Source organism: Streptopelia decaocto (genome assembly GCF_964273445.1).
Source record: "Streptopelia decaocto genome assembly, chromosome: Z".
Taxonomy (NCBI): Eukaryota; Metazoa; Chordata; class Aves; order Columbiformes; family Columbidae; genus Streptopelia; species Streptopelia decaocto.
In genome coordinates, this window is record NC_138657.1 from 400661 (window position 1) to 678367 (window position 277707).

At 56.5% G+C, this 277707-nt stretch overlaps 11 protein-coding genes across 31 annotated transcripts in view; 6 read left to right on the forward strand and 5 right to left on the reverse strand.

Moving 5' to 3' along the window:
- ZCCHC7 (zinc finger CCHC-type containing 7) overlaps positions 1–55084 on the forward strand; it is a 142096-nt gene extending 87012 nt beyond the window's left edge. For 2 of the 3 annotated variants that reach the window (XM_082074746.1, XM_082074747.1), the window contains 7 exons: positions 10536–10579; positions 11686–11808; positions 12249–12419; positions 26340–26375; positions 46307–46402; positions 53340–53457; positions 53892–55084. In XM_082074746.1, the coding sequence (XP_081930872.1) occupies positions 10536–10579; positions 11686–11808; positions 12249–12419; positions 26340–26375; positions 46307–46402; positions 53340–53457; positions 53892–54307 (1004 nt within the window). In that variant the 3' untranslated portion in view covers positions 54308–55084. The remainder of the gene's footprint in view (positions 1–10535; positions 10580–11685; positions 11809–12248; positions 12420–26339; positions 26376–46306; positions 46403–53339; positions 53458–53891) is intronic. The other variant, XM_082074748.1, reaches the window with a different exon arrangement.
- Positions 55085–83729: 28645 nt separating this feature from the next.
- Positions 83730–90078, forward strand: GRHPR (glyoxylate and hydroxypyruvate reductase). Its single transcript, XM_082074989.1, has 9 exons — positions 83730–83880; positions 84138–84268; positions 84639–84711; positions 85096–85212; positions 85747–85835; positions 86455–86559; positions 87640–87775; positions 88352–88482; positions 89786–90078. Exons 1-9 carry the CDS (start codon positions 83816–83818, stop codon positions 89905–89907), a joined length of 969 nt encoding a protein of 322 aa, XP_081931115.1. The 5' UTR covers positions 83730–83815; the 3' UTR covers positions 89908–90078.
- Positions 90079–98720: 8642 nt separating this feature from the next.
- Positions 98721–159318, reverse strand: ZBTB5 (zinc finger and BTB domain containing 5). 14 transcript variants are annotated; one of them, XM_082074742.1, is made up of 6 exons: positions 114113–114663; positions 112841–112970; positions 112106–112200; positions 107165–108856; positions 102894–103019; positions 98721–102775 (listed from the first exon to the last, which is right to left on the reverse strand). In XM_082074742.1, the coding sequence occupies exons 5-6, from the start codon at positions 103004–103006 to the stop codon at positions 100747–100749; spliced, it is 2142 nt and encodes a 713-aa protein (XP_081930868.1). In that variant the 5' UTR covers positions 103007–103019; positions 107165–108856; positions 112106–112200; positions 112841–112970; positions 114113–114663; the 3' UTR covers positions 98721–100746. The 14 variants fall into 14 exon arrangements, 10 of the variants coding, with proteins under 10 accessions (XP_081930868.1, XP_081930867.1, XP_081930866.1 ...); XM_082074741.1 differs by having other exon boundaries at positions 112106–112247; XM_082074740.1 differs by having other exon boundaries at positions 112106–112645.
- Positions 116701–133687, forward strand: POLR1E (RNA polymerase I subunit E). Its single transcript, XM_082074751.1, has 12 exons — positions 116701–116842; positions 116920–117023; positions 119680–119756; positions 121884–121969; positions 122683–122738; positions 123121–123265; positions 124858–124965; positions 125416–125512; positions 126232–126365; positions 127530–127611; positions 129792–129923; positions 133301–133687. Exons 1-12 carry the CDS (start codon positions 116782–116784, stop codon positions 133458–133460), a joined length of 1242 nt encoding a protein of 413 aa, XP_081930877.1. The 5' UTR covers positions 116701–116781; the 3' UTR covers positions 133461–133687.
- A 434-nt stretch (positions 159319–159752) lies between the features above and the next one.
- Positions 159753–165908, forward strand: SLC25A51 (solute carrier family 25 member 51). Of its 2 annotated transcripts, XM_082075902.1 has the most exons (4): positions 159753–159874; positions 160141–160243; positions 161130–161376; positions 163274–165908. In XM_082075902.1, the coding sequence occupies exons 2-4, from the start codon at positions 160239–160241 to the stop codon at positions 164186–164188; spliced, it is 1167 nt and encodes a 388-aa protein (XP_081932028.1). In that variant the 5' UTR covers positions 159753–159874; positions 160141–160238; the 3' UTR covers positions 164189–165908. The 2 variants fall into 2 exon arrangements, with proteins under 2 accessions (XP_081932028.1, XP_081932029.1); XM_082075903.1 differs by lacking the exon at positions 161130–161376 and having other exon boundaries at positions 159759–159874.
- Positions 165909–170951: 5043 nt separating this feature from the next.
- DCAF10 (DDB1 and CUL4 associated factor 10) lies at positions 170952–189110 on the reverse strand. 2 transcript variants are annotated; one of them, XM_082074750.1, is made up of 7 exons: positions 188760–189110; positions 184065–184178; positions 179750–179947; positions 179127–179329; positions 177963–178073; positions 176806–176951; positions 170952–174110 (listed from the first exon to the last, which is right to left on the reverse strand). In XM_082074750.1, the coding sequence occupies exons 1-7, from the start codon at positions 189050–189052 to the stop codon at positions 173766–173768; spliced, it is 1410 nt and encodes a 469-aa protein (XP_081930876.1). In that variant the 5' UTR covers positions 189053–189110; the 3' UTR covers positions 170952–173765. The 2 variants fall into 2 exon arrangements, with proteins under 2 accessions (XP_081930876.1, XP_081930875.1); XM_082074749.1 differs by having other exon boundaries at positions 170952–174134; positions 188760–189109.
- A 923-nt stretch (positions 189111–190033) lies between these two features.
- Positions 190034–199668, reverse strand: LOC309451045 (uncharacterized protein). 2 transcript variants are annotated; one of them, XM_082074455.1, is made up of 6 exons: positions 199550–199668; positions 199396–199492; positions 197127–197285; positions 193906–194005; positions 191425–191555; positions 190034–190374 (listed from the first exon to the last, which is right to left on the reverse strand). In XM_082074455.1, exons 2-6 carry the CDS (start codon positions 199444–199446, stop codon positions 190087–190089), a joined length of 729 nt encoding a protein of 242 aa, XP_081930581.1. In that variant the 5' UTR covers positions 199447–199492; positions 199550–199668; the 3' UTR covers positions 190034–190086. The 2 variants fall into 2 exon arrangements, with proteins under 2 accessions (XP_081930581.1, XP_081930580.1); XM_082074454.1 differs by lacking the exon at positions 199550–199668 and having other exon boundaries at positions 199396–199543.
- A 15-nt stretch (positions 199669–199683) lies between these two features.
- On the forward strand, positions 199684–205766 carry TRMT10B (tRNA methyltransferase 10B). Of its 3 annotated transcripts, XM_082074453.1 has the most exons (8): positions 199692–199873; positions 199949–200057; positions 200130–200254; positions 201028–201180; positions 201881–201959; positions 202733–202800; positions 203100–203223; positions 204788–205766. In XM_082074453.1, exons 1-8 carry the CDS (start codon positions 199751–199753, stop codon positions 205015–205017), a joined length of 1011 nt encoding a protein of 336 aa, XP_081930579.1. In that variant the 5' UTR covers positions 199692–199750; the 3' UTR covers positions 205018–205766. The 3 variants fall into 3 exon arrangements, with proteins under 3 accessions (XP_081930578.1, XP_081930577.1, XP_081930579.1); XM_082074452.1 differs by having other exon boundaries at positions 199684–199873; positions 199949–200254; positions 201052–201180; XM_082074451.1 differs by having other exon boundaries at positions 199688–199873; positions 199949–200254.
- Positions 205767–207575: 1809 nt separating this feature from the next.
- FRMPD1 (FERM and PDZ domain containing 1) lies at positions 207576–232329 on the reverse strand (the record flags this gene model as incomplete). The annotated part of the gene is made up of 15 exons (XM_082075141.1): positions 207576–209782; positions 212219–213052; positions 213823–213970; positions 214823–215005; positions 215818–215913; positions 216238–216364; positions 218395–218531; positions 218829–218948; positions 221059–221184; positions 223120–223215; positions 227114–227221; positions 229711–229756; positions 229908–230010; positions 231675–231832; positions 232229–232329. The coding sequence occupies 15 exons, from the start codon at positions 232327–232329 to the stop codon at positions 207576–207578; spliced, it is 4590 nt and encodes a 1529-aa protein (XP_081931267.1).
- Positions 232330–263322: 30993 nt separating this feature from the next.
- TOMM5 (translocase of outer mitochondrial membrane 5) lies at positions 263323–265220 on the forward strand. The gene is made up of 2 exons (XM_082074457.1): positions 263323–263522; positions 264753–265220. The coding sequence occupies exons 1-2, from the start codon at positions 263402–263404 to the stop codon at positions 264785–264787; spliced, it is 156 nt and encodes a 51-aa protein (XP_081930583.1). The 5' UTR covers positions 263323–263401; the 3' UTR covers positions 264788–265220.
- Positions 265221–272012: 6792 nt separating this feature from the next.
- EMC4 (ER membrane protein complex subunit 4) lies at positions 272013–273371 on the reverse strand. The gene is made up of 5 exons (XM_082074456.1): positions 273261–273371; positions 273068–273167; positions 272784–272937; positions 272181–272341; positions 272013–272093 (listed from the first exon to the last, which is right to left on the reverse strand). Exons 1-5 carry the CDS (start codon positions 273332–273334, stop codon positions 272058–272060), a joined length of 525 nt encoding a protein of 174 aa, XP_081930582.1. The 5' UTR covers positions 273335–273371; the 3' UTR covers positions 272013–272057.
- Positions 273372–277707: the final 4336 nt, after the last annotated feature.

Sequence of the window (277707 nt, forward strand, 5' to 3'; positions counted from 1 at the left end):
AATTTAGCAGGTCTAGGAGGTTGTCATTCATTGCAACAGCGTAATTAAGATGCATCGCTCTTGGTGGAAGTCAGAAGGTTTTCCTGTTGCTGTGATGTCTGTTTAAGGAGGGGAAAAACAACAGAAAAAACAACCACAAACAAAAAGCCACTCCAAAAAAAGAAAAAAAGAGAAACCACAGGACAAACACTCAAAAGTGCAAATAAACACCTTTGGGATTGTCCGAGGCACTTTGGACCAGCCGTGTTGGTGTCAGTTTCGGTTACACCACATCTCCAGCTTTTCTTGTGAAAAGGCAGCGTGTGTGCTGAATTGACGTGATGTTCCATATGAAGTGGGGTCTGGGGAGGGGGCGACGCGAGGACGTGCGGGTTCACCGCGGCAGCTGTTCGGGGAGAGCGCCCACGCTGGCCGAGCCCCGATCACCCGCCAGCAGAGGCGTCTGAGCGCGTCCCCCGTCTACGCGTGTTTGTTTATTTATAACTTATGTGCGTGTAGTAGCGTGCTAATATATTACGTACATTAGAAACCATAAAAAATTAAAAGTAAAAAACAATGGGAAAAACATTAAGTAAACCCTATTTAACAAACACGTTTTATCTGATTAACGGTACAAAAGTGCGTGTTCTCCCGGTGCCGGAGCGGGATGTGTGCGCCGCCGTCCAGAGGAGCGGGGCAGTCGGGGCAGAACCCTGTCGCCGTCTGTGAGAACCGTCATTTGCCGATGGTGAACACAGACCACGTTTCCCTTTCCCCACTTTCTGCTTTCGTTGGGGAGAGCACAGAGTGACGCCCTTCCCCCCGTGCCCCTCGCTGTGAGGACAGCCCTGCTCCGGACAGTCAGAATCAGCAGTTCTTTAGCAAGGCCGCGTCAGTGTTCATCACCTTGCAGCTGTCCCTCTTAGTATGGACGTGGTGGGTTTCTGGAAAGCTCTGTGTTGCTGTTGCGAGCGCGATCGTGAGAAGCCGTCTGTCCTGGCTGTCTGTGTTCCCAACAGAAAGGCGCCTTTGTCCTGAGGAACCAGATTGGGCAGGAGGCGAGGACCGAAATGGGGAGGCCCAGCGTGTTCGTGGCTCTTCGCCCTGTGCCCGCGGCGCCTGGGGACACGGCCTCAGAGAACGGGTCTCCACGCCCCCGCCGTTCGGTGCTTTGCTTTTCGAGGTCTGCAGGGCTCCTCGTCCCTTGTCAGGACAAGCACAGTGTCCGTGGCGCCGGGCGCGCACTCGGACCCCGGGGGCGGCGAGAGGATCCTCCGGGCTCTCCGCTGTGCTGGTGCTTGCGGACCGAGGGACCCGCCTGCGCGGTGTCGCGGAGCTCGGGGAGCCCGTCGCTGGAGCGGAGCGTTGACCGTGAGTTTTCTCCGGGAAGCAGTGTGCTGTGGCACGTCCTCGGCCGCACCGGCGCCCGTGGCCGCCGGCCGCCCCGCGCCGTGTTACCGATCGTTCACACGTCTTCGCTCTCCCACCAGAGCGAGGGGTGAAGGTTCAGCGTGCAGAGTGCCCAGGGTGCAGTTCTGATCCTCACCACTGACAAACGAGCAGCTTTGCTGGGACAGACCGCTGATCTCTGGGAAATCCACGGGGTGATGCTAATTTCTGTTCCTGAATTACAGAAATATTCCTTTCAGCATTAATGTTTTCAGGAGCCTTGTGCATGTGTTACCTAGTCCGTCTTCGCCATAATCCTCAGGAATATCACAAAAATGCACTCGGGATAGACCCAACAGGACTTTGCCCGTTCAGGGCTCCGTGTTGGCTCTGGCTCCAGCTGCGGCTCTGCTCTCGCACCACTGCCCCCTCCAGAGCCTGCTTTCAGTCGGCCTTCGTGGGGCTCGGTGAGCAGGTGAATGCCTGTTTCATGTTCTGCTGTAGTTTTAGACCACTGTTGGTCACATCCGAGCGCTGTGCTGCCTTGGAAACCCGTGGACCTTGTTGGCAGCATTGTGCCCTGGTACCAGGGCATCCACGTTTCCAGCTGTGTCTCTAGAAGTGCTCGGGCTTCTCCTCCTTCACATCTGTGAACCCATCACGTGATGTGCAGCATTTCGAAACCTTGGGAAGCTGCATCCATGGCCAAAGTCTGGTTGTGATAGCAGTTTATAAATTGCTGCTCTTACAAACAGCAGAAGTGCCAAACCAGGGTAAAGCCCCCATGTCTGGTTGTTGTTGTAGTTTGTTCTCTAGACATGAAGTTCTTTGGGAGCAGGTGGAAGCACCGAGAGCTGCTCTGGGTGCCCCCCGGGGCTGCCCCGTCCAGACACCCCATGCGGTTCTGCCCATCCAAATACCCCGTGCGGTTCTACCCCATCCAGACACCCCGTGCGGTTCTGCCCATCCAAATACCCCATGTGGTTCTACCCCATCCAAACACCCCGTGCGGTTCTACCCCATCCAGACACCCCGTGTGGTTCTGCCCATCCCATCCAGACACCCCGTGCGGTTCTGCCCATCCCGGAGCTGCTCTTGTTGTTCCCCACTTGCCGTGTGGGAGCTGGTCTGGCCTCAGGTGGGAAGGAATCATCAGAACTGCAGTGGTTTAGCTGGGCTTTCTTTGGTTTAGCTGGTCTTTGGTTTAGCTCGTCTGTGCACCCCGGGCCAGGTTATCAGCACAAAGGGAAGCTGAACTGAAGCTCTGGCCCATACACAAAGACTGATTATCAGCCTGTGTTTAAATCTGATTTTTTCTTTATTTTCCTAGGTTAAGGATTTTTGGAATTTCAGGGCAAAAGTAGAGGCAAGCGAAGCCCCAGTTAAGCTTCATGTGCTCTGGATATTCACCAACATCACTGTTCCTAATTCCACATTTCGTGCTGGTGACAGCCGTGCTGTTTCCAGGACACAGCCGGTGGTTGTTGGCGCCAGGTCTGTGGTTCAGCTGCGGGCTGATGACCCATTTCCCTGGAGCCGACTGTGGGTCCGTCCCTGCAGGGGCAGCGCCGGCTGTTGTTGGCGCATCTCGGACCTGGTGGCTGTGCCGATCGGGCACCACGAGCCTCAGCAGAACGAGCTCCGTGGGCTTGGTTCACTCCTTTATATCTGCTCTGGTCTGTGTTGGTGGAAGAAGGTGCAATGTGTTGCCAGAATATACTGCCAAGATGCAGCTGTGGATTTGCTGTTAAATGATACTTGAGGGTGAAACAACAGTCCTCATCGGCTGTTAACTGGGAAGGATTCTAGCCGGCTGTATGCCGGAACCCGTACCGGGCTCGGCACGAGGCGTGTGCGCTGGTGTGGCTGCTGGTGACAGATGGGGATCCGGCCACGGCGCAGCTGCCAGAGCCGTGGAGGCCGCGGCGCAGGGCTGTGCCGGCCAGCCCTGCACAGCGCCCACGGCGGCGCCCGGGTGTGCCGGGTGTGCCGCTGTGCCGGGCTCAGTGCCACAGAGCCGCGCTGGTGAGGTGCCCAGGGCGCCGGTTCCACCCGCGCCAAACCCGCGGAGCTGGTGCCGGAGTCGCCGCGGCTCTGCCGGGCCCACTAGGACCAAATCAGCACCGGGGATGGTGTCAGACGGAGGATGCCGGAAAATGAACGTTATTACTCCTGTTTTGAAATTATAATTGTATCTCAGAGCATTTGTTGTTTTGTTTTGTTTCTAATGAATAGCTTAGAGCAGGCTAAGGCCATTTTTGGCAGCAATCTATCCTGAAACTGCCCTTTGTTTTTTGACTTCACCTTTGATTTTACCTCTGTATGTAATTCTGAGCCAGCGTTTATTATTTGTCTCTTCACCAAGGATTGCTGGAATCTAAAAGGTATTTAAGACAACTTAATCAAATAGCTAAAAAGGCTTTCTCTTCAAAGTAACCTATTATTCCTTTTTCAGTCATATAGGAAATAGTCAAAAAGTGAATTCTTGAAGCACTCGATGAGAACAATAGATTTGTGTTCCGTCTTTCCTTCTCTAAATTAGAAATCACAGTATAGACAATGGAATTTCTGAATCATATATTATACCTTATTCTCTGGTGGGAATAAAATGTCCGTGCTTGCCTCCTTTTCGCCGTTTGGCTCTGGCTGCTGTGAACACTGGGAAGAATAACCCCGCAGCTTTTCTTTCTTTTTTTTTAATCTATTCATTTTATACTTTTCAGACAGATTTTTCCCCGGGGTGAAACAAAGGTTAACTGAAATTTCCTCTGTTGTGTACCTGAACGAATCAGCAGTTTGAGAAGGAAATCCCATTGATGGGCAGAGAGAGTGACAGGCTCTATTTAAAGAATTCCCCCGACTGTGTGGTAGACCAACCATGCCATGAATTTAACTGTTCCTGTGGTCCCCATACTTGTACCCACCAAAAAGAGAGAAAAACTTACTTTGTTCTGCAAATGTTGTGCTAAGCTTTGAAAATCATGAGCCGCCGAGTGTTGTGAATTAGCACAAGGAGCAGCGGCCGGGCTGGAGGAAGCGGCGTTTGTAGCAGGAGGCGGAAAACAGACAGAAAATTATGCGTGCTTACATAATGGAAACGGCACACTGCGTGTGTGCCTCAGCGTGTCTGTGCGTTTTAGCGATTTGGTAGTGTACGTATTCCCCAATAATACCATTTATGCAGTTGTCTTGTGCTTTTGTCACCGCACACTTGTGCTGCTGCGTGGGGTGTGGAACTCGTAACGCGGCGTGGGAGCGCTCGGCGCGGCGGGGGGCGGGGGACCGCGAGCGGGCGGGGTGCGGGGACCGCGAGCGGGCGGGGCGCGGGGACCGCGAGCGGGCGGGGTGCGGGAGGCGCGGGGGCGCGGGGACCGCGAGCGGGCGGGGTGCGGGAGGCGCGGGGGCGCGGGGACCGCGAGCGGGCGGGGGCGCGGGGACCGCGAGCGGGCGGGGTGCGGGGACCGCGAGCGGGCGGGGTGCGGGAGGCGCGGGGGCGCGAGGGACCGCGAGCGGGCGGGGTGCGGGAGGCGCGGCGCACGAGGGGCCGAGCGCGGCGCTGGGCGCCCGATCGGGGCAGAACCGGGCGCGACGGGCTCACCAGCCCCTGCCCGGTTCTGTATCTCTCACCGTCTGCTCTCAGCACAGAGCGCGCAGCCCTGCCTGGTCAAGCACCGCAGTCCGTGTGTGTTGAGCTCCCGAGCGCTGGCTCTGCTCCCCTGAAGTTACTTTAATAGGTCTTGGGCGTTCTTTCACCTAATCAAGACTGTTCAGAGGTGCGGGTTTTATCTTTGTAAAGTCTCGTGTGCTTTTGGCCAATGCTGCCTTTGCTTCTATCAACTTCTTACATTTTAATTAATTTCAACGTGGGTTTTGTAGTTTGTTCACTGTCGTCTTTTCAGCTTTGTGATGCTTTTCAAAACCATCATGCTGGACCAGACAAAGGTTACTGAAGTATTGCAGGTATTTTCTCATTGACAAAAATGTGCAGATTACTGTGCAGATATACGTATATTTGTGTAAGATACCAAGGGGAGAGGCAGGAGAGTCTGTCCTTGCCATGAGAAAATTTCTCGGGTCGAACTTCTGTCAATGATTACATCGACTGATTCCTCTGTGGGGGTTTATGAATCTCTTTTAAAGTTGTGTTAAGGAGATGCTGACATGTAATCCATTATAACAGCACGTGTCTTGTTTTAAGTGAATCGCTTTTTTCTCATCAAAGCTGAGAAATCCCTAGAAGTGCCTCAGAAAAGCACCGCAGCTCATTCGGATCCTTCGCGCGGGGTTAACTGGAGTAACCGGGTCTCACCCACCGGCCGCTGCGGTCCCGCCCCGGTACCCGCGGCCCGTGCCCCCGGCGCCGCCAGACACAAGCCCAGCGCAGCGGCTCCAGCGCCGGCGCAGGACGCGGTCGGGGCCGTGGGAGGAACGGTGCAGAGCGCAGCACCGGCGTCGGGAGCCACGGGAGCCACGAGGAGCAATGGGGCCATGGGAGCCGGGGGCAGCGATGGGACCGATGGGGACCACGGGGAGCGATGGGGCGGTGGGACCCTGTGTCCCAGGGCTGTGCTCGCTGCAGGCGGCTCCAGCAGCAGCTCCGGCAGCACCGGCAGCACCAGCTCCTGCTCCGTCACCGTCGGTCTGCGCTGGCTGCACAGCAGACGATCGCTTCAAAAACTTCTGGTGACAGAGGGGTGTGGGGGGTGTATCCACCACCCTCCCATATATATAGATATATAGATACCTAGATATATAGATATAGGGCTACTTGGAGTACATCCTCCTAGAAGAGAAAGATGTGTAGTGCATCCTAGTCCACAGAAACCTGAATTTCTGTGCCCTGCAAAACCTGGTGTAGGGACGCGATCTGTCATTCTGTGTGGCACACTGCTGGGTTGTTGTCACCTCCCCCTCGCAGGGCAGGCTGAGCTGGCACACAGAACCGCGATGCGTTTTCTCCCGGCTCCAAAGACTGCACTAGCAGTGTGAATTTGGAGGGTCGTGCGGGGCAGACGCGGGCTCTGCTGCAGACGGGAGCTGTGAGCCGTTTGTTCACTCTCAGCGCTTTGTTCGGTGGTGACGGGCTGTCCCTCGGGTCTGGCGGGCGCCCTGGCTTTGGCGAGAGCGGCTGGAGCGCCCGCTGAGCCGCGCTCGGCTCCGGCTGCACCGCGAGCTGCGTCGCGGGTTTGTGCTGCTGGAGGGAAACGTGAAGCTCAGTGATCTCTCAAAACTGTTATTGAAGAAAGCAAAGCTGCTGCTGACCATCCATCCTGTGGTGCAGGGACACAGGACAGCCGGGGCGTAACGCTTTGTAAAGGAAGGACCGTGAGCGGAGCTCCCATTGTCACCTACATGGTATATATCTTGCATCCTCTGCTCTCCCTTCTCTTCTTCCCTGTTCTGCACTTTGACAGAACCGTTTTGTCAAAGTATAAATACAAGAAGTTTATATGACTAATCAGTTGTATTTTTTTTACTCAAAGTATGGAAATTCATATAACCTTAAATAGGCGATTGCTTTTAACAAATGCAGGTGAGAAGGAATAAAAGCACAAAGTTGTTGAAGGGAATTTTATTAAAAATAAAAAGGACCCTGTAAGCGATGCGAGTTTTGCGTGTGCAGCTTCTCCGCAGGAAGGAGGGAGGTGGACAGAGGCCGCCGAGCGCCCAGCCCGCGGGAGCCGCTGCCCGCGCCGCCGCGCCCTCGTGCCCCTCTGCTGATCGCGGAACCTGTCGGTCTTAGCACAGGTGTTTTCTGTCTGTGTTCTGACCAAAACCTCCCTCGGGGCCCTGGGGCTGCAAGCGGAACCCGCGACCTGCCCAGACCCGGCCCCGGCTGGGAGAACAGGGCCTGGTGCCGGCGAGCGCGGGGCCGAGCGGCGGGACACGGGACGTGGGACACGGGACACGGGGACACAGGGACACGGGACAAATGACACAGAGACACGGGACACGGGACTTGGGACGCAGGACAAATGACACGGGACTGGGGCCGCGGGCCCGGGGCACGCGTTGGCTCAGGCCGGGCATCCCCGGGAGGCGTCTGCGCGCCGGCCGCGTTTTGTGGTTTGTTTCGTGACACGGTGCCGATGCCACAATCAACAAGGATTGTTGCAGATTTTTCTGTGTGTCCCCAAAGCGACATTTCGAGCTGGTTGAGAAGCAAAACGCTTCTACGTATTTCAGTCTGAAGTATTTATTGTGAGTAAAAACAAAGTCTTATCCAATCTGTTGTGAATTAAACTTAACTTTAAGGTCACTAAATGGATTTAGTAAAGAAAGATTTTGTTGTAATATTTTATTCTGCATTAAAGCTCTTGTATCTATTTTCTGATTTAAGTAGCTTTCGTTTCTAGCGTTAGGAATATTTGAATCATTATGTCATGGTTTTCCCCTGTGAACCGGGGGATTTTGACAGTGAAGAAGAGAAACTCATTTGGTTTGTCCTCAGGAAGGGTGTGCCTGGTGATTAACAGGGGTTAATCCACTGGTAATTTTGATCGGTAACCCGTCGACCATTCTGGGTGTGCATTTCTGTGAAACAGTACCCACTGCACGGCTGGGGTTTGGGTTACAGGTATCTGTTTCTGTATGAGTGAGTTTCCTCAGCAGGCTTCAGGCAGTAACTAATGCCCTCAAATACGTCAGTGCTTGGCTTCGCTTTTAATTACTAGAACCAAGAGGCCTGACTTTCCCTTGGGCTCATGCACAAGGCCCCTCCTGTGACCAGGCCGGGCGGGACGCCGTCCCCTCCGTCCTCCCTGCGGGGACCGGGGTCCGGAGCAGCGGCTCAGGGACACAGACACGGTCCCACGGCACCGGCTGGTGGTCCCACAGTATTGGGTGATGGTCCCACAGCAGCTGGTGATGGTCCCGTGGCTGTGGGTGATGGTCCCACAGCATTGGGTGATGGTCCCGTGGCTGTGGGTGATGGTCCCACAGCATTGGGTGATGGTCCCGTGGCTGTGGGTGATGGTCCCACAGCAGTTGGTGATGGTCCCGTGGCTGTGGGTGTTGGTCCCACGGCTGTGGGTGATGGTCCCACAGCATTGGGTGATGGTCCCACAGCAGTTGGTGATGGTCCCGTGGCTGTGGGTGAGGGTCCCACAGCATTGGGTGATGGTCCCACAGCAGTTGGTGATGGTCCCGTGGCTGTGGGTGTTGGTCCCATGGCTGTGGGTGATGGTCCCACAGCATTGGGTGATGGTCCCACAGCAGTTGGTGATGGTCCCACGGCTGTGGGTGATGGTTGGTGTCCTGAGTGACGCTGGGTGGAGGAGCCGGGGATCCTGTGCTGGGACTCGTGCTGCGTCAGTTCTGCGTGTACCGTGACTTCATTCCCACACATTGTCCAGATTGCTCGACGAGCAGCGGTTGGCTCAATTGGCGCCTCTGTGCGGGGCGGTGGCGGTGCCGGCATTAGTGGGTGTCGAGAATAAAACTATTTCAGGTGTTCGGGTTAGAGCAGACGGTGTTAGACCTGACTGCTGGGTGGAAACCAGCAGCAAGCGGGTGTCGCGCTCTAAAGCACCCGCTGGGCGTTCGTGAGACGTACCCAGGGACTTTTTCAGTAACTAAGGGTTAAGCTGATAGTATAGATCATACAATTTTGATTTCTAGTCATTTGCTTTTTGTTGTAATTGAATAGTACAATCAAAATCGGTTGGATAATTTTTTGTGGTTTGTTTGGGGTATTTGTAGTTTGTAAATGTTGATGTTCTTGTGATTTGTGTTCACAACACATGTAGATGGTTCAGGTTTGGATTGTGGGAACAGGATGGCGTGCTTTCCATTGAAAAGGGTTAATTTACACACAAGTTGTAATGGTTGCTGTAAAGTACAGGCAAGGTGAACACCTGCTGACCCGAACGCTCCGTGACGGTGCAGGGCAGGGCTGAGCGCGGTGAACGCGGAGCTCTCCAGCAGCGCTCGCTGCAGCCTTGTTCTTTCAGCTTAGGGCCTTTTACTTCCTTTTTGGTGTTCTCACTTCTGCCAGTCCTAGGGCTGTGTGAGAAGGCTATGGTGTGACAGCCGATAATTTACTGTGTCGTCCTGATTTACTGCACATTACCAGACCCTGGTTTGCAATAGAGTTACTCAGCTTACAGTCTGAGTTGCTGTGGTTCTGCATAAAGGCATTGTGGCTTCAGCAGTCGGAGGCAGAGCTGAGGACGCCGGTTCCGCACACCCGCAGGGAGCGGAACGGTGTTGTGGGCGCCGCGCCGGCCGCTGTTCGCGTGCTCTGCTGGACCGGGCCGGGCGCGGGCCGGCGGCGCTGGCTCGTGTCTGTGCCGGAGCCCGGAACGGCAGACCTGCCCGAACGGCAAACTGCCCGGAACGGCAGACCTGCAGACCTGCCCGAACGGCAAACCTGCCCGAACGGCAAACCGGCCCGGAACGGCAGACCTGCCCGAACGGCAGACCTGCCCGAACGGCAAACCGGCCCGGAACGGCAGACCTGCCCGAACGGCAAACCGGCCCGGAACGGCAGACCTGCCCGAACGGCAGACCTGCCCGAACGGCAAACCGGCCCGGAACGGCAGACCTGCCCGAACGGCAAACCGGCCCGGAACGGCAAACCTGCCCGGAACGGCAGACCTGCCCGGAACGGCAGACCTGCCCGGAACGGCAGACCTGCCCGAACGGCAAACCAGCCCGGAACGGCAGACCTGCCCGAACGGCAAACCAGCCCGGAACGGCAGACCTGCCCGGAACGGCAAACCAGCCCGAACGGCAAACCGGCCCGAACGGCAAACCGGCCCGGAACGGCAGACCTGCCCGAACGGCAAACTGCCCGGAACGGCAAACTGCCCGGAACGGCAAACCGGCCCGGAACGGCAAACTGCCCTGAGCTCACACCTGGGAACGGCAAACCGGCCCTGGTCCCTGCTCGGCATGGCAAACCTGCCCTGAGCTCACACCGGGTCAGCGCTGGAGCTGGACAAACAATTCCACCCAAAGGCACGTGTGCTGCTTTTAGGGTGAATCAGGTTGGGTGCCGGGCAGCTCCACAGCTTTCCTGTACTGAAGACAGAACTAGTTTGTCCAGTTTTGTACATTCAAAGTCTATTATCTGTTTCAATAAGTGCAATCAACACAATGTTGAATATATTATTGAAAAATATTAATATATATTGAATATAATTAATTTTATTTCTGTTTTTCAGGAGACGTGGATGTGGACTGGTCCATCTCTAATAAAGACTTAGAGGTAACACAGACAACCAAGTTGTTCACAGTTCTTTGTGTTTATGTTTATCAACGAGCAGAGCGAAGAAAAGGGGATGAAAAGTCAGTCTGCAGGTTTTTGTGCGGCAGGGGGAGGGTCCCAGTGTGCGGTGTCCCTGACCAGCGTGTCACCAGGACCCTCCTGGGGCACCGCGGCATCACCAGGACCCTCCTGTGGCACCGGGGCGTCACCGGGGCCCTCCTGGGACGCGGGGGTGTCACCAGGACCCTCCTGTGGCACCGGGGCGTCACCAGGGCCCTCCTGGGACGCGGGGGTGTCACCAGGACCCTCCTGTGGCACCAGCGTGTCACCGGGACCCTCCCGCTGGTGCCACCGCCTCCCAGAGCACAAGGTTCAGCTCTGGCCCAACTCCTTCCATTTCACTTCCCGGCGTTCAGTAAAAATTATAAAATCCAGACATTAACAGACTTTTCCTGAAGAGAAATGGTATTTTTGTTGCTCTTCTGCTCACGTGCCCCAGGTTATTTTCATTTTTGAAATGGTGGTGTTTCCTGAGCAATAGAGTTTGAAGGTGTAGGTTTTTCAGTTGTCTGCCGGCACAAAGTGTGTGTGAGGTCACTGGGGACAGTGGTTTCCAGCTTCTCTTTTTTCCTTCTTTTTCCTTTTTAAATCTTTCTTTACAATTGCAAATTGCAGGTTGGGTCTGGACTTATATAGCATTGTACTTTGTCCAAGAAGTTTCCTTTAATGTGTGCAAGGGAACATGTAACTTGCATTTACAATTAATGGTATTTATATTCGTATTCTGGGAAAAATTCCAGTTTGTTATGAAATAGCGTAGAGAGTGAAAATGTCTTGTCTAATCAATGGAAAGTAAATCTTCATAACTACGAATTCAAATAGCAAAAAAGATAAAGTCCTGAAGTGGGAGTTTGCACGAGGCAGCGCTTTTCCTGCAGGCAGCGCAGGGCTCCCTGTGACAGAACTGCCCAGCTCAAGCCTGGTCTGTAAGCGGCACGTGCACAGAGCTGGGTGTCTGTCACCGCTGCCAGCGATGGCCTTTGGCGCGTGGAGCTGCAGGAGACGCGGAGCGCGGGCCCAGCGCTGACTGTTTTCTCCCGCCGCAGGCGCAGATCTCGAACCGCGGGGGCGCGCGGCGCGGCGCGCGGTACTACAGCGCCGACAAGGCCGTCACCTGCCGCAACTGCGGCCGCGCCGGACACCTGTCCAAGAGCTGCCCCGCGCCCAAGGTAACGCCGCCGCTCGCCGCCGCGCCGGTTGTCGCCGCGCTGCGCTGCGCTCGCCGCCGGCAGCGTCGCCCGGGGGTGCCGGTTGTCGCCGCGCTGCGCTGCGCTCGCCGCCGGCAGCGTCGCCCGGGGGTGCCGGTTGTCGCCGCGCTGCGCTGCGCTCGCCGCCGGCAGCGTCGCCCGGGGGTGCCGGTTGTCGCCGCGCTGCGCTGCGCTCGCCGCGGCAGCGTCGCCCGGGGATGCGGGTGGGAGGGTGACTTGCGCAAGATCTGTCTGTTTCGTGGAGGTCTCTGCTTTTGTTGTGCTTGTAATCCCTGCAGTTCTGGAAAGCAGTAGACATTCATTCGGGGTGGTTTCTTCTTCACTTCCTGTGTTGATTTTTAACTTGTCCGTGCTCTTTGGAGGCGCTCTCTCCTGACGCAGCTGTGTTTCTGTCTCCGCAGAAGGTCCCGCCGTGCTGCCTGTGTGGGGGACGAGGTCACCTGCAGGGCGGCTGCCCCGCGCGCTTCTGCCTGAACTGCTGCCTGCCCGGGCACTGCTCGCGGCAGTGCCTGGAGCGCGCCTGCTGGAGCAAGCTCTGCAGCCGCTGCCGCAGGAGGGGACACTACGCCGACGTGAGTACGGCCGCGCCGCGGCTCCGCCACCGCCGCCGCGTGTCTGTCAGAGAACGAACCTACAGCTACCACACTGCTTTCCTATTTTCTTTGATTTTACATAGTTTGTATTTGCATAAGCATGTGAAATATTGTAGTTGGTCCTTATCTAACAGTGTCACAGTTGTTGTGAAGAGTGGCTCAAAGAAAACACCCCGAGTGCTGTAAACGCTCGCTCTTTAGCTGGGTTTTGTCCAGGTTAGTGAAGGTGGTGAAAACGTCCTCGCTTCTGTTGAGTGGAAGGTGCAGGACGGTTGGAACCGGGAGACGTGGTGTGGTGCAGGCACGCCAGCGAGAAGAAAGAGCAGCTCTGATGCTCCGAGAACTCCAGATACGTGTTTTTTCACTGTGATCACATATTCTTCAATGAAAATATTATTAGAGGTTTAAACTGATGTCTGGATGGGTTTGAGAGGCATTTATACGTGTGCTGTATTTGACACTACGAGTGTACTTTATGAACAAAGTGGAAATGGCACACTTTATTTCTTATGCAACTACAGATAAATAGAAGTCGTGTCTGGGGTCAGTATATAAGGAAGCGGGTGTCCAACCACGTTCACGTGCCACAGCTTGGTTTGTCCCTGCTCTTCAGTAGCGTCCTCTGTTATTTATGAAAACGCAAAGAGAAAAAGAACATTGAAATCGGTTGTCTCTCTGTGTCTGTATCCCCAAGTACAGGCCTGTAACGCACACGCTCTAAGGGGATATGTGGAGTGGAACAGTTGCAAAACTGTGCGCTCTACTATTAAGAAAAAAACATTGATACAAACATTTAACGTCTGGAACCTGCTGGTGTTCGGTCCCATCCCAGGAGGACACGCTGGTGCTTCCATCGCCGCTGCTGTCCCTGGACACCCCGTTTTCCGCCGCCCGTGCTGCCGGCAGCCGCGGTGCCCGCGCGGTGTCCGGCGCCTCTGCCGCGAGCGCACGCGGATCCGCGCCCCGCGCCGAGGACACGGCGCTTCAGAGGCGCGAGCGAGCGCGCATCTGTGTTCACAGCAGAAACGGTTCTGACAGCTGATTGTGCAAAGCTGCTCCCATCGTCTTCTAAAGGAGCCGATATCTGGTTTATTTCCCACCAGACGCTTGGCTGCCTGTTCCAGTGCCGTGGGAGCAACGTTCCCATTTGTTTTGTGGGGAGATGGAGGCCCCACAACACACATGCATTCTGCTATCAGAATTTACGGAGGATTCGGAATTGTCTTGGAGAAATGAGTAACTTTGTCACAAAACCGGTGTGACAAAAACCAAAAATGCTAAAAATGTTTGTGTTGTGTAAGGACACCGCGGTGTGTCCCAGGGCGTCCCACGCGGCGTGTTCTGCGCTGGGGCGAGCTGGGACTTCGTTTGGCTGAGACTTTCTATGTCAAAACTGTTGAACAGTACAATTATGGAAACACACTTTTCAGAGCACGATCTCCGTTCTTAAAAGTATCGCTTCAGTCCTTCTGAATGCATTTTGAAACAAGCACAAACTGTTTTGCTCCTGGTCTGCCCCCAGTTGTTGTTACTGCCAAGGGGGTTCACGGGGGAAGGAAGGACAAGAGAGGTTCACACGGGGGCCGCAGTGACAGGACCGGGGTGACGGCTTCAGACTGCAAGAGTGAAGGTTTAGATTAGACATGAGGAAGGAATTGTTGTCCTGAGGGTGGTGAGAGCCTGTGCCAGGTACCCAGAGAGGTGGTGGATGAACCGTCCCTGAGACATCCCAGGCCAGGCTGGACGGGCTCTGAGCACCCTGAGCTGGTGAAGGTGTCCCTGTCATGGCAGGGGGGCTGGGGAGGGCCCTGCAGCACAAACCATCTGTGGTTCTGTGGTTCCACACGGTGTGTTTGGTCAGTTCTGCACCAACCGCAGGAACCGCGGGCGAGGAACGTGGTGTCCTGAGCCACCGCGCGCGGTGATGGGAAGGTAAAGGTCTTGAACAGCAGCATTTGAAGTTATTACAAGCATCATCCAGCCTAAGTAGAGCCTTCAATCAGTATTTCAAAATACATCTGTATGTATAAACAGCAGGTTTTTTATTACAATTTAGAGAATTCACAAACCAGCAACTTTTATTTTTAAGCGTGGTGTAACCCAAATCTGGGCACCACTGGATTTTGAATTTTTGCTTCCTGGAGGAATAATTTCAGGTCAGTTTTGGTGCAGGATGAACTATTCTGGCAAAAAGCATTCTTTGTTATTCGTAAGAAAGTGTTAAATGCTATAGGAGTTGGAAGTTTGGTAGAAGAGTAAAGGAGTTTGGCCAAAGAAGCAAAATTTAGAAGGTTAGTAACTGTATTTACCATGAACGATCTGTGCAGTTACAGGCGGGCACAAGTATATTGCAGTGATGTTATCACTTCAGGAGAAGAGTGACACTTGGGAAGGTCTTGTTTACGTGCTCGTGCACGTGCACAGCGCCCTGCCCAGCCCGTGTGTGTGTGTGTGTGTGTGTGTGTGTGTGTGTGTGTGCACAGCGCCCTGCCCAGCCCGTCCGTGTGTGTGTGTGTGTGTGCACAGCCCCTGCCCAGCCCGTCCGTGTGTGTGTGTGTGTGTGTGTGTGTGTGTGTGTGCACAGCCCCTGCCCAGCCCGTACGTGTGTGTGTGTGTGTGTGTGTGTGTGTGTGTGTGTGTGCACAGCGCCCTGCCCAGCCCGTGTGTGTGTGTGTGTGTGTGTGTGTGTGTGTGTGTGCGCACAGCGCCCTGCCCAGCCCGTGTGTGTGTGTGTGTGTGTGTGTGTGTGTGTGTGTGTGTGTGCACAGCGCCCTGCCCAGCCCGTCCATCCGTGTGTGTGTGTGTGTGCACAGCCCCTGCCCAGCCCGTCCGTGTGTGTGTGTGTGTGTGTGTGTGCACAGCGCCCTGCCCAGCCCGTCCGTGTGTGTGTGTGTGTGTGTGTGTGTGCACAGCCCCTGCCCAGCCCGTCCGTGTGTGTGTGTGTGTGTGTGTGTGTGTGTGTGTGTGTGTGCACAGCCCCTGCCCAGCCCGTCCGTGTGTGTGTGTGTGTGTGTGTGTGTGTGTGTGTGTGTGTGTGTGCACAGCGCCCTGCCCAGCCCGTCCGTCCGTGTGTGTGTGTGTGTGTGTGTGTGCACAGCCCCTGCCCAGCCCGTCCGTGTGTGTGTGTGTGTGTGTGTGTGTGCACAGCGCCCTGCCCAGCCCGTGTGTGTGTGTGTGTGTGTGTGTGTGTGTGTGTGTGTGTGTGCACAGCGCCCTGCCCAGCCCGTCCATCCGTGTGTGTGTGTGTGTGCACAGCCCCTGCCCAGCCCGTCCGTGTGTGTGTGTGTGTGTGTGTGTGCACAGCGCCCTGCCCAGCCCGTCCGTGTGTGTGTGTGTGTGTGTGTGTGTGTGTGTGCACAGCGCCCTGCCCAGCCCGTCCATCCGTGTGTGTGTGTGTGTGTGTGTGTGTGCACAGCCCCTGCCCAGCCCGTCCGTGTGTGTGTGTGTGTGTGTGTGTGTGTGCACAGCCCCTGCCCAGCCCGTCCGTGTGTGTGTGTGTGTGTGTGTGTGCACAGCCCCTGCCCAGCCCGTCCGTGTGTGTGTGTGTGTGTGTGTGTGTGTGTGTGTGCACAGCGCCCTGCCCAGCCCGTCCGTGTGTGTGTGTGTGTGTGTGTGTGCACAGCCCCTGCCCAGCCCGTCCGTGTGTGTGTGTGTGTGTGTGTGTGCACAGCGCCCTGCCCAGCCCGTCCGTGTGTGTGTGTGTGTGTGTGTGTGTGCACAGCGCCCTGCCCAGCCCGTCCGTGTGTGTGTGTGTGTGTGTGTGTGTGCACAGCCCCTGCCCAGCCCGTCCGTCCGTGTGTGTGTGTGTGTGTGTGCACAGCGCCCTGCCCAGCCCGTCCGTGTGTGTGTGTGTGTGTGTGTGTGTGTGCACAGCGCCCTGCCCAGCCCGTCCGTGTGTGTGTGTGTGTGTGTGTGTGCACAGCCCCTGCCCAGCCCGTCCGTGTGTGTGTGTGTGTGTGTGTGTGTGTGTGTGTGTGTGTGTGCACAGCGCCCTGCCCAGCCCGTGTGTGTGTGTGTGTGTGTGTGTGTGTGTGCACAGCGCCCTGCCCAGCCCGTCCGTGTGTGTGTGTGTGTGTGTGTGTGTGTGCACAGCCCCTGCCCAGCCCGTCCGTGTGTGTGTGTGTGTGTGTGTGTGTGCACAGCCCCTGCCCAGCCCGTCCGTGTGTGTGTGTGTGTGTGTGTGTGTGCACAGCCCCTGCCCAGCCCGTCCGTGTGTGTGTGTGTGTGTGTGTGTGTGCACAGCCCCTGCCCAGCCCGTCCGTGTGTGTGTGTGTGTGTGTGTGTGCACAGCCCCTGCCCAGCCCGTCCGTGTGTGTGTGTGTGTGTGTGTGTGTGTGTGTGTGTGTGCACAGCGCCCTGCCCAGCCCGTCCGTGTGTGTGTGTGTGTGTGTGTGTGTGCACAGCGCCCTGCCCAGCCCGTCCGTGTGTGTGTGTGTGTGTGTGTGTGTGCACAGCGCCCTGCCCAGCCCGTCCGTGTGTGTGTGTGTGTGTGTGTGTGTGCACAGCCCCTGCCCAGCCCGTCCGTGTGTGTGTGTGTGTGTGTGTGTGTGTGTGTGTGTGCACAGCCCCTGCCCAGCCCGTCCGTGTGTGTGTGTGTGTGTGTGTGTGTGCACAGCCCCTGCCCAGCCCGTCCGTGTGTGTGTGTGTGTGTGTGTGTGTGCACAGCCCCTGCCCAGCCCGTCCGTGTGTGTGTGTGTGTGTGTGTGTGTGCACAGCGCCCTGCCCAGCCCGTCCGTGTGTGTGTGTGTGTGTGTGTGCACAGCGCCCTGCCCAGCCCGTCTGTGTGTGTGTGTGTGTGTGTGTGTGTGCACAGCCCCTGCCCAGCCCGTCCGTGTGTGTGTGTGTGTGTGTGTGCACAGCGCCCTGCCCAGCCCGTCCGTCCGTGTGTGTGTGTGTGTGTGCACAGCCCCTGCCCAGCCCGTCCGTGTGTGTGTGTGTGTGTGTGTGTGCACAGCCCCTGCCCAGCCCATCCGTGTGTGTGTGTGTGTGTGTGTGTGTGTGTGTGTGTGTGCACAGCCCCTGCCCAGCCCGTCCGTGTGTGTGTGTGTGTGTGTGTGTGTGTGTGTGTGTGCACAGCCCCTGCCCAGCCCGTCCGTGTGCACCCGCAGGAACACGGGCGCCGAGCCGCGCGTTAGAGCCTGGCCTGGACGGCGGTGCCGGCTCTGCACTGACCGTCACCCGCTCTGCGGCGGTTCGGGTGCGACTGGAACGTGAGGATCTGTCCCCGTGTTCCGCAGGGTCAGGTGGAATATTCGCCGTATTCCGTCAGTGATTCCCCTGGAGCTTTTGGTGGCACCGGTTGTGCCGTGAGGACTGAGGAGAGAGACAGAAGTAGATTGATACAGTCTGCTAAAATAAAACACAGATTAAAATTAAAGTGTGATTAAACATACCTTTATCTATTTTAGCCTTGTATGATGTTACTGTTGTCGTACATGTCCTGTACATAGCAATTAACATTTATGATATTTTTTCGCAAATTAAACACAGAAAGATAGGGTAAAAGACAAGCTGTGATAGCATCAGCGTACATTCCTTCTTAATTTTCTATCTGAAGGCAGCAGCTTAAATGTCTGTCTTCCAAATATACCTGTTCAGTTACCCTAAACGCTGGGTTTTTGACATTTGGCAGTGTTTGAATCTGTTCCTAGATGTCTCCTCCAGCTTTATTTGTTCTGTTTGGTCCAGGAAGGACAGAGATCCTGTGCCGTCTCCTCCCTCTCGCTGCACACAGATGTTGATCAGAGTTACTCTTGTCCCGGTGTCGCTCGTGCTCCGAGAACTCAGCCCCATTGCAGATCCCGGGACACGGGGTGTGGGTGGAGGACGGAGCGGTTCCGGGTGCCGGAGCGGGACCGCGTGTCCGTGTGTCCGTCCCGTCCCGCGGGACGTGTCCTGGTGCCGCCCCGAGCGGGAGGAGCTGGGGACGGAAAGTGGGAGTTGGTTACATAGGAAACGGTATTTGGAGCAAGCAGAGGATGCCCAGCACAGCCGCGAGTTTGCTGTTTCCTGTGGTATTTGAATGTCAGAAATGTAAAATGGGTGTTCCTCGTCTAGCTGTACTTTTGCTGAGAGCTGTTAAAAACAGGTGCACAGTGCCATTACTTTAGAAAACGTGAACGGCGCATTTCTGCACCCCCTTTCTGGTAAGCAGTTAGACAGAACTATAACCGTTATTTGCATCTCTTTCCACCTTTTCTGTTTTACACACTTTATTAAGTCAGTTCTCTTAAAGTAAAATTCTCCTCTGTAAAGAATGAGGACTCCTCTGTCCCCAAATTCAAGCCCTGCCCAGGCTGTGCAGGTGACCGGGAGCATCAGAGCGTGTGTTTGCTCTGCTCTTCGGGCCGCCTGGGGTCACAGAGGCTCGTGTTCGGAGCTGCCGCGGTCCAGCGGCTCGAGGCGCGCGGCGCTTCGCCGGTGGATCTCAGCGGAAATGATCCCTCACGCCAGAGCAAGAGCGCGTCAGGGCAGCGGCGATCGAGCCGTGCAGGGAACGCTGGGCCAGGTTCGGGCACTGCTGGCAACCTGCAGATACTTGTTTGCATGTGGCATTCACAGGGGACAAACCGGGGACGCTCCTGCACCGAACTCTTGCTGTGTGGTGGGAAACTGAAGAGACTGTTAGGATTACTGTAACCTGTGAGTTCTAACCCGTTATCAGAACCGGGTAATAATGACCCAAAAGCTGGAGAGCAGCCGGGAGGTAAAACCGGCAGGTAGCGGCAGCAGCGTGACCTTCTGCTCCGTGTTGGGCTGCAGCCGAGGGCGGGTGCGGTGACAGTCCCAAAGGGTGGCGGGAGGGCGGGCGCCAGACCTGCCGGCGTCCCCGAGCGAGCCAGCGGCGCTGGGCTGGGTGTAGAAGTGTGATACACGCGGGGGACTCGAGATTGCTTTTGTAACGGAAATCCCACTTCTCGGGAGCCTCTGGACCTCTTCAAAGGAGAAGGTCGACAAGCATGTGTGTGAACACGATCCAGCTGACATAGTCTACAATTTCCAAAAGGCATTTGACAAGAGTTCCTGACCAAAAGCTTTTAAGGAAACTAAACAGGCATGGAATAAGAGGATAAAGGTAGGATATGCTAGTGTGACATGGAAAAGGGTGAACAATAGGGCGACAAGATTTGCTGAGGAGACTGAATTATTCAGAGTGTCAGTGCTGTGAGGCAGCAGTGGAGAGCGGCCCAGGGACCGCGGGGCGCCGGGAGCGCGGTGACGCCGCAGGTGAGCGGGGTGGCCCCAAGTGTGGCGCCGGGAGCGCGGTGACGCCGCAGGTGAGCGGGGTGGCCCCAAGTGTGGCGCCGGGAGCGCGGTGACGCCGCAGGTGAGCGGGGGGGCCCCAAGTGTGGCGCCGGGAGCGCGGTGACGCCGCAGGTGAGCGGGGTGGCCCCAAGTGTGGCGCCGGGAGCGCGGTGACGCCGCAGGTGAGCGGGGTGGCCCCAAGTGTGGAAACGCCTGCGGCAAGCTTACCATTACCATTGCGGACTGAAATCTTAGAGTTGTGAGATATAATCCTTTAAAAAAAATCAGTTCATAGTTCAAAAGCTGTGAAAAATCTGGTGAAACATGAGGAATAATCAGGAAAGCACTGGACACCTGAGTGCAGGTTGGGTCCCTCTCTGCCCTCAGCACAGTGGAAACTCTTCAGCCTGGAAGAGGTGACCACAGGCTGCAAAGAGCCTCAAAACGGGATCCAGGGATCCCACGGGGTCCGTGACGGTGTCTGGGGACCAACGGTGCTTGTTCCTCCCAGCACGAGAACCAGCGGCGCCTGACGAGGGCAGCAGGCGGGGGCAGGGGGCAGAGGGGCCGTGTCCCTGCGCCGGGGGCTGCGGGACTCTGCTCCGGCTCGGGGACGCGGGGCAGCCCGTGGGACGGGAGCCCGCGGAGTGTCCGTGGGCGCGCAGACCTGGCGCGGCTGCACAGCCCCTGGGCCGTGAGGGGCGCGTGGCTCGCGGCCGCGGTCACAGGCCACGCGGGCCCACGCAGCGTGGGCAGCGCGAACTGACCGCAGCAACGGATCCAAATGCCTGTGCCTCTGCTAGTCACGTTCTGTAAGGAAATACGAGTCCTCCACAGGGCGTTTTGTCAAACACCTGAGAGTGTTTCACAGGCCGAGTTACAGGCGCTGTTGTGTATGTGCTGTTGGGGTGTTTGTGGTGTCTGTAGGAGCTGGACGCAAACCACCCCTGGGCCTGGGGCTACGTGAGTCCATTGTTCTCCAAAGTTCTCCACAAGACTCTGGAAATGCAGCCGTTATAGAGCAGTCTGTACAGTGTGGGAGAAAATACTAGATATTCCCTAAAATTTTTGCATTGTTACAAAATACTTTGAAAGCTGAAGAAAAGTTGTAGTTTGTCATTCCTGGAAGGTTCACTCTCTTCTGCTGTGACACAAAGGATGCAGAACAAGCTCCTGTGCACAGGCTGTTTCAGACTCCCTATGGTCACACATTTGTCCAGAAGTGAACATGAGGCAGCTCAAGGTACTTCGCATAGTTTGGTTTGAAAAGGTCTGAAGTTATTTAGAACAGTTCCAGGAAGATGTGTTTATTATCTGTTAGGCCAGTGACCTCCCCTGGACCAGGCTGGCGAGTGCCCGGAGGGGTCTCGGCCGGAGCCGCGCTGGGAGAAGCCCCGTGTGCCCGCAGGGAGAGCAGCGGCAGAGCCGTTCTGGAGGCTTGAGTTTGGCTGTTTGACCATCTGCTGCTCCACCTGGGAAAGACGCGTCAGCCTCATGCAACGTTGTGTGCACGTGTAGATGTGTATTATATATGTGTGTGTACATATATATATACTTGTGTATACATGAGCTGAAACCCCTTGCCACGAGCGCCGTGTGTTTGCGGGCGGTGGCAGTTGGGCGGATGTCCTGGGCCCCGTGCTCTGCAGCCTCCGTGCCAGCTGCGGGCGGGGAGAGCGTCGCGCCGGGCAGCCCCGCGGCTCCTTCGGTGCGCGGCAGACGCGGCGTGTGGCGCTCGGGGAGCTGCCCGAGCCCAGCGGGAGCGCGCAGCGGCAGAGCCGCGTCCGCAGGGCTGCCCGGCCACGGCGCCGTGTCCCCGTGCCGGTAAAGCCACGGTGCCACGTCCCCGTGCCCCGCACAGCCTGCCCGTGGCCGGGGCCAGCCCGGACCTTAGCCGGGTCTCCCCCTTGTGTCCTGGCACCTCCGGCCTGTGTCCCGCAGCCGGTCCTGCCGAGGGTCCCTGTGCCGTGCCGCAGCCGTGCCGCGCTGCCCGCGGGACGAGCTGGGGGTCTGCCCCGCTCCCCTCCTCCCCGGCGCCGTCCCCGTGTCTCACGCCCGCGGTGAGTCCACGCCCGTGTGCCGGTGGCCGTGAGCCCGCGTTACCGGGAGCTGGTCGGTGCCGGCGCTAGCGGCGGCGCGGGAGAGGTCTCGACATCTGCTTGTGCAGGAGCGGTTGTGAAGGGAAGCATTGTGTGCTTTCCGCGGCAGTTCCCATGCGGAGGTGATGAAAAATGTGTGTTTTGGCAAATCTTTTGTTTTATTGTGGTGGCCTGCGGCAGGGCAGCTCGAGCAGCCGCCGCTTTGACAAAACACCAGAGGATTCTGTTAAAAAGTTGTGTTTAGTAATTGTTGTCGTTGTGTCAGACCATAACTGACTTGGAGCTGAAGGATTTTTGCGAGATGAGTAGCTGTGCCAGCAGGGACCCAAGTCTCCTGGGCCAGCCGCGCTCTCATTAAGATTTGCCGCTAGCCGTGGCGGTGTTCGGCAAGTATGTGACGTGCATGCTGTTATTGTATGCTTGGCTTGTCAGCCTGCAGCTTTCTGACACTCACTTATGTCACTCTTTATTCAGAGAGGAAGAAGCTTTTGATAATTTGACAAGACAAGCTCTTAAACGATCTAGGTCATGGCCTTCACTGTCTGTGATTGTGAACATATTTCCTGAAAGCCCTGTCACTCATCACAGCTACATTTTCTCCCGGGGAGCCGCGGGCCCGTCCCGCTCTCCTGTCAGCGCGTGCGTTTTGGTTATTCATACGCCACATACAGTATCGGGCTTTCCTTCCCTCGGCGGGGCCGATCCCGCCCGCCCAGCCCCGGCCCCGGCCCCGGCCCCGGCTCCGGCGGAAAGAGGAAAGGCCGCTTAGCGCTGGTTTTGTGTTTGCTCATTGTTGTGGAAATATGAGAACTGGTGGCAAGGGCCTCGTCTATTGAGCGCTCGAGCCCTGGTCTGCTGTCAGGGGCTGTTTGAGATTAAGTGTTTCATTTCCTTTGATGTTCACGTTGGAGAATGGGGAAGTGGGAATTAAACAACAGATGCATTAAGCCGTTGTTCTGGTAAAACAATAATTAGCACCTGATAAAATTCAGTACGGGTCAAAATGCGCAGTACCCGGCCTTGATTCGTCTGGCGTGGCAACCCTGGCCGGGTCAGGCCTGGGTATGAATAATCACCCTCCCAAATTAACGGGACGTGGCCGTGCAAGAGCGGCGCGGGTTTGGTAAATACCGGCGGTGGTGGGCGCCGCGGCTGTGCCAGTGCTGTGCCGGCGCTGGGGAGGGCAGAGCGCTGCGCCGGAAATAAGCGCAGTTTTATTTAATGTGGGGCATCACACCACTGCCAGCCTCATGTGCCACAGGGCTTTCCTTCAAACGAGGGCCGTTCCTGGTTAAGTGCTGTTAAATAAATAAGAAATCACAGGTTCGGCAGCTGTTGTTGTATTTGGTTATGCTCTCTTCCATAGCAAACCTCTTTGCTTCATTTGAGAAGCCAGTATTCAGCAGTAATTGTTAATTATATGTTTTGTCGTTCTGTGATAGAAGATACAGACAATAACTCTGGGCTGATGCAGGGTAATAGGACGCCTGGTTAACGGCATCCTTCTGAAACGCTGTTGTTTAGCCAGGCATCCGTTTTCGACTATTGTGTTCAACTTCTGAAGTTTGTAAGTGATCATTGTGATGATGAAAAGTATTACACCGAATCACCATCTGAATGAACAAATATGCTTGGCCAGTTTCCCCACCTCCGTCCTGCGCCCGGGGTTCTCACAGCGGGGCCGTGCTGGCGGGGGCGGACGGGGCTGCCCCCTCCCTGGCTGCGCGGCCGCGCTTTCCTGCTCCCGGGGCCGGGTTCCGCTCTGGTGGCTTTGTGTCCAGAGGAAAAAAGTGAAAAAGAAAGGAAAAAAAAGGAAAAGAACCCCGAATTATTATTTTAAAATATAGTAATTTTTTTATTATTTTCATTAAATAGCTGCTCGGTGAGTAAAGGTCATATCACAGAGTGGCATTTTGCCAGTATATGACAACTCATTGATTGCGATTTTTCAACCATGTTAGTCTGGGGACACTGTGGTAATCGAAAACTACCCAGAACTAATGCACAAATAACTGCCGGCTACCGCGGTGCTGAGCCCGGGCGCCCGGTCAGCGGCGAGGGAGGGACGGCTGTGCGGGCGCTCTGAACACGGGGTGCTCTGTGTGCGGGTGTTCTGAACACGGGGTGCTCTGTGTGCGGGTGCTCTGAACACGGGGCGCTCTGTGTGCGGGTGCTCTGTGTGCGGGTGCTCTGTGTGCGGGTGCTCTGAACACGGGGCGCTCTGTGTGCGGGTGCTCTGAACACGGGGCGCTCTGAACACGGGGTGCTCTGAACACGGGGTGCTCTGAACACGGGGTGCTCTGTGTGCGGGGTGCTCTGTACATGGGGTCTTCTGTACATGTGGTGTCCTGTGCACGGGGTGTTCTGTACACGGGGTGCTCTGTACATGGGGTGTTCTGTACACGGGGTGTTCTGTGCACGGGGTGTTCTGTACACGGGGTGTTCTGTGCACGGGGTGCTCTGTACACGGGGTGCTCTGTACACGGGGTGCTCTGTGCACGGGGTGTTCTGCCCGAGGGGCACTCTGTGCACAGGACATTCTGTGCACAGGACATTCTGTGCGCGGGGCGTCCTGCCCGCAGGGCACTTTGTGTGGGGGGTGTTCTGCATGCGGGGTGCTCTGTGTGCAGGGTGTTCCGTGCATGGGGTGCTCTGTGCACGGGGTGTTCTCACGCGGGGTGTTCTGTGCACGGGGTGTTCTTACGCGGGGTGTTCTGTGCAGGGTGTTCTTATGCGGGGCGCTCTGTGTGCGGGGTGTTCTGTGCACGGGGTGTTCTCACGCGGGGTGCTCTGTGCATGGGGTGTTCTGTGCAGGGTGTTCTCACGCGGGGTGCTCTGTGTGCGGGGTGTTCTGTGCCCGGGGTGTTCTGTGCACGGGGTGTTCTGTGCAGGGTGTTCTGCACACGGGGTGTTCTTACACTGGGTGTTCTGTGCAGGGTGTTCTCACGCGGGGCGCTCTGTGTGCGGGGTGTTCTGTGCATGGGGTGTTCTTACGCAGGGTGTTCTGTGCAGGGTGTTCTCACGCGGGGCGCTCTGTGTGCGGGGCGCTCTGTGTGTTCTGCGTGTGGGGCGTTCGTGTAAGTTAGTGAGGAAAATCCCTTTGTTTGCACCCGAATGCAGCTCGAGGGTGTTCGAACTGTCAGATGCTGTACCTGCTCCCGCTAGAGATGTGAGGGACCTCACATGCTTCTTTATAGAAATATTAATATAAAACTCAAATATTTACATGTGGTGTTTGAGTAAGAGGAGAAATGTCGAGCTATTACACAGAACAGATTGTAGATTTTTCTCCAGAAAATTGTGTTACTGATGGAATGAATAATAAATAATATAATTTCCATCACATCCGTGAAAAACATACCGTATGTGCTATAGGGTGACTGTCAAAAACTTGGGTAGTTTTTTGAGAGATTCAGTCGCTAATATTGGTTGTTGGGTGGGTATTTTTAATTAATGTGCTTTGTCAGAATAAAAGAAGGCAAGAATTTAGGCGTGAGAAAAAAATTTATTCGAAATCTAAAGAAATGTTAATAGTACTCATTCGCAAGTAGTCATGAGGCTTCAGCGTTTGAAACCGGAGCTACAGCACATTATGTAGAAACCATGGAATGACTAAAACTTCTTAAAATACTGAAAATAGAGACTGGCACACCAGTCGCCAGTTGTTGCCGTGACCGGGGAGCTGTGTCGGCGGGAGGGCGGCTGCCCTGAGGAGGCGAGGCCTGCGTGCGGCGCCGGCACCGCGCTCCGGGCGGAGAGCGCCGCGGCTCCGCGGCCGCGGTCACGGCAGAACACGGCGGGGCTGCGAGTGTGGAAACACTGAGGACCCTTGAGAAAGTAACCCCTGCCTGACCCGTCATTAGCGCTCTGATTGTGTCTGGAGGAGCGCCGCGTTTCCCGCTCCCGCCGGTTGTGTCCCCATTGTGCCGCGCGGTGGTTGCGCCGGCGCCGCGCGCTGTTCCACCACGGGTGCGCTCGCAGGTTCGTGTGCGGGTCTGGCCGGTTACAGACACCCGGCCATTGTGGACACAGAAACACCAGCGCACTCTGTTCTGCCTCTTGTTTACAACTCGTCTGACATTAGCTACCAAGGATTATTACATGTAACAATTATATTGTGATTAGTATAGAGATACGTACAAAAATACTAAAATATTTCTGTTCCTCTGTGGAAGGGAAGTGTGTTGTGATTTAATTTCAAAAACTTTATGTAAATGTAAGATGCCGTAAAATGCAGCATTTACATTAATTTTGTGTGTTTAGCAGTATCAATAGTTGCTGCAGTTAGGAGCTGCTCGCCCGAACTTCCAGCCTTCCGAGCAGGGCAGGGGGGAACTGTTACTGGCTTCCTGACAATGGCAGGGAGTGTGTTAAACCAGTGTAAAATTCAATTAAACTGTCTGGCCAGGTTTTTGAAGCTGAAATGCAGACCCTTTCAGTTAAGCTTCTTATTTTCCTGTGACCGACACCGGTGGATACTGTGTTATGCCAAAACCAACAGGCTGTAAAGCACCTTGTTTCATGCTCCTCGCTGATCAATATTTTTATTTTCCAGGCTTGCCCAGAAATATGGAGGCAGTATCACCTAACTGTAAGTAGAAACACCTTTTATTTTCTTCTACACCCAGCCTATTTACTCTTCTGTGAACTGCTGACCATAAAATATAGACAAGCATCTTCTGCGAGGAGATAATAAACGTCTGAGGAGTTTTTGAGCTGAAGAATGCAATGAACACTGTCAGTGTTTTTAAACATCTTTAGAACTTGTGATTTCATTTTAATGCAGCTCTTTGCCCTCAGTCTCCACATTTACACACTTAAAGAGGGTGAAGTTTTAAGTCGAGCTGCATTGCAGAAGCAATAATCCCATCAGATATCCCACATGCTGGTAATTAATCACTCCGTGCGGCAAAGCTTTCTCTTTAAATAGTGAAAGAAACCTCAGCCAGAGCAGAGACGGTAATTAGAGAAATGCAGTTTACAAACTTGTGCAGATAATTCCAGTTGGTGAGGACATGGGTGTAACTTTCTGGCCCGCGTTAGTTGATCTTTAATCGCTGAAACAACAGAACTGAACTTTGTGAACAGCACCAGTGTGTCACTTCAGCTTTTTACTCGTATGTAAAACAGAGATAAAAATAAAACAAGATGTGTATGAATTTGAATAATACTGAAACTTGGCTCAATATTTAACTGGTTAAGACAATATTAACTGGATTGGTATCACAAATCTTGGATATATGCATTTATAAAATTATTATACCTAAAAACACCTTTAAGGATTAGCCCGTTTGCTGCTTCTCTGAGTCTTTGCTGCCGTTGCCATCCAGATGAACCTCGTACGTGTTTATCAGTTATAGACAATTAATCTCCGCTGTCCTCCCAAACAAAGCAGGGAAGTTCTTCCTGGGGTGTTTGCTGCGGGGTTTTACTTGGAGCAGCTGGGGGAACGGGGTTTGTAATCTGCTGCCTCCACCTCACCGTGGTGGTGAAACGCTGTTCTCTGGGTTTGCTTCTAAATTCAATTATTATGAGAAATCTTTGCTTAAAACCTATTCCTTGTGTTTTCTGCGTAATGATTTTAAAACAAAGATCTGGTTTGGAATTTCTTCATTTCTGAGTGTTTACTTTTATTTTAAACTGAATTGGTACAGACTTTTAAAAATCATTATGAGCAGAAGGTGCATCCACACGTTCAGGTGTATTTTTGTTTGTTTGTTTTAATTGCTTGAAAGAGAATGGTAAACACTGTTTCATTATAACCCCTGAGGGTACATGTAGAACTGATTTCTGAAACGTTTGTGATGTTTGGGATCTGATATCCAATGGCTGTATCAGATGCAATAATCTGCTGGGTTGTGGTTTTTACTGAGGTGCAAGATTTAATTTTATTTTAGTCTTACTTGACATTGAAAATTCCTCAAAAAATGAGTTGCAGTCAGCACTTAGAAAATGTTTATTTAGTGTGCAGCGTGGGGAGCGGAGCCCGAGAGCCGTCGCGGGGGAGCCCGGGGCGTCCGCGCTGCACATCATCCGAATTCTGCAGAAACTGTTCTGAATTCACGCTTTACGTGGTGTACATCTCACCGCGTTTGTCAAAACGAGCTCTCGTTGTGAAATGTAGCTACAAACACGAGTGTATGGTTAAAAGTACCCTTTGGAAATTCCTCGTGCGTTTTAGGGACATTTTGCAATGTGGTCAAACCTGACGTGCAGACAGACAGTCAGGCCGTCGGTACTGACGGACAGTTCCACAGCTTGCAGTGAACTGCGAATTATCTGCGAATGATTCACATCTCTGGCGTGTGTGCACGTGTCCGTTTTCCACGGGAAGGCTCAGACTCACATTAGTTGTCAGATTAAGCCTTGAATTTAAAAATTTGTGAGGCGAAAGGCATGCTCGGTATTTACAATAAGTTACACCTCAGGAAGCTGCGTTCTCTGGGTCTTTAAATGTGTGAGGCCCAGCTTTTATTACTCTATTAAATATTCTCTTTTGCACCCAAAGCAGAACAGAATAGTGTTCCCGCCAGAATCAAACGTCAATGTTAGAATGATGCGCACTATCTACATTTGTGTAATTGTAGCTAGCGAGGTGAGGTCCCCTGCTCCGCGGTGGGCGCAGCGGGTGTGGGTGTGGAGCCCGGCCTGCGCGCGTCCCGGCCTGCGCGCGTCCCGGCCTGCGCGCGTCCCGGCCTGCGCGCGTCCCGGCCTGCGCGCGTCCCGGCCTGCGCGCGTCCCGGCCTGCGCGCGTCCCGGCCTGCGCGCGTCCCGGCCTGCGCGCGTCCCGGTGCGGAGCAGCGTTCCGCAGGCTGGGCCGGCGCCGGGCCCCGCGCCCGCGGGGGCAGCGGCCGGGGCGGCGGGGCCGCGCCCGCGGGGCCGCGCCCGCGGGGTGGCACGGAAGGGCGGCTGTGTGGTGTTTCTTGCCGTTGCAAAGTTTGTCCGAATGTTTTGCGTTAGGTGTTCTTGGTTGATTGCTGTGAACGCTCGTGGAACCTTCCACCTTTCTCTTTGTGAGCTCCCGGCGGTCTGCTCGCCGGCTCTTCCTCAGAGGCGCACTGCCATCTATTGACTCCTCGCAGCCCTGCACGGAGCGCGGCGGAGGGAACAATGACTACATCATAAACCCGGTTGTGGATGGCCGTGGGTTTTGTTTACATTGGCTGTGGTGACAAATTTTGGCACGTTACAAATAATTTGTTGTGTGGGCAGAAATGTCTTATTTCCACCCAAAGAGGCTGCCAGCGCAGGAAATCTTGTGAGCAGTCGGAACAGCAACAGGGATTATAAGCAGAATATTTTAATTTGCCTTTTGATAGGAAAAAAGATTATCATATTGTATTCAATGAAGCTTAAATTTAAAGGCTCTGTGATAATCAAAGCTTTATAACTGGATGAAGTTAGTTTCTTTAAACTTGCTCTTTCAACTCTGTTAACTAAAATTATTCTGAAGAAAACCAATCAAAGTCGGCAGAACAATCCTATTCCCACTGTGGCTTAAAATAATATTTAATAACCTCTTTAAGATGGTGATTTAAAACTTTTACAAATCACTTTCACTGCGCCTGCTCTCTCTGTATCCGAAAAGGGAAATTACATTTGTTGAAATGTATTTTAAGTTTTTCTTGATATAGGTATCTATTTCCAATAAATAGGTTGGGTTTGATGCCTGCTTATGTTTATCAAAGGGTTTAATATCAATTCAGATACTAACAGAGGGCTCTGTTGGCAGACCCGGATAAACAGTTTTGATCACTGCTTACTGCAGCGTAAATAACAATACTTGTGATTTTCTCACAGACAGGGCATTTGGGGTCTTGTGAAGCTCTTTGTTCTGGATTATTAGGAAGCTGAGGTTACAGTTTTGTCTTCCTGAACGGCAGAAGCTCCGCAGACCCGAGGAGCGCGGGAGGGCTCCGGAGGGCCGGCGCTCGCCCCGCGCTCCGAGGCGCTGCCGGTCTCGTCCTCAGAGCGCTCGGCTCTTCCCGCTCCCTCTCTCTTGCTGTTTCGGATCTCAGCTATAAAGGTGGAGAATTTATTAAATATTTTGTACTCAAGTAGAGCCCGGTTTATAGCCCTCTAATTACAAAAAATATAGAGAAGTCACTGGAAAAACTTGTGAGATTAAGGGACTTTACCGTTCTCATTTGTTCGGTTCAGTTTTGCGGTTTCCCAACAAACCAGAATGTTGGTGACGGGCGCCCCGGCGGCCGAGCCGCTGGAGCCGGGTCTGGGCAGGCCGGGCTGGGAGCAGCCGCGTCCCCGCGGGCAGCGCCGTGTCCGTGTCCCCGCACCGTGTCCGTGTCCCCGCACCGTGTCCGTGTCCCCGCGGGCAGCGCCGTGTCCGTGTCCCCACGCCGTGTCCGTGTCCCCGCGCCGTGTCCGTGTCCCCGCACCGTGTCCGTGTCCCCGCGGGCAGCGCCGTGTCCGTGTCCCCGCACCGTGTCCGTGTCCCCGCACCGTGTCTGTGTCCCCGCACCGTGTCCGTGTCCCCGCGGGCAGCGCCGTGTCCGTGTCCCCGCACCGTGTCCGTGTCCCCGCACCGTGTCCGTGTCCCCGCGGGCAGCGCCGTGTCCGTGTCTCCACACCGTGTCCGTGTCCCCGCACCGTGTCTGTGTCCCCACGGGCAGCGCTGTGTCCGTGTCCCCGCACCGTGTCTGTGTCCCCGCACCGTGTCCGTGTCCCCACGGGCAGCGCCGTGTCCGTGTCCCCGCACCGTGTCCGTGTCCCCGCACCGTGTCCGTGTCCCCACGGGCAGCGCTGTGTCCGTGTCCCCGCACCGTGTCTGTGTCCCCGCACCGTGTCCGTGTCCCCACGGGCAGCGCCGTGTCCGTGTCCCCGCACCGTGTCTGTGTCCCCGCACCGTGTCCGTGTCCCCACGGGCAGTGCTATGTCCCCATGGACAGCGCCATGTCCGTGTCCCCACACCGTGTCTGTGTCCCCGCGGGCAGCGCCGTGTCCGTGTCCCCACACCGTGTCTGTGTCCCTGCACCGTGTCTGTGTCCCCACGGGCAGTGCTATGTCCCCACGGACAGCACCCTGTCCATGTCCCCACACCGTGTCCGTGTCCGTGTCCCTGCGGGCAGCACCGTGTCCGTGTCCGTGTCCCTGCACCAGGGCCGTGTCTGTGTCCCCGCACTGGGGCCGTGGCCGTGTCCCTGCACCGGGCCCGTGTCCCTGCGGGCAGCGCCGTGTCCCTCGCCGGGCCGGTGCGGTTCTGCTGCACCTGTGGTCCTGCTGAGGGACCCGGGGACACGGCGCAGGTCTGTGTTGCCGTGAGCAGCCGCGTTTCCACCCAGCGGATGACATCACTGCAGGATAGAGAGGGAATTTATTTCCAGTGCGTAGTGACCCGGGTTTTGCTCCAGGCGTGAGGCTGCGCGTTGTCCCCGTGCGTCCCAGCGGGTAACGCAGACCCCGTGCTGTGCACCCGACGGGTAACGCAGACCCTGTGCTGTGCACCCGGTGGGTAACACAGACCCCGTGCTGTGCACCCGACGGGTAACGCAGACCCCGCGTGGTGCACCCGACGGGTAACACAGACCCTGTGCTGTGCACCCGGTGGGTAACACAGACCCTGTGCTGTGCACCCGGTGGGTAACACAGACCCTGTGCTGTGCACCCGGTGGGTAACACAGACCCTGTGCTGTGCACCCGGTGGGTAACGCAGACCCCGCGTGGTGCACCCGGTGGGTAACACAGACCCTGTGCGGTGCACCCGGTGGGTAACACAGACCCTGTGCGGTGCACCCGGTGGGTAACACAGACCCTGTGCTGTGCACCCGGTGGGTAACACAGACCCCGTGCTGTGCACCCGACGGGTAACACAGACCCTGTGCTGTGCACCCGACGGGTAACACAGACCCTGTGCGGTGCACCCGGTGGGTAACACAGACCCCGTGCGGTGCACCCGGTGGGTAACACAGACCCTGTGCTGTGCACCCGGTGGGTAACACAGACCCCGCGGGGTGCACCCGGGCACCCTGAGGATGCGCACGCGGCCATCTCGGTATTTGGCACAAGAAGGGGGACATGCTGGCTGCACAGACGTGTGTGCAGCGCTCATTGTTCAGAGGGACTTGTGGTGTGCAGAACGAGCGTGGCCAGGCCAGTGCAGCAACAAGTTGTGGATGCAATAATCAAATAAGAATTAACGTTGCAAGTGTTAGTATCTTCTTCATTAAATATGTACAGAGCAGTGATATTCCACCTCTAAAACGGGCAGAGCGCAGTTTTGTTTTTCTGTTCAGCTCTAGGTCTAGATGTGTGTGTTAAAGCACAGATCCTGCTCGGAGGAGGAGTTGTCTCGGTGGGGATGGCTCATTCTGAACAGCCCCTTCCCGCGGCGCTGGGCCGGACGGCTCCTTCACCGCCACCAACAGAGCTTTGGAACCGTCAGAATTTGTAACTAGCAGAAGCTATCATTTAACATGCTTTTTGACAGTTTGTTAATCTTACTTTTAATCCACTTACATAAAAGAAGGTGAACCAGGAATTGGCTGTTTTGGCCTCTGTGCGTAAAAGACATGGAAGGACAATGCATCTTTTGTGTTTAAATTTTGCGCTCGGATTTCCTTGTATGCATTATTAAAATTCCTCATGGCCTGACACTTTCATCCTGGAATGAAAACGTAAGCGGCGTTGCTTAAAGTCAGCTTGTGGCCTTTAAAAGAAATGTGGCTTTCAGAAGGAGGAAATTTAAAGTCTGACTCTTGCAAAAAATATTTAAGCTGGACAGAGCGAGCAGTTGTTTTGCAGAGGAGCCCGGCGGGCGCGCGCGGTGCTGCCGCGTTCTCTGGCGCTGACCCGGCGCCGCGGCCGTGGCCGTGGCTGTGGCGGTGCCCTGGCGGTGCTGTGGCCATGGCCGTGGTTGTGGCGGTGCCCTGGCAGTGCCAGGGCCGTGGTGGTGCCGTGGCCGTGGCTGTGGCCAAGGCCACCCGGGCCTGCCCGACCGGCCGGCACGGCGCGGGACCTGCCTTCCTGTTCAGTACCCGGCCTCGCACAGTTCCTCTCTGTGCGTTTTAAGGTGTTTATTGACTCTGGTGAAAACACCACTTTGTGTGAGCGGTCGGCGGTGTTTTGGTGTTTCGGAAGCGCAGCGCGGGCCGGGGGGCAGCGCTTGGCAGCCGCTCGGAGCGACTGTCACAGGGAAGCGGCACAAAGTGCCGGGTGCGGATTTGGGGTGAGGGTGACTCTGCCCCCCGGGCTGTGGGGAACACGGGCGCCCACGTGTGCCGGTGTCCCCACGCTGGCCCCGAGGACAGGAGCGGGTTTGGTGCCCGGGTTTGGTGCCCGGGTTTGGTACCTGGGTTTGTGAGGGTCCCACGCTCTGGCAGCTGCACCAGGCTCGTTGGGCTGGGCAGCGGATGGCAGGTGTTCTGGTGTAGCCATCATGCGTGGTGCACAGCCAGGCCTGCCGCGTGCCGCGTGCCATGTGCCGTGTGCCACGTGCCCCGTGCCCCGTGCCGCGTGCTGTGCCGTGTGCCGCGTGCCGCGTGCCGCGTGCCGCGTGCCGCGTGCCGCGTGCTGTGCCATGTGCCGCATGCCGCGTGCCCCGTGCCGCGTGCCCTGTGCTGCGTGCTGTGCCATGTGCCGCGTGCCCCGTGCCGTGTGCCACGTGCTGTGCCATGTGCCGTGTGCCGCGTGCCCTGTGCCGCGTGCCCTGTGCTGCGTGCTGTGCCATGTGCCGTGTGCCGTGTGCCATGTGCCGTGTGCCGTGTGCCGTGTGCCCCGTGCCGTGTGCCGCGTGCCCCGTGCCGTGTGCCCCGTGCCGTGTGCCGCGTGCCCCGTGCCGTGTGCTGCGTGCTGTGCCGTGTGCCCCGTGCCGTGTGCTGCGTGCTGTGCCGTGTGCCCCGTGCCGTGTGCCGTGTGCCCCGCGCCGTGTGCCGCGTGCCGCGTGCGGGTCGGCGCCGGGCCGCCCTGGCGCGTGTCCCCGCCCCGCAGGGCGCTCTGGGGACAACGCGCGTTCGAGCTGCTTCGGGTGCTGTCCACACGTCTCCTGCTTTTATTGGACGTTCTCTTTATTTCCGCTGTGGATCGTGATTTGCCCCGCATCGTCGTTGTCTTTCAAGTTTCAGATATTTTGAGGCTATCAGAAACCTAACCCCCAAATTTGTTTATATTGCAAATAAATCGTATTTCACAAAAGACTGTATAGTTGTTTTAGCAGAAAACAGAGTCTGAGGCCCTGAAAGAAGCGTAAGTTGATAAGTACAAAGCACACGCTGTACCGTTCAGTAAGAGCCTGCTAGACAGAGTTCTTTCCCGGTTTTACTGAAACTGTATTTTAAATATTGCAGGAAAGAAGAGTGGCTTCACTGACTTCACATAAACATGTGCCGTTTAGAATTTGCCTTGTGCTGAGAACGTTGGGTTCCATTTAACACCCCGTCCAGCTGTGGGGACGGGTGTTGGGGAGCTGTGCGTCAGTTGGGTTGGACGGGCTTTGTCTGCGTGTCCGTGCGTCCCGTCCCGGCTGTGCCGGTGCCGCAGCTGCGGGACGGGGCCATCGCAGCCCCACGGGCTGTGACTGTCACCCCGGGGCCGCTGTGTCCCCATGGGCTGTGGTGTCACCCTGGGGCCGCCGTGTCCCTGTGGGCTGTGACTGTCACCCCACGCTGCTGTGTCCCTGCAGGCTGTGACCGTCACCGCGGGGCCGCTGTGTCCCTGCAGGCTGTGTTGTCACCCTGGGTCTGCTGTGTCCCCGTGGGGTGCGGTGTCCCCGCGGGCTGTGACCGTCACCCCGCGCGGGGCGCAGGGCCCGTGGCTGTTCGGGGCCCTGTCGTGGGGGGGCAGCCTGTCTGCTTCCTGCAGCGTCTGCCCCCCGGAAAGCAAAACAAAACGTGCCTGTGACTGGAGGGTTAGAGACCGACTGCATCTCGAGCAGAAACCGCGTTTTGGCAGCTCTGGAGGCAGCCGGGCGCCGGGGAGCTGCCTGGCTGAACCGAGTGATCTCTGCTTCCCTGGTGTGGGCTCCCAGATGACCCGGAGCCACCTGTCTGAGCGGGGCGTCCCTCGGAGGGTCCGGCTGCAGCGGCGCTGCTGGCTTTTCTGCACACTCAGCACCTTTTGGGCTGCCTTCACTGCGGAAAGGAGAGGAGTGGGGCGGAAATCAGAGTGGGGTGCAATGGGTGTGTTTAACACTGTGAATGCTCGAGCGCGCGGTGAGCGGACCCCGCTGGCCGGGAGCCGCGCGGTGCCGGCGGTGCCGCGGGACGGGCTGCGCGGAGCAGAGCGCACACCGCGGGCACCAGCACCGCCGGCAGTCCGGGGAGGCACCAGCAGTGCTGGGTAGCGGTTAATTGCACAGAAAACAGGACAGCCCTGGTGAGGTTCACGGCTGAAACGTCTCCCACCACACACAGAACTGCGGCGCTTTCCAGGGGAAGGATTAACAGGATCTTTAACGCTTACAGATCTTGTAAAAATTTTCACCTCTCTGTCCTGCAGTTTGAAAAGGTGAATTTATATGACCATTTAAATAATTTTTATTATTTCAAATTCTAACCATCTAAATAAGGAAAATAGAGTTTTCAAGCTAGGATGAGTTTTCCAATGAATTTTATAAACAGGCTTTTATTTGAGAGGGAGACCAAACAAAGTCTATGCCCGTTTTCTACAGTAAATTCTGTGTATGAATATTCATACTAGAGTCCCAATATTCTTAAAAAGTTATTCCTCTGAACTTGATAAGCTGTTTTTTTCTCAGTTTTTTTAGAACTTAGAGTCAGTTTAAAAATTGCATAGGAAAACAAAAATTGTGATCTATCAGACATGTTAAAACATACAAAATTATACTTAGATGTAGGTAACGTAAAATGTCTTTTAGTGCATTACTGTATGAAAGCGTGAAAAGGGTAAGATGTGGTTGTGCGCGCGTGTCCGGACGGGCGCGGCGCTGTGCCGGTCGGGCGCTGCGGTCACCGGCCGGGCTGGCGGCACAGCCCGCACCGCGGCTCGTCCTGCGCCGGGAGCGCCGGCAGGCCAGGCCCCGCCGCGGCCACCGCCTCGAGTTACGCTTGATCAGGTCAGTGATCTTTGCATTAGGATCCCCTAAAAGTATTCACTGATTTAATTCCGAGAGGGTCTATCATGTCAATAATATTAATACATCTTGTTAGGTCCTGTCATGTGAATAGAAAAGTTACTATGCCCATGACAGAATTACCCTGATTTTTATTTCAAATTTAGAAAACTCAGGCATAAAGGGAACGAAAGAGAAACTCAGACGCGTTTGCCGTCAGCCGGTACCGTTTTGCCGCGATACTGGAGAAGTCTCTGAGCAGTGGGTGATGTACATGACATATGGTACCGCGTGTGGCAGAGGACAAAGTCGCCCCTCTCAACGTTTGGCTTCAGGGGAGTGAAGTCAGGCCTTGAGTTTTCCCTTATTTTTGAGTGTTAAATTTGGGTTAAATTAACATTTGACAAGTGTACTTGATGGCCACGAGCAGGGGTGAAAAGGGCAGAAGCAGCTGCGCTCACCAGGGGCACCTCGCACCAAAACAGCCCCGGCACCGGTGCCCGGCTGGGCTGCCCTGGCACCCCCACGCACGGCCTGGCGAGCCCCCTCCTGCCGGTGCCGCCCCGGTGCCGCCCCGGTGCCCCACGGTGCCAGCAACTCTGCGGCGGTGCTGCCGGTGCGCCATGGCAGCGGTGCTGCCTGGCGAAGCTGCCCGGTGGTGCTGCTGGTGATGCTGCCCAGCGTGGCCTGGCAGTGGTGCTGCCTGGGGATGCTGCCTGGCACGGCACGGCACGGCAGCACCGCTGCGCAGGGGCGTTGGCCGGTGGTGCTGCCCAGTGTGTCACGGCAGCGATGCTGCTGGTGATGCTGCTGGCGATGCTGCCGGCGTGGCACAGCCGCAGACCTGCCCGGCGATGCTGCCCGGCGATCTGCGCACAGTGGCGTAGCCACAATGCTGTCTGGTGATGCCGCGCTCTGTGGCACAGCTGCGGTGCTCCCTGGTGATGCCGCGCACCGTGGCACAGCCCGGCAATGCCCGCGCACCATGGCACAGCCGTGGTGCTATCTGGTGATTCTGTGCACCTTGTGCAGAGGTGCCGGTTTTACAGTAGAACGGGTGACAAATGTGCGAGAAACGGGCTGTCTGGGTTCACAGTGTCGAGTCCAAACACTGCTGGTCTCTTTCCCTCCCTGGATCTGCAGTCCCTCTGCCTGTACTAACCGCTCGTCTTGCCGCAAACAGAACCTTTATGTTGTCTGTTGACTGTGCCGTTGGTTCTGTTCCGTTTGTACCGTCCCGGCGCTCGGCCGGCGCTGCGGGGGCGCCGGTGCGTGGCACACTGAGCGGCGGCTGGTTCCTGCACCCGAAACATCTCCCGCTTCAAAACGACTCGCGCCAGGTTTGCACGCGATACCCGCGTTCTGTCCGACTCCTTTTGGTGGCAGATGAGACCTGGTCAAATAAATTCTGCCTTTCTGATGACAGCGTGAGGAGGCAAAGAGGGAAAACAATAGGGAGAAACACTGGAATACTCAGAAGTTGGTCTGGAGAAGGCAGTTTTGATCAATGGTGTATTTATGTGATGTGAGAGACATCCGAAGCCTCTTGATCCGTTTTTAGACACTGTAGACTACATGGGAAGTCCCAAATCGTATTGAAGTAAAAACTGTATGGAATTGAAACTCATTTAAAGAAACGTATGCAAGAAGGACACAGAAAAGCTTTTGTTTGTTAGTTGCTGTATATATGGTCTCAGACATTTCCTCAAGGACATACTCTGGGTGAATGTCACTTGTTATAAACCTAGGTAAAAATAATTATGGTATTACTAAATATATATTATGCTCTTAAATGGAAAATACATGAAAAAATAATGAGGAAACCGATAGACATTAACATGCGCGGTTAAGGTGTTGGTGATGTCAGGAAAGGATGCTGTGGATTGAGGGGCAGCTGCTGGGAGGCGTGAGGAGAAAAGCTTGAGTTTCTGTTTGTCCAGAGCGCACCGCAGCCGGGGCTCGCGGCGGCAGACGGACACACGGACACACGGACACACGGCCCTGCCGGCGTCCCGCAGCCCAGCCAGCGCTCACAGCGCCAGACAGACACACGGACACACGGACACACGGCCCCGCCGGCGTCCCGCAGCCCAGCGGCATTTGCGGCAGCAGACGGACACACAGACACACAGACACACGGCCCCGCCAGCCTCCCGCAGCCCAGCCGGGGCTCGTGGCAGCAGACGGACACATGGACACACAGACAACACAGACACACAGACACACGGCCCCGCCAGCCTCCCGCAGCCCAGCCGGGGCTCGTGGCAGCAGACGGACACATGGACACATACTCCGCCAGCATCCCACAACCCAGCTGGCGCTTGCAGCGGCAGACGAACACACAGACATTCGGACACACAGACACACGGCCCCGCCAGCATCTCGCAGCCCAGCCGGCGCCTGCGGTGCCAGACGGACACACGGACACACAGACAACACGGACACACAGACACACGGCCCCGCCAGCGTCTCGCAGCCCAGCCGACGCCTGCGGTGCCAGACGGACACACGGACACACAGACAACACGGGCACACAGACACACGGCCCCGCCAGCGTCTCGCAGCCCAGCCGACGCCTGCGGTGCCAGACGGACACACGGACACACGGCCCACGGGCCTCCCGCAGCCCAGCAGCACCAGGTTCTCATGGGTTCGATTTCAGCTGCGATCAGGAACCGCCTCAAGGAAACATCTGTGAGGAAGCCCCCCCAGTAAAGTTGCTGCAAGTGTGGCCGTTCCTTGTTCTTGTCGGGGGCTGAAACGTGGTTGGGATGGTTAGAGAGAGAAAGGAAGCTGCAAATCATCTGGAATGACAGTAAAACTCAAAACCCGGGGGTTTGCGGGTGTCCCCGGTGTATTGGCTGATGAACACGCCGCGGTCTGGTCCTGCCGGCGCGGCCGCGGTGCATGTGCTCCGGTTCCGCGTCCCGGCGCGTGTGCCGCGCGGGTCCCGCCCGCTCCGCTCGCCATCCCTGTGCTAAGAGGTTTCTTTGTAAGCCGGGCCATTTGTCCATCATTGTCTGGGGTCCAGGCAGAGGTAAAATACCCTGTCACCGATCGGGGTGCGGTGAATGGCAGCTTCTCTCCGGACAATTGGCGGTGGTGCCGAGAAATATTCCTGAGAGGATTATTTAACCTTTCAATTTAGGGGGCACAAAGCCTGGCTGATTAATGAACTTTCTGATGGGCGCTGATAAGCGGATCTATTTCTTTATTTCCTCTAAAAGTGATTCCTTCTCCTGTCCCATATTACTATAATCTTAAACATAAAATGTGGCAAATAGATTAAAAAACAGCACTAAAGAGTTTATCTGGCTGGCAAACTGAAGGAGCTAAATTAAAATTGGTAATGAAAGCGGTGGCTGAGCCCTGTATATGGTTTTTAAATGCGCTGTGTATTTTGAAGAGACTTATTCTCCGCTTGCCGGGTAATGACGGCTTGTGGTGCGCGGTCCGGGCTGGCTCCTGTTATCCCCCCAAAAAAATGAGTTGTGTTATCTGGATGACTGCAGACACATTCGCATCCCCTTCCTCACTGCATGGGCAGACAAGGTCGATAGCATTACAAGGTATTTGTGGCAGTGCTTGTTTCAGTTTTCAGAGCTGCCAGTTTTCAGCCAGATTTGAATTACAAAAGAAGAAGCTGGCATGAAAATTGAAAGGGTTTATCGGCTAGTCTGAAGCCTCATAGCACATTGCTTATTTATGCAGTCCATTTGCACCAGGAAATGTAAAAAGGAAATACATTTTAAAAATAAGGTCATAAAGACCCAGATATGTTTAAGATGGCAAATAAAATATAGATACCTATAATATCTTTCCAGGAAACGATTTCACTTAATGTTGCACATTACTTCGGAGGAGCATTTATGTCACTGTCATAAATTTGTGCATTTGTGTCACTATATAGATAGTCTCTGGGGATTAAGAAGGAAGTGTTTGCTAACTTACTTCAGAATTAAAATAGAAGAAAGATAGGTTTGTAGTTTGAGAGCTACATCAGAAATAGTTGAAGTTTAATGCACCGTCCTATTTAAATAACATTTTGCATTCCTTGTAAAATTAGCCATGGACGACTGGGTAGATGCCACCACCTCTGGAGGAAATTGGGACGCCTCTTAAACCATGAAGATCTGAGGCGTTCGGGGCCGTGTTGTTGTTATCCTCACTATCTTGCATATATTCATTTCCTTACAAAGTCGAGATTTTTTTGCACAGTTTTCAGAAAAGACTTTTTGAATTAATATTTTAGGGGTTTTTTTTCTCTGCTTGTAAGAGTATCAAAAGATTGCTTTCATTTCTTTTAAATCTATGACATTGTACTTTTTGTCTCTTCCTGTAGCGTTTTCACACAGTCGACTGTAGGTGCTATTTGCATCTATTTAAAATGCGTTATATAAATGTCTTATTTCTGTGGAAAACGACCGCTGCGCAGCGCTTGCGCTGCAGACCGAGCAGGGCGAATTCCGGCTTCTGGAACGGCAATAAGAATAATTATCTACTGATTTATAATTTAATATGTACCTTGTACTTAAAAAAAAAAAAAAAAAAGTTTAGTTAGATCACGGTTTTCTTGGTTATTTCGCTGTGTTTTACTGATAGCCAAAAGGGTGGAATTTATGTTAAAAGCACACTTAGTAACCTGAATTACAAGGTGTAATTTGGGGCAGGATGCTCAGGTCCAACCTGCACAACTCTGGGGGAAGAGCGAGATTTTTAGATAACTGAAAACATAAATAAAATCTGGTAAAGAAATTATTCTGTTCATAATTGTTTGGAGTTTGGGGGGTTTAAAAGTAAAAAACTGAATATGTGTGTTTCTCATTTATTAGCATGCATCAGGCTCAGTGTGTTTGTCATGAATTTTCATAAGGATTTTTACTACGTAGCATGTGTGGCTTAATGATGCAATCACCCGATAGACTGGGACGGCTCAAAGGAGACGTTCCGGTCTGTTGTGTACATAATTCTGGATTCAGAAATCTGCCTAATTAAGGAATTACCCAATGGAATGCAAGTCTACTGGGTGCATGACATGGTTAAAGAAAATAACAACAACAAAAACCCTTAGTATAATTACGATATTACATGATATCTTATATTGGCAATTTTGAATATAAGGGAATGATGCTAACCTGCCATTGTTTCGGCTGGCGTGCAAGTAGAGTATGTTAATTTGTAAAGAGGAGATCGATGTATATTTCTCAGTGACAGCGCTGTTGTGACCGTGTCCCCGTCCAGCGGCAGCCGCGGCGCGCGATGGTTCACCTGGTGACCACCAAAACGGGAGAGACGTCCCGCTGTGCTCGGGATGCGGCCGTGTGCCGCACCAGGACCCCGGCTGCGCCAGGACCCCGGCTGCGCCAGGACCCCCGCTCAGGCTGTGGCTGTGTGCCGCACCAGGACCCCGGCTCGGGCCGTGGCCGTGTGCCGCACCAGGACCCCGGCTCGGGCCGTGGCCGTGTGCCGCACCAGGACCCCGGCTCGGGCCGTGGCCGTGTGCCACACCAGGACCCCGGCTCGGGCCGTGGCCGTGTGCCGCACCAGGACCCCGGCTCGGGCCGTGGCCGTGTGCCACACCAGGACCCCGGCTCGGGCCGCGGCCGCGTCCTCCGCCGCGCTTCCTCTTCAACCCGTTGGTTAATTACGTATCTTCAGAGCACAACAAGAAACAGCAGCACAAACGAAGGGCCGGGTGAGGGGAGCGTGGTTGGGTGCCAGGTCAGGACGCTGTGTGCCAGGCTGGCGAGGACGTGTTGGTGGGTTGGGGAGAGCAGCCCCAGCCCTGCGCCACGCTGCTCAGCATTGACAGGGGTGTCCTCTTGTGTGCTGAAATGGGTTTGCCCAAGTTGGTGTTCGATGTGACCAAAAACACGCAGCGGGGCCCCGGCGAGGCAGCGATGGACACCGGTGGACACTGATGGACACCGACAGACACCGATGGACACTGATGGACACCGATGGACACTGGTGAACACCGGTGGTCGGTGGGGGACACAACCTTTGTTTTGCCTGATTTTGGCTCGTCAGCTCAGGGAACGCTCTGGATTGTGCTGGGCAGCCGGCGCGGCCGCGGTGCTCCTGGGGCGGAAGGCGCCACTCTGAGCCGGTGCTGTGCCGGTGGGGCCGGCGTGCGGGGAGCTGCCAGCGGCTGCGCGGGGCAGCTGGTCACGCGCTCCCTGTCACCACACGTGCCGCTCCGTGCCACCAAACGTGCTGTTCTGTGTCACCAAATGTGCTGCTCTGTGTCACCAAACATTCTACTCTTGTGTCACCAAACATTCCACTCTTGTGTCACCAAACGTGCCGCTCCGTGTCACCAGACGTGCTGTTCTGTGTCACCAAACGTGCTGTTCTGTGTCACCAAACATTCCACTCTGTGTCACCAAACTTTCCACTCTGTGTCACCAAACGTGCTGTTCTGTGTCACCAAACATTCCACTCTGTGTCACCAAACATTCCACTCCGTGTCACCAAACATGCCGCTCCACGTCACCTGCGCACGGAGGTCACCGTCACTTGTCGGCGCGGGGGTCGCGCGGGGGTCTCGCCTCTGCTCCTCTGTGCACGTCACGTAATATGGGGAAGCAGAGAAACCTACAAAAATGGAGGCCAGGAGATTTTCCTTAATTAGTGAGATTTAGCCAGATTGCAGCTCCTAAGTAGTAATGAGCTCCGTAAGAGCGAGGCCGCGCTGGATCAAAGTCGGCGCAGATAAGGGGAGCTCAAGGTCACGGGGGGAGCTGCCCAGCAGCGCCATTTGCATAAAAAATTACTGTCAGAAATGGGCCAGAGAGGCAGCCCTGGCGTTCTGATCTCTTGGCCTTTGTCATGGAGATTCCTGTTGAGAAGGGAGGAAGGCCAGTGTCCCAGATAATGATTAACTGTTTTAATGGCATTCATTCATTCATTCCGCACTAACTACTCATGCAGAAAAAAGGGTTATGTAAAATGACATTAGAAGAAAAATCATTTGTAATCGTTGCATCAGGCTGCACTTTGAGGAGACATTAGAAGTAAATCCATGGCGTGGTAGGCTTATGCTTTATCTTCTGATATTTACTGAGTTTACTGGTGCATGAAAAGCTTTCAGCAAGAATAGCAGATGGGATGGACCTTTCATAGGTAATGCTATCTACCAGGTTATTACTTCTATATATTGATAGTGAAGTAATCTCCAAGATATCACCCTACAAATATAGATTATTTAAATGTTTGTAACCAAAAAAAAACTATAACATAAAGAAGCTACATTCATGAATAGTTTATTTTGTACCCATATGGCTGAAGTCTTTAGATGCTCTTTTAAGCCTTAAATAATAAGAAAACAGAAGGTTTGTAGCATGTGGGTTTCCTTTTTGTTTGGCTTTGGAAAGGAGTGAAGTTATGCGGAGTTGTAATCTGACCTGCAAGTATTCGGTTTAATTTCTTTCCGTAAACGTGACCTTTTCTGTGCACGAACAAAGGGAGGGGAGGGAGCCGGCGGCGCTGGCCGAGGGGCTCCGGCACCGCGGAGCGTCCCGGTGCGGCCGCGGCGCGGTGCTGCTCTCCCGTGGCCGGACGCTGTGCGAGCGGCAGCGGTAGCGGTGTTGGTGCAGTGGCGGTAGCGGTGACAGTGGCACCGTTAGCGCAGTGATGATAGTGGTGTTAGCACGGTGGCAGTAGCGGTGGCGGTAGCGTTGTTAGCACGGTGGCAGTAGCGGTGTTAGCATGGTGACGGTAGTTGTGATAGCGCAGTGGTGGTAGCAGTGGCAGTAGTGGTGTTAGTGCGGTGGCAGTAGCGGTGTTAGCACGGTGATGGTAGCGGTGCTGGCGGTGTAGGCACAGTGGCGGTAGCGGTGCTGGCGGTGTAGGCACAGTGGCGGTAGCGGCGTTGGCGGTGTAGGCACAGTGGCGGTAGCGGCGTTGGCGGTGTAGGCACAGTGGCGGTAGCGGTGTTGGCGGTGTTAGCACGGTGGCGGTAGCGGTGTTAGCGGTGTAGGCACAGTGGCGGTAGCGGTGTTAGCGGTGTAGGCACAGTGGCGGTAGCGGCGTTGGCGGTGTAGGCACAGTGGCGGTAGCGGTGTTGGCGGTGTTAGCGCGGTGGCGGTAGCAGTGTTAGCGGTGTAGGCACAGTGGCGGTAGCGGTGTTAGCGGTGTAGGCACAGTGGCGGTAGCGGTGTTGGCGGTGTTAGCGCGGTGGCGGTAGCGGCGTTGGCGGTGTAGGCACAGTGGCGGTAGCGGTGTTGGCGGTGTTAGCGCGGTGGCGGTAGCGGTGTTAGCGGTGTAGGCACAGTGGCGGTAGCGGTGTTGGCGGTGTTAGCGCGGTGGCGGTAGCGGTGTTAGCGGTGTAGGCACAGTGGCGGTAGCGGTGTTGGCGGTGTTCGCGCAGCCCCTGGCAGTGCAGCCGCGGGGTCACCGCAGCGCGGCAGGCTCGGTGACGGGGCGGTCGGGCTCTCGCCGTCTCCCGCTGCACTTGGCTCTGGCGCCACCGCAGGCCGCGGTGAGCGCGCTCCGTTTCCCGTGAGCGCCCACGCAGCCGCCTCCATCTCGCAGCCCGATTCGGCACACACGAGGCCGCGCTCGTTTCCTCTGTAAAAGCAGCAGCGCTCTCAACTCTGTGCAGGTTTTAGCGGAGTTTCAGTGAAGAACACTAACGATGCCCAAAATCGTAATTATTTACACTGGAGGATGACCAGCAGATGAAGGAGTCAGACTCTCCGTCGTACAACATCTCAGACTGTAAGGATTGTTTCTCTGGAATAGGAGATGTGGTGTGTAACTGTCTTACGGTTACACTGCGCCTTGCAGAGACCGGACAGTGCAGTCCTGTCCTTCCAGACGGGCGGTGTGGTTCATTTGGGGGCCCGGCTGAGGGAAGCCGAGCAGTGGCGCGGTGGTCCTGGTGCGGTCCTGGCAGCGGCGTTGCCGGGGCTCTGGCCACAGAGCTCCCGGCAGGCACACGGGTCTGGCTGCAGGACCGCTGGGTTCTGTGTCCCAGTGCGGGAGAACAGGTGAATATCGGTAAAATCGGCGTGGTGGGGGCGCAGAGGAAGGTGTCGCTGCCAGGATCCATTTCTGCTTCTTAGGAGCCGTGTCCAAAGTGGAGCTGATTTCTGGGGCCATTCCGCATGCTGAAAACTGTCTAGAATACAGGCAATTGATCCAATAAATTAAACCCACAAATTCTTGTCAAGGGGATTATACAAATATTCACATTTTGTTTGGTTTTTCTTTGCCTGTTCTATGTATTTATGATAAACGTAATCTGGTTTAGTGAGTCACACTGCGGCTATAACAGAGAACACTGTGGCTGTAACGGAGAACACCGCGGATATAACAGGAGAGCACCGCGGCTGTAACGGAGAACACCGCGGCTGTAACAGATAACACTGGGCCTATAGCAGGAGAACACCGCGGCTATAACAGGAGAACACCACGGCTATAGCAGAGAACACCGCTGCTGTAACAGGAGAACACCATGGCCATAACAGGAGAACACCATGGCTATAACAGAGAACACCGCTGCTATAACAGGAGAACACCATGGCCATAACAGGAGAACACCATGGCTATAACAGAGAACACCGCTGCTATAATAGGAGAACACCATGGCTGTAACAGAGAACACCACGGCTATAGCGGTTACAACATGACGATGCGGGTTTGAAGGATGAGCTGTTCCTGTAATGAGCTGTGCAAAGCAGCTGTAATTTCTGTGGCACCCAGGCCACTGCCCTGTGCTCTGAGCGGCAGGGAGCGCGTGCGGTGCTCGGCGATACGGTCACTCTTTGCCGCGGTGCTCTTTCGCCAGAGCTCGTGCAGCCGCTGTTGGTTCCGGTGCCTCCCCGCGGCCGCTGCTCGCGGCGAGTGTGCCTGTGTGTGAAAGGGGAAGGAGCACATGTTCGCCTGTTCACTTGGCAGTGCCAGGCGAGGGACAGGAGCCGGTGCGCCCGCGGAGTGACCCCCCGCGCCTGCCCCGCGCGGCCCCGCAGCAGCTGCGCCCGGTTCGCGCTCCTGCGGGAGACCGACCTGTGCGGGGGGCCGGGGTTCCCCGCTGCTGGCGGGAAGGGTGGGAAGGCGGGGGGAGGCCCCGTGTCCCGGGTCTTTGCCGGGTGGCTCTGAGCAGCACAGACGTGCCTGTGCAGCTGGGGTGCAGCGTCTGGGGGCCCCGTCCCCCCGGGGACGGCGGAGCACCTGCGAGGGGCCGGGGAAAGGAGCAGCGAGGGACACGTCGGCAGGCTGGTTTATTGTATTCGGAGCTGAAATAGCACGGCCAGGTGGAGCAGATACTGGGGATGCCTCTTCCCACCTCATTTGTGATGCTCAGGTTGAACCTTGCTCTGCAAAATTACAGTAATACGAAACACTTGCTTCTTTTTCAAACGTAATATTCCAACAGCATGCAGGAACGTATTTATTTAAGCATAATAAAATTATATTTTTGTAATTTTAATTTATTTTTAATTCAGGGTTCGGAACACTGCCAGACCTAACTCTTGCCTGTTTCCACGTTTCAGACAAAGCCAGGGCCGATCAAGGCGGCCGGCGCCCACGCCGAGCGCTCCGCCGCCGCGTACTGCTACAACTGCTCCCAGGAAGGGCACTTTGGATACGTAAGTCTCGGCGTCTCTGCTCGGTGTTAATACGTCCCTGGGGCACAGGTTCATCCCTGCCACGGTGTGTGGTTTGGGAAAGGGCTGGCAGAGTCCAGCTAACGCTGCACAAAGGGCCGCGCTAATGAAGCGCTCGTGGCTGCGCAGCACTGCTGCGGTCAGCCAGGCCGGCGCGCACAGGGACCTCACTCGTGTAGTGTAAGGATACAGCGGAAAAGTTGCTGTCTCTCCTTGGCAGGTTTATTGATTTGTTTTATAAATCCTAAATCAAAGTGAGACTGCCTGGGAAGGACTGTCCATTGGAAAACAGATGGTTGCCAAACAGAGCTTTTCTTTGCTTTATTTTTCCCCGTGTCTCAAGGGGTGACACGTTAGTGCCGTACTGCCATGTTCAGCGTTGTGTGGGGCTGCTCAGTCTGCCCAACAGTTTGAATGCCCATTTTAGGAATTTTCCATTTCTGCCTGCTTTCGGTCATCCTTATTTGTAGCCTCTCGGTTTAATTCCACATCTGAAGTAGGTTTGACATCATGTTCTGTGGGGTGCACAGACTGGTGTAGGACACCGTGAGCCTGGAATGGCTTCAGTACAATTGGAGGCATGCCGAATGTTCTAGGACACCTCACTGTTGTTTGTCACCTTCTCAGCCCTTTGCTGTGACAGGAGCAGCTGCCCACCTGCAAATACCAACACCAGACAAGTGTTAGTTCTAGTCTTACGGAATAAGACTGGGAAGCACAAGTGTTCTAGAAAATGAGTGTTACTCATGCATTGGGTGGGTTAAGTTTATAGTTTCCTACAGCTTAGAGACAGCAGATTCCCAGCGGATTCCTTCGTTCCCTCCTGCGTGCTCTGTGTGTCGACTCCGGCAGCTCCTGGAGGTGCATCGTTAAACGCTTGCTGCTGTTCCCAGCCACCGGGTTAGTCCGTGTGGGGCAGGGGGGGCAGGTTTGCTGAGATCTTCTCATGGTAGAGCTGGAAGATGAATGGAAGATTTGTTACGCCTGGCTGTCTTTGCAGACGAGTGAGGGTTCGAGGCCACAGCGCCGGTGCAGGACACGGTCCCGGCACGGCGGGCTGGGGGCCGGCAATGGGCAGCCGCTGCAGTCCCAGGTCGGTGCGACCCAGCACGGGGTGCGGGAGCCGAACCCGCGTCCCCGCTGCCCCTCTGCTCCGCACTGCGGCGCGCGTGGCGCCCGCGTCACTCAGCGCGGCCACCGCGTTCTGCCTGGGCCTGGAGCTGGTAAAACCGCTAAAGCAGCAGCGAAACTGGTCCTGATAACAAAACCGAATGAAGCCCCTGCCAGTAACATGGACACTAAAACCTTTTCCCGCTGTACTCAGTGCTCGTCAGGCTGCACCTGGAACGCTGTGTTCAGTTTTGGTTCCCGCTGTAGAAAAGGCTGTGGCCAGGCTGGACAGGGTCCAGAGAAGGACCACAAAGATGATCCAAGGATGGGGCAGCCGCCCTGTGGGGAGAGGCTGAGAGACCTGGGCTTGATCATCCTTGAGAGCAGAACGAAGGCTGAGCGGAGACCTCAGCACCGTGTTCCAGTATTTAAGGGTGGCTACAGAGCAGCTGGAGCCCCCCTTGTACGAGGAGTCCCATGGAAGGGATGGGGGCAATGGGTACAAGTGACTCCTGGGGAGGTGCCGGCTGGACACAAGGGGGAAATTTCTGTGATGAGAACAACAGACGTTGCAATAATGTCCCCAGGGCAGCGGAGGGTTCCCCAGCACTGGACACATTTAAGATGCTGGGCAGGTGCTGGGCCAGCTTGTCCAGACCGGGCTTGTGCCAAGAAAGGTTGGACCAGCTGATCCTTGAGGATTCCACCCTGGATTCTGTGATTCTATGATAAAATGAGCATGTACAACAAAAACTGAAGTCACAGAATTGAAGAAGTAAGACTGATTGCTGGCAATAAATAAGGAACATTTTACTAAACTGTCCAAATATGTTGTTTGAGGGAGGCAGGCATACATGCACACAAATACAAACTGATAAATATATGGGAGGAGCTGATGGTAGTTACTTGGATAGAAAATGGTAGGAACTGTATAAAGTCATCAAGGGATGACAACACTTCGTGGCTGTCGCGGTTAAAGAAGACAAGATAGTATTTTTACTGTGGTACAATAAGCAGAATAGCCTGAGCAACGACTGAATGGAAATGGAGAGGGGCAGAAATGCCGGATGTTTCTGTGTGCACACAGGAAAGCGCCCAGGACACACATCGGATTGTGTAACGATAACTGAGTATTTGCCCTCAAATCACTGAGCTCTCTGTCCAGCAATGACCAGGCAAACGGGGCTGGGACCCGCGTGTCACCGCGAGTCACCGCGTGTCACCGTCCCTGCACCGGCGGGCGCTCGAGGCTCTGACAGAGTGGAAACACCTGCCCGTAGCTTAAGGGAAAAAATGGGGGGTTTGTTGACTTATTTTTTTAATGTAAATATTTGTAAACAGGAAAAATTACTTATGCTGACAAGCATCTCTTAATTTTTGTCTCATTTCTGTACCTCAGGCAGTTAAAGCGCAGGAATAATAGACTGACCAAGAAGAAAAAGCTGGGTTTAGTTTTATATAGATGCACTATAATCGGTGTTTCCCACTGCAGACCGTTTCCTTTCGTGTCACCGGTGGATCCGGTTTAGGAACACCTGAAACTCCTTTTCTTTGCTACAGTTCTGGGGAGACATTTCCCAAAACCAGAGGTGAGAGCTGAGTCCCAGAGCTCAGTGCGCGGTGCCGGTACGGCTGTCACCACACCTCGCACAGCCGGAGCCGGTACGGCTGTCACCGCACCTCGCACAGCCGGAGCCGGTACGGCTGTCACCGCACCTCGCACAGCCAGTGCCGGTACGGCTGTCACTGCACCTCACACAGCCGGTGCCGGTACGGCTGTCACCGCACCTCGCACAGCCGGTGCCGGTACGGCTGTCACCGCACCTCGCACAGCCGGAGCCGGTACGGCTGTCACCGCACCTCGCACAGCCGGAGCCGGTACGGCTGTCACCGCACCTCGCACAGCCGGTGCCGGTACGGCTGTCACCGCACCTCGCACAGCCGGAGCCGGTACGGCTGTCACCGCACCTCGCACAGCCGGAGCCGGTACGGCTGTCACCGCACATCGCACAGCCGGTGCCGGTACGGCTGTCACCGCACTTTGTGCAGCTGGTGCTGGTACGGATGTCACTGCACATCGCACAGCCGGTGCCAGTACGGCTGTCACTGCACATCGCACAGCCGGTGCTGGTACAGCTGTCACCGCACATCACACAGCCGATGCCGGTATGGCTGTGACCGCACCTCGCACAGCCGGTGCCGGTACGGCTGTCACCGCACATCGCACAGCCGGTGCCGGTACGGCTGTCACCGCACCTCGCACAGCCCTTCTTGTTGCTTTCAGGAAAGGAAATAGTTAAGACATAAATTGTCAGAGGTTCCAACACCAGGCAGTTGTGTTTCCTTAATTTACTGTGCTGTTTAGTAAGGCAGTAATGTTTTTATGTAAACTAAGGATTTAATAAGGACAAGAAATCCGATCTAATAGTCTTTACATCATAGTTCGTTGCGTAGCAGTCCACACATCCGAATGTTGTGTCTGATGGTCCATGACAAAGATGTGCTCATTTTAAGGGGCATAATGTCAAGGAAGGGTAAGGGGGAGGGCGGGTTGCTGCGGGACAGCCCGGTGCATTGGGATCAATCACAGACATCGTTGCATTGTTGAGGCCGCGGCAAGTTCTGGCGCCAGGGACAGTGGCCGGCGCGGTGTCCACAGGTGTGTGTTGTACCCACATCGCAGCGTGCCGGTCACACCGGGAATCGCTGTCAGGCTGTGCTCTCCGTGCCCAGTGCAGAACCGCCAGCTGGAGGCGTCTCAGCCGCGTCTGGCGGCGCAGGCGTGGGCAGCCCCGGCCGGGAGGTACGGCAGCAGCGCATCGCCGGGTCATCGGCGCGGGGAGGTGCGGGGGGACGGAGCAGCTCGGGGTGGCCTCTGGTTTCATTCACTGGGGCTTCCGTCAGCCTATTAACAAAATTAAAATGATGAGCGGACCACATGCCTGCAGAGCCCTAGATCTGATGCGGGATCTCATCACTGCATCTCACAGGTATCACAGGAATGATCATGTCTTTGCATCCCCCTGAGCAAAGCCAATCCATGTTGTTTGCAGTAACCTCTTTGGCAATGTTCATAGAATCATAGAATCATTTTGGTTGGAAGAGACGCTCAGGATCATTGAGTCAAACCATAACCTAACCTAACTCTAGCACTAACCTGTGTCCCTAAGAACCTCATCTGAACGCCTTTTAAACCCCTCCAGGGCTGGTGACTCCAGCACTGCCCTGGGCAGCCTGTTCAATGCCCCACAGCCCTTTGGGGAAGAAATTGTCCCCAGATCCAACCTCAACCTCCCCTGGCGCAACTTGAGGCCGTTTCCTCTGCTCCTGGCGCTTGTTCCTGGGGAGCAGAGCCCGACCCCCCTGGCTCCAAGCTCCTTTCAGGCAGTTCAGAGATTAGAAGGTCTCCCCTCAGCTCCTGTTCTCCAGCTGAACCCCCAGGTCCCTCAGCCGCTCCATCACACTTGTGCTCCAGCCCCTCACCAGCTCCATTCCCTCCTCTGCACTCTCTTTAGTGCCTCAATGTCCTTCTGATGATGAGGGGCCCAGAACTGACCCCAGGATTGGCGGTTTGGCCTCCCCAGGTCCCAGCACAGGGACGGTCACTGCCCTGGGCCTGCTGGCCACACCAGTGCTGGGACCAGCCAGGATCCTGTGGCCTCTTGGCCACCTGGGCACACGCTGGCTCATGTTCAGCCGCTGTCATCAACACCCCAGGGCCTTTTCTGCCGGGCACTTTGCAGCCGCTCTGCTTTCCCGCATTCCAGGCAGGCAGCTCTGTACCCTGCCTGGAGGCCACGCTTGGCTTTCACTGATGTGAAACACAGGTGTTTCAGGTGTCCTTTCTCTCTCATGCTTTTCCCTCGTGTCAAATCCAAGGGAGGTGACGGAGGACCCAGGCAGGGTGACAGAGCAGGTGTCTTTGTGGCGCAATAGCTGGCTGTTCGAGGTGTTCATTGTCAAATCCTGTCTTCCAGCACACGCGTATCCCAGGTGAGCAGCTGCTGAGCCCCCTTGGGTGTCAGGTGGTCCTGTGTGCCCCGTCCTGGGTCTCGTTCAGCCTGGTGTCACCGGCGGGTACAACCCCCGACTCGCGCGGGCGCTGCCGCGAGCTGCCGCGCTGCTCAGGCGCCTGGAGACGAGACAGTGACGCACAACCCAGCGATGCCCTTTTGGAGAGAATAACCGGTTTCAGCCAAAGACTGAATGCAAGCTGAGAAATTTGAAATGTATCTGAAATGCACCTTCGATGTACTCTGCCTCTGAAGAAGAGCTGGCAGGAGGACACAGGGAAGGGGTGGCAGGGGGGGCGCTGCGTTCTAGAAACAGCCATCGCGGGGGGGAAAGCTGCTTTGCTGCGTGCAGACAACAGCACGAGCGGAAGCAACTGACCACTTCTCGAGAATGGCAAGGCCCAGAGTTCACTAGAACTGGGCAGTGCCCACCTGCAGAAAGGTGATATTGCCCAGCACAACGGGGAACAAGCAGCGTAGGAGGAGAAGAAACCATCAGCTCGTATCACATGGTACCCAAGACAGAAGCGTAGGAAGCGTCGCAGTGAGCCCGGCTCACAAGACATTGCTAAAATTTTGTGTACAGTGGTGAAAAAATTCCCGACCCTGAGTCAAGTGTTTGTGAAACAGGCTGACACGGCAGCGATGCCGAGCCGCCTCTCCCTCCCCTCAGCGCTCCGGCTGTCTCCTCCCTGCAGCTGCGCCGCGTGTCCTGCAGCAGCTGTTTGGTTGTTACCCGTGAGAGAGCTGCGGTCACACAGAGCATGGGTGCGTGGACGATGCTGCCCCGGCCGGCCCCTCAGCCCACCCTCCTCCGGGTCCACCACGTTCTGCAGGTCCTCCCACCCGTGATCCAGGCCCACAGAGCTCCCAGCACAGGGCTTTGTCTTGCAAGGTGATGGGGCATGTGGTTGTGGCGGCCAGGAGGGACAACAGGAGCAGCAGGGACAGCAGGAGCAGGAGGGACAGCAGGAGCAGGAGGGACAACAGGAGCAGGAGGGACAACAGGAGCAGGAGGGACAGCAGGAGCAGGAGGGACAACAGGAGCAGCAGGGACAGCAGGAGCAGGAGGGACAGCAGGAGCAGGAGGGACAGCAGGGACAGCAGGAGCAGGAGGGACAGCAGGAGCAGGAGGGACAGCAGGAGCAGCAGGGACAGCAGGGACAGCAGGAGCAGGAGGGACAGCAGGAGCGGGAGGGACAGCAGGAGCAGGAGGGACAGCAGGAGCGGGAGGGACAGTGAAGAGCAGCAGAGACAGTGAGGAACAGCAGGAACAGTGAGGAGCAGCAGGAGGAGCAGGCACAGCAGGAGCAGCAGGGACAGTGAGGAGCAGCAGCAGCATTAGTGACAGCAGGGACAGCAGGAGCAGGAGGGACAGCAGGAGCAGCAGAGACAGTGAGGAGCAGGAGGGGACAGTGAGGAGCAGCAGCAGCGTTAGTGACAGCAGGGACAGCAGGAGCAGCAGCAGGTGGGGCCGTGTCCCGGCGCCCGGTGCGGCTGTCCCGCCGTGTGCTCTCCCGCTCTGCTCTCTGCGTCCACCAGAGCCACAGGCAGCAGTGCCTGCGGGAACACACAGGATTCCTTACGTGTGCTGCGAGACTGCAGCCTGGCTCCTGTAATGCGTGTTTTCTGCGTGTGCTGGAAGGTTTATTGGATGGTAATAAAGTTATGGGTGTTCTAGGACTTGCTGGCCACATCCTCTGCAGGTACAGACCAGCACCTGCAAATACAACCTGTTTGCATTCCGGGAAAATCGCAACTCAACCCTATCTAATGACTTCAAATGTGTTTTGCAGGAGTGCTCAGAAAGGCGGATGCATGGGAGCATGTTCCCCGCTTCTCCATTTATCTGCTACTATGATGATGAATACGATATCAAGAGAAGAGCGAACAGATTAAAAAGGAAGGTTGCAGGTACAGTATATTTAGGGAGATCCCTCCTGCCTTTCAGTTCTTTGAGTAATTTCTACTGTGCTTGCTGCTTTTAGAAATGCTGTGGGATTATTTTCATGTGTTGGGAAAAGCTATAGGGATTTGAACAGGTAGTCTAATGGTAGTAAAAGATTTGTGACTTTATTCATCCGTGTCTATCATGGAAATTTATTGTGTCAAAGCCACTAGGTGGGCGTTGTCAGATGTTTTAATTCTCAAAACCCCACTGATACTAAAAATGCTGTAAAGTAGCAGGAAGAGGATTAAACTAATTTGTTAAGGTTCTAGTCTGTTGACAAGAAAAGGGCTGTCAGAGGTGATGGATTCTTTTCTGACCTGACACGTACGTAAGGAAGCGATGGCGCGGGCAGCGGGTGTTGTTCTGTGCCGGGCGCTGACCGGGGCTGTGTTCGCAGAGCTGCAGGAGGCCGGGCTGCTGCCGGAGCAGCCGGAGGCGCCGCGGCCGCGCGAGGAGCAGGGCGGGCACGGCCACAGGAGGAGGAGCAGGCCTTGGAAAGGGCGCGGGGAGTGGAGCAGACGCGAGGAGCGCCAGCAGAAGCTGAAGATGTCCCGGGCAGAGAAGCACCAGGAGAAGCGCGGGCGCAGCGCCGAGCCGGGGCAGCGCGTCCCGCGGGCCGGCCGGGCCGGCAGAGCCCGACACGCGGCGCTGGCGCGGGCGCTGCTGGGCAGCACGGCTGCGCAGGAGCCTCTGGAAGGTGCCAAGAGGAAGAAGAAATGGAAAAAGCAGAAAAGTGCTGATGGTGATGTCCATGATAATTTATTCCTCATAAAACAGAGGAGGAAGAAGTCCAAGCAGAAATCCTGGTGTTGAGGAATGGATCAGTAGCACCGGCGTTCACTGGCTCCAGCTCCACCTCCTGTTGTTCTTGTCCTTCTCTTAGCACACCGAATTCGAGTCCGTCCCTGAGCCCGGGCCCGCGTGCACAGACACCCGTCACACACCGGCGTCCCCCTCGCTCCCAACCGCGGTGTCCGTCTGTCCGAACAGCGTGCTGGGCAGGCAGGACCCTGCTCCTGCTGCAGCGGCTGCGCTGTTCTGTCCCAGAATAGGCTGTAAGTGCGGTTTGTTTGCTTGCTGGGGGGTGGGAGGGAGAACGGGCCGGCGGGGTTGGTGGGTGTGTGTCCTGGCTGGTGGGTGTTGCTGTGCCACGGAGCCCGGGAGCCGACGCCGGAGACTGCGGGTCGGGAGGAGCGGGGATAGGGGCCGGGGACGGGACGTGAAGCGCGTTCCCCGGCCTGTTCATTCCTCCCAGAGCGCGGCGGGGGCTCCTTCACCGCGGCGCTGCCGAGTCCTCGCGCCGCGCCCTGGGGCCTGGCAGTCTCCCACCTCGTGCTCCCGTCATGGGTTTACATCTCACCTTACCTGTGTCCTTGTTCCTCTGATGTGCAAGTAGTTTCGGGAGAAGAGATGGCAGAGTATGAGATTCCAGACTTACTGTGCTAAAATTTAATAATTTTTTAAAATACAGCTATTTTTGTACACTGGAGTTGAACAAGGATGTTGTTAAAAGTTTTGTAAGAATAAGTGCTTCATCAAAGGAAAAACCCAAATAAAACTTCACATGAGGGATATATAAAATGTAGGTTTGTTTTACATTTTCTTGCATTACCAACTGCAATTAAAAATGGTGTCTGCTTCGCTTTCCTCAGCTGAAACTACATCACCTCTGGCAAAAGGTTTTCTGGTTTGAAAAGGATATAATCTATATTCTGCTGATTAATGACCTACTGTATTTTATACCACTCCTTTTGCTAAGTAAGTAAGCTGGTAGTAACTAGTAGCACAGTGTCATAAGGTACGTGTCCTCTCTTAATTCATGATAACAAACAGGCCTTGGGCTACAAGTGTGTTTTAAAACTAGAAAGTTGTTTGTAACCTGCGCTAATGCAGGGGTGTCTGAGGAGGGAAACGGGCACGCTGGAAACGTTCAGGGCTGCCATTCCGCCAGCGTTCTCCTTAAATTCACCCGCGTGTTGTTTGGCAAGGTCTGCAGCCGGGTCACTGGTGCTCGGTGACCGCGTCACCTCGGGGTGGTGGGAGCACAGCTACACCTACTTAATGCTTGGGAACCCGGTGCCCAACAAGTGTGTCCTTGTTGGCAACCGAAATTTAGTTTTGCTTCACTTCATTGATGACTTGATTTAAAACTTCCTGATGATATTGAAAAAGTAAGTAACTTTTAGCCAGAATTTAAAAAAAAAAAGAATTCTACTTCTGGAAAGACTTGAGCTGACTTTGGAACGTGTTCGTCCTGTGTGCTGTGGTTTACGTCCCTTTGGTGTGTCAATACCTGGTTCTGCTTGACCAAAAGTCTCCGGCACTGAACCGGCGTGCAGACTGGTCGGCAGGAAGGACGCTGTTCGGATTGAGATCAGCTTTTCCGGTGGAGTTCGGTTTGGTCGTCCGGCAGAGTTGTCACGAGGTGAGTAAATCTCTTCTCCAGGAGCTGCAGCCTCTTGAGGAGCCGCCGGGAGCTCAGGAGACTCTGTCCGTGTCCCGTGACGCTGCGTGGACACAGCTGGGGTCCCCAGGGGTCCAGGTTCCCCGTCTGCTCAGGTGCCCGCAGGAGCCGCTCCCGGGGTCCCCTCCGCACGGGCAGCGAGGCCTGGGGGTCGCGGCCCGCTGAGGGCCGGGTTGCACCCTATGGGACAGCTGAGAGCACACACCTACAAAAACGGGATGGACAGCATCCCTAACTTGTGATTAGGTACGTTTTAGGGCATCTTGTCTCCCAGAACTGTTTTATCCACTGTTTTTCAAGCCAATATTCAGTAAGTTTGGGGATTTTTTTGAAGTGAACGTGCCTCAGTGGAATTGTGGCCCCACCATTGTCTTCACTGGACAGCCCTGTGGTAAGGACCGGCCACGCTCTGGGGACATTTCAGGTGCTCATGCCTCTGGTTCACTGAAGAACGTCAAGAGCAGGTGGTTTTCTGCTTCACTACCCCAAACTGAAGCAGCTGTGGTTCCAACAACATCCAAGGCCAAGGAGAAAACTGCAATAGTGTCTGATGAGGGATTGCTCAGAGCGGTCCATCCGTTGTGAGGTGTTTTATGGGTGCCCTGCGTGCTATAGAAGAAATAAGACAGTCGCTCTCAGAGGTGAAGGCCAGAAGAGCTTTATTCTGTTGGCCACCAGGGTAACATGCTCCAGAGGGTTTCGCCACAGAGACCTTCCCTGAGTCTCTAACTGCTCTCGTCCCACCACGCTCATCCCTGTTGTCAAAGGAATCTACAGGGAAATAAGTGCAATGTACTTGTCCAGGCGTATGCGATGGCTTCATGTGACGATGTTAAACAGCCCAGCCAAGGTGAGAGCGACGTCAGGAGTTGGAACACGACAGGCGCTGAAATCACCGCGGGACAACCCATCAACGTGGCTGTTTCCGCGCTGGTGAGGCCGCCGTGGGAGTGGGGGCACCGTGGCCTCTGCGCGGGGTGCGGGTGCTGTCACGCTGCCGCGTCCAATGTGAACTGGTGCTCAGATGTGCAGCAAGTCAGGATTTTTACTGAGTCCTCTAAAGACAAGGTTCTGGGTGCTGTGCAGGAGTTAAGCCAGACGGGACTCCTGAGCCATTTCTGTGACGTTCAGTGACTTCAGCTGACAATATTCACCTTGACAACACGGTGAGTGTGAGTCACCAACGTGCCCTGTGGCCAAGAGGCCAACGGGAGCTGGGGTGTGTGAGGAAGAGTGTGGGCAGCAGGTCAGGGAGGTTGTTCCTCCCCTCTGCTCTGCCTGGGGAGGCCCCATCTGCAGAACTGGGGCCAGTGCTGGGCTCCCCAGGTCAAGAGGGACAAGGAACCACTGCAGAGAGTCCAGGGAGGGACACGGAGATGCTGAGGGGTCTGGAGCATCTTTGTGTGAGGAGACACTGAGAGAGCTGGGGCTGCGGAGTGGAGAAGAGGAGCTGAGAGGGATGTGATCAATGATCAGTGTGTCAGGGTGGTGTCAGGATGGAGCAGACTCTGTTCAGTGGTGCCCAAGGCCAGGGTGAGGGGCAGCGGGCACAGACTGAAACACAGGAGGCTCCATGTGAACATGAGCAGAACCTTGTTTGCTGGAGGTGCCAGAGCCTGGCCCAGGCTGCCCAGAGCGGGTGTGGAGTCTCCTTCTGTGAGCCATTGCAGCCCCTGGGATCCTGTGTGATCTGCTGTGACCCTGCGGGAGCAGGGGGGGCTGGGGATCTGCAGAGGTGGCACCTGTAGATGTGGTGGCATCTGTAAGTGTGGTGGCATCTGTAGGTGTGGTGGCATCTATAGATGTGGTGGCATCTGTAAGTGTGGTGGCATCTGTAAGTGTGGTGGCATCTATAGATGTGGTGGCATCTGTAGGTGTGGTGGCATCTGTAAGTGTGGTGGCATCTGCATGTCACTGCAGCAGCTGTTGTAAGCGCCAGACGATACGTTTGTGGTGGAAACATCTCTGGCTGTAGCTCTGGGTACTGCGGCTGCCCAGTGCTGCAGATACCTGACCTGGCTTTGCTCTGACAGGTGTCTGCTGCTCGCGGTTGCAAGACAGTGAGGAAAGGCACAGAGAAAGTGGGGTATTTGGGACCACAGGAAGATAAAAAGATAAAACAGCAACATCTGGAAGCCGGTGGAGCCAGGGGAAGGAGCCTTCTCCAGCAGCCTGGCCCATGAGGGCCAGGACCTGGTGACGGGAGCAGCTCCCAGCTGAGCGGGGCAGCAGGTCTGGCAAAGGAACCGAGACACGGCAGCCACAGTACAACCTGCAGCACCGACCACAGGGCACTCGGGTCATGGCAGCGTCGGACATTGGCTCAAATACCGACTGTGTCGGGCTTTGCGCAGCTGAACACTGAATCCGCTCCGGAGGGGCACCAGGGAATTTGGAGAAAAACCCGGGGGTCCAGATAGTGCGGCTGGCAAGGAAACACTGGCATGAATGAGGCTGCTTTCCTCTAGGAAAAGGTGAATAAGGTGCGATGGAAAATGGCTGTTCTGTCAGGACAACAACGGCTTGAAGGACAGAAAGGTGTAGCTGAGACACTAAGAGAAAAGGCGGAGTGCTAAAGATGACGGGACGGCCGGGGCTGCCTGAGGAGGGTGCGCGGCCGGCGGTGTCAGGGAGGAGCTGGGCCGGTCTGCTGGGGCCGGGGCGGACGGCCGAGCTGCGGCCGGCGGGCGCTGCCCTCGCGGGGCTGCGGCTGGGCCGGGGGTGCCCAGCACAGGAGAGCGGGGGAGCCGGGACCCCATCGCGCCGTCAGGGCAGGCTGGGCCCACACGGCTCCCAGCCAGCCCACTGCGCTCCAGCTTCAAAACCATCCCTCGGCCAGGTGCTGAGCCTTCTCACTCGTGTAGCAGCAACGTGGAGCAACACAAAACGGATTTGTCTCTTTCCAGACAGCTGAGCTGTAGCAGGACCCTCATTTGCAGACGTTTCCAGCCCCCGAGACATCCCGTGGCGCACACTAGGCAGCGAAACTCTCCGCGGATCACTGAGCTCCACACGGACCAGCCAGGAGATCATCTGCTGACCTGCTGGAGCAGCACAGCCCCGCCAGATCATCTGCTGACCTGCTGGAGCAGCACGGCCCAGCCGGATCATCTGCTGACCTGCTGGAGCAGCACAACCCTGCCAGATCATCTGCTGACCTGCTGGAGCAGCACGGCCCAGCCAGATCATCTGCTGACCTGCTGGAGCAGCACAGCCCCACCAGATCATCTGCTGACCTGCTGGAGCAGCACGGCCCAGCCAGATCATCTGCTGACCTGCTGGAGCAGCACGGCCCAGCCGGATCATCTGCTGACCTGCTGGAGCAGCACAGCCCCACCAGATCATCTGCTGACCTGCTGGAGCAGCATGGCCAAGCACCTGGTCTGTGTGCCCATGCACGGGGCTCCACCATGGGTCTGTCTTGGGCCACTTGAAACAAAGCTGATTGTGTCCTGCACCACCAGAACGACACTGGAAACCAGCACCTCCCAGCATGACCAGTAAGGCTTCTGACTAGCAGGTGATTAATTTTTCAGAACTTAGTCCAAAAATAATGCATTTGAAGATGTTTTTGCATCAGATGAGAAGGACAGGATAAGAAAAATGGCAAAAAGAAGTGACGCATTTTCCACCAGCAAAAATATAACCACGTTAGGTAGTGGATAAAGGAAAGCACTGCACTAGAGCCCTGCTGTGGACCAGGTGACTTACCCTATTGAACCAAATCATGCTGCAGCCTGTCATTCCTCCCACCCTTTTCCCCCTCCTCCACAGAGCTGTCAGCCTTTCTCCAGAGGTGGCCGGGGCTGGGAAACCTGCTCCCCCCGGGAGAGGACGGTGTCTGCAGGTCGCAGCTGACGTGCCCGGTGCAGCAGCGTGAGGAACCTACGCTGCGTGAATCGACAAAGGGCGCAGCTCAGCCCAGACTCCAGGGAGGAGACAAGATGGGTGGAACAAAAGGTCGGAGTCTTGTTTGATAATGGGGGCAGGTGTCCCAGGAGTGAAGAGGGGAGAAGAGAGTATTTGGTGCATCATTTGTTGCAGCATCTACACGGCAAGGTTGAGGAAGGAAGGAGCTCTGGGATTTGAGGTGTACATCTCTGCACACCGGTGTGCTCTGAAGTGCCTTTGTGACACAGGGGAGCAGAGGGTGGCTCCTCGTGGAAGCTTTCTGTTCCCTGAAGTCTGCATAAAAATACCAGTGTATGTGTCTCGAGGTCCGAGCTGTAGTAGAATCTGCTGGGAAAGTCATTTAAACAAGCGTGTCTGAGCTACGCGGCTGCACTGTCCCGCGTCACTGGGAGCGGTGGCCAGCGCGTCAGACACCACGAGCTGATGTCCCCATGCAGCCGGCGGTGGTGGGGACACCACGCCAACAGTGACACTTGGGACACTGCACAACCAGTGACACTGGGAGCACCATGCAGCCAGCAATGCCAGGGACACCACACAACCAGTGACACTGGGGACACCGCACAACGTGATCCCGCCAGGGCATGTCAGGAGTGGAAGTCACACTATTTTGGACCATTTTCTTGCTATGGGGCAAGAAGTGAATCTGCTGTGGTGGGTTTGTCCCACGGGGCCGTGGGTCGCTGCTCCCCCCGCAGGGGCAGCAGAGCGGGGGTCGGGATCCCCAGACGAGCTGTTGAGCTGATTCCAGCAATCAGAGGGTGCAACTGCAGCCGCGGTACCCGCAGGAGCAGGCAGAGCTGTCTCCATCTCCTGTCACTGTGCTTCCCTTGCAGCTCCGGACCAGACGTGGCCATGGCAAGGCAGGTCCTGCCCGTGGTGACCTTGCAGACCCACAAGCCTCAGGACAGTCTTACCAACAGATCCTGTTCCACCCACATCTCACTCAACAGCTCTTCCAAGAGTGACAAGTTTTTCCCTGTGAGCAAACCAGTGCAAAAAACAGTCCAGGGTTCGTTTTTCCTCAATTGGTGAACGAGGAGACCTGAACGCACCAGGATTCCGTGGGCCAAGGCAGCGCTCACACCGCCTGTTCCACAAGCAGCGTTCCGTCAGACTGTTCCGCCAGCAGCCAGGGCCCCGTCCCACAGCTGGGCTCGCTCTGTGCGTAAAGGGGGTGTTCTTCCCCGCCCCTCCTCGCAGGTGCTCTCACAAACGCTCCCAACCCTGCTCGCTGGCCAGGGCAACGGGCACCGTCCAGCATCCCCAGAAAGACTCTGCTGGTGGAGTCGGGGTTGCACTCACTCACAGCGAGCGCGTCCGTTTGGAAGGTGATTGGAGCAGTGAACTGAATGCTGAGTCTGCATTAAATCCTGCCTCTCGGTGTTCTGGCACGAGCCTTCTCAGGTGTTCTCCAGCTGGGAATCTTCTGCTCTGCAAGAGGTATTAAACACAGCGAGAAGATACATCGGGCTGATGAAGCACGAGCGAGGGAAGCGGCCGGCGCGGACGCAGCGGTGCTGCTGCCAGGTGTCAGACGGTGGAGGATGCACCTCTATAAATCGACGCTGCAGCAGGAGGACCAACATCACCGCTAAAGCCTGTCTCCAGCACTGAGACTTCCCAATCACCACGTTCAGCAGCAGTTCACTGTTGTCCCGTCTCTAGGGCTTAGGCAGAGCATAAGCTCTGAGAATGCCACAGTCCGGGGAATTCAGAACATGCTGCAAAGCTCTGTCCTCCTGCTCTTAGCTTGTGTGTTAAGAGCTTTCCTTTGTACTCCTGGTGGTTTTTCATCTTGTCATATAATTTTCCCTTAAATTATTTACTTTCAGCAGAAGAACAAATTCAACACCTATCTATAAAATATTATTTTTTAAAAATACACACATTCAAGCCTTTTTTGAACTTTTAAAAAACATTCACGAAGTGCCTCGGTTAAAGGTAGGAAGCACTGCCTGAAGTTGGACGTTGTGCCTCGATCGCACCCTCCTCATCACCTTCAGAGCCCTGCCCTGGTGCCCGCAGTCCTCCGCTCCTCTGTGCCCTGCCGGGTGCGGGACAGCCAGGGGAGGCCGGGCTGGTGCCCCAGTGTGTGCCTGCAGGGCTGTCCCCGGGGCTGCGTGTCCCTCCGCTCCTTGTCCCAGCACGGATCAGGACACCTGCAGAGGGACGGAAAGACTTGTTGTCTTGGCACAGCTTTTCCGAGCAGGAATTCACCCCCAGCGGCTGCACAGCCCCGGCCGAGGGGGCCAGCGGCACAAATGGCTGCATGGACCTTGGCCATGCTGCCCTGTGGCGGTGCCGGGCACCGCGGGGGAGAGCGGGCGGCTGTGCCGTGGCGGGAGGACACGGATGTCCTGTGGTGGGAGGACAGGGATGTCCCATGGTGGTGGCAGCAGAACGGGGCTGTGTCGTGGCAGCAAGACATGGATGTGTCACATGTGGTGGTGGTGGCAGCACAGGGACGTGCCGTGGCACAGGACATGGATGTGTCACGTGTGGCGGTGGTGGCAGCACAGAGACATGCCGTGGCACAGGACATGGCTGTGTCACGTGTGGCGGTGGCACAGGACATGGCTGTGTCACGTGTGGCGGTGGTGGCAGCACAGGGACGTGCCGTGGCACAGGACATGGATGTGTCACATGTGGCGGTGGTGGCAGCACAGGGACGTGCCAGCAGGGACACGCCACTGGCGCCGCAGCAACAGGCGGGAGCCGCAGTGCGGAGCTGGAGATCGGGTGAGCCTGCGGCATCCGCGGCACAGACGAGCCCGCGGGCAGCGGGTTCGGCGGCTGCGGCAGACAGAGGCACCGAGCGGCACACACGGCACTCACCGCTCCGCTCTCCACCGGTCCAGGTGTTGTCTCCGCACCCGAAGTGACCCCCGCCCATCCTCCCGGTGCTCACCGGTACAACACGACTTTCAGTCACAACCGACTGTGGCTCTGCACAGTGCGGCAGACAGTAATTGCACTTTTTTGCATTGCAAAACGATTATTAGCACCTCAGTTCATTATCAAAGCAAATTTAATTTTTCAATGTAAAGGACCCAGTTGTATTTATAAAGGAAACACTGTTGATACAGCCAGAAAAAATTAATTCATGACAAATGTAAGGAAAATTAATAGTCTTTAACCAGGACAATATTTGACTGTGTCTAATTGTGCTTTGCCAGGAAAAGTACACTGTCTGTGAAAAGTCCTGACAGAGATTTTGCAGAAGCATTTTACACTTCTGATGGAACTGCATTTAAACACTGATATTTTTAATTAACCCTGAACTGGTCTGGCCAAATCATATAGAAACTGTTGTGGAAACTCCGTGTTCTCCCCGGTGTTTGTGCACTGCAGCGGTGTTGTGTCTCGTCTGATCCAAACCTGCTCAGGCAGGAAAAAGAAAAGGGGCAGAACGGCCACAGGGAGCCCGGACACGCCGACACCGGTGGGATGCGGCGGATCCCGGACACCAGTAACACCGGTGGTCTCCACCACAGTGGCACAGCCCCGGTGATCTCCACCATGAAAGGACAGCCCCGGTGATCTCCACCACGGAGGGACAGTCCTGGTGATCTCCACCATGGAGAGACAGCCCCAGTGATCTCCACCACAGAGGGACAGTCCCGGTGATCTCCACCACGGAGGGACAGTCCCGGTGATCTCCACCACAGTGGCACAGCCCCAGTGATCTCCACCACGGAGGGACAGCCCCAGTGATCTCCACCACGGAGGGACAGCCCCGGTGATCTCCACCATGGAGGGACAGCCCCGGTGATCTCCACCACGGAGGGACAGTCCTGGTGATCTCCACCATGGAGGGACAGACCTGTTGATCTCCATCACGGAGGGACAGTCCTGGTGATCTCCACCAGGCAGGGGTCTCCTGGCACGTCCCCCTCCCCGGGCTGACTGTGGCCTGTGGAGAGGACAAGGGTGGCCACAGGGCTCCCGAAAGTGGAAGATCCAGCAGGTGTTGAGGGACTTGGCGTGGGGTGAGATCTCACAGAGCAATAGGGGTCTCTGGCTCTCCTCAGAAGTTTTCTGCTGAGAAGATGCTGACGCAGATGACGTGACGGGTGGGCTGCTTGTGTGTAGTAAGAACAGGTTCAGCAGCGGGAGCCCAGGCACAGCCGAGGTGTAGGTGCCCGCGGGTTCTTTTCTGCCTGGTTCTCCGGAGGTCTCCACATCCCGGCTGTCCCCAGCCCCTCTCAGCACCAGGTGTCTCCATCATCGGGTGCAAGCGCAGCTGTCCTGGTCAATGGCAGCAGAGCTGTGTCCTTCATGTGAGGAAATCCCCAGTGCAGACACCCCATGGGCTGTGGGCTCGTTGGCACCTTCCCCATGACACCTGAGCAGAGGTCTCTGGAGAGGCTGGTTCCGGCACCTCCACCACCTCCGCTGGTCTGTGGGCACAGTGACCCCCAGCACGCTCACCAGATTTGTGTTGACTCCTGCGGTGTGTGTGACTGCACCAGCGCTGGCCTCGTCTGGTCTGCACCGCGGGTGCCTGCGGCTGCAGCCGCGCCGGGGCGGGCGCAGCGCGGTGCTGGCCGGCGATGCCGCCATGGACCGGGCCTTCCCGCCCCCAGGGGCTGCAAAGCTCGTCTGCGCTTTAGAAACACAAACCGGAGGGCCCAGGGCACGAATGCACCAGCAGGCAGGACGGCCCCTGCATTCTCCTCCTGGGGTGCGGGAGTCACAGAGGGAACGTCTGCCCCTGGTCCCCAGGTCCCCCCAGCCCTGCAGGCGGTCCCAGCACTCACCCGTCCCCAGGACAGCCTGGAAATGCGCCGTCTCTCAACTCAGCCTGCCAACTTGAAGCCAATTTGCATTGGATAATTATTTTCAATTAAGTGATAACAATCCTGTTCTGAACAGAAATAATCTTGTCCAAAGGCCAAACAGTTTATCCTGTCTGGGAGACAAGGCTGCAGCTCTGCGCGGCGCGTGTCGGTGTCGGCGCCGTTATCGGCCGCGCGGTGCCGGAGGGCTGGGCTGGTGGCCAGCAGGGCTGGGCACAGCCCCGTGTGTGGCCACTTGGCCGTCCTGCTGCCCCCCGCTCCCCCAGCGCCCGTCTCCCGCGCAGCCCCCGCACACCAGGCTGCTCCTCCCGCTCCCCCAACAGAGGGTTTTGCAACCCTGGTGGTTTTATTTTGGTCCCCAGGAAGGACCAGAACTATTTTTCATTTGCGAAATTCACCTGCCCGCCAGCTCCTCCTCCGACAGCACCATGCGGAGCGGACACGCGCTCTGCACAGCTGGAAAGGGGTGCCCCCAAAACAGCCCCAGTTCCCCTCACCGGCCGCCCTGACGGGGGGACCAGAGTGTGCTGCTTACACACTTGGCCCCTCTCTGCTCAGCATCCTCCCTGGACTCTGCAGGACCCATCTGGATCCCCTGTGAGCATTGGTGCTGGTGGTGTGCAAGTGTCCCCAAGCCATCGAGGGTCCCTCACGCACAGCGGGCACCGAGTGTGGGTTGGTGACGTTGCCCCAGCAGCTCTGTCTGCGGGCTGTCCCTCCGTAACCAGCTGCCACGAGGAAGGACGGCGGGACTGATGCTGCCAAAGCACGAGGCCAGCGGGCCCCATCCTGCCCTCGGTGGGGCAAGGGACCCTCCCCACCAGCCCATCTGCCAACGGGACAGGAGCCCCGGGCCGTGGGTGCTGGAATCGGGAGTCTCTGGCCAGCTCCAGCGCCGGACGGCGCTGCGGTGGCTCTGGAGGTGGCCGCCGTCCCCAGCAGCTGCTCGGGGAGAGCGGGGTGGAGGTTGGAGGGGGCTGTTGGTTTGTTGGGTTTTTGTTTTTAATCCACCAAAGCCAGTCAGTTGGGAAGATTGGACTCCAGAGCTCCTGCAAGTGAAAAATAGCAAATCCAATATCTTTTTAGTGGTGTTTTTATATTCAAATTAGACATAATCTCCATGAATAAAATTACTGTTCCCAAAGGGATCATGCCCAATTTAAATGTATAAAATGTCATTAAAAGGGCACTGACTTGCTATTAAAATTTAACTTCAGCAAACCCCCAATGTCATTTGTATTATAGTTTTACAATTAAGCCAGAGATGTTGGAAATAATAGTTTTGATGTACAATCTGGTACCATACAGTAGGAGTGCATTGTTCCTAGGAAGGCTGCAGCCGGACCCGTGGCTGGAAATGCGGCCACAGCAGCGTGCGATGGCGCGGGGCCTGGGCGCCGCTGCGGGGGGACGCGGCGGGACCAGCTCGCTGCCGTGGTGGGACCAGCTCGCTGCCGCGGCGGGACCAGCTCGCTGCCGCGGCGGGACCAGCTCGCTGCCGCGGCGGGACCAGCTCGCTGCCGCGGCGGGACCAGCTCGCTGCCGCGGCGGGACCAGCTCGCTGCCGCGGCGGGACCAGCTCGCTGCTGCAGCGGGACCAGCTCGCTGCCGTGGTGGGACCAGCTCGCTGCCGCGGCGGGACCAGCTCGCTGCCGTGGTGGGACCAGCTCGCTGCCGCGGTGGGACCAGCTCGCTGCCGTGGTGGGACCAGCTCGCTGCCGTGGTGGGACCAGCTCGCTGCCGCGGCGGGACCAGCTCGCTGCCGCGGTGGGACCAGCTCGCTGCCGCGGTGGGACCAGCTCGCTGCCGCGGCGGGACCAGCTCGCTGCCGCGGTAGGACCAGCTCACTGCTGCGGCGCCCGGCCCAGCTCGCGGCGCGCCCGCTCTGACCCGCGGCACAGGGACGCGGCCAGCGCGAGCTCACATCCTGCGGGCAGGGGTCTGTGCGCAGGGCTGGGACCACCACCCTTCTGGGGACACGAAACGCGGGCTGGGGCCACGCCAGGCAGAGGATGCGCATCCCCATCCGTTTCCTTGCAGACCTGCTGTCTCGGAAGTAAAGTGCCACAGGGAGGGCACGAGGCTGGAAAGCGGCAGCCGAGCGTGGCTGCGGAGCAGGGCCATGGGCTCTGCAGCGCTGGCGGCTGCCGGGCGGAGGAGGCTCAGCCAAGGAGGAGCTGATGGCAGCGGCAGCAGCCTGAGATCCGGGAGCCCCCTGAGGGACGGGAACACATGCGTTGCTCCACACAGTTCCACTCAACATGTGGTGCCACCAAAAACATCCTGGCTGTGTCTGTGGGTGCCCTCCTGCCCTGCGGCGGGGCTCTGCGAGCTCCGGGGAGGATGAGGAGCAGCTGGTTGCTGTGTGCACACTGACCGCCCGAGACGGGGCACGGTCAGTGTGGGAGCAGCTCAGCCTCCGCTGGTTTTGCCGCTGGCTTTGCCCCGGTCTGCCGCACCGCTGCGGTGTGCCATGGTCCAAACACCAGCGGCTGTACAGGGAGCTCAGTGCTGCGCCAAGGGAAGCTGATTCCCCACATGGACCGTCCTGGCGCCCAGTGCAGCTGGTGCAGTGCGGGGCAGCTGGTGCAGCTGGTGCAGCTGGTGCAGCTGGTGCAGCATTGCAGGAGGGAGCGGGTCTTGCGGGTGGGCTCTGCCCAGCGGCGCTGGGGGAGGTGGTGCAGGGTGCGCCCCCCGTCCCCAGCAGAGCTGTGGTGGCACCAGGCGTTATTTTGTCTTTAACAGAACCGCCAGGAGCTGCTGGCTGTTTCCGTCAGGCAGGGCAGGACATCAGGGACCTGTCGCAGGAGACAGCTGGGCATGCTTGAGAAAAGTGGGTGAGCCTTCAGGTGTACAGCCAGCCTGTCAGTCACCAAGTGACTTAACAAACAGTGTTTTCTGTCCCCACAAGAGCTGGTGACTCTGCTGAGCCCTTACTGTCATGTACCACAGCCCAAACGCAAACCCAGTTAATCCTCAGAGGTGGCAGTGGCCGCGGCGCTGTCCCGTCCCGTCCCGGACACCCGCGGTCCTGCTCCCTCACCCGGGCAGGCTTCAGCTTTTACCCAACAACAGTCAGCATTGCCAAGGCAGCTGCTGACTCAGCACATCGAAAGGGTGCAACTGATGTTTCCTACGAAATCCAACAACATGACGCATCCAGCCAGGGCTGGCAGGAGCTGGTCACCAGTTCTGGAGCCTACGCTGAACTTGGGCACCTGCAACGGCAGCGCCTCTGCCGAGACCTGGGGCGGAATGCGAGTTCCCTGGGCGCTGCCCCGCCGGCACTTGCGGCAGCACAGAGTGCACGGGGTGTCCAGGACGGGAGCTGCCGTGGCTGGTGTCCGGTACCTGTCACCCGTCCCAGGTCACCCAGCAGTGGTGTCTGTCACCTGGGTCACCTGGCGGGTGTCTGTCACCTGCCCTGGTCACCCGGCGGAGCCACGGGCTGAGGCCAGACCAGGAAACCAGCACCAGCCCTTCCTCCTCTTCCTCCTCCTCCTCACACCTCCAGAGCCCGGCCCTTGGCCGAGCCAGGGAGCTGCTCACGAGGGAAGGCTGCAGGCAGCCGGCACAGCCCTGAAGGCTGTGTCCCTGTGTCCCTGTGTCCCTGTGTCCGTGTGTCCCTGTGTCCCTGTGTCCGTGTGTCTGTGTGTCCCTGTGTCTGTGTGTCCCTGTGTCCCTGTGTCCGTGTGTCCTGTGTCCCTGTGTCCGTGTCCATGTGTCCCTGTGTCCCTGTGTGTCCCTGTGTCCCTGTGTGTCCCTGTGTCCGTGTGTCCTGTGTCCCTGTGTCCGTGTCCATGTGTCCCTGTGTCCCTGTGTCCCTGTGTCCCTGTGTGTCCCTGTGTCCGTGTGTCCCTCTGTCCGTGTGTCCGTGTGTCCCTGTGTCCCTGTGTCCGTGTGTCCCTGTGTCCGTGTGTCCCTGTGTCCCTGTGTCCCTGTGTCTGTGTGTCCGTGTGTCCCTGTGTCCTGTGTCTGTGTGTCCGTGTGTCCCTGTGTCTGTGTGTCCCTGTGTCCGTGTGTCCCTTTGTCCGTGTGTCCCTGTGTCTGTGTGTCCGTGTGTCCCTGTGTCCGTGTGTCCCTGTGTCCATGTGTCCCTGTGTCCCTGTGTCCCTGTGTCCCTGTGTCCATGTGTCCCTGTGTCCGTGTGTCCCTGTGTCCCTGTGTCCGTGTGTCCCTGTGTCTGTGTGTCCGTGTGTCCCTGTGTCCCTGTGTCCGTGTGTCCCTGTGTCCGTGTGTCCGTGTGTCCCTGTGTCTGTGTGTCCGTGTGTCCCTGTGTCCCTGTGTCCCTGTGTCCCTGTGTCCGTGTGTCCCTGTGTCCGTGTGTCCGTGTGTCCCTGTGTCTGTGTGTCCGTGTGTCCCTGTGTCCCTGTGTCCCTGTGTCCCTGTGTCCATGTGTCCGTGTGTCCGTGTGTCCATGTGTCCCTGTGTCCCTGTGTCCGTGTGTCCCTGTGTCCCTGTGTCCGTGTGTCCGTGTGTCCCTGTGTCCGTGTGTCCGTGTCCACGCACACGCAGCCCAGCCGTGCCCTCGGCAGAGCTGGCAGGGTTGGTATCCAGAGTCAACACGGACCGTGCTCGCAAACGTCTGCTCCCTCGGAAGGGCTGCTCAGAGTCTTCATCTCCACCACATAATTACTATGCATTAAAGGGTATAGTACATATTTAAATATGCATTTAACTGACACAGTAAACAGGTGAGTGAATATGCATGTTATAAAAAAATAAACATTCAACTAATATGCAATTAATGGGGCAAAGCAGTCAAAACTATTTATTACTTCTGGGAACAGAACACCTTCCAAAGCATTTTAATTACTGCAGTAGTATTCTGAAAACAAAGATCACATTCAGCCTTTTTCACTCTTTTATTTTCCCCAAGGAACACAAAAACTGTTGAAGCCCAGCGGTCCTGTCTTAGGAAGCACCGTTGAGCACAGCAGAGCACATGGACCCCCGGGAAGGTTGTGGTTGAACAAACAGCCACAACAGGACAAAAGTAAATGTCCCAAGGTGGACTTTGCACAAACCAAACCAGCTGCTGGCGAAGCTGCAGCCCCAGGGACACGGGAGCAGCTCATGGGGACACAGAGCTGCTGGGGTCATGGAGGTGCTGCGGTGACATGGAGCTGCCATGGGGACACAGAGCTGTCATGGGTACACAGAGCTGCTGGCGGACATGGAGCTGCTGTGGGGACACGGAGCTGCTGTGGTGACATGGAGCTGCTGGGGGGACACGGAGCTGCTGCAGCACACGTGTCCGCAGGGGCTGTTGCCGGAGCTCACCCTCTGGCCAGGCCACTGACCACCCAGGAGCCAGAGGTCCCAGCCGCGGGCCCACGGTGGCACCGGGCGTCACGATGTCCTCTGGCGGCCTCCCCTGTTGTCACCTGTCTCGCAGCTGCCGGAGCTGCTGCCGGAGCTCATCAAGCCCATGCAAACAGCCTGCAAATGGGAAGCGTTCGCCTGAGACGTGCAGCCCGGGCGCCGCTCGCGCGGCAGACGGATCACTTAGCCCTGTCATTGTGTTTATGAGGCTGAGAGAGTTTTTCACTGCCACAATATCTTCTCATTAGCCATTACAGGATGTGCTGGAGGGAACAAGGAAAAGGCTTCTCCTATGCATGACTGAGCTGCAGAGGCCAAACCGAAGGGACAGGTTCTGCCCTGGGTAATACTTGCCTTGATCTTCATGTTGAAACATAAGTCATGTAATAAAAACCCACTTCCCTCCTGCACCCTCATGTCCTCACTGACGGACTCATTCCCCAGCCCAGCCCCATGGCCACGGACAGCACTGAATTTCGTGTTTCATTTTACAGAGAGGGTGGTGAGAGCCTGTGCCAGGTGCCCAGAGAGGTGGTGGCTGAACCATCCCTGAGACATCCCAGGCCAGGCTGGACGGGCTCTGAGCACCCTGAGCTAGTGAAGGTGTCCCTGTCATGGCAGGGGGACTGGGGGAGCTTTGATCCAGTGGTGTGTTGTCCTTCCTTGGCCAGCACCCCAAGGCCATGTGACAGTTGTGCACAGCTGTCCTGGGGACACACTGGAGCCAGTGGCAGGCATCCCAGGGCTGGCTTGCTGCCTGTCCCCATGCCCGTCTCCACACCTGTCCCCATGGCTGTCCTCACGCCTGTCCCCATGCCCGTCTCCACACCTGTCCCCATGGCTGTCCTCACGCCTGTCCCCATGCCCGTCCTCACGCCTGTTCCCATGGCTGTCCCCACGCCTGTCCCCATGGCTGTCCCCACGCCTGTCCCCACGCCTGTCCCCATGCCGGTCCCCACGCCTGTCCCCATGCCCGTCCCCTCCGCAGGGCTCGGGCGGCCCCGCTGGCGGCTGCAGCAGCCGGAGCGCTGTGAGCACGGGCGGGGCCGCGGTGCGGGACCCGGTGGCCGCGGTGCGGGACCCGGTGGCCGCGGTGCGGGACCTGTGGCCGCGGTGCGGGACCCGGTGTCTCCGCAGGCGGCTCCTCCCGCGCCGAGCAGCCGGTTCCCGCCCGCACGACGGACCCCGCGCCCCCCGCGTCCTGCCCGAGGGACCCGGGGCTGCTTTTGTTGCCAGAGACAAGCGGCAACTTAATGAAAAATCCTTTTTTTTTTTTTTTTTAATGAAGTTTCCAAATTTATGCTAATGTCAGAGTGCTTCTGAGTCGTTAGGTGGCTGACAACACACCAGGTCGTATTTTGTGTTAAAATATATGAATCCAAAATGAAAATATTGCCAGATTTATCATCCAGTGGTCTGGGGGGGAAATGCTCCCATCCGGGCATTTCCAACAATAGATTGCATCTAAAGCAGTTCTGAGCTCAGCCCTGACCACTAATGCTCTGCACAATCACACGGGAAAAAAAGAAGTCCCTTTTAATTCTTAAAAGGAAAACAGTTTAATCATTGTAAGCAACTGTACCTTCAGGGTATCGTTTCAAAAATACAGGCAGAGATTAGAAGGGATTTGCGAGATTGTGTTTATTCCCAATTTAGGTGCTTTCCATAAATTAATTATAGAAGCAAGCCCAAACCAGTCAGAAGTACACTGGGAAATTCTCAGAGTGTTAGTCATTTTCATGCACTAATATTCATGCCATCTGCCTGCCTTTCTCTCCCTTCTCGCACGCTCCATTGTTACGCGCAGCCCGCTCTTCTGCCGCCTCGGCCCCTCTCGCGCTCGCTGCCGCACGTCGGTGCCCTGAGCACGCTGCTGTGTTTTTATTGAAAGCCCATTAAAGAGAGGCAGGCTTGTTTTGGTAAGTGCCGCGGTGCACGGCAAACGGCGCCTCGCCACAATGCAGACACGAGCCAGGCGTTTTGTTCCTGTTGCAGGGACCGCTCCTGTCATTGTCACCCGCTGAGCGCCCGCTGGGGCTGTTGCAGGGGCTGGAGGTGTCCCCAGTATCTCCAGCAGGATAGAGGGCACGGCAAGAGGTCCCAGGAGAGCCCTGGAGCTGCTGCTCTGACCGAGGATGCACAGGGCAGGTGGCCCATTTCTCCTTGCGGTAGCCACATAATGCATCTGAAGACCAGCTTGTGGTCAGTGTGTGACGGCCAAGTGCAGGTGTCCAGCCCCTCCCAGGCGAGTTTCTTCCGGCAGCCCTTACATCTCTAGAAAGCAACATCAGAGATGCAAATCCAGAAATGCTGCTGGGGATGAAAGCTCATCTGGTGAGACTGGGGGACAGGACACCTGCCAAAAAACGGTCCCAATGCTGTCAACGCCACTGCAGCCTGTTCAGGAGGGTTGGGGGATTAACGACCCTTCCCTTGTTTTGGGGGCCATAGTCCCAGCTTAACCAATCTGGCCGATCTCAGCTGGGGCAGGGAGCAGGGTGAGCGGAGCTCTGGTGATGAGCCTGGAGAAGAGAAGCTGAGAGGGATGTGATCAATGGATCAATAGCTCAGGGTGGGTGTCAGGATGGAGCAGACTCTGTTCAGTGGTGCCCAAGGCCAGGGTGAGGGGCAGCGGGCACAGACTGAAACACAGGAGGCTCCATGTGAACATGAGCAGAACCTTGTTTGCTGGAGGTGCCAGAGCCTGGCCCAGGCTGCCCAGAGCGGGTGTGGAGTCTCCTTCTGTGAGCCATTGCAGCCCCTGGGATCCTGTGTGATCTGCTGTGACCCTGCGGGAGCGGGGGGGGCTGGGGACACACAGGGGTCACTAACAGCCTGGGGCGCTGGGCTCTGTGGGGACGATCTGGGTTGGGGCAGCTCCAGCGGGTCCCTGGCTGCTCCTCCAGCCCTTGGCCGGCACAGACCCGGGACCCTGCACAGCGGCAACCGGTGCCCCGTGCGATCCACCTGCGGCGAGCCCTTCCCAGGCCGAGCACTGAGCCCTCCTGTGAAGGTGGCAGTTATCTGTTTCAGGAAAGGAAAATTAAAATATTGCTCCTTAGAGCAGCATTGTCCAAAGGTTTTTGTTGCTCCTAAAGAGAAAATCCTAGCTATCCCTTAAGAAGGATTAAAGAAACTGGTGTGGGTGAAATCCTTAATGGAGAGGATATATGTTTTCCTCCCTACAGGAAATCTCTGAAAATGCTTTTAAAATAATCCTGTGGTAATAGTCTAACAGTCCAAGTACACACTTGCCCTCCAGTAAATGAAAACTTTCATCCCGCTAATAGACTTCTGAATGTCACAGAGCCTGAAACGGTGTCACCCGTGCGCGGTGTCCCATGTGCAAAACCCTGGTCCTGCAAACTGCACAAGGGACAGGAGTCACCTCTGCTGCAGGAACAGAGAGGGAGCGGAGATGTGACCATGGGAACAGCGAACCCATGGAGATGTGACCATGGGCACACAGCGAATCCATGGAGATGTGGCCATGGGCACACAGCGAATCCATGGAGATGTGGCCATGGGCACACAGCGAGGCCATGGAGATGTGGCCATGGGAACAGCGGGTCCATGGAGATGTGGCCATGGGCACACAGCGAGGCCATGGAGATGTGGCCATGGGCACACAGCGAATCCATGGAGATGTGGCCATGGGCACACAGCGAGGCCATGGAGATGTGGCCATGGGAACAGCGGGTCCATGGAGATGTGGCCATGGGCACACAGCGAGGCAAGCAGGAGCAGCAATGGAAGGATGCTCAGACCAGGACGGGATGGGAAGATCCAGGCTGCCGCTGGTCTCCAGCCCCAGGTGCGCGCCAAGGGCAGGTCCAGGTCCTGTGTCCCAGGAGGGAGCCCTGGAGATCCTGGGAGGCTGGTGCGTTCGGTGGAGCGATCCCCAGGGTGCCCAGCTCCCTGCGGGACGGGTCTGTCCCACCTCCACACCTGCAGGTGCCAAGGGGCAGCACAGAGCAGAGCGCAGAGCCATGGGCTGGGGGAAGGAGGTGACACCAGCGCCTCAGGAGGGCCTGCAGGACCACAGCGTGAGGCCATTGCACGGACCAAAGCCTTCCTGTCACCAGGGATACAGGCAATGACAGGAAAAATGACTGATGGAGCAAAAAGCCCTTTGTCTGTGTGTGTCCCTGCTTCCGTGCCACCCTTACAAGCCCTGTGACACCTTTGTACACCTTTGTCCAGCTGTCATCCAAACCAGGAATGCAGCATTTATGGGATAAAGGGGCCAGAGGTACTTGCTTGGCAAATTAACCCACAGACTTGTATCTGCTCCTTTCCCCTGTCTCACCACCGCAGCTGCCACGTCGGGCGGTGGGACGCTGGTGACCCTGGTCCTGCCCGGAGCTGTGTGTCCACAGCAGTGTGGTGGCAGCCGTGGCAGGAGGTCACCAGCATGGGCACAGCGGCAGGGGGACTCCCACCCTCATGGGGAAATTGCTCGGCAAGGAAAGTGCCTTGTACCAGGATGAACCATCCGTGGGGACATCCCAGGCCAGGCTGGACGGGGCTCTGAGCACCTGTGTTGGTGCAGATGTCCCTGCCCATGGCAGGGGGGCTGGGGAGCTGGGGAGGGCGCTGCAACACAAACCCTCTGTGGTTCTGTGATTCTATGACGGACGAGGTCCTGCTCTGCTGGAGGAAACGCCATGGCGCTGCCGGGGTGGCCCGTCTTGGCTCAGGGCAGCCCCATCCAGCAGCAGATTACAGGTTTTGTCAGAAACAGACCCCGGCAGGGGCTGCAAACCATCACCAGCCCCACTGCTGGCTCTCTGGCAGCGGCAGAACCCAACCTGAGACCGGTCAGCGCCGCAGAGGGACAGGAGCCGTTTCCCCGGGGGGAGGGCGGTGAGCGGCGTGGCGAGCAGCGGCACATCCCCTCCCGCGGTGCGGGGCAGGCGCTGCCGGCGCTGCGGCGGGGAGCCGGCCCGGCGCTGCTCGGGGCCAGGGGCGCAGAGCCACCGCACACACACACCGGGCTGTCCCCGGGCCAGGGGCGCAGAGCCACCGCACACACACACCGGGCTGTCCCGCAGAGCCACCGCACACAGCACCGGGCTGTCCCGCAGAGCCACCGCACACACACACCGGGCTGTCCCGCAGAGCCACCGCACACAGCACCGGGCTGTCCCGCAGAGCCACCGCACACAGCACCGGGCTGTCCCGCAGAGCCACCGCACACACACACCGGGCTTTCCCGCAGAGCCACCGCACACACACACCGGCCTGTCCCGCAGAGCCACCGCACACACACACCGGGCTGTCCCCGGGGCGCAGAGCCACCGCACACACACACCGGCCTGTCCCGCAGAGCCACCGCACACAGCACCGGGCTGTCCCCGGGCCAGGGGCGCAGAGCCACTGCACACACACACCGGCCTGTCCCCGGGCGAGCGCATCCCCGGCCCCTCCAGGAGCCAGCGCTGCTGGTGCCCGGCGTTGCCCCTGGGGGCACATGGCAGATCCTGAAATGGGAACACAGCCATGCCCCACGGCAGAGTTATTCGTTAACCAGCTGCATCCCAATAGGTTTTGCTCTGAGAATTGGCCAATTAATTGGATGGGCATAAGTCTGACAGATTTGGTCCCATCACTAGCCCTCTGGCAGGTTCTTATCTAGTCCAGGTTGGTGTAAAGCCCTGGGAAATGGGTTCTCACCCCCAGTGCTCCCTTGAGAACCATGTCTTCTCCTCAAAACTCGGGATGCAGGGATGGGATGGGATGGGACGGGACGGGACGGGACGGGACGGGACGGGACGGGACGGGATGGGATGGGATGGGATGGGATGGGATGGGACGGGGCGGGACGGGACGGGACGGGAGGGGACGGGACGGGACGGGACGGGATGGGATGGGATGGGATGGGATGGGATGGCCTGGGATCAGATGGGATGGGATGAGACAGGACAGGATGGGATGGGATGGGATGGGATGGGATGGGATGGGATGGGATGGGATGGGATGGGATGGGACGGGATGGGATGGGATGGGACGGGATGGATGGGATGGGATGGGATGGGATGGGATGGGATGGGATGGGATGGGGTGGGATGGGACGGGATGGGATGGGGTGGGATGGGATGGGATGGGATGGGATGGGATGGGATGGGACGGGATGGATGGGATGGGATGGGATGGGATGGGATGGGATGGGATGGGATGGGATGGGGTGGGATGGGATGGGATGGGATGGGATGGACAGATGGAGACACGGCTGTTCTGCTGGCTTTTTGCAAGGAGCTGCTACACCTCTACACTTCTGTATTCCCCAGAGAGCCGCAAGCTTTGCCAGCGATGACATCACCTGCATACAGTGAAAGCCAGTAGTTGTTTTTGTCATGTCCTGATCGTCACTCCTAAAGTTCCATCAAGCCCCTGCTGTCCCCAAGAGGGTGACACTTCCACCTCCACCGGTGGAGCGCGCACCCGAGTCTCTGGAGGGGCAGCTGCTCAGCCCATGGCAGCACTGTGGCCCTGCTGACCATGGCCCGGGGCGCACGGGGCTGAGAGGAAGCTCAGACATGTCTCCTACAGCCACCTCCTGACTCAGGTGTCCAGCTGGCTCTCTCTGTACCAAGTCAACTGGCAGCGAAAAATATCAGAATTGGGAATCGAACAGCCTCACCCATAGGAAATGTGAAAACAGTGTTGGAGGAGGCTCAGCCCACAGCAAGGCTTTCCCAGATGTCACAGCAATGATGCACGAGTTCCTACGGCAAACCCCAGCAAGCGTGCACAGGAAGAAAGAGAAGCTGCCCCTGGACCTGGTGGGGGTACTGGGGTCTCGGTCCTGAGCAGTGGCCTGTCCGCCCAACGGCAAGTGGAGGAAGAAGTGGTGTCCATCCATCCACCCCTCCAGCCACCCATCCATCCACCCATCCCTCCATCCACCCACCTATCCATCCATCCACCCATCCATCCATCCACCCACCTATCCATCCATCCACCCATCCATCCATCCACACATCCATCCACCCACCCACCCAGCAACCTATCCATCCATCCATCCACCCACCCACTCATCCACCCATTCATTCATCCATCCATCCACCCATCCACCTATCCATCCCTCCATCCATCCATCCATCCACCCTTCCATCCATCCACCTATCCATCCCTCCATCCATCCATCCATCTGTCCATCCATCCACCCACCCATCCATCCATCCACCCATCCATCCATCCATCCATCCATCCATCCATCCACCCACCCATCCATCCCTCCATCCATCCATCCATCTGTCCGTCCATCCTTCTGTCTGTCCGTCCACCCATCCATCCACACATCCATCCATCCATCCATCCATCCATCCATCCATCCATCCATCCATCCATCCACATATCCATCCATCCATCCATCCACATATCCATCCATCCATCCACATATCCATCCGTCCATCCATCCATCCATCCATCCACCTATCCATCCATCCATCCACCCATCCATTCATGCATCCATCCATGCATCCATCCATCTATCCATCCGTCTGTCCACCCATCCATCCATCCATCCACCTATCCATCCATCCACCTATCCATCCATCCATCCATCCATCCATCCATCCATCCATCTCTCTCATTTCAGCTTTCAGAAAGGTTTCACAGAGCTCTGCAGATTTTCTCAGAGCAGAAATTGTCTGTAGGTCTGTGTGAAACAAATCAGATGGCAAAAACAAATTTTACAACTCAGTTTTCAGCAGGGTGTCCAGATAACAGGAGGTGAGGAACGAGAGACTGATTAATTACTTCAACATCCTGAAACTCCGGGGCGAGGCGAAGCGCAGCAGAGCATGGAAAGGCTATGAGACATCGCCAGGTAAGGAGGCTGACGGACACGGAGCCCTGGAGGGGCCGGCAGAGGCGGGGGCTGTGGGGTCACCGGTGGGTGCAGCGTGAGCAGGCGGTGGAACACGGGTCTGGCTTCCCACAGCCACCCGTGTCTGCCATGGTGGGGAGATGATGGGTCAAACGCAGCAGAGGAACAACGCAGAAGGAAAAGGTGGGATGGAGATGCTGTGACGGCTGAAGATGCCGTGGCTCAGCCTTACGTGTTCACCTGTGCGCCACGCTCTGCGGAGTGGAGACCTGGTCAGGTGTGCTGCAGAAAGGCAGCCAGGCTGGCTTGTCACCAGAAGGGATTTAGAGGAAATACAGAAAATATTAAATGTAAATTGCACATCTATGTGTGTGTGCGTGTGTTTTTATACACATATACATGTATGTAATACCTGTAAAACACCAATATGGGAAACCAGGAATTGCTAACCAGTTTGTCCCATGAAACCAGAAGAAGACAAGAAGTTACACTGAATGTCATCGAGAGGAGGACACAGCTCCTTGTGTGCGTGTGGCCGTGGTGTGTCCTGGAGCCACTCGGGCTCAGCAATAGTCACTGCCCGTGCTCTGCAAAGGGAACAATGTCTGTGTGCAGGTGAAGTGCTAATTAACAGGGTTATTAACGGGGTGGCTCAGGGGTAGCCCTGCTCTGACAGGTCTGAAGCAGCCGGGACGGGACAGGACAGGACAGCCCCGGGAGCGGGCAGGGGACAGCGCAGCCACCGCCCTGCCGGCCCTGACCCCGGGGACACCAGCCCTGCCGCTGGTGACGGCTCCAGGCTGCTGCGGTCCCTGCTGGGCAGCACTGCGGCAGCTGGATCCCTCCGCATGTGCAGCGCTGTCTCCTGACCAGCTTCACATAGACTTTCCCACCTCCCAGCAGCTGTCCCCCCAAAAGCCCTGTCCCACACGTCCCGCCCCGTGGTCCAACCTCAGTCCCTCCAGTTCCCCCACAGTGGTCCCAGTTTGCTCCCATGTCCACAAGCACTGGCTGAGCAGCAGCTGCTCCCAACGGGCAGGAAGGGCAGGGGCTGCAGGCAGTTTCAAAAATGGGGCAAAGTTGATCAATGTAGAGCAAATATGACAAAATAGCCTAGGGTATGTTCTTACCTGTTGCATGAAGGAGACATTTCTACAGCAATGCAGGTGATGTTCTAGCCCAGTGTTTGCATAAGGGTAATATGGAGGCAGTGTCTTAAAGCTGAATTCTTTTCTAATTCAGTGTAGCTGTTACTGGGAGTTTTTGAAGTTTTGTTTAAGTAGCCTAATACTTTTATGTAAAGAGCATTAAATTTTGCTATGTATAAATTTTTGTAACCTAACAGTGAATCAATATTTTCTATCAGTGCCAAGGGCTTCCTGTAGTTACATCCAAGTGTTATTTATAGATAATAGACCTCACTTGTGCACGCTTATTGGAAAACAAGACCTACAGCTACTCCCTACCCGCGCAGTGTTTGCAGGCAGGACGGGCAGCAGCTGCAGGCGCGGGCACCCCTGTCCCTCACAGGGACCCCGGCCCCATCTCCCTCCTCCATCAGCTTGACCAAGAGGTGCTGCTGACAGGCTGGGATAGTGCAGAGAGAGGTTTCACAGCACCCCAGGCTGTTAGTGACCCCCGTGTGTCCCCAGCCCCCCCTGCTCCCGCAGGGTCACAGCAGATCACACAGGATCCCAGGGGCTGCAATGGCTCACAGAAGGAGACTCCACACCCGCTCTGGGCAGCCTGGGCCAGGCTCTGGCACCTCCAGCAAACAAGGTTCTGCTCGTGTTCACATGGAGCCTCCTGTGTTTCAGTCTGTGCCCGCTGCCCCTCACCCTGGCCTTGGGCACCACTGAACAGAGTCTGCTCCATCCTGACACCACCCTGACACACTGATCATTGATCACATCCCTCTCAGCTCCTCTTCTCCACTCCGCAGCCCCAGCTCTCTCAGTGTCTCCTCACACAAAGATGCTCCAGACCCCTCAGCATCTCCGTGTCCCTCCCTGGACTCTCTGCAGTGGTTCCTTGTCCCTCTTGACCTGGGGAGCCCAGCACTGGCCCCAGTTCTGCAGATGGGGCCTCCCCAGGGCACAGGATCGCCTCCCTCCACCTTTCATGAACATATTTCTTTCACGTTTGCCAGCAGAGGTGGCAGAGAAGCCCCAGACATTGCAACCCACATCCCTGCAAGGAGGGAGGGGACGTGTCAGCAGATGCTCCGGGAAGGCGAGGTACCAGCACTGCGCCCCCGTACTCACAGGTGTCAGACACGCTCTCCTCCTCCCCCTCCAAACTCGCTCAAAACACAAGAGGACTGGAAGCATTGGGTCACCGATTGCACTGTGTGTCTGGAGATGTGAGCCACACTCCTACAGCCTCCAGGGCAAGGGCTGGACGTGCAGACGGCCAGGACCTTCTGGTGTCCCGTGGAGGGGAGCGCTGCGTCGCACACCCACGTCTTGTGGGACACCGCGTCAGTGCCTTCATCCAGTCCATCCTCATCCCCAGGGAACACTTCAATGAGACCCCACCTCCTGTGACACTGAACACGGCCACCTGTGGGGCGGAAACTCACGGGGAATCAAGCTCCGTTTGTCCCGTGCTCACAAAACTCCTGCCTTTTTAAAATCAGGCACACAATGCCATGGAACCAGGAGCTACGGCCTCGGGTGGCGCTTGAGATGGGGTGACACTGGTGAGGAAACCATGGTGTTCAGAGCTGCCTCAAGAGCAATCCTGTCTGTGCCCACGCAGTATCCACGGGTGCAGGAGCTGAGGACAGAGAAGGCTCAGGGATCCTGTTCCCCTGCAGGGAATGGGGAGCTGTCCCCTCCCCAAAACACAAGAGTTTCTCACCCCGATGGGCTGTGGCCTGTGAACCAAATAGGCACACAGAGCTCAGCTGCTGCCGGCTCATGTGATGCAAAAGGGTTCTGTCACCGAACTGTGTGCCTGGTGTGACGCGGAGCAGCGCTCAGGGCAGGCAGAGTATCCCAGCTCTGGTGTGAGCGGCTGGCGTCCCGTGGTGCGCAGGGAAGCACTCGTTCCTCGTCCTTGCCCGGATCCTGTTGTCACACGCCTTTGCCACTGAGCGGTGATTTTGTGAGACACCCCAAAGCGTGTGCGGGTGCGTTTGCCGACAGGTCCCGCATTGCACCGTGGCTGGAGCCGGTGATGCTGCGGCGCCATGAGGAGCCACGGCACTCCAGAAAAGGCTTCCTGCACCTTTCCAGGAATCGCAGAATGCGTTGGGCTGGCAGGGACCTTCACACGTCACCCACTCGATCCCTCTGCAGTAAGCAGCCGCGTCTTCAGCCAGACCAGGTTGCTCAGAGAATCTGACGGCACGCAGCTAAGGAGGCAGACTGTGAGTGCTCTGTCCAGGTAAGTGCACCAACAAAGCAACACGTTCACCAGCCCTGCGTGTCTTGTTTTGTACAGAAATCCTGCCTGGGGGTCTCAGTTCTGCTGGTACTGGTGCCGCCGGAGGACGCGCGCTGGCTCCGGCAACGCGCGGCACCATCAGCCGCGGCGTGCTCAGCCGGTGAGCCGCACCACCGCGCTCACCACGCCGGCAGGAGCGGAAAAGCAAGAACCTTGCAGCCGCTGTGGCACAGGATTAGTGCGGGGATGTCACACTGGAGAGCAGACACTCCTGACACAAATCCTGGGGTGATCAGTGAGGGAGATGTCAGCTCTAACGATAACCCCGCTCAAAAAAATAAAGTAAACTTTCAACCAATTATTAAAAAATCAAACGGATTCTGCTGGCATAATCTGACAACATACTGATGGTGGGAGCAGACACGCATCAGGATAAAGGAAAATCCCACCAGTAGAGTGCAGTCTCATTAGATAAGCTGCTACCTTGTATAGCACAGACGTTTCATGACAGAGGAGAGTACCGCAGGGCCCTGCACCCCCAGGTTACTGCAAAACCCCATTAGGATCAGACGGTTGTGCGCTCCCGCCCTCGCCAGCGCTCTTGATAAAGCTTCCGTCAGATAAAGGAGGCTCCCACCTCCCAGGGCCACGATGGGGAAGAAGTGCCATCATGGACAGACAGACAGACCCTTTGTGTTGGCAGCCGTGCCGTGTCGCGGTGACGCCGGTGTCCCCGTGCTCTGCCTGCGGTCACACCGGGGTCACAGCGCAGGTCTGACCCTGCGGGCCGTGCTCCTCCTCACCGCGGGGCGCGGGGGACGCGCCGCGACCGCCCCGCGTGCCCGGCACCGCCTGCGAGCAGCACGAGGAGTCAGAGCGGGACCCTGGGACGTTAACTCCGCTTCTGCTCTGTCTGCAGATGTGTTTTCTGTACTGGTATGACTCTGCGCTCAGTTCCAGGGATAACGCACCTATTTCCCCACACCATCCTGTACAAGCTCATGTCTTCCTTTGTTTTTGTTGCCCACACACAGTCCTATACCTAGCTGTGTTCATTTTGTGATTATAAAGCAGATTGAGACCAGGTCTCCGGCAAATTTAAACAGCAGTCACAGGAGGCTCTGAGGTGGAAATGCTCATCCTAAAACACTACCCAAAATCTACAGCACCAATTGCTGGCCACATGTAGCGCCCCTTCTCCATGATGGAACGGGCACCCAGCTCAGCCCTTGCCGTGGGGTGATGTCCGAACAGGGTCTCTGACGGTAGCAGAACAGAGGGCCCTGTGGGCGACAAGCGCTGCTCCTGGAGCTCCAGTTGGGTGGCTTGTTCCTCTTGGCTGGCGTGTCCCCACTCTCGCTTTGGAGCGCATGTGCTGCTCAGAGCGCCGGGCTGGGTCCCAGCAGGGTGCACCACAGCCCCCCCGTGCCTGCTTGGCCAGCAGACGCAAGTGCTTATGTGACTCCTCCGCAGACAGAAGAGGTCGGAGCTCAGAAAGGAGCTCTGGGTGACCACAGCAAAACAGCATGTGACAGGACCCGCCACTCCGTGTGCCGGCCCAGACACCCAGCCAGGCCCCGTGTCCTCTCTCCAGGCGTGCACTGCATGTGTGCACCGCAGAGGTGCTCCGCCTGTGCTACAGAGGTGCTCCATGCGTGGAACAGAGTCAGAGAACAACCACAGAACAGCTGGATTGAAGGGACCTTCAGACCCCCCCAGCCCCCCTGCCATGACAGGGACATCTGCACCAGCTCAGGGTGCTCAGACCCCGTCCAGCCTGGCCTGGGATGTCTCAGGGATGGTTCAGCCACCACCTCTCTGGGTACCTGGCACAGGCTCTCACGACCCTCAGGGCAACAATTCCTTCCCCATGACAGGCCTGAACCTCTTACCCCTTGTGCTATCGCAAAGGTGACTGTGGCACAAGTGACCCAGGAGAAACACATGGGCACACTGCAGGGGTGTTCTGTGCATGCACTGCACGGTTGCACTGCAGGGTTACACGGCAGGGTTGCACAGCAGGGTTGCACAGCAGGGTGCACAGCAGGGTGCACAGCTGGGTGCACAGCAGGGTGCACTGCAGGGTGCACCGCAGGGTGCACAGCTGGGTGCACGGCAGGGTGTGCTGCAGGGTTGCACAGCAGGGTGCACGGCAGGGTGTACGGCAGGGTTGCACGGCAGGGTTGCACGGCTGGGTTGCACGGCAGGGTTGCACCGCAGGGTTGCACGGCAGGGTGCACGGCAGGGTTGCACCGCAGGGTTGCACGGCAGGTTGCACGGCAGGTTGCACGGCAGGGTGCACTGCAGGGTGCACAGCAGGGTGTGCTGCAGGGTTGCACGGCAGGGTGCACGGCAGGGTGCACTGCAGGGTGCACGGCAGGGTTGCACGGCAGGGTGCACGGCAGGGTGCACTGCAGGGTGCACAGCAGGGTGTGCTGCAGGGTGCACGGCACGGTCGCACCACAGGCCGCACCGCAGGGCCGCTCCCCGCGCCGTCCCGCCCCTCCCGCCGCCGGCCGCGCGCGGGCCGGTCCCCGCGGGGCGGAGCGGCCGCTCGGGGTCGCTGCGCGGCGGAGCGGGGCGGTTAAACGGCCATGGCGGTGTTCGTGACGCGGCGGATCCCGGCCGAGGGGCTGCGGGTCCTGTCGCAGGCCGCCGGGTGAGCGCGGAGCCGGGCGGGGTGGGCCAGTGCCGGTGCCGTGGCGGGCCCGGCGCCGGTGGCGGTGCCGGTGGTGGTGCCGGGCCCGGTGGCGGTGCCGGTGGTGGTGCTGGGCCCGGTGGCGGTGCCGGTGGCCGTGGCGGTGCCGGTGGCGGTGCCGGGCCCGGTGGCGGTCCCTCGGCGGTGGCCGTGCCGGTGCTGGGCCCGGTGGCCGTGGCGGTCCCTCGGCGGTGGCGGTGACGGGCCCGCTCCCGCAGGTGCCACGTCCAGCTGTGGGACTCGGAGGAGCCGGTGCCGCGGGCCGAGCTGCTGGCGGGCGTGTCGGGGAAGCGGGGGCTGCTCTGCCTCCTGTCCGACCGCATCGACCGCGAGGTGCTGGACGCGGCCGGTGGGTGCGGCCCCGACGCTCTGCTCCCCGTCCGCCTCCCCTTCCCTTCCCGACCTCTCCTGTCCCCTTCTGCTCCTCTCCCGTTCCCCTCCCGTTCCCATCCCCTTTCCCCGCGTCCCCCCCCGTCTGCTCCCACGCCCCGCCGCGACCCCTCGGGTCCTCTCCCGTTCCTCTCCCCTTCTCCTCCCGTTCCCCCTGCGTCCCGCTCCCGTCCCGCGCCCCCCTCTCGACCCTTTCCATGCCCATCCCGTGCCTCTCCCGCTCCCCTCCCGACCCGTCTCGTCCCCCTCCCCGTGCCCTCCTCCTATTCCGTTCCTGTCCCCGCCGTCGGGGCGACGCTGGGCAGCCGCGAGCTGACGGTGTCTTGCAGGGCCCGGCCTGAAAGTGATCAGCACGCTGTCCGTGGGGTTTGACCACCTCGCCCTGGACGAAATTAAGAAGCGGTAACCGCCGACCCCCTGCCCCGTGCGGGACGGCCCGGCCGAGCAGGGGGAGGAGGGGAAGCTCTGTATGCGGCAGAGCCGCAGGTCGCTTGGGCACGGGGCTGGCAGGTGGAACGTGGGCTGGACGGGGTGTGTGACCTGCACCTCTCTCTTGCTGGGGTACTGTTGGGGTCACCCCAGCTGGGGCTGGAGGGGCCTGCGGATGCTGGAGTGAGACTAGGATAACCCCTGCAGAGGAGGAGCTGAGGAGCCCAAAGGGATGTCGTCCTGCACGTGGTGCTGCAGATAGCTGGGGATGTGTAGCGTCAGCAGCTTGCCCAGAAACGTCGAGGTATCTCCCCAGGGCTGGCAGCGTTACCCCAGAAACCTGTGCTTGCCTTGCAGAGGGATCCGCGTGGGGTACACGCCTGACGTGCTGACCGACGCCACCGCGGAGCTCTCCGTGGCTTTGCTCCTGGCCACGTGCCGCCGGCTGCCCGAGGCGGTGGAGCAGGTGAAGAAGTGAGTATCCAGCTGCAGGGGGCTGGCTCCGAGCCCGCAGCCCCGGGCTGCAGGACACAGCGTGCCCCGCTGCACGGATGACACTGGGCTGCAGCCAGTCTCACCCGGCTTGCACCGAGTACCTCGCGGGCCAAGGTGGAGTTCCCCGCAGTTCCGTGACTTTGGAGACGTGCTGCGCAGGGGCCGCGCGGGCAGAACTCCCGTCTGTGTGCGGGGCAGCAGGGCTGCGGGACAGGGCAGCGGGGACACACAGACCCCTCGGGAGGGCACGCAGGGGGCGTCTGGCCAGAGCCCACCGACGGGCAGTCGTTCAGGGCTGCGGTCGGCGGTGCTGAATTGAGTCGGTCCCGAGGCCCAAGCAGGTTCCTGCAGGAGACCAGCACGGTCACGGCCGCGGGAGCCGCGGGGCGGGGGGTGCACCCTGTGCGTGCAGGGCTGGCCCTGCGGCGGCGGGAGCCGGCGTGCCTGCCCACGTGCTGCGCTGGGCTCGCCCTTGCTGCTGTCTGACGGCTGCTCTGTCTCGCTCTCTGCTAGTGGTGGCTGGACAACATGGAAGCCCTTGTGGATGTGTGGCTATGGTCTGTCTGATAGCACGGTGGGCATCATAGGTCTGGGAAGAATAGGTAAGTGCAGGTCAGGCACGAGATTTGTGTCTCCAGTGAGGGCAGGGTGGTTTCGGAGGTTCAGCCAAGGTGGTGTCCAGCATGCTCACCTCTTAAAATCTATGAGAACAACAAAGAGGCCTGGGTAGAGCCTCTCTGAACAGCAGTCTTGACTCATCAAGCCTAAAACTTAAAGTTTAAAGCATTCAAACACATCCAGTGCATGTGAATGCTACAGCAAACTGGACATTGTCCCCTCGATTGTCAGTCAAACAAATCCCCTGACAAAGTCCAAGATGGAGTGCTTGCCATCCCTTCGGTTGTGGACTTTGTCAGCAGATGGCTATTCCTTCCCTCACTTTTCGGGTTGCTCCCTCGGGCAGGTTCGGGTTTCCTGTCGCGCGGCTCCCTTTGTGCAGGTTCAGTGGGGCCGGGAGCTCCTGCCGGCGTGGGAGCAGCGGACGCGGTGGCGGCAGCACCGTGACCCGTGGGCCGCGCGCTCTGTGAGCTGCTGCGCGCCAGCTGCACCGCGCGAGCTGGCGCAGGACAGGCTGCCGGGCTGCACCGACCGGTGCCGGTCCCTGTGCCGCACAGCGGTGCAGGTGCCGCTGCAGCGGCTGGACCGTCCTCTCGCTCCCAGGACAGGCCGTTGCCCGCCGCCTGAAGCCCTTTGGAGTCAAGAAGTTTCTGTACACTGGCAGTCGCCCAAAACCTGAGAACGCTGCGGAGTTTGGGGCCGAGTTCGGTAAGAAGGGCGCCGGAGCGGGGCCGGGCGGCCGAGCACTGTGCCTGGGGCGGCTCCAGGGCTGACACCCCGCGGGGTGGCCCGGGCGATGGAGGGTGTGAGCTGGACGTTCTGGGCTCTCCTCGCTGTCACTGGCATGAACCGCTGTGAAGGCACCAAAGGAGGGAATGGTGAATCCCAGATGTGCCGGTGTGATGGCGGAGAGCGGGGGGACACCTGTGTCCTTTGATCCCAGGCACACGTGGGACACCGGGCTCTGCCTGACCGCTCGTCGTGACCAGGGACTGTGGCTGTTTCTGCTGCTTTTGCCTTTCATCGTCCCCTGCGTCCCTCTGTGATTCCCAGTCAGTCCTCTTCCCACAGGGAAGTGGGACATAAGGGACGAGGAGGGGACAGTGGCCCCTGGGAGCAGAGGAAGGGTCGTGAGCCCATCCCCATGGGGACCGCAGGTCTCACAGAGGGTGGCTGTTCCTTGCTGCAGACAAACACTGTCTGTAACCTCCCGCGTTAAAATGCAGGTCACAGTGCAGCCAGGCCTGGGAATGTCTCTCGGTTGTTGAACGGGACTCTTCTGTGCGCCTGGTAGAGTCCTGAGTCTTGCATCAAGTGCTAATATTTCAAGCAGAAGCTGTTTCTAGTTGGTACATTTTGAGCAAAGCCTTCAGCAGCCCTTGTCCTGCTCCTTGTGCTTTCCTGCCCTCGCATGCAGGGGTGAGAGGGGCACACGTCATTACTATTTAGGTAGATTTAATGCTGGTATATACTGCTGCTTTCACATTTTGCTCTCTGAATATGAAATACATACCAGAGCCGCCTTTGAGCGAGACGGCTGAAGCATCACTAGGTTCCTCTTTGGCTTGATGTTAATTGTAAAGGGAAGCAAAGCGCTGCAGCAGTGTCTGTGGGAAGGCGCGTGGTCTCTGTTCAGTGTCTGCGGGTCCCTGTGTCTCCCTGTGTGTGAAGGGCCGGCCGGGTCTCGGCAGAGCAGAGCTGGCTCACGGGGACCACGAGGGGCCAGGGGGCTGCAGAGCTCGTCGGGGAGGTGCCCACGCGGAGCCGTGACCCGAGTTTCTCCATTAGTCCCGCTCACCAGGCTGGCCGAAGAGTCGGACTTCGTTGTGGTGACCTGTGCTTTGACTCCGGCCACCCAGGGAATGTGCAACAAGGACTTCTTCAGCAGGATGAAGAAGACCGCTGTGTTCGTTAACACGAGCAGGTAATCACAGCCCAGTCTCCTGCATGCTGTGGTTGTAGGGGGGACACGGTAGGCTGGCCACACCTCCCTCCATTGCTGCCTGCACCTCCATGGCTGCCTGCACCTCCCTCCATTGCTGCCTGCACCTCCCCCATTGCTGCCTGCACCTCCATGGCTGCCTGCACCTCCCTCCATTGCTGCCTGCACCTCCATGGCTGCCTGCACCTCCCTCCATTGCTGCCTGCACCTCCCTCCATGGCTGCCTGCACCTCCCCCATTGCTGCCTGCACCTCTGTGGCTGCCTGCACCTCCATTGCTGCCTGCACCTCCCTCCGTTGCTGCCTGCACCTCCCTCCATGGCTGCCTGCACCTCCATGGCTGCCTGCACTCGGGCACTTCTCTGCCGCGTCCAGAGCAGGAGCAGCTCATCACTCTGGGAGGGTCGGGCACATCCAGGAGGTTCTGAGCTCTGCTCGAGCAGCCCTGGGGACGCAGGTGCCACCGCCGCAGCCGTCCCAGCTGTCCCAGGCCTGGGCTGCGTGTCCCAGGGAGCCCGCGGGACGCTGTGCCGCAGCACGGGTGTCTCTGTGCCGGCAGGGGGGCCGTGGTGAACCAGCAGGACCTGTACGACGTGCTGGCCCAGGGCCAGATCGCGGCGGCGGGGCTGGACGTGACGACGCCGGAGCCGCTGCCCACGGACCATCCCCTGCTGTCCCTCAGGAACTGCGGTAGGTGGGCAGCCGGGCCGCGCCGCTCCGGCAGCCGGTGCCATGGGTGACCCCCGGCTGGGGACCCGTCCTCTGGTGCGGTGACACCCCCGTCCCCGTGAGGCCGCGCTGCAGAGCGCTGACCGTGGGAGGACGGGCCGGGCCGGTGCCGTCAGCGGAACGCAGGGACCACTGCACAGTGCGGGGAGCTGCTCGGGGAAGGGCCTCATCAGCCTGACACCAAACAAGCCTAAGAGGTGTTTTAACTGTCCAGAGAGCAGCTGAGATCAGCTCATTTTTGACACCTTCCTGATGGGTCTCCATTCCATGGGCTGAGGCATGGGGTGAAATTCACAGAGGGGTCTGACACCAGCAGGTGCCTGAATGAGAAACCAGTCCTGCCCATGCCCTGCCACGCTCTGGTGTTCTGCAAGCTCCTGGGTGCATATTCTGCTAGAAAAGCTCCCCATGTGGCTATAGAGCTGTGTGCTGAGCCTGCCCGGAGGAATCACCCTCATGCAGCTGCTGCAGGACTCTGCCCCTGGCCCATGCAGTGTGAGCCGGGGCTGCCAGGTGCAGGATCGGCGCGTGTGCTCAGAGGACGGTTCATTCAAGGGCTGGCCTTGTCCTGCCGCCCCCGTTCCGCAGCCGATGGCAGCAAGACAGGCGTCCCCAGCTGCAGAGCCCCGCGAGCGCTCCTGCTGCGGGCGAGCCGGGCTCCTCTGCAGACGCTCTGGCTGCATCCCCTGGACGGCCCAATGCAACTTCGGCTGCGGAACTGGAGCCTGGCAAGCTCAGGCAGGCTGTTTGCTGGGTAGGGACGGGCACCGGGCAGGTTGGGTTCTCCCGGGATCCTCAGTGCTCTCCTGGGATCCTCCGTGTTCTCCCGGGATCCTCAATGTTCTCCTGGGATCCTCCGTGTTCTCCCGGGATCCTCAGTGCTCTCCTGGGATCCTCAGCGTTCTTGGTTCAGAACGTCCCAGAGCTGTGTGGCAATCAGAGAACACCGTGCAAATTTCACCGCGTGTTCGTCTGCCGCAGGGCTGGTATTGTATGTGTCCCGCTGACGGTGTCCGTGCAGGACGGTGAGTGCCCAGCCTGGACACAGACCCGCTTCTGGCTGACCGTGGCGTGGAGGACTTAAAAACAGCTCAGTTAGCCATTTATCAGATGTGCTTTCCAGTCCTCAGTGTCTGGTGATGTTGTTCGACACTCCATGTCCAATGTGAGCTCCTGGTGGAGCAGCAGCTGGTGCAGGACCCGGGTTGGCTGTGAGAGCCCAGCGAAGGTGGGCGGTGAGTGAGTGACCGTCCTGTCCCCGCAGTGATCCTGCCGCACATCGGGAGCGCCACCCACGCCACGCGGAGCACCATGGCCGTGCTGGCGGCTGACAACCTGCTGGCCGGGCTGCGGGGGGACCCCATGCCCGCCGAGCTGCGGCTGTGACGGCCGAGCACCACGAGCCCCGGGAGCCGCCGCGGTGAGGCCGGTGCCCGGGAGCTGCCGCCGGCTGCAGGACCAGCGGGGCTCCCGGGGAAGCCTGGCCGAGCGCGCTGTGCTCCTCACCGCCGTGCAGCCGCGGGGAACCGCGCGGGGGCATTAAAGAGAAACAGTGAATGTGTCGAGCTCATGTCGTTTGTGAGCGGGTGTCCCTGGGTGCAGAGCACACGGTGCTGCAGAGCACACGGTGCTGCAGGGCTGCAGGTCCCACGGCGCAGAACAGACACGGACCTGCTGGAGAGGGGCCAGAGCAGCCCCAGGAATGACCCGAGGCTGGAACAGCTCTGCTGGGGACAGGGGAGAGAGCTGGGCTGTTCAGCTGGAGAAGAGAAGCTCCGGGACACCTTAGTGCACCTTTCAGTGCTTAAAAGGGGCCCATGAGAAAGATGGGACAGACTTTAGAGCAGGGGCTGTTGTGACAGGACAAGGGTGATGGTTTAAACTAAAGGAGGGAGATCCAGGCCGGACATGAGGAAGGAATTGTTGCCCCTGAGGGTGGTGAGAGCCTGTGCCAGGTACCCAGAGAGGTGGTGGCTGAACCATCCCTGAGACATCCCAGGCCAGGCTGGACGGGCTCTGAGCACCCTGAGCTGGTGAAGGTGTCCCTGTCATGGCAGGGGGGCTGGGGAGCTGGGGAGGGCCCTCAAACACAAACCATCTGTGGTTCTGTGTCACAGCGGGCACTGGATGGTGTTTGGCCCCAATTCAGAAGACACATGCAGCGTGGGGGCTGGTTTGTGCTTTGCAAGCCAGCGTGTCGCACCATAAGGAGCTGCCACTGCAGTGTCTGTCCTCGAATCCAGGCGTGGGGTGTCAGCGTGGGACCCCAGGACACGGGGGTTCCTGGTCGGTGCAAGGACACGGCTGCCGGGGGAGCTGCTGCCAGCCCACTGCCAACCGTGTGTCCATTGTTGAACTGGCACCCAGGCACAACATTTCAGTTCTTCAGGTGTCTAAAGAGAAGCAGAAAAAGGCTTGCATGGCTCCCCTGGCATCTCCAGGTCTGCCTTCTGTACCCGCACCTGGCTCTGAAGCGCATTGCAAACAGGCCTTGGGGCGGGGAGGCTGCGCAGCCCCCCGGGCTCTGGCCTCAGCTGCTCCCCGGGCGGGCAGCGACACGTGTGAGCGCCAAGGGCCACCGGAGCGGCTGCCAGGGCTCCGGCTGCCGGAGAGCTCGGGTGAGCACGTTCCGGGGGCTCCGGGGGCTCCATCTCTGCTGCGGCGACTGTTCCGCTCGTGTGCACGGCGTGGAACCGCCTCTCCCTGCCCGCGCTCCCCAGCAAGCGGCTGCTCCGCTGGGGACACAGCGGGCGGCTCCCGGGCCGCTGCTCCGCGCCGCCGGCCGTGCCCACGGGAGGACCGCGTGCCCGAGGGCACCGCGCCTTCCCGAAACGGAGGAGCGGCTGCGGTGTTGCAGGTAGGAGCCATTTAACACGTTTAAAGCTTGTCAGAAATCCCGCTTGGAACGCGTGCGTGTTGGGTGTGACCCCAGGCACCTTGGGAGGGGTTGGGGAGGACACCTGCAGGTTTTCGGGGATGCCCACCTTCCCTCTGCAGCGGGATGTGCCCGGCGAGCGCGTACATCGCAGCACCCGTCATGCGCCCGAGGGCGGGAGCAGCTCGCTCCTCAATTTATTCAGGGGGGACTTGGCTGTGAGCTTGCGAAGTTTTCTTCCCAAGAGCAAGGAGTGAGCGGAACCCTGTCCCAGCACTGCCCGCTTCCTCGGGCGCTTGCTCGGCAGGGGAGGTCCCCTCGGACCCCCGCAGCAGGTCCAGTGCTTCCCGGGCCACCGCGAGCAAGCCCAGCTCAGGGGGCGGCTCTTGCCCTGCTGGGACTGAGCCCTTTGGCGTCCTGGGGAGTCCTGGCTGGTTGGAGCCACCGGTGCTCCCGTGGTCTAGTCCAGCAATTCCCATCCTGTGCAGCCAGCGCCTGGGGAGCCGTTCTGAAAAGGTCACCAGACAGCAAACACCCGGCTGGGATCTTCATAATGAAAGGCAAAGATGTGATGAACAGGCTGCCCGGGGCAGTGCTGGAGTCACCATCCCTGGAGGGGTTCAAAAGTGTTTAGATGAGGTCCTCAGGGCCATGGTTTAGTGCTGGAGTTAGGCTGGGTTATGGTTGGACTTGATGATCCTGAGGGTCTCCTCCAACTGAAATGATTCTATGATTCTGTGCTTCGATGTATAGGATTGTGGCATTTTGAAATCATCAGCCAAGTGTGTTAAACACATTAGTCACGTTACTTCACTGGAGTTGTACCAGAGATGTGTCCTGGGCCCAGTCCTGCAGCGACAGCCACAGCTGGACACATCTGTGGGTTTGTGTTCCCCGTGTATGAACACACGTATGAAGCCAGCTCAATTTCACTTCTTTTCGTGTTCTGCCTCTGCAGGGCGGTGGGGAGGCCTTGGCGAGCACAGGCTGTGGGCTGGTGGGGGCCGGGATGGGGGTCCGGTGGCCCAGCCCTGCCCGGCGCTGGCCAGGCTGCTCGGGACACGGGCCAGCCCGGCCATGTCCCCATCCCTGCATCCCACTGGCGCCGGTGGAGCTGTCACAGACCTGCCGGTCACGGCCACGCGGTGTCCCTGCCGCATGGCGTGGAAACGGCGCTCAGCCCCCGTTCTGCAGGATGAGCGCCCCGGGTCCCCCAGCGCTGCCCATCAGGCTCCAGCTCTCGGCGAGCGCTGCCCGCGCCCCTGGACTTTGCGGTGAGAAAAAGATCAACACGGAGCCTCAGCTGCTGGACGGGTGGAAACCGGAGCTTCTCTGAGACGGGGGCGCAGGGGAGGGGGAGTGGAGGCGTCTCAGTGCAGCTCGGGAGCTGCTCGGGGCTCCCCCGCGCTGCCCGCAGCCCCTCGGCAGCCCCGGGGGGGCTCTCGGTGCCAGGGCGGGGGAAGGAAGAGCCTTGTGCCTTGTCCCGTGGGGGCACACAGCCTGGCCCCCCCAACGTGGCTTCCAGCGTCACCGCTCCCCACACAGCGAGACGGGCCGGGCGAGCGAGGGCGGCGGGAACAGTGCTGCAGCCGGACGGACGGACGATGGACGGAGAACAGCCGCTGGAGGGAAGCCCAGGACAGTCACCCGAAACGCGCCTGAACTGCGCAATTCACCGTCCGTTGCTGTGCAGCACAGGGAGGTCTCTGGCCAGGGTGAAGGAGAACGCACGAGTCCGACCCTGCGGGAGCAGCACAGTCCCGCGGTCTGCACCCCGTCCTGTGCCGGCCGGGCAGGGAGCCGCGCGGCGTCCGAACGCCCGCCAGCGTCCTCCGCCGAGCTCAAACACGGAGACGGTGCTGGAATCCAGTGCGCTCCGTCCTTCCCTTTCTGACCAGGGCAAGGGCTCTTCGTGCTGAATTCTCGGCTTGAATCTCTCTTGATGTTAAATGAACCATACACTCTCATAGCAATAATAGCTACTGGAAGATGTTCATTAATTAGTTATTGATGCTGGCTAGTTAAAGGAAGACCTTTGCTTTGTGCTTCGAAGAGTGTCTGACATGTTTATCAATATGTTTTGGCTCAAAGCCTTGCTGATCACTGCATGCTGCCCACCAGCAGCAGAAAGTGTCGGGAAGATTCTGATGAGGCCCGTGCTGACCAGGGGAGGTTTACGGCTGTGGTGGTGCATGGGGAGTGGGCTCCCAATCTCAACTGCCTGGGAAGTTTCCAACTGACGTAACAGAAATCAGAGGATTGACTTTGTTGTGATACCGGCTGTATCACACGGCGCACGCCTGGGAAGTTGTTTTGCTGGTCTGTATTTTTGAGACCTGTTGGTTTTCACAGCACCCCAGGCTGTTAGTGACCCCTGTGTGTCCCCAGCCCCCCCTGCTCCCGCAGGGTCACAGCAGATCACACAGGATCCCAGGGGCTGCAATGGCTCACAGAAGGAGACTCCACACCCGCTCTGGGCAGCCTGGGCCAGGCTCTGGCACCTCCAGCAAACAAGGTTCTGCTCGTGTTCACATGGAGCCTCCTGTGCTTCAGTCTGTGCCCGCTGCCCCTCACCCTGGCCTTGGGCACCACTGAACAGAGTCTGCTCCATCCTGACACCACCCTGACACACTGATCATCGATAACATCCCTCTCAGCTTCTCTTCTCCACTCCGCAGCCCCAGCTCTCTCAGTGTCTCCTCACACAAAGATGCTCCAGACCCCTCAGCATCTCCGTGTCCCTCCCTGGACTCTCTGCAGTGGTTCCTTGTCCCTCTTGACCTGGGGAGCCCAGCACTGGCCCCAGTTCTGCAGATGGGGCCTCCCCAGGCAGAGCAGAGGGGAGGAACAACCTCCCTGACCTGCTGCCCACACTCTTCCTCACACACCCCAGCTCCCGTTGGCCTCTTGGCCACAGGGCACGTTGGTGACTCACGCTCACCCTGTTGTCCCCAGAGCTCCCAGGTCCTTCTCTGCAGAGCTGCCTCCAGCAGGTCACCCAACCTGTGCTGGTTGGGGGGCTGTTCCTCCCCACGGGCAGGACCCCACACTGGCCCTTGCTGAATCCATCAGGTTCTCCCCTGCCCAGCCCTGCAGCCAAATCTTCTGACAGTAAAGATTCTGGTATTGGCTACTCCAATGCTGAAGGATATTTGAGAGGTTATTGTGATGTCTAATGATGTAAGAAATAGTTAAGAATAAATGAGTGGGTATCTGATCACTTGTATGGGATTTCTTGAGTATATTAAGAAATAGCCGCAAGCCTGTAAATGAGGCTGCCGGAGTCACCGAAGGACATTTCAGGTGCTGCATCTTGGAATTTCTTCGAGTACCTTCTGCCGCTGTCCATCATTTTGCTCGGCCAGGCACAGAATCGTCAGCGTGCCATTACTGAGAAGATTTGGGTTTCTAAAAATACTTAAGGAACTATAAATGATAACATGTTAACCTTGTCTCTCTGCCCCTGCTTAGAGGAACACGCGGCTCTCAGGAGGTGTGAGCGCGGCCGGTCAGACTCCAACGGGGTCTCGTGCTCGGTGGGTCCTGGGCACGCTCTGCGCCAGCAGCCACGAGCCCAGACCCTGTGCCCCCGCAGCGGAACAGGCGGCGCGGTGACAGGCAGCATGGGGACCGGTGGCGCAGTCACCGGCAGCACAGGGACTGGCAGCGTGGTGACCAGCGGTGCGGTGACCGGCAGCGCTGTGACTGGCGGTGCAGTGACAGGCGGCACGGCGACCGGCAGCGCTGTGACTGGCGGTGCGGTGACAGGCGGCACGGTGACCGGCAGCGCTGTGACTGGCGGTGCGGTGACAGGCGGCACGGTGACCGGCAGCGCTGTGACTGGCGGTGCAGTGACAGGCGGCACGGTGACCGGCAGCGCTGTGACTGGCGGTGCGGTGACAGGCGGCACGGTGACTGGCAGCGCGGTGACTGGCGGTGCGGCGACAGGCGGCACGGCGACCGGCAGCGCTGTGACTGGCGGTGCGGTGACAGGCGGCACAGTGACCGGCAGCGCTGTCCCGGGCAGGGAGCGGGGCCGCAGACGTCACAGCAGCGTTCCCACGAGGAATTCAGGAAGCAACAATGACAAGGGGCTGTGGATTTTACAGATGTCATGTGGATATTAAAATAATTTCAGTAAATGATAATAACTTGTTATGAAGAGGGTGTTCTACCAGGAGCAAAACTGTTCATGAGTGAAGAACAATCATTTCTCCGCAGGCTGGCATGCGGAGCAATAACCCCTTTGCCGGTGCCTTTCTGGCGCCGGTGGCGGTTTGCGGACGGTGCCGTGCACGCGGGGGCTCCGCGCACACGCGCCGCGGGGACGGGGGCGCGTGTCACCGCGCACAACGGGAGCGGCGCAGCCGTCCCGCAGAGCGGGGCTGGCGGCTGCGGGACCAGCGACCATCGCGCCCCTTGCTCAGGGGCCAGCCGACCACGGAACACCAGCGGTAAGCGTGGCTGAACTGCCCCAGAAGTGAGCGTGTTCGCTGGAGCGGTCCGGCAGACGGAGATCCTACCAACGTCTGAACCATCGCCAGGGACAGACCAGCAGGGGCTCCTGTTGCGGTCGCAGCGTTTCGCGGGCTGGATCACGAGCAGGGGTGCTCGTGGGCTGACCCGGGGGTGACCATCCTGGTGACCCGCGCGGTGCCCGCAGAGGACAGAGCACACAGCCCACTCTCTCCACCAGTTTTCCAAGGGAAACTTTGCCACAATCTTTCCAAAACTGTTTTCTCTGGCACAAACAGCGAGTCTGTAAAAGTAATTCCGTAGCGTAAGTGACACAAGGACCAGCCAAGCAGGGGCCCCTCGGACACACAGACGCAGTGCAGACGTGCAGCTCTGCCGCTGACAGTGCACGTTGGTTCAGTTGTTCCTTTTTATAGGAAGCTCCAGACTGCATTTATTTTCATGTTATTAAGAAAAACTAAAAGAGCACAACATAGCATTTAAATTGGAGACTGCTCCTTTTGTGCCTTTAAAACATCTGTTTAACTACCCCGATGTCTACTCAAGACATGAATTATGCTGTCATGTCACGCAATTTAGTCTCATCAGCACTAAGACATTTTATCAGACGAGCCGCCAAACCATCCTGCTGGGTGCCTTGCACTGCAGCCCTGGAAGGTCACTGATGGGCACTCAGGTGTTGTTGCCAGTGATGGTGCCATTACCCAGCCGGGTATCCTCGCTCGGTCGCCAGCACAAGCACACGCGCAGCACAAGACGAGGAAACATCAGCCATGTCCACGCACAAGTGGGGACGCTCCCGGAACCCCGAGGCTCTCCAGCCCCTGTCTGTGTGGGCGATGCAGACGACACGTCCCTTCCCAGGGGGCTGCAGGAGCAGGATCCCGCACCGGCCCGGCAGCGCGGGGCACCGCGACATCTCCAGCGGCACCTCCAGAGGTGGTGACACAGCCCAGCGGGCAGGCGGTGGCTCCACGGGCCACCAAACCACCCAAGCCTGACCAGCGCCGCTGCGGGGACGTGTGGCCGCGTCCCGCGGGGACAGCGCCGCTCCCGGAGCCATGGCGGGACAGCGCCGTCCTGCCAGAGCCCGCCCTGCTCCACACGGACCCGCCACGCTGGGGGGGCCTGTCGTCCCACCGCCCGCAGGAGTCAGCACAAAGAACAGCGTTTGCTCAACATCGCCATCAGGGACCCGGAGAACAGGTGTCCCGATAGAACTGTGCAGGGACTCGGAGAACAGGTGTCCCGATAGAACTGTACAGGGACCCGGAGAACAGGTGTCCCGATAGAGCTGTGCAGGGACTTGGAGAACAGGTGTCCTGATAGAACTGTACAGGGACTCGGAGAACAGGTGTCCCGATAGAACTGTGCAGGGACCCGGAGAACAGGTGTCCCGATAGAGCTGTGCAGGGACTCGGAGAGAGGCCTGAGAGGCCCGTTGTGCGGGACTCCGCACCCGGGCTGCAGGAACGGAGCCCTGTCCGGGAGCCGGACCTCACCTGCTGCTCCGCCAGACTCGCCCCAGCTCCCTGCTGCTGGGCCGATGAAGAGGAGCGTGAGCAGAGGCTCACAGAGGGTGCTGAGGTCACCCAGCGGACACGAAGAGACCCCCGACCGCGGGCAGCGCAGGCGCAGGTGGGCTCTGGCAAGCAAAGCGGGGACTCTTTGGGCCTGCGCAGTTAAGCCTGGATTGTGAAACAAAGGCGGAGATTGGCCTCGACCCATGGGAGTGAGGGGGTGGAAGAAGCATAAAAGATGGTTCCCCACGGAGCACTGTAGAGATCTCCCACCAGAGGATCAGGGACCACAACGGAGGACCGACAGGATGCTGTTTGGGACCCAGGACCACAGGGACACCTTTGGACCCGTGGGAATCCTCCTTCCCCTTTTTTTCTTTCCATTTTCTCCTCTTTCTCTATCGCGTGCCGCTTTACGGGCAAAAATAATAACATAACATTGTTTGATTGAATTATGACCCCTTGGCATTTTGGTTGCCTTAATTTTGCACTTTGAGATCAAGGCAAACGAACCATCATGGGTCCATCACCGGCAAAGCCCCCGAGGCTGGGGGGGACGCGGGCAGCACAGGGCGATGGCCTCCCGGACAGAACACGCACAGCGATCACGTAACACACGGAGCCCGACCATCTAATGCACAAGCATTGTTCAGTCAACCCACCATACGCTGTTGGCAAAGACACCGGGATAGCATAAACCAGTAAATGGAGCCAGACGCGGCAGCACAGACGCGCAGGGTTTATTTCCAGAAGTTCCACAATACCAACACACTGACACCTCCACAGACCTCCCTGCAGCGCTCGCAACGCGCGGCCCGGGCGCGCAGCCGGGGCGCCGAGCCCGCGGACACCGTCACCAGGACACCCGCGTGCCCCGCAGGGGACGCGGCAGAGGCGTCCCCAGGTTTGCTCCACACTGCAGGACGGGGGCGGCAGCGAGGGGACGCGGGCTCCCCGGACACCAGCTGGTAACCGAACTTAAAGCTGATGGTGCCGGAAACACTGCAAGTGGCATTACTTCTTAAAGAACGAAGAAATAAGTCCTCCTGCACAAGGTCTGGTATTTCACAATGACGTGAAAATGTTTATAAAAAGAGATCGAAAGTCCGGTTAAAATACGGTTACCTGCTCATATGAGTTCTCAGTTACTCCAGTGCTCTCACACAGATGCTTTATTCCTAATGCATCACACGAATTCGAGGAATTCACATGTGCAATAGGAAACAAATAGAAAATGTAAAAAAACCCCTATTTTAAAACCAAAACATTAGAAATGCAAGGAAGATGAAACAGTCAGAATGTTACTAATAAGGCAACACAAGAAAATATCAAAGTACAAAATACTGCATTTTATTGATGTTTCAGTGAGATTGTTTAGTGTAGCTCAATGCTGTTAGTCCCGATATCAAAATTATTACCAAACAAAATGTGGCATATCCTAACACTTTACAAAAATGCAGCACGTTTCCTTAATGCTTATAAAATCAAGAGCCAGAATATGACCATTAAATAAATGCTATAACAAAACCTCAGCACTTGAAAGGAATCAATCCAACCGTTCGCGACGTTTCCGTGTTCCTGTTCCCCTTGGACGCTCAAGGTGCCATCGGCACGTTGACAGACATTTGGCATTTTTGATGTGGAGCAGCATAATTAGAGATGAAGACACGATTCTCCATTAGCGGACGAGTGTTTCACATGAAGCCGAGTACAGAACGGTTTCCGTGTTTCCTTCAGTGTGACAGTGACTGTTGGGTTCCTGTGCTTCGACACTTTCAACAGTTCATCCTGCTACGTGGGTCGGGATTTTCCGTTTACCCGAACAGAAGTCCAAGATGTTTAAGGCTGACTATTCGGCAGCACAAACTCCACGGAACTGCCAAATATCATCACACGGGATACACGTGCTACACAGAATAAAATACGGAGGGGAAGGTTTGCCAAGTTTGTTTCTGTGTGAGCAGAAGGTTGTTGCTGTGACTCAGGGGGAAGCGCAAACAGCAGCACCTGCAGCACAACTGCTGCAAAGGTCTGTGCAGAACCCGGCTGCCGGGCGCCGGCGTGAGCGCACGAGCACCCTTAACAGAGAGGCTGCAGACGGCACCAGAGAGGCGGAAATTTAAACAAGACTTACACGATTCGCTTGGAGAATGACGATCACTGAATCCTGCTTCACAAAGGGTACAGTGCTATTTTTTTTCAAATTAAATTTACGCTAGGTTTTCTAAATTTATGTGGAAAAGTGTATTTATGACACTACTTTAAGTGGAAGGACTGGATGGGACGACTACATTTTACAGAGAGACATAAATAAATATGGCAAATGAGGAGGATTCCTGACGGGTTCGATCTGAGGAACAGCCCGTGGCTGCGAAGGAACGTGAGTGCGAGTACAGAGGAGGAAATTAAAGCCCGAAGATAAGAGTGTGAGAAAAGGACAATATGCGTATGCAATAACGGGAATCAGGTTGACTATCAGCATCTGGAAACAGCAAGATATACAGTAAAAAAGCCATCACAAACTATCTCTCTCCTTCAAAATAACAAAGCAGACAAAGACAAGCTCTTTTCAGACTTCTGTGTATATAGAATTTTAACACAGGAGATGCAAACTGGTTAAAATACTGCTAAGAATAGCACAAACAAGAAACAGTACTTCACTTATCACTTAATACAAGTTTCTACGGAAAAAAATCCAACATCCAGATCTTGCTGTATTCAAAGTATATATACATCTGGCAGTCCAAAAGTTACTTGTCTTGGATTTAAGCACCTTCATTACACAGTGTCCTTTACTACAAAACAGCCAAACATACATTCATAACCCTAGAACTATTTTTAATATTAGCATATTTTAGAGCATTATGTGAGACAGGTGCAAATAAAGTTGTTTTTTAAAGATATGCGGTCTGCGTTAGTTACAGTAAACAGCTCTTGCACTACTGTCCATACATAATGCAGCTACTGGTTTTACAGGTCATTTATTTAAATGCTTTCACTTTTACAAAATACTTCAGAAAAAAAACAAAAAAGAGGAAATTTGCACTTCAGCTTCTGATTCTCAAAACGTGCTACTTTGTGAGATAACTACCCCCGTGCCCTGCGAAGGAGCCGCCGGCGCTGGGACCGCATCCCGCCCGCCCGAGCTCCGCGCCGGCGGCTGCGCCAGCCTCACAACAGCCCTGCGAGGTAGTACAGAAATATCCCCAATCGGCAGAAACCAGGCTTCTGCGCGGCGGCACCGTCGCACCCGAGAGTCCGCGCCCCGCGGGAAGCGCGGGCGCAGGGTCAGCGCGGACGCGGCGCCGCGCCCCGCGGTGCCTCGGAGCGCACGCCGTGCCGCGGCGCCGCGGCTCACAGCAGCGCGCTGGGCAGGTTGCTGCTCTGCCACCGCAGGCAGGTGGTCTTGGAGTGCTTGTAGAGGTGGCTGGACTGGCTGAACCGCTTGCCGCACTTGAGGCAGGCGTAAGGCTTTTCTCCGGTGTGCACGCGGATGTGCTTCTTGCAGTCCGTCAGCGTCAGGAACGTCTTGCAGCAGATCTTGCACGCGTACTTGCGCGCGCCTTCCACGACCAAGACGTTGTGCTCCGATAAGGCCTTCTTGCACTTGGAGAGGACGTCGGCGGACGCCCTGGTGAGCTGCGGCGGGCCGGGCTGCGACGGGTGCCCGCTTTCGAAAGACGCGGTGCCGTTCATGATGAGCTGGGAGCTGGAGGAGCTCTCCTGCAGCTGGGAGCTCCTGACCGAGGTCACCACCGGCATCTTGGGGGCGATGCGGCGGTACCCAGGAAAGCTGCTGGCTCCGCCTCTGACCGAGCCCATCATTGCCCGTGACAGGGAGTGCAAGCCCAAGCCCGACCGTGGAAAATCCATGCCAAACTGCTCCACAGCCCGGTACCCAGAAGTCTGTACGCAGGGGAGACCCATCACATCCTGCATTGGCCTAACAAAGTGAGAGTCTGCAGGCTCACTGAACGGGTTCTCGACATGAGAGACGGTGGCAGACGAATGGCCACCAGCAGGCCCCGACTCCGGACTCATCAGGTAAGAGGCGTCGCTGTCCATTCTGCAGTCACTGGTGGTATTGGGAATGTTGTCATCGCTGTTCTGACCAGCACCAAAGCCACCACCTCTGCTTTTATTCAGAAAATTTGAGATACTGAAAGTAGACTTGTGTTCCAGGTTATTTGACACCTCCACAATATGGATGTCTCCCACCCTGTCGGTACTGGACTGTGGGTCAGAAAAGCTGCGATCGCTGCTCTCGGGACTCAGTTCTATCTTCTCCGCGCTCACTACTCCTCCTTCCACTTCAACAGACTCGCTGCCCTCTGCTTGGGAAGTGACATCGCTCACCTCGTCCTGAGGCTCGGGGGAGCTCAGCGGCTCGGACTTCACCACCACCCGCATGTGCTCCTTCTCGTTCAGGCCGACCTCTGGATTCTCGCAGGGGAAGCTGTTCTTCTCAGAAGCAGGCTCCTGGTCAAAGCTGGTTTCCACCTGCGTTGCCTGGGACGCCATGGACATCTGTGAAATGTTTCCTGCGCTGTTGTCAGACTGGCTGGGCACTTGAGCATCTTCCTGAGCACCGAAAGACTGATCAAACATAATAGTATTGTCCTCCGGGTTGTCAGCAACCGCATCAGCCTTAGAGCTGTCCACAATCTTCAGTGAGTCTGGGGAGAAGAAATCTTCCCGAGAATGAACCACGGCCTGCCCGCTCTCCGCAGCCACGTCGGACACAGCCTCGTCCAGGGCAGGCCTGATGCGCTGCCGGCCCCGATCCTCAGAAGACTGTTTGCGCTTGTGGAGACGACGGATGGGGAAAGCAGCGCGCTGCTCCATGTTGCTCCTCATTGAGGAGCTCATGGTGTTCGGCTGTTCCTCGGTGCTCTGCGTGGAATTTAAGGCGGAGCTCACGATGCTCAGCCCGAGCTGCTGGAGCATGAACGACCTCTGCATGCGCGCGTTTTGCTCCTGAACTCTGTCGCTCGGCGGAGACATGGGCAGCGTCCTGGTGGTAAGGTAGTGTTTGCACGCTTTAACGACGGAGTTCAAATGTAAGTGGGAAGCAGCCAGCAGGACATCCATGACGTTGCTCTCCCCGAGCATCAGTGTGGAAGTATACATCATGTCTATCAGAGCGGCGAACGCTTCCGCTGTCACCACCTCGCTGTCCAGCTGAATCATGTTCATAGTCTGATCTCCTTCTGCTACGGTGAACAGCGCTCGGAAATGCGTGCTACACGCTGCCAACACAGAGCGGTGGGCCTTGAAATGCCTGTTTCCCACCACGATGACGCAGTCGCAAAGCTGGCCATGAAGCCTCTGGTAGTTGAGCTGCTGAAAGATTTGCTCAAAGTGTCCTGGAAAATCCATGATCCTATAAAACAAAACGGAAGAAACTAATATTAAGAATCGCTATTCAGACCACAGCAAAACTGGGTTTAAAACGAAAAAATAGCCAAAACACAGACGACCAAAAACCGGTCTGAATTCACCACAGGCTCACGGGCAGTGCCAAAGCTGGTGAGCTGGCGGAGCAGGACAGCGATGAGAACACGGGTTCTGGATGGGGCTGGTCTAGTGTAACACGCACCTCAGCACCAGACATGTCACCGGCAGCTCTGCGGGGACCAGCAGCGCAGGTCAGCTCACCTCCCCGGCTCCTGTGCAAACCAAAACAGCTAGTCCTGGTATGGCTGTGTTTGTTTGTGCGTTGTGTTTTGTTAAATCTGATTGTGAATCATCTACTGCAACATTTGATAAACCGCTCCCACTGAAAAGTCTGAACTATAGTTCTCATCTCATTTAATCAAGTTTCACCTTCTGCAAAGTTTCTCAGCTACTGGGCAGAACTGTCATCCGAGTATCTGCGTTCACACAGAAAAGAGTTCATGGAAAGGAAGGGAGACGCTTCTGCATGGGAACAAGCAGTCGGCTCCACCTCAAAGTGCCACCTCTAGCTATCGGAAGTGCAATATAATTTTCTTATTCACTATAAATTATCGGCTGGGATGCACTGAGCATCCTCTGTTTTTCCCACAAAACAAATAAAATGGTAGTAAGAAAGAAAAGTTTGTGAACATTAAAAGCAGTCTCCGCACTTGCTCTTCCTTACAAACCTTTTTGGTCCATGAGGAAGCTATGGGAAGCTCAACAAGACAACCAGACAAACTCAGAGTGCTTTTCTGAAATTCCCATTAGCAGAACACAAGTCGAATCTTTGTAGAGTCACATTAAGACTACATAGGTGACTTCTGGTGATATCTATATGTTTTCTCATGACAAACCAACAAAGTCTGAGATTTGTGGAACAGAAAGGTGTGTGTATGAGGCAGACACACATATTTTTGTGTCCAAACATATTTTTCAATAGAATACCATGCTATCATGTGATGCAAAAAGACAGTAAACCCGCTAAATAGAAGGACACACAGAAAGAGTTATGCTTTTGAAGAGGGATCAAATGTGAGTCTGACAACGTAGAGATCGCGTCCTCAAGGGACAGGCGCTGTGAACAAACCCCGTGCTGCGTTCGTGCGCAGTGACGCGCTGTACGAGCTCACTGCGGGCTCCCACGCACCACGCCTGACAGTGAGTGCTCGTGTGTCACCACGCTCAGCGCAGGGGCTGGGACTGCCGAGGACACACGGCCGCTCAGGAAAACAAGCACGGCTGCTGGTGTGCAGAGCTAATTACTCTGGAATCCTGCTCACCCGGGTGGACACAGATCAGCTGTTTACCTGGAAGGATCGGCAGAAAAAGTCAAGCCTCAGAAATGCAAAGAGCATTTCTGCTCCAAGCTCCAGGCATGGAGGGACAGTGGCACACGGCCACAGTGGGATGGTGGCACATGGCCACGGAGGGACAGCGGCATGCGGCCACGCGGGCTACATGGCAGCTCGGGGCTCTGCACCCCGCCTCTGCACCTCCTTTGCTGCTCAGCGACTGGCAGAGGTCACAAAGCCAGGCAGTACATGGACGGTCACTGGTGGATTTACACACACGTGTATGTAAGCCGGCAGCTGCAGAATTAGAAGCATCCATGGGCAGCAACTCAGCTCGAAGCAGAAAAGTACACCTGCAATGCTCCCCAGCCCTGGTTATCACCATCAACACGCCAAGGGAACACGGAAGCATTCTTGACCATCTTTCATAAAGGATGCGCTTGTTTTGAATGGGTTTGGGAGTGATTCTGCAAGCAGCCTGAGATCAGGCTTGTTGTTGTGAAATGAAGACAACACACGCTCCGTGTGCCCCCATCCCCGCACAACACCCCGCGTGGTCACGTTCCACACTCACCACACCGACCCCAGCGCCAGGGAGCCGGGCTGGGCCGAGCGCGGCTCCTGGACACGCCATCCGCGGGCACGGCAGAGCCGGCACGGCCAACACGCGGCTCCCGGACACGCCATCCGCGGGCACGGCAGGGCCGGCACGGCCAACACGCGGCTCCAGGACACGCCATCCGCGGGCACGGCAGGGCCGGCACGGGGCAACGTGCAGCTCCCGGACACACCATCCGTGGGCACAGCAGGGCCGGCACGGGGCAACGTGCAGCTCCCGGACACACCATCCGTGGGCACGGCAGGGCCGGCACGGGGCAACGTGCAGCTCCCGGACACACCATCCGTGGGCACGGCAGGGCCGGCACGGGGCAACGTGCAGCTCCCGGACACGCCATCCGCGGGCACGGCAGGGCCGGCACGGGGCCATCCACGGGCACGGCAGGGCTGGCATGGCCAACGTGCAGCTCCCAGACACGCCATCCGCGGGCACGGCAGGGCCGGCACGGGGCCATCCGCGGGCACGGCAGGGCCGGCATGGCCAACGCACAGCTCCTGGACACGGCAGAGCCAGCACGGCCAACGCGCGGCTCCCGGACACGCCATCCGCGGGCACGGCAGGGCCGGCACGGGCAACGCGCGCTGGGGCTCCGCGGGGTGCAGAGCCGGGCCCCGCTGCGCTGTCAGGCCCACAGCTACAAACCTCACCGGACTTAGAACAGCAGCCTCAAAGTCAAAAATGTGTCAGTGTCACCAACAGATGGGCAGAGATGGGCAGAGGAGCAACTGTGCTTGGGAACACTCACTGTCACTAAATAATGCGGTTTTGTGTTGTCGGGCACAGGAGATGGCAGACAGCTAACGGGCAGGACAGCCTTAGAGGCAGAGACTCTGTTTTTAGCCTGTCCCGATGCCACAAGGGACACTACTGTGTCAGAACAGCCAGCGTTTCTGATTCCCAGGATTATGAAATGCCTTGGGGGCACCTGGACAAACAAAGGGCCACGCTCAAGCTTGCCACTTTTGCTGCACTTAGACTAACGTTGGGCTGCATAAAATTAAGGGAACCAGTAGTAGGTGAAGAGATCTGAATTAACTGCAGAAGAGGTGGCAAACTAATATAAAACCACAAAGATGACGTGCACTGTGCAATCTCTGCTGCAGACGAAGTCTCCAGTCGGCCACTGGACGGGGAACCTCGCTCCTCTCCGGAGCGGACGGGCGTGCGAAGAGCCGGTTCTACCTAAACACCGCAAAGGCAAAAACTCCCCTGGCGGAAATCTGCTGCCCCCAACTGTAACTGCTTCCTGGGTATGCTAAAAAGAAGAAAGAAATATATTACACTTTATGCCTTCTAGTAATGGTGAGGGTCCAGGCTTATCGCTGCACCAAAAATCCCCTGATTGGGCAGCACTGAGGCTATGATGCCCGAATGCCTGAAATAATCACTGTAATGAGATTTAATTCAGAACTATGTCAGTCTCCTTTATCTCTACAAATTAAGTTGTGTAATAAAACGGAAGAATTTGGCTTTGGCGCTTTTTAAAATTAGAAATAGGAACACATACAATAGGTGATTTTATTACCTTTCCCTACCGATGCATAATGAGAATAGTAACTAGATGACATTTTCAAACAAAAAAATGTTAAATAAGACAAACTTTGGAATTGCACAGTTTTTAGTTCTACACGTTTTCTCCGAGAGGAAAGTAGCACAAGGGAAAGCGAGGAAATGCTTCCTGGTGGATGCAGGAAGTGGGAGGGACGAAAATCAGACTCTGAAACGCGCTGGCTCAGGGCGGCAGGACAGGAGGACGCAGCCCGTGACAAGGCCCCGCGGGTGGCGGCGGGAGCGCGGAGCGGGGAGCGGTGGCGGGAGATGGGGAGCGGGGCGAGCGGGAGTGCGGGCAGCGCGGGGAGCGGTGGCAGGAGATGTGGAGCGGGAGCACGGGTAGCAGGAGCACGGGCAGCATGGGGAGCAGGAGCAGTGGCAGGAGATGTGGAGCGGGAGCACGGGTAGCAGGAGCACAGGCAGCATGGGGAGCGGGAGCAGTGGCAGGAGATGGGGAGCGGGAGCACGGGCAGCACAGGGAATGGGAGCGCGGGGAGCGGTGCTGCAGGGAGCGGTGGCAGGAGCATGGAGAGCAGGAGCACGGGCAGCGCGGGGAGCGGTGGCAGGAGATGGGGAGCAGGAGCGTGGGCAGCGCGGGCAGCGGGGGCACGGGCAGCGCAGGCAGCGGTGCTGCAGGGAGCGTGCGGAGCGGCGGCGGGAGCGCGGGGAGCGGCGGAGGAGGGGCCGGCGGCTCCGAGCACCCCGCGCTGTCTGCCCGCGCTGCGCACACCTGGGTGGACTCACGTCCTCCTTCGCTCCGGCGCACGCTGTGCGGGGGACGCCTCCTGCGCAGGGAGAGCTGCCGCGGCCGCGCTTCCCTGGGAGGCTGAGGGGACCGACAACAATTCCGCATTTGTCTGCTTTTGCTCACCTACAAGATGGGACAGGTGTGACACCGGAGAGAACGCTCTGTCCTTGACTTCATGGGACTAAAACACAGGATCCAGCGGGAATTTGGAGGAGGTGGCGGGGGGAAACAGTTGCCAGAGCAACAAAGAAACTCTCACTGCATTTCGAGAACCATTCCTACAGCATCACCGTGCTCTTGCAGGGCCTGCAGGCTGGCGTTTGCACTCCGCTCCCAGTCACGCGGGACAGCTGCACGGAACCGTTTCACGCTGTGGGGCTATTTGCACAGCCGATCACACAGCGCACAGCCCCGGGGCCGCCGGCGCCCAGCGCTCCGGAGCGGGACGGGCGCCCCGTCCCCGCGGCAGAGCGGCAGGGCAGCGCGGCGCCAGCTGCAGCCGCCTCCGAAGCGCAGCAGTGCCAAACCGCACCACAGCTGCCACGGGCACCAGCAGCTCCCAGCCGCCGCTCTGCTTCGGGTCACTCCAAGAAACGCGCTGCAGAGACATAAAATACCCAGGAGCTCATGCATTGCCCTTATCAAGCCAGAAGACAACGCAGTAACACATTTGAACCAATGTTCAGAGAAGACTGGAGGTGGAAAACACCAAACCACGTGAGAACAGGACGCACATCAGGAAGAAGTCTGAGCTGGACTCCAGAAAGGCAGGCGGGTGGCAGGGATGGTCCAGCACATTTCTGCCCAGGCAGCAACATGTACTTGAAACAGGCAAGAGTCGTTTTGACCAACTATTCGGGATTTCAGGATTCACAGAGCCCTTGCTCACAGTCACCAGAAGTGACTGCACGCTTTGTGCACCCGAAACAAGACAAACCCCAGTTCTGCTCCAAACAACCTTAACTTGGCTTGGTATTTTTTATTACACCATAGAGGCTGAAGTCCTCAAACCAGAATCAACAAATACAAACATCACAGTGAAGTCGAGATCTTGTAAAAGACCAGCTGAAAATTATAAAACTAGACTGGAGCCTTATATGCTGCATACTATCCACACACCACATTTGGTGAGAAATCAGCTACTGCAGGTTACTATATATGTCCAATACATCTAATTAAATGTCTAGATACATGTATGAGCCAGATATTTTTGGATACACACAGTCAGCCTGTCTTCCCCTCCTGTTTCAGCAATACCCTGCCCTTCAGCAACAGCTTGTTGTCACTACCACTTAATGAATCCTGTCTGCGATTGCTAACCTAAGATATGTAAGTCATTTCAGTTTTAGGCTGGTCTGCTCATATCACAAAGACAGAGTGACTTGCAAACTCCTGCTCACAACTACAGGCAGCACTGACCTCGCAGCTTCAGACAGTTTGAAGCCGCACAATTAGCTGAGTCTTGATTAAGCACATCTCGAGACTGTTGGATCAAGTGTCCTTTAGCTGAACGCTGCTCATTATACACTAAAAGGATTACGTAATGCAATATGCAAATGTGTAACCAAGTGGCTCTCTGGGGTGTGAATGCAGGGATAAGACTTCACGTATAATGGCTGTTACTTTTCTTGCTGTTGTGCTGGATTTATTCCGGCAGCCAGACTTGTGCAACTCTGCTAACATTTGGGGTTTTTTGCAGCCCGGGTGGGAGAACCGTGTTTTTGGGACAACAGGCTGACCACAGAGACTCCGCTGGGTGGTTCATCCGCTGAATCGGACCCAGGCTGTGGGACGCGCGGGGGGAATCGGTGAATTCTGTAGATTCATTGAAGAAAAAAAATCAACGGAGAGCTATTAAATATTCAGATGCCATCTCTACCTGGGGAAGGCACTAAACTGCAAGTCACTTGAGACATAGTTTTATATATACTTACATCTCTGGCTTTCAATTTTACAGCTTGCTCTGGTATTTTTGGAAGAGTTTTAGGAGAAAACTATGATTTTTTTTTAATGTAAGATTGATTTGGTAAATATTAATATGGAAGCATTTTCTCCCTAACATTTTGATTATACACTTACAAAGAAAAATAATCTTTGACTAAAATGTGTGCTCACAAGCTATTTAAATACTTAATTTGCTTCTTCACTGCTAGAGGAAAACCTATCTGAGCAGATCCAGCAGCACAAGAGGCCAGGCTTCTGCTGGGCCATCGGGCACTCACAGCCCAGCCCCCTCCAGCCAGCGGCACAGGGAGCCTGCGGGCAGACCCCATGGCCGCTCACACCCAGCAGAGAGCCCCCGGGACAGAGCCAGGAAGGAGTTCAATAAGGAGCAGGACAGACGGTGCCGATCTGGTGCAGGGCATGGCCGGGCGAGCACACTGACTGTGACCGGCACTTGTCCCGCTCCATTTCCACGGCTTTTGCTCCACAAGTCCCCTCACCTCCTGCTTTGCCCCTAAACATCCCGTAATAAGTCCTGCAGGATCCCAGGCTGTGTTTGGCAGCAGTGGGCGACAGCCCCTTAGTCTGACAGAGCACGACCCGCCGTGCTGGGCCACCCCGGGACAGGGCAGGGGCTCTGCGGGGACAGCCCTGCCACGCTGGGACACGGTGCTCCGTCCTCGGGGTCCCTGATCTGGACCCCCAGCCGTGCCCCTGTGCTCCTGCAGAGGTGGGTCTGGGGGCAGCGCTGCGGGGCCTGTTTGGGGTCCCCCTCCCGCCTTCGCTCCCCGGGAGCTGAGCGGAGCAGCTTCACCACGGTCTGCCGTGGGTGGCCCTGCTCCAGCAGGGGGGCTGCACTACCTGATCTGCAGAGCTCCCTTCCAACCCCAGCCGGTCTGGGATTCCCTACCGAACACCCATGGTGGCACATGGTAAAATATTCCTCATATATGCTGATGAAGATAAGGCTTACACTTCTTAAACTAAGCCCTCCATATTAAGACAGCAAGAGAACTAAAAATACCTAATTGGGAAGATGATGTGCAAGTGCTTTGAGATTCTAGGAAAACAGACCTACACTTGACAATTACACAGACTGTTCATTAATTTCCCATTAGTTATTAACCTTAGGAGTGTCATTGTCAACTCCAACCAAACTTAACAAAGAGATTAGATACACACTTCTTGTTGAAGCTGGTGTGTGGTTACAGAAAAAGCCAAGTTTATAAGGGCTACTTCTCACAGGGTCATCATTAATTCCCTTGTCTCCTTAAACAACAGAAAGCACCCCAAACCAGCCACTGGCCAGTCTGCACACAGGGCTCTGAACGAGGCACTGGTTCTGCCGCCTGCCCAGCCCGGGACTGGAGACACGAGGGACACCTGGTCACACAGCCACAGAGCAGGAGAATGGACACTATTGATTTTTACACAGGAATGCAGGTTTTATTAGCACATATTTCTATTATACTACTTGTAATGGTAAAAATTTCTTCATATGGTTTCCTCCCCATCTGTCTGGAAGACCAGCAGCGGGTAGTAGTCTGTTGGGTGCATCAGTTTGGGGAGCTCTCTAGCGATATCCTTGATCCAGGCTCCAGGTAGACTACAAACTTCCCTAAGATGAGAGTCAACTCTGCATATTGGGCCCTCTGTTCCTTTCAGAAGGGAATTTCCTATTACAATCACCCTTCACAGTATCACAGTATCACAGTATGTTTGGGATTGGAAGGGACCTGGAAAGCTCATCCAGTCCAATCCTGCTGCTGGAGCAGGAACGCCCAGGTGAGGTCGCACAGGAACATGTCCAGGGGGTTGGAATGTCTGCAGAGAAGGAGACTCCACAACCCCCTGGGCAGCCTGGGCCAGGCTCTGACACCCTCACTGAGAAGAAGTTTTTTCTCAAATTTAAGTGGAACCTCTTGTGTTCCAGCTTGATCCCATCACCCCTTGTCCTGTCATTGTTTGCCACCGAGAAGAGCCTGGCTCCATCCTCGTGGCCCTCACCCTTTATATATTTATAAACATTAATGAGGTCACCCCTCAGTGTCCTCTTGTCCAGCTCCAGAGCCCCAGCTCCCTCAGCCTTTCCTCACACGGGAGATGCTCCACTCCCTGCAGCATCTTGGTGGCTGCGCTGGACTCTCTCCAGCAGTTCCCTGTCCTGCTGGAACTGAGGGGCCACAGCTGGACACAATATTCCAGGTGTGGTCTCCCCAGGGCAGAGCAGAGGGGCAGGAGAACCTCTCTGACCTACTGACCACCCCCCTTCTAACCCACCCCAGGTCCCATTGGCTTCCTGGCCACAAGGGCCCAGTGCTGGCTCATGGTCACCCTGCTGTCCCCAGGACCCCCAGGTCCCTTCCCCTATACTGCTCTCTAATATGTAATTTCCCAACCTATACTGGAACTGCAGCAAGAAGGGACAAGGAAAGTGTTTAAGTACACTTGCACTAGAACTACTGCAGAATCAAACACTTTTCTCTTGCTTCTTTAAAGTTAATTCACTCTAAAACAGTGTGAAAAAATAATGACTACGAATAATGATCTATCTAAAATTTAATTGCTATGTCCAGTACTAAAGCACACAAGTCAAACAAACAAAAAAATCAAACACTACCTCAAGTCTCTCCTAAAGAAGCTTTTAAAACGTTTGCAAAGTAATTGATTTTGTGTTACTAAAAACCACCAACAAAAGCTGCCTCAACTGTACCAGTCCATAGAATGGTATCAGAAGACATCTCATATAAATACACTATTGAAAACTTCACACTAGGTACTTATTTTTCCCTTGTTGGATAAACAAAAGACAATTTATTACTTGCACCTCAAACTCCATTCCAAACAACCTGTATTTAAAAGCATTTGGTGTTCTGGGAACCAAGCCCAAAGGAATCCCTGAAATATAACTTAACCTGAAAGTGTGCCAACATGATATTAATAATTGTTTGCCTCTTAGCTTAAATCACAGTTTCCAGAGCGTTACAATACCCTTCCCCTTGTGCTTGAAATAGCACATCTCACAAAAAGCTCCCCTGAAGCCTAAAATACAAACATAAATCTACATGGAAGTCAGTGATACAGGTGTTATTTATGAAAACACTTGCTACTATCACTTACATTTTTTTTAACAAGCCATCAGGATGGTAGGAGGGCAGAGGCACGAAGAAATGGAAATCGTCAGTTATTTGACATCTTCAGCAAGTTTTATCAATCTGAAACGGGGAGGGTATGCATTCTCTGCTCTGAGAGTGTTTTCAAACTGAACGTATGGTGAAACTGCAGTTAGCAGAAGTTAAAATCATTTCTAGATCTGCTGCATAAAGCTAAACTTGACTCCAGTGTCACATCGTTGTGGTGTCTGCCAGCCAGGAAAGGCATTTCTGTGTGTGTCTGACAAGTTTCTGCTCTGGTGACTGACAGCTGAGCTTACAGCATCTCCGCTGAGGTGCTTCCTTAGCCAGGCTTTATAAATAGTTCAGCTCACACAGTTTATCTCCCATTGTCAGGGAGGACGAGTTACAACTTGTCTAAAAACCAGAAAGGATAAACTGCGCTGCAAAAGCCGCCGTTGGTCGCATCACCATCCAGAGAAAAGAGGTTCACATGCAGCGTCGTGTTTTCTCATCACCTGAAGGTACTGCAGACAGATAGTTCAACCTGTGGCAATGCCAACTCATTAGCAAACAACAGCATGGCTCACCAGGTGCAAACAGCGTCCTTGAGAGGAGCAACAAAAAGCTTCCTAAAAAAGGCTAGATTTTCCTTAGACACTCTCAGCTACCTGCAGAAACGGCCACCACGAGTGACGCTGGGACGCACGGCCGCCCACCCGCTCCTCAGCCTTCCACTCACCTCCTGCCAGCCCTGGGACGTGTCTCGTGGTCTCCGAGCCCGCAGCACAGCGTGACACTGCAGAGCAAGACACGCAGGGGAGACCGAAACGTCACACTCCTGCATCCTGATCTGCTGGCTCTGTTGGCACCTGAGAGGTGGTTTCTTTGTTGTAATTCCATGATTTAACACACCCGTACGGCTGTATATTCTGAACACACTGAACGTTGTTTCCTGACGATTCCTGGCCACCCACCATTCCAACGTTCATCATTTGGGCTTCGAGGCTGGTACCACGGCTTCCACAGGCACCAGTCCCTCTTTCAAAAAAGCTGGCATACACTTTTCTAGTCCACTTACAAAAGCAGTGTTTTATAGGTATCAATAAGAAACAGGAAAAGAAGATCATAGATTCTGTTCTTGAGCATACAAAGCTAAAAAACTGTATCTAGATATAAGAAAATTTCTGTTCCCAAGAGCACAATGTGGCTGTAGGCATTTAACAGTGAAACAGCTGAAGAAAGCTGTTTGGGCAGTGTCACCATTTATTTACAAAGGGAAAAGCGCAGAACACTGCTACACAAAACTGGCAATACAGCCATCTGAGGGCATGAGAAGACAAACTGCCACCACCGAGGCCAGATCTGCACTCTCAGTCACGCTATCAGCCCAGAAACCTCTGCTGAGGTTCTGGTGCCACGGCAGGCGCCGCCATCCTCACGGGAACGCCCAGCGCCGCCAGGGGCACTCAGCGCCGCTGCTCCTGCCTGGCACCGCCGCAGCTCGTCAGCCAAACCACAGACCCCGCACAGAACCAAACGCCTGCAGAACCCAAAGAAAAGGGCAGCCACGGATGGCTCGGCGCCAGCACGACGTCTTCTTGCTCAATACGGCCATCGCTTTTAGACGTAGCTCTTCAATTTCACGCTTTACCAGAAACTCAAGAATTTTAAACAGCTCTGCCCAAACAGCTTCCTCAGTGATTCCTATATTTCTAACCTAACTCAAAGTAGGGCTAACTGCATAATGAATAAAGCTACTTTGGCCAGGAAATGGTTGAAACTGAAGTAACAAATAGTAACAAATATTAGTCAGCCGCCACCACAGTGGATTACTTAGTAATACACGTTTTCAGCCTAAGCAAAAACCTACATCCATACAACTGATTCAACAGATGACTACTGTGTTTCAAATGAGAACTGTTAAATTATTTGCTTCCTATCTTCCTAAACTCGTTTTAAGAACTCATCTTCTAATATTATCATTTTACCCTCAAATGGGAGAAAAACCTACCCAGATGCACTGCATAGCTCTGTCTGTTTGGGCATTGTGGTGGGTCGATCAGACCACGCAGCCACTCTCTCACTCCCGCTCCTCAGCAAGATGGGGGAGAAAGTAAGACAAAAAGCTGTGGGTTGAGAAAGGACAAGGAGGTAATTCACCAGCTACCATCTGAAACACTTGACTTAGGGAAGATTAATTTAACTTACTGCAAATAAACAACAGAGGGAGGAAGGGAGGAAGGGAGGAAGGGAGGAAGGGAGGAAGGGAGGAAGGGAGGAAGGGAGGAAGGGAGGAAGGGAGGAAGGGAGGAAGGGAGGAAGGGAGGAAGGGAGGAAGGGAGGAAGGGAGGAAGGGAGGAAGGGAGGAAGGGAGGAAGGGAGGAAGGGAGGAAGGGAGGAAGGGAGGAAGGGAGGAAGGGAGGAAGGGAGGAAGGGAGGAAGGGAGGAAGGGAGGCCACCATGCCTCTACCATTCTTCCTTCTTCCCAGGCTCATCTTCACCAACTCTTTCATCTTCATCCCCCAAGCAGCGCAGGGGGACAGGTGACAGGGGTTGTGGTCAGTCCATCCTCCTTGCTCCCTTCCCCACTCCAGCGTGGGGACCCTCCCACGGGAGACAGTCTTGCACAAACCTCTCCAACGTGGGTCCTTCCCCCGGCTGCAGCTCTTCAAGAACTGCCCCTCTGTGGGCTCCTCTCTCCATGGGACCACCGTCCTGACAGGAGGCTGCAGCTCCCTCCAGGGCACATCCACCTGCTCCACCATGAACCTCCACGGCTGCATGGACAGTCGAACTCACCATGGTCTGCACCACGGGCTGCAGGAGAACCTCCGCTCCGGTGTCTGGAGCACCTGCTGTCCCTCCTTCTTCACTGACACTGCTGTCTGCTGGGCTGTGTCTCTCACATATTCTCACTCCTCGCTCCCAGCTGCTGTTCCACTGCAGTTCTCTCCCCTCTTAAATATGCTATTGCAGAGGCACTCCCATCGCCACTGATGGGCTGAGCCTTGGCCAGCAGAAGGTCAGCCCTGGGGCTCGCTGGAATGGTCTCTGGCTGATACGGGGCAGGTTCTGCTGTCTCCTCACAGAAGCCACCCTTGCAGCCCCTCCACTGCCAACACCTCGCAAAAACCCAATACAAGCATCTACTAATGAAGTATTAAACAGACAACATCACCTTAATTGCGGTTTAAGAGTCACACTAGAGGGTAATAATGTACATGATTTGAATGTATTATGCTAAGTAACCAAATTCCTTCTGAATAAAGGTGGAGGAAGAAATTAGGCAGCTTTTGTCTGTTCAAAGACAGTAACTTCCTTCTCTGCTTCCACACAGGCTCCACTCCAGCTCCCCCTTCACAGCACAGGGTTTACAGCAGAGTGTGACACAGTCACCAGCTCAACCATGGCAGAGTTTGCCTTGGTTAGCATGACCAGGAGAAAAAACAGCGAGTTCGGTCAGTGCCAGAGACAACGCGCACACTGCAGAGAAGCGACTGGCGTGCGCGCACCTTTCGTACACAACAGCACACGTAAAGCCTCTCCACCCGTGTGCCGTCCTCCACAAGGTAACTATCGTTTGATAACTACAGCAAGTACAAGAACGTAATTTATAACATACAGACACGATTCTTTGACAATATCAGAACATTAACTGAGACGTAAGAGAGGCGGCTGTTCCTGCACTCATTCCCAAACGCTCTGAAAGGCGCTGTACTGAAGAACCGAGTTGCATCTTTGTTTTCTTTCTTATTCACATTACCTGGAACATCCAGGTCGTATGTCTCACTCAAGACAGCATCCGCATCTCATCCTTCCACCAACTGATGAGTAGTTCAAAATACGCCCAGACATTTGCGCCTGACACGAACCCCCTGCGCACCCCACAAAAGGCCCCCCCGAGGTTCCTCCTCTAACGCGCGTCTCCCGCTCACATCGCAGCTTTGTCGTCTCCACCGGGTGAGGGCCGAGCGCTTCGCTCCGGACGGCGCAGGGGAGCGCTGGGCCGCGGCCGGGCCCCGGAGCGGCGGCACCGCCGGGGAGGGCTCTTCTGCGGCCCCGCACAGCCGCGCGTCTCCCGCCCTGCGCCCCGGCCGCTGCCCCGCAGCACCGCCCGCCGGGCCCGCGCTCCCGGCCCCGCCGCCCCGCGGGGCCCCGCCGGCCCTGGGGCTGCCGTGGCGGCGGGGGCGGGGCCGGGGCCGCCCGGAGCAGACGCGCTCCCTCCCGCCCGCCCGGCCCGGCCGCTCGCGTCACCGCTGCCCGCCGCGTGTGCCGCCGGCCCGCCCGCCGGGCCCGCCGCCCCGCTCACCTGCGGTCCCCGCCCCGGCGCCTCAGCTCGTCGGGCGGAAGGGCCGGGCGCGCCGTCCGCCCCGTCCCCGCGGCCCCGTCCCCTCCGCAGCTCCGCCCCCGGGCCCTGCGCTGCGGCCGCGACGGCGGGCGGAAGTGACGCCATCACGCAGCGGGGACGAGCGCGGCCCCGCCCACCCTGCAGCCAACCAGTCAGCAACCCTAGTACTGATAAGCAACGGCTCCGCCTCCTCCCGGCACGCAGCAATAAGCACGGCCGTGATTGGGCGCCTTTCCCTTCCCTCAGGCGTGGCGGGTGCATCACGCCGGCTCGCCGGGCGGCGCGGCGGAGCGGAGCGGAGCCCGCCGGGAGCCGGGCCCGGCCCTCCCGCCATGGCCACCGCCACCTGGCGCTACCGCGGGGACCCCGCTGCGGAGCAGCCGGCGGCGCTGGGTGAGCCGGGGCCCGGGGCGGGCGGGCGGGGGCCCGGGCGGGTCGCGGCCGCGCTGACGCGTCTCCCCGCCTTGCAGTGCAGTTCTCCAACGGCCGGCTGCGGCGCGCCGAGGCCATGCGGTTCACCGCCTACCGGAGCACGGACAGCGCGCATCCCCGCAGGAAGCACCAGCGCATCCTGGTAAGGCCGGGCTGTCGCCGCCCGCGGTCCCGGGAGCCCTGGGCGCTGCGGGGACGGGGCTGCGGCCGCGGGGCGGAACCGGGCAGTCGGCAGAAAGTCTCCTCAACGCGGTTGTGAAAGTGCACAAAAGCAGCAGTTCCAGGGCAGCGCCGGGCGCCCGGAGGGCCGCTCCTCTCATCCAGCGTGCGCGCGCGGTTCGCGCTTCTCGGTGTCCATCACACATACCGACCGCGCTTTCGGTTGTTTCTGCCGTCAGTGGGCGCATTAAACAGGAATTGTTTACACACCCGCCCTCTGCCAGGTCCGTCTGCGGCGTTCGAGGGTCTCACGGGGTCCCGGTGCCCCCGCAGCGCCGCTCCCGTCCCGGTTCCTGACGGTGCTGGGTTTGTGCTGCTCAGCCGCAGTCACGCCGCTCGTTCTCATCTCGTGAGCGTCCGCTCGCCCGGCGTGCAGAGCGAGGGCAGCCGCTGCGCCTGTGTCCGGGCTCTGCGGCAGTGAAATAGCTGCCATCCATTTAGTTTTCATGCCCACATTTCCACATAAACTGCTGCACTTTGGCCATCTTTTCATTTAAATGTCATTTCTTCTACAGTGTTAAATTCCACACCAGGCTACAAGCTTATTCCCTTGGCTGATCGGTGTACTTGGGATACTGGGATCTAGCTGTAGACAGGCAGGACTGTGTGTCTTTTCAGCACTGTGCAAGGACGCACTGAGCTGAGTTACCTCAGCTAATTCTAAGAAAAACCCCATTCCAGCACTGGAGGTGCAACACTATTCAGTGGTACTGCACTGGGGTAGCATGTTGGATATACTGGGTACAATATAACACTTCTAGGGTGGAAGCCCATATCTCTGCAGGAAAACAGGCAGAGCTCTTGTTTCTCTGTTAGGTTTCTGTTACATTAGGCCTGGTCTTGTTACATTATGCCTAGGGGTCTCTGAAATATTTTTGTTCCTGTTATCACTGGGGCCACACAGTACCTCCTGCCTTGGGGAGCAGTGGGTTTTCATCGTGTTTTCCCTCGTGGCTGCGCTCTTGGCAGCTCCTGCAGGTGGGGGTAGAAGCTTCTGTCACCTCACAGTCCCTGCATTTTTGCTTTGGGGACACCGCTGTCCCTCTCCTGCCCACTGCCACGCTCCAGCTGTTACCCTGTAGTGAGCAAGACTTGGAAAATCTGCATGAAGCTTTGCTTTCTAGCAGATTTTTATAAAAACAGTCGGAGTTTAGCCCCAGTCTGTGTGAGGGAGAGAGCCGTTTCCCAAATTTCACGAAATCGCTGGGATTTTAGAGGAAGTTCTCATTCTCATAGGGGCTTCCACCACGGTAGAAGTGAATGATGGGAGGCAGCAGAGCAGGGAAGCGCTTGGAGCCGCACCCAGGGTGGGCAGGCTGTCTCCGCTCGGGCTGTGCATCGCAGGCTGGCTCTGGGAGCAGAAATGAACCTGGATAATGCAGTATGGGGCACTTTGATTAAAAATTTTGAGAGTGATGTGAGAGTAACTCTTCCGTCAGAACTGGAGATGTGCTTATTTGAAAAATTTTGGTTGATACGTGATGGTGTATTCCCAGGCAAAGGATGGTTTACGGAAGTTGTGTGTGTTGATGATGTGTTTTAGTAACCTAAAGAGAAATAATGAAAATTAAAAGCTATTACTTAACAACTAGTCAGGTCCATTTGGTCACAAAATCTGACATGTTATGTTTACACAGTGAACACACTGAAATATTTGCTGAAGGGATTTTTTTGTTGTTGTTAATTTACATTATAAGGAGATTTCTGTTTCTTTTGATAGAGAACCAAGCTTAAAGGCAGAAGGTGCTTTCTGCTGCCATTGTTAAGTTTTACAGCTGCTTATGTGCACAATTCACTTAATGAATGAATGGCTTTTTAGCTAAAATCCTCAGGGGAAGATCGGCACAGCATAGTAGAGACACAAACATTTTGAAATGCATTTAGGTGGTTGAGACGTTCCTGGTAGGGCTCTTTGTGTTTTTTTTGAGTCAGTGAATTGCAATCACTTGACAGTACTAAAGCTTTAAATGGATCATTTAAAATTACATTTTAAACCGGGTTCCTTTACTTGTGGTGTTGTCTGTCCAACGTCCTTTTGCCCAGGCTGAAATCTGTAAGATCTGTCCTGGCTGGAAGCTCAGAAAAGCTTTGAGCAACTGTGTTACGGGCCCTAAACCGTTTCAAATAGTATCTTGAGTTGAGTGGTGGAGAGGCTGGATCTCTGCACTAGTGACTGCGAGTAAACCCGGCTTCTTCACAAACTGTTGCTTCTGGATCATAGTGCAGTGGTCAGCTCAGTGAGGCATTTTAACTGTGGTGAAGCTCAAATTTGTTACATTGAGGAACTCTGAATTATGATTCCCATGATTGCTTTGCAACAGTCCCTCATCTTCTAGCCCAGTAAATCTGAGGTAGAATTAAAAATGATGGGTAGTTTCAACTTCAAGAAACATTGTCTGTCTATTAAAGATTTTGACCTAATGCACAATGTACAAAAAAATGAGCAAAGTGAAGTCTGGCTGTGTGTGTTTAGTGTCCGATGCCTGGGAATATAGAGCTTTGTGGCACCAGGGAAAAAAGCAGATGAAGAGAAGGTTTTTCACAGCCCTGTATTGAAGTAATTCTTCTTTGTTTTTCAGGTATCGGAAAGTGAAAGGCTTTCTTACGTGGGGAATAACTTCGACAGCGTAGTTAAGAAATATAACTCCCTGTGCAGGTATGGCTTGCTGGCAAAATGGGGCAAGAATGTGGAGGTGGAAGCGGAGGAATTGCTCAGATATCACACAGAGTTCCTGGAAGTCTTTCCTAAAGCTGTCTCAGAAGTTCCCACTGAGACTCTGGTTTGAATCAAGAGCATTTTGACAGGACACTCCAGCTCCACTGTTTGCGAGCGTTACATCCCTTTGGACATCGATGTTACAGACAAATAGAGTGTATTTGAAAAAGTCTTGTGAAGGAAAGGCCAAGGTGATGATTTGATGTAGCTGAAACCTAGGAATAGCAGCTTTATTATTAAGAAACTAAGAAATTAAGATTAGGAGATCTCCAAGTTTGTCTTCTGCTGCCCAGGAAACCGCTGAGCCATTAATCACCATTTAGCTTCAGGGCCACAGCATGACACTCTGTAAATTTGTAATCTGTCTGTGCTGCATGCTGTAAAAGGAAGGGTTGGTGAGCTCACCAGCCTTCACATGCCCTGATTTAAGAACGTGATCTTTGTAGCGCTGGGGCAGATCCCACTGGCCTACTAAGAAATATTCTGTATGTGAAAGCTTTCTTCTCTAATAGGAAAACCACCAAATAGGTGGGGAACCAATGTGAAATATTCTTGCATTGTTACAACCAAAGGTGTTTATTTTCTCCTTTGATGCTTTTCACTGCTCGTAGCAGTGTACACAGCACTGAAACGCACATAATTTGGATGCCAGTATTCTGCTTGATTAACAGCAGCGTGTGCCCAGGTGGCCAAGAGGCCACAGCATCCTGGCTGGTCCCAGCACTGGGGTGGCCAGCAGGCCCAGGGCAGTGACCGTCCCTGTGCTGGGACCTGGGGAGGACAAACCGCCAATCCTGGGGCAGTTCTGGGCCCCTCACACCAAGAAAGGCCTTGAGGTGCTGGAGCGAGTGGAGAGAAGGGAACGGAGCTGGTGAGGGGCTGGAGCACAAGTGTGATGGAGCTGCTGAGGGACCTGGGGGTTCAGCTGGAGAACAGGAGCTGAGGGGAGACCTTCTGATCTCTGAACTGCCTGAAAGGAGCTTGGAGCCAGGGGGGTCGGGCTCTGCTCCCCAGGAACAAGCGCCAGGAGCAGAGGAAACGGCCTCAAGTTGCGCCAGGGGAGGTTGAGGTTGGATCTGGGAACAATTTCTTCCCCAAAGGGCTGTGGGGCATTGAACAGGCTGCCCAGGGCAGTGCTGGAGTCACCATCCCTGGAGGGCTGGACAGACGGACATGAGGCTCTCAGGACAGGGGGCAGGGACAGGGGTGAGGGAACAGGTGGACTCGATGATCTGGAGGGGCTTTTCCAGCCCAAATGATTCTGTGATTCTCACTGTGCTCAGGCAGCTCCTCTGAGAACAGCTGAATAGTGAGTGTCCGTCCTGCTGCAGCTGTCAGTCTGTTGTGCAAGTGGGTTTTGTCTTCAGAAAGTGTGTCCTGAGTTTTAGGATTATACATCATGGACAGAGCAAGTTCAGGCACCCGTCAGGAGGGATCGCAAGGAATGAACTCTTCTGGCGGATAGAAACGGGTGCAGTTGATGCACTGATCAGCCTCAGGCGAGGGGGGTCAGCAGACACGGTGAGGAGCAGCACAAACCATTTGGGCTTCCCCTCTGAAATGTGGGATGGAAAGGAATTTACCTTAGAGCAATTATCCTATTTTAGAGACAATGGAGTCACATTTCTGAGAAGCTCTGAGGGCTTAAAGTGACTCGTACTAAGCAGAGAACTGGCCACAGGGAACCAAAGTGCTAAAAACACAGGAGGGTGCATAGAAGCACCGAGAAGATCCGGACACATCAAAAAAGACACAAGCATTGCAGGCAGCGCTCTGTCACCTGGACTTTGGCTGTGCATTTTGGAGCTAATTTAGTTGTCTTCAGACATATATATTTACTTTGAGCAAGAAGTCTTTATGTATACACACATATATACATGTATATGTGTGTGCCTTTGGAGGTAACTTGTTTTATTTTGCCATCCCAGATGTGCTTGGAAAACTTGTATTTGCAAGGCAGGCGAAGTGGCAGGGGATGGGGAGTACACATGGCTCTGCACCATGTATTTTAAAACATCACTGTTGCTGGACTGCTTCTTGCTAATCGCCTGTCCCTATTCTCCCCAGGTATTTTGTGGGCGTGTTAGACAAGGACTCTGGGCAGATGGATGTCTATAATGCTGAAATATTCAACATGCAGCCCTTGCTGTCAGGTAGGAGGGTCCTGTGTTTAACCCCAGTGCCAGGCTGCAGTGTGCTGGACCTGTCCGTGCCCTCAGCTATCAGCTGCCTGGTTCCTGACGACAGTGCTCTCCTGTCTCCTTGGCTGCTCTTTCTTCCTCATTTCTGCCTTCTTCCCTCAGCTCAGAGGAAGGAGGATACGTTACATTTTTTCTTATAAGGCACTGCATGATGTGAAAAACAGAAAGAGAAGGAAGCAATATCACACCTGAAATTTTGGTGAAATGTTGGGTGGAGGTGAAGGAGAGAGTGTTCGGGGTGGGAGGGTGGAAGTGCTGGACTCAGTAACAAAACTGTCACTGTTCAGAGTAAGTGCAGCCTTGTCTAAGTGTGCTTTGCTGAGAGAGCCCTGGAAGCTGTCAGGTTAAGGGACTGCATCACTGAAAATAGAACAGCTTTTCTCCAGCAGAATTGTGTTTTATTACTGAACCCAAGGAATATGGTGTTTTGGGAGCTCATTCTTCCCCTGTGCAGCAGGACCTGGGTATTGCTGCAATCCTTTGCTTTTTTTGTTCTAGGTACATAATCTCTTGTTCAATGTTCTTTAGTTGACAAACTCATACAGAGTAGATCTTGAGGTGTCGTGCCAAGACTTTCAGTAATGGATTAGAGCTAAAGGGGTACCGAATCAGTGTGCTTTCCGGGCTGCTGCGAGCCATGCATAATAACCTCTGTTCTTTTATAGGTAACGTAATGCCTGATGACACAAAGGATTATCAGAATAAATCCTACAGGGAGAAGGTAAAGCTGAAACCCCACATCATATTCTGCTGTCATTATCCAGCTAACAGTGGCAGATGATACTTGTCTGAGACTGTGATGTTTGCTTTACTGCGGAGTAAACCTGTGCAGGTTCAGTGCTCTCTGTTCCTTGTGAGAACAGCACATTGTTAGTGCCTAACTTGGCAGTCCATTCATAATTATTTTAGACTTGATTACCGTCCTGGTTACTTCCTGTCCCCTTGCAGATCAGTGTTTGTTGTATGGTTGTGCGTGGTGAAAAGTTTTAAGTTTTCTTAGTGAATGTGGAGGTGGAACAAGCGGTGGTTAGCTGAGTTCTCCTCTGAGTTGCAAAGTGTGTTCAGTTTAGCAGCGTGTTTCAATTTGCGTCTCCCTTGCACAGATGGATTTGTGCATCGAGGCCTTTGGTACCAGCAAGCAGAAGCGAGCACTGAACTCTCGGCGAATGAATGCAGTGGGCAATGACGTTGTGAATACGGCTGTGACAAAAGCAGCAGCAAATGTTATAGAGGCAAAGGGAGTAACAGGTAAGAATATTGTGTGGTGTTAATGAAGGCAACCAGAAGTGCCTTTTTCTGTCTGTTCCTTGTCAAATGTGGTGGGAAGAAGAAAGGAGTTTTCTTGGAGTGACCAAGGAAGCAGCTGGACTAGCAGCTGAGACGGGCACACGTGGAAGAACTTCCAGATCTTTCTGGTGGAAAAGGAGCTGCTTTCTCTGATTCTGTGAGACAGTGTGGGAGTTGCGTGAATGACAGGAGGTCCCTGTGACATCAGTGTCCATCCCTGCCCATTGTTGGGAGCCCTTCTGGGAGTCCCCGGATATGGGTTTACTGGGATAAAGGCCGTACATGCACCTGGTCTGAACTGGGATGCTGAATGTTCATCAGGGTGAACTGTGTCCTGGCTTCACAGTGGCATGTCTGGAAAATGGTCAGTGCCCTGAGCCAGGTCGCAGCCCCCTCAGGTGTCATCCTAGCACTGCTCTGGCTGTGCTGAATTAGATTGTCCATTGTGTGCCACCCTCCTGCGCCCTGCCCTGACCAAGAATGAGAAATGATGGAGGAGTCATGGCAGGGCAACAAGAATGGGCGATGCCTGGAGCACACGGCTAACATGGAGAGGCAGACAGCCCCGGGCTTGGTTCCTCGGGCAAAGAGGAGGCCGTGGGGGATCTAACAGCAGCCCCCAGCTACCTGAAGGGCAGTCAGAGCCAAACCCTGCTCAGCAGTGCCAACAACGGTCAGCAGCTCAACTTGCAGTGGTCCTGGGACCTTGGGAGGTCCAGGTGGGAGGCTGGGGGAACCTTCTTGCCTTGGAGGGCGGTGCAGCCCTGGGACAGGTCACACAGAGATGTGGAGTCACCAGCTGTGGTTTCCAAGCCCTGGCAGGACAAAGCCAGGGCTGCCCTGGTCTGCTGGTGTAGACTGTCCTGCTCTGAGCAGGAGGTTGGACAGGGGACCTGAGCTCCTTTCCACCGGCATGTCTGGGATTCTGCCATTCATTGGTACGAACAAGAGACACATCTGTTGATTATAGAACCCATCGCCTCTCAGCCCTTGTGTTCCATGTTGGATATTGACCTGTGCTCTCAGAGCTGCTGTACCAAATGGATGCCCAACAGAACCCGGGGTGCTAAAACCACACTGTGCCCACCCTGCAGGCAGGAGGTGCAGCAGCCAGTTTCTCTCGCTGCTCTTCTTTCCTAGAGTTTTCTCTAGTCTGGAGTGGCTTCTCTGAATTTTGAGGAGCAGAAAGTTCTTGGTAGAAGTGATGACACCAGTCTAAAACCAGCATGCTGAGTACATAGTGGGCATATGAGAAGCTCTCAGCCTTTCTGTGCATCCTGGAATGCTTTGTGTACCATCAACACCTACATGTGGCTGTAACAAAGGAAAACTGGGAAGAGCTGTAGACTTTTCCTCATTACTGTCCTAAGTGAGATAAACTGAAATGGAGTTTTAAACATTTGAAACTCCAGCTGTGACTAAACCAGCATTGACCCAAGAACCACTGTTGAGGAGACTTGTGTTTAAAGGAAGGGTTTACGTTGGGGTCATGTTCTCTGGTTTTGTTTGCATGGTCCAAATACTCTTTTTTTTTTAATGCTTTCTGTCCAAAGCTTTGATCCAGGATGTGGCCCAAGATGATGAACAGAACATCTCCATCTTCCTCCCACCGTGTAATGAAGATGCTGACAAACCAGAAAATGTTTACAAGTTTGAGGACAGTATCCTTTTCTGTGGCAGAGTGGTTTCCCACACGTGTAAGCCTCAGTGGCAGTGGTCTGGCGCATGGGAGTGGGTGCTGCCGGGGTGTGAATGGGCCAAGCCTTCTCTCACAGCTGAGAGCAGAGATCTACTGGGGGAGGTTTGTGGGCCTGCAGGTGCTGTGTCCTGCCTCTTCCCTACAGAGAGCGGGATGCTGTGCCTCCCTGTTGGCAGCAGTTCGACCGGCAATAGTAGTGAGGCCAGATGAGCAGGAGAAATGACTTGTGGTCTCTTCAGAGACATTTTTTATTGGCCAGCTTCCATGTCCTGTCATTGCATGCTCCTATTTGTAATTTCATTCCCTCCTTCCCTGCTAGAGCAAGAGCAAATAGAGCTTATCTCACTGCAGGTTGTTCAGACCAGAAGGGAGAACAAAGGCACACTTGTTGTTTTCTTTAAAATCCTTTCAGTTCTGTCCCCTGCAGAGTATAAAGCATTGGAGGTTCCAGCAGCAGTTTTTGTTAACATCACTCAGGAAGAAATCACTAAGAAGACAGAAGATAAAAGGTAATACTGCTGCAAATAGCCTTGCAATAATTGAGACGAGCCCCAATAAACTCTAGTTTCCCTAGAGGGGCAGGACAGTTGCAGCCACCAGTTCACTGTACCCCGGCGCATCTTGTGGGTGCAGGGGGAGGACGTTTGATCCAGGCACGGCTGAGCAACACCCATTGTGGGGAACGTGGGTATAGTTTTACAGGTGAGGAAGTTGTGTGCACAGCAGTGTGGTTGCCCTTTGGGGAACTGACTGCGGAGGAGGACAGTGGAGAAATCCAGAGCGGGGTCTGAAGGCAGGTCTGGCAGATGGGCCACAGAACTGTGCTGAGTGCGATGTGATCTGTCTTGCTGGGGGTTGCCATGGCTCGGCAGCTGATGTGGATGCACACTTAGAGCTATTAAGCCATTGTGCTGAGGGGCTGAAATGAGCAGGAAAGCGCAGACAGCACCTCACTGCTGTGCTCTCTGTGCCGAAGTAGAAGCGTGTCTGTGTGCCACATGGAGAGCCTGCAGTTCCTGCGGCGCAGGGACCTTCTTGGTGGCTGCACGCTGGTGGGCAGGAGCTGGCTGAACACGGTGGGCACTGACAGGAAAGTGTGCTCATCCTTCGTAGGTGTGCACGGAACTCCTCTCAAACAGCTGAGCAGTGAAGTTACAGGTTTGTCCTCCTGACAATGTAAACTGGTTCCTGGTTCTTTGAGGCTTATTCTCCCCTCTCTCTCCTTCAGCCATTGCTCCTTTGTTTTAGAGGAGCTGAAGTTCCTGCCTGCCAATGAGGAGAGCAGAGATCGCAAAGCCCGATGCCTTTGGTTCCTGGACACCCTTATTAAGTTCAGCCACCTGAAAGTGATCAAGAAGAAGAGTAAGAGTTTTTACTCCTTCGGTTTTAAGCTACCTGCCTGGTTTGTAATTACTGCTGTACCCAGCTGCCCAGAATGAGCTGTGTGATTGAACAGCGAGCTGCAGCGGTTGCTCTCGGCCTGTTTCATGCTGAGGTTGAGGATGTTCGCATTGTTGAGGTTTGACCTGCATCTGCTGGGGCGTGTATGTCTAATCCTTTTCAGTCCCTTCGTAACTGCCACGCAGCAGAATGGCCTCGTGAGATCCTCTGGGTAGGACACCAGGTAGCTTAGATTGGAAAGTTTGGGATTCTTTATAGTTTATCGATAGCTCTGTACTTATAAATGTGTTTTGTATTGTTACACCTTAGTCCTAAGACAAGAGGCTGGAAACTGTCAGCTCTGTCCTGCATCCAGCCTCCATATTGCAGGTGCAAGAGGCACGCACAGTACACAATACATCCCTTGTATCTCTGCTTTTGAGAACATCTGCATCATCCTTTGCTTATTAGCTCAGTGTGCAGATCACAGTGATCATATTTCTGCTGTATTCAGAAATTCCTGCTTTTTAAATGGCAGGAACTGCTGTTTTTGAAAGCACTGCACAAAATGTTTCGGTTGAGATTTTCAAGACTTGCCATCTTCCATAGGACTTGTGTATCTGAGTCTCCTGAAAATGTCATTGCTGGCATTTTCAAGGGCGGGGGGGTGGTGGAGGAGGAAACGGCAAACCCGGCTGTAAATATCGCCCTGCATTGCTGGAGACACCAGCGTCACCCCGTAGGACTTAGTCAAGGAGGATGTGGAAATGACTAGTCCTGGTGCTAGTAGGAATTCGTTACTGTGGTTTCAGTTCTAATAATATTTTGTGTCAGGAGCATCTATTAAGAGGCTGGAATCCACTGAAAGAAATATGTGCATAGGTGCACATGCATGCATTTTAGATTGCATACTGTTGAAGTGGGAGATGTTATCTGTAAAGAAAATAAAGGCTGCTAGGAGTCTCTGAGACCTGAAAAATGAGGGGACTGGAAATCAAGTGACTGGGTTCCTTTTAGATTCTCTGTGTTCTGGGAAGAGGTGATAAATGTTGTCGTAGTAAATGTGCTGTGGTGGTGGCTGGATACGGGCAGTATGAGGAAGAGTACGTGCCTCTCATTCCTCTGCAAAACCCCTTTCTGTCCTAGATCCAATGGGTCCCGAATGCCCCCACATTATTAGCAAGAAGCTCATGAAGAATTTCACTTCGCTGACCTACAACAATGGCAGGTAAGGAGCTGTGTTTGCTTTGACCTTCTGGGGCCAGATGCAGCAGAGCTCAGCTCGAAGGGCCGTGGGCACGGTATGGGTAGGAGGGGCAGGGGGGGCACTGTGTGCAGCGGGGGGGACTGGAGCTGACAGTGACGGTGGCAAAGCTGAGAACCTCTGCATAAGGATTAAGGGTCAGACAGATAAAGCGGATGTCGTTGTGGGAGTCTGCTACAGGCCACCCAGCCAGGAGGACGACACTGAGTTATTCTTTAAGGAGCTAAGTGAAGCCTCCAAATCATTTGCCCTTGTCCTTATGGGGTCTTCAACTTGCCAGATGTCAACTGGGAATATCACACAGCTGGCACCAACAGGTCCTGAAAGTTCCTAAACCATCTGGATGATAACTTCTTGGTGCAGGTGCTAAGGGAACTGACCAGGAAAGGTGGCTTCCTAGATTTGGTTCTCACTAACAGAGAGGCTCTCGTGGGAGAAGTGGCAACTGGTGGCTGCCTTGGCCACAGCGTCCACGGAGCAGTCAGGTTTAAAATCTTTGCTAATGGGAGGAAAGCTGCCAGCAAGACCTTAACACTGGATATGAGGAGAACAGACTTCAGGCTGCTCGGATAAATGCTTAGCAAGATTCCCTGGGAAGAAGCCTCTGAAGGTGCTGGGGCCCATCAGTGATGGTGGTGGAGGAAGGGCAGGCACCAGTCTCTTTGCTCTGGTGACAGTGACAGAGCCCAGGGAACGGCAGCAGATGTGCCAGGGAGGGTCAGTGGGACATGAGGAAAAGGTTCTTCACCCAGAGGGGCTGGACACTGAACAGGCTCCCAGGGAGGTGTCACGGCCCAACCTGACAGTGTTCAAGAAGAGACTGGACAACGTCCCCAGACTCACGGGGTGACCTGTGGGGTGTCCTGTGCAGGGACAGCAGTTGGACTCTATGATCCTTTGGGTCCTTCCAGCTCAGGACATTCTATGATTATGTGATTATCAGGAAAGCTACCAAAGTGGCAGATAGCGGTAGCTTCTCCTTCATACCCATGACCCGGCAGGCATCGGGTTGTGGCTGGTGATCCTTTTCAGACAGTGTAGGTGTAAGGTGTGGCTGGGGGAAGCAGGTTCATGTGTGCAAAAGCCAGTCTGCACCGGCAGTCTTAGCTAGTCTGACGCAGGGGGTGCCCGTCCATCCGTCTGGCTGTTTCTGGGCGCAGGACGGCAAAACGAGCGCTTGCTGTGCAGACGGCTCCCGCTGCGCAGCTGAACGGGCAGCTCCCCGCGCGTGCGTTTCCACTGTGACCCAGGCGCTGGCAGACGGATGTGTCAGCTCTTCACCGTCCCGGGGTGGGTCAGGACGGGCAGTGCAGTGGCTAAACAGCGGTGCTTTTTTCATGCTTGCATAGTTCAGTTATCATAACAGGGGTACTTTTACATGAACCTCGTCATTGAAACCTAGAGAGCCAAAACTGCATGAAGGATGCCACTGAGAAGTAAGCAGTTATAAACCTGGATAAACGTTTTCAGCAATCCTGTTGACTGGAAGTACTAAAATACAGGGAAGAGTGAAGAATATCCTTGCTCCTGCCACAGTGCCGTCCTCATGCAGGGGCAGCCAGCAGCCTCTGCCAAGAAGGGATGTAAAGCCGACACTCAGCCGTCGCACAGCTACGCTGCTGCTGTTGATCTTACAGGAGCGGACAATTTGATGTAGGAGCAGAGAATTTGATTTCAAATGGGCCATTTTTTGTCTGAAGGCTCCAACAGGTGAGAGCAGCCAGGCCCCAGAGGACTGCCAGCCAGGGATCTGCGCTGTGTGGATTGTGTGTCTGAGCTGCCGTTAGTAGTTACAACGAATGCCCTCTGCGCAGCTTCCCCTTGCTTTTCTTTTCCGAGAGACCAGCCTGCCAAAGAGACCGAAGTGCCGTTAGCTGGTGACTTTGTCAGGCTGCACAGTGAAGCACAAGCCCAGATTGGGCTTGCACTTCTGAACAGAAACGGGGCGGACAGAAGTGGGCTGTGAGAACAAGCCCGTTAGGCCCCTCTGATCAGAGGTCTGCGCTGCTTCGAGCTCTTCTTTGGTGTCTAGGAGGAGCCAGTCGTGTCTAACCGGCGCTCCAGCTCTGTCTGTACCTCATGGGGGCTGTGTTTTGGCTTGGCTGACGCTCCACATCTCACGTGTTCTCCCTCTTGCCACACAGTGTCCAGAATTTAGTCTCTGCATCAATGAAGGCTAAAATCACAGCGTATGTCATTGCACTGGCTCTGCACATCAACAACTTCCAAACGGACCTCACTGTCCTGCAGAATGACCTGAAGCTCCAAGAAAGCAGGTGAGTCCTTGTGTTTGTTCGTGCCTGCCCATTTGTGCTGCGATCCTCCGACAGCCCTGGCGAGAGCTCTGGAGTTCCTCTGGCACCAGCTTCTCAGAGGCTTTTTCTAAGGCCTGGTGCTCAAAGGAGGGTGGTTATGTGTCTCAAACTTTGCAAGGGTGCTTGTTGCAAAGATGTCCTCAGGTGCACGAAGAGGCTCTTCAGCTATTCTGCAGGCAAAGGAACTGAGGCTGGCGGCTCCAAGATGTCCAGCTGGGGCAGGTCCCAGGACAGAACCCTTCCCCTGCCCCCAGCTCTGCTTCTGGCCTGACAAACCACGTCCTCCGTGCCCCTTCTTGCTGCAGAGCTCCGGTCCCCATTGGGTACCAATCGGGGTGTAACTGCAGGAAAACGAGAAATGGGTTTTTTTTTCCTCACAGTCACACTGTGCACATGTCGTTGGTGTTTACATGGAGGAATCCCAGGCCCCTGAAATGTGCCCACTCTGGGCTCGGCGCTGAGGCTGTTTTTGTGTCTGAAATACTGACAGACTTGGGGACGTTCCTGCAGAGCATCACAAGGAGAGGCTGTGGGCAGAACTGCTGGCTGTGGCGTTTGAAACAAGGGTTTGCCAAATCAGCGTTAGCGAAAGTGAACAGGTAGAAAACAGCTTGCAGAGGAAGTGTCAGGTCAAAAAACTCCTGCTTTGGCTTCCATGGCAGTTGCCCCCTAGACTGTTGATCTTCCATGGAAGAACACGTGTGAGATGGATCTGCTGCCAGCTGCAAGCCCCGCGCCTCCCAGCAGGTGTCAGCCGGAGCCGCTGCTCTGCCGGTGCGTCCTTCTGAACGGATCGGAACCGCTCACCCTGTGCCTCAGGCCCCGCACAATCCATCTGGAACGGATCGGAACCGCTCACCCTGTGCCTCTGGCCCTGCACAATCCATCTGGAACGGATCGGAACCGCTCATCCTGTGCCTCTGGCCCTGCACAATCCATCTGGAACGGATCGGAACCGCTCACCCTGTGCCTCTGGCCCTGCACAATCCATCTGGAACTGATCGGAACCGCTCACCCTGTGCCTCAGGCCCTGCACAATCCATCTGGAACAGATCGGAACCACTCATCCTGTCCCTCTGGCCCTGCACAATCCATCTGGAACGGATCGGAACCGCTCACCTTGTGCCTCTGGCCCTGCACAATCCATCTGGAACGGATCGGAACCACTCATCCTGTCCCTCTGGCCCTGCACAATCCATCTGGAACGGATCGGAACCACTCATCCTGTCCCTCTGGCCCTGCACAATCCATCTGGAACGGATCGGAACCGCTCACCTTGTGCCTCAGGCCCTGCACAATCCATCTGGAACGGATCGGAACCGCTCACCCTGTGCCTCTGGCCCTGCACAATCCATCTGGAACGGATCGGAACCGCTCACCCTGTGCCTCTGGCCCTGCACAATCCATCTGGAACGGATCGGAACCGCTCATCCTGTGCCTCTGGCCCTGCACAATCCATCTGGAACGGATCGGAACCGCTCACCCTGTGCCTCTGGCCCTGCACAATCCATCTGGAACGGATCGGAACCGCTCACCCTGTGCCTCTGGCCCTGCACAATCCATCTGGAACGGATCGGAACCGCTCACCCTGTGCCTCTGGCCCTGCACAATCCATCTGGAACGGATCGGAACCGCTCATCCTGTGCCTCTGGCCCTGCACAATCCATCTGGAACGGATCGGAACCGCTCACCCTGTGCCTCTGGCCCTGCACAATCCATCTGGAACGGATCGGAACCGCTCATCCTGTCCCTCTGGCCCTGCACAATCCATCTGGAACGGATCGGAACCGCTCACCCTGTGCCTCTGGCCCTGCACAATCCATCTGGAACGGATCGGAACCGCTCACCTTGTGCCTCTGGCCCTGCACAATCCATCTGGAACGGATCGGAACCGCTCACCCTGTGCCTCTGGCCCTGCACAATCCATCTGGAACGGATCGGAACCACTCATCCTGTGCCTCAGGCCCTGCACAATCCATCTGGAACGGATCGGAACCGCTCACCCTGTGCCTCAGGCCCTGCACAATCCATCTGGAACGGATCGGAACCGCTCACCCTGTGCCTCAGGCCCTGCACAATCCATCTGGAACGGATCGGAACCGCTCACCCTGTGCCTCAGGCCCTGCACAGTCAATCCGAACTGAGCTGAACTGCTCACCCGGGCTGCTGTGCAGGTGATGGTCACACCAGGGCCATGTGCTTCCCAGTTCAGTCCTGTTGGTCCCTCTCAGGAATGCTCAGAGCTCGTGTGGAGCTGTGCGGGGATACAAACCTCACTGCCGCTGCGGAAATCCCTGTGGACTGTCCAGGGGGTTCTGTCAGTAGCAGGAGTTATCATGGCCCCTGGTCACCTCTTGGTTTTGCAAGCTCCCTAGTCGGCCTTGATGCAATTACTTGTGGTTTTGCCCCAGTCATGCTCTTTATTCTGTGGTGGGTAGAAGTGGGTTTAACAGCAGTGTTTGCTGTTGGCTTCCATTCCATTATTTTTTTTTTTTTTTCTGGAGGTGATATAAACTTTTTAAGGTTTTCGCAATTGATGCCCAGGTTTTGTTGTTAATGACTGTATTGGAGCTGGGAACACGGTGCAGATGCTGTTGGGAAAAGGGTGGAGGAGTCTGGGACCTGTAAAAAACAAGGAGACACACACCCGATGGGACGGTCCTTGCCCGGAGCGGGAGTTTGACTGGAGAGCCCTTCCCGACTGACCCTGCTTGTATTCCAACGATAATGAAGTCAGCTGGGAGGATCCTGGGACTTGTGTGTTCCCAGGACACCTGCTTTCCCGTGGGCTTCCCCCTGCGCTTCGCTCACTCTGACAAACCCTCACGTGTGTTCTGGGTTGTACCTTCTTGCCTGAGCTCTTCACACTGCGCATCTCAGCCAGACCTCTCTTCTTACAGCTGAAGATGCAGAATTTCAGTGGCTAAAAGGAGATGTTCCTGCTGTACGGCGTGCAGCTCACCGTACCACGTGTGGGAGATGAGTGTACTGGGATGCAGCAGCCGCTGAACTGAAATTGTGCCTGTTCTCTTCGTAGGGAAGCGGAGAGGAGCATTATTTGTTCTCAGCTGGGCATTGTGCTGGGCAGTGGGTTTGTAATGCTCTCCAGGGTGGTGGTGACAGCTCAGGGCATTCCAGCCTCCCGGGAAGGCTCCACCTCCTAGTCTTTGGCTGCTTGCAGCTTCTGTCTCCGTGGTGCCCCAGAGCTGCAGGGAGCACGTCCTGCTCGCTGCTGCTCCGGCTCCTCCCCGCGGGAAGAGGCTGCTGATGTTTCCTGCGGTGTCGCGGTACGGGGATCGGTGCGCCCCACTGACACGGTGCTCTCTGCTGTGTTCCAGGATGATGGACATCGCAAAGGCCATGCGGCTGAAGATCTCCAAGGCGAAGGGGCTGCCGGGACTGGGGGACGATCAGAACCACAAGCTGGGCACGCTCTCTCTCCCCTTGCCGGTGCAGAAGGCGTCAGTGAGCCAGCGGAAGCGCAAGAAAATGAACTGAAGCTCCGGGAGGTGTGAGCGGGGCAGAGCAGTTCCTTCCTCAGTGCGGTTCTGCACTCACGGCACCACGGGGATGTCGGGTTTGGCCGCTCAGCATCAGCACCTGGCCCTGCCCAGACCCTGTCGTGAGGCCGGGCTGGAACAGGCGCTCACCTCATTAAGCTGCTGCCTTTTTGTGTTTATGCAGGAAAAGCTATAATAAAGCATCTGTCTTTCTTCCTGTCCGCATGAGGGGAGAAGGATGCAGGTTGTTCTGGGGCAAGAGAACATGGTTTGAAGTGGCAGGTCTTCCACCAGCTGCTGTCTGGTGGGTTCTGGCCGTGACCTGTCAGTCTGTGGCCCATTTTACCACTTTCTCATGTGTGCAGAGTGGAAAGCGTAGAAGGAGACAGACTTAGCAAATCCTGACTTAGACACAGGTTTGGCTCTGTGTGGGTTTGTTTCTCTGGAGTTTCAGTATAAGAAGAAATGTAAAGATGCAACACAGATGCAGTATTTCTGCCTTTTTCCCTCTCCTGGCTTCTTGCCTGAGGGGGAGGGCTCTGCTGACGTGGAGCTGGTGGCGCCTCGGCAGGGGCGGCTGGTTGAGTGCACAGCTGCGGGTTCCCTGTGCTCAGGAGAGAGACTCCTGCGCTCATCTCTGCATTTGCACTCCAGTCCTGGACCGCTGGCTGTGAGTGTCGTGTGGGGCTTGTGAAAAGTCGAGGGCCACCCCGAAAAGAAAAAGCTTGTTTGAAGCAGGAGCAGCATGTGATGAAGGTGAGATAAAGAACAGTCTTTTTGAGGAGTCTACTTGAGACAGTAATTAGGGTTTAGTGCATCATTTGGGGATTTAAGGGTAGCTCCTTACATGCCTTAATGACCTGCTATTCACAGCTCTCATTAGAAGTGACACAAACATCCAGTTTTCTGGGTAGAAGATAATTAATGCCCTGGGAATTACAGGCTGCAGATAATGGGATGTTTTTGTCACAGATGTTGAGGTTTGAAGGGATATCTGGAGGTGACCTTGTCCAATGCCTCTGTGCAAGCAGGGCTGCCCAGGGCTGCGTCCAGATGACTCGGGTATCTCCAGTGAGCTAAATCCGCGGCCTGTGCCGGCGCTTGGTCACCCTCGCAGTGACAAAGGCTTCCCTGCTGTTCAGAGGGGACCTCCTGTGTGTCAGTCTGTGCCGCTGTCCCCTGGTCCTGTCACCGGGCTCACCCCATGGCACCCTCTGCTCAGGTGTCACAGACATGGGTGACATCTGAGCCTCCTCTGCTCCAGGCTCAGTCCAGCTCAGCCTCCTACCCGAGGTGCTGCAGTCCCTCCAGCACCTCTGCAGTGTGTCTCTGGTCCCGTGGAGCCCAGAACTGGGCCTGGTTCCCCAGGTGCAGCCTCGCTGGTGCTGAGCAGAGGGAAAGATCCCCCTGTACCTGCTGGCGATGGCCCCGGTGCCACCAGACCCCGCCGGTGCTGCTGCGAGGGCACATTCTGGTGCGTGTCCAGGTGCGGGGCTGCAGGACTTGAGACCCGCGCTTGGGGAACCTCTGGCTTCCCTGGGCTCGTTCTCAGCCCTGCAGCAGAGAATTTGCTCAGGGAGCTGATCCGGATTAAACCCCTTTCTGGGGTCTGGTTTGGTTTTTACTGTTACTAAGATCAGGTCTGCACGTCAGAGACAGCAGCTCTGTCTTAGACTGGTAAGAAGCACTACCCTGAGATATTCAATTAGTTTATCCTGTTTACATAATTCCAGCTTATTGCTGCTGTGTTTCAGATAGATGATAAGGCGCATGGGAAGCGGGGAGTGGATCGTCCTGACAATGCTGTGGGTTCTGGATGAAAAATTACCTCCTGCTGCAAAGCTGCTTCTGTGTGCCCAGGTGGGCAGGGAAGCAGAAAGCAGAGGTGGTTGCTTGACCAAACAAGCACAAAGTGATGCTCTCTGTGATTTGGAGGCGCTTGCAGCAGAGATGAGGATGTTTACAGCGTCTCCCGACATCGGGCTGCCCACAGCTGAGGCTGTTCTGAGCACGTCCAAGAGCAGCCCCGGCGGGGAAACGGTGCTAATTTAGTCTGAATGGGAGAATGACTCGTCTGCAACGCGTGTCGCCGTGGACCCTGCGCTTCGGAAAGCAGCCGCTCGCCTTCCCCACGGCACAGCCGAGCTCTTCACCGCGCGGAACCGCGTGCTGAGGCAGAGCAGGCAGTGGGGAAAGGGGAACAGAGACCCTGGGTTGCGGCTGGAGAGGAGCCCCTGGCTCGGGCAGAACTGCGGGCAGGACAGAACTGCGGGCAGGACAGAACTGCGGGCAGGACGGGGCTGCGGGCAGGACAGAACTGCGGGCAGGACAGAACTGCGGGCAGGACGGGGCTGCGGGCAGGACAGAACTGCGGGCAGGACAGAACTGCGGGCAGGACGGGGGTGCGGGCAGGACGGGGCTGCGGGCAGGTCCCGCGCTGCCCAGATGCACCCAGAGCCCCCAGCCCTGTCCCCCCAGCCCCGTCCGCATCACGGGAGGGGTTGTGAGCAGATGGGCTGATCCCTGCGAGACAACAGCAAAGGAGAGACTCAGTGCCTGTGAGGAAAGATGCTTTTCTGGAAATGAGGTTTTGTAACGCCCTGCTCAGCTTTCGGGGGTCACCTTACTCGTCCTGGGCACCCAGCGTGCAGGAGGGGCGGGTGGATCTCCCTGCGCATCTGTCCAGACGTTGTCCCCAAACACGGCTCTGCCACCCGCTGTGCATACAAATGAGCCAAATTTAGCACACAGAGACGAGATGTTCTTTATTACAGAGCTGTGCAAGTCTGGATGCTGGAATAAAGCCACAGGCCAGCAAGAAAAGTAAATGGGATTATATACAAAATCTTACCACTGCTCAGGGCAGCCCTAAAGAGCCAACTGGTTACACATTTGTGTATTGGTTACTTAATCCTTTTAGCATATAATGAGCAACGTTCAGCTAAAGGGCACTTTATCCAACAGTCTTGAGATGTGTTAAAGCAAGACTCAGCTAATTGTGCGGCTTCAGAATGTCACGGTATCACAGAATCACAGCATGACAGGGATTGGAAGGGACCTCCAAAGATCATCTAGTCCAAACCCCCAAAAAAAGCTGCAAGGTCGGTACTGTCTGCAGTTCGTGATCAGGTGTTTTGCAAGTCACTCTGATCTTTGTTATGTGGGCAGACCGACCTAAAACTGAAAGGATTTACAAATCTTTAGGTTAGCAGTGGCAGACAGGATCCATTCTTGTAAGTGGTAACAACAACACAGAGCAGCTGTCCTGGCCGCCGTGGGACAGAGGACACAACCCTTGCCAGGACACCGGCTGTGGGAGCAGGGGCACGGACACGTCTCACCTGTCCTGTGGCTCCGAGCCCGTGCTGGACGCAGCGCAGCTGGACACGGTGCAGCTGGACACGGTGCAGCTGGACACAGTGCAGCTGGACGCAGCACAGCTGGACGCAGCACAGCTGGATGCAGCTGCTGCCACGGCCGGGCAGCGTGGGGACACCCCGGCCAGCACAGGAGACGGGGCAGATCCTGCCGCGGGTGGCACCGTGTCTGTGTCTGAGCAGCGTGTCCGTGTCTGAGCACCGTGTCCGTGTCTGAGCAGCGTGTCCATGTCTGAGCACCATGTCCACGTCTGAGCAGCGTGTCCGTGTCTGAGCAGCGTGTCCGTGTCTGAGCAGCGTGTCTGTGTCTGAGCACCGTGTCCGTGTCTGAGCAGCGTGTCCATGTCTGAGCAGCGTGTCTGTGTCTGAGCACTGTGTCCGTGTCTGAGCAGCGTGTCCGTGTCTGACCACCATCCCGTGCGGCAGGGCGGCTGCCTGGTTTGAAGGTGACCAGAAGCTCTTCCTGCTCCTCAGGCACCACTGCAAATCCCTCTGGTGCTTCGTGGGTGCACAGATGGCTTTTCAGTCCTCTCGAGGTGTCCAGCCACCAGATGGAAGGTTCTGTGACAGAGGCTGGACATGGGCTCTCACGCCCCATGGTGCGGGGCTCTCCAGGGCTGGAGTCACCTTCTCTTGTGATGTTGTCTCACAACAGGACTCTGCACAGGAGCTGCAGGGAGAACTCGGCTGTCACCACCACCACCTTTCCGTGGATGAGCATCCCCAGTTACCTTAGAGCAGACAAGTGCGCTCTCTGAGCAAAGCACAACACGAGCTCTGTGCTGTCCCAGGACGTGTGTCCCGCTCTGTGCCGGGCTGGGCGCTGGAGACGCGGAGAGCTCAGGTTGTTTGCTCAGCACCGGCCGTGCCGGGCGGTGGGGCCGGAGAGCTCAGGTTGTTTGCTCAGCACCGGCCGTGCCGGGTGGCGGTACAGGAGAGCTCAGGTTGTGCTGGGCTGGGCGGTGGTGCAGGAGAGCTCAGGCTGTGCTGTGCTGGGCGGTGGTGCAGGAGAGCTCAGGCTGTGCTGTGCTGGGCGGTGGTGCAGGAGAGCTCAGGCTGTGCTGGGCCGGGCGGTGGGGCCGGAGCCCCGTGTCACAACCGGCACCCAATCTGGGGTTTGCACAGGAGCAGCAGCACCCGGCGCTGCTTCCATCCTGCTCTGTAACCCGTTGGCATAATGCAGGAACATACAACATCTGATTCCTGAGCGGCACTGAAAACTAATTAACAAACGTTCACTGGATTTTCCCCATTTGTTCCAGACTTTGTGCCTGAAAGTACTGACCAGTCAGTGTCTCAAATATTGAAATTGAAAGATTAATTGGGAAAGTAAATTTTATTTTTGCTTTCCTTCTGAAGATTGAGTCAGTAGGAGCATTTGGACATTTCCATAGTGACTGATAGTGTAAGTATTAGTATTTGAAGACAATACTTGAACTCTGTACAGAGCTCAACCTGCTGACAGTCGAAGGATACTTGTCCATTTGACCTCTTCCAGTCTTACTCCATGTATTGAAATTTTCTTGCTTACGTTCTGCCATTCGAAGTGAGTCAAACTTTGTGTAAATTTTGTGTAAATTCCCTGTTTGCCTGCTTGACAGCGCCTGGTCCTCCGTGGGCACTGTGCTGTCCCCAGGTGCAACGAGCACAAAAGAGGACGCTAAAGCTGTGGTGAAGATGGAACTCTCAGCGTTTTCTGTACGTGTGGATTTCTGGGGTCCAGCTGGTGGGAACCAGGCCCCTCTGGCAGCGTCTGAGCGCAGAGGTGCCCCCGGCCCCAGGGCTCCGGGCTCCGGCCGCCGCGGCAGCCCCAGCAGTGCGGTCACAGATCCTGTTTCCGAGGGTCTCGGCGTTGGCTTGGGGGTTCACACGAGTCCCGTGACGGCCGCTGTGAACAGCCCGAGCCGCCGCAGCTGTGGTCGCGGCGCTCGCTTCCCTGCGGGCGTTCTCAGAGCCGTGCTGAGCGTCTACAGGTGCTTCTGCAGGCACGTCCCCTCCTGGCGACCGCAAGCCAGGGCGGGAACGCTGCTCACAACACATCATCGCTCACAACAGCCGTCACTTACAACACATCATCGCTCACAACAGCCGTCACTTCACGACGCGCCATCGCTCACAACACGGGCCCACCTGTGACATGCGGCCACCCATGACACGCCATCACCAGCACCAGCCGGGTGGAGGTGGGGGGCAAGGTGCTCCAAGGGACAAGTGCAGGAGAGCAGGGGCCACCTGCCTGGCCGGGCAGCCAGCACCTCGGCTGTCCTTGGCTGTCCTCGGCTGTCCTTGGCTGTCCTCGGATGCCCCAGCACGGCTGCCCTGGCACGGCTGCCCTGGCACAGTGGCCCTGGCACAGCTGCCCGTCCAGTCCCAGCCGCCCGCCCGGCCGGTGCCACCGGTCTGGCCGCCACCCGCGGTGCGCAGAGGACAAAGCTGCTCGAGGGCTGCAGGACCCAGTGCACACACATTCCTGCCTCCAGAAAGAGGCGCCAGCTGAGAACAGCGCACAAGGCGCCTGTGCTTGGAATCCAGGCTGGCGGCAGCAGCTGCCGGGGAAGGAGGAGGAGAAGCCATGAAACTGTCCCAGAGCAACGTCCAGGAGTACGGGGCATGGCTGCCGGCTGCCCGAGTCCCAGCGCCGCAGGGCCGTGTCCCCCAGCCACCCCAGTGCCGCTGCCATAGGGCCGTGTCCCCCAGCCACCCCAGTCCCACCACCACCCTCACCAGCTCCAGGAGCAGGCACTGGTCCTGTGCCGCTGGGCACCACCACACCTGCAAGTCCCAGCCTTGGCACAGCGGGGACGCAGTCCTACCCAGTCAGAGGTACCTCTGACTGCAAGATGTACATGCCCAAGGGTTGTATCATGCTTAAAAATGGTGCTGGGCACCTGGGTTGCTGTCACACGTCTCAGGACACACCCCTGCCTTCTGCATGGAGACCTTCGCGACACCCCCTGGGACCTGCCCGCAGCCAGGCAGTAACTGTGGCGTGGGCTCGCAGCTCTTGAGAATGGGCAAAACGTAATCGTGCTTCCAGCTGTGGAAAAGGTGCCCAGCAAAGGACGTTATTCCTGCCATGAACTCCCTGACTCTGCCAGCCCTGCCTGCACTCGCCGTCCCGTCGGCGAGACCCGGCCACGCTGGCAGCGCTGGGAGCCCCTGCCCAGCACGGCTGCCCGTGGCACCGCGGGGATGGTGACCGTGGCACTGCCAGGATGGTGCTGGTACCCGTGGCACCGCGGGGATGGTGCCGGTGGCACTGCCAGGATGGTGCTGGTACCCATGGCACTGTGGGGATGGTGCCGGTGGCACTGCCAGGATGGTGCTGGTACCCATGGCACCACGGGGATGGTGCCGGTGGCACTGCCAGGATGGTGCTGGTACCCATGGCACTGCGGGGATGGTGCCGGTGGCACTGCCAGGATGGTGCTGGTACCCATGGCACCGTGGGGATGGTGCCGGTGGCACTGCCAGGACGGTGCCGGTGCTCGCAGACCCAGCCGGTGCCGCCGGATCAAGCTGCCTCAAGCCAGCACAGAGAATCACACGTGAGCAGGGCAGGAAGGCTCCTCCAAAACATGAGAAAACAGGTGTCTTCCCCCCAGCCTTGGTGCTCCCCCCGTCGCCCCCACGTGCCAGCGCGCACCGTCGGTCACACGCCGGCCAGGTGGCACAAGCTGCGGCTGCAGATGACGGTGACAGAAAGTGCCACAGGAAGGACGTCCAGTGAATCCTCCATCCCACAGCACGTGTCGTCTGCACCGCCGGACCCGCCACCACTGCTCGGCTTTTCTCAGAAATCATCGCCTCCCGTTCACCATCCCCCGTTGGAAAGCCTGGCCCTGAGCCCGTGTTTTCGGGGCTGGTGGCCCGGTGCAGGCTCCTCGCCCAGCCCAGCCCCAGCGCCGCGGTGCGCTGGTGTGAAGTGTCCGTACGCGCAGCCTGTCCAAACCTCAGCGGCTCCGCACGCAGGCCGTGAACCTGCAAGAAGTCGCCTGCATTAGGACTGCAGGTCGCCAGGCTGAAGCTCTGTCCGTTACCAACACTGCCAGCGTGAGCACTCTGGACAACCGCTTCATTCTCTGCGCGGGCAGCACCACGGCGAGCTGCCACACACCTGCTCCTCATCACCACAGGCACGGAGGGTGGCGGGACAGGTGAGGTGTCCTCACATCTGCAACCGAGACCATGCTCCAGCTGCCATTGCATTTCTGAGATCATTGCTGCCAGTTATGTCACCACGTACAGTGAAAATCCGGAAGAAAGCCTGCCAGACACCAAGACTGACGCCGAAACCGAACTGTATGAACACACGCAAGTCAGTAGCTCCAGGAATTTAAAGCAGAAAGGTGAACTGGAGCAACAGCAAATGGAGCACTGAGCTCCGTTTCCCCCTCTCCCTCAAGAAGCACCATGGTATGTGAGCTGTTGATCCTGACACAGCCTCCGATCCGAGGGAAACCCAGGACCGGCACTTGGCAAAGGCCTGGGCACAGCAACCACATAGAGGCAAGTCACAGAAAGGCACTGGTGCACCATAGTCCTATTTCTGCTCTGTGGCAGGGACAGGAAAAAATAGAAGAAGTGTGCACAGTGGGAGAAATAATTCTCAACAGACGAAGGAGGAGAGAGAGAGGTCAGTGCTATCTAACATACCTCACAGCAGGGTTTCCATTATACAGAATATAAATGCCAGCTTCTTTATTCCCATAGGTCTGATTGCTACGGATGATGCCTTTTCCGTTGCCAACTATGACAATGCCTGAGCAAAGGCCACTGTGTATCTTATTGCACTACGGTTTTATTTTTGCACGTGTAGAGATAATAAAAGCAAAAGGAAGGAAGGTCACTCATAAAAGTGAGCAAGAGGAGACAGCAACCACAGAGAAAAGCAACAGCTCCCAACCCTGCTGGGGAAAAGGGCAGAAAGGTAATTAATCCAGCTGCCAATAAATCACTGTCAAACGGTCAAGGCAGACTTAACTTTTATGCCTCTCAGGGGTTCTAGTACATAATGCCAAATTTCCCTTCCCGTCACATCGCAGCCTCTTCTTCCTCCAGCAGCTGCTGCTGCCTCCTGCAAGGGCTGCGCTGGGCCGGCGGTGCTCTGGTCCCGCAGGACACGGGGCCGGCTGGTGGGGCTGCACGCCCGACACCTCCCAGGGCGCTCCGAGGAGCAGACCCCGGTGACAGCCCGCGGGGCCGGGGTCCAGCAGGGAGGTGGCCTCACAGCGCGGGGCCTTCTCTCCAGCTGCTTCGCACAGCTGGACGTGCTGTCAGCAGCCACACAGCTGCTCCTCTGCAGGACAGGGCCAGCGTCTCCCGTGCGGTGCGGGGACCTGGGACCCCTGAGCAGGACAGTGGTCCCATCCCGGGACCTGGCGGAGGGGCAGGGTGGGAATCGCCAAACCAGGCAAAGCAACCAACAGCAGCTCAAAGCTGCAACCGTGGCTCCGTGGAAGAGCTGCCTCATCCTTCTCCTCCTCTTCCTCCATGGGGCCACAGCTCTGCCTCCCCATCCCTGTGCAGAGCTCACAGGAGAGCTCAATACAGCCTCAGGGTCACTCGCAAGGAGGTTTACATCCACCTCTGCCTCCCCCCGCGTGGTGACGCCCCTCGGGATGACCACGGATACAGCGCTGACCGAGCAGGGACGAGGACACAGCTGCACAGCTGCAGGCACCACCGACCTGGAGGAGAACCCAGTGCTGGAGAGCGGGCTGCTGCTCCTGCCGGGGCTGGGCAGGGAGCCGAGACCCCGCACCAGCTCCCGCCACAGAAAACGTGACTCCCTGTGTGCGACAAATCACTCGCAGCACACTCCTGATTCACTACCTTGCTTGCACAAGTTCACTCATTACACAGGGATGTTTACTTGGCAGGGAAACATCCCCTGCCCTCCCCTCTATACACAGTAATTTTAAGACACATACCATAAAATATGAGATGTTTCGAAAAGATGGACACACTGCCTCAACGCTGGATGGATCACATGGGACCACAAGACTTGGCGTTACACTCCTGGCCCACAAGCTCCCCAGACATTACATCCTGCCACCTTTTCTTGTGGGGATATGCCAAAGACCATTTGTAAATTTTTGTGTAATTGTAACATGTTGCCATCATGAAATATACTGCTTTGAAACTGGGTCCATCTTTTTGAAACATGCTGTAGAGCAGGAGACAGTGCATGTACCATCAAGCAGCACATCGCGGTGCCTGACCCTTGGGGTTGGCTGTAGTCTAATTCATCAGCAAAAACCAAAGAAACAGGCTGAAGTGCAAAGCTCACAGCAAGGTCAGTGTTTGCTACCCAGGGAGGTGAATCCCTGCTGGCCCTGGCAGAGAAGCAGCAGGCGGGAGGAGGCGCGCGCTGCCCTCATCGCGGCCCGGGGTACGCACCAGAACAAGGGGGTTGGCTCCCTTACGATGGCCGCGCCGGCCGCGCCGTTCGAGTGGGGGGTGTTGTCTGCCATCAGGCCTCCTGCTGACAGACGCAGGAATATCCCCGAGGCTTTGCAGTGGTGGACGTCATTCCTCAGCATGATAACCTGCGGGGAGGAGGAGAAGCACCTGTAGCTGTAGTTGGAAGGATGAGGAAGAGGAGATAACCAAGGGTAGAGCTCTCCCTTCTGCAACCTCTGTGCATCAGAACCCTCAGGCAGGGACCTGCTGGAGAGGGGCCAGAGCAGCCCCAGCAATGACCCGAGGCTGGAACAGCTCTGCTGGGGACAGGGGAGAGAGCTGGGCTGGTCAGCTGGAGAAGAGAAGCTCCAGGACACCTTAGTGCACCTTTCAGTGCTTAAAAGGGGCCCATGAGAAAGATGGGACAGACTTTTGAGCAGGGCCTGTTGTGACAGGACAAGGGGTGATGGTTTAAACTAAAGGAGGGAGATTCAGGCCGGACATGAGGCAGAAACTGTTGCCCTGAGGGTGGTGAGAGCCTGTGCCAGGTACCCAGAGAGGTGGTGGATGAACCATCCCTGAGACATCCCAGGCCAGGCTGGACGGGGCTCTGAGCACCCTGAGCTGGTGAAGGTGTCATAGAATCATTTCGGCTGGAAAAGACCTTCAGGGTCACTGAGTCCAACCATAACCTAGCCTAACTCCAGCACTAAACCATGTCCCTAAGAACCTCGCCTAAATGCCTTTTAAACCCCGCCAGGGATGGTGACTCCAGCACTGCCCTGGGCAGCCTGTTCCAATGCCCCACAGCCCCTTCCGTGAAGATTTTTTTCCTAATATCCAATCTAAACCTCCCCTGGCACAACTTGAGGTCATTTCCTCTCGTCCTATCACTTACTACTTGTGAGAAGGGACCAACACCCTCCATGCCCCAACCTCCTTTCAGTCCCTGCTCATGGGTTGGACTGGATGAGCTGTGAAGGTCCCTGCCAACCCCAACCATTCTGTGACTCTACCCAAGCGTGAGCTCTCTGCCTGTCCCACACCAGGAGCACCAGGCACGCTGCCCAGGGAAAGGAAGATCGTGCGTGGTGAAGCCTGTTGGCATCACCCACTGGCACGGTCCTGCGTGGGACCAGGGCCTGCTCTGCCTGGTGCTGCACAGCCAGAGCAAAGACATGGCCCAACAAACCTCTCTGCTTGACAAAGCCCACGTTCAGGTGTGCCTGTGGGCTTCACCCACCACATTGCACGCGGTCGGCATCGCCGTCCCACCTCCACACGGCTGTGGTACCGCAGACCTGCCCCGTCCCCGCCTGGGCAGACCCCGTGGCACCAGCATCCCCGCCATACACCGCCAAAACCAGGCTGCTGCGGACCCTGCTGCACGGAGCTGCTCCGAGGGGACACGTCAAAGGCCACGGAGCCTCCTGAGTCTACCATGGAGCTGATGGGGCCAGCACACTATGGCACACACGCTCAGCACATGATCCATCCATGGCCTTGTGCCTTCTGGGCGAAGATCGTGCCATTTGGGGGCAGAAACGACCCAGCCGCCAATCCGAAGTCACTGCCACCACTCGTAACAACCTAGTTTCCTCTAAGGAAAGAAGCAGTTAAATATTTACACAGCAGCAACCTTTAACATTTTCCAGCCAAACAAACTCATGTCTTAAATCCATGTTTTATGAGTGCTAAGAAATAATCTACAAATTGTCGTTGCATATCCCACTTCAATGAGCAACGCAGATGAGAAGGTAATTAAATTATACTGCCTTTTATTCGCTCATTCCAGAAAGACGCTTCGTTCAATCTCTTGACTAAACGTGGAGCTCAGCGGGTTTGACAGCCGCTGTCCCCATCGGTCACGCAGCTGCCGGGGGAAGGGGCTCCAGGAGGGAGGGACGCAGGGACCACACACCAGACCTCGCTCCAGGACCCCGAGCACTTGCCAGGTCCCCTGTGTCCCCATGTCATGCTGCACCCTGTCCCCACCTTGCAGCCAAGCACCTCACTGTCTCCTGTTCTCTGATGCTCTGACACCCGCCTCCTGACAAGAGCCTCCGGGCTAATTTGTAGCTGAGCAGATCCTCACTGGGCTGGACTGGGCCCACCTCCGTCCCTTTGCTACCAGTTAAACCCAGGCTGCTGGGTGGGCTGGAAGCAAACCATGGGGAACAGAAACAGTCCACAGTGTGGGACCTGCACTTGTTGCTAGCCTGACTCCCACCAAAACAGCTCCCCAGAGCTCGGAGGGGCTGAGCAGCACGAGGAGCTCCCTCTGCCCACCACCCTGCACAGGGGTCAGCATCGGGAGGGCACCCCGGGCACAGGGACCCCGGAAAGAAAGGAGCCCCCCTGCCGCTGAGCGTGTCTGCGGGGCACAGGCACCGCGGCCCTTCTGCGGGGGCTGCAGATGGGAAGCCAGACCCGCCACAGAGCAGCCTCTGCCCAGAAAACATTGCCTTCCCGCCCCCCGCACAACATTCGTTTTCAGTCTTTTAAAGGGATTAGACTAAAGGATGGGCCCAAATCCAGGGCTGCCCCGGCCCAGCAGAGCCGGTGGTGGAGAGCAGCCCCCCGAGCTCCCGGCACCGCCAGCGCTGGGGTCCCGCAGTGCGATGCTGCGCACCCTCAGCACCCCCTGCCTGCAGAGGACACGGCACAGAGGCAGAGCCCCGGGCACCCAGCTCAGAGGATGCTGAGCTGAGGGAGTCTCAGTGCAGCCTCCAGCACAGGCTCCCACCCCAAATCCCTCCTCACAGCCCCCCTGTGCCCACGGCAGGGACCCCTCGTGCCCGCGCTCCCGAGGCAGCCGGGACTGGCGCCACAGTCCCCAGTCCCTGCATTTCTGGTGTTGCTGTCATCACTTACAAGAATGAATCCTGTCTGCCACTGCTAACCTAAAGATTTGTAAATCCTTTCAGTTTAGGTCGGTCTGCTCATATAACAAAGATCAGAGTGACTTGCAAAACACCTGATCACGAACTGCAGACAGTACCGACCTTGCAGGTCTAGACATTTTGAAGCTGCACAATCGAGTCTTGCTTTAACATGTATCTTGAGACTGTTGGATCAAGTGTCCTCTAGCCAAACGTTGCTCATTAGACACTAAAAGGATTATGTAATGCAATATGCAAATGTGTAACCAATTGGCTCTTCAGGGTATGAACGCAGGGATAAGATTTTGTACATGTTGCCTTTTACTCTTCTTGCTGTTGTGTCGGTTCTATTCCAGCATCCAGACTTGTGCAACTCTGTAATAAACAATATCTCGTCTCTATGTGCTAAATTAGGTTCATTTGTATGCACACTGGGTAAAGAACCCTGTTTTGGGACAACAGTATGGGCTGTGCTGGCAGCAGCAAAGGTGATTATAACCAGCAGCACTTCTACAGGACGAGAGTTTAATGTGCAGGTAGAGTGGCCTGACTACACAACCGCAATGTGCCAAGATTTAGCACCTTTGATTGCAATTACAACATTACGCGTGCAGAAAGAAGGCAGCTGCAGGTGTTTTGCTCTTACGTGGCTGGTTAGCCCCGGCCGCACAGGCGGGAAGCCGGTGGAGCAGAAGGCAGAGGGAAGGGGGCTCGCAGCAAGCTCCGCAGCTACTTACTGTTTTGTGTGCAGCGCACAGCATTGGTCAGATCCCTGAAGATGCTCCCTTCCAGTTTCGCTTGCCCTTGTGAATAAATGAATACTCCTCCCTTCCCGTCCTTGAAAAGGCACTGCCGGATGATGGAGCCTTGCAGAGAGCTGGCCAAGGACCGGGCCTCCTTGTCCTGCTGCAGCTCCTGCTGCAGAGGCCTGAGCTGAAGGTCCCTCTGGAAGGTGTGCAGCCTGTCGCTGTGAAGCCTCCTGTGCGTGACGTGGGCTTGGCAGGGCAGTCTGTGTGCAGCCTGGGTGTCCTCCTCACTGTTGCATAGCAAGTCACTGTCACTGGAGTCTGAGCCGAGGGCTGGGTACCCCTCCTGCTCCGCTGCCCGCAGGTTCTCTCCAAATTCACCGTCCCTCTGGGCTGCGCCGCGCCGGGCTGGAGTGCCCACAACAGGGAGGAAGCTGCTCTGCTCCTCCCCCATGACACCTCGCGCGCCCTCCCCGGCCCCCACAGCGATCCCCCCGCTGTCCCGCCTGGCTGGGCCGGGCTCCCGCCAGGACGCCGCGCAGGACGAGGCCAGCACGGCCGGGTGCTCGCAGGCCCGGCTGCAGTGGGAGCTGGGACAGCCCCCCACGGTCACACAGGCGTTCTCGCTGCCCACGAGCTCGCAGTTCTCCAGGACGCAAAGGGCCACGCTGCGGAGGTGGGCGCTGGACCGGCTGAGGGTGCAGAACTTCACCCGGCACGTCCCTGGCGCGTGGATCTGCAGCTGCCCGCCTTCGAAGCGGCAGTTGTCGAACTGGACGTAGCCTGAGGTTGTCTGGAGAGCAAGCACAAGGTGAGATCACCACACAGAGCAAGAAAAAGCAGTTGTGGACGTACCACGAGGTCCTTCCACAGCAAATGAGCTCACGGTCGCAAATACAACACACGTTCAGGCACCAGAGACACAACAGGCTCACAGAGGCACAGACGCAGGGCTGTGAGCAGAGTTAGCAAGTGTTGAGCAACAAGTGGCACCTACTGCCTTTCTTCCCTGCTGGCAAAGTTTCCTTCACTTCCCCACCGAGCTCTGCAGCCTTGGCAAAGCGCGGCAGTCACAGACAGGGCCTAGAGGCTGTGCCAAGACCACTAAACCTCAGCAACTCTCCCTACACAGATGACTTTGCAACCTTCAGAGACATGTATTCGCCAGCTGGCGCTGTTCATGAACTCAGCGCTTTATTGAGTGAAGCAGCAGATAAGACAACATCAAACATTGCTGGAGAGCTACAATTCTCCCTTGAGCCGCCTGCATACTTGGTGGAAGGATGCTGCACACATGATGCATCAAAAGCAAAGCAAAACAGGTAAAAATTTGTGCCATACTGCTGCAGAGGCATGATGTTGTGACACTGCAGTGGGAGGGACACCATCAATTCCTTGTCCCCTGGCTGTGTGTTGTGGTTTAACCCCAGCTGGCAACCAGGACCACACAACCACTCACTCATCACCCCCAAACTGGGACAGGGAAGAGAATCGGAATGGAAAAAATACTCATGGGTTGACATAAGAATGGTTTGATAGTACAGCAAAGGAAGAGAGAAAATGACTGTACAAACCAAGTGATGCACAATGCAATTGCTCACCACCCACGGCCAACAGCCCGTTCCCGAGCAGTGGTGTTTGCCACCCGTGCAGCTCCAGTTCACACCCGAGCGTGACGGCGCGTGGGCAGGAACAGCCCTTGGACAGCCGGGTCGCTCTCCGGCTTTGCTCCCCCAGCTCCTCGTGCATTTCCAGGAAGCCAGAAAGCCTTTGGCTGTCCGTAACAACCAGAACACCAGCGTGTGACCAACACCCTGCTCGTGCTAAATCCAAACCACAGCACCACACCAGCCACTAGGAGGAAAATTAACTCTGTCCCAGACAAAACCAGAAGACTGTGGTTTCCCACCTGACCTGCTGGTCCTGGCAGAATCGTGAGCCATCCCCACACGGCCCTCCTGCTCTGCCGGGCACGCAGCAACCCGTGGGTGCCGGCAAAACACCAGGACGGTGCGTGGCCAAACACCTCTCACCTGCACAGGCAGGATAAGTCTCTGCTTATCTACAGAAAAGGCGAACAGAAATGCAACCAATCTATAGCTTGTGACAGGTGACCTGGGGCAACTTTACAGACATTTCTGGAGTTTGCAGCCAACACATGGTCCTGAGATTTGTTTTCGGCCTTGAGCACTCTCAGAAGTGCTCATGCTGCGAAAAAGGTTTGAAACGCATTTCTTTGTACCCAAAGACAACCACACAGAAATCCCTTCAGAACGCTGGTCTGCCCCAGTCTGAACTGTATCTATCCTTTTTTTGAAATAAAAAAAAGTTAACCACAAGGGACAAAATCAAACCAGCTTCTGAGAGGCTGCTTGTGAAAGCTCTTCTGAAACTGCAGCTCGCGGGGTTTTAAACTGACGGTAGGACTGGTGGGGTTTGGTTTTTAATCTGTTTTTCACAGATGGATTTGGGAGGAAACACCCTGGCTCCACCGCCAGCAGCTCAAGGGCTGTATCATCACCCCTGTGCACGGAGAAGCCTGGAAGGTGAAATGAAGCTGAAGGAGGCACCACGCGTCCGCTGCAGCACCCAGAACGTGGCCGCAGGCAAACAGGGACTTTCCACCACATTTGCAACTCATTTTCCCCACCACGGTGCTGGAGCACTATCTGTCTGCTGGGGACTTTCAGGCTGACTAAGTTAAATATGTCACATAATAAAATGGTGAAAAGGAAATGAAACCATAAGTTATAACTAACGATGGGCTGGTTCACCGTGAAGAAGGTCTCATTGTCGGAGGCGCAGTCCGTGGGCACAGTCAGAAATGCGGCTGGTGAGACAGGGAGAATCGCTGAGCAAAGGAAAATGCCTGGTAGCCAGGGAGCCGGGAGCCAGAAACATCCTTGAGAAGCACAGCTGCATCCCTGAGAAACCACAGACATCCCGAGACACCACCAACAAGGGACCCTAATGGCAACTAATCATCCGGAAAAGTGGGAAGAGCCTAGAAAAAGAAAACAGCTCTGAAAGAACAAAACCACCATCATCTATTGCCCGTTCCAGGTGAAAAATGGAAATTCATAGCATCACAGATGGTTTATGTTGCAGGGCCCTCCCCAGCCCCCCTGCCATGACAGGGACACCTTCACCAGCTCAGGGTGCTCAGAGCCCGTCCAGCCTGGCCTGGGATGTCTCAGGGATGGTTCATCCACCACCTCTCTGGGTACCTGGCACAGGCTCTCACCACCCTCAGGACAACAATTCCTTCCTCATGTCCGGCCTGAATCTCCCTCCCTTAGTTTAAACCATCACCCTTGTCCTGTCACAACAGGCCCTGCTCTAAAGTCTGTCCCGTCTTTCTCATGGGCCCCTTTTAAGCACTGAAAGGTGCACTAAGGTGTCCCGGAGCTTCTGTTCTCCAGCTGAACAGCCCAGCTCTCTCCCCTGTCCCCAGCAGAGCTGTTCCAGCCCTCTGACCATCTTCCCGGCCCTTCTCCTTATTTTCCATGTGCCTTAGCAGTTTCCAGGAGGACCTTCTCCATGATCTTGCTGGGCACTGAGGTGAGACTGACTGGCTCGTAGTTCCCCAGGTCTTCCTTTTCCCCCTTTTTAAAAATGGGGTTATCTTTCACCTTTTGCAGTCAGTGGGAACTTCCCCAGATTGCCATGACTTCTCAAACATGATGACGAGTGTCTTAGCACCTCAATCTGCCAGGTCGCTCAGGACCCGTGGAGGCATCTCATCAGGTCCCACGGACTTGTGCACCTTTGGGTGCCTTAGATGGTCTCAAACCTGATCTTCTCCTGCAGTGGGAGGTTCTTCGTTCTCCCAGTCCCAGCCTGGTCTTGGACCAGGCAGAACCAAACCTGCTGCAGCTGCAGACCTGCACAAACACCACGGGGGCTGACTGCGAGCCCATTGCTTCAGGCTGTGAGCACCCGCAGCTCCGGGAGCGTGGGGCAATCCTGCACCGCAGGGATGTCCCTGGAGCACGGACACCTCAGGGGTTCTCCTGGAGAGACCTGAGACCCCTTGCCCAGCATCAGATGGCTGTAATGAGGTAAACCACATTTTACATTACGCCTAACCAGTGACACTTCCATATACAGCTACAGTTTAACTGTTAGAAGTGTAGTAAGTAGCAGAGTGTTCGATTGCCATCTAAATCATCATTTAAATCAGCGTCAAATCATCGTCACATCCAGGTTTCATTACCATTCAATTATTGCTTAGTCACCATTTGATTACCATTCAATTATTATTCATTCACTGATTAATTATCATTTGAACATTGTTTGGTCATTAATAAAACCTTTTTAGTTTACCCCACAATGATGACACCTCTTAATAATTCACCTGGAACAGAGGTTTTGGCCCCTTCTGAAATCCGTCTAATTCTCCTCATACCTGTATTATATATCCACATAAGTAATCCATCATGAGCATATCTGCTGTTGTACTGGTGGCAAGTTTGCGGTAACTTGTAATAGTATATACCAGCTTGTTTGCTGCTCTTACTGGTTGTTGCTTTAATATCGGTTGTTGTAATACAATTCTTACTTCTGATTGCAGCCACACTGTTGACTGATACTGCAGAATTGATTGCTGATAGTAATTTGCAATTGCCTGATATTGTCAGGCATTGGAACAGGCTGCCCATGGCAGTGCTGGAGTCACCATCCCTGGAGGGCTGGACAGACAGATGAGGTTCTCAGGACATGGGGGAGTGAAAGGGATGGGGGAAGGGCTGGACTGCATGATCTTGATTTTCCAACCAAAATTATTCTGTGATTCTATGTATTTGCATAATTAAAGGCATTCTTGCTGGTGGTGATGTGTGTGGCATTTGCAGTGATCTGTAACCAAGCAGAGACATCCAGAGGACAAAGCCCCCAAGCCCCCATGTGTTTGGGAGTCCCATGAACCCCCAGACACCCACAGACTGGGAACCCTCCCGGCCACGGCGCCGCGGTGGCCTCGCCGTCCCCGCCAAGCCTCACCTTGCAGAGCAGCGAGGAGGAGCGCGGAGGCAGGAGGACCAGGATGCAGGGGTGGGCGGTGGGGCCGTGCTGGTCCACGCTGGCCCGCAGCACCACGAACCCAGCCTGCCCTGCCCGCCAGCTCCGGCACCTTCAGCAGCACCTCGCTCTGCTCCTCCTGCACGCCGGGCAGCAGCACCAGCCGGCCGTAGGGGCCGGCGGCGGCCAGGGCGGCGCGGAGGCTGCCGAAATCACCCCCCGCACCCACGGGGAGCCGGCGGCGGCCCTTCCTCCTGCAGAAGAGCGAGAGGCAGGTGGAGGACCCGGGGTCCTGCATGTTTCTGGTCCAGGTTCTGGAGGCCAGGCAGTGCTGCTTGCAGGCGTCTCTCCAGGAGGGCGGCTCGGCGCCGGGGCGGTTGGGCCAGCTGGGGGGCCGGTGCTGCAGGACGCCCCGGCAGAGCTGCCGCCAGCGCATCCTGTCCAGGCTGAGCACCAGCTGCTGCCAGCCCCTGCGCACCGCGCTGCAGCGACCCCGCTCCGGCAGCCGCAGGTAGGACAGGATGAGCCGCCGCAGCTCCGCCGGCAGATCAACGGGCTCCATCGGCACCTGCGGGGATGGACACAGGGTCAGCGGTGAGCACAGAGGGCTCGGCCAGGGCAGGGACCCTGTGTTGACAGGGACATGCACACCTTGCTCAGCAGGAGCAGGAGGGGCAGGGCTGAGCTCTTCTCTGTGTGACAGTGACAGAGCCCAGGGAACGGCAGCAGATGTGCCAGGGAGGGTCAGTGGGACATGAGGAAAAGGTTCTTCACCCAGGGGTGCTGGACACTGAACAGGCTCCCAGGGAGGTGTCACGGCCCCAACCTGACAGTGTTCAAGAAGAGACTGGACAATGTCTGCAGACGTTGAACTGTGTGACCTGTGGGGTGTCCTGTGCAGGGACAGCAGTTGGACTCCATGGTCCTGTGGGTCCCTCCAGCTCAGGACATTTATGTCCCTGCCAGACACAGCTCTGCAGGGCTCTCATCAAGGGGGGTTCAGCACCCATCTAACAGTGTGCTCCCCCCACCACTGCCCCGGCCCCCCTCCCTCTCCTGCCACCCCAGTCATGGCCAGCAATGCCCAAACAAGCTGTTCTGAGGTCTCTGTTCTTTTGGGGCAGTTAAAACTTTGTTGCTTAACCCTGGGACTCAAAGGCTGCACATGAACAAGCACATCGCCGTGTCCCCCACATCTGCCAGACCCCGCGGACAGCCGGCCCACCATCCTCACCAGCCGCCCCAGCAGGCACGAGGCTTCTGCCGGCGCCGCACCGAGACTGCCGGACACGGCAGCGCCTGGGAAACGCCAGTGGCCCTGTCCCTGGCGCCAGCAGGTCACCTGTACCCAGAGGGGCAGCAGGAGCGGCTGAGGGACCTGGGGGTTCAGCTGGAGAACAGGAGCTGAGGGGAGACCTTCTGATCTCTGAACTGCCTGAAAGGAGCTTGGAGCCAGGGGGGTCGGGCTCTGCTCCCCAGGAACAAGCGCCAGGAGCAGAGGAAACGGCCTCAAGTTGCGCCAGGGGAGGTTGAGGTTGGATGTGGGAACAATTTCTTCCCCAAAGGGCTGTGGGGCATTGAACAGGCTGCCCAGGGCAGTGCTGGAGTCACCAGCCCTGGAGGGCTGGACAGATGGACATGAGGCTCTCAGGACATAGGGCAGGGACAGGGGTGGGTTATGGTTGGATTCGGTGATCCTGAGGGCTTTTCCAACCAAAATGATGCTGTGACTCTAGGAGCAGACGGCTGTGTGAGGAACGCGCTGCCGGGGCGCTGGGCTGCCATGAGCTCCAGGTTGGCAGCCGTAGGGGTGAAGGGGAGGCCAGAGCCCCCAGGAGAGCACGTCCCGGCAGAGCCGAGGGCGACTGCTCGGCAGCGTGTGGGCCCCTTTCCCAGGGGCCGGGGGGGTCCCAGCCCCTGCGGCCGCCTCCTCGGGACGGGCCCCACCAGCTCCCAGCGCAGCGTGGAGCAAGGCCACGTTCGGCGGGTCACACTGCTGTCCCAAACAGGGCTTTTACCCGCTGTGCATACAAACGAGCAAAGTTAGCACACAGAGATGAGATACTGTATTACAGAGCTGCGCAAGTCTGGGTGCTGGAATAAAGCCGGCACAACAGCAAGGAGAGTAACAGCCAGATGTTATCATCACATTCATGCCCTGAAGAGCCAATTGGTTACACATTTGCATATTGCATTATGTAATCATTTTAGCGTATAATGAGCAACGTTCAGCTAAAGGGCACTTTATCCACCAGTCTCGAGATGTGTTAAAGCAAGACTCAGCTAACTGTGTGGCTTCAGAATGTCACGGTATCACAGAATCACAGAATCACAGAATGACAGGGATTGGAAGGGACCTCCAAAGATCATCTAGTCCAACGCCCCAAAAAATCTGCAAGGTCGGTACTGTCTGCAGTTTGTGATCAGGTGTTTTGCAAGTCGCTCTGATCTTTGTTATATGAGCAGACTGACCTAAAACTGAAAGGATTTACATATCTTAGGTTAGCAGCTGCAGACAGGATCCATTCTTGTAAGCAATGACCACAACGCTGCAGGCAGGGCGGCACGGAACCCGCCTGGTGCTGCTGGTGACCGGCGCTTGCAGGACCACGAGTCCCCGGCCCCGGCCTGGCCATCCCGCGGGACGTGGGCTTGTTGGGAAAGGTGTGAAGCTTTCTCTAGAGGTCAAGCTCATCCCTTGGCCCAGTGCCTGGGGACGCCAGCAGGACCCTCCCAGCAGAAGAGGGGTTGTGAAGAAGCAAGCATTCATGATTGAAGAGAGCACTCACGGTAGCTGGACCCCAGACACCCAATCCTGCCCCAGCACAGGGCTGCTGGTGACGACGGCATGCAAGACCACGCTCCTCTGGTCTGGCTCATGCCACCACCTGCCCAGCACCCTTCCCCATGTCCAGCTGTGAGAAATGGTGGGTGCTGTGGCACGATGCCCCTCCCGACTGCAGGGCTTCACCCCCGCTTCCCACGCTGGCCCCCCACCCAGCACAGGCAGAGCTGGACAAGCCTCCCGATGCCCCACATGCTTGGCGACCTCCCACTGCTCCCCACAAAGTGCTGGACAGGCGACTTCACTGAATGGGAAAGCACCTCACAGAAATTAACACCTGGCACTTGAGAGCAGCAATGTTGTTATCAGTGACGAGAAAACAACAATGCGAAACGGGGAGCTCCGCCATCCACCAGCACTCCTGCCGAGGCAGCCGCTCCGTGCACGTCCACCAGCGTGCAGCAGCCACGGATCAGTGCCCTGGCGCGGGGGAGCCCTGCAAACACCACGGAACAGTGAGTGAATCTGCGGGCCGGCGCCAGGCCAGCGGAGTGCCGGACAGTCTGACCCCGCGTGGCAGCTCTGGGTTGCGGCTGCCGGCCCGTGCCAGGAAACACGCTCCGGGCCGCGGTTGTCCTCCAGTGCCTGTAAGGAGCTCATGTCACACACGACGCTGCTGAGAGCCCCAGGAACCGCGCTCCCCTCTGCTCCGGGACAGACGCTGCGCGGCCGGCGAGCGCCTGGTGCTCTGAACCATGCTCTCACAAACACAGGCAGTTTACCTCTCCCCGCACACAGCTTGACTTCCAGCTCCCCTGCAACCATCGGGAGGGAATCTGCTCAAAAAAGCACAGGCCTGCCTGAGACTAAGTTTATCCAAGGCCCAGCCTGGGTGCCCTGTGGTGAATCCTCCACTGTACAGGCAGAGACGCAACTTGCTGCCACGCAGCAGCACTGCAGGCAGTCTGGAGGGATGGAGGTCCCGACGGCGCGGCTGTGTCCGTCACAAGGGGACGGTGTCCCTCACGGTACGGACTGTGTCCCTCACGGTACGGGCTGTGTCCATCACGGTATGGGCTGTGTCCCTCACGATATGGACTGTGTCCCTCACGGTATGGACTGTGTCCATCACGATAGGGACTGTGTCCCTCACAATATGGACTGTGTCCCTCACGGTACGGGCTGTGTCCCTCACGGTACGGACTGTGTCCCTCACGGTACGGACTGTGTCCCTCACGGTACGGACTGTGTCCATCACGATACGGACTGTGTCCCTCACAATATGGACTGTGTTCCTCACGGTACAGACTGTGTCCCTCACGGTACGGACTGTGTCCCTCACGGTACGGGCTGTGTCCCTCACGGTACGGACTGTGTCCCTCACGGTATGGACTGTGTCCCTCACGGTATGGGCTGTGAACCTCACGGTATGGACTGTGTCCCTCACGGTATGGACTGTGTCCCTCACGGAATGGACTGTGTCCCTCACGGTACGGGCTGTGTCCCTCACGGTACGGGCTGTGTCCGTCACAAGGGGACGGTGTCCCTCACGGTACGGGCTGTGTCCCTCACGGTATGGACTGTGTCCCTCACGGTACGGACTGTGTCCCTCACGGTACGGGCTGTGTCCCTCACGGTACGGACTGTGTCCCTCACGGTATGGACTGTGTCCCTCACGGTATGGACTGTGTCCCTCACGGTACGGGTGTGTCCCTCACGGTACGGGCTGTGTCCCTCACGGTACGGGCTGTGTCCCTCACGGTATGGACTGTGTCCCTCACGGTACGGACTGTGTCCCTCACGGTACGGGCTGTGTCCCTCACGGTATGGACTGTGTCCCTCACGGTACGGACTGTGTCCCTCACGGTACGGGCTGTGTCCCTCACGGTATGGACTGTGTCCCTCACGATAGGGACTGTGTCCCTCACAATATGGACTGTGTCCCTCACGGTACGGACTGTGTCCCTCACGGTACGGACTGTGTCCCTCACGGTATGGACTGTGTCCCTCACGGTATGGACTGTGTCCCTCACGGTACGGGCTGTGTCCCTCACGGTACGGACTGTGTCCCTCACGGTACGGACTGTGTCCCTCACGGTATGGACTGTGTCCCTCACGGTACGGGCTGTGTCCCTCACGGTACGGACTGTGTCCCTCACGGTACGGGCTGTGTCCCTCACGGAATGGACTGTGTCCCTCACGGTACGGGCTGTGTCCCTCACGGTACGGGCTGTGTCCCTCACGGTACGGACTGTGTCCCTCACGGTACGGGCTGTGTCCCTCACGGAATGGACTGTGTCCCTCACGGTACGGACTGTGTCCCTCACGGTACGGGCTGTGTCCCTCACGGTACGGACTGTGTCCCTCACGGTACGGGCTGTGTCCCTCACGGTATGGACTGTGTCCCTCACGGTACGGGTGTGTCCCTCACGGTATGGACTGTGTCCCTCACGGTACGGGCTGTGTCCCTCACGGTACGGACTGTGTCCCTCACGGTATGGACTGTGTCCCTCACGGTACGGGTGTGTCCCTCACGGTACGGACTGTGTCCCTCACGGTACGGGCTGTGTCCCTCACGGTACGGACTGTGTCCCTCACGGTATGGGCTGTGTCCCTCACGGTACGGGCTGTGTCCCTCACGGTATGGACTGTGTCCATCACGGTATGGGCTGTGTCCCTCATGGTACGGGTGTGTCCCTCATGGTACGGGCTGCGGTCTCGGCAGCTCGGAGCCTGTCCCTGGTGTGAACCCCCCAGCCTGGGCGTTGCATCCCGAGGAACCCAGACACAACACTGGAGGAGAAACAGTTTTGGGCAGAAACAGAGGGGGAGACTTAGTCTCACACCTTTTCCAGCAGGCAAACAGCTCAACATTTTCCCTTTGCTGTTCTTCTCCCTCTTGCAGGCTTATAGTTATGGGTTAAATTCTCATGAGCCTTGCCATTAAACTTAGTGGCAGCAAAACAGATGCTAAAATAAAAAAGAGCCATTCTTATTTAATAACAAATTACTAGAATAAAACAAAACCCACAACAACGAAACAACAAAACTACAGACCCGGTCAGTGCTTTATGCCTTCCGGCAGCCCCCCGGGGAGCGGCGATGTGACACCAGCCCAGCCGGGAGCCAGGACGCCCGAGGCCTCGCCACGGCAAACACCAGCCTGGCAGCACCGGGACCGGAGCCCCGAGCCGCCCAGCGCCGTGCCCACCGGCAGCCAGGACCAGCATCCTCCTGGTCACATTCTGTCCTGGATAAATGTCTGCGGTCTTCTGAGACGTGGTACTTGATCTCTGCTTGTTGCTCTAAGTAAATGTATATGTCTGAAGACAACTAAATTAGCTCCAAAATGCACAGCCAAAGTCCAGGTGACAGAGCGCTGCCTGCAATGCTTGTGTCTTTTTTGATGTGTCCAGATCTTCTCGGTGCTTCTATGCACCTTCCTGTGTTTTTAGCACTTTGGTTCCCTGTGGCCAGTTCTCTGCTTAGTACAAGTCACTTTAAGCCCTCAGAGCTTCTCAGAACTGTGACTCCATTGTCTCTAAAATAGGATAATTGCCCTAAGGTAAATTCCTTTCCATCCCACATTTCAGAGGGGAAGCCCAAATGGTTTGTGCTGCTCCTCACCATGTCTGCTGACCCCCCTCGCCTGAGGCTGATCAGTGCATCAACTGCACCCGTTTCTATCCGCCAGAAGAGTTCATTCCTTGCGATCCTCCTGACGGGTGCCTGAACTTGCTCTGTCCATGATGTATAATCCTAAAACTCAGGACACACTTTCTGAAGACAAAACCCACTTGCACAACAGACTGACAGCTGCAGCAGGACGGACACTCACTATTCAGCTGTTCTCAGAGGAGCTGCCTGAGCACAGTGAGAATCACAGAATCATTTGGGCTGGAAAAGCCCCTCCAGATCATCGAGTCCACCTGTTCCCTCACCCCTGTCCCTGCCCCCTGTCCTGAGAGCCTCATGTCCGTCTGTCCAGCCCTCCAGGGCTGGTGACTCCAGCACTGCCCTGGGCAGCCTGTTCAATGCCCCACAGCCCTTTGGGGAAGAAATTGTTCCCCACATCCAACCTCAACCTCCCCTGGGCAACTTGAGGCCGTTTCCTCTGCTCCTGGCGCTTGTTCCTGGGGAGCAGAGCCCGACCCCCCTGGCTCCAAGCTCCTTTCAGGCAGGTCAGAGAGCAGAAGGTCTCCCCTCAGCTCCTGTTCTCCAGCTGAACCCCCCAGGTCCCTCAGCCGCTCCATCACACTTGTGCTCCAGCCCGTTCCCCTTTTTAATGCTTTAAATCTTGCATTTAGTCTAAAATTATAGTCCAGGAGGCTCTATCACGAAAGCAGAAGGAGTTAACACGTATCAGGATATTAACCAGGGGAATCTTTATCGGCTAACTCATCTGTTTAGGCCGCAAAACAGATAATAGTTGTAAATCAGATGAGACCTTTTTGGCACAAGCACTACAGTTTAAACATGTCCCTCCAGACTAGAAAACACGTACCGGAGCTACGGCAAGATGATTCTTACAGAATATGGTTATAGGAGATGGCAGTTGGCGAAGCTGACTCCAAACAGCTGGTGAATGAACCGGGAGGCATTTCTGTCGTGTGCAGGAGCCAAACAGCGACTCGAGTCCCGGCGAACGGGGCCGGGGGGCGGCACGAACCCGGGCGGCGCGGGCAGCCGGGCCGGCCCCGGAGGGGAGCTCTGCCGGGACAGCCGCCCCCGCCGCACCGCAGTCCCCTGCCCGGGCGGCCGCGGCGGGGCGTGCGGCAGCGCGGCGGGAACTCGAACGACGCGCTGCAGGTTCTCCCAGCGCGGACGGCGAGGCAGCGGGCAGCGCGGGAAGGACGCGCCGCCCGGCCCCAGCAGACCCGCACTGCCGAGCGGGACCCGCCGGACCCGCGCCAGCGCCGCACGCCGGGGGCGGAGCTCGGGGCGGGGCTCTGGGAGGGGTGGGACCACCAGACCGCCGTCTGATTGGCTGATCCGGGGAGAGGGCGGAGCCGCCACCGCCCGTCCCGCGGGTCACAGGCAGGGGCGATGCTCAGGGTTCCTTTGCCCTCTCCCTGCGTCACCCGTGCGTCAGGCGGCGCGCTTGCGTCACACGGCGGCGCGCGCGCAGCGGAGAGCGCGGGGCCGGCGGAGTCTGCGGTGCGTTCCCGGCGCTCCCGCCGCCATGGCAACGGCCGCAGGTGCGTCCGCGGCGGGGCCGCCCGGCCCGGGCGCGCTGGTTCGGCCCGGCGGGGTTCGGTTGGGCCGGGCGCGGTTCTGCCCGGCGCGGCGGCCGCGCAGGCGCTTCGGGGCGGGGACGGGCGAACGTGGTTCCGCCGCTCGCGGGCCGCAGCCACCGCCCGCCGCGCCGCCGGCGCGCCGGCCTGACCTTGAGCGCCAGCCCCGCCGTTCCGCGCCCCCGCCCGCCGTTCCGCGTCCCTCACCCCTCCCGGCTCTCTGCTTCCAGGTCGCCCGCTGCCGTGTCCCGCCGGGGCCGCCATCGCTGCCGCGCGTCCCCGGGAGCGCTGAGGGCCCAGCAGAGCGGCCGGACGCCCCGCGCCGAGAATGCGGTGAGTGGAGGGGCCGGGGTGCCCCGGGTGTGCGACAGCGGCCGGCGGCTGCCGGGAGAAACACGTGCGTGAATCTGCAAACCTTCCCTCTTAGAATCATCACAGAAACACGGAGGGTGTGTGTTTGAGGGCCCTCCCCAGCTCCCCAGCCCCCCTGCCATGGCAGGGACACCTTCACCAGCTCAGGGTGCTCAGAGCCCGTCCAGCCTGGCCTGGGATGTCTCAGGGATGGTTCAGCCACCACCTCTCTGGGTACCTGCCCGTTAACTGACACAGCTGCACATCTTCAGGATTTGGCTCATTGCTTAGAGTGAGCGTGTCCCGTACCTGACAGCAGAAAAGTCTGAGTTTGTGGTAATCATCTGATTTACCAACTGAATATTCAGTTCCTAAAATAATAAGGTTGGGCCAGGAGGACTTGGGTAGCATGTTCACTCCGCAGTAGTCAGGATGAGGGAAACACTGGTCCCTTACCAGTATTGCAAATACAGATATACATTGCAATATCAGATAACAAGTGTCCCTTTCTTTATTCTCTCCCTTGTGTTTTTCTGACCCAGCGGGCCACATGCCAGCATTTTGAAGGCCATAGTTATTTGGGCAGGTAAATGGGTTGAAATCCTTTAAAAGCACCAGATGTGCAGGCCAGGAGGTGGTGACAGCAGCAGGCAGGTGACGTACAGACCTTGGTTCAGGGAACATCGTGTCCAAAAGGATCGAGTGTGCCCCGTGCGCAGAGCACTCTGAGACTGGCTCCTGCGCTGAGGAGAAATTCCAGGTGTAAACGGGAGGTTGCAGCAGCTTTAGGGGTCTGTATGTACAGCCAATGCTGTAGATCCAAAACTTTCTCTTTCCTGAGATCTGTTTCTTTTACATTCAATTCTAGCAAGGTGGCTGGTGTGTTCTGGTACATGTGGGTGGCACAGGCCTTACAAATCCCATCTGAAGGTGGGGGTTCTGTCGTGGAGGCTTCTGGAGGACGTGCTGCGCCCGGCTCTTGCGAGGCCCCAGCCAGAAGTGTGGTGACTTCCTCACACGAGGATCGCTGCGGTCTTCAAAGCGTTCCTGCTGGACAGCTCCGGATCCAGGGGTTATGCCAAAAGGAGCACGTAGCCTCTGAAACAGAACTAGAGGTCCCTCTTATTTAATATATTTTATTTATTGGAAGTTTCTTTAGAGGGGAAATGGCTGTATAAATGGCTGGTTCTCAAAGGCCTTTTCAATCATCTCTTTGACAGCGTTGTCTATGGTGAGAGTGTTCCACACCACGTTAGTAGGATTAGCATGACCCACTGTCCCCTGTCTGGCATATCATAGATGTGGCGTTTTTAGTAAATGCAAGTAGAACTACAGTAATCCGAATAGTACTCTGAAGTGGTACATATACGAAGTGGTGTATAAGCCATCTGATATGAATCCCTGTCTGTGATGTTACTTCTCATATTGACAGAAACACCTCATCTTTGTGAATTACGCATCTGGCATTTTCACTAGCCAGACCTTAAAAGGTTCAAATAGCCAGTAACTTTAGGGAAAAGCCAATGCAGGTACATACATGTTTTCAAAATAAATTGTGAATGGATGTTGCTGGTGGGAATAATCTGCAATTCACAAACCACCACCAGCCTCACTTGATTGTTAGAGACTTTACTAGAGCTGTAACGTAAGTTAGGGTTCAGATCACCTGCAAAACCCGCTTTTTATAAGTGTTGAATAAGTAATCCGGCTTTAAATGATGAGCAAGTGTTGCCTGGTAGCGATCACCTCAGCCCGTCCCTGCGTTATTTGGTAGAGCTGGCTCAGTTCACCTGTCGTTCAGGATCTCAGGTGTAGCCGAGCTCAAGGTCTCAAACTTCTCCGCAGAAGGTGAAGTCCCGTGCGGTTCACGGTGCTGCCTCTTTCTCTGCAGATGCGGCTGCAGGTTAATTACCTGGGACTCCAGACACGTTCAGAACTGTGCTGGAAGTGCTCTTCTGCCTTACTTTAAGCCTGCAATTGCAGTTGTGTACTAGTTTTGGCTGGGATGGAGTTAATCTTCTTCACAGTATCTTGTGTGGGGCTGTGTCTTGGACTCGTGCCAAAGCTGCGTGGGCCCCCCCCAGGCTGTGTTTGTCCCCCCGGGCTGTGTTTGTCCCGCCGAGCAGCACTCGCGCAGCACCGAGGGCTGTTGTGCGAGCGGGGGGCGCGGGGAGCCGGGACAGTGACCCCAGCTCAGCAAACGGGAGTCCCAGATCACACAGCATGGTGCTCAGCCATGAAACGTGGGGGAGGCTGGTGGGGAGCACTGCTCGGGGCATCAGCTGGGGGGTGGTGAGCGATTGTTTTCATTTGCATCACTTCCTTGGGTTTTATTTTCCTCTCTCTGTTTCCACACTCCCTCGCCCCCTTGTTAAACGGAGTTTCTTTCTCAATTTTCCCTTCCGATTCTCCCTGCCCTTGCACCAGCGCGGAGGGGAGAGTGAGCGAGTGGCTGCGTGGTGCTTAGCTGCTCACAGGTTAAACCACGAGCAATTGTTATGTAAATTATCTGTTGTTTTCTGCCACAGGGAAAGGCAGAGTGGGATGGTCAGAATTTGTAATGCTGCTGCATATATTTTACTTGTTTTTTTCCTTGGCCTCTCTTCTGTTCTCATCACCACCATCCCAGTGATGTGTTCCGTAAGTGTGAGATCAGACCTTTCACTGAATTCCTTGCACAGCGAACAGGGAAATCTCATGTGTCGGCTCCCTCTTGTCAGCTGTAACGTAGCACTTGAGGAGTTCATATCTCAATTTCCTTCCCAATTTATTTCTATTTTAATTTAAAGGTGTACAGAAAGCAAAAAAACCTATCACTTTTCTGTGTCTCAGAGACCTGAAAACCATACAAAATCTGTCAGATCTGGCATTTGTCACTCTTCTCCTTCACATGTTATGGGCTTTCCTCCAGTATCAGGTGCCAGGTGCTGTTTGAATGACCCACTAGTGCGAATAAAGCTGCGGGGCCACCCGCAGCCCCGCTCACCTTCGCCCTTCTCTGTTTCAATGTAGGAAAGGAGAACTGAGCTATACTGCAGTACGGAAAGCCGAGTGATGGATTCGGAAGGTTCTGCCTCCGTGAGTTCCAAGGAATACCTAAGCAGTGACATAATGGCCACCTCTGGCAAACATTATGTTTGTGGCTACTGCGCAGCCTTCACCAACATCGCCGTCACGTTCCCCATCCAGAAGGTCCTGTTCCGGCAGCAGCTGTACGGTTTGAAGACCAAGGACGCGGTGCATCAGCTGCAGAAGGACGGGATGCGCAACCTGTACCGCGGCATCCTGCCCCCGCTGATGCAGAAGACAACCACGCTGGCGCTGATGTTCGGGCTGTACGAGGATTTCTCCTCGCTGCTGCTGCGGCACACGAGCGCGCCCGAGCTGCTGACGCGCAGCGTGGCGGCCGTGCTGGCGGGCACCGCCGAGGCCGTGCTCACGCCCTTCGAGCGCGTCCAGACTTTGCTGCAGGACTACAAACACCACGATAAGTTCACAAACACTTACCAGGCTTTCAAGGTGCTGAAAGTCCACGGCGCGAGAGAGTATTATCGGGGGTTGGTGCCTATTCTGCTCCGAAATGGACCCAGTAACGCGCTCTTCTTTGGCCTGCGGGGACCCATCAAGCAGTGTCTGCCCGAAGCGACTTCCCACAGTGCGCACTTGGTCAACGACTTCATCTGCGGGGGGCTGCTGGGCGCCGTGCTGGGCTTCTTGTTCTTCCCGGTCAACGTCGTCAAAACTCGCATGCAAGCTCAAATCGGTGGCGAGTTCCAGTCCTTCTCCAAAGTCTTTGCGAAGATCTGGCTGGAACGTGACAGAAAACTGATCCACCTCTTCCGAGGAGCCCACCTGAATTACCATCGTTCCATCCTGTCCTGGGGTATCATCAACGCGACCTACGAGCTCCTGCTGAAGCTGCTGTGAAAGCCACTGTGGTCCCTCGGCTCGTCCGTCTGGGCGCGGGAACAGCCACTGTCCGTCAGTCCCAGGAACAGCACCAGAGGTCGTCTTAGCCTTCAATATTTATGGAGTGAATGGTGATGCATCGAAACCTTGGTGCAATTAAGACAACCTTTTTAAACTATTTATTTGCTGGCACGTGAGTTTACCTGTAAATGGACCTTATAGACAAATGCAAGGTCAAAAAAAACCAAACCTGTGTTAGTCCAGCAGATTATTCTGTACCACTCCTAAAATGTCGTAACACTCCGTGATGGAATGTGCTCCACCGTCCGCATCGTAGAACATGAAAACTAAGGGAAGACTGATTAAAATGGATTCACTTGCCTAATAAGCTTCAAAATCTTCTTTTAAGAACTACATTTTCAAACGTTTCAGGATCCTAAGTACTCCTTACTGTTTAAAGCTAAAAGGATGGATCCAGATGGGGATATCTGAAGTTTAGAACTTCAAGCTTAAACTCAGCCTACGCAAAGTCTCCTGCCAGGCATGTTGATGGTTGGCTTTAAGATGAACATGTAATTCGGCAGCGTGAGTGTGGTTAGTGAATGTTTAACTTCAGTGTAAGCGACTCCGGTTCCAAGCGGGACCTCTGTGTGCATCTGTATGTGTGCCTTCATGTGAAAAGGGAAAAGCGGAAGGAATGGAACAGCAAACCTACTAAAGCTTTAAAGTGTCCTTCCTTGTTAAAAAACCTTCTACTTGTAAACACGGAGTTTGTTCTGCTCTCTTTCTTTTTGCACCGCTGCTTTTCTGTTGCTCGCAGCCCTGGGCCAGAGGGACGAGGGCCCTTTCCTGGAGCCAGCGGTGCTTCCCGCGGTGGTGACAGCGGCTCACAAACACGGCTCTTCGTGCTGACGTGTCTTGTCTTTTGCAAACTACTCCTGTTTCTTTTGGGCTGTGGAATAACAGATCACAACCAGGTATTTTCTCCCGGAAAAGCGGAGTTGTGCCTGCTTGGTGTGCTCTCGGCAGTCCCGTAAGACAGAGTCGAGCAGCACACCTGGCAAGATGGTGTTTCTGTGTGTCCCCGCTCCAGTGCAGGTCTGTGAGAGCAGGGGACGGCAGGCAGAGGTGGCCCCGGAGCAGCTTGGTGGGAAAGATACAGCACTGGAGACGTGTTTGAGGACCTCTGTAGGTGAGCATGGGAGAGACGGACAGAAATACAGTGTTGTGTGTCTTATGGACTTGGCAGTTGAGAGATACAGGACGCGGGCTGCAAAGAAAGGGACTCGGCATGACCATAAATCAGATGAGGGTCTTTGTGAAACTACATATAAAAACAAAAATGCCAAACCCCAAACCAGCCAAGCACAACAACAACAACACACCCTAAGCCATTTTGGATGGTGGGGCCAGCTTTCAGAAACTGGTCCGAATTGGTCTTTTTGTAAGTTTTGGAGTGGCTATTTCTTCCCTTAATTTGAGTTTTCCATTTGCTAAGCTGTCCTCAAATATTGATTCTAATCAGCGTGTTATGATTATGATCACAAAATAGGCCCTCGCTTCACCGTCAGAAATGGCCAGGCACAAGTGAGCATTCTTGTATCCGAACGTTGTGATTACCCGCATTTAAATAAAATGTTACTGAATGTTTGTACTGGCAGAATCTGATTTTTACCGGTGTACTCTTTGTAATCACTCCTTGATGGAATAAAACATTTGCATCCGGTTTCTCTGTGGAGGACATGGTGTGCGTGTGTGATGCTGGGAGTGGGAGTGCTGAAGGGTGAGGTGAGCCCCCGCTAACCGGTGATGGAGATCTGCCGCTCTGCTGGCGGTGACACCGGTGACACGGAGCTGCGGCCGCTCCGCCGTGACACGGCTGCGCTCCAGGATCAGCTTTGCTCTGTAACCACGGGCTCACAGCACAGTCACAGTGAGAGATGCTGTGTGAGAGCGCGGTGCCCGCAGGCGGCGCACACAGGGCTGAGCGAGAACGGCGACGGCTCAGCGGGAGGCGATGGAGCACAGGAGCCGCTGTGCTTCAAGCCGCGTGAAACAGCTCTGTCCAGGCAGTTTCGAGATGGTTTAGTTTTAAGCTGCCCATAACGGGGCTGTCTGGGCTCCATGCGGTGTGTGTGCAGACGGGTCGCCGCAGGGGCGAGAGGCGCGTGGCGGAGCCCTGGCCGGTCCGTGCGCGCTGGACACAGCTCAGGACCGTCCCCTCGCACCCCGTCACTGTGCAGGGCGGGAGCGGCGCCTCGGCCGCTGCCCCCACCGGGCGCCACCGCCGGGACCAGCGGGGGCTCCCACCCACCCCAGCGGAGCCTTGAGCTGCCGCTGGGGACTCAGCTGCTGCTCTCGAGGGGCTGCGACAGGCGTTTCCAGCTGAAGGAGAATTGTGCCAACAAGGACAGACTGATGGAGATAGATAAATAGTCCTTGGGTAATAAGTACTTCGAGCAAAGGGGAACAACATTGCAAAACGCTGCGCAGTTCTGTTCCAAAGACCCTGTGCACCTGTTCTGTGCCGGTTGGGTAATCCGGTTTGGCCAGTTCCGAGCCACGGGAGGGAGGGCCGGGAACTGGGCTTGTGCAAGGGAAAGTGAAGGCAGCAAAGGCCGCAGCTCCCGGCAGTTCATAAACCATGCGGCTGGAACAGCAAGAGGCTCCAGAACAGCTGTGAGGGGTGACCAGCGGTGACAGCCCAGTTCAACTACACCCGTCAGACTGGCGACCGGAGACACAGCGTTCCCCGTTTCCTGTGCGATGTACAATGAGGGGCAGGATGAAGCCACCGGTGCTGGCAAGACCCAGCAGCATTTCTGCAGCACCAGGGTAGATAAACTGGATATGGCACATTATCTGAGGCAGCCATGGACTGTTTACCGCTGCCTGTTGTGGTGGCCTATGCCAGACAGGGACGTGGTATGGACAGGAGGTTCCGTGTCAAGTTTTGGTGACTGTTGTCTCATTTTCATGAAAACTTGATGGAAAAGCATTACAGCTGGGTCTGTGGTGCACAAGCCAGAGGATCATAGAACCACAGATGGTTTGTGCTGCAGGGCCCTCCCCAGCTCCCCAGCCCCCCTGCCATGACAGGGACACCTTCACCAGCTCAGGGTGCTCAGACCCCGTCCAGCCTGGCCTGGGATGTCTCAGGGATGGTTCAGCCACCACCTCTCTGGGTACCTGGCACAGGCTCTCACCACCCTCAGGGCAACAATTCCTTCCTGGAATGTGGTCATGGATGGCTATGCCCTTTTCAGGAAATACAGGCCAGCCAGGCGTGGTGGTGGAGTTGCTCTCTATGTGAGAGAGCAACTACAATGTACTAAATTCTGCCCAGGAGCGGATGACGAGCGAGTTGAGAGTGTATGGGTCAGGATCAAGGGGCAGGCTGGCAGGGGTGACACTGTTGTGGGCGTCTGTTACAGGCCACCAGATCAGGCTGAGGAAGTTGATGAGGCCTCTATGGGCAGCTGAGAGTGGCCTCACAGTCACAGGCCCTGGTTGTGGTGGGTGATTTTAACTTCCCTGGTGTTTGCTGGAAGGACCATTCAGCCAGCCAGCCACAGTCCAGGAGGTTCCTCCAGTGCATTGATGATAACTTCCTCATGCAGATGGTGGAGGAGCCGACTAGGAGAGGTGCACTGCTGGATCTCATCCTCACTAACAAGGAGGGTCTGGTCAAAGCAGTAAGGGTTGAGGGCTGCCTGGGTTGCAGTGACCACGAGATGGTGGAGTTCAGCATCTCGTGTGGCAGGAACAGAATAGCAAGTAGAATTGCAACCCTGGACTTTAGCAGGGGTAACTTTGGCCTTTTCAAGCAATTGCTGGGGGAAATCCCATGGGCAAGACTGCTTGAAGGAAAAGGGGCCCAAGATAGCTGGGTGGCATTCAGAGGTTGCTTCTTCCACGCTCAGGATCAGAGCATCCCCACACGCAGGAAGTCAAGGAAGGGAGCCAGGAGGCCTGCGTGGTTGAATAGGGATCTGTTGGGTATGCTCAAGCAGAAGAGGAGAGTTTACAGGTCATGGAAGCAGGGGCTGGCCACTTGGGAGGAATATAAGGCTGCTGTTAGAGGATGTAGGAAGGCAGCTAGGATAGCCAAGGCCTCCTTAGAATTACAGCTGGCGAGAGGGGTCAAGGACAGCAAAAAGAACTTTTTCAAATACATAGCAGATAAAACTAACAGCAGAGGCAATGTAGGCCCACTGATGAATGGGGTGGGTGCCCTGGTGGCAGAAGATACAGAGAAGGCAGAATTACTGAATGTCTTCTTTGTGTCTGTCTACTCTGCTGGAGGCTGTCCTGGGGAGCCCCGTACCCCTGAGACCCCGGATGAAGCCAGGTCAATGGAGGAGTTTGCTTTAGTCGATGAGGACTGGGTTAGGGAGCAATTAAATAGTCTGGACATTCATAAATCCATGGGTCCAGATGGGATGCATCCGCGGGTGCTGAGGGAGCTGGCTGAAGTCATTGCTGGACCGCTCTCCATCATCTTTGCCAAGTCTTGGGAAACGGGAGAGGTGCCCGAGGATTGGAGGAAAGCAAATGTCACTCCAGTCTTCAAAAAGGGCAAGAAGGAGGACCCGGGTAATTATAGACCGGTCAGCCTCACCTCTGTCCCTGGGAAAGTAATGGAACAGCTTGTCCTTGGTGCCATCTCAAGGCATATCAAGGATAAGAGGGTTATTAGGGGCAGTCAGCATGGCTTTACCAAGGGTAGGTCATGCTTGACCAACCTCATAGCCTTTTATGAGAATGTAACACGGTGGATGGATGATGGCAGAGCGGTGGATGTGGTCTGCCTTGACTTGAGTAAAGCCTTTGACACAGTCTCCCACAGCATCCTCACAGCTAAACTGAGGAGGTGTGGTCTAGACAATAGAGTTGTGAGGTGGGTTGCAAACTGGCTTAAGGAGAGAAGCCAGAGAGTGGTAGTCAATGGTGCGGAGTCTAGTTGGAGGCCAGTATCCAGTGCAGTGCCTCAGGGGGCAGTGCTGGGGCCAATATTATTCAATATATTCATTAACGATTTGGACGAGGGAATAGAGTGACTGTCAGCAAGTTTGCTGATGACACCAAGCTGGGAGCAGTGGTGACACTGGAAGCTGTGCTGCCATCAGAGACCTGGACAGGCTGGAGAGCTGGGCGGGGAATAACCTGATGAAATTTAACAAGGGCAAGTGTAGAGTCCTGCACCTGGGCAGGAACAACCCCAGGTTCCAGTATAGGTTGGGAAATTACGTATTAGAGAGCAGTGTAGGGGAAAGGGACCTGGGGGTCCTGGGGACAGCAGGGTGACCATGAGCCAGCACTGGGCCCTTGTGGCCAGGAAGCCAATGGGACCTGGGGTGGGTTAGAAGGGGGTGGTCAGTAGGTCAGAGAGGTTCTCCTGCCCCTCTGCTCTGCCCTGGGGAGACCACACCTGGAATCTTGTGTCCAGTTGTGGCCCCTCAGTTCCAGCAGGACAGGGAACTGCTGGAGAGGGTCCAGCGTAGGGCAACCAAGATGATTAAGGGAGTGGAGCATCAACCTTATGAAGAAAGGCTGAGGGAGCTGGGGCTCTTTAGTTTGGAGAAGAGGAGACTAAGGGGGGACCTTATTAATGTTTATAAATATATAAAGGGTGAGTGCCATGGGGATGGAGCCAGGCTCTTCTCGGTGGCAAACAATGATAGGACAAGGGGTAATGGGATCAAGCTGGAACACAAGAGGTTCCACTTAAATTTGAGAAGAAACTTCTTCTCAGTAAGGGTGACAGAGCACTGGAACAGGCTGCCCAGGGAAGTTGTGGAGTCTCCTTCTCTGCAGACATTGCAACCCGCCTGGACATGTTCCTGTGCGACCTCACCTGGGCGTTCCTGCTCCAGCAGGGGGATTGGACTGGATGAGCTTTTGAGGTCCCTTCCAATCCCAAACATACTGTGATACTGTGATGTCCGGCCTGAATCTCCCTCCTTTAGTTTAAACCATCACCCTTGTCCTGTCACAACAGGCCCTGCTCTAAAGTCTGTCCCATCTTTCTCATGGGCCCCTTTGAAGCACTGAAAGGTGCACTAAGGTGTCCCGGAGCTTCTCTTCTCCAGTGAACAGCCCAGCTCTCTCCCCTGTCCCCAGCAGAGCTGTTCCAGCCTCGGGTCATTGCTGGGGCTGCTCTGGCCCCTCTCCAGCAGCTCCATGTGTGTCTGTGCTGAGGACCCAGAGCTGGCCCAGCACTGCAGGGGGGTCTCACAGAGCGGAGCAGAGGGGCAGGATCCCCCAAACCCGCTGCCTGCGGGGCTGGGGATGCAGCCCAGGGCACCGTTGGCTTCTGGGCTGCGAGCGCACATGGCGGCTCATGGCCGATCTCTCAGCCCGGTGCCCCCAAGTCCTTCTCCTGGGGCTGCTCTCCATCCTGCACCCAGCGGGACCGATACCGGGGGCTGTCCCACCAGGGCAGGACCTGGCACTCGGCCCTGTGAAGAGAACAGCAGCAGCTCGGTATTGCCGCCTTCATAGCAAAGCCAGGTACAGAAAGCTCGTTTCTCAGCGGCTTTGCTTGTGTTCCTTTGTCCCAGCTCAAATCCGCCTTCCCGTTCAACCCCCGATGTCACGTTGCCCCCGTGTCACGTCGTCGTACAGCCGACCCGCGGAGCCCCCGTGCTCCACAGCTCCCGCGACGCTGCCACGGTCCCCGCCCCGAGCGCGTTCTTCTCTTCTTGGTTGTGGGTCGCAGGCAAGAGCCAGCGAGCGTTAGGGAACAGATAAATAACACATTAAAATGGATTTTAATTCATTGAATTATTAAATGTTTAATTTATTATGCAAGCAAGAGAAACTGTCCACAAATAGTTACTGTACGGCTGCAAGTACAATATTTTCAGAGCAGTTCTGATAGTTCCTATACTGTATTAAAAGGCTACAATTTTTACTATGAAATCTCAGGTATTTCAAAATATTCTACATGCACAATTTGTTCTTGTATTAAAAACCTTAACTGAAGATACTTAGTGCTTAAGAAAATGCACCTTTGACTAAGATCAGAAATGAGAAGTTTGTTTTTCCTGCAGGACAAAAATATTACGGGCTGTCGACTTTTACTCCAACTTTTCAGAATCTTGTAAACTGTGTTTTTTAGAAGCTTTCATGTGGCAAGTGTGTTTGTTTTTGCCAAGAGTTCACATTTCACAGAGCAACAGACCCACGTGCGGTGGTGCCGGGATCTTCTCCACGTGTTTCCCAGATAAAAGAAAAGAACACAACATCGACAAACTCCCACCACCCCCCAAAACCCCGAAAACCTGATGTTTACATTCTAATTCTGGTCGTAGGCAACGGAACTGTCCTCACCGCGACTCCGAGAGTGCAAACGAGCGCCCGTGTCCGCGTCGCCGCGTCTATCCCCAATAGTGGTGTCCGGAGGCCACGGTTGTCCCTGAACGTCGCGCACACACGGACGTCCCCGTCGCCCCCCGCGGCGCCCGCAGCCGGCGGAGCCCCCGGAACCGCGTCTGGTGCCGCGGCGCCGCACGACACCGTGGTGCCGCCGCCCATCGGCCGCGCTGCGGGCGGAGCGATTATCGCACTACAGAGTTAATGAACGTGAAACCATGCATTTGGAAAACATACTGCATGCTGTACAATCAGACAGAGCTCCATCGTCAGCAGAAATACCGCGGAATTGATCAAGTGACAACAGTCGCGCGGCCGGAGGAAACCAGCGATGAAACCTGCCGGTCTTCGCTTTAGTCCTTCACCCAACGCTTCAAATGTTTTCTGGTGTTCATTTCAGTCAGTTTCATGTACTTCCAGAAGGTTAAGAATTCAACTTGTGAAACACAGCAGTAACATACACTTTTTGTTATTTCTTTACTATCCAGAAATAACCAAAAGCTCACCAAGAAATCAATTCATTATTTCAATAAGGCAAGGTAGCAGTATTCAGAGAGACAACTGAAGTCACTCCTTCCACCAAGATGCAACTGCAAGGCGTATCACTTATAAACTACACCACTGTTTCAGTGTTACATGAACTTCGTAGGTAAAACAGACCAACCTTCATTGAAAATTCCCAAGTATTGTTGAACAGGAGTAATCAAATGATCAAAATCTAAGATACTACCTATTTAATTCAAACCTATCACAAACGTAATCAGGGGAACCAGGCAACGCTTCTACAGCACATCGTCACCGTCACCACCGTGCGTGGATGCGCGGGTGACGCCGGTGGGACCACGGCAACGCCGGCGGCTCGGCGCGACACGCGTGTGAGAAACAGCTTTTCATGAGGTAGAATTACCAAAGGAACACTCAGTGCATATTAACAGGCAGAGAACTAAAGTCACAAGCGATCTACCAGCTCGAGGAGTTCCTGACCGGGAGAGCCAAAACCAGCCGTGAGAACGGACACACGAACCCACGCACCGCGCCGGCTCCACGGGCGCGTTGTCGCTTCCAGAACCAACGGTTCAAGCCTGTGAGAACAGTATTTGAGATTTCTGCATTAGAGGGACTACAGGCCACATTCTGATGAGGAAGCAGCAGCCCGGAGCAGGGAGAGCAGCCACCGCGGTCGGGGGATGAGACGGTCGGGGGGCGCAGGGGAGCGCGGGTGTTTGCAGCCGCATCCCCATCCACGCAGAGCAGGGAGCTGAGGGCCGGACAGCACCAGGATACGACTGTCCTCTGTAGGTAAAGCGTGTGATTCATCAGCAAAGCCTTGGTGAAACACTAACACAAAAAATAAATCTTGGAACGTGTAAGTGATGAGAACATTATAAACTGATATGGACACACAAGACCGGAACAGCGTCAGCTACATCAGCTAGAGGGGTAGAAGTTGGCATTCAGAGGCGACTCAATGGCGAACGCTTCTCAACTCTCAGGCTCAGCCCAGTTAAACCCAAGCGGGTGTCGCGCAGACGGCGCCACTGCCCACACGGCCCAGCGGGGACCGACGGGGACGCGGCCCGAGCGCCGGGGATCCCGCAGCGCCCGCGCCAACGCGGCTCCCGGCAAACGCGGCGGCCAAGGGGACCAGGCGGCCCGAAGGGGACACCCCGGACCCCCGGGTACGGACATCACGACCGCCACTGGTCACTGTGCCGCGCTTTGCCAGCGAGCGCCGAGGAGCCGAGAACAGCTTCCTTCTGGAATAAACACAACATGTGCAGCCACAGAAAAACAGAATTGCAACTACGGCAGAACATCGCAGGAAGCTCATTTTTCTAGCCAATCGCAAACAGCCAAATCAAGATATAAGTGAAAACACGTTTTTCTCTTTTTGTGACAGTTACTAGCTGTGTTAGTTGCACAGGAAAGCAGCTCGTTATCTAACAACGGTGCGGGCGCTGCGGTGACGGGTCCAGCTCCTCTGAACGGGAGGCGTCGCGCCGGGGCCGAGCTGCGCCCGCCGCCGTGTCCCAAATATCCCCTTCGAGTTGCATTGCAGGAATCGTTGCGCTACGGACGCGGAGAGCGACGCGGGGCCGGCGCGGTCAGCGGCTCCCGCCACCGCCCGTCCAGGGCCCCGGGCACCGGAAACAACACACTTCAACTAAACTGAAGTAGAAACCACAAGCATCTGAAGGTCCTGGTGTGCCAGATGTGCCTAGAACTTTGGCTGATAGAGGGAAACGCGTCCGCTAAGGCACCCCGAGGCGATCTGACAGTGCGTTGGGGAGAACTTGGTGGTGAGGACCACGTCGTTGTGTGAGTACAGGGAGCGGATCTCCTGCAGCGGGCTGGCCTCCCTGGGCAGGCAGTCCACGAGCTCGCTGCAGCGTGCGTCGAACCCCAGCAGGCGGATCCCGAAGCCGTGCGGGGACGAGATCATGCGTCCGTCGGGGCTGAAGCACAGCTCCTTGATGTAGCCCCGGCCCACGTTGGCCTCCTCGATGCAGTGCGTGAGGCGCAGGGAGCAGCGCGGCGACACGGGGCGCACCGGGGCTCCTTCCTGGAATTCATAGACACAAGTCCACTACAGGGAGAGGCAGAGAGAGAACGTTGAAAGGCAAGCCGAGCACCGCGAACGCCCCTTCCCTCCCGCGGCGCCGGCGACACCGGGACCACCGAGCGGCCCACAGGACCGAGGACGGGCCGGTCCATGGGCCACTGCTCTGAACCGCCCGCGCAAAACAACCCTCCAGCACCAAAGCTGCTTTTTTAGTTAAATGGATGCTAGATACAATTCCTTAAATATAGTTTTCATCTGGAAAGAGAACAGCCTAATCCTTTGGCCAGGTGTCTGGTCTAATTTAGTAAGCATTTAAATAAAATCTAAAATAAACCAGAACGCAGTGTACTGCAATTGTAATTCACCATGGACGTTCTGTGCCATAAACTTCAAAAGGAAAGAAATCTTCACACAAGAGGGAAACGGGTTTGGAGGAACGTGACGAGCAGCTCTATAGGCAGCTTGTTACTTGTGAGACAGACAGGGACTTCAATCTGTAATCTAGTTATCTAATCTCAAACCAAATGCAAAACCAGCTCTGTGACAAAGCCTGTATCATGTGGGAAGATTTGGTTTCAGCCACAAGCCATAAGAAGTGTTCTTAGTTCTGTTCCATGTATTCTACTGCAATAAACACAAAGGGAACAATACTAATGAATATTAATAGCAGAGTCAAGCAGACATTAGGACTATGTGAAGTTATAACTAGGACAATCATCAATATCAACCAACCCAATATATTATCTGCATTTTCAAAAAATTCTGTGTTGTATAGCAGTTAAAGTTTACCAAACCAGTATTAAAGTTTATAAAAGATCTGCTAAGCCTCCGTTCAGTCCTCTACGCATCTGTAGGAGGTTACAAGGGTGGCTTTCTTCAAAAGAGGGAAAAACCAAAACAACCCCAAAACCGAACCAACCAATCCCAATTTACATTAGCTATCAAACTGACCAAACGGTTCATTATTGGTCAGGTATTAAAAGAATTCTCTGTGTGTATGGAAAGCAAACACAAAAGCTCTGTGTCTGAGCGCAGAGCGGTCGGCACAACCGCCGCAGCGTAACTCTGGAACAGCCCCAGGGAATAAAGGCGTTTCGAGAGGACCACCCGGTGCAATGCGGGTGCCCCGAGGGATCGCGCGCCCTTCGGTGTAAGAGACCGTCAGTGCACTTGGAAAAGAACCCCAAAAGAGGAGCAAACACAGCCCGCAGGCTCCTGCTCTCTGCGCACAGCCCAGGAAGAAGTTTTCCATTATTTCTGAGTGCACTGCGGACTGTGAAGTGTCACATAACAGCTGCCATCGCACTGCGACTCCGTTTTAACACGAACAAGCAAAGTCTGAGGAAGCACAACCCAGCACTGCCCCTGACGTGTGGCATCGCTTCGGGTTCCCTGGACAAGGGGATCGAGTGCACCCTCAGTCAATTTGCAGATGACACCAGGTTGGTTGGGAGTGCTGATGTGCTGGAGGGTGGGATGGCCCTACAGAGGGGTCTGGACCGGCTGGATCGATGGGCTGAGGCCAATTGTCTGAGGGTCACCAAGGCCAAGTGCCGGGTCCTGCACTGGGGTCACAACAACCCCATGGACGCTGCAGCTGGGGAAGAGCGGCTGGAAAAGGCCCTGGGGGTGTTGGTGACAGCGGCTGAACATGAGCCAGCGTGTGCCCAGGTGGCCAAGAGGCCACAGGATCCTGGCTGGGACCAGCACTGGGGTGGCCAGCAGGCCCAGGGCAGTGACCGTCCCTGTGCTGGGACCTGGGGGGGGCCAAACCGCCAATCCTGGGGCAGTTCTGGGCCCCTCATCATCAGAAGGACATTGAGGCACTAGAGAGAGTGCAGAGGAGGGAACGGAGCTGGTGAGGGGCTGGAGCACAAGTGTGATGGAGCGGCTGAGGGACCTGGGGGGTTCAGCTGGAGAACAGGAGCTGAGGGGAGACCTTCTGATCTCTGAACTGCCTGAAAGGAGCTTGGAGCCAGGGGGGTCGGGCTCTGCTCCCCAGGAACAAGCGCCAGGAGCAGAGGAAACGGCCTCAAGTTGCCCAGGGGAGGTTGAGGTTGGATCTGGGAACAATTTCTTCCCCAAAGGGCTGTGGGGCATTGAACAGGCTGCCCAGGGCAGTGCTGGAGTCACCAGCCCTGGAGGGCTGGACAGACGGACACGAGGTTCTCAGGACATGGGGCAGTGCTGGGGGTGGGTTACGGTTGGACTCAATGATCCTGAGGGTCTCTTCCAACCGAAATGATTCTGTAACGCAGCACACAGGGAGGGAAACCTGCAGCTGCAGGGGCAGAGAACACCCCGGGGCGCTGGGGGAGCCCAGAGGGGCGTCTCTGCTCCGCTCACACCACGTTCACCCGCACACCACTCTCTAATCCTCTGTCTGCTCCAAGTTCACACCTCCTGTATTTCAGTGGACACGTATTTTTAAGTCACGTATAAGGCAGCACAAGTACTGCTTGAAAACTTCATAGAGCCGTGAGCTATAAAATGTGTTCTGTGAAAGATCTGGGCAGCAGAAGAACTGAACGCGGGACACAAAGTCACAGAAGGTCATTACTGAAACTTCCTTCTTTTGGGGTAAATTTGCATTTGGATTTTGCATTTTGTCTTCTTACAAATGCATTAATTTTACACCAAGTATGGTTGTATGATTGATACATCTCAGTGTATTTTTCAAAACCCCGTGTTTTACCTCCTGGTCGTCCGTGTTACTCGAGCACCGGAGCAGCGTGGCCCAGCCCTTCGGGTGCAGCTGCAGCGACGTGATGCAGTTGCCTCGATCTCTCTCTCCAGGAACCTCCGGCGTTAACACCTCCAGACTGTTCCTGGGGGACCCGCCTATGGGGGAAGTCACGGGTGACACTCAGCACCGACCTGCGCGTCGCCCACCACCCACCGCTCATAGATCCAAACAGGCTGTATGAACAACTGAAGTGGACACCAGTGGGCTCAGTTCTGATGTCAAACAGCTCCTTTTTTGAAATCGGCCTTCCAGGACCCCGCATTAAATCACCTCATATTGTGAACTAAGTGGGAGTTAACTTTGCACACATGCGCTCTTCGTTATCGTTAAAACCAAACGTGAAGATTGTTATTTTTGTAGGAACCTCTGGTGGTGTCCTCTCCGAACTCCTCCCGCAGCCTGTCCCCCGAAAGCCTTCCACGGGCGGATCCTGCAGCCGGCTCAGCCTCCTCCCTGCACGGTGCGCCTGAGGATCTCACAGCCACGACTAGTTAAAACCCAGCGTTATACTTTAAATTGCATGGGATTCACGAAAAGCGTATCCTAAATTCAGACGAAACCTACAGAGCGCAGTCGTCGGTTTCCTCAGCTCTGTGCTTAGGCAGCACTCAGCTTGTGATCAGAACCTCACAAAACACCCCGTCCAACTTTAATACCTGTTTGCAAACTCTTTTCCTGTGCTATTGACTCCTCCTGCTGACACATACTCCCACCGTTAAGGAAAACAAAAGGCAAATCATAATGTTATGCTGGTTTTGGTTTTTGTGTGTATTTGTTGCCTTTTCTTTCCTTCTTTTTTCCTCCCCCAAAGGTCACTCACATGAACTCTATTTGAGTGAAAAACACAAGGGAAAGGGAGCACTGCTGCATAAAAACAATTCTGTACTAATATAAAATAGAGATCTTGTTGCCATAATCAGATTTCTCAAGAAAAAACCTGATTAGATCTCCAGCCTTTGGTGTGCCGTGATATTTTATTTCTTTAATAGAAGTCACAGCAACATTATTCTTTTAAGAGAAAAAAAAGCAGTTTTTCACTGTCAAACTCTGGCCTGTTGTGGACACAAAGTCCATGACTGTTCAGTGCTGTTTCACCCCCCTCGTACCTTCTCGCTGGGAGGACCGTGGCAGGTGCTTCTCCGAGAGCGGCCCCGCGTCGTTCTGGTGACAGGGCGAGCCAGCAGCTCGAGGACCAGACGACCCCGATGACGTTACGTCTGCAACGGCACCGACCGCGTGAACACACAACTGAGCGCAGCCGGTTACTGCACACGTCCCCGCTTAACCCTCCTAGGAAACGCTATGTAAAGGTAAGGGTAGGGCACCTCGTTAAGAAAACGCTTTTCAAAGCTCAGTTAATAGGCTGTAAGGACCGTTCTGTTTGTGCCTCACGCAAATGAACCGCTGGCACAACCGGTGCCCCGGGAGCAAGAGGCCAGCGGCTCCTTCCTTGTGCGCAGCCCCTGCTGGAACCCGGGGTACAAATTGTCCCCCGGCCCTTGGCACCCGAACGGCAGAGCTGCTGCCCAAAGCAGGAGCAGCAGGCAGTGGAGTTCCAGACACCCCTTTCTTGCAGGTCCGCTGTGACACACCAGCCGGGAGCTGCGGGGGCCCACGTGCAGCCAGCCCGCCCAACGCCGTCACCGCTCTATCACAGGACCAAGGACAGTAGATCAATAAAGCCAGAGGCGGTCAGCGTGAGGTGACAGCGCTGCACAGGCGCCATGTCCTGCGGTGATGAAGTCACCCGACACTTCACCCGGGACAGAACAGCCCGCAGCACCGCGCGGCCCCGAGCACCGGAGCGCCGGGAGCTGCGGGCAGCGTGGACCCGAGCACCTGAAAGCTGGGAGCTGCGGGCAGCGCGGACCCGAGCACCGGAGCGCTGGGAGCTGCGGGCAGCGCGGACCCGAGCACCGGAGAGCTGGGAGCTGCGGGCAGCGCGGACCCGAGCACCGGAGAGCTGGGAGCTGCGGGCAGCGCGGACCCAAGCACCGGAGAGCTGGGAGCTGCGGGCAGCGCGGACCCCAGCACCGGAGAGCTGGGAGCTGCGGGCAGCGCGGACCCCAGCACCGGAGCGCTGGGAGCTGCGGGCAGCGCGGACCCGAGCACCGGAGCGCCGGGAGCTGCGGGCAGCGCGGACCCGAGCACCGGAGCGCTGGGAGCTGCGGGCAGCGCGGACCCCAGCACCGGAGCGCTGGGAGCTGCGGGCAGCGCCCCGGCCGCCCCGCGGGCCGAGCGCGGCACGTCGGGGCTGCCGCAACACCCACCTGAGCTCGATGTCGTCCTCCTGGCCCGTAAAATAGGGTAGCTGCCAACCTCTAAAGACTTGTTCAGGTCAAGGTCATGTAAAATCAGAAGATATCCGGAGGAGGTCGAGATCAGCATTTTCGAACAATCTGGGGTCAGCCTCATTCGCATAAGAAAACGGGTGTGAAAAAACTTCTTGTGGGGACATCCATCTTCTGTGCACCTGGACAGCGAAAAAGCACAAGAAACGGCTGCAACTACCTTCAACTCGGGTCCCTAATCACGTCCACAACGCGCTAAGCATCCTTGTTCATCCCAGAACTTCAAGTACTGTCTTTATCCTCCTTAAATCACATTTTAACGAAATGGCAGAAGCCACATGTCCATACTGCCACAACAGCAAAGGCAGAACTTGTTCAGAAAGGAAGAACTATGTTTTGGCACATCAGGAAAAAAGCTTTCTTTCTAGTTACTGGACATTACCTTGTAAAGGCGATGCAAGTTCCTGGTAAGGGCTATAGACTAACCACCCCATTTCAGAATGCATTACAGCACCACTCGAGGAAATCAGTTTTCCATCTTGTACAGAAAACCCCATCTTTGCGTGTTCTAGGAACGTAACGGCACGAAGGCGGCCACGCACCTGTTTGTGTCCCAGATGATCACGTTTCCATCGAACCCCGACGTCACCAGTAACCTCGTGTTGGTGTCGTACTCGATGTTCTTGACCCAGCTGGTGTGGCCGTGCAGAGTGCACACTTTCGTGTTCAGCTTCCGCAAATCCCAAAGTGCTATCGTAGTGTCATCGGAACACGTCGCAAACAGCCGGTTATCCAGAAACCTGGGAACGGAACACTGTGCCTGCTTAGTGCCTTTTCTAATGCAGAAACTCTTAAGCAGGGATTTAAGCCATCACAGAAGTGAACAGAGAGGCCACACAAAAAAATCAGCAAATAAGAATACTTGCCAATAAAACAGTTCCATTAAAAACAGGACCAGTCGTACATATCTACTAGAAAACCAGTATAAACACAGAGGCATATCAGAAAGGGTTTTTTTGGCTGTTGGCCTTAATTTTTTTCTTTATTTTACCGAATTGCGCAGAGGTTGCACAACACGGCGCCAGCGGCCGGACAGACGCCCACACGGCGTCCGTGCGTCAGCTCCGCCAGCTGTCCGTCCGCACAGCGCTCAGCTCTAACCGCACACGCCTCGGTAACACACGAGGGGCCCGGGACGGGTCACGTTCGCGACCCCTGACGGGTCCGGTGTCCCTGCAGGTCCCAGCAGCCCAGAGCGTTCATAGTTCTGCCTTCCATCTTCGTTCATAGTTCTGCCTTCCATCTTGCCCAGTTTTGCCGGATCCTTTCGCTACTACAGAGGACACAGCAATGCTGCCTTCATTTCACACCACACAAGGTCCTAGTGTAATCAATTAAACCCACGCTGCTCTTCAGTGTCTTCATTTCTGCCCGCACACCCGACCCCGCTCTCCCCGGCTGCTGCGCACGTCTCCTCTCCTCCCACCACAGACTCGAGCTCCCTGCACTCGGAGCACATTTTCAAAGTGAAGACCCCTTCAACAGAGAGCTGGGGACTTGAGTGGCTCCAGTTTGAAACACAACACAACATGAAATTCTGTTAAACGCAAGCTACTGCAAGAGAGGCAAGCCTGCTGCTCGGCATTGCACTGTTTCCATGCTGCAGATCTACAGGACACTTTAATGCAGCACTGGATTTATACCGCGTGTACAGCGCCCCGTATGCAGCATCTGCGTCCTGCACTCAGCAGATCCTGAGCTCCCACCTCCGTAACAGACGACAGGATCATCACTCGTGTCACACCGGGACAGGATGACAAATGGGAAAAGAATATGGGCCACCCTAGTTGGATTCCTACACTGGTCAGGTTAGCACTGAGCCTGCTCGGGGGTCATTCTTTGCCATTACAACCCCTGGCCTTCAGCCCAAATTCAATTTACACATCGCTCCTCCTGAGGAGCGTGAGGCAGTCCGACCACCTTCGGGAGGTTACGGGAGGAAAGAACACCTGGCGTAAAAACACTCCGTCAGACAGAAGGGGACAGAAGGGCTGGAATCAGCACTAGAAATGCATAGCTGGGTCATAAATCGAATACACTGAGTCTAGAGGTTACTAAAGCAAAGGCAAGATTTCTCAAAAACACCACGTGAAGCCAAGACTTGGCGTGAAAGCTGACTTAGACACGTGGTTTGGTTCACTGAGAAAGTCACTGGATAGCTACTGAGTTTGCATTACACAGGTCAGAACCTACCACATCCCATTCATGGGATCACAGAATCGTTTTGGTTGGAAAAGACCTTCGAGATCACCAAGTCCAACCGTGAACCACCCCGGCACTGAACCGCATCTCACTGCAACCTGTGCCTGTCCATGCTTTTAGAAGGGCAAAGCACACTGGTTCATGTTTGGGATTCACGCCCAAGGAAGGCATTTGGGAAAAAAAAAACACACCCGATGTATTCTAAAAGGGAAAATAAAACCTCTCTGACAAACACCGCAAGTAGCTGCACATGAACAGAGGCAAGAATGACCTACAGAGACGTGTGGTATTACCCCCAGAAAGACTGTTTATCTTTTAGACCTAGAACCAGGCTACATCATGCAAAACTAGCAACAACCCCAATGAAAGATAACCCTCCGCAATGGGAAGAATTCAACATTCCAGATTTCCAGGGCAAAGTGAAACAGAGTGTACCTCGTCTGTATAAACCCACCGCTGGCCTTTGCTTTGGACGCTGCAGGCAGCTTCACCCACCACAAACAGGTTCCTGAGGACACGGAGACGCGAGCGGCAGCGAACGGCTTTGACTTGGACACGGGATGGCCAAGTGCGCCGGGTTCATTAAAAAAGAGCTAATTGAAGGTGCGTGTGACTCAGGCATATACAACTGACCGAAACCGAGAGAGCAAAGAGAGATTAACTGTTAGTCTTCCTACTTAAGAAAACAGCAACAAAAACAGAGGGCCTCAAACTGAGCTAGCAAGTTTTGAAAACACTATTGAATGCTCCTCAAAACAGGTCTGTGCCACGGAGCTCTGCCACAGGGGAGGCTTAAGCTCAAGACCCGGCCTAATGCAGGCAGAAAAAAGCATCTGCGCGGGAGGATCACATGCGAGTCCAGCGGCACCTGCAGCCCCGGCCAGCGAACCCGGGGCGCCCGCCGCAGCGCACACCACGTACGGCTTTCATTTTGGTGCTTATCAAAGGAACTTCTGCAGCATTCAGTGCCTGGAGTCCTGCTCGCTAGGCAGAAACAACGCTCCGGGTAATGCCACACTAACCGTGTATTACAGAGTATAGTTAAGTTCCTTGTAACTAAGTTTGTAACAACAAATAAGTGGGGACATGGTTGAAAACACAGAGGAAGATGCCAATATCCTACAGAGACGAAACACAGCTTTAAGAAGCATTCTGAAGGAAAGCAGTAAGTTTACTACACGTGGCTAGGAATGACCTTAGTCTGGTGAATAACGGTGAATCTGAGAGTGACCAGCTTGGAGGTAGTACCGGTATTTTTATGTAAATCATACTACACAGAGAAAAGACCTTTAGGGACCAGGAAAGCCTCACGGATGGCGCGGCTGGCCCGGGAGATGCTCCGTTAAGAGGGGCAGGCGGCAGGAGTCCCAGGGCTGCTGTGCGCGAGGAACGGGACGCGGTCCCGAGAGCGCGACGGGCACGGCCGCGGGGGCCCGACCGAGCGCACCGCGACCGCCGGCTCGCCGGCCCGCGGCTGCGGGGACGGGTCAGCCGCACGCACCCTGCGCGCCCCTGCCCTCCGGTGCTCGGGAACGAGCCCTTGTTTCCATCTGCTCCACCTGAAAACCGAGCACGTTCAAAGGACGACCCTGGCACTCGACACACGTGAAACGCTGCATGTCCTCGCACACCCCCGTGTCTCAGCATCTCCTGTTTGTGTCAGCTAGCCCCAGCTTCTACTTCAGCCTTCTGAACAACATCCAACTGACGTAAAACTTCAGTGTCTTCTAAAAAGGACCAGCAGCTTGTGAAAAGCACTAATTTATCTGATTAATTCACAAAGACACTGGCACCCCACATTTTATTCAGACCTTTTGAGGGGCAATGCTCAGATCGCTTCTACAGTTTTCTTGGAGTTGTTTTGGTTTAGTTTTTTTTCTTGTTGGTCTTTTGTATTTATTTTGCTCTGAGGATCTGAGGGAAGAGAGGCTGCAATACTGTCCACAAGGTGAAAAAGCGTCCTAAGTTCACTTATGAAAGTCTGTCCTCAGACCCAGAACACATAGAAATAACAGCATTTAAAAGGAAAAATATTACATGACAAAAATACTGACGATTTAGGTTCCTGCATTTGCTGTTTCCCACTTCATTCTGAGAAACAGGCAAAGTATTTAAATCGTAAATACTGAGTTCAAGTTGAATTGCAGAAGCCATTCCACTTTACCAGTTTTTCTATATCACAGCTGCACTTAAAGCAGCTGACCTTTGTTTGGAAGTTTCTGTGCAGCTATAGCAATTAGTCTTATGATTCTAAACACCAGCCATATTCACATACATATCTGGCCTTGCTATGGTCTCAGACTTGCACTTCAAACATAAACCACACGTTACTCATTACGCTCTGACTTACTGTGCTCACTCAGGGCATCCCAAGGGCCAGTTAAAGCAGGTGATAATACCATAACACTCTTGTCCCATGAACTGCAGCCTCTCCATCGATGGCACCACCTCCCCGCACACACCCCTGCAGACTCTGCCCTCCCCTCCCAGCCTCCCGGCTCCGGCACCGCGGGGAGGACGCGGCACAGGCACCGCAGGGCAGCGGCTGCACGAGAGCCCCCGCCCCGGGGAGGCGCAGCGGCAGCCTAAGGCGCTGTCCACGTAACAGCACCCACACCGCGAAAAACACGAGGTGTCTCGTTCCTCCCCACTTACCTGATATTATTTACACAGTCTTCGTGAGCTTCAGACAGGGTTTTGATGTGCTTTGAAGATATTGGGTCAAACAGCAGCACTTCAGTCTGTTCACACGCGACAGTCAGCACTGACCTGCAGGGGACAAGAGCAGACACACGTGTTTGGAGCAGACAGACGCGCACGTCCGGAGCAGACAGACAGGACACGCGCGTCCGGAGCAGACAGACAGACGCGCGCGTCCGGAGCAGACAGACAGACGCGCGCGTCCGGAGCAGACAGACAGACGCGACGCGCGTCCGGAGCAGACAGACAGACGCGACGCGCGTCCGGAGCAGACAGACAGACGCGACGCGCGTCCGGAGCAGACAGACAGACGCGACGCGCGTCCGGAGCAGACAGACGCGATGCGCGCGTCCGGAGCAGACAGACACCCGCGCGTCCGGAGCAGACAGACACGACGCGCGCGTCCGGAGCAGACAGACACGACGCGCGCGTCCGGAGCAGACAGACGCGCGCGTCCGGAGCAGACAGACACCCGCGTGTCCGGAGCAGACAGACACCCGCGCGTCCGGCCCCGCTCTCATCACTCGTGTTCGCATTACAACCTGCACAACCTGCAGTAGTGTTTGTAACTTTTTGTTGCCTTCTTGCAGACGCCTATTCTGAAGCACAGAATACACAAAAATGTAGAAGAAAGTATCACGCCGTTTCATCCTGGAGAAGTTAATTTCTCTTTTCTGAGACCACGAACCTTCCCCTGTCCTTGACACAATTAACACACAGCTGGTGCATTCGCTGGACAGAACACGGGATCTTTTAATTCACTTATTTTTTCTAACATGCAAAGTGGTTGTTTTACAACAGCTATGCACATCGCAGATCCAATTATGGCATTACTTTAATCACATGGTTAAGTATGTTTACATCAGCAGTTTTTATAAGTTACATGAGAGTGACCTGTCCCATCACCGCAGCGCACGGACTCAGCGGCTCCATCTGGGAACAAAGAACCACCAGCTCTGGCGTGAAACCTGCTGCTTTGCTCATGCGAAGAGATTCGCTTAATGTTGGAGGAAGGACTGAAGAAAGACAACAGCACCGCAGAGAGAGCGGAAAGGAGCCTGCGACTCGTGGTTCTGCGCGCAAGGCCAGCTCCGGCAGGTACGGACGCCCCGCTCGTCCTCCCCAGCGCCGGCGCTGGCTCCGCACCCCCCGGAGCAGCGCGGGGCGGCGCTGGGGCTGCGCGCCCCGGAGAGCGGCCAGGGGAGCTGTGGGGACAGCGTCCTGCCGAGAGCCCAACCGCCGCGGCTCCGCCACCCCCGCGTTCCTCCACATCAACGGCGTGGAGACTGACAACGCTAAAGGCAGAAATAACACTGATTCAAAGGCTCACTTAAAGTTTCTAGCCCTTCTGCAACTGAGTCACTTCTTCACTAAAAGCTTATACGGTTTAGATTTGAGAGTTTTACTTTTTAACACAGCCAGAAGCGGAAGGGGATCGGACATTACACGCTATTAACTGCAAAGAACAGGAGTTCTCTTACAGCCAGTGCTGTTTTCTGAACGGTCGTGCTGTTACGGGAGCGATGGGCAGAGGACACCAGAGCAAGGCTCCAGCACCAGCACCGACGGGGCGTTAGTGGCACTCAGGCTGGGAACACAGCTGATTGTCACCCGTGTTTTCCAACATTAATTTCACAACGGACACTCAAACACATTACCATTACCACGGGGACACAGAAAAGTCTGGAGGAAGAATCAGTGTCTTATTTATCACAGTATCACAGTATGTTTGGGATTGGAAGGGCCCTGGAAAGCTCATCCAGTGCAATCCCCCCATGGAGCAGGAACACCCAGATGAGGTTACACAGGAAGGTGTCCAGGCGGGTTGGAATGTCTGCACAGAAGGAGACTCCACAACCCCCTGGGCAGCCTGGGCCAGGCTCTGACACCCTCACCCCAACAAGTTTCTTCTCCTCTTTCAGTGGAACCTCCTGTGTTCCAGTTTGCACCCATTGCCCCTTGTCCTGTCCCTGGTTGTCACCAGAAGAGCCTGGCTCCATCCTCCTGACACTCCCCCTTTCCATATTGATCCCCATGAATGAGTCCCCCCTCAGGCTCCTCTTGTCCAGCTCCAGAGCCCCAGCTCCCTCAGCCTTTCCTCACACGGGAGATGCTCCACTCCCTCCAGCATCTTGGTGGCTGCGCTGGACTCTCTGCAGCAGTTCCCTGTCCTGCTGGAACTGAGGGGCCACAACTGGACACAAGATTCCAGGTGTGGTCTCCCCAGGGCAGAGCAGAGGGGCAGGAGAACCTCTCTGACCTACTGACCACCCCCTTCTAACCCACCCCAGGTCCCATTGGCTTCCTGGCCACAAGGGCCCAGTGCTGGCTCATGGTCACCCTGCTGTCCCCAGGACCCCCAGGTCCCTTTCCCCTACACTGCTCTCTAATATGTAATTTCCCAACCTATACTGGAACCTGGGGTTGTTCCTGCCCAGGTGCAGGACTCTACACTTGCCCTTGTTAAATTTCATCAGGTTATTCCCCGCCCAACTCCCCAGCCTGTCCAGGTCTCTGATGGCAGCACAGCTTCCAGTGTCACCACTGCTCCCAGCTTGGTGTCATCAGCAAACTTGCTGACAGTCACTCAATTCCCTCGTCTAAATCGTTAATGAATATATTGAATAATATTGGCCCCAGCACTGCCCCCTAAGGCACTGCACTGGATACTGGCCTCAACTGGACTCCGCACCATTGACCACCACTCTCTGGCTTCTCTCCCTAAGCCAGTTTGCAACCCACCTCACTATTACCTAATTCACTTGACAAAACCAAACCAGCTTCCACAAACTGCAATTTCAAGGACATTACCTCCTTTTTAAAAAGCACCTTTTCTTCCCCACATGAAGACCTCTGTGTGTCCACTTACAGCTTCTCTGGGAAGAAAATAATCACAGACCTTGTCCAGCATACACAGTCAGTGAATGAGACCAGAGCGCTGTCTGCGGAGCTCGCAGGGCCGGCAGAGCCCGGTGCCACCGTGACAGCCTGTGCGGCTCCTCCCGCCTGTCCCGGGCACTGAGAGGGTCCAAGGATGACGGCGTGACAGTGACGTTTGGGCTGATGAACCTCCAGCACCTCAGAAGGATCCAGCCCTGCAGGCGCTGTCAGGCGGGCGCTGTCAGGCAGCAGCAGCGCACCCAGCAACACCAGGTCCAGAGACCCTGGCCAGCACTGCCCGAGGGCCGGGAGCTGCAGGGGCACAGCCCAGGGACACGGGGGACACAGGGTCCCCTCCAGACACCAGGTCAGGGAGGTTGTTCCTCCCCTCTGCTCTGCCTGGGGAGGCCCCATCTGCAGAACTGGGGCCAGTGCTGGGCTCCCCAGGTCAAGAGGGACAAGGAACCACTGCAGAGAGTCCAGGGAGGGACACGGAGATGCTGAGGGGTCTGGAGCATCTTTGTGTGAGGAGACACTGAGAGAGCTGGGGCTGCGGAGTGGAGAAGAGGAGCTGAGAGGGATGTGATCGATGATCAGTGTGTCAGGGTGGTGTCAGGATGGAGCAGACTCTGTTCAGTGGTGCCCAAGGCCAGGGTGAGGGGCAGCGGGCACAGACTGAAACACAGGAGGCTCCATGTGAACATGAGCAGAACCTTGTGTGCTGGAGGTGCCAGAGCCTGGCCCAGGCTGCCCAGAGCGGGTGTGGAGTCTCCTTCTGTGAGCCATTGCAGCCCCTGGGATCCTGTGTGATCTGCTGTGACCCTGCGGGAGCAGGGGGGGCTGGGGACACACGGGGGTCACTAACAGCCTGGGGCGCTGTGCTGGCTCCAAGCTGAGCCTCACCAGCAGAGAACCACACAGAAGCGAGGAAGGTTTGGGCTGTTCCACTCGGTATTAAGACAACCAAGGTTCAGTGCCACGGTCCCGGTCTGCCGGGCCACATGCTGCAGCTACATGGAACAGCAGGTCCATGGACACAGCCCTCGGGCACAAGAACCTTTTTGCTGGGTTTGTTTCTGGTGGGAAGGTCCCTGGTGCAGCTCACCGTGCAGCCTCACAAGCATCGGGACAAGGAACACAGTATTAGAGCCTTTTGCCAGAAACGTGCACAAATAACGTTAAAGCACAGCTCAGCTGTACTGCTGCAGCTGACACTTCCTACAGCCGCACAGAACACCCGCGCACAGCTCCCTGTCCAGTCCGGTCACTGCAGCTGAGCCGTGACCCCAGCTCCGCACACCGTGCCCAGCACCGCGGACCCTGCGCTCAGGACCACCCAGCACACCTGGCTGGGGACTTACAACACGAATTACCTTCCAACAGTCACCCAAGAACGGTCCTGATAGCTTCCAGAGCTTAACTTTGTCCCCTTCAGAAAACAGAGGAATAAATAAGGATTTGAAACTTGGCTCTACAGCACAAACATGGCAAAACTGTCTGTTCATGGAGACCAGACCTCCCCCCTGACAAACACTCACTGAGAACAGAAAAGCTGACCAGCCACAAGGGTAACAACGATTTCAGTTCACTGTGCGGACTGAGAACGCAGGGCCGGCGCTGCCGCGGGGAGCGGCGCGGGGTCCCTGCGGGGCGCGGGTTCCCCGCGCCCCGCAGGGACCCCGCGACGCTCCCCGCGCCCCGCCAGGACCCCGCGCCGCTCCCCGCGTCCCTGCGGGGCGCGCTCAGCCCACCCGCGCGCTCCGTCCCTACCCGTCGGGCGAGTACTCGAGGTTGAAGACGGCGCCGTGCGTGCGGGTGCTGAGGTACACGGAGTCGGCGGGCTGGATGGAGCCGTACAGCCCGGTCATGGCGCGGAACGTGTCCCGCGCCGGCTCCACCGCGGCGCTGCGGCCCAGGCAGCGCTCCCGCAGCCACCCGAACAGGCCGCCCCCCGGCGCGGCCCGCGGGGAGGCGGACGGCAGCGCCGGCTTCATGCCGCCGGGCGCCGGGGCCGCCGAGCCGCCGCCCGTCCCCGCCCAGGGGGCCTCCGCCTTGGCGCTCATGGCGCGGCGGGACCGGCCATGGCCTCCGCCCGCCTCCGCCGCGGCACCGCGCCTGCGCCGCCCCGCCCGCGGACACGTGACCGACACCCCGCAGTCCGCGGTTCGAGCCCCGGGATCCCACAACCGTCCCACGACACGGCGTCCGGGCCCCCGCACCCCGCCACCGCCCCGCACCCCGCCACCGCCTCTCCACCCCGCACCCCCGCCACCGCCCCTCCACCCCGCGCCGCCGCCCCGCACCCCGCCACCGCCCCTCCACCGCGCACCCCCGCCACCCCTCCACCCCGCACCCCCGCCGCCGTCCCCGCCACCGCCTCCCCGGCTCACCGCCCCTCGGGCCACGTGACCACCCTGGGGACCCAGGTTCGAGCCCCCGATCCCGCCCGTCCCGGGACACAGGCAGGCCCGATTCCCTCGACCCCCCGCCCATCCCCGGGCCCAGCGCCCCGGACCCCGCGGTCCCGCCAACAGCAGGTGCATATGACCAAGGAACGTGTTGGGTCTCATGCCCGGAGCTGGTGAAACGCCCCGAACAGCTCGTGTTCGGTCACATCGTGGCCCAGCGTGTGTCACCTGTGCAGGCGCGGCCCCGACCTGAGCTGCGGTCCCAGGGAGGGTCAGTGGGACATTCAGAAAAGGTTCTTCACCAGGGGTGCTGGACACTGAACAGGCTCCCAGGGAGGTGTCACGGCCCAACCTGACAGTGTTCAAGAAGAGACTGGACAACGTGCTCAGACACACGGGGTGACCTGTGGGGTGTCCTGTGCGGGGACCGCAGTTGCACTCCATGGTCCTGTGGGTCCCTCCAGCTCAGGACATTTATGACTGTCGGGTTGCACAGCTGTGTCCTGAGCACAGCGGTACTGGGGCCATCCTGGGGTCCGCCCCAACACCCAGGAGAGGGGAACCCGCCATCCCTCATGGCTACAACCCGGCATTAACTTTTAACCCCTTCACACACTCACAAATAAGCCACGCCAGCCTGGGAATGAAGAACTTGGTCAATGTTTCGGGTGCATGGTGTGAGACCTGTGTCAGCCCCGCTCTCCCTCCTCCTTCCCCCGCTCCCCGTGGGGCGTCCTGCCCATGCTGTAGAATTCCGGGTTTGGGCGCAGGCCAACAAAATGAGCTATGCGATTAGACATGGCAAAGAAAGCAGAGATCATGCCTATGTCCCAGGCATCTTCGCGGTCAAAGCCGTGCTTCTCCAGCTTCTGGAAGTGCTCCTCGGTGATGTCGTCGGCTCGGCACACCGCAAGCGCGAACTCCAGCATGGCCAGGTCGCGGTCGCTCAGGTCAGCCAGCTTCCAGTTCACGATGACCTGCGAAAGGCAGCAACAGAGGATGGACCCAGCAAACAGCCCAACCGGCCGGCCACGGAGACGGCAGCGCGCCCAGCACCCGAACCCGATGTCCTCGCTGCTGCACAAGTGACACTTATCTGTGTCACCGCCCTCTCACCCCCGGGACTGTGGCGGCTCTGCTGGGCAGGCCAGGAGGAGTTCCTGCAGCACAGGACCCGGCGTCACGGGGTGCTGGAGCTGGCCAGGGCAGCAGGTTCCTCACAGGGCAGATTAAAACATCACAGAATGCGGGCAGCAAGGTGAGCGCCTCACAGGTCAACCCTCCCTCCCCTTGTATCGCTTGGAAGGGGGACGAGGACACACGGACCCCAGCTCAAGGTCTGAGTGTTCACCAATAAACTTCGCAGGCCAGGTCAGCGCCCCAGACACGCCAGAATTGCTCAAGGTTGCCCGGAACCACATACATCAAAGGTTCAAAATACAGAGTAAGGATCAAAACTTTAGGTGGGAAAGCAGACAGACGAGAGGGCCATTCCCACCTCCACGTGTTGTCATCACGTACAGGAATGAATCCTGTCTGCAACTGCTAACCTGATATGTAAACCCTTAGGTCAGTCTGCTCATACAACAAAGACCAGAGTGACTTGCAAACTCCTGCTCACAACTACAGACAGCACTGACCTCGCAGCTTCAGACAGTTTGAAGCCGCACAATTAGCTGAGTCTTGCTAAAGCACATCTCGAGACTGTTGGATCAAGTGTCCTTTAGCTGAACATTGCTCATTATATGATAAAGGATTATGTAATGCAATATGCAAATGTGTAACCAAGTGGCTCTTTATGGTGTGAACACAGGGATAAGGTTTTGTACATGTTGCCTTTCACTGTTCCTGCTGTTGTGCCGGCTTTATTCCAGCATCCAGACTTGCACAGCTCTGTAATAAACAACACCTCGTCTCTGTGTGCTAAATTAGGCTCATCTGCATGCACAGCGAGTAACCCCCCTGTTTTGGGATAACACCAGGGACCATGTGCAGGAGGGGGTGCACGCTGTGGTGAACCCACTGACCTGGTCAGCCAGCGCCGGCTGCTTGGAGTAGATCCGATGAAGCGCTGCATGTGCAACCACGCAGTAGGGACATCTGTTCACAACGCTGGTAGCCACGATGATGAGCTCTTTGTCTGCCTTGCTGAGTCGCCCTGCAGGGACAGCGAAAGATTTGGCACATTTTGCTATTAAAAACGTCCAACATGGCAAATACCACTGGGGAACTGGGAGGAGAGGGCTCCGGGTAGGACAGAGCTCCAGAGAGCGCGTGGGAAACCCTGCGAGCAGAGCGCCCAGGCACGACACGGGGCAGCCACTCTGAACCGAAAATCGGTAGGTTTAGGTTGGACATAAGGAGAACACGTTTTCCAACGGGGGTGCGGCACCGGGACAGGATGTCTGGAGATGCGGGAGTCCCACCCCCGAAGTGTTTGAGATCAGGTTGGACGGCGCTTGGAGCGTCATGATCTAGTTGAAGGTGCCCCTGCCCATGGCAGTGTAGTCGTTACCAATTAAAGGATAAATCCTGTCAGCAATCACTAACCCAAGGACATGTGAATCAGCGGAGCAGTTTCGGGTCAGCCTGCTCCTCTAACAACGACCAGAGCAATCTGAAGAACTCCTGACCAGGAGCTCTGTCTCTGCAGTTCGAACATCTGGAACCCGCGCAATTAGTTGAGCTGGTTTAACAAGTGTCTCCAGACTGTCGAGCACCCTTTAGATGAACTTTGCTCGCTATAAGCGCATTATAACACTAACGCCCACCCCCCAGCAGTGCAGCCCGAGGTGCAGACCCCAGCCCATGAGCGTGTGCAGCACAGGGCAGGGACTGTGTGACCAGGGGTGAATCACGGACCAGGCCTGGGCAGGGGGACCTGGGGAGGCGCCGACAAGCCCGTCAGCGTCACCAGTGTGGGTGCTGTGGGAAGCCGAGCCGGTGCTGGTTTTACCGCCGGCATCACGCAGCCTCAGAATAAAACGGTGTCTTGACACTGTGTATATTCGGCAGGAGGGCAGGTGGAAGAGATGAGCTTTGAAGGTGCCTTCCAACCCAAACCATTCTATGACCATCCAGGTGACCAAGTTACCTGGATAGTTGCTCATGAGGCACCTAATTAGGATGAGGAACATAAAAGTTGGTCAACAGGGAAACAACGCTCCTACAAAACAGGAAAATGCTGAGGAGCAAAATTACTTGCTCAGTGAGCAGGAAGCTCGTTTGGTGCTTCTCCGTGTACAGGTCAGAGCCAAGTGACTGGGGAGGGAGACCTGAGCTGCGGTGCCAGGGAGGGTCAGTGGGACATGAGGAAAAGGTTCTTCACCCAGAGGGGCTGGACACTGAACAGGCTCCCAGGGAGGTGTCACGGCCCAACCTGACAGTGTTCAAGAAGAGACTGGACAACGTGCTCAGACACACGGGGTGACCTGTGGGGTTGTCATTGCAGGGGCAGCAGTTGGACTCCACGACCCATCCAGAGGGACCTGGACAAGCTCGAGAAATGTATCCATGCAAACACCATGAGGTTCAACAAGGCCAAGTGCCAGGTCCTGCCCTGGTGGGACAGCCCCCGGTATCGGTCCCGCTGGGTGCAGGATGGAGAGCAGCCCCAGGAGAAGGACTTGGGGGCACCGGGCTGAGAGATCGGCCATGAGCCGCCATGTGCGCTCGCAGCCCAGAAGCCAATGGTGCCCTGGGCTGCATCCCCAGCCCCGCGGGCAGCAGGTTTGGGGGATCCTGCCCCTCTGCTCCGCTCTGTGAGACCCCCCTGCAGTGCTGGGCCAGCTCTGGGTCCTCAGCACAGACACACACGGAGCTGCTGGAGAGGGGCCAGAGCAGCCCCAGCAATGACCCGAGGCTGGAACAGCTCTGCTGGGGACAGGGGAGAGAGCTGGGCTGTTCACTGGAGAAGAGAAGCTCCGGGACACCTTAGTGCACCTTTCAGTGCTTAAAAGGGGCCCATGAGAAAGATGGGACAGACTTTAGAGCAGGGGCTGTTGTGACAGGACAAGGGTGATGGTTTAAACTAAAGGAGGGAGATTCAGGCTGGACATGAGGAAGGAATTGTTGCCCTGAGGGTGGTGAGAGCCTGTGCCAGGTACCCAGAGAGGTGGTGGCTGAACCATCCCTGAGACATCCCAGGCCAGGCTGGACGGGCTCTGAGCACCCTGAGCTGGTGAAGGTGTCCCTGTCATGGCAGGGGGGCTGGGGAGCTGGGGAGGGCCCTGCAACACAAACCATCTGTGGTTCTGTGACACCAAGCACCGTGCAGCGAGGCAGCAGAACTCAAGGGCTTTTCTAACCCACAAGCTAAAGAGTATGAAGGTGTATGCAACAGGACCAAAGCCAGAGGCCGCCGTGCGCTCCCCGCCTCTGCCGGCCGTTATTACGGGCTGGGGTTGCAGAATGAGGCAAAACACCTGAGGGTGTCAGAACCGCCACCTGCAGCAGCTTCTCCCAGCGACAGAGCAAAGGGAGCGCCGGGGCAGCCGCGGGTGCTTTACCTGAGTCTCTGCTCATGATGGTGTCGTAATAGGCAAAGAAAGCTCTGAACTCCGCCGGGCGGTGGGACAGGGCTGGGAACACGTTGGGCAGAAACCCGGTCTGTGCGGGGAAAGAAAACACATCAGGAGCTGCGGCTGGACACGGAGGTGACACCAGTGACACCAGCGCCCGGCTGAGAGAACCGTCTGTGGGCACAGCAGCGCTGGGAAGTTCTGCAGACCCGTTCTCTTGCCCTTTGAGCCCAGTTTACATGCATGACTGAACACAGTCGTAGAATAGAATTCCAGAATGATTCTGGTGGGAAGAGACTCCCGAGTTCGAGTCCACCCGTTCCCCCACTACTGTCCCTGCCCCATGTCCTGAGAACCTCATGTCCGTCTGACTCCAGCACTGCCCTGGGCAGCCTGTTCAATGCCCCACAGCCCTTTGGGGAAGAAATTGTTCCCAGATCCCGGCTGAGCCCCCGGTGCAGCTGGGGGCGGCGGGCGCAGGAGCAGCGGCGCACGGCTGAGCCCCCGGTGCAGCTGGGGATGGCGGGCGCAGGAGCAGCGGCGCACGGCTGAGCCCCCGGTGCAGCTGGGGGCGGCGGGCGCAGGAGCAGCGGTGCACGGCTGAGCCCCCGGTGCAGCTGGGGATGGCGGGCGCAGGAGCAGCGGCGCACGGCCGCCGCGCAGTCCCAGCACCGACCACCCGTCCCGGCGCAGCTCAGCGCCGCTGCGCAGGCTGGGCTGGCGTGGCTGTGCTGATCCGCTCACTGGCTGCTGTTCCTCGGGGTGTTTATGGGAAAGGAGACTAGTCCTGGGGTCACAGACCCCTCTGGCAGCCTCTGCCCACTGCCGCACCATTGCCTGTGCCTTCCTCCTGCCTCCCTGCTCTGTTTACTGTGAGTTAACCAAGGGGAGGCTCTTCCCTCTTTGCCCAAACCCGTAAGCTGGCTTAGGAACCTCCCCGGACGGGCTGGCAGCACCGTTTGGAGAGCCAGGGCTGCCGGGTTGGTTGGATCCTACACACAGGTCTTTGCTGACCCCTTCGGTGCACTGACACACGGGGATCTGTGTGACAGCGTGTGGAAATGGACCACACTCCTCCTTTGTACATCACATTTAACCTCAAGTCTGCCGTCTCCTTTCGTTATTATGCAGACGCCACCACGGCCACTGCAGTGGAGCACAGATTAACCGCTGTCAGGAAGGACACCTGTTAGAGAGCAGTGTAGGGAAAGGGACCTGGGGGTCCTGGGGACAGCAGGGTGACCATGAGCCAGCACTGGGCCCTTGTGGCCAGGAAGCCAATGGGACCTGGGGTGGGTTAGAAGGGGGTGGTCAGTGGGTCAGAGAGGTTCTCCTGCCCCTCTGCTCTGCCCTGGGGAGACCACACCTGGAATCTTGTGTCCAGTTGTGGCCCCTCAGTTCCAGCAGGACAGGGAACTGCTGGAGAGAGTCCAGCGCAGCCACCAAGATGCTGGAGGGAGTGGAGCATCTCCCGTGTGAGGAAAGGCTGAGGGAGCTGGGGCTCTGGAGCTGGACAAGAGGACACTGAGGGGGGACTCATTCCTGGGGATCAATATGGAAAGGGGCAGTGTCAGGAGGATGGAGCCAGGCTCTTCTGGTGACAACCAGGGACAGGACAAGGGGCAATGGGTGCAAACTGGAACACAGGAGGTTCCACTGAAAGAGGAGAAGAAACTTGTTTGGGGTGAGGGTGTCAGAGCCTGGCCCAGGCTGCCCAGGGGGGTTGTGGAGTCTCCTTCTCTGCAGACATTCCAACCCGCCTGGACACCTTCCTGTGTAACCTCATCTGGGTGTTCCTGCTCCATGGGGGGGTTGCACTGGATGAGCTTTCCAGGGCCCTTCAACCCCTGACATCCTGTGATTCTGTGATTCTGTGACAGGGATGTTGGACCGTCACCCCCTGGAGAGGAAGGTCCTGGAACAGAGCGGTCTCCTCGGAGCTGTGGCCCATGGAGTGTTTCAGCCATCACAGAATCACAGAATTGACTGGGTTGGAAAAGACCTCAGAGATCATCGAGTCCAACCCTTGGTCCAACTCTAGTCCGTTTATTAGATCATGGCACTAAGTGCCATGGCCAATCTCAGTTTAAAACCCTCCAGGGCCGGTGAGTCCAGCACCTCCCTGGGCAGCCATTCCAATGCCTGACCACTCTCTCTGTAAAGAATTTCTTTCTAATCTCCAGCCTCAATTTCCCCTGGCAGAGTTGAAGCCCATGCCCCCTTGTCCTATTGCTGATGCCTGGGAGAAGAGCCCAATCCCCCCCTGGCTAGAACTGCCCTTCAGGTAGTTCTAGAGAGTGCTGAGCTCAGCTCTGAGCCTCCTCTTCTCCAGACTGAACAAGCCCAGCTCCCTCAGCCTCTCCCCATAGGGCTTGTGTTCAATCCCTTCCCCAGTCTTGTTGCTCTTCTCTGGACCCGCTCCAGCACTTCAATCTCTTTCCTGACCTGAGGGGCCCAGAACTGAACACAACACTCCAGGTGTGGCCTCCCCAATGCAGAGCACAGGGGAAGGGTCACTGCCCTTGTCCTGCTGACCACGCTGGTTTGGATACAGGACAGGATACCATTGGCCTTCTTGGCCACCTGGGCACACTGGTGGCTCATGTTGAGCTTCCTGTCCATGAGTCCCCCCAGGTCCCTTTCTGTCTGACTGCTCTCCAGCCACTCTAGGGTGATGAGGGAGGACTGTGCCACGTTCCTCCTCCAAACAGCCGGGAAGGGAACTCTTGTCCAGCCCCTCCTTTTCCCCCATATACACTCTGTATTAGGCTTACTGTTCTGCCACTGCGCAGCACATTCAGCTTTTGAGTCAAAATGTCAAAGCTCAAAAGCAGAAATACCCTGATCCTTTCAACACTGTCATCAGTACAGCTCCTCACCAGTGTTTTCTCCATTGAAAGTGCTACTAATTCTCCTAATAGTGTCTCAGGTGAACCCAGATGCTCCCCCAGAAAGATGTCGGTATTCCAGCCAACCCCATGCACAAGATGCCACCTGCAACAACCCGCCAGCCTCACGGAACCAACCAGGGACACCCACAGTCCTGCCCACATCCTGCAGACTGGAAGGAGCTTTGCAAGAAGCGCCGCTCACCTTGGTCTATCGGGTTAGCGTTAGACCCAACGGGACCAGAACTGCTCCCCTGGGGTGTACGAGCTGCTCTGAACTCGGACCCTCTCCACGGACAGAGCTCTGCCGAGCTCCTGTACCTTGATCTCCACCTCCTCCATGAGCTCCACGATGTCATACGGCATGTCCTTCTTGTTGGGGACCGGGTACCGTCCCACGGCCCTGGCCCGGCTCTCCCCGTCCGTGCTGTGTGCCGCCTGCGGCCACCGCGGTGTCCCCGCGGCCAGCACAGGGAGCAGCTGCAGAGAAAGGAGCGAGGGACGTTTGTTATTTGGAAGGACAGGTATCTCAGCAGCGTGGGGAGGAAGCGCATCTCCTCAGCCGCTCTCCTGGCGGGACGCGGGACCTGTCGCTGGAAGCCATCGCTGCTGCGTCAGCGGCTCTGGGAGAGGAGCCCCAGGTCTCGCTCCTGGGTGCACCCTCAGCAAGATCGCCCCCGTGTCCCCCCGTGTCCCCTTCCCGTGTCCCCTCAGCCCTGAACCCGCGGCATCTCCCAAGCTTCAAAGGTGTTTCTGCCCATCTGCACCCAGCAACACCACAGGGGCACCCAGCAGTGCCCCAAACAGGGCTTGAAAAACAAGTTCAAGGCCTTCTTCTTATCCATCAGCCAGCCCTCCCCCAGGCAGAGCTATCGTCCCTCCGGAGAGCAGGCAGAGGCGCCAGGACCATGCTCTGGAGTACACAGCGCTGCCACGCTGGAGCCGCCGGGAAGGCTTTGGTGCTGAGCAGGCTGCAGCACCCTCTGTCACGCTCCAGCCCTGTGAGGAGCCGTGGTCTGGCAGCGTCCAGGATGCGGGCCCCACGGCTCCTCAGCGGAGTCAAAATGGCTCAACAAAACGGCTGCATCGCACAGACGGGCAGGGTGGGCTGGGGAGACGCGACTCGGGCAGCGGGAGCAGGTGGGGAGCAGGGCCGGTGTCCCTGCACCCGGTGTCCCAGCGCCTGGTGTCCCTGCACCCGGTGTCCCTGCACCCGGTGTCCCAGAGCCCAGTGTCCCTGCACCCGGTGTCCCAGAGCCCAGTGTCCCTGCACCCAGTGTCTCAGAGCCCAGTGTCCCAGAGCCCAGTGTCCCTGCACCCAGTGTCCCACTGCCTGGTGTCCCTGCACCCGGTGTCCCAGTGCCCGGTGTCCCTGCACTCAGTGTCCCAGAGCCTGGTGTCCCAGCACCTGGTGTCCCTGCACCCAGTGTCCCAGTGCCTGGTGTCCCTGCACCTGGTGTCCCAGCGCTCGGCGTCCCTGCACCCAGTGTCCCAGAGCCCAGTGTCCCTGCACCCGGTGTCCCTGCACCCGGTGTCCCAGTGCCCAGTGTCCCTGCACCCAGTGTCCCTGCACCCGGTGTCCCAGTGCCCGGTGTCCCCACACTCAGTGTCCCTGCACCCGGTGTCCCAGTGCCCAGCCCCGCCTGCCCCGCTCTGCGGCGCCGCCACAGCTGTTCTGAGTGTTCCCAGGAACATTGCACGGTCCCCGGCCACCCCCCCCACCACATGGTGTTCTCCACAGTTTTTGGGGTGAAAAATAAATCTGTTGGATTGCACATTCCCAAGCATTCTTGTTTGGCACAACAAGTTCTGCCCTGAAATGTCAACATGACTGCAGCACGAACGAGTAACAACGAAGGCGGGCAGCGAGCCCTCCGCCTGCTGCTGTGAGAAGACGCTGAAACAGCTGTTTGTGGTGTAACAGACTGTACCCAGGTACCGCTCATGAAAACGATGAGAAAAACACTAAAGTAAATCTGAACAGGAAAACCACCTCAGAAATCAGGCTAGATAGAAGGAGAAATTGTTGCCCTGAGGGTGGTGAGAGCCTGTGCCAGGTACCCAGAGAGGTGGTGGATGAACCATCCCTGAGACATCCCAGGCCAGGCTGGACGGGCTCTGAGCACCCTGAGCTGGTGAAGGTGTCCCTGTCATGGCAGGGGGGCTGGGGGGTCCCTCAAACCCAAACCATCTGTGACTCAGTGCAGACATAAACTGGGGTGCAACAGGTAGCGTCAGGGCCATGGAGAGCCAGGATTCCCACCACTTAAGGGTCCGTTGGTTCAAAACCTGAGCAAACCTGCACACACAGCACAGAAGTCAGGGGGGTTTCCTCGCTGCCACCGCCGGTTTGGGACCAGAGACCGCGGGTGTGCGGCGCGGGGCGGCAGCTCCGCAGATCCCCCCGCGACGGCGTGTGAGCGAGGGCTGGGAGCCGGCGGCCGCGGGGGCACCCGGGGAGGCCGCGGTGCCCGGACCCCCTCCCGCCCCCCGAGCCCCGCGCAGCCGGCCGGACCGCCCGAGGGGACGGGCAGGAGCCGGCAGCGACGGCCGCCCGTCCCGGCCCCGCCGAGCCCGCGCCGCTACTCACGGTCCGCAGCCGCAGGCCGCGCAGCGCGGAGCCGCGCAGCAGGGAGCCCATGGCCCGGCCTCGGGACAGCGCCGCGGCGGGGCACGGCCGGCCCGGCCTCCCGGCCCCGGCCCGGCCTCCCGGCCCCGGCCCGGCCTCCCGGCCCCGGCCCGGCCTCCCGGCCCCGGCCCGGCCTCCCGCGGGGCAGCCGAGCCCGGCGCGCAGCTCAGCGCCGGGACGCCTCCCAGCCCCGCCCGCCCGGGACACGAGCGCCGAGCAGCGGCCGCTCCTCCGCCCGAGCTGCGGCCGCGCCGCCGGGACTCCCCGCCCCGGCCCGCCCGCCCCCCGCCGCAGCTCCGCCCCGAGCACCGCGCGGATGGCGGGCGGCGGGGGCTGCCCGGCGCCGGAGCCCGAGGGGGACGCGGCGCTGGCCTGCGAGGCGCTGCGGCTGCTGCGGATCGAGCCCGCGGCGCCGGGCTCGGCGCGGGCGGGCGGTTCGGTAGGTGCGGGCGGGGTCGGGCCGGCGCGGCTCCAGCCCCGGGCGGCCGCGGGCTGAGGCCGCGCTCCCCCGCAGAGGAACGCGCTGCGGAAGCGGCGGCGCTGGGAGCGGGTGCTGGCGGCGCGCAGGGCCAAGCGGCGGCAGGAGCGGCAGCGCAGCCGCGCCCGGCGGGCACAGGGCGCAGGTGAGGGCGCGGGGCGGCCCCGCCGGTGCGGGCTGGGCCGGGCCCGGGCTGCCCTCCCCGCTCTGTCCGCAGGGGCTGCCGGCCGGGGCGGCGGCGGGGCCCGGGCCGCCCTCGCCAGGGAGCGGCTGCTGGAGGCGCGGGCGGCGGGACCCCGGCTCTGCGTGGACCTCGGCGTGGCCGCCCGCATGTCGCACAAGGTACCGGGGCCCTGGCGCTGCGCCCCGCACCGGGGCTGCGGGGGGCCCTGCCCGCGCTCCCGAAACCGCGGGGGGGGTGACCCGTGGTGGCCGCCGCTGCTGTTCCCCTGGTCCCTGCTCGGGACGTGTCCTGCCCCACCGGGCCCTGGGGGGGCGGTCACCGGTTCGTTCTCACGGATCCTCGGAGTGTCCTGAGCTGGAGGGACCCACAGGACCACGGAGTCCAACTCCTGTCCCCGCACAGGACACCCCACAGGTCACCCCGTGTGTCTGAGGGCGTTGTCCAGTCTCTTCTTGAACACTGTCAGGTTGGGCCGTGACACCTCCCTGGGAGCCTGTTCAGTGTCCAGCCCCTCTGGGTGAAGAACCTTTTCCTCATGTCCCACTGACCCTCCCTGGCACATCTCCTGCCGTTCCCTCGCGTGCCCCTGTTCTTCCCCTCGTGTGGAAGCTGCAGCGCCATGAGCTCTCCCCTCGGTCTCCTCGGGGCTGTTCTGGCCGTGCTGGGCACCTCCAGCTCAGCCAGAGCCGGGGTGTCGGGGGTGCACAGGCAGCAGCTCTGCGGAGCTCACCCCACGGGGGTCCTGTCCCTCCGGTCCTGTCCCTCCTGTCCCCCCGCGGTTGCAGTCCCGGCTCTGGGGTTCCCGGTGCTCCCGGGAGCAGCCTGTGCAGAGCCCCAGCAGCTGCGGGTGACACGGGTGACACCGCTGTGCCGGCGCTGGGCAGAGCCACCGCTGCGCTGGCGGGTCACTGCGCGTGGTGTTTGTTGGAAGGAAACCAGCCGCCTCGCCTCCCAGATCAGGAGACTCTACGGGGCCAACCGGCGGGCCGAGAAGCCGTTTTGGCTCTACCTGACAGAGTTCGTGGCGGGCTCTCTGATCTACGAGGAGTGTTTTCGCATGAACGACGGCTTCTCCAGTTACCTGGTAAGGGTCTGACCGCGGCGCTGTGGCGGCTTGCGGCCCCTGCAGCGCTGGCCCTCGGGGTGCCCCGAGGCTGCCTGGGTTTGGTGCGAGCTCTGGTGTGGGGAGGCAGCTCGGTGGCAGCGGTCGTGGTCAGATCTCGTTGCCCTCTGGCAGGAGACGGGAGCTGGCAGGTAACGGGCGATGTGCGAGGCCCTGCGCTCAGCGCTCGTGTCCTGCGGAGGATTCCCCTCCAGGTGCCGCCCCTGCAGAGCCGCCCGTGCTGCGGGACGGGCCTGGCAGGGCCCGCGTCCCCGTCCAGCGCCCGCCCAGCTCGGTGCGGCGGAGCGCCAGACCCGCCCGCGCAGGTCGTGGCAGCGGCACCGAGCCGCAGGTTGTGCCGCAGCTGTGGGGCTGCACCCGCGGGCGGGGAAAAACGCCGAAAGAGCTAGAACCTCATTTTAAATTGGGTAGTTATTGCTGATCTCCCTTCCGCAAACCACAGCTAGGAATTTTGATGAGAATTTAACGGATTTTGAGATATGCGTTGTTCAGTGCCCATATAGAAGCATTTTCCAATTTAAAAGAAACACTCTCCCTGTAGGAGTTTGAGCAGTTAAGGCAGTAGTGTCAGATCCGTTGTATTTCTGTGTGTGGGAGTGGGGTTTGTTCTGACAGATGCACTTTGGGCTGAAGGCTTCTCTCCCTGTCTTGCATTTTTCAGATGGATACAACTGAAGAAAGTTACCTGGATCTGTTTCCTTCAGATGCAATTGTTTATCTCACTCCTGACTCTGAGAATGGTAAATATTTCGCTTGCTTTAGTCAAAGGGGACTAGGGCAAAAGATTGATCATTAAGCTTTTCTTTTTGAGACTTCTGTGGTTCGGGTGATTCAGTTTCAAGCATTCACTGTCTCAAATTGCATGAGATATACTGCATGCTTAGTTCTCATGCTAAATCTGTTCATACGTCAATCAGTTTTGACAGGGAGTGGTGTTTTGAGTCAGGGCTGTGTGTGATCTGTACCAGACTTAACCTGGAACCTGCATGCAGACCCCGTGCAGTTCGTAATACTACGAAGTGGGAAAGCGGCGATGCTGTGTCAGCTCTAGGCAGTCTGAATTACATCTTTATCTGAAATGCTGCAGTAGCCGCAGCGTTCCTTTACTGCTCAGTGTGCCACTCTGTTTTCTCCTCTGCCTCCGTTTCTGAGCGGCCGCACGTTCCGGGGGGTGTCGCTCCCTTTCTGGTGTCACACTGGTGCTTTACTCTGGTGAAGAACCTGGTGGGGCCGGGGAGGGTTTTAGCTGGTGCCTTGGCAGTGGGGAAGTGTCTGCGGAGCAGACGGGGATCAGCGTGACCAGATCGGCCACACGTGGGAGCGGACAGCGCTAAAGGCAGCGGTGAGCGCTATCTCCGCGCTCCATGATCCCCCTGTCCCTGCAGCCTCAGCCTCCCGTGCCGCCCCAGGGCGACCGTGCCCACAGCTTTCTCCGGGAGGGGGTCTCGCCTGCACAGGGGGGCAGGATTGTACTGTCATGGAGCGGTGACTCAAGTGCTTCTCTTGTTTCTAGTCCTCGAAGATATTGACCCAAATAAAGTGTACGTCCTCGGGGGCCTGGTGGATGAAAGCATTCACAAGGTGGGTAGCAGCCCGTCGGAACCCAAAGGTGCCACGGCCCCGTTCCCACGTGAGGGCAGAGACGTCCCTTTGGTAGCACCAGTGCTGCCGCTGCCTCGGTTTGGCACATCGCCCTCGTACCACCGTCTGTTTTTCCTCTGGTGGTGCCTGGATCCGGCACCGGGCTGAGTGAGGCCGCAGCAGTCTGGGTGAAATGATCCCAGGACAGTTTTCAGCTTCGTGGCTGCTTGTACCCACAGTAACGTGTGTGCTCTGCAGGTCCGTGCGCATCGCGCCCCGTGTCGTTGTTTCCCTTGCAGAAGCTGACGCTGCGAAGGGCAGAGGAGCAGTCCTTGCAAACAGCCCGCCTGCCCATCCGCGAGTACATGGTCAGAGCTGCGAACAGCAAGAACTACCACTCGGAGACGCTGGCCATTAATCAGGGTGAGGGGCTGAGCCGCTGCAGCCCCCCAGTGCTGAGTGATGGGCAAACTGGGAGCAGGGGTTTCTCCTGCTGGGTTAGATCCCTGCTGCCCCGTTCTGTAGGTCTGGCGGCTGCTCTGCCAGCCCACCCGCATGCAGCAGGACTCGCGTGGCTCCTGCTCTGCACGGGGCAGTGAGCGGTTACTGTGGGGGGATGTGGGGCGGCAGCTGTCACTACTTGTCACACCAGGTGCCAGGGAGGGGGACAGAGGCTCCGGGCCGTGTGGGGCTCAGCCAGGGCTCACAGCACCGGGGTGGTTGTCGTGTCCCTCAGCGCGGCTCCGCGTGGTGACCTGGGCCACCCTGTCCCTGCGGGGGTCGTGCCCACAGTCCCACTGCTGCTGTGTCTGTGCTGCGTGACGTGGACCCTCTGCTGGGGACCATGGGGGGAATCACAGAACCACAGGATGTGAGGGGTCGAAGGGCCCTGGAAAGCCCATCCAGTGCAATCCCCCATGGAGCAGGAACACCCAGATGAGGTTACACAGGAAGGTGTCCAGGGGGTTGGAATGTGCACAGAAGGAGACTCCACAACCCCCTGGGCAGCCTGGGCCAGGCTCTGACACCCTCACCACGAACAAGTTTCTTCTCACATTTCAGCGGAACCTCCTGTGTTCCAGTTTGCACCCATTGCCCCTTGTCCTATCACTGGTGTCACCCAGAAGAGCCTGGCTCCATCCTCCTGACACTCCCCCTTTCCATATTGATCCCCAGCAATGAGTCCCCCCTCAGTGTCCTCTTGTCCAGCTCCAGAGCCCCAGCTCCCTCAGCCTTTCCTCACACGGGAGATGCTCCACTCCCTGCAGCATCTTGGTGGCTGCGCTGGACTCTCTGCAGCAGTTCCCTGTCCTGCTGGAACTGAGGGGCCACAACTGGACACAAGATTCCAGGTGTGGTCTCCCCAGGGCAGAGCAGAGGGGCAGGAGAACCTCTCTGACCTACTGACCACCCCCTTCTAACCCACCCCAGGTCCCATTGGCTTCCTGGCCACAAGGGCCCAGTGCTGGCTCATGGTCACCCTGCTGTCCCCAGGACCCCCAGGTCCCTTTCCCCTATGCTGCTCTCCAATAGGTCATTCCCCAACTTACACTGGAACCTGGGGGTGTTCCTGCTCCAGCGGGTTCCCTCCTGTGGCACACGGATGTGGTGGCCGCATCCATGAGCACAAGGCAGGGGAGCAGAGCAGGGCTCCACAGAGACCCCGTGTCCCAGGGTCCCTGACATGGGGACACAGCGTCCGAGGGGCGATGCTGGACGTGCCGCGGGTCTGACCCGCTGTGGTGTGCGGGCAGCATGTTACTCAGAGCACAGCCGCTGCTTCTCACCCAGAGTCAGCTCCACAATGGTCGTCTGCTCCTTGGGGAGCTGCCCAAACCCTCGCTCATCAGATTTTGAATGGGAGGGAATGCGAACCCTGCGTCAGCTGTTACCTTTTCCCAACGTTTCACAGTCAGTGTGGTGTGTATTATATTATAGAGCTAATGACAGAGGTATCACAACATGGCACATCTTCTGTCCCCAACAGTCTTTGATGTCCTGCTAACGTACCGCGAGACGCGAAGCTGGCCGGCAGCCCTGAAAGCTGGGGTTTCCTCTGGAAAGGGCTACGTGCTACCAGACGCGGTGAAAGAAGCGGACATACCTCCGCACAACAACGCGCAGGAAAACTCTTTATTTTGTGATGTTAAGGAGCGGCGTGTACAGGAGAATCAAACTCCGGATTTCAAGCAGAGGCATGAGGATGAATGTGCATAGAGAAAACAGCTCTGCTTAAGTCTTGTTTAAGGACCTTGTCAAGAGCGACACATTCTACCTCAGCAGTGCGATGCTGGAAATGACATTTCCCCCTGAACAGAAAACAGCAGCTGACGGCGCCCTGGGATCAAGTGAAAACCCACAGGAATTCAGTTTTGCCTCTTTGCGGGTGGTTGTTAGGGTGTTCCTGGCTCTGTGTCAGCACTGGTTCTGGGACAGGGAGGAGAGCTTTCAGGTATTTCTTTCATTATTAAACAGTGAGTAGGGTGCAGATAGAATAGCAAAGCTCGCTGGCGAGGGAAGTCCCTTGCCGTGGACAAGGTGGGATGTGATTCCCCAGTGCACCGTGTCCTAACAACTTCAAACCAGTTGAGTTGAAGACTCGGTGGGTTGCTGAAGCCTATAGCTAATCCTGTGCATCTATTAGTAATCTAAAAATCTAAATTGAAACATTTACACATCAACTCCCGTCGCATGGCTCCAGTCGCGGGTGGTACAGTCGCACACCGTGTGGCGTTCACAAGCCTTCACGTTCCTCCTGGAAAGGTGTCTGGGAGCTGACTGTGCGCTGTGCAAAGAGCAGTGACGTGTCACACGGCCACAGCAGAAAGCATTTTCGATGCATGTAATTCAATACGTTACCTTAGCCATTGTTGCTAAAAAAATATCCCCTTATGGTCAATGACTGTGTCTACCCACCAGTGGGAGGGTTGAAGTCCTCGGAGGTAAATCACAATGTCATTTGCTTATGTGTTTTCGTTTCTCCTGGTTTTTCTGCACGCCCCCGGTAACTCGGCGCCGTCAGCCGGTGTCGGCAGCACCCACAGCAGCTGTTGGGGACACGGGTGCTGCTCCCACACGGGTGGGTGTGCGTGGGCTGGTGCCTGCTCCTTTGCTGTGCCAAGGGGCTCTTTGTGCTCTTGCTCCTCCCATCCCCGTGCACATCAGCTGTGGGTGTGCGGGGAGCTCTGTGCCTCAGTCACAGTGCAGTCACTGTCACTGTCATCGCGCCCCTGGTTCACCAGCAGCCGCCAGCGGCTGAGGGGTCTGGGCCAGCAGAGCCGCCCGCCCTCGCTCAGCGTCTTTGGGCGGCTCAAGGCTGCCGAATTCCCGTGGGGTGTGCTTGCCTGGCTGGTAGGGAGGTCTCCTGCGGGGCTGCAGCTCTCCCTGCCGCCCCAGCCAACATCCCCTCCACACCGGGGTTCAGCGGCGAGGACCTGCCCTTTGCTCCCTCTGGAAGTGCTAAAGAAGGAGCAAAAAGCAGAGCTGGCCTCGCTCAGATGTCACAGAGCCGCAGGACAGCCCTGTCCCCACAGTGCCCTGGTGCTGGGGAGCTGTGGGGTGCAGGGGCAGAGCTGCGACACACCGGCGCCTCTGCTGCCTCTGCAGACTGTTGCACCCTGAGCACGTGCGGCTGCAGCCACCATCCCGCTGCAGCCACCGTCCCACTGCAGGCACCATTCTCCTGCAACCACCGATCCACTGCAGCCACCAATCCGCTGCAGCCATGGATCAGCTGCAGCCACCAATCCACTGCAGTCACCATCCTGCTGCAGCCACCAACCCACTGCAGCAACCGACCTGCTGCTGCTGCAGCTCGCCATGCAGCAGGGGGGCTGCAGGTGTCCCTCGGAGAAAGTCACAGCTCCCAAACGAGCCCCTGGGTGAGACACCAGCATCAGGGACTTGTTGCTGCCCAGGCCCTGCTGCAGCTCGGGATTCCTTAGGGATGCAGAGCTGACGACCCGTGAGGGCAGCAGCTGGTACCCCGCTGGGAAACCACACGCGGTGGAAGAAGAGCTGCTGACAAAGCTGGGACAAGGGGTCTGTCCTCTCTGCAGCCGTGAAGGTGGCATTTCAGTCTCCAGGATTACTCCTTCCTTCTGGAAGACGCAGATCTGCAAGTAGCACGGAGCAGGGGGGTTAATCAGGAGCTTCCCTCAGGCACCAGCAAATGGGAACAGAATTGCTGTCTGACACACAGAAACCATGTCAGAAGGGCAGGATTTGGTGTTGCGTCTCTCACCTGGGACAACCCTCTTCTGCCCTTGCAAGTAAAAGCAGTTAAATATGGCGTAGCTTTGTTCCCAAAGAGCTTTCCGTCACAAGTGGACACATCCTCAGCCACACGAGGTGGACGAAGCAGCCGGGTTCCTTCATGTCAGGCCAGGGTGGGATCTGGTGTCCCTGCCTCACAGTTTGCCCGGAGGGCGAGGGCGGGAGGAAAAGCAGGACAAGAGGCTTTGTCCCTCTCCACAGTTGACAGAAGGCGGCTGAGACACCACCTGGAGATGGGCCACCTGCAAGGCCTTTGGGCGGCGAGGACAAGCCCCAGGCAGGATCCACAAGCCACCGAGGTGCTCTAGGAGTTCGCACGTTACAGGCTGTGTCGGCAGAACGGCACACGGCCAGGCTGGCGGGCGGCGCGTCCTGCCCGCGGCCGCCCCATGCACGGGGCTCGGCCCACGGACGCGTCCTGCGCCGCCCCGGAGCTGCGGGGCTGGACGCGCGGCCAGCGGCCGGGGAAGGCGCCGGACCCCGCGGCGCGGGCAGCGCGGTCACAGCTGCTGCAGCAGGCAGAAGGCGGCGGCCGCCAGGGCCGTGTGCTGGCGGGACAGGAGCGGGGCGGCCAGGCCCGCGCAGCCCGGCCCGCGCGGCCGCGGCTCCGCAGCCTGCAGCAGCTGCCGGTACGTGCCCACCACGTCCAGCAGCGCGGCGCCCAGCGCCCGCCGCCGCTGCCGGCACCGCGGGCAGTGCGACACCTGCAGCGAGGCCTCGGCCAGCTGCACCAGGTGTCCGAACGTCGCCCGCAGCGCGCCCTGCAGCTCCCGCGGGGGCTGCTGGGTGCTCAGGAGCCCCTGGCAGCTGGACAGCAGGCGCCGGGCGGCCGTGCCGAGCGCGGCCTTGCTCTCGGCGCGCTGCTCTGCGCAGTGCTCCTGCGGGTGGGTGGCTTGGCTCCCGGAGAGCTCCCCCACCACCTCCTGCAGCTCCGCGGTGTAGCCCAGGAAGCAGGAGAGATCTGCAGGGCTCATCTGCGCCCGGTCGTTCAGCCAGCCGAGGGCCTGGGCGGGCGGGCGCCGCCGCGCCACGTCCCCGCAGCCCAGGGGGGTCCCGGGCAGGCTGCGGCGCCGTGGCGGCGCGGCCGTGAGCGGCCCCGGCAACGCGCGGCACGTGGGGACGGGCGTTTCGCCTTCCCCCTGGTCGTCGGGCCGGTGGAAGCAGCTGATGTAGGACAGCCGACAGCTGCACTTGTCCACCCCGAGCTGCGCTGGAGGTGTCGTCTTCTCTGTGGAAAAACCCGAGGGCCCGGTCGTGATGGCGTCAGAAGGCTCATCCTTGTGGTTAAAGCAGAGGAAGGAGTGTTGTGAAGCCCCGTGGCCTCCTGCGCTTCTCCCCAGCGAGCCCAAGGGAGCTGGGCCTGAGGAGGCGGGAAGCCCTAGAGACGAGGCAGAGCCTTTTCCCGCCTCAGGAGCCCGTTCTGGGGGAAACGGTCTCTGAACGGGCCGTGGCTGCTCGTCAGCCACATCTCCCGCCTCCGATCCAGGCTGCCCCTCATCCACGCCATGGCCCACCAGCTCTGTCTCAAAGGGGGGCCCGGCTGGGCATGTCTGTGTCTCCGTTCTGACAGCATCAGCCCCCAGGCACCCGCTGGTCTTCTGAGAGGCCGAAAGCTCTGGGGGGGTATCTGCCCTTCCCTGAGACGGGCTGCGTGACGTGGGGTCTGTCCTGACCCTGAGAGAGAGCCAGGAGAGGCGAGTTATAACCCCCGAAGTGCTGCTGCAATCTGTTAAGAGCTGGGTTGCGTCTGGAAAACCCACGCATGTTTTCTTGTGCGCTTTCCATAAGGCCTCCATGCTTATTGCTTGTCTGCTTTTTGCCTGTGACAAGGCGCTGTCGCTGCTGTTTTGCGCACAGCTGTCAGGAGTGGCTTTTCTTTCTTCGCAGGGAGCTGGGACAGGCTCTGCACACACTCCTTGCCCCCCGGCAGTGGCAACCGGCTCCTGCTCCTGGGCCACCTCGGGGCCGCGGGCTGGCAGCAGCGCCGTCTGTTCGCGGGCAGGGCAGGGCAGGTCTTGGCCCGGGGACGGGGACGTGTCACCAGCCTCGTGCTGGGCTGTGGTCGCCTCCTCCAGAGCCACCCGGACCAGCCCGCGGCTGGTGGCCACACAGCTCTCCCCACTTGCCCACCCAGCATCTGTCTTCGTGGAGGAACGTTCCTGGGCAGCTCTGTTCTGTCCCCCGGGAAGGGACAGGAGCGGCGGGTGTGCAGCGAGTGCCGGCTGGGGGCCACCGCCTGCGCCCCCCTCCCTGTGCTGCTCACCCGGCAGCCGGACTGCTGAGATGGGGGAAACCACCGACTCAGTCACAGATTTAGTTTCCATGGCGTCAGGCTCCATTTCCACCAGGTCAGAGTACGGGCTCGTGTCTCCCTGTGCCTGGAGCCCCAGCTCCGCGTCCTCCCCGGTGTCCCCTGCGGACGGCGGAGCGGGGGGACGAGCAGAGAGCGGCGCTGGGGGCGGCCAGGAGCCGCGGTTCTGCACAGAGCCGGGCAAACCCAACGGGAAAGTGACCTGCGAGGTGTAATCCGTTTGCAGGAAAGATCTCCTCTTCCTCAGGCTCTTGGCGCACATCAGCTCCTTCTCCCGCCTGTGTTTCTCCCTTGCCGTCTGCCTCAGCACCAGGGTTTGCCCCGAGCTGTCACACCCTGGTTCCTCTCGGATGCAGGAGCTGTCAGTGCCCTCCCGGGAGCTCGTGCTGTAGCCTGCTGGAGAGAAAAAGATGCCAGTCAGACAATAACCCCAGGCAGCAGCAGATCACAGATATACTATCTATCTATGCACCTACGTGGTGCGCCAATGTGCTCCCAACACAAGTCCTGCAGTTGCAGACAGTGTTGGGCAACAAAGCCTGGCTCCCAAGTGCCAGAAACCATCTCTTATGATCAAGCCTCTACTTGGAATCAGCTCTGTCAAGAGAAATGAAGAATCTGGGCCTGTGGCTGGAGGGCTGAAGTGCAGGATTAGTGACAAAGGGCGCTGGGTAGTCCCTCCCCTGGTTCTGACTGCAGGTACAGCTGTAATTCACAAGTTAAGTTGGGTGATGTTAGCAGCAGCTACAGAGAGCACTGCCTGCACTGCACATCCATTAACATCTCATAGAAGCATTACCAGACATTCCCAGCTTGGATATTTAGATGATAACATTTCCAGAGATTACAAATTTGTGCCTGAAGGTGGTATTGTTACTGTGCATGAACACTAAAGCCAAATTGTTCTAACTGCACAAAACAAACTTTTGAGGAGTTCAGCTAATGTTGAACTGACTGTTTCAGGGACAAGAATCCTCTCCTTTCTGAGAGAACACAGCCACCAGGGAGCAGCTCAGCCGCAGGGCTCCTTGAACCACTCACACAACATGGCCCTGGCCTGAAAATTGTTTTTCCACTCGGGGTGAAAGGAACAATAACGTTTTCCAGCTGTCAGCTCTGCTCGGCTTGCAGGAAGACAGCGGAGCGAAGGCACTGCCCGGCGGCGGGAATACTGGCCGTGAAGCTCCCCGTCCGTGCAAGGACACCCGTCTATCGAGTGCTCTGTCTCTGGGACTTGTCACTTCTCATCACTGGGGGACTGGACTAGGTGATCTTTTGAAGTCCCTTCCAATCCCAAACATACTGTGATACTGAAGATTCAGCCTACGTGGAGGGATGCACAGAACCTACTCATGCAGCCTGTTGGCTCCAGCACCAGGCAGAGCCACACGTCAGTAATCTGGATGTCCTGCAGGAACCCGAGCACGTTCCAGCATGCCAAACTCATTTGAAAAATAGCTTTTTTTTCTGGGATTCGGTGCTTGGATGTGATGACAGATCTCCCTGCGGAGCTGCGGCTCTGACCGCTCTGCACACATCCAGGGTATTTCTGCTGTGGCGCTTGCTCTCGACCCCCAGCCCAACCAGCGTCAGTTCAGCTCAGGTTCCGTGGGGGGGAACGGCCTGAGCTGCAGCCACGCCAAGGACTCGTGTTCGGAGACCCACGGGGAAGCAGAACGGCACCTGAACCCCCATCGGTTGTGGGTGCGGGGGGTCTCGTGCAGACCTTTCCCACCGTGTGTGATTTGACCATGAGCCATCCACTTTATTCCATAAATGGGTCAGCCTGAGTGAGCCCGTGAGCTCCCTGCTGGGTAACTGGCTGTATGGCGACGGTTTTACTACTCACTGATCAGTGGATGAGCCCTATTTAAGTTTCATATCAGTCATTCAGCTTCAGTAAATATGTGCTGAATAGAATGAATCACCTGGTATTATAAAGCTGTGTGATTTTTAATACACTCTCTGCTTCACGTTACTCAGTAAGCTGCATTTGCTGAAATCTTAAACTGCAAAGTTCTGCTCAGATTTACCAAAAGCAGATACAGACTACACCGAACACCTGCGAGATCAGGTCTGGTTTGTACTGTGCTGGGAAGAACAGAATTGACTGGGGAGAAAGTGACAATGTCAGCACTGACACAAAGACATGACGGAGATGTCAGACGGGCTGTTCTGCACCTTGCTGAGAGAAGGGTCCGGTCAGTCACACAGCAGCTCCGGCGCTACGGACTGTGAACAGCATCTACAGTGCAACAGAGCAAAGGCCCGTCTGAGATCCCTGAGAAAGATCCAGCGAGAAGCAAGAGGAGCCCAGACTCAACTATTGCTATTGCACTGAATCACGGTGTGATTGAGCTGTAAAGATGTAAAAATCGATGGTTTTCTGTGCTTGACCTCTGCACAGGCATCCAGCTCCAGCCAGCCCTCCTGCTATTCTACTCCATTAAATTAGTGATTTCTATGAACTCTGATGCCTGAGAATTTGCTTCGTGAGTCCTGGGATCCAGAGCAAACAGACCCCTGGAGGGAAAGTGAGCAGGATTCAGCTCGGTGTATTTCCCCCATGCGGTAAATAACAGAGTGAACCTGCCACCGAACTCTTTTGAGTCATGCCTTCTTTGAGTGACCCGAGCACTGTTCTGCAGCAAGCACAATGCAATCACTGCCCCGTGACGCTGCCGAAGAGTGGCTTATGGAGAACGGCTGTTCAAACGAGCTTCAGAAATGTTGGGAGAACTAAGGAGAGCTGAAAGATGGTTCCTGCAGGAAGAGTGTCACGGGAACGGAGCGGGGTGGGAGGGAGGCGACCCGGTCCTGGTGAGGGTTTACCTGCCCGCGCCTCCGGAGGGCTCAGCCTGTCCGCAGCGTCGTAGAACTCCTCCTCGGAGCTGGTGTCACCAAAGCCTGGGGGCGGCTCCAGGGTGAGCTCGCTCCCCTCTGCTGTCCCCTCTGCTGTCCCCTCTGCTGTCCGCTCTGCTCCGCAGGGTGAATCTTCCTGGGCAGACAGGTCTCTCCAAGGGCTCCTTTGTGGGCTGTGGCTGGTGTTGCTCCTCTCCGCGCTTTCCGCAGGGGATGTGCTGTAGCACAGGCTGTAATAGCCCATGGTGTTTCCGTCAGACAGCTTGGTCCCCAGCGCAGACGCGCTGATGTCCTCCTGTCTCTGCTCGGAGGGGTCGTCGTCATGCCCAGGCTCCTCCGCGAGTGGCACCTGCAAGAAGCAGAAGTAGTCCCTGGGTCCTGCTCCGCTGCAGCCTCCTGCAGCACGGACCGGGAGGAAGCTCTTGTCCGAGCTGCTCATCTCCTGCACTGTTGGCATGTAGAAATGGAACAACTCTGGCCTGGAGGAAGAGCAAGCTTCCAGCTCATCTTCCTCCAGTGCGTCCATAGAGTCGCTGGAGCCACTTGTCTTAAACCCGCGGCTCTCGGTGTTGGCTGAGTCCGAAGCCTCGGATGTGCTGTCTGTTGCGTTGTCGCCCCCATCACACGGGTCACCCCCTGGGGGTCGCTCCTTTCTGCGGTCCCTGTCTGGGCTGCGGGGCTCCCCCAGCACCTCGCACGCGGGACGGGCGCCGCCGGGCGCTGCAGCTGCCTCCGGGCCCTGCTCCGAGCAGGAGTCCAGCTCCCAGGAGTCTTCAGAGTCACTGCACGTTCGGGACTCGTACCCTGCGATTTAAACACATCTGTCAGCCCGTCCTTTGCGGTGGCAGAGGAACAGCACCACGAGGGTTATGAACAGCACCACGAGGGTTATGAACAGCATGAGGGTTATGAACAGCACAAGGGTTATGAACAGCACAAGGGTTATGAACAGCAGCACGAGGGTTATGAACAGCACGACGAGGGTTATGAACTTGTCTGCACAGCAAGGGCTGCAGCACAGAGAGCTCTGCCCCTGTTTGCCCATCAGCAACAGGCGAGGATGCGATCTGAGCTGTGTTCTCTCGGCGCAGGCTGTGTCCCCGCCGCTGCTGTGCCTGGTTTCACTGCAGAGCAGGAGCAGAGGGAGCTGCAGAACAGCAGCCACGTAACTCGCTGCCTAGAGCCTCATCTGCAGCCCCTGTGTTCCGGAGTTATCCTGACAAGGGACAGGACAGCGGCAAAGAGCTCCTCCTGCTCCTGCCAGCAGAGGGGAGGTTTTCTGATGGAAAACGAGCACAAGCGCTCAGTGACACATTTGCCATGTCGACGACAGGCACTTGGCCTACGCTTCTTGGGAAAAGCTGAAATTGTGGCTGCTCTTCCCCTGCCCAACACGTCTGGAATGAGGGAAACCTGGCACTGCCTGCGCCAACAACTGGCAGATGCCACTGCACACCCTCGGGCTGCTGTTCCGACACTGTTCCCAGGAGGGAACAGCACCTCTAGTGCTGGAGGATACACCCACTTTCTCCCCATATTTTGGAAAAAAAATGGCTATTTTTGGGTTTTCAAACCTTCTTCAGCTGACACACGGTGCAGTTGCTGTTTTTTCTCTCCCCAGGTAAATAGGGAGGCGTTTGCATTCACGAACAGTCTGTAATAGCCAATGATGAGGCAGACAAGATCTTTTGCACTGTTTGATTCCAGCAGCAGAGTCAGCAGCTTTTTTTTTTCAATGGGGGGATATAGGGGGAAGAAAACAGTAAAAACAGGTTAGTGTAGACAAATATTGCTTGTAACACGATCTGCGGGAGCATGCTGCCCGCTGCAGAGGCATTCCCTCTGCCCAGACCACCACTGCAGAGCACGCTGCTCCTGCCCGAGGCACACAGAGAGAAGATGAACTCTTCTCCTCGCATTTTGCTTCTTTGACAGGTCTCACTGATGGGAGTACAGCAGCAAGAATCACTTCAGTCATTTCGTATTCTTCCTACAAGCTTTCCCTTCTGAGTCTGTTCTAAGCCCTTTGTACTGACGACACCATCAGCTAAATGTCAAATTTTGACTGATTTTCAGGCTGGTGAGGGGCTGGAGCACAAGTGTGATGGAGCGGCTGAGGGACCTGGGGGTTCAGCTGGAGAACAGGAGCTGAGGGGAGACCTTCTGATCTCTGAACTGCCTGAAAGGAGCTTGGAGCCAGGGGGGTCGGGCTCTGCTCCCCAGGAACAAGCGCCAGGAGCAGAGGAAACGGCCTCAAGTTGCGCCAGGGGAGGTTGAGGTTGGATGTGGGGAACAATTTCTTCCCCAAAGGGCTGTGGGGCATTGAACAGGCTGCCCAGGGCAGTGCTGGAGTCACCAGCCCTGGAGGGTTGGACAGACGGACATGAGGCTCTCAGGGACATGGGGCAGGGACAGGGGTGGAGGAACAGGTGGACTCGATGATCTTGAGGGGCTTTTCCAATCAAAATGGTTCTGTGATTCTATTAATATGAAAAGAATGGATGGTGTGAACAACTCCCGCTCGGTCTCCAGCCCTGGCACCGCCTCGCTGGCTGCCACGAGAGCTCCGCTCACCTTCAGGTCCTGCAGGTAGATCTTCACCATGCTCACTTTTTCAGACTCCTCCGCCAGCTCCACCCTGCTGATGTTTGCGAACTCTGCCAGACTGGTCACAATGTTGAGCTTGTTATTGATGATCTGGCTCACCCCGTACTTGGCACCCACCAGCAGGGCGACGTACGATTCTCTGTCCTGTAGCTGTAGGGGAAGAGGTTAAACCTGTAGCCAAAATCTGCACAGGAACCCACTCGCCGCTGCTGGGCAGGGAACTCCTCAGCCAGCCCATCCTGTGTGGCATCTCTTCAGGCCTCTTTAGGTCCACAGTTCGGTACAGATCCACATCGGGACAGGCGAAACAGTCCAACCCAACCCAGCCCAACACATAAACCAAACCAAACAGAAACACCTGTGGTGAAAAGAGCAGCGTTCTTTTCTACAGCGAGGTTTTTAACCGTGGCTAATATATTTTCAAGAGTTTTTGACACACACCCTCACATCTCTTAAGTACTTTATGACGTATAAAATACAGACTGAGCTCATCTGAAGAGCAAGAGTCACAGCTTTCAATAGAAAAAATATGCATAATTGTTGTGTATGCTGGTATGTTCTTCACTTCGGTGGAACGGTGCTGGGTTAACCCAGCACAGTCCCTTGTCAATATTTATCACGATGTCCCAGGACAGGAAAGGTGGTGTGACTGGAGCTGGCTCGAACAGCATCGCTGGAGGTACGTCACGTTTTCTACGAGCATCAAAGCGAAGACAGGGAAGGAGACTCACTAAGAGGTTGCTAGTCTTACAGCAACGACCAATTTATAAACATATTTAAACATTTCTGCTTTAGATAGGGTCTGCTTTGGTTAAGACATGACTGTGCATGTGAAGAACAAGGGTTAAAACTGTGCCCTGTCTTTGCAGTTTCTGTCCGAGCACACTGCTCTAAGAGACGCACAAAGCAAGGCAAAGGACAGTATGCCAAAAGCCCAACACATAAGCTAACAGCACTTGTACCATCAGCGTGGCATTGAAGATCCTCCCGTTGTACATCTTCAGGTCTCCCAGTATCTGCAGGTAGCTCAGGCGCACTTGGACGGCTGCGAGCGTGTGCTTCGTTTTGCAAGAGAAGAAAGACCATTTAGAAACATGACAGAGGAACAAGGTTCTCCAGGTGACCTGCAGGCTAGAAGAGGTTCTTTTCATACAGGACATAGTGTTAGAACAACACATGTAGCTCAGCCTCTGTGCAGGACCAGCCCGAATCACCGCGTTTGCCACCTGGCAACCCCACAGCAAACCGCAACAGAACACCCTACACAGGGAACTGGGGTGCGTGCACAGCACAGGTGACAAGAGGAAAAGAGAGGAGAACACCCCAAGTGAACAGAGAGCAGACCTGAGGAGCGGGAGCGATGCTGCGGGGACACACGGTACCTTCTGCCGGGGGTCCAGCAGCAGCTGGTTGCGCTTCATGTGGTAGCTGATGGCTTTCTTGATATCCTTCCCTCTCATGTTTCGAAGCAAAGTCGGGGAGATGAAGTTCTCGATTCCCCAGTCCCTCCTGCCAGAGAGATGGGGAGGGGGCAGGGGGTCCCGGCTGCGCTGCCCTGTGTGACACGGGGCGTGCGGGGCAGGGACGGGCTGCGAGCCCCGGGTGCTGCCGCTCCGCAGCACCGCAGCACTGCAGCACCGCAGCACTGCGGCACCACAGCACCGCAGCACTGCGGCTCCACAGCACCGCGGCCCCACAGCCCCGCAGCACTGTGGCACCACAGCACCGCAGCACCGCAGCACTGCAGCACCGCAGCACTGCAGCACCACAGCACCGCGGCACCACAGCACCGCAGCACTGCAGCACCGCAGCACTGTGGCACCACAGCACCGCAGCACTGCAGCACCGCGGCACCACAGCACCGCAGCACAGCAGCACCACAGCACCGCAGCACTGTGGCACCACAGCCCCGCAGCACTGTGGCACCACAGCACCGCAGCACCACAGCACCGCAGCACTGCAGCACCACAGCACCGCAGCACTGTGGCACCACAGCCCCGCAGCACTGTGGCACCACAGCACCGCAGCACCACAGCACCGCAGCACTGCAGCACCACAGCACCGCGGCACCGCAGCACCACAGCACCGCAGCACAGCAGCACCACAGCACCGCAGCACTGCAGCACCACAGCACCGCAGCACCGCAGCACCGCAGCACCGCAGCACTGCAGCACCACAGCACCGCAGCACCGCAGCACCGCAGCACCGCAGCACCACAGCACCGCGGCACCACAGCACCGCAGCACCGCGGCACCGCAGCACCACAGCCCCGCAGCACTGCAGCCCCGCAGCACTGCAGCACCGCAGCACCGCGGCACCGCGGCACCACAGCCCCGCAGCACCGCAGCCCCGCAGCACCGCAACACAGCAGCACCGCAGCACAGCAGCACCGCAGCACAGCAGCACTGCAGCACTGCAGCACCGCGGCACCGCAACACAGCAGCACTGCAGCACCGCAGCACCAGAGCACCGCAGCACAGCAGCACCTCCACACCTCCACACTGCAGCACCGCAGCACTGCAGTGCCGCAGCACTGCCGCGCTCACACCGACCTTGCTGTGCGCCTGCTGCCAGGGCAGGGCGTGGGGCTGGAGGAACACGCGCTTTCATGCAGAATGCCTGTTTTCACATGGTTATACAGGAGACAATCTACAAGCTTAGTCAGTATAATGGTCCCAATCTGTCCTGCCACCCAGAGGACGAAGATTCTGTCTCTACATTCACTTTACTTTGGTCACAGGATGATGACATTTTAACATCTCCAGTTCCCTAGACCCCAGAATGCGCTGTCAGTTGTGCTGGAGAGTTTACTCACCCCAGCACTAAATACCCGTGAATTAAGAGCGCTGCTGCTGTCTGTAGTCGCGCCCCCTGCCCGCCAGCTGCCCGTGGCCGGTGCTGGGGCTGCACGCGAGCGGCTGCGCGGGGCTCAGCGCCGCCACGCTCACGCCTGTTGTCCAACGGGTGGCTCATCGCAGGGTCTCGAAGCAGGGCTGTTCCCCAGGGCAGCTCCAGCGCGCTGGCACGCAGCACAGCGTGCCCGCTGCCCGTCAAAGCGCTCTCCTGTATTTTTTCCAGATCCTGTCACTTCACAGGACCTATCACTAATACTGAAATGAGACATTTCTGATGTAGTTCTGGTGGATGAAGAGATGTAAAGTACTGGCTGTGCAAAGCTGGTGATTGTCCTCTCTCTCAGCTACGACACGCGAGTCTCACTGTGCTGGCAGGAGCCGCCTGCGCAGCCATAACTGTGCGAGGGATTTGCAGTTTCATGTCCCTGCTCCAGCCACAGATCGGAACCTCCCTCTGCCGGGGACATGCCCAGATGCTACGTGGCCCACATTATTTAAGCAGCTCAGCAGGTTAAAGCCACCTTGGCCTTAAACGACTGGCACAACTGAGAGCCTGTAATCTCTTTGGGCCAGAGACAGTCTCCTATCCAGAGCTGAACATCAGGCAAACACAGACCTGATGCCACTTTTAGTTCCTTCATCCAGGCTTATTCACCCCATAACACAAGACATCTTGGAACTTACTCAATGTATTTGAACGACACTTTCTGCGGCTGAGCACAGGCATAGATCCTCTCCTGTATGTGCAGGGCAGCCAGACGTAACGCCACGCTGCACTTCATCTCCACGGCAAACCGCTCCTGCAGCACATCGCTGCAGCTCTGGAACAGACAGAGCTGAGTTAGCGCGGCGACGGAGTCACAAAGAGGTCAGGATAAGACCTCCGATATGACGACCATGCGGCAAATAGAGGGAGCCACCCAGCTCGCTTCAATCTCATTCTGTCAAAAAGCCAAGCACACAAGTCGATTCCAGAGCTTAAAGCAAGTTGAAGCCAAGTGCTCTGTTCTTAAGTGCTCCGCATTTCACATTAATATAACTGAAGTACGCTTTGTTTTAAAGCAGAAAGGAGAACCGGGTGAAAAGAGAACCTGAAGCATGGAACGCCTCGATCTCACCTGCAGGTAGAGGTATTCGAAGGCAACCGGGTCTTCCTGCAGCAGGTCTAAGGGATCCTTCGGTACAAAGCAAACTCTGAAGAGGCACCGGTAGTCGTGAGACTCTCTCTTTTGGACCACCTGCAACAGACAAGCAGCACCGTGACACAGCAGCCGCTGCGGCCCCCCCTCGAAGTGCACGTGAGCTTGTGTGAACGCACAGAAATCATGTAAAGCTTCTGGCAAGGGGACGGCTGCAGATGAGCCACTGTCCTTAGCAAACACAAGGAGACATTGCTAGTGTTTGCAGTTTTATCTTGATTCTTGTTCTGGTTTTTGCTTCTCCCTGTGGCCGCTTGGAAGCCCTTTGACAGCAAAACTTCATTAAATACCCATTGATCTCTCACACTTGCAGTGTGACCAGGACAGAGTCTTCAAGGCCGTACGATAACGAGAGAGGAAGGGGCAAGCTTCTCTGCTTCTAAGTTCAGTCATAAGATACAGCAGCCCTAAACAGACACTTGGATCATCCTCATAATGCCAGTACAGTGTTAAGAACCAGGGGTTATGCATTAGCACAGTTTATTCTGGGTAAATCCCATACAGCCTCACCAAGTGAAACAAAGCAGAAATCCTCCGTGGCTGGACAGTGCCGGCTGCCAAACCTCCCTGTGCCACAGGGCATCACCAAACCAAGTCAACAGTGTGGAGACGAGACCTCCAAGTAGGCAGCTTCTCACCACTTAGTCAGCCCAGAATTACTAGCAGAGCAGCAGGATTACTAACAGAGCTGGCCTCACGTTGGCAGGACGTAAACTTTAAACTCAGGGTATCGCCGAAGTGGCACGGGGCTGGGTTAACCCTCTGGCTGCCCGGGGGCTGTAAACAGCTGGGTATGCCGTGATTTTGGGGCTGTCCAACAGCCCCCTGTGGACGGGGCTGCCTGGCAGGCGGCACAAAGCTCATCCCCATCGGCTCGACACAGAACAAGCAATACCAGCCATGGGTATTGCTGTAGGGAGGAAATTCGTGAAGCCAAAGCTCAGTTAGAGTTGAAGGAGGCCAGTACTGTGAGAGGCAATAAAAACGACTTTAAAAAATATGTTAATAGCAAAAGGCAAGCCAGAAATAACATTGGCCCATTATTTGAAGATCATAGTCACCTCACAAACAAGGACATAGACAAAGCAGAGATGTTTAACGCTTTCTTCACCTCAGTCTTCAACACTGACGATGGGCTCTGGGCCCCAGAGCCCTTGGGTAGAGATCATGGCTGTGAGAATGACAAACTGCCAGCCAGTCCTGAACTTGTGTGGGATGTGATGCTCCAGCTGGATCCCTACACGTGCAGAACAACAAAGATGATGGAGTGGAGCATCTCCCGTGTGAGGAAAGGCTGAGGGAGCTGGGGCTCTGGAGCTGGACAAGAGGACACTGAGGGGGGACTCATTCATGGGGATCAAGATGGAAAGGGGGAGTGTCAGGAGGATGGAGCCAGGCTCTTCTGGTGACAACCAGGGACAGGACAAGGGGCAATGGGTGCAAACTGGAACACGGGAGGTTCCACTGAAAGAGGAGAAGAAACTTGTTGGGGTGAGGGTGTCAGAGCCTGGCCCAGGCTGCCCAGGGGGCTGTGGAGTCTCCTTCTCTGCAGACATTCCAACCCGCCTGAACACCTTCCTGTGTAACCTCATCTGGGTGTTCCTGCTCCATGGGGGGATTGCACTGGATGGGCTTTCCAGGTCACTCCCAACTCTTCACATTCTGGGATTCTGGGATGGGCCCAATGGGATTTATCTGAGGGCACTTAAAGAGCTGTCTGGTGTCACAGCCAGACCTGTGGGTCCCTTCCCACTCAGGACACTCCATGATTCCATGACTCTACTCTGTGGGCTCTCAAATGGACTGAGATGCTCCTGAAAGCGCCATTTCTCCAGGGGCTGTGGTTAATGCAGCGGTAACACATCCAACAGGCAGGGAGCAGAGGACAGCGCCTCTGGAGATGGAGACAAGCTCCCTCGGGTGACACCTCACAGAACCACAGAGGGTTTGTGTTGCAGGGCCCTCCCCAGCTCCCCAGCCCCCCTGCCATGACAGGGACACCTTCACCAGCTCAGGGTGCTCAGAGCCCGTCCAGCCTGGCCTGGGATGTCTCAGGGATGGTTCATCCTCAGCTCTCTCTGCAGCTCTCTGGCCACGTTCACCAGCGCTGGTGCCCAGCGCAGCCGCGGGACACGCGGGGTCTCCTCACCTGCTCGATCAGCTCCTCCTCGTGCAGCAGGTGGATCTTGGCCACGTTGTACTGCTCCTCCAGAGCCAGGGCGAAGTGCAGGATGCTGCGGATGGAGAGCTTCTCCTTCAGGGTGAGAACGATGTCCTGGGAAGGGACGGACACGGTCAGACAACGGGCACAGCTGCTGAGGGCCACTCGCACACCGTGTCCATGTGTGTGGTTCTGGCCGCCAGCTGTGTGGTCAGCACTGGAACCGCAGTGGCCAAACACTAAATCCTCTGCAGACAAGAACATGCTTGGTGCTGCAACACCGAGCAAAGTTTTTAGCACTATTTCACAGGAAACCAATGCTTTTCGCTCCTCACGGACAGCGCCTGAGCACATTCACCTAGACAAACACAGAGGTCTCCAGGTCAGAGGAAGCCCGTGAGCTCCTCACAACAGGGGCACGGGAGGTGTCCGCCTCTCCGGGACAGCGCGCACAACCCCAGCAGCTGGCTGTGCTGTCCCCGCGGGTGTCCCGCAGCCACACAGCCTGCCGGCCGGTGACACCGCAGCGGTCACAGCCGCCGTGTCCGCCGCTGCGGCTGGTGGGGAAGGGAGCCGAGGGACACGGGGCGAGCACAGAGAGAGGGAGGACAGCACGGTCCGCAGCGCAGGGGCAAGGCGGGACCTGCGGGCTGCGGCGGCCAGAGCGCGGTGAGACGCAAACTCAGCGTGGAACGGGCACCGAATCCAGTCCCCGGAGCTGCGCCACGTGGGCTGCCTCACGCTGAACGTTTTGCCCTTACAGTTTTAGTCTGGCGGTGCCAAGCACGTTCTGTCCCCTCGATGCAACGTTTGCTGTTAGCCGCTGCAGCTCCCCCGAGCGCTGCGGCACCTCTTGAAGAAACTACAAAGAACTGGTGAAAAACTCTTCTCACCATCAAAACACAAGGATTCGGGACCATGATTGTAAAAATCTTACCAAATTTGACTGAAGCTGGTGTTTCAGCTGCATGGAGAATTCTGTTGGAATACCAAGTGTCATGGAAATAACCAGGTTTAATTTGGGCAAACAGAAAACATTATGTAAGGCTTGAGTGAGAACCGACTGAAGAGCCCCTCTGGCTCACCCAGGCCCTGCAGGTGAGCGTGGGTGCTTTGGCTCGTCTCAGCTTCCAGCAGGGACCTCTCGAACACCAGAACTCGTGGGAACACCAAACTCAGGAAGCGTTTTGCCCATGTGAGTGTTTCTGGAGGACGCTGGCGGGGCCGCGCTCAGCCCCAGCGGGGAAAGACCCACACCGGTCAGAGCTGGGCAGCTCAAACCAAACGTGAGGTGCCAATCCGTCTCTTAGAAATCAATGCCTTGCAGGTAGGCGTCAGGTCTCTCCTCACAGCCCACCTCCCAGTTCCTGACCACCTTCTTGCTTTCTAAGTTATTTCCTTCCCTGCCATGGAAGTCACAAGACTTGCAGAGACTGACCTGCATGAGACCACGACAGCGTTGTGAAGTTTGGATGAACTAAACAATAAACTCTCCCTTTTTAAGGAAAGTTTTCAGTGTTTTATAAATAAAACCTCTTTGCTTTTTCCCTTGATATTCTTTCAGCCCGGTGTCTCCAGTCTGTCCACCGTGCATCTTTCCCACAGTAACTGCGCTGTTGCAGGACACCTGAACTCCTTTAAAGAAGTTATGGCACAGTCAAATCTTACTGATTCCAACATAAATATTGAGCAACTTTAAAGATCAGGTGAGAAAAACATGAGGTCTGTATGTGTAAACGCAGTGATTATGGGAAGTGCCAGTTTACAGGCTCTGGAAACAGCACCTTGTGTTTCGAAGGGAATGGTGGAAGTTTGTCTGTGATTCCCCCAAGCACAAGTGGAAACCGGGCACTGAGAGCAAAACCGAGGCGCACCAAAGCAGCGCTGCTCTGCAGGAAGGGCACGGGGAACGTGCTCAGCACCTGCGCGCAATGCATTCCACCGCATGGCCGATACGACCGAGGGGCTGCAAGTTCCGCTGCATGCACCTCTGCTACCGCATTGAGTTCAGGTGGTGGGATCAAAAGACAGACAACCAAGCATCGTTACCTTCACAGTCGTGCTCGTCTCGAACCTGAAAGCCTTCGTCTGTCCATTTTCCAAGTACACCTTGAGAACATTTGGCATGCAGAGAAGAGAATTCCCCTGCAGAACAAAAGCAACAGCGCTAATCCTTGGATGCTAAGCCTCCGGGCAACAGGCTGCCCTGCTGACACAGCACGTCCTGGTATAAAGTAAAATCTTTCTCTGCTTTTGCAATCCTCTCCCGTGGCACCAGGCTTGTTCACTGATTGTGTTTCTGGCACGGAACAGGGCAAAGGGAGCACGACAAACCCATTTATGGCAGAACTCGAGCCCGTGCAACGGCTGCATGTGGCCCAGATGTGCCTGCTCGGACCCCGCGCGGCACGGGAACGTCTGGCAGACACGAAAGCCAAGAGCCACCCCGTGCTCCTCACCAGAGAGCCGCGATGTCCGTCAGAAAACACCCCTTCCCAGCCCCGCGCCCGCAGCGCCAGCCCCCGCTGACCTTTCCAGGCACCAGCCACGGTTTCAACGCAAGAGCCACCCACGCGCTCCGTGCTCCGCGGGCCGGCGCTGCACGCCGCAGGAAGGCTGTAGGACTCAGCTAAACGTGTGGTTGTACTGAGGCTTGTGACTCTGGGGCTTCCCAAGGAGGAGATGACGTCACCGTGGTTTCTTGAGATCAGTCTCAAATGTGTTAATCAAGGCAATGGCTCCCACCGCAAAAGCACCTCGTTGGGTGCTCTGAGAGGGTCTGGGGACTTGGCCTCTGTCCCTCTGGGGCCGTCCAGAGCTTCCAGCTCTCCACCCTGCTCCTTCATAGAGCTCATCTGCACCTGCCTTGTTTTCAGCCCCTTCTTGTTGTTCAGTGCTGAGAAGGTTTACTCCCCTCCTTGGGCTCACATTCAGCGTATCTTGCTTATGTTCTTTGACCACCACATTCCTCCAGTCTTAAATAGTTTATCATGACAGTCTCAAGTCTGAAAATGGCATTTCTAAGAGCATCTCTCCTATGTTTCATTTGCTGTGGAACGCCCTGTAAATCTCACAGACTTGGTCCCTCTTGATAGAGAACCCACATGCCCTGGAAGTACCGCCAGAACAAACACAAACCCCTTCTGAACCTTGTTCCTCGTTCCTGCCTGCCCTGTTTTATGGGCTGTTTACAGTCACCACTGAGGAAGCAGAGTGAAGGCTGCCGCTGTCACCAAACCCAGGCTCTGTGACTCCTCCATGCTAAGGGGTGCACACTCATCACGTCTGACAGGCCCCGGGTCCCCATCAGTGTCAAAAACGTGACACTGGTTTACACCTGTCAGCTCCCGCAGCCGCAGGCTGTCACATCGGTGTACAGCCAGCACACAGCAGAACTTGAAACACATGCAGAAATTCCTATACAAATTAAGTATCACCGCTTTCCGGGTCAGATGCGATCAGCCGGCCAGAACACCCGGGTGGGATTTCTCTCCCTCTGTGCAGGCCCTAGTGGAGCACTGTGAATTAATTCTGAAAGGTTCTGCTGTGGCTTAAGCAGCTCTATCCCTCCTGTTTTGTCTGGGGCAAGGTTGACTTACCCCATGTTACAGCTGCACCCACAGCTTCTAATAATACACTGACCGATGCTGACCTGAGGGACCTGTCTCCTGCATATCACTCGCTTATACGGAAACACATAATATGTTTGCAACAGAAAATGGAGGCTGGATAGCATTGAGCCTTATTAACAATTTATGTCCCCAAACTGAAGTTTCAGGTTTCAGCCGCGGAAGGCAGCGTCTGGGCTCCTTCCAGTTGCCACAAAGACCACTTAGCAACGCTCCATTAAGAGGACCAGAGTAGCATATTTACTGAAACAGGAGGCTTTGCAGTTTTCCAGGGCCATAATAACCATTTTGGCTGTCTTAACACCAGTCCGCTGGAAGGAGAGCGGTTCTAAATCACTCACGCAGCCTGTGCTGTCCGTGGCGAAGAGTGCTTTTCCAGAAACAGGTCATAAATATGCAACAAATGTATTTACTCTTCCTTTGTGCTAATATTTTACTGTTCAAAATAGGGTCCCTATCCAACTAGTGAAAAAGGAAGCAAACACCCCAATTAATTTCACTTACCTTGATGTTCTCATTAAATGAAGGGCAAACTATATATTGATTGAGTGCCATTCTGCACTTGCAAATGTATGATTAACTTAGTGGAATGTGGACAGAGGCTTTACAGGAGCACAGTGTCCCCTCAGGAAACACCTTCTTGGGACCCTCAGGACCCTCCTCGCAGTCGCTAAGTGAACATGACAGACCCGAGACCCCCATGTGCTGCCCAGCAGTGCCCAGCACAGCGGCTGGAACCGCCCGTGGGGCTCCAGGCAGACACCGGAGCGAACCCCCCGCTGCGAGGCTGAGGGGACACTGCTGGAGATCTCAGGTCACAGAGCCCAGAACGCGAGGGGTTGAAGGGCCCTGGAAAGCTCATCCAGTGCAATCCCCCCATGGAGCAGGAACACCCAGATGAGGTTCCACAGGAAGGTGTCCAGGGGGTTGGAATGTCTGCACAGAAGGAGACTCCACAACCCCCTGGGCAGCCTGGGCCAGGCTCTGACACCCTCACCCCAACAAGCTGCTTCTCCTCCTTCAGTGGAACCTCCTGTGTTCCAGTTTACACCCATTGCCCCTTGTCCTGTCCCTGGTTGTCACCAGAAGAGCCTGGCTCCATCCTCCTGACACTCCCCCTTTCCATCTTGATCCCCAGCAATGAGTCCCCCCTCAGTGTCCTCTTGTCCAGCTCCAGAGCCCCAGCTCCCTCAGCCTTTCCTCACACGGGAGATGCTCCACTCCCTGCAGCATCTTGGTGGCTGCGCTGGACTCTCTCCAGCAGTTCCCTGTCCTGCTGGAACTGAGGGGCCACCACTGGACACAGTATTGCAGGTGTATTCCAGGTCGCTGTGTCCCAGCACCCGCCTCAGCTCTGTCTGCTGGGACCCCTGGCAGAGCGCGTCCCCTCCTCCTGCCCGAGCGCCCGGGCCCGTGTCACCTGCCCAGCGGCTGCTGGCCCCCGCACAGCTCTGCCGCACGTCTGCCCGGGTGGGAAGGGAAACCCCCACAAGGGGGCTGTGCCTGCGCCGGGCCCGCAGAGCTCCGGGCGGCAGGGACGGGACAAGACACGGCCCGGGAGCAGCAGAATGGGGCCCAGTGCTGGTTCACCATCACTGCCAAGTGCAGGGAAGCAAGGCTGGGTCAGACCCGAACAACCCAACAGAACTAACGAGCAGGGGACAGGAGTGAGGAGTTTTGTACACTGAAAGTTTCCATTCCAAGGCGAAAAAGGAAAACTCAACAGAGTTAGGGACTCCAAACTGACCCCAGTCCATCCCAACCACATTGAGCTTAGTAAGTTACCTAGAAAGCAAAACGAAACGTGTAAGGGCTGTTCTCTTCAGGGAAGCTACAAGTGTTCTCACTGCTTGTCCTTCTCTGCTGCAGGCAGACCCAGGTCCACCCAGCGCCTCTGTCATCGGTGCCAGAAACCTCGTGGCAAACCGAGCACTCCCAGTGAGCCACGATCCCGTCCCGTGAGACCGGCTGGCTCAGCTCACAGACGGTCTGTTACGGAGGCAGCTGCGAATGCTCCGAAACCCTCTGCGAGGTATGAAACACAACGGGCTGTCATCCTATCAGCCAGAAAACGTACGTCAAATTTAGCAGCAAAGCAACGTCCCCGGTGCCAAACTCCGAACGCAATGCTACCTGCACGCTGCTGAAGGCCGGGAGGAGACACCCCAGCTGCTCCGGCAGCAAACAGACTTGTCATGGATTCACCTCTGATCTTGAGGGTTAGGATTTGTCATGCCTAAACTTCAGTCTAGGTTTACTACAGTGTCTACCTAATGGTGAAAGGACAGGAGCAGTACATGCAGGTATTTTCTATTGGTGTAAGTGAGGAAATGGAAGGTCCCCGATGGCCAGCGCGGGAGGAGCCGGGATGGCTGCCCGGGCAGAGCGCGTGTGCCGCGGGCCGCCGCACCCACCTGCGCGTGTCCGTTCACCAGCACCTCCTCCGCAAAGCGCACTTTCACGGGGTTGGTTTTCAGACGTGCCCTCTTCTCCGCGGTCAGGAACGACGACTTAGGCCCGCCCTGGAAGAAACAACAGCACTGGGTGGGCGACGCGCTGGGCTGCAGCGAGGTACGAGGGGCAGCGACGCAGCCCGTGGTGAGGCTGCTCACACCGTCCCGCCCCACGCCGGCCGGTGCAGGAGCTGTGAGGGTCTCCAGGCTCACTACTGGCCTTTTTTGACCTATCTGAGCGGTGCTGCCGTCTGAACACAAACCCGGCTTGTCCAACAAGGGCACGCAGGTGCGACGCGTGCTGTACGCACTCCTGACTTCACTGCATGGTACCCATGTGTGTAGGTGCCTCCCCAGCTCCTGTGATGGAGCCACGATACTGCAGAATGACTCTTAATCCACTAACGGCTGGCCTGCAGTGGAGCTGCACAGCGCTGTAAACCCCATACAGAGGGTCTTCCAGTCACAGACAAAACACTCAGTGTATCCCAAGGACAGCCATGTATGCAACAACAGAATTATTTTGATTGAAGGAACACTCAAGATCGTTGAGGCCAAACATTAACTCAACCCTGGCACTAACCCATGTCCGTGGGAACATCATCTGCACATCTTCTAAACATTCTATAACTCCTATAACCTCCCCGGACAGTGACTCCGTCACCACCCTGGGCAGCTCTTGGAGCTCACCTGGGGTTTCTAGAGCACACTCTCATATCACAAATGTTTACAAAAACCAGCTAAAAAGCCAACTTGACCCCATTGCACTGTTGTCACACAGCCACACTTCCATCGCGACGCGACCGGCCAAGCTGACATGAAGCACACGAGCCCAGAACGCAGCCCTTGTGCCCCAGGTGCTGCTGCCACACAGCGCGGTGTCCCCGGGACAGCAATGGGTGCTCAGCACAGCCATGATGGGGCCCTTGTGCCCCATGTGCTGCTGCCGCACAGCGCGGTGTCCCCGGGACAGCAATGGGTGCTCAGCACAGCCATGATGGGGCCCCTGAGCCCCATGTGCTGCTGCCGCACAGCGCGGTGTCCCCGGGACAGCAATGGGTGCTCAGCACAGCCATGATGGGGCCCTTGAGCCCCATGTGCTGCTGCCGCACAGCGCGGTGTCCCCGGGACAGCAATGGGTGCTCAGCACAGCCATGATGGGGCCCTTGAGCCCCATGTGCTGCTGCCGCACAGCGCGGTGTCCCCAGGACAGCAGTGGGTGCTCAGCACAGCCATGATGGGGCCCTTGTGCCCCATGTGCTGCTGTCACACAGCGCGGTGTCCCCGGGACAGCAATGGGTGCTCAGCGCAGCCGTGGGGCACAGCAGCCCCTGCGCCCGGCGGGTTCCTGTCCTGTTTGCTCCTCAACGAAGGCCTGTGAAGGGCGTTCCAGACCCCAGGAGGGCTTTTCCAATCTCTTTCTCTCTGAAAAGACATCGCACTTCCCCCCTGTCAGCAGGCATTCGGGTCTTGCGTAACTGCATCTTTTCCTTGGTCTCCAGAGCCATATCAACCAAGACTGACAGCCAATGCTCTAGGCACGGGAGATCAAACTAATGAAAGGTGGAATCCGGTGTTCAGTGAGTTTGCTTAAAGTTCTTCTGGTTACTTTGGCTTTCTACACATCCATTGAATGCCGGCACATGGGAACCTTTGGGCAGGAAAAATACATTTAAGAGATTTTCTCTTTAATGTACGTTTACCGAATGGCCAAGAAACCTCATGACCTTAAGCCTGAGAGCTCTTCTGAAGGAATCATCATTCCTGCTGCTAAGAATAAATCAAAATTGAAAAACCTCCAAAGAAGCAAAAAACACTCCCAGGTGTGGAAATCCCCCCTAGGCTACTTCCATAAATTGCAAGAAGTCAAAAGCACACAAACCAAATCTCATCCTTGTTTTGCAGCTCAGGTTTTACAAGCTCTGAAATCCACGTGGGTGAGCACGTCATGTTGGCCTTACGGGGAATTTATTCCACAGGAATGGGCGATCAGCACCAACGGTTCACACTAAAATTGTGCTTCTATTCCCAAAGTTATGATCCACACCAGCTGCAAAGACACTGATGGAGACCCTCGAACGCCACAGACGGACCTGGCAGAGGGCGGGTGTGTAAACAATTCCTGTTTAATGCGCTCACTGACGGCAGAAACAAACGAAAGCGCGGTCGGTATGTGTGATGGACACCGAGAAGCGCGAACCACGAGCACGCTGGATGAGAGGAGCGGCCCTCCGGGCGCCCGGCGCTGCCCTGGAACTGCTGCTGTTATGCACTTTCAAAACCGCGTTGAGGAGACTTTCTGCCAATTTTTTGGTATAATTTTCTGGCAACCTGGATAGGACCTCCCAGCCCCCGTGGAGACCCCGGCGCTCACAGCCACCGACGGAGCCTCCGTCCCCGGGGAGCCCGGCTCCAGCGCTACCGCTGACTCTCCCAAACCTCCTAACGGGCGTGTGAAGGCAGGGGACCCTCGCGGCTCCCGCACAGCTCCGCTCGGGCCCCGCCGCGCCGTTCGGCCGCCCCCCTTCCCCGCACCCCGCTGGACAAAGGGCATTTACCGACGTGCAGCGCAGGACGGTCAGGAGGAGCTCGTCACCGGCCTCCCTGTAACGAGATGAGCAGTCAGCCAGGACCGGAGCTGCCGGCACCTTCACCCCAGCATGGTGGCCTCCGCACCTCCCAGTTCTCTGCCGCCTTGTCCCCACACCTCCCAGCTCTCTGCCACCTTGTCCCCAGGGACCACGCGGGACCACACCTGATGATGTCAGCTGCTTGTTCCACAGACAGGTTGTCCACAGCAGTCGAGTTTATCAGGAGGAGCTGGTCGCCCGGCTGCAGTTTCCCGTCGGCGGTGCTCCCTGCAGTGACCAGCACGGCGTTGTCACAACCTCCCACCGGGGACGCTCACCCTGAGCACCCCCTTGGCGCAGCACCCACCTCTGGATGCCAAAATGAAAAGGGGCCAAAGGACCCTGAGCCCTGGTGCCAGCTGGGACACCACTGTCTGTCCCCATGCTGTCCTCTGGCCCCAGAGCTGCCACCGAACCGCAGAAAATGGACCTGCTGGAGAGGGGCCAGAGGAGCCACGGGAATGACCCGAGGCTGGAACAGCTCTGCTGGGGACAGGGGAGAGAGCTGGGCTGTTCAGCTGGAGAAGAGAAGCTCCGGGACACCTTAGTGCACCTTTCAGTGCTTAAAAGGGGCCCATGAGAAAGATGGGACAGACTTTAGAGGAGGGCCTGTTGTGACGGGACAAGGGTGATGGTTTAAACTAAAGGAGGGAGATCCAGGCCGGACATGAGGAAGGAATTGTTGCCCTGAGGGTGGTGAGAGCCTGTGCCAGGTACCCAGAGAGGTGGTGGATGAACCATCCCTGAGACATCCCAGGCCAGGCTGGACGGGGTCTGAGCACCCTGAGCTGGTGAAGGTGTCCCTGTCATGGCAGGGGGGCTGGGGGGATCTGAAGGTCCCTCCAATACAAACCACGTGTGGTTATACGAGGTGTCACGAGAGGCAGGGAGCTTGGTGCCTGGTAGTTTACATGAAAGGAAAAACACAGTTATCTGGAATTAAACATGGGGCTTTTGGCCATGGGCTCCCACAGCGAAGGACAGGGCTTGAAAGGACAGGTTTCCTTGTGCTTCACTTTAGTAAAACATTGATTCTTCCTGATTAGGATAAAAACATAACAGAAAACCTCCTTCCCCACTTCTTAGACCCCAACACTCTCACTTGTTATAAAGGAGCATAAAGAGAAAATTCAGCTGGAAAGCGCTGTGAAAGGGCAGCGAGCGCCCCGTGGCGCCTCCGTGCAGGACACGGGGCCGACAGGAGCGGTGGGGCCGGCGCCGGCACAGGACACGGCACAGGCGGCGATGTCACCGCACAGCCGGGTCGCCGTCCCGCCGCACCGCCCCGGCACAGCCTCTTCCGGCTGTCACACACCGACAGGCAACGAGCAGGAGTTCGTGTGTGCCCATCAAAACAATAAAGGTAAATAAAACACCAGATGTACGTTTTATGATTCAAAACCCCCATGCCTTCTATAAAACCGGGAAATATCCCTCAGTTTATAGCTGGAAGAGCTGATCTGCTTGACTTGAGCAGACCTCCACCTGGGTTGCCTGTACCTCACCATGATCCTCTGTGCTGTAAGCCTAGAGAGGATTTTCAACAACAGATAACTGGGACCGCTGCAGGATAGGGATTCGAGGTGAAATTATTCCCCTGTCTTTCAGATGAAACACGGGAAGGAACGTTTCTCTGAAGCTGCTTTTTGCATCCTGACGGTCACCCAGGTCCGGGTGCAGTGAGGCTGCCACGGGCCTTGATTCACCCCACACCGTCAGAATCGGGCAGACGTTCCAGAGCCCCGCGCACCACCGGAACACAGGCTTCTGCCCTTGGTATTGGAGATCACACCCCGAACCTGAGAAACCCACCAACACCCGGCAGGGACGCGTCCTGAGGGACAGTCCGGGTCTCACAGCCGCGGCTGCAGGGAGGAGGAAACGGAGCTCACCTGCGGTGACGGACGCGATCGTCAGAGGAAGGTTGGGGCAGATCTCGAAGCCGTAGTGGTGGAGGAGCAGGTCCTTGTACACCGTGACCGCCAGCTGGACGCGGCCGGCGGGCTGGCCGCTGCCGTCACCAGCGCCGTCTGCCGCCGGCACGCTGCCCCTGGGGTTAATTAACACAGACCCTGAGAGAGCGAGCAGCTGCAGGCCAGGATCCCTCGGAAATGCAACAGTCTTGCCCTAAAAACATGGGCCAAAGGCACAGAAAGAGAAGTACAACCCCATCTTCAAGAAAAGCATATTTTGCATTGACCAGTATTGTATTTCTGCACATGTGGCTCACAAAACCAAAACGGGTGAAAGCAGGAACATCTGTCCCTGGAAACCACGGGGGTGCTTAAAAACACTGTTTTATTCTAGGGACACACACATTTCCCAAGAACAACTGAAACAATGAGTAAGATCCGCAAGCTGCAATGGCCCATTTGTGGGGAACAAGCTTGTGCCATCTCTGATCAAATGTGATCGACAGATGTTCCTTTCACAAATACAAGTTTACCTGGACGCACCGTCCCGAGAGCGATGAAGCCATTTTGCTACCATTTGCTCTATTCTGCATGCTTTGCGTGTCTGGATTAAGTTAGTCTCCAAATCTTCCATTTACCTGAAAGGGACAGAAATCACAGGAAAACAGAATGAGCAAAGACTGGGGAAATCTTCCAGACACCGTTCAGAGTTACCAACAGCGATTCACAGCTCTTGCAACGCAGAGATCATTGGGGTGTTTAGACAGGGGGTGCTAACAGCCGTACCGCTTACGATGGCTCCTCCTGCTCACCCAGCCCCCCTGCCGGGTTATCCGTGTTGGTGGTGTCCGCCGCTCGCCCTCTCCACTCCCTTCTCATTGTTTCTGGATCCAGTGGTCAGTTTTATCAGCACGAGGAAGCCGCCATGCCCACTCACAGGAAAGTCCTCCTCTATTTCCATCTGGGGTGTCTGCACAATGAGTCTGGTGACACCCACCTGCGCGTTGACCCAAACCAGACACGCTTGTCCATGGACCGTCCATCAGGACACGTGCACAGCCTGCAGCCCCACTGGGACAACAGCGAGGGCACAGCCCGCCCGGCTGCCCGGCGGGGGAGAGCTGCTGTGCCCCCTCCCTGGGACACTTCTCCTCTTGGATTAACACAGGAAAATTCTACAGAGAGCAGCAACGAAGCAAGAAAACGAGTGCCCAGAGCCAGTGGCTGCACGTCCTGTTCACACGATGTCCTGGTTTTGTTAAATTCTCTTTTAGTGAATTTGCCTGTCAGCTCAAGCTTCATATGAGCTGCATTTTCCTGGAGAACCAGATACATGTTTTGGTAACAGAGCAATGGAATGTGAGATATTGATAAGATGGATGGACATCTCGTGAGAGGGGCAGCGAGAAACAGGTGACCAAAAACTGACCAACTGTGTATAACATCCCATTCACATGAATACTGCATATAAAAGTGGGAGATCATAAGGACCTTTTCCTTTTTCATCCCTTTTCCCTATGGCGACATTAGGAGAGGACCTTGCGAGTTGTCCCTGCGAACTGAGGCCAGTGACAGACTGAATCCAGCTCCGGTTGGCTGCAGAGTCCAGTCCAGGACTTCGGGTGCCGGCTCTGCAGTTGCTGGGACTTTCCAGATTGGTTTTGTATATTTTGTATTATTTTCTCTATTTTATCAGCAGCATTAGTAAAACATTGTTAATTTTTCCAGATCTCTTCTGTCCTCCTTTCCCTCCCGATCGCCTGTCCTGAGTGGGAAGGGGGAGAGGGAGGGGCTGAAGGGGAAAGGGGGTTAACAATACATCTGCCAGGGTTTATTGTCACATCACAACCAAACCTCGACACACTAGTGGATGCAGCCTCTAAACCAACGCCACAACTCAGATTTGTCTCTGTAAAACTGGTCCGGTGCACTGACGCCCACAGTCCCGGAGCGCTGCAGACACACGCGGTTCCAGGAATCAGTAAAGCGAGCGGCTCACCTGGGCCTTGCATTAAAAGCTCTGGTTCAACAACACGAAAACCACCGCTGACCCACCCGCTCCCTGTGCGCGTTCCCTCCGCTGTTGATGGGATGCGTTCAGCCCTGCTGAACTGCGGCACTGCGAGGCTCAGGTCTGGTTAACTCACTGAGACTTTGGTTGCACCTGGAAACATTCCTTCTTTTGAAGATGCAAAGGCCACGTCCGCTCCAGACCTCAAACCAAACCTGCCAGCCCACAGCTCCCTGTGGGGCCGGGTAATTTGTCACTTCAACATTGTGCCTTCCAAGATGCAGAAAGCCTGTAGCCACAAACCATTGTCATTGCTCATTCAAACACTGGAAAGAACCATGGGCTGCAAGTGAACCAAACATAAAATGAAACAGAAAATGTGCCTGCATCTACATAAAGCCATGAAGAATTTCAGCTCTTTGTATTTCAATTGTATTTCAGTGAGGAAATGGAGTTACTACATCCACCTTTCACAGGGCGCTTTCCGTCAGCGCGTGAGATGTGTGTGCCCAGCTCCTCTCGTGTCCTCTGCTCAGACAGCAGGTTCTGTGCATCAGGGACGTTGTCTCTCCTGCTGGGCAGGGGGCTCTGGTCCATAGCACCAGCTCTGCTGCAGCAGGAGCGTTGGCACGTTAACTCCAGAACAACCAGACACGACAGGGTGGTTGGAGCTGGCAGAAGTGACGCACAAAACGTTTGTCTCGGCACGATCCGGAGCTGTTCCCACCGCGCACGCCCCAACTATCCCCCTAACGAGGACCAGAGGACAGGACACACACCCATGGGCGTCTGTGTCCCCCCCAGGGACCATGCTGGCCCATGTCACCACCTGTGTGTGTGGCAACACACGAAGAAGAGGGACGGAAAACTCAGCCCTTCGGGAACTCCTTCACTGAGAATTCCCTTGGCTGCTCTTTCTCACGCAGCACGGTTCAAACCTGCTCCCCCGCCGCACCGCTCCTGCGCCTGCTCTGCGCAGCTTCTCTGGACCAAAACCAGTACCCTTGCAATGAACTGGTGTTTTCTGGGGGAAATGAGAGCTTGTAGGAGGGGAAATCCACCCCCTTTCCAGAATGGGAATTAACCACAGAACAAGCAGAAGCACAGCGCTTCAGCAGCGAAAAAGACACGCACAGGACACGTGGGACCACGGCCTGAGCAGCAGCCATCTGTGCTTGGCATGTTCAGACCCGGTATCTGGGCAGGAACAACCCCAGGTTCCAGTATAGGTTGGGAGATTACATATTAGAGAGCAGTGTAGGGGAAAGGGACCTGGGGGTCCTGGTGGACAGCAGGGTGACCATGAGCCAGCACTGGGCCCTTGTGGCCAGGAAGCCAATGGGACCTGGGGTGGGTTAGAAGGGGGTGGTCAGTAGGTCAGAGAGGTTCTCCTGCCCCTCTGCTCTGCCCTGGGGAGACCACACCTGGAATATTGTGTCCAGTTGTGGCCCCTCAGCTCCAGCAGGACAGGGAACTGCTGGAGAGAGTCCAGCGCAGCCACCAAGATGCTGCAGGGAGTGGAGCATCTCCCGTGTGAGGAAAGGCTGAGGGAGCTGGGGCTCTGGAGCTGGACAAGAGGACACTGAGGGGGGACTCATTCCTGGGGATCAAGATGGAAAGGGGGAGTGTCAGGAGGATGGAGCCAGGCTCTTCTGGTGACAACCAGTGACAGGACAGGGGGCAATGGGTGCAAACTGGAACACAGGAGGTTCCACTGAAAGAGGAGAAGAACCTTGTTTGGGGTGAGGGTGTCAGAGCCTGGCCCAGGCTGCCCAGGGGGGTTGTGGAGTCTCCTTCTGTGCAGACATTCCAACCCCCTGGACACCTTCCTGTGTAACCTCATCTGGGTGTTCCTGCCCCATGGGGGGATTGCACTGGATGGGCTTTCCAGGGCCCTCCAACCCCTCACATTCTGGGATTCTGTGATTTCACCACTTCTGACAGTCGGTTCCGCCGAGACTGTGACACTCAAGCACCAGTGTGGCTGCAGCCACCTTCTGACTTGGACTCAGTCTCTCTTCTCAGCAGCACAAGGTGCTGTGCGTTTCCTGCGTCTCTTCAAATGCTCCATCACGCTCCCTGAGCCGTGGGGCACGTCCTGCGTGCAGCTGGTCCTTCCCCAAGAGGAGGTTTTGGGGCCTCACGTGCTGCAGCTGCGGATGCCCCGAGATCAGCTGCTCCCTGGTGCTTCCCCATCGCCCCCCGTGCGCCCCCCCACCCCTCCCTGCAGACAGGACAGCCCTTCCTTGCCACGCTTCTGCCGTGGCCACAAAGCCTCTCAACCTGCAGGACAAGGAGGAAAAGCTTGAAGAACTAACACCCCGATGGAACACTAAAAAAGAAAGAAACAAACAACCAAACCAAACAGATAAGAAAAAAAACCCCAACCACACTGTCCTTTCAGTAAACCAAAATGTTTGAGCCAAACAATATGCATCTTAAAAGAGGTGGTAGTTTTGGCAGACATTTCCCTATAATCCCAGAATGTGAGGGGTTGAAGGGCCCTGGAAAGCTCATCCAGTGCAATCCCCCCACGGAGCAGGAACACCCAGATGAGGTTACACAGGAAGGTGTCCAGGCGGGTTGGAATGTCTGCAGAGAAGGAGACTCCACAACCCCCTGGGCAGCCTGGGCCAGGCTCTGACACCCTCACCACAACAAGTTTCTTCTCATATTCAAGTGGAACCTCCTGTGTTCCAGTTTGCACCCATTGCCCCTTGTCCTGTCCCTGGTTGTCACCCAGAAGAGCCTGGCTCCATCCTCCTGACACTCCCCCTTTATATGTTTATAAACATGAATAAGGTCAATAATAGTGCAAAACACCCGGCGCAGCCTCGTGTGTCACTGTCCCCAGGCACTCGCTGCGGGACGGGACCCCCAGGCTGCGCACAGACGTCCTGCAGGTGCAGCCGGCGCCTCCTCCGTGCTCCACAGCACCCCACGACAGCTCTGACCTGAGTCCTTCTGCCTGCCCTCTGGCAACTATTTTTGAGCAAAGCTCTTGAGCAACCCACTAAGCAGCTTGAGTGAGCTGGGATCCTAATACACAAAGATCCTTAAGTGCTGTCAGATGAAACTAAGACTTGCTGGGGATCTGCACGGCCAACCGACCGACCCAGCCGGCCGCTGCTTGGTGTTCAGAGGCGTCACCCCTGCTGCAGGCAAGGACAACGGAGATCTGATCTCACACGACTCAGTTCTTGTCCACTCCAACATAGAATGGAAAGTTGGTGGCAGCTCTGCCATACGAGGAGAGGAAGCTGTGAAGAAACCGGGGATGCCTGTGCAATCATAGAACCACAGGATCATTTTGGTTGGAAAATCCCCTCAAGATCATCAAGTCCACCTGTTCCCCCACCCCTGTCACTGTCCTGAGAACCTCCTGTCCATCTGTCCAACCCTCCAGGGCTGGTGACTCCAGCACTGCCCTGGGCAGCCTGTTCAATGCCCCACAGCCCTTTGGGGGAGAAATTGTTCCCACTTCCAACCTCAACCTCCCCTGGCGCAACTTGAGGCCGTTTCCTCTGCTCCTGGCGCTTGTTCCTGGGGAGCAGAGCCCGACCCCCCTGGCTCCAAGCTCCTTTCAGGCAGTTCAGAGATCAGAAGGTCTCCCCTCAGCTCCTGTTCTCCAGCTGAACCCCCAGGTCCCTCAGCCGCTCCATCACACTTGTGCTCCAGCCCCTCACCAGCTCCGTTCCCTCCTCTGCACTCTCTCTAGTGCCTCAATGTCCTTCTGATGATGAGGGGCCCAGAACTGCCCCAGGATTGGCGGTTTGTCCCCCCCAGGTCCCAGCACAGGGACGGTCACTGCCCTGGGCCTGCTGGCCACCCCAGTGCTGGGACCAGCCAGGATCCTGTGGCCTCTGGCCACCTGGGCACACGCTGGCTCATGTTCAGCCGCTGTCACCAACACCCCCAGGGCCTTTCCCAGCCGCTCTTCCCCAGCTGCAGCGTCCATGGGGTTGTTGTGACCCCAGCGCAGGACCCGGCACTTGGTCTTGGTGACCCTCAGACAATTGGCCTCAGCCCATCGATCCAGCCGGTCCAGACCCCTCTGTAGGGCCATCCCACCCTCCAGCACATCAACACTGCACCCAACCTGGTGTCATCTGCAAAGTGACTGAGGGTGCACTTGATCCCCTCGTCCAGAACATTGATAAAGAGGTTAAACAGAACTGGCCCCAGTACTGAGCGCTGGGGACGCCACTTCAGTCCCTCCTATAGAGCCTTTTGCCCCTGCCAGACGCCGGGCAGCCCGGGACGGGACGCCTGGTGGGCGCAGAGCAGAGACCACGGGCTGGTTTGTCCCCGGCTGCCCGTGCTGAGCTCTGACAGCCGGGACACCGCGAGGAACACGACCCGTCTTCCTCCTTGTCCCATAGACATCCCCAGGTGGTCAAGCCAGCTAACGAAAACTCCATCATGCTTTCAAAGGCGCCCTGGCACCTGCGAAACTCCCCAAATGTCCTGTGGACAGCAGTGACCCACTGCACTCAGCAGGACGCCCGGGAGGGTGCACGGACAAGGTGTTTCTGCAACAGTCCGTGTCCACACCAGCACTGACAACCCTCGCAGCCCCGCACCCTCACACTGATGTCCCCAGAGTCCTTGCTCTGGAGTTACACCGGTGGATGGAAGACTCAAGTTCAGTTCAGGTTCTCATGGTGAAAACCACCATGAGAGGGAAGTACTTGACCTTGGCAACAGAAACGCCCTCCATGCGTGATTTCACACGCATCCTCATGAGGCAAACGGAGAGGAATTCAAGGTTTTGCTTTCTTTCAAATTTCCTGAGGGTTGGGGCCCGATTTGTTCTACATACTGGGAATCAGCAGCTATTACACAAATACCACTATGAGAATACATGTATTTATAGCAGATGCAGAAAAATTACCTTTTCTTTGTTATAAAATACATTTTTCTACCAGAAACGCAGACAATCACCATTTGCCTTAGCGCTGCTGCTGCCAGCGCCGCCGGTGGTGACAGCGGAACATGGGCCAGACCTGGCAACAGGTACCAAACGACTGCAACATGCTCTCCCCGAGGTTCACGGCGCAAACAACAGGAGCCTGTGCAGCCGCACAGAGACCATTATCATTACAGCGTCCCTGCCCCACGCATGGATTTACTAAGGGAGTAAAGGCCCTTCGGGGCTCCTCGCACCTCCCAGCTCCGCGCCTGCGGCCCCGCGGCGGCGCAGCGGTGCTCACAGCGGGCGAGCGGAGAGCAGCGGCTCCAGCGCCCAGCGCCGCAGCCCGCGCCCGCTCGGAGCTTTCCACGGCAGCAGGGCTGTCTGACGGTGGACGCACCGCCGGTCCCCTCCCGTGCCAGCGCCCCAGCGCCCCAGCGCCAGCGGCAGCGCCGGGGAGGCCGCTCCTTGTGCAGGTGTGTCTGCAAGTTCTCAGCACTCGTTCCCTTATCTGCAAACACAGTCAAAACTTGTGGAGTTGAAAATACAGGCGGTAAGGCTCGATGGCAGCGAGTGCCACGACCAGACGTGTAAGTACAGTGCTTTGTGCCGGTCCCCTCTGCTTTGCACCGAAACCAAATCTCTCTTTTGACACACGGTCAACACTTGTGCACTGGGTTAGATCTTCAACAGTCTGCTGCTCCTCAGGAGGGGCTCCCAGCTCCAAAAATGGTCTCTTGTCCTCTCCCAAATGCTCCTTTATGGGGCTGGTGAGTCTCTCCAAGAGCAGCAAGGCTGCTGGCACTGGCACCGTCACTGTTGCTGATGCAGCCGCCGTGTCTCGTCCTTCCTCCGGCCCTCTGACAGGTGCCCAGCTCCAGAGCGGGTCTCCAGGTGCCCAGCTCCAGAGCGGGTGTCCTGGCCCTCACAGGAATCACGGCGATGCTGGACCGCAGCAGCTCCCCTGGCGAGAACGCGGAGGCGTCTGTGCCGTGCACGCGGCGTTACGATGACACCGTGAAAGCCACTTTCCAGAGCAAGCTGTGAAAAATGCACCTCGGGCTTGTGCATTTTGTCATGTCTTCCTCACCTTGGCCTTTTTGTGGCAGAGTAGAGGAATATAAATAAGTCTGAAGTCCTGCTGGTATCCAAACTGCAGCTGTTCTTGCTGAACAGGCTGAAGGGGTGAGTGGAACCACGTTCTGCCCACCCCGAGACAGAAACACCCACCAGAAAACACGCGTGATTGAAGGCAGAAGGCAGTACGTTAAAGGAAAGGAGGGAACAGGGCACAGTTTGCACCTCTGGGGCGGCAGGTGAACCCTGTCCTTGCCCGCTGAGGTGCCTCCGTACTATAGGTATGAGGCTCTGGATGTGGAAGGTCAATCAATTGATAGTGTGGATGGTGGAGCATCTGCACCTGCTGGTGAAACCAAAGGGTGTGGAAAGCAGGGACAGGGATCCCGGGGCTGGTACAGGGACACTGCCCAGCAGTGCAGAGATGGGGGCAGGAAGGCCAAGGCACAGCTGGAACTTGGCAAGGGACACAAAGAACAACAAGAAGAGCTTCTACCGGTACATCAGCCACAGCAGGAAGGTTGGAGGAAGCGTGGTCCCCGTGGTCACAGAATCCCAGGATGTCAGGGGTTGAAGGGCCCTGGAAAGCTCATCCAGTGCAATCCCCCCATGGAGCAGGAACACCCAGATGAGGTTACACAGGAAGGTGTCCAGGCGGGTTGGAATGTCTGCACAGAAGGAGACTCCACAACCCCCTGGGCAGCCTGGGCCAGGCTCTGACACCCTCACCCCAACAAGTTTCTTCTCCTCTTTCAGTGGAACCTCCTGTGTTCCAGTTTGCACCCATTGCCCCTTGTCCTGTCACTGGTGTCACCAGAAGAGCCTGGCTCCATCCTCCTGACACTCACCCTTTCCATATTGATCCCCAGGAATGAGTCCCCCCTCAGTCTCCTCTTCTCCAAGCTAAAGAGACCAAATGATGAGCAAGACTGGCAAACTGGTAACAACAGACCAGGAGAAGGCTGAGGTACTGAACAACATTTGCCTCAGTCTTCACGGGCAAGCTCTCTTCCCACACCTCTCGAGTGGAAAATGAACTGCAAGACAGGGCTGGGGGAACAAAGTCCTTCCCACTGTAAGTGAGGATCATGTTTGTGACCACTTGAGGAACCTGAACCCACATCAGTCCATGGGACATGACAAGATGCCCCAGAGTCCCGAGGGAACTGGCTGAGGTCACTCCCAGGCCACTCTCCATGACACCGAGAAGCCTGGGCAGTCCGATGAAGTCCCTGGAGACTGGAAAAAGGGAAACATCGCACCCCTGTTTAAAAACGGTGGAAAGGAGGATCCGGGAACTACCAACTGTCAGCCTCACCTGTGCCTGGGCCGACCATGGCACTGGAAGTACGTGCGGGACAGGACCGTGATTCGAGACAGCCAGCACAGCCTGACCAACCCGGTGCCCTTCTGCAATGGAGTGACTACATCAGCGGTCACGGGAAGAGCTGTGGATGCCATCTGTCTGGAATTTTGTAAAGCCTCTGATGTGAGCCCCATAACATGAGCTGCCATGTGCGCTCGCAGCCCAGAAGCCAACGGTGCCCTGGGCTGCATCCCCAGCCCCGCGGGCAGCAGGTTTGGGGGATCCTGCCCCTCTGCTCCGCTCTGTGAGACCCCCCTGCAGTGCTGGGCCAGCTCTGGGTCCTCAGCACAGACACACATGGAGCTGCTGGAGAGGGGCCAGAGCAGCCCCAGCAATGACCCGAGGCTGGAACAGCTCTGCTGGGGACAGGGGAGAGAGCTGGGCTGGTCAGCTGGAGAAGAGAAGCTCCGGGACACCTTAGTGCACCTTTCAGTGCTTAAAAGGGGCCCATGAGAAAGATGGGACAGACTTTTGAGCAGGGCCTGTTGTGACAGGACAAGGGTGATGGTTTAAACTAAAGGAGGGAGATTCAGGCCGGACATGAGGAAGGAATTGTTGTCCTGAGGGTGGTGAGAGCCTGTGCCAGGTACCCAGAGAGGTGGTGGATGAACCATCCCTGAGACATCCCAGGCCAGGCTGGACGGGGTCTGAGCACCCTGAGCTGGTGAAGGTGTCCCTGCTCATGTCAGGGGCGCTGGGGAGCTGCGGAGGGCCCTGCAACACAGTTATATGATTCTATGATTTTAGCTCCTGTGTGGCTGGTGACACGTCCTCACACTGTGCAGCTCAAAGGCCAAGCGGGGCTGGTCCGTGCCTGGGCTGCCCCAGCTCATCAGGGATGGTCCTCCCTGGACACCAGTAACCGGCTGCGCGCTGCCCTCGCCAGCCCTGCAGAGCAGAGGCTGCAGCAGCAAGATGTTCTCGTTAGCCACGTGGCTGGTCTCCTCGCTTTGGAGAACAGCACAGAGAAGCCCTTCAGCTGTGCTTTGCTGCCAGAAAGCCACTGTTTTTTAACACCTACTTCCAGAGATCACAGGGACAGCAAAAGGTTCAGGCCAGGTCCTTGCTGAAGTCCTTCCCAGCCAACGACTCTGGAGAAAGGCTGTGGGTCAAACACTCTGTCTGTGGACCCTCAGCCAAGGAAGAAGTCTTCACCCCCAAGAGCAGAGTCAGTGTGGGGCTGCTTGGGCCAGGGGGATGCAGATCGGGAGCAGGGAGGGTCTCACACAGCTGAACACGCAGCTCTGCTGACCAGGGATGTGGGTCATGCCATGGATCAGCTCCCGGGTACGGAGGTACTGATGCCATACAGCTGGTGGTGGCTGCTCCTGCAGCTGCTGCTCTTGTCCAGGCGCCACAGGGCAGGCACGGTCTTTGCTTCCTAGGCAGGCAAGAGACAACCGAACTCCTTCTTGATCAGCACGGCTCGTTGTGAGCTGGGCTGCATCGGAAGACACTTTTGGCAGCACTGGGCATCTCTGCACCAAAGCCTTTGAGCGCCAGCCAGCCCTGACACTGCTATGCACCGTAATTTATAGATTCTCCACATAGTAGCTTCTAAAGGTCTTCTCCAAGTTATGGAGATGGCCGGGCCAGAGGACCACGATCAAAGCTCCCAGGGCAACCTGCACTGTCAGCAGAACGCGGGCAGACCCCAGCTGGGAAGATGACACGAACGGGGGAGGGAAGGGGAGGGGAGGGGAGGGGAGGGGAGGGGAGGGGAGGGGAGGGGAGGGGAGGGGAGGGGAGGGGAGGGGAGGGGAGGGGAGGGGAGGGGAGGGGAGGGGAGGGGAGGGGAGGGGAGGGGAGAGGAGGGGAGGGGAGAGGAGGGGAGGGGAGAGGAGGGGAGGGGAGGCGAGGGGAGGGGAAGGAAAAAGAAGAAATAGGAAAAAATAAAAAGGGAAAAAAGAGGAAAAGAAGAACAAAAAAAGAAAAAAAAAAGAAGGAGAAAAAAAGGAAAAAAAATCACAATGGTCATCCTATCTCAAAAGTCAACACAATATAAGCAGAAGTTTCCATGCGGAGTTTCCCTGGCTCTTGTGGAGATGAGCTGGGCTCACAGCACAAGGTGACCACACTCCACCTCCTGCCCGGGACGGTCGTGGGCCCACCTGGTCGTCCTGCTGCCCCAGGACCATCCCCACGGCCTCTAACGTCCCTGTGTGTCGCGGTGCTTCTCCTCATGGAAACACCCCCGTGACACCGCTCGGTGCTGCCAGACGTCACTGACGGGACCGCGGTCTGTCCAGCAGAGCTCACCCTCCATGCTCTTGTGTCGCTGCTTGGCTGATCTCCCCTGGGCCCTGGCTATAACAGCTTGGGTACCGCAGGGTGGCTGGCTCTGTAACAGGGGCCTCACAGCGCCCCAGGCTGTTAGTGACCCCTGTGTGTCCCCAGCCCCCCCTGCTCCCGCAGGGTCACAACAGATCACACAGGATCCCAGGGGCTGCAATGGCTCACAGAAGGAGACTCCACACCCGCTCTGGGCAGCCTGGGCCAGGCTCTGGCACCTCCAGCAAACAAGGTTCTGCTCATGTTCACATGGAGCCTCCTGTGTTTCAGTCTGTGCCCGCTGCCCCTCACCCTGGCCTTGGGCACCACTGAACAGAGTCTGCTCCATTCTCTTCACACCCAGATGAGCTGATGTCCCTCTGGCCACATCACAGTCCTGAGACCTTCAGCCTGGCCTTTCCACATTAGGGAAGCTGAGCTGAGACCCAGAAAATGAGCTTTGACTTTGTGACAAGGGGAAGGAGCCCAACAGCATCAGCCAGTGGAGCACAAGTGTGATGGAGCGGCTGAGGGACCTGGGGGGTTCAGCTGGAGAACAGGAGCTGAGGGGAGACCTTCTGATCTCTGAACTGCCTGAAAGGAGCTTGGAGCCAGGGGGGTCGGGCTCTGCTCCCCAGGAACAAGCGCCAGGAGCAGAGGAAACGGCCTCAAGTTGCCCAGGGGAGGCTGAGGTTGGATCTGGGAACAATTTCTTCCCCAAAGGGCTGTGGGGCATTGAACAGGCTGCCCAGGGCAGTGCTGGAGTCACCAGCCCTGGAGGGCTGGACAGACGGACATGAGGCTCTCTCATGGGGCAGGGACGGGGGTGGTTATGGTTGGACTCTATGATCTTGAGGGTCTCTCCCAACCAAAACAATTCTATATCAAACTGTCAGCAAGCTCGTGCCCTAGCGCTGTGCAGAAGGTCCAACCACGTTCCTCCAGAATGGCCAGGAGGCAGCAGCCACCACAGGAGGCTTCTGTACACTCCCTGGTTCATCTGCTACCACGGTCAGCCAGAAAGAGAACCCGTCCTGTGCCAGAAACACTCAGCCTGTTTGCCAAGATAGACCAGGCACGTCCAGCACCATCCGATCACAGTGTCCCCATGTACAACCCTTCTCCAGCCCTCCGAGCCAGCAGCCACCCCTTGGGATGGCCGTGCATCCAATGAGGAGGTGAGCAGGTTCTGCCTTCTCAGCCCTCACACCAGCTCCCTTAGGAAAAAAAAACAGTCCGACTCACATGGTTTTTCATCAAACCATGAGCGCACATTGGTTTTAGGCTTTGTTTCTGCAGCACAAAAGCCCTTTGCACTTGTGTGGCTCATCACAGCCCAGGGGCAGGACCAGAGCCCGTCCACGATGCACCAGATGCTCCTGTCCCGCAGGGGGAAGCGGCACATTGGGTGGTCAGGGCGCCAGGAAGCATTTTGGGGGTGCGATCCACCCCAGAAACACCTGGTGCACGAGACGTGGTTCCACGGGCACTGCCGAGTCACTGCGTTCCCTCCTCCTCAGCAAAATGGGAGAACAGCAACCAAAACAAAACAACAAAAAACGTTTTGATGTTCAGCGCTTCTTTGTTATATCAGGAAAAAAAATCACCACCACCACCAACTCCGCTCAGAAAATATATATTTAAAAAAAAAGTGCTGCTGCTTTTTAATGTTACTGGAAACCCATGGTTTTACCTAAAAACTGTGAGGAGGGGAAATAAAAGAAAAAAGCAGGTTTTCTACCTGCCACAAGTCAACAATGGTCAGCAGGAAACTCAGAGCACTTCACAGCCCGGGGCAGAGAGGAGAGGTTCTGCTTCTGGCCACGGTGCTGCTGAACCCTGAACCCTGCCTGATGCCATTGCCACACACAGGTGAGGCTTCCCGAGCAGCAGGGACACCTCCTGAGATGGACACCTCTGGGGACACCTCCATGGACACCTCCTGAGATGGACATCTCCAGGGACACCTCCATGGACACCTCCAGAGTCACCTCCATGCACACCTCCAGAGACACCTCCATGGACACTTGCTGAGACACCTCCATGGACACATCCATGGACACCTCCAGAGTCACCTCCATGGACACCTCCAGAGTCACCTCCAGAGACACCTCCAGACACACCTCCAGAGTCACCTCCACGGACACCACCTGAGCCACCTCCATGGACACCTTCATGGACACCTCTGGGGACACCTCCATGGACACCTCCTGAGATGGACACTTCTGTGGACACCTCCATAGACACCTCCAGAGACATCTGCATGGACACCTCCTGAGACACTTCCATGGACACCTCCAGAGACACCTCCATGGGCACCTCCATGGACACCTCCTGAGATGGACACCTCAGTGGACACCTCCAGAGACACCTCCATGGACACCTCCATAGACACCTCTAGAGACATCTGCATGGACACCTCCTGAGATACCTCCATGGACACCTCCAGAGACACCTCCATGGACACCTCCGGGGACACCTCCGGGGACACCTCCATGGACACCTCCTGAGATGGACACCTCAGTGGACACGTCCATGGACACCTCCATGGACACCTCCAGAATCACCTCCAGAGACAACTCCAGAGTCACCTCCATGGACACCTCCGGGGACACCTCCTGAGATGGACACCTCCAGGGACACCTCCAGAGATACCTCCATGGACACCTCCAGAGACACCTCCATGGACACCTCCTGAGACACCTCCAGAGACACATCCAGAGATACCTCCATAGACACCTCCAGAGATACCTCCATGGACACCCCCAGAGACACCTCCAGAGATACCTCCACAGACACCTCCATGGACAACTCAAGAATCACCTCCAGAGTCACCTCCATGGACACCTCCGGGGAAACCTCCTGAGACACCTCCATGGACACCTCCATGGACACCTCCATGGACACCTCCAGAGTCACATCTTGAGCTGCCTGTACGTGCCTATTCCAACCACCAGAGTCCTCCAACCATCCTCTTTCCCACCACACTGCTCAGGGTTTACATGGACATGCTCTGGCCCTCAAAGGCCACATCTTCAGAGGTGCCTGTCCCTTGGGATGAAGCTCCTGAGAGCCCCAGCCTGGTTTCCAGGTGCTCTTCCCAGGGCAACCTGCTGTGCAGCAGACATGCCCATGGAGGAGAGCAATAGGACGAGACCCCACACGACATGCAGACACACAGGTCAGCGCGGGGGACACCTCAGCACCGCTGGGACCTCTGCAGCACTGCTGGACGGGGCTCCGTGCCCATCCCCACGCCGGGCCTTGTTCCAGCAGAACAGCAGAGCTCGGGGGCTGCTGGCCAGCGGGAGCAGGAGCCTGGAGCTCTGAATGAGCTGCACCCCGCGCCGCACACACCATCACTGCCTTTTCCACGAGGTCCAGAGCAATCAGCCATGTGGAATCTTTAAGCAAAGGCCAAGTAACCCCTGGCCAGACCAAGGCAGCCTGGAGCACATCTGGTAGTTTGCCTGGGAACATATAATCACAGAGGGTTTGTGTTGAAGGACCTCCCCAGCTCCCCAGCCCCCCTGCCATGACAGGGACACCTTCACCAGCTCAGGGTGCTCAGAGCCCGTCCAGCCTGGCCTGGGATGTCTCAGGGATGGTTCATCCACCACCTCTCTGGGTACCTGGCACAGGCTCTCACCACCCTCAGGGCCAACGATTTCCTCCTCGTGTCTGGCCTGAATCTCCCTCCCTTAGTTTAAACCATCACCCTTGTCCTGTCACAACAGGCCCTGCTCTAAAGTCTGTCCCATCTTTCTCATGGGCCCCTTTTAAGCACTGAAAGGTGCACTAAGGTGTCCCGGAGCTTCTCTTCTCCAGCTGACCAGCCCAGCTCTCTCCCCTGTCCCCAGCAGAGCTGTTCCAGCCTCGGGTCATTGCTGGGGCTGCTCTGGCCCCTCTCCAGCAGCTCCATGTGTGTCTGTGCTGAACAGACACAAGGACCAGAGGGGCAGGGTGACCAGCGCTGCAGATGATACTTCTTGCGACCAGATTCCTGCGAGGACGGTCTCTTTGTCTCTTTTATCTTGACAAGACACGGTACTGGTTTCCAGAATCGGCGGTGACCAGGCGCACAGGTCAGCCCTCCCTGCTCCGTGCAGCAGTGCAGCAAATCAAAATCATTTTACCAAAGCTCCTACATCCATCCCCGGCTCGTGTATTTAGGGTAGAAGGGGAGAAGTAAGAATAGCTTTGTGTACGGCCCATTACACATCAACTGAAGAAAATGATAAACAGAATGTTCAAGGTGGAAAGGACAAAAATCAATATTTCCCCTCCTGAATAGCTCCCAGTTCTAAAAATAGGCTGGTGTGGAAGTGCGTGAAGACTTTCGTCCCTTCAGCGGTATCTCTCTGGACAAGAACTGCCAGCACAGGGAATGTTCACCTCTAATCTCCTGACTTGGCTTTCCAGGAGCGACTTCTCGTCACGGTGATGAAACACCCGTCCCTGAGCCCGCGTCAGACCCCGTTCCCGCCGCGTGCGCGGGGCCGCGCACCCGGTCAGCAGCACTCGTGTCACCCGCACTCTGCACAACAGGGGAAAATGAAATCTGTGCAGAACTCTACGTGCTCTCACATTGCTGCTGGTCTCCACGTCCTGGTGCTGAGCTTAAACTGACAAATATGCCCGTAAAGTTTGTCACTGCAGAGTATTTCCAGTGTGTTCGTGGGACTGTTTGCGCAGAAGGAAACTCACCCGGCATACACGAGCTCAGGGCAGGAAACCCAACAGGTTCCTCCATGCCTGTTGGTAAAGGTGATGTTGACGTGCTCCTCAGATTTCACCGAGCGTGGAGACGGTGTGCAGGGAGACAGCTTCTGCAAAGCCTTTTGGCAAATGTTGAGAAAGGAAGAACACGGAAAGGGGAAATGTATGCACTTGAAAAATATTGATTTGGGAATTGCATGCTGCACACAGAGCCATTTCACAAGAAGACTAAGAGCTTCTCTTCAGCTTTAAAAATGAGAGGCTCTTTGCAAGCATTACAGCACAGATAACTAAACAGCATTAAACACGGTGCTCTATTTGCTAGCAGCTTGCTTAGCAAGAATTTAGAGGGTAATTCACGAAAACTCAGAGGATAAACCCAGGATAAATTGGATAGCACTGCACTTGGAAACGTGTCCTGCGACTGACGGCTGGATTAGAGTCTCCACGGCAAGCTCCTCGCTCGGCTGCACCCAAACGCTGCCGCTTCTGCTGCTGACCCACGCGTCCCCACAGCAGCCACAGCTGCTGCAGGACAGCACCGAGAGGCTTCGGTGGAAAATCACTTCACCTGCCATGTCCTGGAAGGCTTCATGGGCTTCTCGTACACCCCAGTCCATGCGGAGGCCTCCTGCACATCCCCAGCTCCGTCACCCCGTGTTCCGCAGGAGGCAGAGGGCCAGGCCCTTCCGTGGGTTTGTGCTGTGTCCTCGAGGTCACCCCAGGGCACCCCTGCTCCTGCCCTTCCCCGCAGGTCTGGTCCCAGAACCTGCTCACCGGTGTTGCCGGAGCCGCACGGGCTGGTCCACGAGCGGAGGATGGAGCTGGGCTGGCTGCCCGGCTGGCGCTCGCGCAGCGGGGGAACCGCTGCCCTGCAGGCTTCCAGAGCTGTGTTTTCTTTTCCAGCTCGGATCTTTATCAGGTTGCACGATAGCCCTCTGAACACCGTCTGCCTTGCTACAGAGGACCCCATATGGGAGCAGGAACAGCACCCAAGTGAGGACAATGGTTCACGGAGGGCTTCCTAACATAATTCCCATCTCCAATTCTGCAGGTTCTCCTGGGCCAGCAGGACTGCTTCTCCAGGACAAGACACCCGTGAGTAATGGGATTCCCACCATTTCTTGGCTTAGAGCCCCTTTGGACCATCCAGCCTTGTCTCCCACACCTCACCAGCTGGTAGGTCTCACCCAAACCTGCCGAGAAGGACAGAACCTTTAGGGAGCCTCCCACTGCTATAGCAGACCCAGCCTCGCCAGGGGAGCACGGACCAGCTGTTGTAGGGAACTCACAAAGCACGCGGCGCTCGAGAGGCGATGGGCACCCGTATCACAACGGGTCGCCAGCCAGAAGCCGCGGGCGTGTTTTCGGTGGTCAGACAGCCCCCACGGCCCGTGGAAACGGGGCAAATCCAGCCGATGGGTACAGATCTGTAACACCGACCAGACGGGCGCGCGTGGCCGCCCTGGCCTCGCCCGCTGTCCTCCCGAGCTGTCACCGCTGCCCTGGCATGGAGAAGCTCTGCACGGAGCGCTGCGCCTGGTGTTTGCGTGGTAAAGCTATTCTGACTTCTGGGCCCTCAAGCCCAGGTGGAATTTCTCTCACAACATTTTCCCATGGTGGTTAAAAAGCAAAAATCATTGACTGTGAATTCCACAAGGAGAGGTGTTGTGTTTTGCTATTTGCTTGTGTTTTTGTTCATGGTGGTGGGGGGAGCCCTGTAGCCGCCTCATGCGAAAAAGAAAATTAGCTCTCAGCATTTCGTGCAAGATCGGCAGAAACCAGTCACTTAAAAGAGGCACACGGAATTCAAGATAACAAACATTTAACTCACACAGACATCGCAGAAGCAGCTGCCACCCAGTGAGGCAGGAATGTCTGGGTAAAGCAGGACAGTAGATCAGCACTTAAAAATGGCCCATGAGAAAGATGGGACAGACTTTAGAGCAGGGCCTGTTGTGACAGGACAAGGGTGATGGTTTAAACTAAAGGAGGGAGATTCAGGCCGGACATGAGGAAGGAATTGTTGTCCTGAGGGTGGTGAGAGCCTGTGCCAGGTACCCAGAGAGGTGGTGGCTGAACCATCCCTGAGACATCCCAGGCCAGGCTGGACGGGGCTCTGAGCACCCTGAGCTGGTGAAGGTGTCCCTGTCATGGCAGGGGGGCTGGGGAGCTGGGGAGGGCCCTGCAGCACAAACCCCCTGTGATTCCGTGACTCAAAGCCGCTGTCCCCCTGCTCGCACCCCGGACACCCCCCCCGCACCAGCGCGGCCGCCGCCAGCGAAGCCCGCGCGGCAAACGCTGGTGTGAGTGCGGCCGGATTCGGGGCAGACGCCCCGGAGTTGGCTCTGAACTCCGCAGCAAAGCGATTTTCCACGTGGCTTTCGATCAAGATCCGACACGGAGCACAACCCGCGGCAGCCCCGCCGCGGCCGCTCCGCCCGCCCGCTCCCCGCCGCGCCCGCCGCCCGGTCCGCCCAGTCCGCCCCGCCACCGGGCACACCCGCCCGAGCCCCCGCGCGTCCGCGGCTCCGGGCGCCTCCCGGGCCGGCCCCGCAGCGGGAGCTCCGGGAGGGGGACAGGGGCTCCCCACCCGCCGCCCGGTACCCGGTACCTGCAGGAGCGCGGCGCGGAGCCCGCGGCGATGGGGCAGGTGCGGCCGCTGCCCGGGAGGCGGCGCCGGGGGGGCGACCCGACCGCCGGGCCACGCCCCGGTCACGCCCTGCCCCGCCCCGGGCCACGCCCCTCAGGGCCACGCCCCCCGCCCTGGTCCAGGAGCCGCCGCGGGGGTGGCGCGTCCACAAAGAGACTCAATCGGTTTGGTTGGGAGAAACCCCCAAAATCACCAAATCCAACCATAACCCATCCCTGTCCCTGCCCCGTGTCCTGAGAGCCTCATGTCTGTCTGTCCAGCCCCCCAGGGCTGGTGGCTCCAGCACTGCCCTGGGCAGCCTGTTCAATGCCCCACAGCCCTTTGGGGAAGGAATTGTCCCCACATCCAACCTCAACCTCCCCTGGCGCAAAGATCCTGTCAGGCTGGGAACTGCCCCTGGGGCCCAGTCTGCACAGTCACCGGCACCTACACACACAGAGCCCAGCGCCCCAGGCTGTTAGTGACCCCCGTGTGTCCCCAGCCCGCCCTGCTCCCGCAGGGTCACAGCAGATCACACAGGATCCCAGGGGCTGCAATGGCTCACAGAAGGAGACTCCACACCCGCTCTGGGCAGCCTGGGCCAGGCTCTGGCACCTCCAGCAAACAAGGTTCTGCTCATGTTCACATGGAGCCTCCTGTGTTTCAGTCTGTGCCCGCTGCCCCTCACCCTGGCCTTGGGCACCACTGAACAGAGTCTGCTCCATCCTGACACCACCCTGACACACTGATCATTGATCACATCCCCCTCAGCTCCTCTTCTCCACTCCGCAGCCCCAGCTCTCTCAGTGTCTCCTCAGCACCAAGGTGCCCCAAACCCCTCAGCATTTTTGTTCTGTCAACTATCACACATGTTAATAAAAGAAGAAAACTCCAAACAACATCCAAGCACAGACAAGTCCCCAGGGCCACAGCACCGCTCCGCTGCGGGGTCGATGCTCCTGCACACACCAGCACAGACGCACAGACACGAGAGCCCAGGGCTGCCCAGCACCCAGACCCCCGCGGGACCTGCCCTGGACCCCCACACCCCCCCTCCTGGCCACCTCACCTCCTGCCCGCCTGTCCAGCTGGGTTGTCACCAGCACTTGCACACTCTCTGGCACACCCGCACGCTCTCTCACACACCCGCACGCTCTCTCGCACACCCAACAATCTCTGGCACACCTGCACGCTCTCTCGCACACCCGCACGCTCTCTGGCACACCCGCACGCTCTCTCGCACACCCGCACGCTCTCTCGCACACCTGCAGCGCTGGCACACGCTCTCTGACACACACACACACACACACACACACACCAGGTCCGTCCCTCGCTGGGAAAAGTGCCCAAGTGGAGCTAAACGAGGCGGCCGGACAGACTGACCCACTGCGGGCACGGACAGACAGACATCCAGTTCAGAAAACGGTTCCTGTGCTGCCGGCCCTTCTCACCGATCCCTCTCTCTTCCACCTCTGTGCTCCCCAAACCACCCCGGTCTCTGCATTCCCCACATTGGGTTCCTGCCCCGGGCACCCTGCGATGAGCCCGCGGGACCCCGAACGCTCGTCCCTGCGCCCCACGGCGTGTCCCGTGTTGGTGGCAGGGACCTCGTTGGTCCCAAGGTGCCAAGACCTTGGAACGTTGGTGGTCACAGCCCCAACCTGACAGTGTTCAAGGAGAGACTGGACAACGTCCCCAGACACACGGGGTGACCCGTGGGGTGTCCTGTGCAGGGACAGCAGTTGGACTCCATGATCCTGTGGGTCCCTCCAGCTCAGGACATTCTGTGATTCTATGGATCATGGGCTCTTTTTGGCAGGTTTGACACCTGCACTGCTGGGCTGACCCTTTTCCTGTGGTAGCCCTGGGATTGTCCTTCCTCTGAGTCCCTGCTTTCTGTTCCCAACCACCTTTGTGCGCCTGGGCTGGAGGCGGCCACTGGGAGCGGGCAGGGCAGGGTATTGTTTGGGTTCCCTCCCTGTGCTGCTTTGTGGACGTGCAGAGTGGATTTTATCACGCACCACGGGCTCCCGGTGCCCTGGGCAGCGCGAGGGACAAGGGCCGTGCGGGATGTCACTGCCTTCGATCAGACACTGCGCGGGGGACACGGAGCCACGTCCACCGCGCCAGCTCGTCCTCCTCCGACACCAGCACAGCCCCTGCTGCAAACTGCCCTGCTCTGTGTTCAAACGCCGCTGCGACGCTCTGCAGCTCTTTATTTAGCACAGGGCTGGTCAGGAAGCAGATACCCACTGAAAGGTATTGATTTCTTCCGTTCCGTGCCTTTTTGGTTTTGCTCTTTCATACTCCCGAATTAGCCGGAGTATTTCTGCACTGCGGGTCCTCCCGGCTCTACCTGTGCTGCCCCCCGGTCACCTCGCACACTGAAAACACGCCTCTCGTTTCCTTTGCTGCTGATGCAAGGGCTGAGTTTGTCTGGCACCTTTCATGGTCAGCACTACTTTGTGATCACTGAACTCGACCAAAAATGAGGCTGGGGCCCGACTTCTGTAATTAATATAACACTAAGCAGTGCCCAGGAAAAGGTTTTGCATCAACTGCTGATTCATGCAGCTTTCCTGGGCAATCCGCATCACATTTCCTGTCCTATCAGTGTGCCTGATTGTGTTCTCAAAGCAATTCACGCAGGAAGCAGAAGCTTAATTAGAAATTAAGCCATGGTTCTCCTTCCTGGGGATGAAAAGTTGTATCTGCCAACCAGAGAAATCAGAGTTTGATGCCAAGCTGCCAAATGTATTCGATTTGTACCTGTGTGCGGTGGGGCTGAGCATGTGGGTCTGTTCTCTCTGGTTATTCTACAATAAGTCTCTGACGCCTGGGGAACATTTCTCCAGAGTGTTGTGAGACGGCGTTCCTCATTGCCCATGTTTGATCATGTCACAGCCTATAAAAGCCTTTTGTCTGTGGAAACATTTAAATACTATTTGGAACCTTCCAACTCATTGCTGCTTGCCTGCCGAGCTGTTCTTACGGACAATGCAATAATACCAAACCTCTGGGAGCTCATCCTGCTCCTGATCTCAACATGAGAACACATCCCCATGCGCTGCGATCCGGACGGTTGCTCTGGAACTGCTGGGATCCAGAAATCTGAGTCTGCTGAAGAAGAATGACGAGGGTTTTGTGAAGGAGAAAAACCTTCACATGTGGCATATCTGGAAAAGCGGGTTTATCGGATTAGTCGGCCCGTCCCTGAGCTCCGACGTGGCAGGGCTGGTTCCCTGGTGCCGATCCTGCTCTTGTGCAGGACGAAGCCGCAGACCAGGCGAACCTGCACCAGCCCTCCCGGCGCATGTGGCTGTGACACTGTGCTGATGTACAGGTGGCTGTGACATGGTGATGCCACCCAGCCTGGTCGTCTGGTGATGCTTGGCCCATCAAAGGTCACAGAGAATTATGTGAGTGACCCAAACTACATTAGAATCATAAACCTATGGAATTACAGGACGGTTTGTGTTGCCGGGCCCTCCCCAGCTCCCCAGCCCCCTGCCATGACAGGGACACCTTCACCAGCTCAGGGTGCTCAGAGCCCCGTCCAGCCTGGCCTGGGATGTCTCAGGGATGGTTCAGCCACCACCTCTCTGGGTACCTGGCACAGGCTCTCACCACCCTCAGGACAACAATTCCTTCCTCATGTCCGGCCTGAATCTCCCTCCTTTAGTTTAAACCATCACCCTTGTCCTGTCACAACAGGCCCTGCTCTAAAGTCTGTCCCATCTTTCTCATGGGCCCCTTTAAGCACTGAAAGGTGCACTAAGGTGTCCCGGAGCTTCTCTTCTCCAGCTGACCAGCCCAGCTCTCTCCCCTGTCCCCAGCAGAGCTGTTCCAGCCTCGGGTCATTGCTGGGGCTGCTCTGGCCCCTCTCCAGCAGCTCCATGTGTGTCTGTGCTGAGGACCCATGGACCAGAAGAGCTCAGATCCACGAGAGCCAAACTACACAGCCCACAATTTGCCCCTGAAAGTTCTGTCTTCCTTCTTACATCTTGGACAATGTGTTTCAACAACAAAGAGCTCAGAAAGGAACACACTACTTTGAATCTGTGCTGAAAGGCAGAAAAGGAGCGATTGGCACAAGAGAAACGCTTCTGTTAGCGATGTAACTGGAAGACATTTCTTCTCAAGTTCAAACTCACCCAAACTGTGCAGACAGGCAGCACAATATTCTGATATATTCTGTAATTCTACCGAGAGCAGCAGCTGCTTCACAAAGCGACACCGAGAAGTGATACAAATGGTGTCTCCTTCCTGGCTCCTTTCGGCGCAAAGGTCAGTGCATTAACCCTCCCGAAGGCTTCCGAGACGACGCTCAGCACCGCTGCGCAGGCAGAACGCGCTGTGGTTACGTGTCTCGGTTTTTGGGATATCAAATTTCCTATCAGTTCTGTCCCAGATCACACATAAGTGGGTGGCACCTCTGAAATATTCGCCCTGAGGCACTGGTGTTGCTTTTCAGCTTTTACTTTGCGTCCAACTGCAGGTTTTAGGGCTGTTCTCACCACCTGAATGCAAAAGCAGCGACACCCCCAGAGCCACGACCCTGCCCGGCTCCCCCGCCCAGGGGGTTCAGCCCACGTCTGGGGGACACCCCACGGACCCAGGGGCACTGTGGGGGTCCGGGACACGCCGTGGGGCGCAGGGACGAGCGTTCGGGGTCCCGCGGGCTCATTGCAGGGTGCCCGGGGCAGGAACCCAACGTGGGGAATGCAGAGACCGGGGTGGTTTGGGGAGCACAGAGGTGGAAGAGAGAGGGATCGGTGAGAAGGGCCAGCAGCACGGGAACCGTTTTCTGAACTGGATGTCTGTCTGTCCGTGCCCCGCAGCGGGTCAGTCTGTCCGGCCGCCTCGTTCAGCTCCACTTGGGCACTTTCCCCAGCGAGGGACGGACCTGGTGTGTGTGTGTGTGTGTGTGTGTGTGTGTGTGTGTGTGTGTGTGTCAGAGCCCACGTGCCAGCGCTGCGTGTGTGCGAGAGAGCATGCGGGTGTGCCAGAGAGCGTGCGGGTGTGCCAGAGAGCGTGCGGGTGTGCCAGAGAGCATGCAGGTGTGCGAGAGAGTGTGCGGGTGTTCCGGAGAGCATGCGGGTGTGCCAGAGAGCACACACTCCTGCCCTGGAGCTGCTCTGCTGTTCCAACAGCACTCCGCGGGTTTACGTTGCTGGAGTGCCTGCTCTGGTGTGGTTTCGCCCCTTTTTATCGCACAGTTTACATGAACCCCAGGACGCCCCATGGGCCTGCATGCTGCAGACTTATTTTATTTTTCTCTGCAGAACAATAACCCCTGTCCCGCAGTCCCAGAGCCATCCAAGGGCACCACAGTCCCAGCAGCGCTGTGCACACGCGCCCGCACGGGGACCTGCGCGGTCCCTGCCGTGTGTCCGTAAGCCGGCGCGATGCGTTGTTAAAGCCCCTCTCTGCCGCAGCTCCCTGCTGCTCTGTTCCCCTCTGTGCAGCGTCAGACGCAGCAGATGCGGTTTCGACTCTGGGTCTGTCGTTCCGTGAAGCTGTTCGTGCCGCAGACTCGTCCCCGTGTGCAGCGACAAGAGCTGCGGCTGCACCGCTGGTGCTGCTGGTCCTGAAGAGCTGTGTTGGCTGGAAACCACGCCAGAGCCACCGGCCGGGATCAGCTGGAAGGAAAAGGCTTGATCATCCTTGAGAGCAGAAGGCGGAGGGGAGGCCTCAGCACCACGTTCCGATATTTAAAGGTGGTACAGAGCAGATGAAGACTCTTCGTACAAGGACACACGTGGAAAAGACGGGGGGTGATGGGTGGAAGTTATTCCAGTTTGACACAAGGGGGAAATTTCTGTGATGAGAACAACAGACGTTGCAATAATGTCCCCAGGGCAGCGGAGGGTTCCCCAGCACTGGACACATTTAAGATGCTGGGCAGGTGCTGGGCCAGCTTGTCCAGACTGGGCTTGTGCCAAGAAAGGTTGGACCAGCTGATCCTTGAGGATTCCACCCTGGATTCTGTGATTCTATGGTTCTTGACTTCAGACCTGGGGAAGTGGGAGCCAGAGCTCCGTGTGTGTAGATTGCAGATGAATCCTCTCCAGAGGTGGGGATGGTGTTACCCGCCTCGGAGCCGAGCACGGGATGAGCGGGCAGAAGAACGTGCCTGCAGCCTGGGCAGAGTGGCTGCTGAGCCAGCAAACGGCACCGGCTGCACTGCACAGCTGCATACAACACCGCATACAACAGCTGTATTTACCGCATACAACAGCTGTATTTACCACATACAACTGCTATATGTATTGCATACAACACCTGTATTTAATGCATACAACAGCTGTATTTACCAATACAACAGCTGTATTTACCGCATACAACACCTGTATTTAATGCATACAACAGCTGTATTTACCAGTACAACAGCTGTATTTACCGCATACAACAGCTGTATGTATTGCATACAGCAGCTGTATTTACCACATACAACTGCTGTATGTATCGCATACAACACCTGTATTTAGTGCATACAACAGCTGTATTTACCACATACAACAGCTGTATTTACTGCATACAACAGCTGTATGTATCGCATACAGCAGCTGTATTTACCACATACAACTGCTGTATGTATCGCATACAACACCCGTATTTAATGCATAAAACAGCTGTATTTACCGCATACAACAGCTGTATGTATCGCATACAGCACCTGTATTTAATGCATACAACAGCTGCATTGAACGCATACAACAGCTGTATTTACCGCATACAACAGCTGTATTTAACACATACAACAGCTGTATTTAACACATACAACAGCTGTATTTAACTGCCCACCGTGGGAGCAGACAACTGGCAGATCTCCACATAACAGCCCTTGTCTCCTTTCCTGACCCACACACCTGGGGCTGCAGATCCAAGCAGAAAACAGAGGAAATAGAGAGGAAAAGTCTTCACTAGTGACCGTCCCAAAAGGAAAACAGCCTGTGCCTGAAAGGACACACCAAACGTCACAGGTGAAGCCGCCAGAGCCAGCCTGTCTGCCGGAGCGTTCTCCTTGGTGAGGGAACCTGCCCTGCGCCGCATGAACCAGCCTAAGCCAGCCCAACTCAGACCCTCTTTGCCCTGGTTAAGCCGGGGTTAGGTACATGTATCACCCCACATTCCTGTGCGTCACTGATGTGCCACTCCTAGTCTCAACACATCCAGTCTTTAGCCACATCTGATTTTAGACCAGCTGGACCGAAAGCAGTGAGTATGGACACTGCAGCCGCAAGGCACCGGACAGACTACGCCAGGAGCGCCAGAGCAAGGGCCACGCACGCTGTTTGTGCACCATGCACGGGATTTGTGCACCATGCATGCTATTTGTGCACCATGCACGCGATTTGTGCACCATGCACAAAGTTTCGTGTGCTGTGCACGCCATTTGTGCACCGTGCACGCGATTTGTGCACCGTGCACACGATTTGTGCACCGTGCACACAACTGGCATCCACACCAGGCTTGGGAAGCTGGGAGGCATCAATGGGGTGAGTGTGAACTGTCCCTTCAGCTTGAATGGGCATTCACATCAATTTGCCTTTCAGGATGGCCTGAAAAAGCCCAGAAAATGAACCTTGGCACGGTCTGACGGGCCGTGCAGCCCACAGGGAGAGGGTACGGAATGGCAAGATGAAATTTATTGGCCAGACAAAGTCTATTTGTTTGCACAAACCCAAATGCTGCCATTAGCATGCGTATTAATATTGACTATTCTGTGAAAGGGTGGACACGGTAGGTAGCACCAAGGCTCCAGCACTGCCTGCTTTGCTGCCCCTTGGTGTCCCGAGGCTCCCCCGGGCTCTGAGACGCCTTCGATGCGCGTTGGTGATGAACGTCCTGATCCGGCTGCAGACACGGAGGCTCCCGGCGCTTCTCCGAGTCTCGCTGGCTGATGCCGAGGGGCAGGGCCGCTGGAGCTGCTGGCCGGGAGAGGCACGCGGTCCTTCCAGCGTGTGGGAGCAGCACCGTTTCGTCTTCTCCCTGCTCCAGCCTCAATTCTGTGTCATGCTCCGTTCAGCTCTTTGCCCAAGTTCTTTATCTTCTCCACAGCGATACTTGGTGAAACAGCACCACTTCTGTTTTTTGGATACAAACCAGGACTGGGAGAACCAGCAGCCTCGAAATGCAGGAGACTCCTTGCTTTTCTGGCAAGGTGGGCTTGGGACCCGCCAATCTGTTTCTGCTGGCAAAGACCAGGGAAGCCCACCGCTCAGAGTGGAACCTCACGCAGACCAGCTCCCGGGGTCAGCAGAAGGAGGCTCATGCCAGCCACACACTGCAGACTTGCTGTTGCGTTTCCCTCTTGCTGCAAAGTTCTCAAAAGGACAGTTTTGCAACTTCTGTGACCAGAAGACGTTGCCCCTTCATTTGCACTGGGGTTTGGGGTTTAATGTCCCGCAAACGTGCTGGGAAAGCCCCAGGCTGGAGCCAGCGGTTCGGCCACCCAAGCCAGGGAGGCAGGACAGCTCCCCCAGCCAGGGGACATGCAATTAGCCCCGTTAATCACAGGCACAATGGAAGCAGCTGCTCTGTAATTGGCTTTGCCTCAGGTCAGAAGCAGCTTAGCTGAGATAAACCCTTTTCTTTGAATTATCTGCCACTGCATATTCACCGCCTGATCCCACAGAGCAGGGGCAGAGCGGGTGGGCTGCAGAATCCTGACGAACTCCGACGTCTCGTGGGGTGCTGGGGATCCACAGGACACTGCCCACTTGCTCAGTCCTCTCCGGGCACTCCTGGCGTCCGTGTCCATCGCTGGCAGCGCTGCCGGATCCCAGGGGACGTGGGGCTGGGCTGGCTGGAGCCCGCGTGGCACAGACAGACTGAGCGAGGACCAAGGGCTGCACACGCCGTCCTCCGGGCGAGCCTGTGCTCAGTGCACAGAGCGGCAAAGAAACAGACACGTTCAAAAGATGGGCTGGCTTTGGTTTAAAGCAGCACAAGAATAAGCAAGGCAATGTACCTGATGGTTACTGTGATGCTGAGGGGTCTGGAGCATCTTGGTGCTGAGGAGACACTGAGAGAGCTGGGGCTGTGGAGTGGAGAAGAGGAGCTGAGAGGGATGTGATCAATGATCAGTGTGTCAGGGTGGTGTCAGGATGGAGCAGACTCTGTTCATGGTGCCCAAGGCCAGGGTGAGGGGCAGCGGGCACAGACTGAAACACAGGAGGCTCCATGTGAACATGAGCAGAACCTTGTTTGCTGGAGGTGCCAGAGCCTGGCCCAGGCTGCCCAGAGCGGGTGTGGAGTCTCCTTCTGTGAGCCATTGCAGCCCCTGGGATCCTGTGTGATCTGCTGTGACCCTGCGGGAGCAGGGGGGGCTGGGGACACACAGAGCTCCTGCAGCACAAACAGCCTGGGCTGCTGTGATACTACACAGAATTAAGTATAGGAATTAAGCAAGATAAATCACCAATTGTCCTGATACTTCACCATCATCCAGATCCAAGCTTCGGCTGGGGAGCCCCTTTCACAGTGAAGGATCAGACAACATTTCCTGGAAACTGGGAAATCCTGCGCTATGTGTCCACTTGTATCACAGAGTCCCAGAATGTGAGGGGTTGAAGGGCCCTGGAAAGCTCATCCAGTGCAAACCCCCCATGGAGCGGGAACACCCAGATGAGGTTACACAGGAAGGTGTCCAGGGGGTTGGAATGTCTGCACAGAAGGAGACTCCACAACCCCCTGGGCAGCCTGGGCCAGGCTCTGACACCCTCACCCCAACAAGTTGCTTCTCAAATTCAAGTGGAACCTCCTGTGTTCCAGTTTGCACCCATTGCCCCTTGTCCTGTCACTGGTTGTCACCAGAAGAGCCTGGCTCCATCCTCCTGACACTAGGTGAGGTCTCCATCGTTGCTGTGAGAGGGTCCTGCTTTTGTACAGGTTAACAAGCAAATCCGTGTATCGAAACGCACAAAACCATCCAGTGCACCGGCACCCTCGCTCAGGTGTGTCCCCATCTGGATGGGTCCCGGCAGCTCCGGTTTGCTAATTCACCTGCAACTTTGACAGCGTCCGGGTGGTCCCATGCTCACGTTTGGGTTTGACTACGTATTTCCAAACAAAGCCCGATACCTCGTGTCTCGGCATAATCAATGAAACGTAAGTATATTCTTATGACATTTCATCTTCACTGATGACTATATTTTATCGAAGCTACATCTTTTGCTAATGATTATACATATTTAACTCATGATTATAGATATTTTGCTACTGATTAGATACTCATATAATATTTGGTTGGGAGGTTCATCTACAGGCCAACTTTGGTTCAGGGTCTGTTGCTCAGGCCTTGGTACTGAAATGGAGGAATAAACTGAACGGCAGAGTCAATTACACTGTTGAGCACCATTCTTTATCTTATCAGCATTGGGGAGCTCTGGGATCACCCTCCATCAGTGCTACAATGACTGGATGCTCTTGTGTTGCTCATACTCACATAATTATTACCTACACATTACAACTTCTGAAAATTTTGACATACAATACATCTATTCTAAGAAAAACTGATGATGATAGTTATAATTCTTTAGTTTCTTAATTATTAGTCAAATACAAGCTAAACACTCTGCTTCTCAACCATGTGTCACCTAACCTTCTGTCCTGCAGAAGGATCTAAAACTTGAAAAATACCCCCTAGTTTTTTAGGTGGTCAGAAAGCATTTATCATGTCAATTGGTTAATGATGGGTACGTCTTTTGTAACTTAATCACAGTACACATTAATTTAGCAGCTTCTCTCCAGTACTTCACCTGGTCTCAGGCCTGAAACAGCTGCTCTTCCTAAAAACGAGCACAATTGGTGTTGGGATGCAGGGTAGTGGTTATTCTGACTGAAACCCACCCCTGGCCCAGCCTCCCGCCACCTCCAGCACCCACAGAGGGGCCGTGTGGTCAGCAAGGGGCGTCTCCAAACCCACAACACGGGGAGAGGCTGCAGTCCCTGGGTCTGCTCAGCTGGAGCAGAGCAGACTGAGGGCAGAGCTCATGGGCTGCAGGTTCCTCAGCAGGAGCAGGAGGGGCAGGCTGAGCTCTGCTCGGTGACAGTGACAGAGCCCAGGGAACGGCAGCAGATGTGCCAGGGAGGGTCAGTGGGACATGAGGAAAAGGTTCTTCACCCAGAGGTGCTGGACACTGAACAGGCTCCCAGGGAGGTGTCACGGCCCAACCTGACAGTGTTCAAGAAGAGACTGGACAATGTCCTCAGACACACGGGGTGACCTGCGGGGTGTCCTGTGCAGGGACAGCAGTTGGACTCCATGATCCTGTGGGTTCTTCCAGCTCAGGACACTCCGTCACTCTAAGGCCTTTGGTCCTCTAGGTCTCTTTATACCTGCTAAGTATCACTGGCCTCCAACAGTTTCCCTGGACGTGTTTGGGAACGGGGGTTGCCTCTGTGCAAGCTGTGGCACAACAGGGTTCTGAGTGGGTGTGGAGGCTCCTGTGCACCAGTGAAGCTGCGGAGACAATTCAGTGACGGGCTGTGGCACAAACCAACCCTGCAGATCAGCAGTGGTACTGAAGACAACGTAGTTCTGCAGGCAGTGCATGATTCAGTAAAGCCAGCAGAGCCAGATGCGCATTGACGCACTCACAGGAATTATTTACTGCAATTACAGAAAAACAGACATCTATTAATTCCCACTCTGGATCGTTTACGCAGAGCTCAGAGGGGCCAGCAAGGCAACGTCCGCTCCTGCCCGTGGCAGCTGTAACCTCCTTCCCCAGGACATTGAGACGCATCTGCTCCCCCGGACTGTGCTCCCAGGCACACAGCAGTGCCACACGGACGGGGACACCAGCGGGGTTTGCAGCTGGGGACACGGGGACACCGGGGTGTGGTCTCCCCAGGGCAGAGCAGAGGGGCAGGAGAACCTCTCTGACCTACTGACCACCCCCTTCTAACCCACCCCAGGTCCCATTGGCTTCCTGGCCACAAGGGCCCAGTGCTGGCTCATGGTCACCCTGCTGTCCCCAGGACCCCCAGGTCCCTTTCCCCTACGTTGCTCTCCAACAGCTCGTTCCCCAACTCATTCAGGAACCTGGGGTTGTTCCTGCCCGGATTCAAGACTCTACAGTTGCCCTTGTTAAATTTCATCAGGTTATTCCCCGCCCAGCTCTCCAGCCTGTCCAGGTCTCTGATGGCAGCACAGCTTCCAGTGTCACCACTGCTCCCAGCTTGGTGTCATCAGCAAACTTGCTGACAGTCACTCTGTTCCCTCGTCCAAGTCACTGATGAAGATGTTGAACAGTGCTGGTCCCAGCACCGGCCCGTGAGGCACCGCACTGGACAGAGGCCTCGGCTGAGCTCTGCCCGGTGACCACACCGGGACACCAGAACATCACCAGACCATCACCAGAACACCATCAGGACACCACCAGGACACCACCAGGGCATCACCAGGACATCACCAGGACACCATCAGGACACCACCAGGACAGCATCAGAGCACCTTTCCGCGGTAACCGGACCCTGGACCGCGTTATAGCGACAGCGCCCCCAGCGCACAGAACTGACCGCCCGCTCTTTCCGGTTCCGGCCGGAACCACCCGCCCCACTGAGGGCGGTGACTTCGCCGCCCCTCACCGCGCATGCGCCCCCCCCGAGGGCGGTGGCTGCGCGGCCCCTCCCCGCGCATGCGCCGCCCGCCGCCGCGTGTGTCCCTCCCGGCGCGCCGTAGCTGCGGGCGCGCGGGGCCGCCGGCATGTTCCGCATCGAGGGCCTGGGCCCCAAGCTGGACCCCGAGGAGCTGCGGCGGCGGATGCGGCGCGACGTGCTCACCTCCGTGCGCAACTTCCTGCTCTACGTGGCGCTGCTGCGGATCAGTGAGTGCGGGCGGGACCGGCGGCCGCGCTCCGGCCCGGCGGCGCCTCCGGGGCCTGCGGTGCCCGCAGAGGCCCGTGCGAGCGCGGGTCCGCGCCCTCACGGAGCGCGGAGGAGCGGAGCGGGGCCGGGAGCGGGGCCGGGAGCGGAGCGGGGCCGGGAGCGGAGCGGGGCCGGGAGCGGGGCCGGGAGCGGAGCGGGGCCGGGAGCGGAGCGGGGCCGGGAGCGGAGCGGGGCCGGGAGCGGAGCGGGGCCGGGAGCGGAGCGGGGCCGGGAGCGGAGCGGGGCCGGGAGCGGGGCCGGGAGCGCCGGGCGGGCAGCGCGGGGGGCGGGACCCGCAGCTTCTGCTGAGTGCAGAAAACGCCTCGTCTGGGGGGCTGTTCCAGGGGTGCCCTGGGCTGCATCCCCAGCCCCGCGGGCAGCAGGTTTGGGGGATCCTGCCCCTCTGCCCCGCTCTGTGAGACCCCCCTGCAGTGCTGGGCCAGCTCTGGGTCCTCAGCACACACACATGGAGCTGCTGGAGAGGGGCCAGAGCAGCCCCAGCAATGACCCGAGGCTGGAACAGCTCTGCTGGGGACAGGGGAGAGAGCTGGGCTGTTCACTGGAGAAGAGAAGCTCCGGGACACCTTAGTGCACCTTTCAGTGCTTAAAAGGGGCCCATGAGAAAGATGGGACAGACTTTAGAGCAGGGCCTGTTGTGACAGGACAAGGGTGATGGTTTAAACTAAAGGAGGGAGATTCAGGCTGGACATGAGGAAGAAATTGTTGTCCTGAGGGTGGTGAGAGCCTGTGCCAGGTACCCAGAGAGGTGGTGGATGAACCATCCCTGAGACATCCCAGGCCAGGCTGGACGGGCTCTGAGCACCCTGAGCTGGTGAAGGTGTCCCTGTCATGGCAGGGGGGCTGGATGACCTTTAAATGTCCTTGCCAGCCCAAACCATTCCTGATTCCACTCTCCCCCCAGCCCCCTGTCTTTTAGACCCAGCCCAAGGCTCTCACTGCAGCACCAGCACCCACCCCTGTTTCCCCCCTTGAATCGCGCTGTCTCGTCTGTTAAACCCGTCACGCGGGCAGAGAAGGGACAGGGACCATGTGGGAGGCAGAGGTGGCATCTCAGTCTGTGTATTTTAGATGTCACATAAATGTGCTGCAGTTTCCTCATGGACTCACCACAGACTTCTTGTTTTCTTCAGCTGAGTTAAGCTCATGGTGCTTTATTTTCTCTTTTTCAGCTCCTTTCATCCTGAAGAAGCTGGACAGTATATGAACACCGAAGAAGACATGAAATGGACTGTAGCTGCTTTCCCCTGTTTGTTAATTAAATGTTGTGCCAGAGGCAGACAGCCAGTACTAAATGGTTCTTAAATGTGTCACTTAAGCATATCTGACGTGGGAACGGTAGCGAAGTCGCGAGCACGGGGAAGGCGTCTGTTGTCCCCTCCGGTGGGTTCTGCTCACAGAATGCTCCCCGATGTCACCGAGCCGTGATTTAGGACAGAACATATCCCGTACTGTTGAAAACAAAGCCCATCTCCATGTTGTACGAAGTGTCACGCACCAGCAAGTCGCTTTGCTGTGCAGCCGCCTCTCGACCGCTACGTGTGCATCGTTACCCCACCTGTCTGCGTGAAAAACAGCGTTGTAATGAGTCCAGCTCGCGAGCAGTGTGATCTCAAATAAATGGAAGAGCAGCTGTGTCACTTAAGTCTGGTAGCGGTTTATTTTTAACAAGTGTCACTTAAACTGTAGCTTATGAGCTGTTACTTCCCTGGGTCTTTAGCTTGGTCGCTCCTCCACCGTTTAAGGTGTTGAGGGAAAGCATTTGAGTGAAAAAGACAAAGCAATGGTGTGTGTTCCAGGTTGTTAAGTGTGTAGTAACTCAGATGTGAAACACAAAATGTAGTCAACACTCAGAGCAGCAAAAGGGTGAAGGTGGCTCAGCTTTATCCCGCTGCCGATCCCTGTTTCCACTTAATTAGAGCCTCCTGGGTCTGGAATTACGTGAAGTAAAGCAGGAGCACCCCCCCATTTCTTCTGTGAGCTACCAGGTGAATTTTAGTCCTTTTTACTGTGACGTTACTGCCTCATGCCGGTATTTGTGGTGTTTTGTTATATCTGGAGCTGAGCTCTTTCTGCCATAAGCTGCTGTACCCAGTAGCTCAGGGTGTCGCTTCACTCAGAGGCTGCAGCGTTCTCACCTGCTGCCAAAATCGGGGTTATTCGCCCCGAGAAGCAGCTGCTGTGTGAGGAGGGTGCGACTGTCCCCTCTGAAAGGGGTTGTGTGGGCTGTGGGGCTGGCACTCACCAAACGTGCTGGTTTAAGATGCCCCTGAGCCGAGTTCCTAAAGCAGGAGGTGGATTTTCACCATTCCGGCTGACTCCTGTTTGCCCAAGTCTCACAATTCGGGTTTGACACGATACCCGTAGATCAGCTGCGCGCCAGATCTCCAGAGACACAAACGTTTCTCAGCCTTGTACTTAATGCCTTGAAACACAAGATATTGATGCTGTGTGTGCCTTTGGCTGCTGCACAGCAGGTGATTTGGGGACAACAGTCCCTGTTCTCAGCCCTCCGACGTCCCTCGCTGCCCGACGCTGGTACCCAGCGAGGGGCTTTGTCCTGGGACTGCGCACAGGGGAGTCGTCGTCCCAGAATCCTGGGATCTCCACCCAGCGTGAAAACACGAGTGCACAGGCCAGGTGGAGGTGTTTGCTTTGCCCACAGTTCTGCACAGAAAGGGGCGCTGGGCGGTCCCTCGCAAAGCTGGCGCACCAGGAGACCATCGCATGACACGTTTATACATTTTCATTCTATGGCAGCTCATAATGTTTATGTATGTTCACACCTACTTAAAAGTCTGTTGGTTCAAACTTTCCCCACCCTGGCTCAAAGGTGCAGTAAGCATGAGATGTACACATGCTCAGTAAATGGGATCTTCCCCGGGAGGGCAGAGATGTGATTTTCATTGAAATGAGCGTATAATGAGGATGGTTCACCACAAGTTCCCAATGTACACTGATCCAAATTTCACGGTTTGTTACCATGCGCACATTTTCTCTTTTACAGTCTCCTTCCCCCCCATCCTTTGCAAACAAAGGGCTCATTAACAGTGTGTGTTATGCCTTAAACAGCTGGTTTTTGCACCTTTGGACAGCAAAAGAGAGGTGGCTGTGGAGGCACAGACTCCACTTCTTCTCTTCCAAGGTCTCTCCTAAACAAAGGCAGGAATGTTTGGGATAAAGACAATTAACGGTGCTGCTTCTGGAGCCCATCAAGACCTCGGTCCTCATTCCTGGTTATGGGGTGACCAGGATGCGTCATCTCGCGGACAAACACCCACCAGGACAAATCGGGAACCACGAGCTGCCCCGAACAGACAAAACAACCCATTTGTGGTCAGCACCGTGACCATCCCGCTCGTTTTTTGACCACCGACTCATTTCTGGAACAATGTCCTTAATTACCATGAGAAGTGAGCAGAGGAGACGTGCCGCCCCCTCCTACCGGCATGTAAATCCACTGGGTGACAAAACTGCCTCACTTGGGACATTTTTGAGTGTTTTTGGTCTTTGTGTGCATGGCATTAACGAAGTTTCACAGTAATTGTTTCATCACGCCCAGCACCACGACAGCTACAGAGAACGTCACCGAAATTATGACCTTCAGAGAGGTGAGATCTTATTTGTTCTGATATCTCAATCTATCTCTCCTTTTCCTCTTTCTCTCTCTCTATTCTGGACACATAAGAGTAAAACCTTGTGAGTTTTGTTGTTAAAGTCTTGCAGAGTTTATGATATAGTTATGGGCTTTGCAAAACCTTTATTCGCTGTAACCCCTCTGAGTGTCTGTAGGGAACTGGTGATTTAATTGGTCCCGTTGGGTGATTGTCTCGCTCTGGGTCACCGCTGGAGTACTCAGCGGCTCTAACGTGCCCGCGGCGTGTGCCGGGATCCTGCACGTCCGTCGCTCTGCACAGACGGGACACACGGGCTGCGGGGACGCGGCGCTCGGCGCCAACGTGGGAAATGGGGAGGGGGCAGAGAAAGGGGAAAATCCCAGCGCCTGCTGGTGGTCCCGCAGACGCAGGAGAGGAAGCGGAACCGGGCAGTCGGCAGAAAGTCTCCTTAACGCGGTTTTGAAAGTGCATAAAAGCAGCACTTCCACTGCAGCGCGCTTCTCGGTGTCCATCACACATACCGACCGCGCTTTCGTTTGTTTCTGCCGTCAGTGAGCGCATTAAACAGGAATTGTTTACACACCCGCCCTCTGCCAGGTCCGTCTGTGGCGTTCGAGGGTCTCACGGGGTCCCGGTGCCCCCGCAGCGCCGCTCCCGTCCCGGTTCCTGACGGTGCTGGGTTTGTGCTGCTCAGCCGCAGTCACGCCGCTCGTTCTCATCTCGTGAGCGTCCGCTCGCCCGGCGTGCAGACCGAGGGCAGCCGCTGCGCCTGTGTCCGGCTCTGCAGAGCTCTTGTTTCTCTCTTAGGTTTCTGTTACATTAGGCCTGGTCTTGTCAGATTAGGCCTAGGGGTTTCTAAAAGACTTTAGTTCCTCTGATCACAAGAACAGGACAGAAAGTAAGAGCGGAATGGGTTGAGGCAGCAGGAGGCGGCGGCGGCTTTGGTCACAGTCACAGAACGGGTCTGCAGAACTTCCCAGCGCTGCTGTGCCCACAGACGGTTCTCTCAGCCGGGCGCTGGTGTCACTGGTGTCACCTCCATGTCCAGCCGCAGCTCCTGATGTGTTTTCTTTTCCCCGCACAGACCGGGTTTCTGCCCAACGTGTTCCCAGCCCTGTCCCACCGCCCGGCGGAGTTCAGAGCTTTCTTTGCCTATTACGACACCATCATGAGCAGAGACTCAGGTAAAGCACCCGCGGCTGCCCCGGCGCTCCCTTTGCTCTGTCGCTGGGAGAAGCTGCTGCAGGTGGCGGTTCTGACACCCTCAGGTGTTTTGCCTCACTCTGCAACCCCAGCCCGTAATAACGGCCGGCAGAGGCGGGGAGCGCACGGCGGCTTCTGTGCCACGCCCCCTGCCCCGCCCCCTGCCACACCCAGTGCCCCGCCCGCTGACGGACCGTCACACGGGGCGCTGAGCTGCCGCTCAGAACCCGCCCCGTTCCGCCTCTTCTTGGCGCCGTTCGCACCGAACCGGCCGAGGGGCCGGAGGGCGGCCCGGGGTCAAGCCGGGTGGCACAAGGCGGTGTCCGGGGTCACGATCCTCCCTCCAGAACGTGCTGAGCCGCCCCGAGCGCCATCGCCACCAGCGTCCTTGACCTTGGGGAGTGAAGGGCAGGGGGAAGGACACACCCCCCTGCCCCACCCCTTGTGACGTCATGGGTGGGCGTGGCGGGGGCTCTGCCCGGGGCTGCTGCCAGGGGGCTCCGCACCCCCCAGAGCCGCCCCACCCGGCGCCGTCGCGATCCCCCGGTGCGCACGGGCCCTTTAAGGTGTGGTGCCCGTGGGGCGTGGCCACAGGGGGAGGGGGCGTGGCCACGTGGGTGTCTCTTATATGTGGGTGCGTCCAAGCGGGCGGCACGGGTCAGTGGGCGGGGCCTAGAGGCGGCTGACCAATGGGCGGGCCCGGGGGCGGGGCTGTCCGCACGGAGTGACGTTACGCGGCACAGCGACAGGCGGGCCGTGGCGACGGTCCTCACGGTGACATCATCACGTCACGTCAGACGACATGCGTCACGTGACATCACATTCAGGGCGGGACACGGTACGTGCGACCCAGGAGGCATCGGTGTGACGTCATCTGGCCGCCTCTGATGACGTCAGTCCCCCCATGTGTGTGGAGGGCGCCCCCTGGTGCGGCCCCAGCGATGCAGTGGGATGGGCTCTGGTCTGTACTGGGGGCTCTGGTCTGTACTGGGGGCTCTGGTCTGTTCTGGGGGGCTCTGGTCTGTACTGGGGGCTCTGGTCTGTACTGGGGGGCTCTGGTCTGTACTGGGGGGCTCTGGTCTGTACTGGGGGCTCTGGTCTGTTCTGGGGGCTCTGGTCTGTACTGGGGGGCTCTGGTCCGTACTGGGGGGCTCTGGTCTGTACTGGGGGCTCTGGTCTGTACTGGGGGGCTCTGGTCTGTACTGGGGGCTCTGGTCTGTTCTGGGGGCTCTGGTCTGTTCTGGGGGCTCTGGTCTGTACTGGGGGGCTCTGGTCCGTACTGGGGGGCTCTGGTCTGTACTGGGGGCTCTGGTCTGTACTGGGGGCTCTGGTCTGTACTGGGGGGCTCTGGTCCGTACTGGGGGGCTCTGGTCTGTACTGGGGGCTCTGGTCCGTACTGGGGGCTCTGGTCTGTACTGGGGGGCTCTGGTCTGTACTGGGGGCTCTGGTCTGTACTGGGGGCTCTGGTCCGTACTGGGGGCTCTGGTCTGTACTGGGGGCTCTGGTCTGTTCTGGGGGGCTCTGGTCTGTACTGGGGGCTCTGGTCTGTACTGGGGGCTCTGGTCCGTACTGGGGGGCTCTGGTCCGTACTGGGGGGGTCCTGGTCCGTACTGGGAAGTGGAGGCAACACTGAGAGCAGCACCAGTGGGCACTGGTCTGTACTGGTGCTTACGGGTGGGTGCTGGGGACAGGGGATGTGACATACAGCAGTGGCTGAATGGGGGGAAAAATGGGCAAAATGGGGTGAATGGGGGAATTGGGGGTAAAATGGGGGAAGTGGGACAAAAATGGGAGGAAAATAACACGTAAAACGGGAAATGGAATAAAAATGGTAAAAAGCCACCACCACAACAAAACAAAACCAGCCAAACAAAAACCCACAAACCAGAAAAATGGTTAAAGGGGGGGAATTGGGGAAATAGGGGGATGGGAGAAATGGGGGCAAAGATGGGGAAACTGAGGAAAAATGGGAGAAAATGGGAGAAATGGGTAAATGGGAAAAGGTGGGAACTGGGGGAAAATGGGGGGAATGTGGAAAAAAAACAAGGAACAAATTGGGGGGAAAACAGGGGAAAAACAAGGACAAAGGGAAAAATGGGTCACAAATGGGCGAAAAGTGGGGACAAAACCAGGAAAAAGGAGAAATGGTGGGAAAAAATGGGGAGATGGGGCAGAAATACACAAAATTCAGGGGAAAACGAGATAAAACTTGAGGGCAGATTGTGGGAAAATGGGGGAAAATGTGGGGTAGTGATTTGTGAATGGGGGAGAAATGGTGGAAATGGGGCAAAATCAAGAAAAGGGGAAGAAACAGGGAAAGGGGGAAAAACAGAGAATGGAGAAAATGGGAAACAGGGAGGAAACAGGAAGTAAATGAGGCAAAATGGGTCAAAACCAGGAAAAAAGGGCAAAAATGAGGCAACATGGGGAAAACGCAGCCAGTTAAGGGGGCTGGGGCAAGAATGGCGGGAATGGGCCGAAATAGGGAAAGCAGGGAAAAATGGGGGAAAAACAGGAAAAAACTGGAGCAACACCAAGAACAATGAGGAAGAGATGGGGTGAAAATGGGCAAAATCGGGCCAGCCCAGGGAAAACTGAGGAAAAATGGGGTCAAAATGGGGCAAAATGGCAAAAGTTGAGGGGCGAGCAGGCCGTAGGGACTGAGCACACCAGTATGGCCCAGTACACCCCAGTACCGCACACCCACCACACTGGCTTGCCCACCTCCATCCCAGTGCTCCCAGTCTGGTCCCAGTGCTCCCAGTATGGCCCAGTATGAATCCCAGTGTTCCCAGTACAGTGCCAGCCTGGGCTGCGGCTCTCCCAGTATGATCCCAGGGTGGGCCCCAGGGCTTCCAGTGCACTCCCAGTGTTCCCAGTATGTGACCTGTGACTCCCAGAATGGGCCCTGAGGCTCTGAGTGCAGCTCCAGTGCACTCCCAGTGTGGCCCCCAGTGCTCCCAGTACAGATACCAAGACCACTCCTAGCACTCCCAGTACTCCAGTACTCTTCCAGTGCACTCCCAGTATGGGTCCCGCGGCTTCCCGTATGGGCTCTGAGGCTCCAATTACAGTTCCAGGGCTCTCCCAGTGCTCCCAGTATGGGTCCCGCGGCTTCCTGTATGGGCTCTGAGGCTCCGATTACAGTTCCAGGGCTCTCCCAGTGCTCCCAGTATGGGCTCTGAGGCTCCGATTACAGTTCCAGGGCTCTCCCAGTGCTCCCAGTATGGGTCTTGTGGCTTCCTGTATGGGCTCTGAGGCTCCGATTACAGTTCCAGGACACTCCCAGTGCTCCCAGTATGGGCCCTGTGGCTCCCAGTATGGGCCCCAAGGCTCCAATTACAGTTCCAGGGCTCTCCCACTGCTCCCAGTATGGGCCCCAAGGCTCCGATTACAGTTCCAGGGCACTCCCAGTGCTCCCAGTATGGGCCCTGTGGCTCCCAGTATGGGCCCTGAGGCTCCGATTACAGTTCCAGGGCACTCCCAGTATGGACCCCAGCACCAGCAGTACAGGCCCCAGCATTCCCAGCAGACACCACCAACAAAGACTTTTAATTCTGACCCACCCAAGTGCCTCCTGAGCCCCAAAACCCTGGGAATTCCCCCCAAAAATGACGTCACCATCCTGCCATCACCTTTATTGGGGGTCGCGCAAGGTCACAGGATCAGGCCCCCCCCAGTGAACTCCATCCGCTGCGAGGGGAGAGAGAGAAAGGGGTGAGTGGGGGACCCTGGGGGCAGGTCAGGGAACCCCGGTGTCCGGGAGCCGTGGTGACGTACCTGCGGGGGGGTGACGAAGGCCAGCCAGTCGGAGGGGCGGGTGGGCAGCAGCCCCATGGCCTGGCACTTGTAGAGGGCCAGCGCCAGCCCCAGCCCGTTGCCCACCAGGAACACCAGCCCCTGCAGCGCCCGGCGGCTTGAGCTCTCCAGCGCCTTCAGGGCTGCGGGGACAGGGGGACAGGGGTGTCACTGTCACCTGTGTGCCTGGCACCGTGGGGGAGCGGGGTGGCGATGGGCGCAGGGGAGCGTCACGGTGAGTGTGGCACAGGGGCATGGTGGGGGACAGGTGGGGGTGACTGTCACAGGGGTGGCTGTTGAGCAACATGTGGGGGTGACCAAAGTGGGGTGACTCTCACAGGGGTGACTGCAAGGGGGTGCATGGGGGCCAGTGAGCTGGGGGTGGCTGTTGGTGACAGCTGACGCAAGGGTGGCTGTTTGGGGACATGCGGGCATGGCTGTCACAGGGGCGAATGCTGCGGGACATGTGGGGGCAACTGACACGGGTGTGATTGTTGCGGGGGACACACACGGTGGGGGCTGTGGGCTGGAGGTGGCTGTCACGCCGTGGGGGTGTCTGGGGACACCCGAGGGGTCCGTACTCACTGGCGGAGAGCGACATGAGCGCCTGCAGGGGCCGCCAGCCCATCATGCAGACCATCATGGCGGGGAAGATGGAGATGGTGTTGCCGGCCATGTACATGATGAACAGGTTCATGGGGATCTGCTTCAGCGGCGCCAGCGCCACGTCCCAGCAGCGCTGCGGGAGAGGGGACACGGCTGTGGGGGCTGCGGGACACCCACCGGGGACCCGGGGCTGGGGAACCACCTCCCGCAGGGCACCCGGGTGTCTGGGACAGGGACCTGGGGGTGCGCGTGCCCCCGCCCACCTTCTCCATGAGGATTTTGTCGCTCTCGTGGACGCCGCCCTCCCCCAGCTGCCGCTCGGCGAACCCCAGCGGCCCGCGGCCCTCGGCGGCTCCGCGGGGCCTGCAGGGAAAAGAGGGGGCCGGGTGAGGCCGGGGAGACCCCGGGCCACTCCGATCCTCCCCCGGGGCCGCTCGGGTCCCCCCCCGGCCTCACCGCCCCCCCGGTGCCGCCGCCAGCTCCAGCGACCACTTGAAGCGCCGCCCGCGAACCGCTGCCGCCGCCGCCATCTTGCGAGCGACCGGATGGAGGGGCGGTCACGTGAGGGGTCACATGAGGAACCGACCGGAACTCCCCGCCTCCTAGCAACGCCGCAGCAAGGCCCTGCGGCTGCCTCCTGTCCCGCAGATATCACACATCTTTAAAACATTTTAGAACTAGATAGATAGAATTGAAATAAATAACTCACGTTTTTTCTATGGATAAACAACATTTAATCCAATTCCTTGTATTCCTTAAACATGTGTTCATTAGAGCATAAGCAAAACAGCGCTGGGTGTGTGGGGGATTCACTCCGCCCAACACGCACACCTTTAACAATAAGAAGTGTGCTTAAATACAGTATGGTATGACATATTCATAATGACCCCAGGAATGCCTATACATATTCATAACCTTTCCCGCTTCTTATTAAAATGAGTCTCAGATACCCATTTCCATATTCCCCTCCTTGACCCTCCCCTGTTCGCCTGCGCAGTGTCACTTGGTTAATTTGAGGGGTCTTTGGGGTTGAAATAAATAACTTACGCTTTTTCTATGGATAAACAACATTTAATCCAATTCCTTGTATTCCTTAAACACGTGTTCATTAGAGCATAAGCAAAACAGCGCTGGGTGCGTGGGGGATTCACTCCACCCAACACGCACACCTTTAAACAATAAGAAGTGTGCTTAAATACAGTATGGTATTACATATTCATAATGACCCCAGGAATGCCTGTACATATTCATAACCCTTCCCGCTTCTGATTAAAATGAGTCTCAGATACCATTTCCATAGACCCTCCCCTGTTGCGCCTGCGCAGTGCCACTTGGTGAATTTGAGGAGGGGTCTTTGGGGGTCTTTGGATGAAGGCTCCTTCAGCTTCGCCACAGTGAACTTTTTACCTTTGGCTTATTATGTTGAATTGACTGGGACCCAAGCTGCCAAGTTGAATGAAACCAGACTGGCGCCCCCTTTTGCTGTAAATCTTGGTTATCTTGTCTCCTCAAGTTTACAGCTGGGTGCAGTAAAACTTCTTATCTTGGCATTCAATGGGGTTCTGTTCTTCTTAACATAAAGCTCTAAACTAAGCATTTATTGTGTGGCTAAGCCTTAAAGTGTTAGTTCGTTAGCAGGCACCCATTATATGTTTAGTTAACCCTTAAAATGTTAGTTCCCTCTGTCAATATAACTTCATAAGTAAGTTTCATAACTTTTTACATAGAACTTAACCAGCTTTTTCCAGGTTCAGAGCCCGTGCCTCATTTGGTTATATCTGTAAACATTAAACATCTCAGCACGAATCACAGCTGCATTTTTCACAGGGTCTTTGGATGAAGCTCCTTCAGCTTCGTCACAGTGAACTTTGTACCTGTGGCTCATTACGATGAATTGGCTGGAATCCAATCTACCAAACCGATTGAAAACAGCCTGGCGCCCCCTTTTGCTGTAACTCTTGGCTGTCTTGTCTCCTCAAGGCTGCAGCTGGTGCTGTAAAACTTCTGATCTCGGCATTTAATGAAGTCCTACTTTTTTTAGCACAATTAGTTACATACCGCTCTAAACTAGATATTAATTATGTGGTTTAAATGTTAGCTTGTTAGTAGGCCCTTATTATATAGTTGCTTAACCCATAAAATGTTAGTTCCCTCTATCAATACAACTTCCTAAACTAGTTTCATAACTTTTTACATAGAACTTAACCACCTTTCCCTTTTCCAAGTTCAGAGTCCGTGCCTCATCTGGTCATACCTGTAAACATTAAACATCTCAGCACGAATCACAACTGCATTTTTCACAGAATTGATAGGTAGAATTCCATAGTTCATTCCGTAAGAACTCTGGCATTTAACTCTTCCCGTGTCCCGCAGATATCACATATATTTAGAACATTATAGAACTATAGATAGAATTCATAGATAGAATTCCACAGTTTGTTCCTTAAGAACTTTGCCATTTAAACCTTTAAGGTGGTTCAGAATTTCAGTCTCTGTGTGTAGCTGAACAGCTGCGTCTGGACTTAAATCTGCGGGTAATTTGGGTAAACCCCAAGTTTTGTATAAACGTACAGCAGTTCACTGACACCAGTTCACTTGCTGCAAAGTCCCTGCAGAACAGCAGTTAAAATCAGTTCTATTTTTCTCAAAAATACTCATGCATTAAAAAAAAAAAAAAAGGAATTTATTTAAAAAGCGATGTTTTACGTGGACTAATAATCAGTATGAAACCATTTCACAGTGTAGGCTTTTAATCCACTGTTAACAGTGTCTTAAATGTGTGAAAAAATAATTAGGCAAAGTCATTTGACGGTATTGCCAAGACCATTGTTTAATATATTGTCCTATAATTTGCACAACACATCAGAAGAATGTTTGGCTTTGAATTAATCTGAAATTCTATTTAGGGGCTGAGCAGTAACTTCCACAGTTTTCCTGCTGCAGGTTGGTGAGAATGGAATTAATGTATCTGAGCCTTTGGTTCCCAAAGCACATTGTTTTTTGGGGTTGTGTTTTTGATCTTGTTTTCTTTATTAGGAGTTTTTGCATAAATGAGCAAAATGCTCACTTAGTATTTTAAAACTGTACTGCAAATAACTTTATGTTTAAAAGGCTCCTTGTGCAGTATTTGCACAGCAATGCTGCACTGTAGAGCTGTTGGGTAGTGATGTGAAATCTGGCCTGCTCCGTTATCAAACCAAAACAACCCGCAGCAACAAGAACATTTTTGTTTGAAAAGTGCATTTTGGCTTTTAATCAGTTTTTAAGACAGAATATTCATGTGGCAATTTCTAGATGTCAGTGGGAAACCTCGGTCTGTATCTCAACAAGAAGACTGACCCCCTTTTTTCCCAAAAGATCAAATTAAGTCAGAAGTCTTGAGAATGGGTTAAATGTAGGAATAGCGATACTTCAGTAGAAGTTTCTGTTGTTGTTTCTGCATTAAGTTTCTGTTGTTATTGAGTTTCTGGTTTGTGAGAAGCTCTGTAGGGCTGGAGTGTAATTATTAATGTTGTAATTTGAAGCAAGGGGGACTCTCTGCCTTTCTGCAGCTGTATTCCGTGGAAGACACCAGCTCCAGGTGTGTTTCCGTGGTTCACTGGCCGTGTGTTGTCCTGCTGGTGTTGTCACACATTGCTCATATCTCCCACTTCTCAAAACAACTGATGTTGCTTTAACGTGAATCATCCAGTGACGAACCAGCAAAGGGGGTGTTATTAATTTGAATGTCAGAATTACTGCAGCGGCTGCTAAAAAGGCGTTTTGGAGTAAGAATGTTGCTGATGCCAAGCATGTAAACATGAAGAAAAACCTCAAAGGTGCAAAATTTTATGGTTTTTTTAATTTAAAAAAGTGCAAAAAGTGTTTTTTCCCCAACATAAACGTTGTGATGTTGCCTGATGTTCAAAGGATCGGCCTCCAACGACGACCCCAGCTGTGCCAGTCTGAGGTTCGATTCTGGTGTTATTTGAAATAACCCTCAGTTTTGGGGTGGTTTTAATTCTTAAAATTAAAAAGAAGCCTCCTGAAGTTTGGTGATTGCTCAAAAAAGAAAAGTTTTGGAAAACTTGGGTAACCCAGGTAAACCGTTTTGGCAAAAAAAAGGCTGCGAGGATTGTAACACCACCATACGTGGTTTTCTTAATTACAGGAACACATTCCCAACCATGGGAAGCTACTCCCAACCGTAGGAAATCTCGGTTTAGTTTTCATGTCTGTTGATAACGTGTTTTATCATGTCAGCATCATAATGCCCTTTTATTTCTCCTTCTCATTAACAGCAATGCAGCTCTTTGTAATAAAACGGCACTGATTTGCTTCTTTTGGCTTTATTTCTTAGCAGAAGGAATCTTGAGGTGTTCAGAGGCTTTATGAGGAGATGGTTGGGATGGAACGGCTCTGCATAAAGCAAATGTGGTACTGAAAAGCAGATACTTGCCTTCTGCTGTCTTAACACAATGAAGCTAATGTAATTAAAACTACATGTGGGGTTTTTTTGTTTGCTTCATTTTTTTTTGTTTATTTGATTGTTTTAATTAATTGTTATTATCATTTATTACTTTTAAGAAGGACCTTTGATAACTATGTGCATACAAATCGTTAGCGAACAGCCTTGAAATGGGTCAAGCTCCTTGCTTGCTGTGTCGATCATCTTCAGACTCATAAAGACTGTTCTGCATTTACTCGCACCAAAGCAGCTCCATAGTTATCAATACCCAAGGTTTTAACTTCTGAGCTCTGCAGGAATTATGTTCAGCAATCTGTCAATTTAGCCCTCGTTAAGTGATTTCCAAAGTGCTGTATTTGCCATGCACAATAACTAAGATTTATCTTTCATTACTCTGTGTGGCCATTTGTATGAGAGAAAACCGCTCTGAGACAACCCGTGTCAGCAAAGTGTTCC

Coding starts and splice junctions, on each gene's coding strand:
- ZBTB5 (XM_082074735.1), bottom strand. CDS start 146,887: ATGCTGTGCGCTGCACACAAAACA. Junction 143,391..146,863: donor TGTGCGCTGCACACAAAACA/GTAAGTAGCTGC, acceptor TCCTCCCCGCAG/GTTATCATGCTGAGGAATGA. Junction 102,776..143,241: donor GAGCCAACCCCCTTGTTCTG/GTGCGTACCCCG, acceptor TTTGTTTTATAG/GATCATGGATTTTCCAGGAC.
- GRHPR (XM_082074989.1), top strand. CDS start 83,816: ATGGCGGTGTTCGTGACGCGGCGGATCCCGGCCGAGGGGCTGCGGGTC. Junction 87,776..88,351: donor GTGTTCGTTAACACGAGCAG/GTAATCACAGCC, acceptor CTGTGCCGGCAG/GGGGGCCGTGGTGAACCAGC. Junction 88,483..89,785: donor GCTGTCCCTCAGGAACTGCG/GTAGGTGGGCAG, acceptor CTGTCCCCGCAG/TGATCCTGCCGCACATCGGG.
- TOMM5 (XM_082074457.1), top strand. CDS start 263,402: ATGTTCCGCATCGAGGGCCTGGGCCCCAAGCTGGACCCCGAGGAGCTG. Junction 263,523..264,752: donor CGTGGCGCTGCTGCGGATCA/GTGAGTGCGGGC, acceptor TCTCTTTTTCAG/CTCCTTTCATCCTGAAGAAG.
- SLC25A51 (XM_082075902.1), top strand. Junction 161,377..163,273: donor CCTCTGAAACAGAACTAGAG/GTCCCTCTTATT, acceptor GTTTCAATGTAG/GAAAGGAGAACTGAGCTATA.
- EMC4 (XM_082074456.1), bottom strand. CDS start 273,334: ATGGCGGCGGCGGCAGCGGTTCGCGGGCGGCGCTTCAAGTGGTCGCTG. Junction 273,168..273,260: donor GCGGCGGCACCGGGGGGGCG/GTGAGGCCGGGG, acceptor TTTTCCCTGCAG/GCCCCGCGGAGCCGCCGAGG. Junction 272,094..272,180: donor CCTTCGTCACCCCCCCGCAG/GTACGTCACCAC, acceptor CTCCCCTCGCAG/CGGATGGAGTTCACTGGGGG.
- LOC309451045 (XM_082074455.1), bottom strand. CDS start 199,446: ATGGGCTCCCTGCTGCGCGGCTCCGCGCTGCGCGGCCTGCGGCTGCGG. Junction 197,286..199,395: donor GCGGCCTGCGGCTGCGGACC/GTGAGTAGCGGC, acceptor CTTTCTCTGCAG/CTGCTCCCTGTGCTGGCCGC. Junction 194,006..197,126: donor TGGAGGAGGTGGAGATCAAG/GTACAGGAGCTC, acceptor TTCCCCGCACAG/ACCGGGTTTCTGCCCAACGT.
- TRMT10B (XM_082074451.1), top strand. CDS start 199,751: ATGGCGGGCGGCGGGGGCTGCCCGGCGCCGGAGCCCGAGGGGGACGCG. Junction 199,874..199,948: donor CGGCGCGGGCGGGCGGTTCG/GTAGGTGCGGGC, acceptor GCTCCCCCGCAG/AGGAACGCGCTGCGGAAGCG. Junction 200,255..201,027: donor CCGCCCGCATGTCGCACAAG/GTACCGGGGCCC, acceptor GTTTGTTGGAAG/GAAACCAGCCGCCTCGCCTC.
- DCAF10 (XM_082074749.1), bottom strand. CDS start 189,052: ATGAGCGCCAAGGCGGAGGCCCCCTGGGCGGGGACGGGCGGCGGCTCG. Junction 179,330..179,749: donor ATCATCTGGGACACAAACAG/GTGCGTGGCCGC, acceptor TTCGCTGTCCAG/GTGCACAGAAGATGGATGTC. Junction 178,074..179,126: donor GAGGACGACATCGAGCTCAG/GTGGGTGTTGCG, acceptor GTGCCGTTGCAG/ACGTAACGTCATCGGGGTCG.
- POLR1E (XM_082074751.1), top strand. CDS start 116,782: ATGGCCACCGCCACCTGGCGCTACCGCGGGGACCCCGCTGCGGAGCAG. Junction 121,970..122,682: donor CATGCAGCCCTTGCTGTCAG/GTAGGAGGGTCC, acceptor GTTCTTTTATAG/GTAACGTAATGCCTGATGAC. Junction 124,966..125,415: donor TGTTTACAAGTTTGAGGACA/GTATCCTTTTCT, acceptor AAATCCTTTCAG/TTCTGTCCCCTGCAGAGTAT.